Below are 288,358 nucleotides of genomic sequence, written 5' to 3'. Positions count from 1 at the left end.
CTCTTCCCACAGCATCCTAAAATGAGCTATCCTTTGAACAGGGCAGCTAATGCAAAAAGTCTTACGTAGGTTGGACACCAGCTTTAGTATTTGCTGCAATGGTACAAGTTAAAGCCAGAATGGAATTGCTTTCCCAAATGGATTATTTTCACACACTTTAACATCTGAACTGCGTTGGTGTACAGTAGATTTTACAGCTGGGCCAGTCAGAATAACGGATGCATTTTTTGGATCCCAAAGCTAAAAAATTTCTTGTTCCCCAGTCTGCGCAGTTAGCATTAACCCTTTAGCTGAGAATGGTACTTGAAATATGGCTCCAGCAACTACGGGATGACTGTTCAGGATCCTCTAACAGTGCGCCTGGGAGAAGACCCATTTGCTGCGTGGCAGCAGCCCTAGCTCGGGTTTAATGCTGCAATGAACTGCGCCTTTTCTGCCAGCTCAGTTCTGTGAGCCGCCTCTAATTTAAGAGACAGCACTCAAAAGACACCGCTGTGGGCACAAAGGAAGCAGGAATAGCTGCTCTGGGGTGAAGAGGGCAGCAAGACTACTTGCTCCTTTTGGGAATGGTTGGTTAGATGATTCATCCGATGTATGAAGCTGCAATTCAAGTCACTTGAGCACAAAGACCGATTTAAACTACCAGGGAAGCGAACTGAACGCTGGGCTGGCACCAAAGCAGTGGGGGAAACCCCCTCGTGCATTCTGTTGCAATGTTTTTAGATGGGATAATCATGAAATGGCTGTAATGAAGCAGCCTCAGGGGGAGGCTGCAACATAATGAATTGCTGCAGCTGCTTACAAACACTATTCAACCCCTCTGTATGATGTTTGTGCATGACCTACCAAAACCAGGTTCCAGACAACCACCTAGGCTTTGTAGGTGCTGTGGCGATACAAATTAATAATAGTCAGGAAACGTGAAGACAAACATGGGAATACATTTAAAAAAATAGCAGAAAGGTTGAAATTCTTTTAACTAATCAGAGATCCATCGATGTTCTCACATTGTTAGAAAAGAACAAGAAGCCTTCACTTTAAGACGCTACAGACCCATGTTTTCAGCTGCTAAGAACACATTTCAAATTTTGCAAATTATTTTGTGAGGTAGAACTGCAAGAAATAAAATGTAGAAAATTAATCTGAAATTCTTAAATTATCACCATTGTGCCAGTTATGTCAAGCTGTTTGATTTCTTCAGTTGGGTGATTTGCTTAATGTGGTATGAGATGTGATTATTTTAACCTAATTTATTTTTATTATTGAATTCTTTATACAAACCCTTATAAGACAAAATTAATCTATATAAACTGTACCACTAATATTTTAACTACATCCAAAATCAAATTCTCAGATCTTAATCCAAAGTTTTCATGCTGTCTTCCCATTTCAGCTTTTTATGTCTGAATCCCATTACCTTTATCCATTTACTTCATCTTTTCTTATCCTTTAATCTCCTACCACTTTTTATCCCCATCTCATTAATAGTGTTTCATTAGAAACTCAGTCCTTTAGTTACATAACTTCTTGAAGTTACTGCCCTTTTCTCATTTCTTCTCAGTTGTAATATTGCATGCGTCTTTAAGTTAAAACTTCCTAATTTCTGTCATACTGAGTACAGTATTCCTTTGCCCATGACTTCTGATTTATTCCTCATGTAATTTGTCCCTTAAGTGTTTAAAACTGTAATGGTGAGAAAAGAATCATCATCTAACTCTTTGCACAATATAGTTAGGAATTAGCCTAAACTATATACTCCTTATAGCTCAGTTAATGGGAATCAAAAACTTTGAGACAGAGAAGAAAGGAACTTTCCATAGCCCTTATCCACAGAGCTTTGAAAACATGCCTGTTCTTGCTGAAAGAGCAGTTTCTCTCGAGGTCATCCCAAATGGATGTGTAAACGCAGCACCCATGCAGCGACGCAACAGACAAAGCTTCTGATGAGACGCCACAATTTTTTTAAAGTTCCTGTTTTAATTATTATTATTGGCCAAGCTTCTTGAAACAAATTGTAAAATTCAAAGTGAAAACTATATTCAAAGATCTAAAGTACATAAAGTACTAGGGCTCAATAATTGCCATAGCATGTGCTGCAAATACATGCTCAGTTGGTCAAATAAAACCCACCACAATACCCAGAGTTTTGAATTGTTGATAACCTGACATTGATTTCTGTTGACTGTATAGACTTTAGATGCAAAATCTCTTAAGTGATATTGTTGAAGTGACCAAACACGGATGCAGTTAACTAAATGTAAGTAAACATAAAGAACGTTTTGGATTCAATATGCCTGTCAGTGAACTACTACATGTAAAGATTATTTTTCCAAATAAAATTGATATGTTCCTTCTATTAAAGGAAGTATGTTTTGTTTATTAAGACAGTATCTTGGTAATATATACTGTTTCTGCACATGGCATCACAGCAACCGTTTCATTTATCATATCTAGATCATCAGTTCATATTCAGTGTTAAAGGATTTAAACTTGTAAAATGGTAAAGCAACCACAGTTCTCAGTAATATCTTAAGGAGCAGAGAGACCTCAGCATCTCACATGATCGGACTGTTAATTGGTGGTAATTATCCATCCCCTTAAGCTCTCTATCCACAATTTTAACTGAAGAAAAAAAATTAAGTTATTAGAGGAGCTGTAGACTTTACAATCCTGTAATTTATGCATAACTTCAATCAGCTTGGACTAAAGTACTTTATTTCAGTAATATGCCCTGTAGCTGGAATTGCTTCTCATCCTGTTGCTTTTCTAAGAATGCTGTCGCTTAACTCTCTGGGATTTCAGGGTTCACTATTGTATTTGCATAATTTTTAACTAGTAAAATTTTATTTACTCCCAGATTGCCTCTTAGGAAGATCCGAGATACAGACATTATTCCTTTAGAAAACATTTTATTTAAACTACCCAGTCTTATTTGAAGACTCTAATGAATTAACTTTTGGAAATACAATTAAGTTTTAGAAAGCAAATTCAGTGGACTGGGCATATTACCAAGGCTTTAAAGTTTAGCTGCTAGAGAAACTCTGGTGCCTCCTCTATCAAGTATGTTACGAAAAAAAAAAAATCACTAGAAATAATGAAAATTGTAGATTTTGCAAGATACATAGAGGTTATTATAGTTTAAAATACAATGCCAAAAGTTTGAGTAAGACATACCAGTCTTGTAGAGACATGTCAATAGCAGGAGTCACTCACTGAAATTTATACACAATAGAAACGATGGAAAATTAATCTGATAGGGGGTTGGTGATGTGTTTTTTTTCCTTTCAAATGGCACTAATCTTTTTTGATCGTAATGACAGATTATAATTTGTTCTGCCAATAAGAACCACTCCCAAACAGATTTAGGGGAACTGGAATGAGCAAAATTTGTAAGATAATCCTAGCTAGAAGTTTCATAAACATCTCTAGAACTTAAAGCGACCCACCACATTTTTTGTGTTCAGTGTATTGTTATTCAATTTAACATAGCACTGATTAAAGAGAAAGAATGCATTGAATTCTTATATTTCTCTTGAAAGAATTATTTGATTGTGGAAAGATTCTTATTTTTGTCATTTTTTTCAAGTAATAGCCATCCCATGAAGCTTTCTGGCACAGCAGACTTTGATCCAGCAAGGAACAACAACGTTTTCTATTTAAAACTAAGTTTGAATCTCGAGTCTTGTGTGCTTACGTGTGATCACAGCATCTTTCCAGATGGGAACATTTTCAGTTTGTTGGGTTTAGGATTCTTTTTTAAGGTTTTTCCCAAAAATGGAGTATCGGCTTCATGAAATCTCTGCTCTTGAGGTAATACAGAGTTTGATGGCTGTCAGCAGCTCAGGTCAGTTGCAAAGCTAGTTATTGCAGGAGACAGAGCAGTTTCTGCAAAAAGAACTTCCGCATTCTCAATTATTCCTGCTTTTATATAAAGTAGACATTTACTTCCCAACTATTCCTCAACCACTGCAGTAGCATACAAAGAAAAAAAAAAAAACCAAAACAAGGAAGAAGAGGCTACCGCAGCTGCTGGAGTCTGTTTTTTTCCCTGATAGCGCCCACTACCCTCTACCTCATTTTGTGATTTGGAAGAGATCCAGGTCCCCTCCAACTCTCCAGCAATGGCAACTAAGAGAGAATTTTTCATCATTGCCAAAGCTAAAAGGAACATCTTGATATTATTCCACAAATACATTATTACAAAGGATGAACCACAAGCTAGAAAGGTTAGCAAATCTGCAGTAGACTGCAGAAATAACACCAAAGAGAGATGCTTTGGAAGTCAGGAGTACTTCAGCTTTGAAGGTCACAAATTATACATGTTCAAGAGGAAAACACCATTAAGACTTCAAGAGTGTATCACTGTTAAAATGTTAGTGCCACTCCACAACTCAATACTGTATGTCTGGTAAAAGGTACAGCTTACATGAACAGGGCACTTGTCCCAACACAGTATCAAGAATGGTGCCTGGGTAGCTGCCAAAAAAAAAAAAAAATATAGAGCAGATGGGAACCACTTAATCCTCTTTCTCATTGTCCTTGACTCTCCTAGGTGAATGGACATCTGTTGTCTTGACTCTGTTCAACTGCTGAGCATCTCTCATCTTCCCACATTCCTAACTGCGAGAAACAGCATCATACAGAACACTGATGATTCATGCAGGACACACACTTCCAATCCTGTGCTCTTTTTAAATGTAAACTAATTTAGCACCCCTCTCAAGCTTCATGTGTGGTTGTCAGCACCCAGTACTTGCCAGTTCAGAAGCATCACTGTGAGGGAAACCTGCTCTCAGATTAATATTATTTTTTAAAAGTACCTGTAAACTGCTGAAGACACAGCAGTGATGACATTCATGAGGAACAGAGAAATTCTTTGCAGCTTCAGTAGTAACAAGAACATCAGTATGTTATTTCTCAAATTCAGAGGTAATTCATGTAGTTCACAGGGGAATTGAGTAACTGGGCCACGTTCAGTGGCAGAGAAGTGTATTCTTAAGCGTGGTATAAAGACACTGGAAACTAGCCTGCATGACAAAATATGGAATAAGGATTTTAGAGTGGATAAACTGCATGAAAACCTTGGACAGAGAAATGCAAATGCTTATTCTATGAACAAGATACAGATCTAGAAAAATCTAGCTGAAATATGATAAACGGGAAAAATGCAAAACAAGAATAGGCCCCAATAGTACTGTAACACGATACTATATAAAGAGCAAGTCATAATGCAGATATGTTAGTATATTTAAAATACTGTTTCAAGATATTCTGTTATTAAAAATATCTGGTGACATAAACAACATTCTGTATTTTATGCTCATCTTTTTACTAATTAACACAGAAGTTAGAGTATTTCCCTACAGTTTAAGAAACAGAATGAAAGTTATGGTGACATGAACGTGTACAGTTCCAGACAGAAGCTACACGGGCAAGTCCTTATCCCCTTTGCCAGACAGGCTCTCAAAGGAGTACCGTGTATCAAGGCTCTATGTAGCACTGCCATCTGGTGACCAATGCTGTGACAAATTCCTCTTCAAATAACTATCTAGCACAGAAATTTATTGCATGAAATAATAAATTTTCCTTCTTTTTTAATATGCACATTAAGGCTTACTGTTCCAAAGCTCAGTATGCGAAATCCAAAACTGACATTGAAATTTCCTATTTGTAAATATAACATTTGTAATGTAGACACTAACAAGAGTATTTGGAAACTATGGCACCTACACATATTAAGCAGAAATGGCTCTAAAGTTAGGGCAGCTAGACCATAATTAGTCATAGGAGGAAAATGCAGTACAAGGAGAAGGAAACCCAGAAACACTAAAATTAGCCTTTATGGAGAAGTTCAGCAATCTCTGTTTCCTTACTTTCTCAATCACACCAAGTCATAATTAATTAACAGACACATCCCAGTAACTTAGTTTAAATGGCAGGTCATTTCTCCACCTTTCCTCAGAAAAGCCTTGGAAATAAAGAGTCAGGAAGTCTTTCAAAGCATCCAGGACTAGGTATGAAAAGTACCTAAAAGAGCATCATCCCTGTAACACACGTGCTTCCTTATGCACTCAAGTACCAAGATTGGAACTGGTTGAGTATGTATGGACAGTGCTGTCTGGTAGAAGTAAAGGAAACATTTGGCCAGAATTGCAGTGACAAACAAATCCAGTTGTTTATAAGGTGACCGAGCCTCAGGAAGGGAGCACTGTAACAGCATACCACACAAGCTCAACTCAGGCTGAGGCACTCCTCCTGTCATACATTGACCTACATAGATCCAATGCCCATGAGCTAGCAGCCCAACCAACAACTATATAACATTTTACTTTAAAAACAAAACCACACACGCACACACACAAAAAAAAAAAATCTGTCTGGGAAATAACCAACCACAGGGTACTAGATAGGATAAAGGCTGTTGATTTTTAAGTTCTTCCCCTTTAAAAACATTCTTCAGAGATTAGGCATTTCTTGCCGCAGGTATACCAAATGAGTTAGGCCCTTTAGTCTAGTACCCGCAAGGGTTAAACAAAAGAACCCTGCATGCCTCTGCAAAGGAGTGGAAATTACCCTCTCATTATACCCACAGCTAAGAGGATAATAAAACATTAGGGAACAAGGCAAGCAAGAAAGAAGAAACAACATTCTTCCTCTCCCCCAGTTTATCATCTCTCTACCTTTTTTTTATTGGTCCAAGCTAATGCATCTTCAGGTGTTTAAATAGAGTGCAAAGGCTTGAAAACAGGAAGGTAAAAAAAATAAAGGGGGGTGGTCTCACAGTGAACAACAATATTACATATCTTTGAAATGTGGTTTAAAAAAAGGCAGTACAATTTTGTGGAAGCAGGAACAGAGGCATGCTCTAGGCCAAAGAGTACAGAAGCTAAATATCCAATACTGGTGCACTGCGTACTTTCTGTGGGCCTGTCTCCATTTTTTCTGCAAAACAGCTTTCTTCAAGTGGGGCTGTGTGTTTGAAACTAATGAGAAAACCAAACAGTCATGTGAAGAAGATAACAGACAGTCATTGGCAGGAGATTATTTCATTATTCCCTCCCTTGGGTTTACTATGTAAGACATCCACCCCCCACCCACCCCTTCTTGCTCTGTTCCCCATAGATGTCGAAAAAGAAAAAACATTTACATGTCTCCTAAATACAGTTATGGAAAGGTAACCACTTGAATGAATTTTATTCAAATATATATACAAAATATATATTCTATATATATTCAATATACAAAATATATTGAATTAAATTATGCAAAATTTTATTACTCTATGTCCTCTGTCTTTTCCTCATTCAACAAAAAAAGTCTGACTACCTGTAATCGATACAAATACTCCTTGCAGCCTGCAATTATCCCTCAGCTCTTTGGTACCCCATCACAGAGAAAGACTGCATATGTCTGAACTTCATCCTAATTTAATACGGAAAGAATTTCAGTCAAAGTCTAGTCCTGAACTTCACCCATTGTAGTATTTGAGACAGACTTAAGTGCAGTAGGCTTACAACAAAGTACAGACCATCTTTAGCTTTGTTACCCATATGTTTAATGACTGTGGACTTACAAAAATATTTGTGTTATACAATTTCATATCAATCAACAAGTAGAATTAGGAACACACAAGGACTCCTGATATTCTTTGAAAAGATCTGGGTTTTGCACATATAGACAAACAACTCAACAGCTTGTTTGAGCATGTTAATATTGCTACCCTGCAAACTTAGGTTTTTAGTTTGGTTTTGGGTTGTTGGCTTGGTTATTTTTTTAATACTTAATTCTTCCATTACTCTGTATAGGAATTCCTACTGACAGCACTCAAGACAAATCTCACAAGTTTGAGTACATAACCAACTTATAATCACATCTCCTAGATGTCCACAAACGCCTCTGAAAATTCTCAGACGGTAAGCTGGTATAGTATAAATGCCTAGGCATCTTTCAGACAGACTTACTACATGCTAGAGTTCAGGGACATGACAAAAATATTCATTAATATTTCTAGAATATCTGCCTTGACAAAAATGGAAAGTTAGACTTTTCAAAGGCTTCCAACTTTCTCCTCTTGGTGATAGACCATGCAAAAACGGTAACTGAAAGTTTCCTCATTACCTTCCAGCGTCCACTAAATAACTGTTTCTAGAAGTTAAGACATGATTTAATTAAATCTTATTTTCCATCCAGTTCCATTAAAGGCACAAGTATTTCCAGCTATATGAAGAACTTGACTGCATTAGAATAAATAGGAAGTATTTGTAAGGCTACAGCTTTACTAAAAAAAGTATTCTTCTTTTTCTGGAATTCTTGCATTGATGTAAGCCAATTAACTCACTACACCAAAGCATGACAATGTTTTCCAGTTATAGCAGTCTTACACTCCAACTTCTGCAAATTAAAAAAATAAATAAATCAGCTGCTCACATCACTTTTCCATACGAAGAGGGGATTTTTTTCACTGTGTTCAGCCCCAAGCCCTTGCAGACAGACAAGGGAAAAGGCAAATGGGTAGTCTGCTCCAGAGACCACTCTGTGACATTCCATTGAAAGGGCCTCAGAAAAGAGCAGTCTGCTCCCCCCAGCCACAAATCAAACACCTTAGACTTCAGCAGCACAAAGAAAGTACCATCCAGATCAATGGCCACAGCCCAGAGCTTTTACCGTCTTTCATTAAAGCCAACAGTTTTGGTGTGGGTTGGTTTTTTCCCCCCCTCTCTCTTCTAAGCAACTCCAAGCACTGCTTTTATGCACCATGCATAATGTCCAAATAGTGGGGATGTACCCTTCTTTAGTGAAAGGATTGCAGTATGCAGCACGTGCAGTGTGCTGCAGTTTATTTTCAGGACACAAAAAGGCAGGCATAACCTGTATCAATGACTTTCAGCCAGCTTCTAAAAAAGTTAATAAGAAATCTAATTTAAGTGAGTTAAAAAGGTAGAAGTTCCCTCTTAAGGGAGCCTGAAATCACTTGAGGATCTGTCCCAGCAGAACTGGTTCTCAGTCTCTACCATTCTTAAGTTAAAACATAAACTTCAGTCTGCTTACCAGTATGAAATGCCTCTCTTCAGATTTACTTGTTCTACCATACCACAGCCCATCTTGAAATGCAACAGTATTTTTATTATCACTATACTTGCAATTTGTATTTTGTTTATGGAAAATGCAAGGGGTAAAAACACCAAACAAAAACAAAACAGCATGCAAGCACACCAGATTTATTACTCCCCCCTTGGAAATGCCCCCATTCTTCAGAATCAAAGTCAAAATTTTGCTGTTTAGGACATTCTCTGAGAGCAGTCACAACACAACAAGCATAGAAATCTTGCTGAATTTTAGTGCAGTCCTCTCTCTGATGTGCTTGGCTAACACTCCAGCCTGAATTTTCAAGTTTCCGCTTGACTTTTCTAGTTCAGAGCTTGGAGCGAGGCAACTACACCAGTATTCTAATCTAATTAGAAAGTAGACTGGCAATTCAAAACATCAAGCAGAGTGCCACAGATTAGAGTTGGATTAAATGTAAAGGCAAAAATATATTTAAATGTTTTTGAATAAAATTCACCTTTCTACCTTTACTTAAAATTAGCCTCTGGGCTTCTCAGAGAATAAACTTTGCATCTCCAGAAAAGCTTAACGCATTAACTCAATTTTTATAAGCCTAGGAAATAAGTATTTGAAATAAACAAGCTGTTAGGATAAGTACATTCTCCTGTTACTAAAAGACAACTGGAAGCCAGGTCTGCAAATGCCTGCAACTAACTACTTGACATTGCTATTCTTCAAGAATAACTGTATGTTAGGCATAACTTCATATACTCCTTAATATTATAGAATCCAAGCACATCTCAATTTTACAGACAAAAGTGTTAATGTGGGTTTTACGCTTCTGTCAGCATCTTCCCAGTCAACATTTGTGAGTGACTTCCACGCTCTACAGTTAAATGTGTGGTTTCTTACTCTTGGATATTAGAAAGTCTACAGTGATGCTTCTCCATACACATCCTGATCTTTTGTCTACCAGGATGAACAAAGCTGAACACATTATCACAAACACTGCAGAGTTTGCTTCAAGTATTCAAAAGTGAGGAATTCTTCACAGCAATTCAAGGATGATGCTGACAAATACCTGTTGAAAAGACAAGGATACATACCTTGCTGAACAATGGCACTTTATTTCCTGTGCAGAACAGAAAGTTTACTTGATCTAAGTTTGTCCAAAATTTCAGTGTAAATAAAAGTTCTTTTCAAACTGTTTCAAGAATAGCTGCCATTTCCTTGAACTGTCTGAAGAAGTTCTAAAATGCAAGAGTTAAGACAAATTTCAGTTGCTTGAAGAAAAGCTCAAACCATAGTTCAAATTAGCATGTTAGGAAAAAAAAAAAATAAATCACAGTCCATGTTTCTCATATTCCCTTTTTCTTCCAAGTGAAGTTTCCAGCTTGAACTGAAAGTTTCTGCTTTACTTTTTGTAAGTTGGTTGACATTTGGGCACATTCAGTATTAAATCTACACAGGTGTTGCCTTATTTGTATGGGTTTGGCTATTAACAGGAGAAGATGCTATGAAAGAAAAATACTAAGTAGCTCTCACACCACAACAAAAAACAAAAGCCACCAAAAAAAACTTCTCATGCAAATGTTTCTATTCCCAGCTGAAATAATCCAGGCTTCTGAAGTATAACACCCATTTCTTATAGTAGCTGAACAGCAAGTTATTAAATAGGTTTCAACTAGAGCGAATGCAACATTTCACAACACCTAAGTATTCAGAACATCCTTGTCAAATTCCTGCCAGTCCAAATCAAAGGATTTATTTGCTTGGAGTATTGTACAAGCTCACAATATACTCACCCTTTAAAAAGGAATTACAACACAAGTCCTACATTTACACAAAATTAAACAAAGTTACATAAATTCATAGATGAAAGCTTAGCAATTAAGAGCCAGTGGTGACAAAGCACACTGACCTCCACTCTTAATCATTAGCAAGTGTTAGGCTTAACCCAAGTTTTAGATTTAGTTTTAGAGACTAGGGAACCGTTCCATATATTTAGAATATTCCTTCTGGTTTTAAAAAGGCAGAGTGACATCTGACAGAAAAGTCCCAAAAGTCTTTACATCTTCAGTTGTTAGCTTATTTGTAAGAGAACACATAAATTACTGCTAAATTAACAGTTTTGGGTAAAGTGATGTAGAACTAAATGCTATGAAGTTAGTATTTAGCTTCAGCATTTTAAATATTTAATGCTTCATCTTTGAATGACTGTATGAGTAAAGAAGCAACACAAACATATGCATTAAGGTATACAGTTGCTCCCTCACAACAATGTCACTGTTTTTTGAGACTGAATCAAGTAACACTGATTACAGACCTTGAACTGTGGGATTGTCATTTCAAAAGATTTGTCTGTTATTTGTCCTGAAGGGTCTGCCACTTTTAGCGTCACTGTAACATAAGGATACTTCAGAGACCTGCAGGTGTCAGAACTCATCGCAACTCCCAGTTTCCATTTCATATCTACAAACTACAAAGAAGAAAATAATTGGAAACAGTGTTAAAGAAAGATCTACCATGGTTATTCTGTTGGATGGATGTTTTACAAACCATATAGGACATCTACAGCTCATGTCCAAATGGGAAACAAACATACATATTCAGATATTAATGTGAATACAATATCATTTGCCCTTCCTTTTGATAATGAACAAATAAGCAATTTAATATGTTAACTAATCTGTTTTCCTTATTCAAACACTCTCAGTCAAGTACAGTCTAAAGTTGTAGTAAAAGCAGCTTGAGCCACAGAGTTCACCTGACTTATAAAAAAAAAAAATCACAAAACCATAATGGTATACAAGTTTCTAGATCTAGTGGAAACATAAGAAAAACCTCAGACAGTGCACAAGAATTTTATAATAGCAGTAATGAAAACAATTAACACCTTTTATAACTGTATTTTTTATTTATCTAAGTACATAAATTTCAGACAGGTAACATTTTTAGTCTTTTACGATAGGCAGAACTGTTGAATGAAGAAGTGAAGAGAGCCTTTAGAAGCCTACTATCAAGCTGCAGACTTTTTTTCGTAATTCCATATTCTTTTAAACTATTGTTAGACAAAAAAGATCTAAAATGTAAATATAGTCTTATTTTTTCAAAAAGGAAAAAAGGAATGCTGGAAATTGACATAAAGTATCTTTAAAAACAAGAGTTTAAACTTAGGGAGACAAAATGATCAGGCAGTGATGTTATCAACTCTAAAGAACAATTCAGATTACATTTAAAACAGATTCACATTAATGGCCAATACAATTGTCTACCACACTGACTGCCATTTACCTTCCCTAACAGTACTATGATGCATTAATTTTTAAAACGCTATAAAATATGACTTTATCATCCAAACAATAATATTAGAAAACTGGTCAGCATTTAGAAAACCTTTATTGTATATGCTTATTTATCTGGGTAGACAATTGGCAACATATATATAGAAAAGCTTTCAGCAGTTAAGATACCGCCCTGTGCTTGAAAATACAACATACACAATGAAGCATTGATATTTCTGAAAAGTTAATAGTTAGCTCAACTGCATTTTGTCATTTAGTTACCTGCCCCACTGTGGACATATTTCTTGCATCTTCTGAGACACTAACGGATTTGCCCTGCTCGTTCCATACATGACGAATAACTTGAACTGCATGTTTTGGCAGTGCGCTGACTGTATTGCCCAAGGTGGTGACGAGTTCTTCTGTAGAGAGATTGTTTCTGGCTGCTGTGCTATAGGTATATCCAAAGAACACCATATCAATTTAATTCTCCACGGATTTAATAAAATTTCTCACTTCACCCCAAATAGGCAATTTTGTATTGCTGCTTGGTGTGTCTATGTACTTTACAATAATTAGGCAGCCTATGATTTTTATTTTTTCCTATAGAATATTTAACTACGCTTTTGTATCCACATGCAAAAAACACCACTACTTGGCTTTCAATGTGTCTTAATATGCAGAGACCAAGCTTTGCTGGGCTTGCACAACATGCAACATTATAACAAGAAATAATCACAGTCCCTAAGTTCTGTTGCAACTGAAAAAAACCAAGCATAATTCAGTGAAAGACATCTGCATAGAGCATTCAACAATACTATTACTTTAGAAACAAAGCCATTTTTAATTAAACATTTAGGAGAGGTAATTAAAGTATCACCTAAAGGCAAATAAGGACCTCTAGGTAATGGTATAATTGGTACTAACAGGAGTCAAATGATGCAATACACCCTCAACTGAAAATGCAGCAAGTCTAGAGGAAAATTGCTACTCTCTCCTCTACCAGAAGTTTTTAAAAAAATTCCCATCCTTGGCTTGTCCATGCTGATCCACACCCCTTAGAGACATTAATAGACAGAAAGAGTTGGTCTGCCAAGTAGCACGGTCCAATATAATTTAAGGCTTTCTATATGAGAGGAAGTAGTAGTATCTTAGATTTCTACTGGTATATTTTCTTCAATCATGTTAATATTATGTAAAATGTTTAGATACTAGATATTAGAAGAATAAGAAAGCTCTTGAAAATTTTATCTTTCTGAAAGCAGAAAAACTTAAGAGGAAAATAACTGCTGAAAATGCTACCTAAAAACTCTGTCACAGCAGAGTTCAACATCATAAAACTGTGCGCCCTTCAAACAGGCACAAATGCTGGTTTCTAATCTCTAAGAAAGTTTTTAGAACACACTTCTTCCAGGTAAAGGCCTAGCCGACAGCTTCAGAACTGAGCTTAACTTCAACTTATTTGGCCAGTAGTTCTAAAGCTTGCAGACAGGATCTTAGAACGTTTTCCTCTCTTTGGGTTTTTTTTTTTTATTACAAAGAGTGAGATGATTTATTAACCACATAATTTTTTTAAGAACATAAACTAAGTCCAGAAGTTCATTTTCATGTACTGAGTTACAAACTTCTGCCCTTTTCCCAAATCAGTTCATTTTACATCCACATTCGATGTCACTTTTTAATACCACTGTTAAGTTGGGGTGGAGGGGAAAAAAAAAAAAAAAAGACGTGAGGCAACATAATTTATTTTGTGCTTACCTGAATAGAAAGGAAACAATATTAGCTACTTTTGCTAGGTCACCAACATTAATCTCACTCCCAGATGTTTGAATTCTCTAGAAACAGAATGTTTGAGCAATTACAAATAATCATGAACAATGCATTAATAAACCCCTCTTTGTATATACACACACAAAAAGAAAACATTTACTTGGGGAATCTATCCTTTACAGCATATACAGCTAATATACTTGCTTCTAAGTGCTAGTATCTAAACTTACCTGACACAGTTCAGCTACATTTACACCTGGGATCTTCTGGTTCAGATGCTGAATTATTTGCTCACACTGTAAAGAGAGTAAGTTTGAAAACATTCTTAATGTGTATTTTAATATACAAGACAAAACTAGTTTGACTACTTGGAGACTAAAAAACAAAAAAGAAAACTAGTTATTGCAAAAATGGACAACAAGAATATGCTTTAAATGCACAGTGGAGAATAAAGTCATTGAAATGACTGATTTTAAAGTTACATCAAATTCAAGAAAAGCAAATAAACTCAGTCAAAACTTCTAGTTACCACCTCACTAGCTATTCCTACTTAACACACCATTTTAATGCTAATTGAGCAGTCATCTTGTTCAAGTGCACACTACAATAAACAAACTGAATGTCTTCTGGACAAGCTCACCTGATATCTTCAGATGAAAAGCAAAAATACATATTTAGAAATCTTATATGATAAAAACATTTAAAGCAATCCCATTTCTTTTAGCAGGATTGGTCCATTTCATGAGTCGTGTAACTACCTACCACATACAAAAGATTCCCTTTGCAACAGACAAAAAAAAAAAACCTTAAACAAAAAGGTTTCATTGAATCAGAGTAGCAGAAGCCCTTCAACATCCAATTTATTGCACTACTTACCAGTTCTGCAAAAAAGTCTTGAGGTATTAATTTAATCTTATCTGCTGCACCACCAACATCTGCAAAACACAAACACTAGCAATCAGAAGCAAATCCTCAAAGTGTTATGGTACTACACCTAGACTCTCGCTGAAGAATTCCAGGTCTTCATGCATGCATTTAACCTAAAAACAAAGCTTTCTTTAAGGGGGTTTGTCCTGAATTGCATTAACATCACCTGCTCAGCATGTCAAGCACAGTCTAATAGGAGAGACTCCATAAGGCCAGACCAAGTCCATGCAGTTGCAGTTTCACAGCCCTGAATAACCCCTCCAAGCCAGTGGAGCTGTACTTGCACCCAGTTCCTCAGCTTACCGGGGAGCCGGGCATGCCCAGGGCTGCCCTCTGGCACCGTAGCACAGCACCGCGGCTCTCCCTGCGGCTACGCTGCTACATGCAGGCCGCCTCACGGCGGCAAACCCCCCAGGGCGGCCCGCGGGCAGCCATGGAAGGGCCCCGCTCGCCCACCCCAAGCCTTCACCAGGACGCCCCGGGAAACGCTCAGGAAGGGGCAGCGCCCGCCCCCCTCCACAACCTACCCTGCGGGTCCGGGTGAGCCCAACACCCCCTCAGCTCCCCACCGCCACCCTCACATCGGGGTCCCCACCCTGCACCCTCACCCAGCGCCTCCAGCGCCCGCACCACCGCGGAGCCGGCGGCCATGGCGCCACGCACCCGCCAAGGCCCAACTTCCGCCACACAACGCTTGCCGCTCTGATTGGCTCCGGGCGACACCAGAGCGAGGCAAGGCCAGCGAGCTCGCCCTTATTGGCTTCCGGTCAGGGAGCGTGCGCCCTTCTTGCCTGGGAGGGCGGAGCCTGCGCGAGCAGGTCGGAGTCCTCCGCATTTTTCGTCCGGGTTGGCTGCGCGGGGCGGGTTGCGGCGGGTTTTTTTGTCGTTTTTGAGGCAAACCGCGTCTTAAATAGTTACGAGTAAAGCCAGGACAGCGTTTTAAGAGACTATTGAGTTGTTGGGTGGAAAAAGCCACTTACATATGGTAGGCTAGGGCCTGCCTGTGCTTCCCCTCAGGCTGGCCGCGCTCTCTCTTGCCGCAGGCCCCTCTGGCAGCGCTTGTGTTAGTGACGGCTTGGGAAATGGCGCAGGCCTGAGAATCGTCTGGGGAGGCTTGTGGAAATGCTGGTTCAAGTCACACCTGGTTTGCGCAACAAGTTGTTTACTGAGTTTGGTTTATTGATAACTGGTGTCAGGGCTTTCTCAGTGCTCCCCGCTGTAGTCTCGGGATCTTAAATCACGCTTTGTGCTTTGTGAACGCAGCAAATACAGTATATTAAACAGTACAGGTACATAGACTGACAGTACTTTGTACAGGTGGATTGTGCAATCAGCCTGTACACCTGCAAATAAACTGTGCAGTTCATGGATGATTTGTGTAGATAAACTATGTCTTCAGTTTTATGATAGTGGTTTTTTTTTTTTAACTACAGCTAGAACTGTGCAATAAGCTTTTCAATCCTTTAAATTTAATTTAACTGTATTGTTTGGGGTGTGACTACAGCCCTAAAGCATCACTAATTCTTTACCAGTTTCACCTTTTAAAAATAGAAAATATTCTTAGATTTCTCAAGTAATCAGTTTTACGTTTGCTTTTAGCTTTAAAAAAAAAATACCACAATGTTACAATTTTAGTACTTCTATTGTAGGATTGTGACAGTAGTAAAACATAACTTGTCATGCAGTAGTTCTGGCAAGTTTAAAATTACATATTTGCCATAAATGGTAATGGAAGAACATAGAATATATTTCAGGAAAAGGGTAATTATGGAATATGGTATGTGTTTATGAGCTTTATACATTCACAGCCTGTCTGATCTTGGCCTCTCCCTTTTAAAGTATCTAATTAAGCGTGCAAACGTTTTTGAGTAGTATGTGTTTTTATGACCTCATGATTATCAAAACACTAGCAGTGCACGTACTGGTAAGATCTGTCTCTGATAGCAAGGACTTGATTTAATCTCTTTGTTCTTATTGCATACTTTTTTACCAAGACAACTTTACATACTATTTTATATTACAATTTCACCAAGTCTCTTAGTCATGCCTTTAGCACTAAGACTAATATTGTTAGGTTACTTTTTATTCTTTCTCCAAAATGTGGAGGTAGATGTGGAGGTGAGTATCTTGCTGGTTGGGTAATTACAGAATCATCTGCTGAAATTTGGAGTTATTTGGGGGTTATTTTCATCAATATGTAGACCTGCGTTTAGTTCTTTGAATTGTGAATAGAAAGTGGTGAAGTATGTAATGGTTTCTGCTTGTCTGCCCATCCATGGAATGAAACTATGTATCTTTAGAAAACTCTGCCTTTTGTAAGTGTGTTCTATGAAGCTTTTTGTGGCAGAGAGGTAGACAGTGGTGGTGATCTGACAGTCCCATGTCTTAGCTAAATAAGAACTGAGAACTTAGTATGAGGAGACACTGTGTATAGAAACTAAAAGACAAATCTACCAATAGACAGGATTGCTGAAGGGAGACACTACAGTATTGTTGACAGGTCAATGCAGAAGCTTCAGGCACAGGCATGTAGCATCCTGCTAAATGATTACAGGGCATAAAATAAAATAAAAACATTAGGTAATTTACCCTAGTTCATAAACTTCACATTTACAGAATGGGATATCATTTACATCAACACTGAAGGACTACAACAAGTTCCTCAAAAAGCTCTTCAAGAAGATATGTTTCTCCAGTGCCTGGGCCCTCAGTTGTATGGTATCCCCAACACCCTACTGCCTGGCACCTTGGTACTCCTGTCTTTACAGTACCTAGAAACACCAAGTGTTCATATTGTACTCCTTCCTTTCCTCATGGGGCTCAGATCTGCCTGTGAACTGGCACAGTTCCTAGTCTTCCCGCACCCTCCCTGCTCACCCTGGATGTTTATTTGTGCTGACCCACCTTTCTGCCCCAAACCTTTCCGGGCATACACTGGGCAGGCCTGGAGGTGCAGCTGAGGGGCTTCTACCAAAACCTTGTCCAAATGTCTGCTTCTGAAAGCGTGAGGCCCTGTGCAAGTGCTGCAAGGGGCTGTGTAGGTGAGCTGCAGCCTGTACGGAGTGGTGAGCAGATGCAGGCAGGGAGGGCTGGTGCCGAGAAATGACAGGTTCCTTCAGTTTTTGCTTTTCTGATTAACTTGAAAGAAGATGCAACACAATCTGATATATATATATATGTGAAATATCTTACACCGCATATGATATGTATATGATACTGTGCTTGATCTTAGCCAAAATGCCAAGAAACGGTATGTTGATGCCACTGAGATGGGAAAGCACGAGGGGATTCGCAGCGTTAGAAGATGGATGCTATTCTCAGTTGGGTTTACCACATCAATTTGCAGCAGCTCACAGAGAGACCTCACCACCCGTGTCCCCCCGCTGCTACACACGGCTCAGCCTGCTCAGGCGGTGTGGCGGTACCCGCTGCCGCGGCTGGGCAGTTCCCTCCGAACGCTTCGTCCGCTCTGGCTCCGCGGCCTGCCCCGTTCCCGGGGGTGTGTACGCGCCTCCCCGCCAGGGAACGGCTGTAGCTCAGTTTAGCTGTGAGAGGCCGTTTCGCACGGGCCCGGCTGTACCGAGCGCCTGGCGCCTGCTTCCCGGCCGCTGCCGGCAGGGCCCCGGCGGGCTCTGGGGCCGGGGGCGGGCGGTGGGGCGCCCCCCGGCGGCTCCTGCGCACCAGGCAGGCCCTGACGGTTGGGAGCAAGCGCGGGGCGGGGCGGCCGAGGCGTCGCCCCTTGGCACGTGGGAGAGCCCATAGCCGGGGGGAGCCAAGAGAGCGGGGAGGCGGGAGTATTCCGGCCGTCGCTGCCCGGAGGCGCCCCGGGGGGAAGGCGTTGGCTACCGGTGTCCGCCTGGGCCCGCCGCCCCGGAGCGGGGGAGACGTGTGGGGTGGGCCGCCGGGGGTTGCCTTCGTCTCCGCTTCCCCCCCCCCCCCGCCGTTCCCGCGCGGCTCGGTGGTGCGGTCCCGGGTCAGGTCTGAGGCGCGGCGGCGTGAGGCGCTGTCAGTGCCGTGCTGCGAGGTTCAGCCCAGTGCCGGTACCCGCCCCGCCGCTGCCGCCATGGAGCCCCATCGCTGGCTGCCCCTGGAGGCCAACCCCGACGTGGGTGCTCGGCGCGGGGGTGGGCGCGGCGGGAGGGGGTGGGGGGGCTGCTGGGTGCGCGGGAGGGCTGGCGGGAGGGAAGGAGGATGGCGGCGGGGAGGGCGTCGGGGCTGCGGCCGCGGCGGGCTCAGCATCGCGGGCTGAGCCACGGCTGGTTGTGGCAGGGAGCGGGGGAGGTCTCAGCCTGCGGATCTAACTGGGTTCTTAACTTCTCTCTGTTTTCTGCTTTCTTTCCAGGTTACGAATCAGGTAAGCAGCTTTTATTCGAGGTAACCTTTAGTGTCGCTTCAGCTCTAGGCCCATCTTTCATTTTCGTGTAGTAAAGCCTCCTGCTTCTCCAACGAGAGTAACCCCTTCCTCCCCCACGGGTGCCTTCTAGTACTGGACTGTACTGGACACTCCTCTGAAACCTCTCAGTACGTAGTGTCATGTAAAGATACTATATAGAAAAAAAACCCCAAAAAACAACAACCAAACACCCACAAGCTAAAGGAAGAGAGAATAGAATAGATAATGTCTGGCTATTAATGTAATGTAACCTCTGATGTGTCGCGAGGTGGGTTTTAATTAATTAATTGATGATTAAAACATTACTATATAATGTGTGCCTGTTCTGGACCTGTACAGGATGGCTTTGTGCACTTGCATGGGTTTACTCACACCACTGTGTTGTCTCTTTCTTCTTTGGCTGCCCATAAGAAATAACGTCATTTTACTATTTTTGCACTTTGCTGCTTATTCATGACCACATCTGTGTGATTTGTTATTTCTGGTTTTGTAGCGTAGTAGAATCCATGCTAGAGAAAGGAAGCTTGTTCTAGTCCACAAAACAATGTTAAGTGCTAGATAAATTCTAGCTGAAAGGGTATCACACATACTCCAACCCTGCATCAGGTTCTCAGTGGCAACTTTGAGTATCTTTAACAAGCATTAGAGGCAAGACGTTGATCCTAGCAGGCCTGTTGATAACGTTAAGGGTAGTGTTTAAGCCAAAGGACTTAAGCTTCCAGCTGTAAGATTACATTCTTAAAACTGTATTGTTGAAGTATTTTGGAAATCAGGAATTTCGGTGTGTGAAAAATGTTTTGTTTGTTGTTGTAGTAATACACTGCGTCTTCAGGAGAGCAAAAAGTTATTTGATGCTGCGTCATTTTGTACTTTGCTTTATAGTTTCCTAGAACAAATAATTTTATAATTTTTACAGTATTGCTACTGTGGAGAGTTCTTAATCCTAGTCCTCAATTAAAATTAACAGCCTTTCGTGGGAGTTTTTCTTGGATGTGTGTTATAATCTCCTTAAGTTTTAGACTTCTTTTAAATTTTGTAATTCAGAGACTAGATTCCTGTTTAGAAGGAAGTAAGTATGAGTAAATGACTAGTACAATTTCAAATTCTCTGACATCGCTTTCCAGATGTTGATGTTGAGATGTTGAGATGAGCTCGTTACAGTTAATTTAAGCTGTAAAGTATAAACTGAGGAGGAAAAACAATGTTACTTTTTTAAAAAAAATCTGAATTATCTTCTGCCACTACATGTTTGTTATACAGAGTAAATCCTGAAAAAACACTAAATGAACAACTTAAGCATGTTGAAAATCTGGCTGTCTTGCCCATTGGCTTTTTGTTGATAATGGATATCTGTCAGTTGTGGGTGATCATGGATTATTGGAATTTTCATTCTGCAAGGATTTTCTTCTTAATATTCCTGTACAGAAAAGGCCACTTTAGACCACTTAGACTTGCTCCTTCACTGTATTTTGCCAGTCTTAACTTAGCAGTGGTTGTTGCTACTATCTAGACTAAGAGATTTATATTAAAAAGAAAAGAAAAAATGGTCAGTGTTGAATATGAATACACTTTGCATTGTTAGTCATTGTTCTTTTAATCTCATCAGTACAGTGGTAAGCTGTAAGAACAAGGCTATTAGTCACAAGTTGCTCATATCCTGCTTATGTTTAGAACAACAATAATAGTAATTTGAGATTCAAATGAAGTTGCAAATGCTTTTTAAAAAAATCCTGTGAAGTTAATTGCAAGGACAGACTGGTTTTTTTGTGGTACTCTGTGTTGTGTTCTCTAAAATATTCTAGAATTCTTCAGGATTTTAAAAAACCCACAAACTAACAATGGTGTGCCCTTAATAGCTGTAATGTATTAAGATACATACACATAAAGAGATACATCTAGTAGTAGTTTTTTACACAGATATCTAGACATGTGTTTCTTGGTGTTTTGGGGTTGGGTTTCTTGCTGTTTTTTTAAAAATTGTATTTTGTTTGTTTTACTTGAGTGTTACACTGTCCTTGCAATGTACTACTCTTAGTGTTAATGTTATTGCCAGGTGTGTGAGTGAACTCTTAAAACTAAAAAAAATTCCATTCACCTGTAAGGTGTGTGGATTCTTAAGTCTTAGTTTGTAGTCAGAACTGTCATTACAGTTTAACAAATGGTTAGCCTATTTTGGTTATTGTACAAATCATACCCTATTTTAATAGTAACTGGAAAGAAAATGTACTAAATACAGGTTAATTTGCTTTTAATATGTGCTTACTATGCTGTGTGCTCTCTGGTTTTGACACGTAAGTTGCAAGTTTGAGACTTTAAATCTTTGTGGTTGGAATTCAGACAATAATGGAGAAGTACTGGTATTTCTCAGGGTATGTGAAATCTTTTCAAACTATCTTGCAAGCTTTTCTCTATCTGAAAGCATTTATGCTGTAATACAAGTCTAGGAATTTCTAAATCCTTGGTGTATATATAGGACCTCTCTTCGTGCATATGTGTTAGAACTATTTAAAGGTTCAGAAACTGACTGAGGATAAACAGGGATATTCTTTTTTAGCTTGAAAGATTTACAATGGCAGTGACTCACTCGAAATACCACAGCCACCTATCTGTTGTGGTATTTTTAAGAGAGAAGTCAGCATACTTAGATGTACCATATAGTGCTAATATAATTGTCACGATGCCTTTTTTTTTTTCTCCTCCCCTTCAACACTGATAGGATGAATTGTTAGTCCACCTCTGATACAGAAGGTGTTGATGATTCAGCTTTTACAAAGCTCCACTTTGTGTACAGTGATGATTGGGAGTGGTTCCTTTTCTTTCACCTTCAACTGAATCTCTTATGAAACCTTCCCCACTAATGGGAGAGAGAAAGCAAGAAAATGGGATTTATCTGCCCACTGTTTACCATATTATATTTGGCTGTGTATGTTCTCAATTTCTTCTACACACACACAAAAGCAAAACCAAAAAAAAAAACCCAAAAATGCAACAACAAAAAACCTCACCAACCCCCAAAACCAGACTGCAACAAATTATTGCAGTGAAAAGGCCAGACACAAACTGATTGTTCATGATGTCACTTCAGTTTGGCTTGCAACCCATGACTGATTTCCTAGCATGCACAGATAAACAAAAAAGTAGTATTGGTTGTTATCTTTTTTGATCTTCTACCTTTCTTCATTCTCTCTTACCTTTCTTCATCTCACGTGCTCTAAGAAACACCCCTACTTTCTACATAAGGTACCATTTCAACTCAAGCATTGGCTTCAGGTAGTTCAGGTTAAACAACTGGGAGGTGACTGTGGCTTGGGTTTCTCTTGCCACCTGAGGGCTTACTTCCTGGTTCTTAGTTACCTTCCAGCATTTTTTCCAGGCCTTTGATCCTACCTTTTTTTTTTTTCCCCAAATCCATTAATGTACTGAGACTCAGCTACATACAGAAATTAATTTTAGTCCATGGGTGACCTTGACAGCTGTGACTTTAGAGTCACGGGGGCAATAAAGATCACAAAACATAGCACAAATGGCAGAAACTGGTTACAGCCAGTCTTCACCCAGTCACGGACCACATTTTTTAAGGGTGTTGGGGAGACACAATTTAAGTATTCTGAGGAAACAAACTTTACTCTTCCTAAAAGGTCTTTCAACTTTATGAACTCTTTAACATTATCACACAAGCTTTCCCAAAAGAAAGCCCTAGGGATGGAAGTAACTGAAAGTGCCCACGATTCCTGATGTGCAGGGTGAAAATACTTGTAGATGAGCTGTGTTGGAGTGGAAGCATGTTGCATGTGAAGAAACAGAGATGTCCTTCTGAAAATGCTTGGCTAAGCTTACTTTTTTACTTGGGAGTGGGGGAGTAGAGTTGAACTCTCTGTTGCAAGCAGAGTGGAAACAGTAGACATAGCATGCATGCCTGGAAAACAGCCTGTTACTATGAGCCTCAGAAGGCGAAAGACCAGGACTCAGTTTATGCCTTTCTGTAAAGAGAATACCCCCAGAAAGCCTTCCACAGAGCCAGCAAACGGGAATTGTTGAGGCTGTGGCATAGCATAGCAAAGAATAAGCCGAAGGACAAATACAAAGGGATTGTAGACATCCACTGTAAGATCACTTGTTGAATGGCTTCTAGTTTAAAATATCTCGAGCTATATAGACTTCTTGTTGAGTTTAAATGGGTAGATATGCTGTAAAAGGAAAATTGTAACTTGTTTTGGGGTTTAGAGCATTATATATATGAGTAGTTGAAGGATTGACTTAGATCTTCCTTTGTACATTCCTCAGTAACTGAAAGCTAAGAAAACCACGTATTGCATTTCTCTATTTGTACTTGCCACTTCTGGCCTTTTATTATGCTCTCTTTTGCTTAGTTTCTTCTTCTGTTTCAGTGACAAACTAAAAATTGTAACCATGAGACCCTTACTCTCTGGAACACTGTTTAAGGGAATGAGGTGCTACAGAGTGCAAAACCAAGCCATAGCAGTTCATGTGATAGGTTACTATATTGCACTGAAGATGCTTTTCCCCACTTTCGCGTTTTCCTTGGCTTAAAGGACAAGCAGAATCAGTAGAACCCAATTGTTGGTTTAGTATGCTGTGGAAATACTATCCATAAAAGCTTGTTTGGAGGAGTGGATTGGTATGGCTTGTGCCCAGTATGAATAATTTAGAGCATAGAAACAGGTCTCTGTTTTTCACAGTGTAATTTGGTGTCCTGTGCTGAACTGAAGTGGCTCAGTAGCTGCACCTCAGGACTCTCGAGCATTCTAAAACTCTCACTCACTGGGGTGGTTTCAAAGGAAGCCTGGGTCAGCTGGTTAGTTTGGGTTTCTCAGCACTTTGTATTGTTGCCTGTGTGATATCCTGGTTCAATATATGTGGCAGTACCTGGGCATACTTAGTATTAAGTTTCAAAACTGCTTGATGGATATGTTAAAAAATAATATACCTCTCATGGTGAAGATCAGCTGTAATTCAGCAGTGCTCTTTGAGACACTCTGAAAAAAAACTAACTCAATTGGAAAGATAAAAATTTTGTGGGTGTAAGATCTCTCACATTTTTTATGAAGTTGAAAGTGTTCCCTTTTTTCCCCCTTCATTGCAAATTTTCTAAAAAAAGTTTAAAAAATTGTGATGATAAATGGGCTGTATTCTTTGAACTTTATTATGAGGTTCTGAAAATCAGTGTTTGAGGATATTTAAAGAATTTCTAATAAATATTGAATTTCCCAAATAAGTTTATTATAATGGAGCATCTCTTGCGTAAGCAAGACCATACTGTGGCCACTCTAACTGGGGAGTAGTTGGTAAAGAAGAGTAACGCACCTCATGTAAGTTACAGCCATTTATTTGCTTCTGGTATGCCTTTTGACCAGCTGTATAGAACTAAAGTTTCTACAGCTGCTGCCGTCTTGTCACATCAGTCAATTTGATTACTAGTCTGAAAGATGCGTTCTCTAAGACGTATTGATAAATGATCCCTTTATTTTAATTCCACAAATTCCATAATGAAAGAATTAAGAAATATATCCTCATAAGGCCCAAACAATAAAATACGGTTTGGGTGATTACCTTATTTCTAGAAAAGGATTTAACTTCTGAAACAAAGTATTTTGCTTTCAAGTCTTTATACATAATTTATAGGGGCATATTACAAAAAAAATCTGCATTTATATTTGTAATATAGATTAGTAAGAATTGGATACTTAAAGGGCTGAATACAACCATGTATTTTTGGATTTTTATAAATTGTAATATAAGTGCTTTTCAGTGTGGGTTTTTTTTTTTTTTTCTTTTTCTGGGTGATAACTCCCTAACACATCTTATGCAGTGACTTACGACTTTCTAGGTAAAAAGATAGCTTCAGTTTAATGAAGTGCCAAAAATTCTTGGGCTTTAACGAAAAAGTTACAAAATATTGGTTGTCTCACTTGGTTTATTTGGATGTAGTCCTCCCTGTTTCCTACAGCCATAGGCTTGTGTTTTGGTATTTGTGTGGTTTGTTTTTTGGGGTTTTTTTTTTTCAGAAGAAGGTCTTAACTGTGTTTTTGTTGTGATACAGCAATGCTTTAATGCGCTGAGCAGAAGTAGAATAAAATGTAGACTCTGTTGGTGTCTTGGTTTGCATTTGCATTAGGAAGAGGACTACAACAGTTGGTTCTTCCCACAAAAGCTCTTTGACTTTTGCATCTGAATGTCTGGAAATGTTTGTGCTTTTTGCCAGTTTTATGGTTTCATGGTTCCAGCTTCTATACAAGTACTATAGTAAAATGTGGAAAACTCAGTCATTACTATGATGACTTAGTATTTAGAATGTGGCATTCTTGAATATTTGCAAATGCTGTCCCAACTTTAATTGCACCTAATTTTCAAAGTCCATCTTGTTTCAGTGTTTGTCCTCACTTTGTTTTTATGTGCAAGTGACAGTACAAAAGAGCACTGCTACTTCAGACTATTTAAATTGCACATTAACTACTCCAGAAGTTTTCTGTTAAAATAAATTGCACCCTTACTTCTTCTTACCTCACTTACCCTTCCCACATCTCCAACAACCCCATAAATCACTTCTTCCTACTGGCTGCGTAACTGTGTTGGCAGAAGTACTTCTATTTTACACTGCTGAAATCAAGTCTCATGAGTCAAGATGTTGCTAAGTTGCCTCTGTCCACTGGGTTTCCATTCTACTTTGAGGCTCTTTAAAAATAAATAAATAAGCATGAATTGTTTTTTTATAAATAAATAAATAAGCATGAATTGGTTTTTTATAAATAAATAATTTTCATGAACCTTAAAGGTAGCCAATGTGCTTCAGAGCAGAATCAAGTATTAAAAATAACTGCTTTGTGCTTCTTTCAGGTCTAACAGTTAGTAGGTTAAAGTATTGGTACCAACAATGAAAACAGTGTAGCTTATACCACATAGGTAACGTGCCTAAATGTGCTTATTGTAATGCTTTTTGCTATTAACTAACATTTAGACATACATATTTACAGTGCGTGGTGATTTAGAATAGCATAGGGTTGGCTGGAAGGGACTCTTAGAGTTCTGTAGTTCAGCCATGTTCTCTTCAAAACAGGTTGCTCAGGAACCTGTTGTCAAGTTCTGAATTCCTGAAAGGATGGACTTCACAGCCTCCTGGGCAGCCTTGTACTAGTGTTTGACCATGATCGTTATTTTTAAAATTTAAATGCTTTCCTTATCAAGTTCAAATTTCCAGCGTTCCAGCCTCTGTCCATTGTTTCTCATTGTTCTATTGTCCACTGCTGAGTCTGTCTTCATCTTTTCTGCTCTCTCTCTTAGCTAGTTGAAAACAGGTGAGAAGGAAACGCCTTATGAAATACTGGGGGGGGGGGGGAAAGGAGAAATTGAGAAACGCACATAAGGAGGAGTGTGTGGAAAGTAATTTCAAAAGTGTTTTGTCTGATGGTTAGTTGGACCAGTGAAAAACCAAGAAGAGTTTCTTAGGAAGGTATTTTCATACAACAAGAAAAGAGATAACTGGAAGTATGGCAACAATCAGTAAAAGTAAAGTTCTGAAAAAGTTAATAAACTAGATACAGGCATGTGTGATGTTTTTTCTTGTTGCTGTTACTGTTCTTCATGAGCCCCTGTAAGACTTCTGCAATGAAGCCAAGTATGGTTTTTTTTCTTCTTTATCTAAGGATGCTCAAAGAGGTGTAAGTTAAAGAGTCAGCAATGTGATATGCAGTGACTGAAAAAGACTATCTAATACTCTCTTGTGCAGCTCTAGAGAAATATAAAGGTGCTATTTAACCTGAGTACTTATTAATAAGCTGAGAGAAAGAAAGCAGCTGAAAGTGAGTAAGCCCTCAGATACAATGTAAAGTACCCTTAACTGCTCTGTCCAGCAGGTATCTGTAGAATAAAATTGCTTGGATAATTACTGAATAATTGGAATACAAAGCACCAGAGGTCCCTCCCTATGAATGACACTGTCTAAAAAGCATGCAGAACTGCCTTCTGTCCTAAAACAGGAATGCTTTTGTCTGAGGGGAAGGGGTTGCTTCAGCTCCTGGTGCATAACTGACTCCTTTCTGTACCAGCATCTTTGTCTGGGCTAGGAAAAAGCTAGGAGACTGAGGGGGGGGGGAAAAAGGAGGTTTAATATAGTTATTACTAAGCTATTCATGCAGCTTCCCTAAACTGAAGCAGTTGCTTGTGACATCTTTTTCTGACCTTCCTGTGTTACATCTAATATGGGGTTTTGTCCTTCTGAAGAACTCTTCCTGGTTCCTAATAACTTCTTATTCCTACAAAATTTCTTCTACCCAGCCTTGCTAAATACAGTCTTGCCTTGCTTTTATCAATTCATAACAGTGGCAAAAAATTATTTATCTGGCTGTGTAATTGATTGAACTCTCTTTTTTTTCCTTTGCATGTCTCCACATTAAAAATAAGCTCTATATATTTGTTTTAAGAGTTCTTCCCATGCTGCCATCTATTATTCATCTGTTACCCATCTGCCAGTCTGTCTTACACAGGGGCTTATGCTTCCAGTTTTTATCATATACTTACTGAATTTTCAGAAGGATATATCTCCCCTCCTCCCAGGCCTGAAGGAAACCTTCTTGATAGACAGAGGCATCTCTTTTGCCTATTTTTGTGTCTCCTTAGTATTTTTTTCTTTTTTCTGACAATTATACAATAAAGTTGTTAATGCTGCTCACATGTTTAACATCACTGCCTGTCATACTAAGCCTGTGCTCTTGCTGTTCCCTGTAATGCTGATCAGCACTTCTAGTCATCACTGTCATATACAGAAACGTACAATTCCTTAGATTGCAATGTTTCTAGGCAGTATGGTAACACAAAAGGCACCCTCTATCTGTAGAGTTTTAGTTATGCTGAATATTTCATTAAGGAGTTTGAGTAGCTGTTCTTGGGTTTAGGGAGCATTCTACTAATGTGGAGTTTGTGGCTTTGGTTTTTGATGTTGGCTGGGTTGGTTGTTTTTTTTCCACAGTGGTGTAGAACAGGACAGGAGACCCTAAATCACTTATTTGTCCAGTAGCTCAATATGATCCTTCTAGCATTGCCTCTTCTAGGCAAGGGAAGTGATTGTCCTCCTGGACTCAGCACTGGTGCGGCCACAGCTCCAACACTGTGTTCAGTTTTGGGCCCCTCACTACAGGAAGGACGCCGAGGTGCTGGAGTGTGCCTGGAAAATGGCATTGAAGCCGGTGAAGGGTCTAGAGAACAAGTCTTATGAGCAGCAGCTGAAGGAACTGGGGTTGCTTAGCTTGGAGCAAAGGAAGCTGAGGGGAGACCTTACTGTTCTTTAGAATCACCTGGGAGGAGGCTGTAGTGAGGCAGAGGTCTGTCTCTTCTCCCAAAGAACAAGCGATAAGGCAAGAGGAAACTGCCTCAAGTTGCGCCAGAGGAGGTTTAGATTGGATATGAGGAAAATTTTCTTCACCAAAAGGGTTGTCAGGCATTGGAACAGGCTGGGCAGGGAAGTGGTTGAGTCCCCATCCCTGCAGGTATTTAAAAGATGTGTAGATGTGGCACTTGGGACATGGTTTAGCAGTGGACTTGGCAGTGCTAGGTTAACGGTTGGACTCAATGATCTTGAAGGTCTTTTCCAACCCAAATGATTCAATGATTCTGGTTGTGGGGTCTTTTTCTAAACTGAGTGTTGTTTTTATGTTGTTGGGGTTTTGTGTCCTTACTTCATGTAATCTTGCATAATAATAATAATTCATAATAATATTTTTTTCTGGTTATGTTACTTTTTCCACAGTTCTGAATCATAGCAGTTAAAACGATGGAAAGATTAGTCATTTGCTTCATAAGGAAAGTGCTAGAAGTACAAACAGTATTTTAATGCACCTATATGCATACTACCTCCCCTTTTGGTTTTGTTTTTTTTGGTTAATCATAAAGTGGTAATTATTTTCACAACCTTGAGGGTTAGAATAGGAGTTCAAAATATACTGTCTTCTGTTTCATCAGCTAGTAAACACTTAAAATTTTCCCTTTTCTCCATTTTCACTAAAACATAATATTTCGGCCTTCTTCCCAATCTTGGTAAGACTCAAAGATTGTACAGAACCAAAAGAGCTTAGTGCATTGCATAAGGAAATTCACTCAGAAGATTGCTTACTGTACTTCAAAACTACCTTGTTTTTTGAACTAGTCAAAAAGGCTAGATTCTACAAAGCCTTCGTTATGACTTGTGCACGGTTCCATAAACCTCTACATAAGGAAGGAAAATTTCCTTAAGAGCCTGATAAAGACACTTTATTACTGTAGATACACGGAAAAGCTGTATTTTTTCAAGATATTCTTTAAACTTTTTTCAAACTTAAATCACCTTTACTTGCCCTTCGTTTTGATGTCATGTCTTGCAGTGTAAAATGGAAAGAGAATAATGCATTTAAAACGGTAAAATTTTGGGGGTTGGTTGGTTTTTATTTCCCCCCCTCAAAACACTGGCTACAAACTGTAGCTTCATTCACTTAATAAACTTCAGGATATTTGTATTTTCTATTTTTTGCCCCTTTTGTAGCAAATATCCTTAAGTGTTACTGGTAAGAAATCTTCATCTTCCTTACTCTTTAGAAATCCTTGTTCTCCATACATTCAGCCTTTGTAGAAACTGTTTCCTTTATATCTCTTTTAAGTATTGAGAGACAGCCCCTTTGCTATGTTTCCTGAAAGACAACCACTTTGCCTCTTGCCCATTACAAGTTGAAACTGGTATTTGAAGGGATCTCATGTTAGATGAAGACAATTGTCTTTTATTATATGTTCTCATGTTTTGTTTTACTAAAATACTCATTTTAGCTATTTCTCACAGTTATATAGGTATGAATCTACTAAAAAATGGTGTTACTGTTACTGAATTCTTGTGTGGATGTGTAAACCTGCACGCTAGGTGGATTATGGAAAGAAGAGAGTCATCTGTGCCTTTCATTTAGGCTTATCTTATGTTATTCTTAAGCATCTTTGCTGCAAATGTATCAATAAATAGATTTTCTCAAGTAGGGTTGAGCAGGAAGTATGATGAGGCTTTTAAAGTAATCTTTCCCCTCTAAGAAAGATAATGGGCAAATCACTCTGGTCTTTTACAGTATCACTTTTGGGAACAGTATCAAGAACTGCAGAGTTGAGTTTTGTTGGGAGCTTGCTAAAGAAATGCCTTAGGAGTTCATTGTTTTTCCATTAAAGAGGGTAGAGGAATATTGCTTGCTGCATGTTTTTTCAGGCATTTGAATTTACAGCTGTTTATCAGCAGACTCCTTATTTTAAACTTGAGAGCCCCAGGTGGCTGGATAAGACTTTTGTGTGGAATATGTTTTTTCAGTGAGAATATACAGTGAGTTATGAAACGCTGACTTCTTGGAAAATACATGGGGTTCCCACATCTTTAAGTTTTTCTCCAAAATGTATTACTTTTACCAGTAGAAGTAGTTTCAAATTAGGATTTGTGTATGCCACAGTGTACAGCTAGCTTTTCCTTATAATTATGAATGGTCAGTGTGTGTATAGAAACTAGTTTCTGAATTCAGTTAGGTTCTTCTAGACTGGTAATAGAAATACTTCAAATTATTTTAGATCATGCATAGTTAATAATTCTGCAGCTGTTATTGTGGTACATATCTGAGTAAAAGAAGAATATCTAATTAAAAAGTGAACACCCAATTGTAGGCTAAGGTTGTCAGAGCTTAGTAGGTGCTGCAGTCTCTTTCCTTCTTAAGTGGCTTAATGTTAGGTAAAAGATCCAAAATCACTTCTCGTATTCTGACACATAGCTATAATATAGGAAACATGATCAGAAAGCCTTTGGCTGAGATGCTGTTCAAATATTCTAAAAAAGCGACTGAGAATTACTTGAAGATTCATGATTAGTCTGGTACTTAATCCTTGTCTAATTCAAAATATGTTATTCTATCATAGTTTGAAAGGATTTTTCTTGTAAAAGAACACCTTAAAAAGTACGCCTACTGAAATATATATCTTGTATCTCTTTGCTCAAAAGGTCATTAAAGATCACAACTTTTTGAGCTGCTAAAACCCAGCAGCTCCAATATAATGAGCACTGGTGTCAGGTACTCTGTAGTACTCATGAGACAAATAATATCGTGTTTATTCATATGTGCTCTGATCCATGATTTGTAGTTGGTGACTATTCAGTACTTCTGTATTTTATGACAAAACACTTTCAAAATGGCTGAAATCCTTTAATGCTTCAGTAAATAGCGCTAGGAGTGTTTTCACTTCCGTTTCATAAAGCTATTTATTTAAATAAAACATGGGGATTTTGAGTGTCATTGTTAGCGCTATGATTTGTTTAGCCTTATTTATTAATACTTGAGTCTCGTTTATTCTCCTTTATGCTCCTTAATTTTTGGAAAGTACGGGTTGTCGCAGTGTATTTCACGCTGTAAATACTCTGTTATGTTTCTAAAAAGGTATGTATATGAGCATATTCATTTAGTAGTATTCTATTTTTTTCTTTTCCAGTTTCTCAAACAGTTAGGTATACATCCTGACTGGCAATTTGTAGATGTTTATGGTATGGAACCAGAACTGCTTAGCATGGTGCCAAGACCTGTCTGTGCAGTGCTGCTTCTCTTTCCAGTAACAGAAAAGGTAAATATCGATTTAAAAATTGGCTAATCACTTTTGTTGTAAATGAAATGGGAATGAACAACTTGAGTCTTGTACTTTGGTGTCATAAACAAGGTGTGACTCAAACCTTATTCCAGAGACCTCTTAATTAAAAAAACCAAAATGCTTCCTTCAGAATCTTCTTTTGATAATCTGACCTGTATATTTCCAATTTCTTTTCAAGTTGGAATGTGAACAGCTAATGTAGAAGCACAGACAAATACATCTCACATTTTTCTAATACAGACAATTGATGGTGGTTTTTTTTTAATATGCACTGTGAAATGGCTCAGATCTGCTACTTATACGAAAGCTACAATAGCTTAAGCAAATTAAGAGGTAGTGTGTAAGATTATATGAAATGTAACTACTTCTGGAGTTTTTGTACTGTTGCACTGACCAAACTTCAGTCCACTTCCAGTTCAGTCATCGGTACCGATATGGCTTTTGCTTCTTGGACTGATGGGGCATACTTCTAAAATGAGTTCCCCCTGCTTCTTCCTCTGTTAGACATCGAAATGCTTGATTTGATTAAATCTTCTAATCTGTGTTGTGATGTGTTTCTACGTAGCAAAGACATTCATCTTGCGTATCTCCTTTGAGTGTTATGTGAGTTGAAATGCGTAATTCATAGTGATCTTCCAGTTTATAAAAATCTTATGTGATTGTGATAAGGTTAGCCAAAAAGTTTGAGGTGAATCTACCTAAACTTCTTCCTTCTAATGTGTGTCTCAACAAGAACACATGGTTTATAAGAACAAAGCAGTTAGCTATTAAAACTTCTACAACAAAACCTGTTTAGAGGGAAGAGTGACTAAGTTAGTAGTCTTACTCATCAGGTACTGCAAACTTCTGTGTTCTCAGTTTCTCCATACAGCTATGCAGGCAGTCTTTTTCAGGCTTGATTTCAGCCACCTTGATAGTTTTGAATATAAGCAAAGTCTTAACTGTCCTCACCTGTCTTTGGGGTCTTTCCATCACCTTTAAGGCATTGTTTTCTGTGTTCTGTGGTTTCTGTCTGGCTGCTTGAGCTACACATCTGAGCTCCTTCTGTGACTGTCACTTTTCTTTTGCCTCCCTGCCTGTGCAAACTTCCTTTCTTGGATCATGCTATGGGATCATCATCCCGTGGGAAAGAACAACTTTCCTCTTGCTCCAGAAGGTGTATCCAATTTCGTCCTGAGGAAGCATATGACAAACAGAACTGGAGAAACAGCATATGTTCTGTTGCATCGATCAATCACATTTGATCATCAGCCAAATATTTGAGACTTTCTACAGCATGTTGATACTTCAGAAACATAAGGGACAGAAGTGTTTCAACTGTTTAGCCCGAGTGTGTGAAGTCTGAATCTTTCATGTGAAGTCACAATGTTCTGAAGCTTTTGTTGTTTAGTGTGAACTCCACGAGACTCTTGAGCATTATTTTGTATTTCTGGAGTACTTCTCCCCTCCTCAGTCTCCCTTTCAATATGGCCTATTATATTCTGCTTTTATTTAGTTTATTATTTATTTATGTTTCCTGGCTCTGTCTACACTTATGAAAGTATGCCTCTTAATTTTGCTGCCTTCGTAAATGCTTTTGTGTCATGCCTTTGCTCTTCTGTCTAGAGGTTCCTTTCTTTTGTGCTTCCTAGATACCAATTTGCTTAAACTTGCTTTTAGGGCAAGATATTCTTGTTGGCATACAGATAGTCTTAGGGTGCTTGTCCAGTTTAAAGGTCAGTGTCTTTTTTTTCTTAGTCTTCATTGTCTGTTCTAGACAGAGTGAATACTGTAAGGGTTGGGCGTTTGGGGCATAGTCCAACGAACATATGTGGGATAGGTTAGGAGGGACCTCTTGAGGTGATGATCTGCTCTAACCCTTGCTCAAAATTGTATTTCAGTATTCTCAATATTTATATGTTTGGTTTTGCCATGGAGTTTATTTTGGTGAGCGGGAAGCGAATGACAGCTATGTTGGTTACCCTCTGTAATCTGAACTTTTGTCCAATTATGCTCTACGAAATTTGGGCTGGTTTTGTTAACTTGTAGATAAGTGGTACCATTCAGACAAGGTGTAAGCGTGGAATCGTGATGCTGGAAAAGTTCTTGTTTCTGTTTGTCACTGATGGTACATAGAGTCTGAGAGAAATTTCTCATGGGTTTTCAGGAATAGTTCCATGATAACATTCTGCATTCAAACTCTACTTTTGTCACACTTGTATGAAAAGCCCATCTACTTCAATATTTTCTTTTTTGTCTGCAAAAGTACCTAGTAAAGAGGTAAAGGAGGAAGAAAGAACAGTGTTGTCTGGAATATTTGAAGTTTTCTTTCATTCTTTTCCTGTTTGAGATGAAAATCTTAAACACAAAAACCCACACAACAACAAAAAACCCCCAACCAAATAATAAAAAAAAACCACAAAAAATAACCCACCCCCTGCAGAAGAACCAACAAACCACAAGGAACAAAAAAAACCCCACAAAACTAACACACTGTTACACAGTATAACAGATTTTAGTCAGTTATGATCTTTATAAAACAAGTACTTTAGATTGTTCAATCAAACTAAATTACTACTTTTATTGTGGAAAATAAACATTCAGTTTACAAATATGGCTTTTAAAGGGCCATTTTTGAGGCTGTAAGCATTATATAGATCTTTTTTAAAATCCTGGAAAAAAATGAAATTTAAAAATGGAACTTGTAAGAATGTTTCATGCTGATTAAACACCTGAAGTATTATGGTTTGCTTGATAGCGCTTTGAGACCTCTGGCCTTAAAAGCTTTTTGTTGAAGAGAGATGGTGACAGGTGCTGAGATCAAGGAAATATTTTGAACATTTTTGAAATTAGATTAGATAACATAATATTTCAAAATTGTTTCAGCTGTGACTGGTTTTTGACTACTGACAAGGCATTGGTTTAAGAAATGATATAGAGCTGTTCAGTTGAGTAAGTTTACATGTACGTGTTGGACCACATCTGTTAAACATTTCAAATTGCAAGTTGAGTTTTGGTTGTTATTAGTTAGCTGTTGTTGCTTTTAAAATTACTTTTGCTTGAATACTGTAGCCAGTATCTATTTGTACTATATGTGAGACATTTGTAACTTTCCTTGTAGTATGAAACCTTCAGAACAGAAGAAGAGGAGAGAATAAAAGCTAAGGGGCAAGATGTCAAGTCATCAGTGTATTTCATGAAGCAGACCATTAACAACGCTTGTGGAACAATTGGGCTAATTCATGCTATTGCAAACAACAGAGATAAAATGAACTTTGGTAAGTCTTTTTTTTGCCAGGTGGGTTTTGTTGGCTTTTCTCTTTTTTTTTGTTAACTGTGGGGAGGCAGGGAGGGAAGGACACATTTTGTACTATTTTCTCTGAATGTAACTATTCATAAAGGACGATCTCTACAAAAGAACATTTTGACCTATAATTATAAAAACTATATTTCATACTAATACATGAACTAAAGAACTCAAAACATTGTGAACTGCCGCAGGTAGCAATTCCTTTTGCAGTCAGCCTTCAGTGTCTTAAAGATACAATGTAATTACATCTTTAAACCTTTCATTGGATGTAAGCATTCTATAAGCTTTGAATGAAGTTGGAGTTAGTGTGACTCTAATGATGTTTCTTTTGGTGTGTTTTCTTTTTTTTTTAAGAAACTAATTCTTCACTGAAAAAGTTCCTAGAAGATTCATTATCTATGACTCCTGAAGAGAGGGCCAAATATCTAGAAACTTATGAAGTTAGTATCGTGTGGTTTTACTTTTATTTAAAATGGTATAAGAATTACTTGTATGAGCTGGTGCTGTCCTTAGGACTTAATCCAGTGAAGAAGCACTTGAACAATTTGATTTTTACATGTGAGCTTGTGATCAGACAGTTGCTACAAAGAAAACCCTGCGTTGGTGGGTTTTAAAGTATTCCTGCCTGCCAGCAGAATGGACTTTGTCAATGTTCCCTCATCCATGTTAATTCCCTGGCTTACTTTTAAGATTACTTTGAAATGGGTGACAGGCGTTTGTGATCTTTTTGGTGGGTTCAGGATGCAGTTTAATGGGCAGTTTAAGTTGATCTTGGCCAGCTGCTGAAGAGATGGTCCTTCTGCTGCCACCTTTCATTTGTGCCTTCTAGTTATCTCTCTTTTGGTTCTAGCAGTTTGGGGCACACAAAGAGCTGATTTGGATGAAATATAATCTCCTTTCCCTGCTACGCCAAGCAATTAGATGAGCTAGGTAAAAGTGTGGTTAGCCAGATTGTTAGTGCTGTTTGAAAAGATGCAGCAGAAACATCTGGCCAGTGGTAGAAGCGGAGACCAGTGTTGCTGCTTCTGATGGTAATGATGATCTCTCAAAATGAAAGTTTCTATGTTCTGAGTTCAATTGAAGCTTATTATGAAGTGCTCAGTAGTAAGGGTGTTAACATGTGGCTGAGGGAAGTAGTAACAAATATAAACAGTAGCGGTTTGATGACATTTTCAGTAGAAGTGTTGGACATGATGTTTGATCAGAGCTTCTATCTAAAGTATTTTGTCTGCTCACGAAGTGATACATATATCTCCAAAACACTTGCCTGTGGTGTTTTCTATGTGTAAAAGTGCCATTACAAACTGTTAGGTATTTGATTTGAATTGACTGTGATGAAACTGAAATACTGGGCTTCCAAGATCCTTAGAAGTGGACATTTTTTTATTATAAGCACGGAACAAAAATAGTTACATTTATGGCATTTAATAAAATTAAGAGCATACAGTGATTCTTAAAACACTTAAAATCTCTCATTTAAAGTCTGATTGAAATATGTTTTAATTTTAGGCTATTCGTGTCACTCATGAATCCAGTGCCCATGAAGGTCAGACTGAGGTATTCCTTTTTTTAAAAAAACCCTATCTTTGTTAATAACTGCTTTGAGTTGACTGTAATTGAAATGAGTCATATATTAAAAGTTTACAGTAAAATGGAGACTATTGCTTGGTTTGCAGTATTGTGTCATTAGTCAAAAATCAGGCCACAAAATCAAGTGGCATTGTTGGGGCAGGGAACCAGACTTGAAGCTGGTGGTGGGTTGGGGGTATTTTAAGCTTTTGTGTAACGTGTCATCTTTTCAGAGTAATTCAGCCAGCAATAGTGTTTTTAATGAAAGTTGAGGTTTTGATGTTGCAAATTAGTAGGTAAGACTGCAAGATCTATAGTAATCACACAAGTGGAACAAACATTTTACAAGTCTGGAAAGTTCTACTTCAGGAAAAGAAATAGTACAACACTTGGTTTGCCATTGTGTATGTGTTTTTTGTATACAAATACTAATTCAGATAAATTCTCACTAATACATGTATTTACAAGCTTTTTTCCCCCAACAGATTGGGTGATATATTTAAAAAAACCAAACACCACCCCCACCCCCCCAAAATCCCACAAAACCAAAACTCAATTCCAAACCCAACAAAAAACCTTAACATAAATATAATTTTCACGTTCAACATTCTTCTGCTTCAGTTGTAGTAACTCAATTTTCCATCTTCCTGGTTCAGATTTCAGTATCTGTTCCACAGAAAGAAAATTGATTAGACTGTCACTAGCACTGCTTTGTTTGAAAAAGAGAGGAACCCTCCTTTGTTTGACTGTGACTCCAGTGGCTCATCCACTTTTCTTTTTTTTTTTTTTTTTGAAGTACAGAAGGTAAGGTTTTCTTTCTTCTTATGGCTTGTGCAGTATCTTCTGAACAATGCAGGAGAAAGCAAAGCAGTCCTTTCTGCTCCCTCTTGCCCCATTGTCTGGAAATTAAAATTAAGAGGATTGTTTTAACCATTTCGGTTAGATACTGAACTGTCTTTGTGATACTTTCATTAAAAACACCACCACTCTTTCTTCTTATCTCTTTCTCTAAATTAATCAAAGTTTTATATTGCAAGAACAAATACCAGAACAAAACTGCATTTCTCTTCTTTTTCTAAGTGAGAGACTCTAAAAAAAATCTGGTCTGTTTTCTTTACAAATGAGTCCTTTTATAGGTATTCTTGGCAAGCTCAGTATGAGAGAGGCTATGGAGATTATTCCCACAAATTGCTGAAGACTGAATCTTTTCTCTTTCACAAGAAAGGAACTTAGGAAGAATTTCTTTAGCTCTTCTGATGTACTGTACAACATTCATCCAGAGCATGGTTTGTCTCTGCATTCTTCTGGCAGAAATTATGGAATGATTGGGAAAGAAGTGCAAGGGCTTTGTAGTTTCTGAGAGTCTTTGTAGAGTCAGGAAGCATCTAAGTGATGATGGAATACCCTAACAAGCGACAGTTAACTTCTTGAGCTTCCACAAGTTAATTTGTTTCCTGATCAAGATAACCACAGTACAAAAGATTAATAATTACGTGGAAATATGAAGACTTTTTTCATAATAAAAATTTACAAGATTGTCCTAGCAACCATGTCTAAAGACACATTAAATAAGTAGTTTCCTTGCCAAATATTTATTATTACATTGTGCATAATTTAATCTGGAAGTAATTCAATATGGATATTCCTTAGACTGGTAAAATAACTTTTTCCTGTATTTCTGTTTCCAAAAGCTGAAATACTACAATGGTTAAGTACGTGTCTTAGGACCATTTTTCAGAATACTTCTGAACCATCAACCAAGAAGGGAAGAAATAAGCAAGTTACCTTACTGGAACATCTAATTGCCTGAAGATCTGTCCTACCACAGTGTAGTTAAACGGGCAGCGCAGCCTCCCCTTTCCTCTGTACAGGAGGAATTTTTTTACTTTAAAGTACAGTTCTTCTTAAGCAACACAAAATCTGAAACATGAATATGCCGAGAAGTGTAATTGAGTGTTGGAGTGAGTTAATATCCTAGTTTTTTCCTTCCAGTGGTACATTTTAAATGTTGCTATATACATCTTAATGTACTGGTGAAGGAGCTGATGAACAGCATGTCCTTAAAGATGCTAAAGTTAGCATATGCAGGTCCTACAAGGATGTAGACTTGTCCTGCAGGGTAAGTTCATAACTTGTAGCACCTTTGGAGCACGAGAGGAGAGAATCCCATAATTCCTGCATATCAGTTATTGTTACGATTACTTTCCTGAGAGTTTAAACTTCCTTTCAGAGCACTGGAAAGGAGCATGTTTGCCTTCCTATGACTCTGCTGGGGTTTTGTTTTCCCCATGACACCCAACCCTCACCCCCCCACCCCCCAGGATAGCTAGAGTGTTTTGCATAGAAATCTTCCCTTTGAATGAAGTTGCTCAGTAGTAAGTGCTGTAGCTTTGCAAGCAAAAAGTCCTTTCCAGGTCTCCTACAGAATTAAAGATTAAGAAAACATGCAGGTCTTTCTTGGGATGATTAACTTGGCTTACATTCTTCCCAAGAATAGCCTGCTCTGGAGGTAGTTCTGTCCCCTTAGATAGGTATTGTATACTACTGTCCACTCAGATTCTTTTGAAAACATTTCTTAAGCTCAACTGTATTAGAATAACTTCCAAAAGTGGGATATATGGCAGTCAGCTTTGCTGATTTGGTTAAGAAACTTTGTAACTGCTTTCAGGATTCTATTCTCTTCGTTCTGCCATGCGAAACACACCATCACACCATTGAGATTTTCTGAAATTTTGAGATGTAGAAAGGTTCTCTTCTGATAATGCTTTTTTTTGGGGGGGTGGAGTGGCTCTGATTTCTCAGATATTTGAGGATGCTGCCTTTAAGGCTTCTAAGTAAAGCCTTGATTTGTTGATTGCTGACAGTCTTTCTGAGTCTTCACAAGCTTTTTTGTATCATCTCAATGGCTATTTGATTTTTACGATATGCTCTGGATTTTCTGCTTTTGTTTCTGTTCCATGTATGTGAGTATATCAAACCTTAAAATAAAGCAAGTCTATTTAGGAATAAAAAAAGTTAGAAATAATAGAGCAAAGCAATGCTATCTTTCTAGTATCTGTGCATTCCATCTGTTTATCTTGTCTGGTGGGTAAGATTTGTTTCTGGTTTAGGATAATCTATAATCAGATATTTTATTTTGTTTAATTTCTTACGTTTTTGAAGAAGAGTTCTATTTGGGGAAAAAAATAATTATTTGGCAAGAAATTGCTTGTGTAACTTCAGTATTAGTGGCCTGCTAGATTCTACATTCCAGTTAGTGATTGCTGGAAGAGAGGAGTTATGGTGAACAGTTTGCTTTTGGGATTTATCATTACTGTGCAATCTATTGAGATGAAGCATTAAGATGAATTGCTAAGCAAAGGGTTTGAAGCTGACAGCTATAGAGTGGGGTGCTTTAGCTTTAACAGGCTTCCCAAGTTTGATAGCTGTGATTAATTTGCCTAGTTTAAAACACAACAACAAAAAGCTCACCAAACCACCAACAAAACCCACAAACAAAAAAGAAAAGTTTGTGTTCCTAGCCATTTTATATAACTTCTGGTATTGCATTTAAAACTGTTACAGGCCATCTATAGACTGGAATAGAAGTGAGTATTTTGGGGAGGGTTTTATGTATTAGAATATGTGAGAGTTTTAATGAAGTTTAGTGAATTTTTTTAAAACATATTTCTTAAATAGAGACATTTTTTGTTCTTTCAAAGAGATTAAATTTTAAAAACTGTTAAGCAGTTTTCATTTTGCTATTTCATCTCAGGCTTGCAAATTCAAAGGGTTGTAAATTTGGTCTTACTCCTTCAGGCCAGGTTTTGTACCAGGTTTGATTCAAGTTCTGTGTTAAGACTCCTGGATTCTGTGGCTCCGTGGCTCGCTTTTTCTGCTACAGTGAGGCAACTAAATAGATAAAGCAGTCTTATGGGTACTTTTATGTGTTTTTTTAAAAAAAAAAAAAAAAAAAAAGGGTAGGTCTATTTAAAATTAATTTGGTAGCAAGGTCTGGGAATAATTCCACAGGAGTGGTGTTGGTTTCAAGGGTGGTTTGATTCTGGTCCCATATTCCAGTACCATAATGATGCCAATTGATGTAACTCCTGTAACAGTCTTTCTGTTAAACTTTATGCTGCTGAAGCTTACACTTTCTCAAGTGACAAGTACTTCGTATCCAAAGCTGCCAAATAAAGGACCTAGGTCTTTACGATAAAGCTTCATGGATCCAGCTCGCTGCTCTTTCTGTGTGATAGCTCCTGAAAGACAGCTATTGCTGAGAACAAGAATAATTGCCAGCTACTCAAGATCCTCTTTATTCTTTCATGAGTCTTCTGCTGAGCATATACTTTTGTTTGTAATACCTAGGATGTCTGAAGATGTGGAAAATATAACCTGTCTCTTTGCAGAACTGCACTTTTAAGCTGGTCCTTATATTATTGCTTCATACTGAGCAGTGTTTGAGCTTTTCTGGTTTTGTTTTGCTTTTTTTTTTTCCTTTTCGTTCTTCCTTTGCCTCATTCAGCAGTTCTTGAACTCCTAAAAACTGTGGTACCACACATTGTCTTGACTACCCTCTTATAAAAAAACAAAACAAAAACCTGAAAAAACACCATCCTTCAAAAATATTGAAGACACAATAGTTTGTGGATGCTAGACCATCTGCATTAGCTGTCTAACCTACAGTGATTATTAACAAAGAAATGGTGGCAAAATCTCAGAGAGAGAAGCAGCAATTAATAGCACTGATCAGGGTCAGTTTTATATCTAACTTTTTTTGTATTACTATCCTGGGTTGCCTTATTTCAAAACAATCAAGTAACAGATGAGGAAATCTGAGGGGAGAGTTTTCTTTAAAAAAGGAAAATGTGTCATTGCATAAGAGAGACTTCCACATCTGGAGTCTTTTGCAGAGCAAATACCAGCTTTGAATTTGGAGTTAGGGAAGAAGCTTCTTCCCTATCCTGCCTACTAATTTTTAATAATAAAAAGTTACTGTATAGTTTTCTGAGAGAGTAGGAAAGGAGGAAAATGGAAAGGCACGCTTAGAAATAAACCAGTGGAAATTTTCATTCAAACAATGCTATGCTACGATAGCTTGAGGGAGGTGATACCAGGTAGAAAATATTATCTGTTTGATTCTTGAACTAAATGACCTTTTTAATATGTGAATATAATAATGTGAGTAGCAAGATATTTTTGTTGTGCTCTCATATTACTGACATGCACTTCCACTGCTTTGCAACTGTACTTCATTACAGCTCAGTTCTACAGTAAGGAAGATGGCAAGCTTTAATTGGCCTTTGGTCAAGAAATCAGATCTAGAGAATAATCTTTATTCAATTTCTGCATTTCTAAATGCTTTAACATGCTTGACTGTTGTTCAAGTAATGTTCTGGTAATGACATCTGAAGTTTTAGCCAGCTATGTGTGTCTGTTGAAGTCATTCTGGATTGTTAGATTATCTACAGTACCTGCTGCCTTCCATCAGCTTCCTAAACAGCTTCCTAAAAGAGCTCATCCTATAGTCTTGTAAGAGCTAACACTGGCACAACTGTGGCAGAAGCACACTCCTGGGAAGAGAGAAGGCTTAACAGACTAGACTTAGATCAGCTTTTGCTTCTGTGGACAGCAAATACTCAAATAGCTGTGGTGTGAAGGAATTGGCGGGCAGTTCGTGCAACATCAAGGTATCACTAACTGCTGACAGATAGCTTTCCATATCACTCTGTTATAAAGTTCAAATGATAGAGCAAACTTTTTATTATGTCTTGTGGTACTTGCGGCATATGGAACCACTTTTGTGTTTGAGGTTGACATTTTTTTGGACAGGGGAGTTTTAGCATGGTTTATGCATTACTGCTTAGCAGAATGTGATTTGTGGTCTTGGGGAAGTTTACTTCTTTAAAGGTTATTACAGCATAGCTCAAAATAATGTTTCAATCAATCACATAAATACAAGTGAAATGGCCCCATGAAATACCTGTGTTAGATATTGGTTAGAGTGTAATAAGAGTTTTTGATTTTGTTTGTGGCCTAAATTATTAGGAGAAACTTAGGAGCTCTCAAATACCTGTGTTTCCTTTCCTCTTCCTTAGAGGTTATTAAGAATGTCCAATGAAATGAAGTTTAACCTACAGTGTTTCAGTTACTAGTTAATATGGAAGAGAGAGGAAAACAGAACTGGAATATAAAATATATCAACCATTTCAGGGAGCACAGAAAATACTATCTCTGGTTCTGTAACTTTTCCTGTTTATTTCGTTGTTTTGTTTGGGGTTTTTTCAGTTCACTTCATATGTCTATTTACCAACTGACTGCTTTGGCTACTAGAACTATACATTGGGCTAAATGAGGCTCAGAACTGAGAAGACTGAGGTACTGCATCTGAGCTGCTGCTTCAAATGAAAACAACATTCTTGTACCTCATTAGACCTCTATCAAAAGATCGGTGGTGGAAAAATTAGCCTTTGAAAATAAAAACTGGTATTTGACTCTGTCAGTATAAAAGTCGTAAGGAAGAACTGGCCTTAGATGTTCACAAAAAAATGAAATACTTGTGCACATCAGTATATTTACTTAGATGTACTTTTTGTTCACAAGTATGATCATGAATATTTTTAACATGGATTGAAGTTGGCAGCTACTAAGAAAGCTACCACAGCTTGATTTCTTCCTTAACTCAAACCATAACTGCAAACTGTAGTCTGTAAACTTGTTTAGTGTGCCTTGAGAACTATAATCCTGCTTGGAATGCGCCAAGTTAGGCTTTGATCACAGTAACAGTCATTAACATTGGCAAGAACTACGTAGAGTCAATGCACTCTGTTCTCAACTGCTATAAAACTTGAACTTTCAAAGATCTCTGGTTCCCTGGGGCATTACAATTTATCGTTAGGGAAGAAACATAAAGGAGCTTCCCTTTCACTCCTGACAAGAACATATGGTGGGATTTTTTTCTTAAATAGCCCATATTCCTTAGTGTTTCTTCTGAATAATGCCTAGTCTTGTAAAGAAACATTTGCGTCTTGGGAGAATATAACATCAATTATATAACTGTTTCTAAGATGATTTTTGTTTAGCTTAGCATTACAGAACAAACAGGTAATCTCTTCTGTAAAGACAAGGAAGTTGCCTAAAACTATTAGCTATACCTTTTTTCTCTTTTACAGCCTATGCAGTGAAAGTGTAAAAATGAGCTTACTAGAATCATGTGTTTTGGGAATCATACTTGGTTAGTCTTTGACTCATTGCATTGCCATGTTACTTAACATACCAGTGTTTCAGAGACATGCAACAATCTGATTTCTGTACTTCAATGAGCAAATAACTAGTAAGATATTAATACAGTATTGCTCCGAATTGTTGTTCTGGGTTTATGCTTAACCATAAAATCTGCATGAAGGAACTCTGATTCCTAGGATGAAACATAACTATAGAGGATATTCGCACCCATAAAGCAGTCCATGAATTTAAATAAGTATATAATAAATAAATAACACGTGAAGTAACAAAATGTTTCTACAGTTTTGCTTCCAACTTCTCTACCAATCAACTGCCATAAGTGGGGGTTTTTGTTTGTTTGTTGGTTGGTTGGTTTGTTTTTGCATCTCTGCAATCCATAATGCTGGCGGTGCTGTTCTTGCACTATCTGTGTAAGAGACAGAAAGCAGCAGGCTCTAGCCATGTGTTTGCTCAGTGGCGTTTTAGCAGGCTGATCGTGACAGGTGATGGTGGAGTTCACACTCAACCTGCTTCCCTCAGGCAGAAGAGAAACTGATTTGGTGCTTTTTTTTTTTTTTTTTTTTTCCTTTTATTTTCTTTATCCAGCCACTAATTTGGGGGGAAAAAAATGTAAGAACTTAAGATCCTTAAGACTCCCAACATTTTACCAGTATGACTGAAGGTAGGCAGTAGGCTAAAACTATTCAGAGAATTGTTGCATGAACCAACTTTGCTTGAGGAAGCACTCTAAAAATATAGTAATGGGATGTGCAACAATGCTGTTCAATTTATTTAAGAAGAAAAAACCTTGCAGATGAAAAAATATTTGAAAGAACCTAGTTAATTTAGATTTTGCAGAGCTCCCTAACCTTTGGAATTTTCTTTTTTGTAATTCCACTGATTTTTGATCACAGAAGTCACCATTGTGATAATCTAGCTTGACTTTTGCCTAACATAGGCCATAGAACTTAAATTTGGGTCTTCAATAAAAGGTAAATTATCACTGATTTTGGAAAGATATTTTTTTTTGGGGGGGTGGTGCTCTGATCTGACCATTTTTCTTGTCTTTAAGCTCTGTCTTTACCCATCTGTCTAGCAAAGTAATACTCTGGGGATAATGTCTATTCCTAATCATGGATTAAACTGACATGGAGAATACTGTAAAGATTTTCTTTTTACCAGCTGCAGAAACACTAATTAAATGTACTGGTACAGAAGTTGATCAGCTAGTAGATATAGTCCAATCCAGTTTTTAAACTGTAGTCTCAGTTTCAATATATATTAATGCTGATAATTGTAACATTGACAAAGCAAGGAGGTCTGTGAGGACCTTAACTTCCTGCGAGTTTGCTTGTGGTACAGGCTTTCGTTACATGTAAGGAAGTTCAAGTTAGGAACAAGGCTTTTCTTGCAGTTGAAATATTCATAATGTCTCTCATTCGTGTGAATTCTGTGATGTACTGTTGGAGATGAGCTCACGAAGCAGCTTCTGCCTCTGTGGAATACTTATTTTGTCAGGCTCCTCTTCCTGTCTGGCTGCTTATCTTCTTATAGAAGACTGAAGGAACTTAATGTCTCTCAAGATTTTACCACCACCACCAAAACAGGCTTGAAATGTAGTTAAAAGGTTAAAAACACTTGTGTGAGAAGAAGGAAGAGGTTTTTTTCAGATAGTGTGATGCATAGGTTTAATCTGCAGTTAAAAAACCCACTAAGGATAATGACTTCTAAGGAAGAAAAAAGCTATTACACTTTAAACTGTAATACAGACCCTTTAAAACATTGTGTTTAATTCAGTAATGAGTAATTACTTAAGCAAAATAAAAAAAGCCTCAAGAGGTGGTGGGGGAAAATGCTATTAAGTACGTCCTCCCTGAGTATAATCTTAAAGCTGTAATAACTCTAGTATTGCCCGTTTGGCTGGAGAAGTTGCACTTCTTACTGTCGCTTCAACATTCTCCCACCTCTACTACAGGGCTTACAGTATGGGAACTGTGTAACAAGGCCACAAACAGTTTGTTGGGAGGAATTACTGCATGCTTTTGGACTGACTCAACTGAGCAGGTGCAGGACGTGTGGCTGGGCCTCTGATCCCAGGGCTGTGCATAAGAAACAAAGACCAGGACTAAAAGTATTGTATCCCAGGTTTCCAGTGATGTTGGTATGCACTTAAAGTTCGTTTGATCCCTGTCCCAGTGCAGCCAGCATTTCTTTCTACACAGTGACACAACCTCAAAGTAAAGGAAAGAAGAAAGCCCCAGTCCCAGCTATAATTTGTCAGCTGATAGACAGGGAAGCTTCCTTCGAGGAAGGTGGCGTGGGCATGGACTTTCCACTGAGACGATGCCCTGAACCTGAGCTTCCAGAAAGGTGACTTTTTGTAAACGCTAGCAAGTTAATCAGTAATAAGTATTTCTTATTAGAAATTTCAATGCAGTACCAGATGCTGCTTTGTCCTGTCAGGTCTTCAATGTATTGGACATGGACTTTGCTGGATTGGGTTCCTCAAACAAGATGAGCACACAGATCCCTGTTTCTAGAACCCGACAGGTTTGGGTATGAGCCAAGTCATGAGCTATTTGGCACTATCAAACTTCTGCACTTTTAGATATGTGCAAAAGCACAGCTCTTGATGCCTGACAGATTTTATAGGTGTTTCTTTTAGATCTTAGGTTTAAATGGCTCTAGGTTTTAATAACAGCTATGTATCGGAATGAGTTTTGGATTGGGGCAGATGATAATTGCCTCAGCATTTTTATTTTTGGACCTATTCCATTACGCTTTTAACTTGTTTATAATGTATTTTTTGCATTACAGACCATAAACTTAATGTGCTTACGAGTTTATACGACAATATCATTAAATTATATTTCAGGATTTTTGTTTTACCACTTCAGATATTTGACCTGCTACAATTTTCAGTACAGAAATATGCTCCTGTGATCTTTTAATCTTGTGAAGTTAGTCTCACTCTCTTCTTTGCAGTTTCTAGCTGTTAATAAGTCTTGTTTGAATAGTGTCTCAAGTCATGATTTGTCTTCTACGTTTTAAATTAAATGTGAAACATACAACTTTATTTGGAGATTTGTATTTAACATTAACTTCATATTAACGTTGCAGTGTAATTTTTTTTTTTTGATATTCAATTGCAAAAAACTTCAGTTATAGCTTTAATTTTGTGCTTATTATTAAAGCAATTTCATTTATGGCTATCGTAGCCTTGTTAATTAGACAGTGTTAACTTCGCTTTTCCAAAATTCCTATATACTGTCTATTGAAATTTCACTCTTACAAATGCCAAAGTATATTTGCAGTGGGGAGGAAGTTTCTTTTTGTCTTGGTTGATCTCACTAGGGGACCCACTAGAACAGGAAATAAAGGATAAAAATTCAATAAAAGGAATTAAAAATGATGACAAACACTGGCCTAGAAAGATTAAAATATTAGTTGCCTTAAACTGCATTCTGGATTATAAATTCAGTTTTGAGAACTTAGTCTTTTCTGGTCTCGTTCAGGCAAGGGGTGTTTTTAATATATTCTCATTATTTTAGCAATATTAACCAGGAAACAAAGAAGTGCAATCATTAAGAATGGTAAAAGTGAAGAATTTTGGTGAGACTGGCAACAAAAGTGAAAAAGGCTTTATTAAAAAAAGTCTATCAATATTCTGGTCATCCCTGTACTGTTAAATAAATCTTAAATTTGGTATTATTCAAAGTCTTATTAATAGTTTCAGAGTAATTACACTAGGATTGTTAAAAGACAGGGCATTTTCCGAGCAAAAGTATACAGTTTAACAGCTTCCAGTCAATGGAATGCATCCAAGCCAGAGTAAATTCCTACTGTCAAGCTTTTGAGTTTCATTTTTTTAACTATTTCTAAGTAAACCATTACTATGTTAGTCTTCCTGGAATCCGCAATAATGTTGTCTGTTTTGATAGCAGCAGCTTACAAAATTGTAAAACTTAATGTGCTGTGTCTTGCCTTTTATTGTGAACTGTCTAGTCAGCAAAGCTCTTAAATTTCAGTCCCACAGCAGGTTCTAAACTTACAGGTTCTTCCCTCCACAGGGAGGTCTGTGGACAGCGAGGACTTCTAACAGCAGCGTTTTATCAGTCATTTTTCAGAATTTTGTTACACAAACTGAGAATAAATTGTTTTTAAAGCCATCTGATACATTATCTAAATGTAAAATGTCTCATTTTAAATCAAGTGAAGAATTTGGGAAAAAACCCCAAACTATCAGGAGTACAGATCAATTATAATAGCCATTACACATTTGTAAGCTTCCCTGACTCGTAGAAGTATTGTCATTGCTAAATTCCTCTTTCTCATACAGTTACATTTTGGGGCTGGAGGTTTTCTGGTTTTGTACTCTTACATGCGAAGCTGCTGAGATTTAGGAATGGATCAGAATGCTTGAAAATCAGAAGCTAACTGAAAAAACCAACAAACCCAAACACGTGGAAAACCCTATTCTCTGGGCAGGTTATGAGACTTGGTAGCACTTCATGCTTATCTCTTGAGCTTTACAGTTGTACTACTGTACAGTTGTGTAAGCTGTACTTGATGCTTGCTTTTCATGAAGAATTCCTATCCTGTCTTTGTTCGTTAAGGCCAACAGTACAAAAGCAGAAAGAACCAATTCGTTGTCCCACTTCTGATAGGAAAAGGGAAAAAAAAATCAACAGGAAATAAGATTAATTGCTTCAAAATTAATACAAAGAAAGTGAATGGTTTTGCTGTCACTTACGCATTTAAAAAGAGTGAAATTTTTTTTCAGAGAAGCCAGCTAATATTTGGTTTTTGAAATCTACTAGAATCATTCAATTGAATGCGCAATGTGGGACATATTGTAAGGAACCGCATTGTCTATCCTGATTGCATAACTTCAGTGGATTCACAAGCAGCTGGCAGGTCTTAGTGTAGGTAAGTGCAGTGTCATTGATGGATAAGTGTATTTGCTAGTGGGGCTCGGCAGAGATTGGTTCTAAGACCTGTACTGTTAAACAACTTCTATCAGTGACATAGAATCATTGAGGTTGGAAAAGACCTTCAAGATCATTGAGTCCAACTGTTAACCTAGCACTGCCAAGTCCACTGCTAAACCATGTCCCAAGTGCCACATCTACACATCTTTTAAATACCTGCAGGGATGGGGACTCAACCACTTCCGGGCCCAGCCTGTTCCAATGCCTGACAACCCTTTTGGTGAAGAAAATTTTCCTCATATCCAATCTAAACCTCCTCTGGCGCAACTTGAGGCAGTTTCCTCTTGCCTTATCGCTTGCTCTTTGGGAGAAGAGACGGACTTCTGCCTCACTACAGCCTCCTTCCAGGTGATTCTAAAGAACAGTAAGGTCTCCCCTCAGCTTCCTGTTCTCCAGGCTAAACCACCTCTATTCCCTCAGGGACTCCTCATAGGACTCGTTCTCTAGACCCTTCATGAGCTTTGTTGCCCTTCTTCAGAGACACTCCAGCACCTCGGTGTCTGTTTTGTAGTGAGGGACTGGAAGACAACATAAAAATACACCACAAAACCTACAGGCAGTGTAGGAAGATCCAGAGATAGTAAAGCACAAAACATCAACATAGGACAGTCTGGATTGCCCTTTAGGCTAGCTTCAAACAAATTTTTTGGAGGCTAAATAAAAACTGTGTAAATAGTTTAAAAGATAAAAGTTTGCTTCCTGGCAGAAGGTGAGGGGTTCTCTGAAAGACTGAATATGATATTGGGCATTTTCATATGTGCTGAAAGGGGAAAGTAATGGTGGATGGTAATCTGAAGGTGAGCCACTGTTTGACATTGTGGCCAGATGAACTAATGTAATCCATTGTTTCATGTTCTTATCATCATTAAGCAGGACTAGAAACATTGCCTTTTCATTTAGCACTAATGTATTCAGTAAACTGTATGAATATGTCCTTACTATCTTTGTAGCTATAGACAGGATCAGTTGAAATTTTGATTTGTTCTGATATATTTCAGTAGTAAAAAAAAATTGTTATGCTTGAATGTTTGTTTTTGTATTGTATGTTCTCATCCAAACAAAACTTGAACTTGATTGGTCCTGTGGCCTGTGTGGGAAGAAGATCAAAACTAAATCATCACAATGGTCCTTTCTGGTCTGAATATATTTACTGTAACTTTTAGTTGCAGCTGAGAGTCATTTTTAATACTTCTGTGGTCTTTCTTCTAATAGTAACAATTTGAATGGTTTAACATAGTCCTACTGCTTCCACGGATACTAAAGGGATCCTGAGTGTTAATGGCAGTACTGCCACTGGCCTGCTATTTTAGAAGAATAGGTGAAAAACTTAGGAAGTTGCATACCTCACCACGGTAAGCTTCCCTTTTCCTTTGCTTTCCTTTTATGTTACACACGGAACAGTAAAGAAACTCTGGGTTCTGTTACAGTAGTTACTGGATTCATTTAAAATCCCAGAGTAGCACAACCTAGCTTTCCCAAATTACCAAAGAACTGTTGTTCACAGTTTTTGTAGCTGTAAACAGAACTGATTACTCTGTTTTCAACTCTTCCTTCTGTCAAATACTTAAAGCCCCCCTCCCTCCTCACTTTCCAACAATTTGTCTCTTGAATGAGTCAGTTAACTTGTCTTCATATTGTGAAGTTCACTGGGTGTGAATAACCTCTAGTGTATCTAGTAATAAAGATAAAGATAAACTTCAGATTTGGACCATGTCTTTGCTTATTTTCATTGTTCTTTTTGTCTTCTCATTCCAATTCAACACATTCTTGGTTATTATTTGCGTGATTTGATCAGTTAAAGGACAGTATAATAATAGTGGACAATCTTTGCAGTTGCCTTTTTAGGTATGTTACTTCAAGTTTAAGTGGGCTAAGTATGTTCTTTTTTAATGTTTATGTAGTCGTCATCGTCCTCGCTGTCTTCACCACCATCCTCATCGCAGCCTCAGGTTAGCCACAGCAGAACGAAGGCTTCACCATTGTGTCACTCTGCATCCCTCTCCTGGGCCAAACGTAATCATGTAGGTCCTGCAAAGGCTACCAGTCCGTCAATCCGTCTTCGTCGTTGGCGGCCCTTGATACGCCTTCCATCTGTTGGGCTTCATTCTGTTGTAAGTGTAGTCCATCTTCAGTCTTTTCTTACTCTGACACGACTGGCCTTCTGCCATGTAACTTCAGTCTTCAAGGCATCATTTTTTGTTGGGGTCTTTTCTCAACCATTCTTAGGATTTCTTTTTTCTTCCTCGCCCACTCCCCCCACCCCACCCCCTGCAATGGCAGACAGCAAAAGTACATCACTCCATGCTTTGCTGTTCAGGTATTTTTGATTCAATACACTTGCCAAATCATTTTCAAAGCATAGATGGAGTTTGCCTTTCATGAAGTGGCTTTTTTTTTTTTTTTTTTGCCATAGGCTCCGCATCCAGCCTCTTCTTTTCACCTCATCTTCATTATCTTTCATTTGGATGTGCTAAACCAAGGGGCTTCTAATTCTTTGTCACGTTATATTATTTCTTCTGTGTTTGAGACCTGGTTTATGTTCTCATATCCTAAACCTAGTCTCCTTTCATTCTAAGTCTTGCTTAATGGTCCCTGGGTATTTCAGTAAAGATGAAATGTTTCCGGTAATCCCAAGGGGCTGGTTTACTTTCTCACTTGACATCTGTTTCTCTATCCAGCTTGTAGAGATACGTTCTAGTTGAAGGTGAAGACATTTGAATAAGAAAAGCTTGTCATCAAATATCGTACTTACACTTTTTTCCTTCTTCACTCACAAGGCACAAATATATCTTGAAATACATTGTGAATATATATCTTGAAATATGAAAAAATTGCATGCATGGAACAGCCAATATTTTTAAACTGTCCTATGAGCACCATCAGAAACACTAAGCTGAAAGAGTTGTTTAGTGGTAGTTCATCCTGCTTTTAAGGAGTGATCACACTTTTATTTAGTACACACACAAATATCTTCATATGTAGAAGTGAATGGATGCGAAATTGGGACAGTGATTTTGTTTTTATCATTCTTTGGTAATGATTATATTTCACCTGTGTTGCTAGAAATTCTTATTTGAGGTATGTGAATTTTTTACTGAGGTGAAATAACTATTCTGACAGTGGTCCAAATAATTTCCTTTTTCATATGGATCTGTCTTTCCAGATGTGGAAGTCCTTCTTAATGTTTTATTGCTATTAAAAATTAGTGTCTAAATGCTTCTATTTCTTTATAGCTTTTATATTTTATCCTAGTAAGTATCTCAAGATGAGACCTTTTCCCAGAGTCCTTTCTCTTTATGCGAATAGTAATAGTTATTATTGAGTATCCAGCTCTCTTGTAGTCTTCAGAACTATGGAACATTCTTGATCTTACCATTTGGAGCTAGTTGAATACCTTAGGATTTGAGGAAGCATGGAGTTTAGCACAGAGCTTAGTTCTCCTCATGCTTCTTGTCTCCTTTTAGTATTTATGCCATTAACATTGGCAACCCTCTGACATTTTACCTGGGGACTTTTTTGTTCATTTAGCAAAACTTGGAAAATTCTACATCATATTTCTGTAATTTGAAACTGGGATCTTGTATGAATTTGATCTATACAAGCTTGTTGTTTACAAAGGACTTAGTAAGGAATACTTGAGCTTGAGTGTGCCTGCCTAGAACAAAAACTAATTGACCTCGAGTTTACTTCAACACTAAATAAACCGTGACTTATCCAAGGATGGCCATTACAGCATAATTTGTTGTGATTATACTAGAAAACCACTGTTGGCAAGTTGCGAGTTCTATTTACTTCAGAAGATTTCTAAAAACAACTCCTCATCCATTAGCAGTGAGCTTTTGCTTTGAAAACATTAAAAAAATTCATTCAAAAAATAAGTTGCCTTCAATACAACTCTATCTGGCAAAACAGAAGCTTGCCACTAAAAATAGTTTTAAAATAATAGTCATTAACTCCCCTGAGATCCTGACTGTCTCCATCTTACAGATAAAACTAAGTCCAGTATGCAAAGATTTATCACTGAATACAATAGTCTGATATTTATCAGTAACTGAAATGTTGTTCTTATCTTTACACTTTTATATAACGTACTTTTCAAAGAAGATTCAAGAACATAGCAACTATACGTATATTAGCTTAATATGCAAAAACCCCAGCATTTTGGGCATTAAAGCTGTCTCAGTTGGCTTGATAATAAATACTACCTTGTCCTTCAAGTTTTGTCCTGTCAATGCCCGTCAACAAGTATTATTAGTATAGCTCTGATTATTGTTAGATGTACAAAGAGGCTTATTGGTCTCAGTGTTGTATGATAATGTTCTAGTATTGCTTTTATTAAGGTATCTATGCCCTTTAAATTTAAGGGCAGAGGAGGGGGAACAGGATGTCTCAAAATTAAGGGTGAAGGTCTTAATGATGGGAGACTGTATTTATGCTCCGTAAGTAAAACCACTTTTCCTGTTTGAAAACTTCCCTTGTCTTTTGTGGTTGGGTTGACCTTGGCTGGATGTCAGGTGCCCACCAAGCCGCTCTTATCACTCTCCCCCCTCAGCCGGGTAGCAGGGGAGAAAATAAGGTGGAAAAAATCCTCATGGGTCAAGAAGAAGACAACTTAATAAAGCAAAGGCTGCGCGCAGAAAACAGAAGATGCTATCTTCTACTTCCCGTTATTGGGTGATATTCAGCCACTTCCCAGGAAGCAGAGCTTCAGTATGTGTAGTGGTTGCTCCAGAAGGTGAACATCGTAATAATGAATATCCTCCTGCCTTCTTTCTCTTAGCTTTAATTGCTGAGCAGTCCTCATGATATGGAATATCCTTTTGATCATGTGACCTGGCTATGTCCCCTCCCAAGATCTTGCTCACCCCCAGCCTAGTGGTGGTGGTGTGGGGATGTTGGAGAGGCAGCCTTGATGCTGTGCAAGCACTGCTCCGGCAGTACCTGAAACACTGGTGTGTGAGCAGCACCTTTCTAGGTACCCATACAAAGCACAGCACTATGAGGGCTGTTGTGGGGAAAACTTAACTCCATCTCAGCCAGACCAAATACAACTTTTTAGAGTAGGTCTCCAGATGAGTTACAAATATATAATAGAAAAAAAAAATAGTATTGAGAATCCTGTCCTGAAATGTTTTATGCAATCCTGATAAATTGCAGTAGGTGTGGCAAATTTTAAGCTACAGGTAACATCTCTTTCATTAGTAATGTTGACTTTCCCTCAATCCTTGTAATGATTTCTTATTCTTCTGGCTCATCTGTTCTTTTAGTTTAGTGTGTCTGCTTGCCTTAGGATCATTTTGCTGCCTTTTATATCTGAAGTTAATATCCTAATTCTTTTTTCTTCCCTACTTTTCTCAAGTTGGAAAACATGCTCTTCTTTTTTCTGCCATTTACTTTCTGCATTAAAGTATCTTTTAAAAAGTGCAAAAAAACCCCCCACCCAAAACCAAAAAAAACCACACCAGAAAATACCTATTTAGAGCAACATACTCTTAAATAATCCCTCTTTCTTATGGATCTAAAGGGAGATTTGTGTTTGTATAAATAATCTGTATCCAGATTCTGTGGTCCATTGATAGAGCTTTTCTCTGAATTTCACCTTCTTGCTTGACCTCTTATTCAGAATCAGATACTACTGTTCTGCAGCTTGGAATTGTACCTCACCCGACACTTATTTATTCTAGCTATAGCTGGGGACATAGAGTTAATAAGCTTGAGATAGGTTGTCTACCGCGACAGTGTGGTAGAAAAATACATAAGGCAGTGCTTAGGAAATGAACTTCTTGTCCATTCTTGGGTTAGCACTTAAGACAGTCCCTCAGCACCTTTCTCAGAAAAATTCTTTCTTAATATTCTGGACAAGGGATACCTTGATCTAAAGTAAGCTGTAAACTCACTGTAGTATATGGGGCGTGAATAGAGACATCACTGTTCTGTGAGAAAGCCAGAACTAATCTTGCTGAAACTTGTGATCATCATTCCAGTGGTCTTTGTTTTAAGTACAGTATTTTAACCAGGATTGAAATCCCTTTCACAGGCCTACACAGTGCACTTGCCCAAGCATGCTCCATGCTTCAAAATGGAAATTACAGGCACCTTATCTACCCAATGCAATAGCAATTGCATCACTTTTTCCCCTTTACAATTTTTTGAATCCAAATATTACCTAATGTGCTGTTGTGTAAACTTGCATCTTTTAGTACATTTTCCTTTGGCTTTCATGTAACTCCTTGAGTGAAATTGTATAGTTAAACCCCTAACGATTTTTAATTCTCTTAGACTTATTTTATGTTTGTCATGGTCTTTCAGTTGGATGCATCTGAAACTTTTTATTTCTTTAAGGTTCTGCAAAATTGTCTTTTTCTATATCACTCTTTACTGCTCTTCTTCAGGAACCTGATAGACTCTTGATACCAATTTCTTGACTTAGCACAAGTGGTGCTTTTTCCTTTCTCAGTCGCTACCTGTAGTGCAAGGCATTCTACCAAACGTTTGTGAGACTTCTTGTTTCACTCCTTTCTCTGAAGAGCAAGTGTAAGAAAATGATAAAAATACAAGATTTAGTTAGAAGTTGCCTGAAATCTGTCATGTAACATTGAACCTGTTTTTATAATGTGGTCTTTCAAAAATAAATTGTAAGCAGGATGCGGTAAGGACTTGTTTGTTAAGTCCATGAGAACAAGACAATTTTTTTATTCCGATTGTGTGTTTGTCCCAGTAATGCAGTTTCAGGGAAAAGAAACCAGATGCACATCAAATGTGATGAACAGTTTTGTTCTAAGTTAGCAATATTTGAAGATAAAAAGATTTCAAATGCATGGAAGTTGAATACTGACTGATTGGGATAATGGTCTAAGTGCATTAGCAAGATAGACTGTGTAGGTGATGAAATACAGTTTATTAGCCCAGCTAATAAGATTGGGCAAACAGGGATATAGGGGTGTACCGTTGAGTTTCTGAAGGTTAGTGCAACAACAAGAAAGAAGACTGTTGTAGTTCATAAGGAGAAGGAAGCAGGCAGTGGCGGAAGGTAAAATCAAGGAATTTCTTAGTACAAGAGGGAGTAGGAAAGAGTTATAATTTGTATAGTAAACACTTCGGGAAGTGCCATTTTAAAAATTACTCATTAGAAATCTGCTAGTGAAGAATAGAGGAAGAAATGTAGAGTGCTGTTTTGGTAACAAGAACTAATGGGTATTGACCTGAGACAAGTCAATTAAAATTGACAACTCACAGCAGCCAGCAATTATTTATTACTAATTTCAATGTCCAGGTTAGCAGAGAAGGCCTCTGAAAAACTGGGGTTTGGTCATTCAGGTGCTTTTAACGTGGTATCCCAAATTAAGAGGGCATGACAACCTTGGTAGTCTCTCTTGTATGTGACACTGCACATTCATAGAAGTGCTATGTTATTATCATTAAGCATTATCTCAGTACCTTGAGAACAAACTACAGCCAAGAAGATATTCTTGCAACCATCATTTTGAGCGCAAAACTTTTTGCATTTTTCCTCTTCAAATCAGTTTCAGTTCTATGGGTCATTTTTCTGTTGTGGGTTCGTGGTTGGTTTTTTTTTTTTTCTTTTGAGGAGATAAGTTGGAAAAATGATGCCCATTAACTCATACCACCAAAACTTATTTCTTACATTACGTTTGAAACCATAACATAAGCTTCTGTAAGCTACTCGAGATGCTGGTTATTTGCCCTCTTTCTGTCTTTTCTGGATGGGAAAGAAATACAAATTTTCTTCAATGTGTGTTACAGCCCTTCACAGGACACGAAAAATGAGTCTTGAATCCCATAGATTAGCTCCAAATCCTGATTAGACAATCATCTTGTATAGACTCCTGTGTCTTTCTCCTTCCTTGGGATTCACACATGTGGTCATTCAAATGTGCTCTCTCCTTTTGCGCATCGAATGGGCTTTGAAGTGAAAAAAAATAATCTAAAGGAACATGTTATCCCAACACTTGACTGATGTTCATGTTACTGTGGTCTTTGACAAGAAGAATAATCAGGAGAAAATAGTCTATAATTGTTCTGAAGGTACTGCCTAGTGATGAACATGCAGGCAGACTTCTTAAAGCTATGTTTTCTTGTTCTTTTAAGCATTCGCACAACATTCAGACAGCTTTATTAGAAGCTGAAAACTTGTCCAAAGGTGTAGTTTTTTCAAGGAGACCACGAAAGACATCTCCCTGAAGCTGACATTCCCTCTTCTTTCCATTTCTTTGAAATTTAAAGCCTTTGGGTTCAAGTGTTAGAACTTCTAGAGCTTCCCAGTGAAATAGAAACTGGCCTGACTAGGCTGCTTTTCATCTGTGTGTGTGCATCATGCGTGCACGCATAAGCAATAGATGTATTTTTTTGTTTTGTTTTTTTATTTCCCCCTCCCCCCAAGGAGGAGTGAGGGCCTTTCTAATCACATTCATCACACTAGGAAAGTTTAATCCAGTTACTTGTTTGCCTAAGTCATAAGCAACAGATTTTTATAATACAAACTTCTAGGTCATATTGACTATTCAGACCCTATTGTTTCTCTGTGCTTATGATTAAGCAAATAATTGTCTGTCAAAAATGATTGAAATCCTAATTTTTCAAGAAATACAATAGTATTAAATTTATCGCAAAGTAGTTCTATATATATCAGATGAAAAGAAGTCACGGTGGAAGGAGACTGTCTACATTAGAACATGTGGTAGAAACTTTAATAATGGCATGACACTTTTGTTCTCTGAGGTTGGGGAATTAAAAATGTAAAAATGCAGCATTTCTCATCGGTTATGGCAATAGCACAATGAAAGCACGTTATTTAGATTAAGTATGTACAAAAACTCAGCAGGATTCTATAGGAATGTGTCTCCAAGTAAACTCTATGAATTTTTTGGTGGCTTCCCTATCCATCTAGCTGTATATAGGCTCAGCATTCCAAGCATGCCAAGTGTGTTTTCTCTATAAAATAGGTGTTTATTAGAAGCTGGCAAAGAACACAGTCCTCAAAAGAGTCAAAGGGGAAACTGTATTTTGTTCTGAATATGATGAAAACCAAATCCCTGAACATCTCAAAGTTCTCTGAAATAGCGGTACTTTGAGCTCTTCTAGCTGATGTCAGTTTGAGCGCTGGTAGCGTTATGTTCAGATACAACCTTTTCAATGCTAAGCCGTTTCCTTGCTAAAGTAAGCCAAACTGGTGGTGGTCTTTCTCCTAACCCTGAAAGTTAGTAAGTTTAGTTTGTAAATGAACAGCTTTATGTCTGCTAAGGGAATTAGGTGGCAGTGTGGGGTTTGGCACGGAGTGTCAGCTTTGCCTGCCTGTGCACTTTTGTATCACCACGGTTTAGATGCCCGTAAAAAGTTGGTTGATTGATGAGCATAACGAGGTGCCATTGGTTGCTAGCTCCTGTCTTGTGTGTTTTTCAGCAAGTTATGGAAACCTGTGGTCCTTGGAAGTTTACTACTGGGGCAGTCAAACTCTTGAGGCTGCTTGTTTTTGGGATCCCTCTGTTTGGCCTTCTGTAAAACAATTCTCAAAGACAATCACTTATTCCGTAGGGGAAAAAAAGAGGCTTTGGGTCCTGATGGAAGGGTCCTCTTGTTCCTCTGATAGCAATCTCCTCTTCAGCAGCAGAGATGCTTTTTCTGCATTCTAGGCCCTCTGAAACAGAGATGAAACAGGTTATTTATGCCTTTCACACTGTTAACTGGTCATGGAGATGAATCTCAGATGACAGTGAGGGGAGGTTGTGGGGGGTTTTTTGTTTTTCTCTTGGTTTTGAGCTTGCTGCATTGAATTTCTGTAAGCTGTTGGCAGTTCCTCTGTAACGCTGTGTTCTTTGTCACTCTTGGTGTATTGAAAGACTTTATGGTGACTTCTTGTCCTTTGCTTTGTTGTTCTCGTTGTTTGCTACATTTCTTCAATTTAGATCATCTTTTGAAGGCTTTTCTCATGACTTCTCAGGAAGAAATAAACTTAACCCAGTCTTGAAAACATGATGCGACTGTAGGGTTCTACAACTCATTTTACACTCTAATCTGTTTCTGGCAAAACCTTAGGGTTTTGGGGTGCTTCAAGAAATTCACATAAGGGTAACAGTAACTTCAAGATGGAAGAAAACTGCATTAAAACTATTTTCACAGAAGTCAGGTCTTTGATAATTTATGAAAAACTGTTTCCCTCAAACGGTTTCTTCTTAATTTGTTGATCAAGGCTCAGATGCAGACTGGAAGGACTGATGAGGAAATAAGACAATCAATTGCTATTGAACACAACAGTGGTGATGCACCTTTTGGCTCTGGGGATGTATGCTAGCAGAATATCATGCTGTGCATGCCCTGTGTTCTTCTGAAAAAGCTTTTGCTTGCTGTAGTTGACAATACAGTACTGGGCTAGATAGATCTTTACCAACTGTGACTGTTTTTTATGCCACGTCACTTGATGCTGTCAGTGTATTTCAGTTCTTTCTTGGTATGGTGGCTATGATGCCACTTCAGAATTTCAGTCTAAGCACCTCTGGTTATTTTCCTTCCTCTTCACCTAAGATGTGAGAAGTGTTTCTTTTGACTGCCTGTGTAGAGAGAACAGAGGAACTGTATTCATGGATTATGAGGAAAAAAATATTGTGACCGAGTGATTATTTCAAGTTTTACAATACTATGGGTTCAGAGTTCAGCTTTGCATTGTTTTGTTTTGGGAGATGGGTTATTGAAGGAGTTGCTATTTATACCTATCTTTTTTTAATGTTGCTGTATTTGAGTTGGTACTAATTCGGTAATGAAAAACAGAGCTTTTATGTAGAGCTATAATTGGAAATACTTCCAGATACTTCACTGAAAGGATTCTTATGGATCTGTGCGTTGCATAAAGCTTCTTTATATTCCAAAATGTTCCACAGTGTGACTTCTGCCATTCTGTATAGATCCAGAATGTGCTTCTCACTTGTGATTTATCTTGGCCAGGTGTTTTGCATATTGTGTTCTCATTAATCATATTGTGATAAGGGGTTTAGTGAATACAATTTCTTTTGTTTTGTTTTGTCTTGCAGGCACCAAGTATAGATGAAAAAGTAGATCTTCACTTTATTGCATTAGTTAACGTAGGTGGTCATCTCTATGAATTGGGTAAGAACACTTTTTATCCACTCTCTCCATGTGTTTGAAACAAATACAAGCAGTAATGTTGTTAACTATGAAAGTTGGAGAGATTACTTCATGGGACGTATGGCTTAGGTTCCTTTCAACTGCATCATAGAGTCTGGGGGTTTCTGTCAAACAATTGCAGCCACCTTCCCCCTGGGGTTTTTTTGTGTTCTCCTTCCCTCAACTCCCTTCTCTTAAGATAAAATGGTACAGAATACTAGACTGCCTCCAAACTTCTTTTATGATTTATAAGGAAAGGAAACAAGAAAGAATTAATGAACACTCAAAGTTTCTGAAAGAAAGTACTGTTATATCCCGATATATAATTTTGGAATATATATAATTGTGGAATTAATAAATGAACTGTATGCCACTTTAGAGTGTTAGCTATATTATTAAATAGTGTGATACAGTTAAACTGAAATCACGTCAAGGTACTAGCAGAGACTAATATTCTGCAACCCATTTGTTACAGGCTGGTTACTTCTGCCCTTTTGTGGTCACTAGACAGTTAACTAAAACAGTAATCTGTTTTCTGACTTACAGGTGTTTGTTTTTTTTTTTCCCTCTTCAGATTGTGTAGTACCAAATTCTGCTCAGATAATTCTCTAATGGCTCCAATCTTAAACATGTTGCTGGGCAACTAGGTTTTGCTGCAGGTGCTTCAGAAAACTAGCAAGTAGATCAGGATTTAAAAGCTGCAATTCACTGGTCTTTCCTAACATATTTTTTTGCGCTATTTCATGGTGAGAACATCTTAATCTTCTGAAAATCAGCATGTAATTGAGAATTGCTCTTAACGAGTGACAACTAATCATAATCTGGGACATAAGCAGTCTGTAAGAAATGCTTATGTTAAGATTAAGGTGATCTAAGGGCTCTTATCAGTGGTAGGTCATGAACAATAGGCGCACATTGCTGCTGTATTTTTATGATGCTCTATGTCTGTCAGTGAACTAGATCAAACAGTGAAACAACTACTTTAGGATGCAATGTAAATATTCTATAAAGCTAAATTGCAAGGCATGATGTATGGCTCATTCTTCGTTTAGTTGTGTGCCACTATTTCCATGTTACCTTTTCGTTGTGGATTAATTTACTCTGTTTAAAAAGCACACCATCGACTATGACTACCATGTTTAGCTATTCTCCATTAATATGATGCAAGATAAAACCCACATGAATTTTTTGCTTAAATAATAATTCTAATAAATATTTTTCTTAAGTTAAAAAAAAGAAGCATTTAGCTCCACTGTATAGTTGAATTCAAATACTATTTCCTTTGCTCTTAAAATAACTTTTCTCTGTACCACCGGAAGAAAGCAAAAAATACTTAAAAGTAGGAAAATGGAAGAAGGTTTTTCAATTGATTCACTGGCCTCGGTCACTGTGGTCAGCATGTGGGCTTTGGCAGGCAGAAAATGCTAAAGAAGCACATGGATGTTAAATGCTTATGATATTTGTGCCATAGAAAACATGTTATTTATAGGCACATGAAATTTAAATCCTGTTCTGCCAAGATGTATGTAAAAAAAAAAAAAAAATCCAAAAAATCCCCACAAACCAGCAAAAGCCTAACAAATCAAACTTAGCTTGCAACCATACAGGCCATTCAGTTTTGTGTCCCTGGCACATTCTGAGGGTTTTGCATTGTTGTATCTTCAATCATGGTTGTTACAACAATGAACAATCTCTTGCTCATGTAAATCCAAAATTTATCTACATCAAATCTACTTTTAGTTATGGTAAATGTCGTTTAGAAGTGTTGTCAACTTCAATGGAATCTTTGGGGAGGGAAAAGTCTTTACAAGGGAGGGCAGAGCCAAAAGGAAATCAGGTCTAGCAAATATTTAGGATATCGTGACATATATTCTCACTGTTAGCTTCATAAGTAACCTGAAAAGTATTTCTAGTGAAATAATTTTTTAAATGCTGAGAATTATTATATTACAAATGGGAGAAAAAATAATAACTATAACTATAGCAGCCATTTTAAAATGATGTGAAAATACTTGATACTTAAGAAGTTATTAGGGGGTGGGTGTGTTTATTTTAAATGAGAGTAACATTTCAGTTATGCGAGACTCTTCAGATTGCTGGGTTTGGTATTCTCTTCTGTTGTGGAGTCCCTGTTAACAGCTGCCAAAGACTACAGACATACAGCTGTCTGTCTGGGTAAATCCATTCTGTGTAGTTGACATTGTTCTTCTCTACTTGAAAAACCAAAGTACTATACCAGCATTAAAACAATCACAACTTATAGCCTTGACGTTTTCAAATAAAATATATAAAAGTATCTAATTGTTTTGATTGAGTATTTTTTTGTAACATAACAGACTGCACATAATGATTTCTTTTGAAGCAGTCAACAGTGGAGGAGAGGCCAGGGAATAGCTAGCTGCATGTGTGATTCTTTTATGAAAAATGAGGTAGCATTTCTGTAAGTGAAGAGCAGAATATCTGTTCAAAGAATTTTTACTGCAAAAATGAATCTTTTCTAATTTTATGAATGTGTTGTTCAATCCTGCTTTGTGTTTCAACAGATGGGCGCAAGCCATTTCCAATAAACCATGGGGAAACTAGTGACGATTCTTTTTTAGAGGTACGAATAGAAAACCTTCTTAGTGCTACACAAAATTCTTGCTACATTTCCACAAATTTTATAGAAAATACTTATAAAAATATGTATTAAAATATTTCTACAAAATCTTGCTTTGTATATGGTTGGATGAGGAATAGAGTGAGAGAAAACTAGGTTTGCTCAGCTCTAAAAGAGGTATTTAAGAATGTTCGTGTTGTGACTCTGGTTGACAAAGTATCACAAAATAGTAACAAGAAATATCAGATCAGAAGGGTTGACCATAACAGAAGATCAGACTGACTTGTCTTCTGTGCTGAGATTTTCATATAACCCTGCTCTTCTCAAATTGTACATGAGTCATCAGATTGAAAACTTAGGATAATTTTTCATTCTCTTTCCTTTGGTTTAGTTATAGTTTGATAGGTGCTGTGCTAGACAGAAGTTGATTTCCTTTCTGACGCTTACTAATAATCATTCTTCTCCGGTTTTGTGGCTTCTTTTGGGTGCTTTTTTGTTTCACAAGCTATTTAGCCAAGAAATGAATTAGAAAGGAATATACTGAACTGGGAGGATAAACTGTCATCCCCACAGAATGGTGTGAAGTTGAAGCTGAGAGAAGGCAATGCGTAGATCTGACTTTTATGGTATCCAGACTTAGCTTTACAAACTGGACACTCCCCAGACTTGCCAGTGCCTCTCTGCTTGTGCTTGGTCCTAAATGGCTGTTCTTCCTCTGCCTTCACCAGGCTAAAAATGTTCAGAAGATGCTGCTTCTGTGAATTAGCTTTTCAAAAGGAAGAAACCAGAGAAACTACAAAACAAAGGAGTAAAACCTTTTATAATTTAGTAGTATAGACTAATGTCTGTGAAGTTTGCATACAATTTATGCTTGTTGAGGCAGGGGAAGAAGCTGGATAAAGCTTTAATTTTTTCATATGTGGCTTTTTTCTGTTTTACTGATAACATGTGTTCTCCAGATTGCTCCCTAAAGCGTAGATGAAGGATTTACTTATAATCTTTCACTTACCCCACACAGCTTAGATTCATTTTGAAACAAAGGAAAAACTTCTGAATACAGCATTACTAGTAAAGGCAAACTGCAGAGATGCATTTAGAAAGTCAGACAAGCAACACATCTGTTGCACAAAGTAATACTCAGTCACAAAAATCATTGTTGCTAAAGTTCTGCATAAAACGTTGGCCCTTTTAATGCTGCCCATATGAGTACTGTAAATAATCTTGAATAGTGGTAACTCAGATCAGAAATACAGTTTATGTAGATTTGTGACACTATTAACCCTTAATGGAAAAATCAGTTTTGAACATAGTTTGTATAGAGTACATCTTCCTATTTCAGTTTTGGGTGGTTGGGGTTTTTTTTTTTTTGTTTTTTTTTGGTTTTTTTTTTTTTAAGTAAGTATGATTTATAGTCATCTTTTGTTTTGTTGTTTTGTTTTTTACTTTTTTTCCCCCTAGGATGCAATAGAAGTTTGCAAGAAATTCATGGAACGTGACCCAGAAGAATTAAGATTTAATGCAATTGCACTGTCTGCAGCTTGAAAGCCTTTTCCAGTGGGGCTAATGTATTGTAACAATAAAACCTTTGCCATATGTTAATAGTACAAATTTTGATACTTCCTTAACATGCTGATTAATTGTAGCATACGTGGAATAAACTTTGCATTTGTCCTTGCTATATCTTGCTGCTTGTTCCTAAAACAACTTTGGGTATTTATATACACGCATGCATTTTGTGCAAGACTTCTTATGTGGTGGGTTTTTCCCCTTCCACCCCTTTAAAAGTTTTGGGAATTACTGTCTGTGTTATTTCATCATAATAATGATGAGCTGGTTCAGAGGAGGGTTATCATTTGTATCATTCACAGATAACATTTTGAGTGGAGTATGTGTTATGTTAGTGGGTAAAAACTCAAAATATGAGGCTATCTCCATCTTTTACTATGATGGTACATTAATATTATAAGAACTTTTGCAGGTGACTCAAAAGACAAAGGCATTTTTTTCAGTGCATTATTTATAAATAAATAAATGGAAGAAAAAAGGGACTGTTTCTTCTAACTGTTGGTGAGCACTAACATTTTAAAATTACCTTTACATTTTGAATAAAGCTTAATTTTGTTTCTCAAGCTTAATAATGTTAATAAATTGTCAAAAACCTTTAGTTAAACTAGTGTTTGCTCTTTGTGTATATGGAAAAACATGGATTTTTGCTCCAGAAAAGCCACGCTGATAATGCTAGTTCGAACGGCAGGACTGCAGAGGGCACACACAGGTGGATGCAGCAATGTGAAGTATCTTACCTAACTGAAATAAAGGATAGAAAAGCAATGATTGTTGTAATGAAGTTTTGTGTAACAAGAACAGAAACAGACTATAGATTTTAGGATACACATGATAGTCATACACTTTTTTTTCCCTTTAGGAATATCTATTGTAAGTTTGTCATGTGGCATTACTGAATGCTGTGTGATACCCTTCCCCTGTGCCATCCCTCCCACCACACACACTGGATCTTAAGGTACTGTTGGTCAATTTCTACAGTCAAATTAGTAACAACTTGGGGGTTTTGGGTTGTTTTGGGTTTTTGTTTGGCTTTGGGATTTTTTTTGGCTGAACAATCACATGCTTTAGGATTCTTGTGAAAGTTTATTTTGGTTAACTTGCTGGTTTTGACTTCCAGAAGAATATTCCTTATTTGTTGCTTTGAAGTGAAATAATTCAGGTTTGCTTCCAATCAAGACCACTGCCAAAGGAAACTGAACCCCCAGTCCCGGAGGGTTGCTTTCATTTTCTACCAATTGTCATTGCAGGAAAAATGAATGGGGTTATGCCAGAAGCAATCTGGCAGAGTTTTCCTTCTTTATAGAAAAGAAAGAGGCCTGGGAGGAGTCTGTCTTATCACTTAAGAACATCTTTTGCACTCTAAAGAAAGTAGGAGTGTCTGTCTAAAACATGTCACCTGAAGAGCCCACTAACAACAAGAGTCTGTTTTCTCTAAGTGAGCTGGTTGGAAAAGCGAGGGGGAAGAACGACACTAATGAGCTTCTATTTTTGAGAGCTTTTTCACTCCAATAAAAAGCAGTATCGTTAAGACTTGCTTTATGTTGTCATGCTCATTAGTAAAGCCATGAAACCTGCTTTTAAATAAACATCAAAGGACTTAGTTACCAAAACAGCTGCATTGTCTTCCGGCTAATATCAGAAAAATCAAATAAAAGTTGTCACAATGTAATTAGGATATTGCATATTTTATGCTAAAGGTGACTCAGAGGATTACATTTCAAGTAAGCCATAGTTGATATCGATAAGGTGCTTCTAGGATAGGGAGGAGGGTGAGTAAAAAGACAAAGCAGAAGTGCAGTTCAGAGCTGTTCAGCTACCTACATCACTTGTCTGCTTTGGGGAAATTTTCACAGTGTGTATGCTCTTCAGTGTTCAGCGGATTTTGGTAGTTTTAGGTAATAAATGGAGGGGCACTGTTTTTGTGCAATTATTTATTGCAAAGTCACTTCAGGACCGGAGCTTTAATTGAGTATGAGGACTAATTAAGTGAATTCATGACAAACAAACCCAAGGTCAGAATAGTAAACTTGGGGTAGGATTTTTCATGTTCACACTGGAAAAATCTGGAATCTTAAGTAAAAAATTATGAATAAGAGGTCCTATTATTTTGGCAATACGATAGCTTTGCTCAGTGGGGTTTTTTGAGGGGGGTTTGGTTGTTTGGTGTTTTTTTTTAATGTAGACTTCAAATCAGTTGTCCTGCGTGCTAAGGTTTCCTTCTATTTTGTTTTACTTTCAGTGTTCATTTCCAGTTTATTAATATATAAAATGGTACTTTTTAGTGAACATTGCTTTTGGAAAGGTTCTCAGAAGTTTGAGATGACGAAGGAAGTGCAGTGCACCAGTTTTTACGCTGAACTGTGTCTGCTCACTGCGTGGTCCCTTGCTAGACTGAAATTTTGAAAGACTGCGCTGCAGAAATACTGTTTCGCCTAACACGTACGGTGTAGCGACCTTCCAGTGCTTCTTGTAAGACTATGCTTTGGCACAGTTATTGGTGGCCCTCTTGAGGAACGCAAGAAGTAAAGGGATCTACAGGGTGCTGGAATACCTTTGGCATTGGCATAACCTGTATAACTTGGATACAAGGAGTGAGGTATGAACACTTGGCTGACCTGCATAGTCCAGCAAGGTCCTGACCAGGGGCGGGTAAACCCTGCAGAACACATGATGCTTTTGGCGCTGCGATGCCCATGCAGACGTTGCCTTAATTGTACAATCTGTGCTTATTAGCTCAAGCTCCGTGGGAAAATAATGCTGAATTTCCTAACTTGTACAGCCCTGCCAGAGCCTTGCCACCTTTGTGTGGAGCATGGTTTGGCCACAGGCACGTAGTGCTGGTGGCTGCCAGGAAATCCCTCTTCGCTTCTGCAGCCTGGGCCAGCCGTACACATCATCTTATGGAAATGGTGCATGTAGGAGTGAAGGGATGATGCATGCTCCGTGCTTATATTAATTTTAGCTGATTGGAGCAGGTGTGCTATTAAGCACTCGGGATTGTTGAAGCTCTTTTAAGTATATATTGGTGTAAGTTTTCCCATGTTAGTACAAGCATTTTATTGAGAAACTGTGAGAATCTAATAACTAGTACAATGCCCTTTCCTTTCAATCACGGCTGCATGACTCAGTTAAGGAAAGAAGGAGAAAAGTGTTTTCTGTCATTGAAATGTCAGTTTTAGAAAATAAACACACTTAACAGCCTACATTTAGAAAATAAATACAGTCTTTCCTTGAGGGAAGAAGCCTGCCTTGGTAGAAAATATTATTGTATCAAATATTTGTAGAACTCTCTATGAAAAGAATATGATGTAAACTGTTGCTTGACTTATCCCTAGGAGCACACACATTGAAAGGGTTTATTTTTGCCAAGCAGAACAACATTACGTTTCCCACTTTTGACACCAACAATTACCAGTCATATCTGGGATATGTAATTTTTTTCTGATCTAGGGGTCTAGTGACTTACCTTGTTAGCGCAAAGGAGTATTAAAATATTTTGGTTGTCAAGGCTTGCGTAGATAAATTATGTATGATGGTTGATTTTAAATTCACTTCAAGGAAGAAATTTCCATGTTGGAACTTTTTTTTACTCAGTGAATAACATCAGCTTGACAGCTGCTGTGGTCCATGCAGCTTACTAAAACGAGGACTTAGTCAAAATACTTGATTACTGAAATTATTTCATCTAAAACATTAAGCACTTGATTCATAAAGAAGATGATTTGATTTGCCGTCTAAGTGAAATAACCAGAAACAAGTGAGAACCTGGAAACTTTTTTTAAACACAACCTCTTAAAACCTGTTTCATAGAATTTTATTCTCAAATAAAATTATTTTTTATATTAATTCATAGTTTTTTTCTCTTCCTTAGGGACAAGCAGCATATTTTTATATGAAGTGAAAAGGCAGACTTCAAGTATCTGGGAAAAGCTGCATTAGTTCACCAGAAAAATGTTTAGTAATGACAGCTCACACAAACTGGTGCCAGCCAGCAGCAGCACATACACGCTTTATTTAGACGTCCCCCCCCCCGCCCCCTTTGTAGTCATGCATGATAAATAGTGAGATGAGAGGGTGGTTTTCTGACGCTCAGGCTTCCCACTCGAGAAAAATGCAGATTCTTCATTTGTATTTGGTCTTGTGGCTGATGTGGCTTGGAGCAGGAAAAAGGAGTAGGAAAAAATTTCAGAATTAAAGCTTTGCTTATCATTTCATTCACCACTGGCTTTATAGCATAGATGTCTCGGATCACACCACTGTGAGGAGCCAACTACATAATTTCTATGCATTTGTAACTTTAATAAATGTCAAACATTTCCCGTGGAACTTAACTTCAGCCAGAGTCACTGTGTTTTCCTTCCTGTGTGTAGCACCACGAACACTTCGTTTCCATGTCCTGCAGAAACTGATGGCTAGTAGCTTCTTGGGGTGTTGAATTAATCTCCTCAAATCATCTTCCCTAGACTAAGAAGATTGTTTGCAGAGCAGAAATAAGGTGTGCTGCCAAGTAGAAGATGATAATTTGTGTGAGGTATAAATTTTAAGTTATCTTTTCTCAGTAGTTGCTAAGAAATGACCCCATGCTCTGCCACGGACCATGTAAGTGGAAGATGGGTGCAGCAACTCAGTTTTGCTTACAAAGAAAATATGGAAAGAAAAATACTGTTCAAGGAGGAAAAGATCATCTTAAATGCAATGTTAAAATGAAATAAAGTACTTTAAAAAAAACAACTATAAACACAACTGAAAACAACCTAATGCTGTACATGGATATTGAAAAAAAATTCGTCTTTCCTGGTGCTTTATTACCATTTCTGCTTAGCACGTGCCCGCTCCGGCCCTGGGAGGAAGGGGGTTGCCCTGCTCGGGCAGCACACCTGCCCCGCCGCGGGGCCCGGGCCAGCGGGGGGGATGCCGTGCCGGGGTGCAGCCCCCGCAGCTCCCCCCGCGCTGGTGGCGGCCGCCGCGCTGGGGCTGCGCGGGGAGCGGACCCGCCGCACGGAGCCCGTTGCCGGGGGCGGAGGCGCGAGTGGCCCGAAGCCCTGGGGGCTGGCGGGGCGCTGCGGGCGGGCCCGGCTGCGGCACAGGGTGTGCGGGGCAGGGGGCTGGGGGCTGAGTGCGGCTCCGGCGCTGCCCCGGGCATCCCCGCTTCGCTCGCTCCGAGTGAGGAGCCCCGAAGCGTGGCGCTGTCACGTCTCCCGAAGCAGAGAAGGCTCCTCGCTCCGTCCCCACGCGGGACAGCGCTGCAGCGGGGCGCGGGGGCCGTGTCTCGCCCCCAGGCGCCCCGCTCCGCTCCCCGGCGCTGCGCGGCGAGGGGAGGCCGCCGGCCCACGGGGTGGCCCCGGCCGGGCGGGGGCGGCAGGTGGCGGGGCCGGGGCGGAGGTGGCCGGCCCTGAAAGGTGCGATTGTCCCCAGCTATTCCTGGTATGCGGTGGGGCGGGGGCCGCCGGGGGCGGGCTCTGCGGGGCGAGGGGCGCCGCGGCCCGGCGGGACGGAGCCGCCGCCGCGGGGGGGTGCAGCCCCTGCCGGGCGCCCGGCTGCCCCCGGGGGGGCGCGGCGCTGCCGTCCGGCGGCCCCGTCGGATTCCTGCGGTCGCTGAGCGCCGGCGAGCTCACGGGAGGGGGAGCTCGGCGGGGAGGAGGCGGAGGGGGAGGAGACGGCGCGGGGAGCGTTAAAAGGCGGCAGCTGAATGACAGCGGCCGGTCCCCGGGCCCCCACCCCAGCACCGGCCGCTCGCCGCCACGGCCCCCCCCGCCCCGCCTTCGCTCGCTCGCTCTGCCGGTCATGGAGGGGAGAGAGGACGCGGAGTGCGACTGCCAGGCGGCGTTCGCCGAGGCTCGGCGATGGGTAGAGGTGAGGCGTCTCTCGGCCCTTCCGTGCGTCGCCCCCTTGTCGGCCCCGGTCCCCTCCCGGGGTCCCGCTGCCGGGCGCGAGCTGCGGGGACGCGGGTCCCAAACTTTTCTTTGTGGGCGGCTGCGGGCTGCTGCCGTGCCTGGACCGCGCCGCGAAAGCTCGCGGAGATCCGTCTGCGGTGTGGCCGGCGCCCCCCTCCCCAAACCCTCCGCTCACGGCCGGCGGAGCTGCCCCTCCTGTCATTAAGGCTTGTAATTCCTTGCCGCCTTGGCAGTTACTTCTCCAGCGCTTGCTCGGAGACGGTCGGAATTAAAGACGCTGCTTCTCCCTGCCTCGGGAGCGTCCAGGACGGCGAGTAACCTGAAGTTACAGCCCTTTCCTCCTGTTTGCAAAGGCGGGTGCCCGCCCGCACGTAGCGCTGGGTGCGGGTACCTGTTTCTGTAGCCTGGCGGAGTCCCGGGGGCGCGGTGAGTGCTAACGCGGGGGAGGGGCCGCACACAGGGGTACGGGGGGTATGGGGGGGGAGCAGGCTGCTGGCGTGGAGGCTGTTTGGAGAGATGTTAGGAAGGTTGAACAGCCTCGCTTAGAGTTAGCTCGTCGCGTGGTTTTTAAGGGTGGCTTTGCCGTGCTGGTTCGTGTGTGTTTTAACATACGAAGCCTTTGCACCCGTTCGCTTGAGATGAAACTTGCTGCTGTCAGAAATGCCATGCCGGTAACGTGCGGAGGAGTAACTATTCGAAGAAGGTTGGTTGGTAACTTTTTACCCCCTCGTCTTTGTAAGCTTGTCGAGACCCGAGTCCAGGCTTCTTTGTTTCCTCTGTAAAACGATGACATCTAGTGCTTAAAATCTATTGAGAACTTTGAACCAACAGCACTGTAGGCAGGGGTATCGCAAATGACTTCCACAAGCGTCGGTTTTGTAAGTGTCACCCGTGACCGTAGGTAATTGCAGCAGCCCTGGCTTCCCCGAGCGCCGATTTTGTAAGAGCCAGCTGTGAGTTTAGGTAATCAAAGCATTCCTCTCGCGCGTATACGTTTCTTGCATTGCTTTATTTAAACTGGCAAAGCTTACCTGAAATAGTTTCATTAAGGTGATGTAACGTTGTCTTTGAAAATCCTATTAAGGGTTTGGGGATTTGTCTTAATTATTACTAATTTTCGTTTGATACTGGTTGTACTGTTCCAGCGAAAGGCTGCCCCTGCCTGCCGGTAGCACAAGGGAGCACGAGCACTAGCGAAGCCATGGCAGCGTAAAGCCTGCACTGCTTGTGTAGTGGAAAACACACTTCAGCTTTACCCCTTCCCCATCTAATTGGTGTGGCTGTACTTTGTTTCTGATACGTGAAAGCTATTTTTATTTTAAAGTAACCTTTGAACTTACTCCTTGGAGAAATGTCTTGCTGTAAATGGAGTAACGTAAAAACCTGAAGGTATCGATAAACAGGATGTTATGAATTCCGGAATGTTGAAGGAAAATATAAATACTTGTTTCACTATGAAATGTGGTTTCAGAGGGTCCCTTGTGTGTCTCTACTTTTTAAATCCAGATGGATTAAAAAGGCAAGACCCACCGTTTCCATTCTTGTAAAGGTATTTTCAGAGTAACGAGATACGTCCCGAGGTTTCCTAAGTCCTAGTGAAACGAAGTGGTGTGTGCTTGACTGAGGGTGAAACTTGGTGAGTCCTAATGATTAAGCAGTTAGTTTTAAAGATGAGGCAGATTTCCAAATATTTACAAACTTGAAGTTCTTGTGTTTTGGAAAGCTTTTGTGTGCCAGCTTCCCCCCTAACATTAGAGGAAGATTAAAGCATACAAACACTAGCTACTATGTATTTAAAAGAACAAGCAAAAATCTCTTTGTAAACCGTTACTATTTCCCTTTGCTAATGACATGTGTTAACGTATTTCTGTATTCAATACAGAGCTTTTTAGACTCCTGAGATTTAAAAAAACCTCGGAAGACCTGAGCTTGAACCTTGAAGCTGAGGGATTTTTGTGATGGGGATTGAGCAGCTGTATTTGTCAGATCTCAAGGGGGAAAAAAACCCACCCCAAAACCATCAAAAATTTTCACCTCATCTGTTCTTGAAGCTTTTGGTGAGAGAAGATTCTGTCCTGGCCAGGTTCTTCTTCCTCCTGTTCCCAGCTGGAGTCTCCATACTGTATGGCAGCCACTGCCTGGTGGGAGCTCAAACATGTGATCCTAGTTCTTAGGCTGTACCAAAACAAAAAAAACCCAACAACATGAATAAGAGTAGTAGCAACCAAAAATTGCATCTGATAGCTAGTGTTAGTTTATGAAAGTCTTTGTCCTTTAATTCACGTTTACGTTGAGGTACCGTTTGTGGTCATGCACACAAGGCAGGTCTGTGGCCTTTTCCGTGCAAAGACCTCTTCAGGCACAGTCCCCAGCCTTGTGCTCCGTGTGCCGCAGTGAGCTGGGAGGGGGGACTGTGTCGCTTGTCTCCGTATCGGTTACTCTCGTTGGAGGCAGTCACCCTGGGAGAGCTAGCTGTTGAGGACATCTACCTCTTTTGGGGAAAGAGTTGTCATTTACTGTGCAAAAGTCAAGCTCTTCAGGTGCCCCTTCTCCAGATAGTGGTGTTGGGACTTGCACCTGGGACTTTTGGAGTCTTCTGAGCTCTGCCTGTAACAACTGGTGCTGGTCAAACTCAGCCGTTACTTAGCACCTCAGCTGGGCAGATGGTGTGTGCCGAGCCCAGAATAAAACACCGAGACACCACAACTTAGAAATAGTTTCTCTAAGGTAGAGCTTTGTTTGCCAAAGCTAGAAATAGCTGGGTTAAAGCTGTTTTACTGTGTTCTGTTCCATATTATAACTTAAGCAAGCCAAAAGCTGTTCCTTCAAACCGAAGCATTCTTCCCCCAGCTATTAAATATCCCAGACTGCCGAGTCTGTTTCCCCGCCTCAGGATGTGGGAGAGCAGCCTGCCTCTTCCTCTCCGCAGTCCGCCACGAAGTTCATCCTTGTGAACAAAGGGGAGACGTGGGCCCTCGCCCCCAAAACACCCTTCACCGTTTTAGGGGTGATGCCCCTCTAGGCGTTCAGGGGGAAAGAAGAGTATGTGAGGTTTTCTTGTAAAGCGCGTCAGCTTTTGATTCCCATTCTGTATCTTAAGTGGACCCTCATCTTCAGGTGAATGTCTACGGTTTGAAATTGTTTGCTAAAGCAACTTGAAACCTGACCCACGAAGTCTGTAAATCTTTAGTTAGAGTGCCCCGAGGCAAATAACACTTGAATTTTTTTTTTTTTTTTTCCCCCAGTGTAGCTGAAGGTACAGATCCCATCTGAGGGAAGGTGGGCAGTGAGCGTGTGCCTGAATGAATTGTTGGAGTGAAGGAGCAAAGCTGTAGGAAAGCACGTGGAGCAACCTTCACAAATCCACTGAAGTGAAAAAGAGGTGTTGGGCCAAGTAACTCTTAATATCACATGCTATTACAGGGCCTCTTGGAAGCTGAATTTCTTCTCTTAATAACTGATCTAGAGTTGTTAGTCGGATGTTCTGAGAGCTACAGATTTCATCTGACACCATCTTTGAGGGTCAGTCTCAGAGCCACAAGCAGGACTCTCTAGTCCTGGGACTGTCCCTCATGTAGGGACACCGCAGGGGAACAGAAGTCCTTCCTAGTTCTAACACTACCCAGTGTTGATGGAGAGAGGTGATTCACCGTTGGGATTTCTGTGGCAAGATAAGGTTTTTTTCATTTTCAATAGACGGCGTTAGAGGAAAAGAGCCCGGTATGTCTGGATAGCAACTAGAAGTACCTCTGCTGCTCGTGTCCACCATGGCCATTAAATAGGTAGTGAAATAGCCTGATTTATTTGAATGCTGTGGTGTATGCTAACAACTTCATTCATTATTGCATTGAAGTCTGCTTTTCAGAGTCCAGAACTGCCTTCCTTCGTGGTTTAAAGCTATCTATTACATTTTGGATGTTGGAAAATTATTTGAGAGCTTGTGGTTTTGTCTTTTTCCAGGAAAAAAACAAATGTGTGTATACACACAGACACACACCCCTACCCCCTGCCTGCTCAGAAGATTAAAAAAGCAGATTTGTGGAGTAGCTTGGTAGGAAGAGTGAGCTAGAGGATAAAATTTGAGAGCCAAGACTACTTACTGAAACCTTCTGGTTTAGACCAATGGTGCAGCAGTCAAATCCGGTGAATGGTCTCTGACATGTGGTCACCAAATGTTTCTATTTGTTGAAACTGTTCGAAGTCTGCATTTCTACTGTACGCTTTTATGGCTTCTGCAAATGCAGCAAGAGGTCTAGCACTGATGTTTTCCCTGTATTTGCATAGAGATCTTACCTCTGTGATTATTTTGGTTTGTTTTTCCCCCAAGCATGAATCTAATGCATACAGTCTGGTATGGCACATGGGAGGAATAACTGTAGAGACAGAAGATTCGTCTTACTGTTTGAATCCTCTTCTCGTACGTACTTTCATTTCAATTCACATAATTGTTGTGGAAAGATTTTCCTCAGTTCTGGGTAAGGTATTCTCAGATAGTGTGTAGAGAGCCAGTCGATGCCCTGGATGGGTGTCAGAATGAAAAACGGGTGAATGAAAAGTCAGAATCTATATATTGTGTTGCCTAAACTGTGTCGAATACTGGGTAATTCTGTCAAGTCATAAAACCTGGGTGGGCTGGTTTCTGGAGAACTTCTTACAGCACAGCTGCCAAAGTCCTGGCTTGCATCTACATACGGGATGTATTTAACCCTCCTTTAGGTGGATGCATCAATATTTCATTATTGTGTGTTGATACTTGGCAGTGAGCCCTTGCGTGGAATAAGTCTAAGTGTATCCAATTAATATAGAAATATGAATTGATACATAAATACACATGCTGTGAAGTAAATCTGGAAATGTAAATCCTGGAAATAATGTTCTCCACTGGCTGCAGACTACAAAAGCGCTGTAGCAAAATATCATATAACAGGGCTAGCAATAATGTTTTAGAGGGAGAGGGTGACATTAATACTGTTTTATCTGGCTGCATACTATTCTGTTACCTTGTTGTCCCCTTCCTTTGGGACCTCAAGAAAGGTATCTGTGGTGTATGTGGTGATATGTTTGAGAGAAACATGGGACCAGTTTGCTTGAGAGTAAAATCTGTTTCCTGGTTTCTGCAAGGTGGGTTTATATATTTTTTTCAAGTTAAGTCTGTATTTGGATTTCTTAAGAGTCGAGGAAAGTCTGTCTCAAAGTCTGTCTTCACAGAGTCCTGTGCGATGGGCATGCATAGCTTTGAGCTGAGTTCACAGTGTAGTTTCCTTTGTGGATGGCTTCTCTTTGTAGTTTTGAAAGTTGTTTTAAAATTTTGCATGAAAACGGCATCTGCAGGCGCTTTAAGAGGAGGAATTAACTTGTTGACTATAGAAGTGGGGAAGTCTTCCATACTGGGGAAATGCATTGCACCTTAAGGGGATCTACAGACAGTTCTGACTGGACTTTTGTTTTCTTCTGTTCTGTGTTTTGTGGTTACAAGCTACGGTTAGTTGTGGTGTTACTTTTGTTCTTTTCCTCCTGTCTTTTTATTTGTTTGTGTTTTGAACTGTATCCTGATCCTTTATTCAGTTTTCTGAGGTCATATGTTTTTTTCCACCTATAGTCTGGGGAGGAGGTGTGATGATGATTTCCATGTTTAGCATGCTCCCCTCCTTCATTGCTTATGGGCTGCCTTTTAGCACCTTTTCTTTGTCAAACACTTTTTTTTTTTTTTTTGTCCAAATTTTTGTTTTTAAAGAGCACTTGGGTGTATTACATTAGACGGTGACCTTGCTGAGCTTTGGAAAACACTTGTGTTTTATTGTGTTGTAAGAACCAGATACATTCCAGCTGTTCCTTGTACCTACCACTCCTCCTCTCTAGAGTTCCTTTATCCACCTCTGGAGGAGTTGGTTTTTAAAACAAAACAAAACCCCCAACCTTTTCTGCTTAATGAGACTAATGTAACTCTTAACTATAATTTTTAAAAAGGTCTTTCCAGCTTCAGCAATTTAATGAAAAACAGCATGTGCTCTCAGACACAGTGTACTAGAAATGCTTCTGCTGGTCTAAGGTGTGTTTGACACACCTAACTTATTATCCAAATTACCTTAGGAGGAGTGTTTTGGTTTTGCTGTTTTTCACATATCTGAATGCTGTCAATCCAAGTAAAAATCTAACTTCAAAGGAATGTAGCGAATGAGATACTTCAAAATAGTTTTTTTGGTTCCTCATGCTGTGAGCTTCTGCAAGCAGTTGTAAATTTAGTGTTTATGAATAGTGCTAAATTTTTATTTTTCCAATGAAAAGATGTATGGATGTGACTCACAGCATGCTAGATTCCAGTTGGATATTTAGCTGTAAAACTTTCATTTGTGTTACACTGAGTAGAGAAACTGAATTTCAACAGTGTTTTGCATTTGTGGTACAAAACATCTGGGATTATCATAGAAGAGCATGAGGATTATAAGACTTGCCTTCCCCGCCCCCCCCCGTTTTTTTTTTTTTTTGCCAGTGATGGATGTGTTGGGACTTTTTTTTTTTTTTTGTACCAGCTCATGTGAAAGCCCTAAATTTTGTTTCTGGACATGATTCAGCTTTCAGTCATTACTGTTAGAAAAGAAACCTGATATACTAACTTTGGGAAATAGTTTTTACTGTGTTGGCCAAAAAAGTCAAAATCATCGTCATCTAACACAGCTTTAAAGGGATATCTAGGCTGGGATCAATTCAACTAAGCACAGACAGCGAAAACTGTTGGCTGGGCCAAGCTTGCCTCCTAGGGCATGTCCCACAGCGACACGGTTTTGTGTCAGCACTGGGACATTATAACAGCAAGGTGTTGTTGAAGCTCCTGTGCTTGGCATGTGCTTCTCATGCCTCCTTTTGTGATGGCAGTGGCATTTGTCTGATCCTCCCAGTGATCTGGTTTTCCATCCATCTGACAATGGGAAGTCAGCCCGTTTTGTGGAATTTGGTACCCGCTTGGCTCCTGGGAGGTGAGATGGCACCAGTGCTCATGCCAGGGAAGTGGTGGTGTTGGTGGAGTTGGTCTTTTGGTGGCAGCTTGCTGCTGGATTGCCGCCAAGCTAGTGGGATGAAGAGAGGCAGACACCTGAATTTAGACAAGCCATCTCTTTCCCTGGAGGCTTCTCAAGTCACCTGCTTCTGCTCGTTGCCTGGCTCTCTTCCTTACATGACTTGGGAGCTGTTCGCTGGGTGCCTGGGGTCGAGGTATAAGTTAGACACCTGAATTAGGGAGGCTGGCTTCTAGCCATTAATAACTTCTTCAGGATGAATTTCGTAAGGCTTATAAATACAGTTGGCCCTGTTTTAAATAGAAAGCATGCCAGGAGCTTCTGGGCCGAAGCATTTGAAAGTATTTTGTATGCTTATGCACTGCCTTCCGCTATGGCAGAAGCAGCCCTCGTGTCTCACTGGGGTTTCGTTTGTTGGGAGATGGTCCTTCAGAGGTTTTGGGCCATCTGGCTTTCAGGAGGGCAATCTAATCCCAGATCTAATCTTCACTGTTATTTGCAAATTCTTTCCTGGAAGTACTTTATTGGCCCTGCTATATGTGATGTATTTATTTATTATTTTTTCCTTCAGGAAGGAATTTGAAAAATTTAGCTTGTGGAGTCTGATCTGAGGCTTTCTATGTGGCCAAATGACCATGTCTGCTAGTAAATCACGATGTGATAAAGAATGGAAGCAAATGAAGCCAGATGTCAAAGTGACTGTGGAAAAGAGGAAGAAAAATTAAGATCCCGGTTTGGCGCTACGGGGGGGGGGGGGGGGGGGGGGGGGGGCTTGTAGCAACAGCTGTTGCACTGCCTTGAAATGCTTCTTTGGGTACTATTTCAGGTTAGGTGAAACTGGGGACAGAGCTAGGCATTACTGTGTTTCTTCTCTAGGAAAAACCGCTTTTCTTCTTTGTGTTGCCATTCTCCGCTTGCCTAAACGGTGCCACTGACAAAATGTACCTTTTTGATGCACCTGAAAATGTACTCCTGAGCAAAAATGGGCCAGACACTTGACTGCAGGTTCTTTTGCAAATAGAAGGAGTTGTAAAAAGTGACATCAACTATCTGAACCAACTACAAAGGTCTTACCTTCGTGTATATATATATATATTTTTTTTAAATATCACGTTGGCATCCTCATTGCGAGTTCCCGGCATTCAATAAAAAAGTTGCATGGAGATGCTTGTGTTTGAACTGAATGAAAATGGGGTGAGGATGAAGGCATGAGCTCCAGGTGTAGATGGGTATCTTTCACAGACATTTGCCTGGTGCTGTGGAGGGGGAAAAATCCCTGATATAATAAACATCGACTTGATGATTATTCAGGAGGGTATTGCTTCACAACTACGAGTCTTTCGTGTTGACGAATCTTCTTCAGAGACAAATGCCCATTAAAATGCACAGACTGGGTTGCTCACTAACGACCTGGCTTTCATGTGTCTGATAAAATCCAAAAGTCCCCTGTGACGTTGGGGTAGGTCTTGCAGACGCAGGCTGTAATCTCATTTGAGAGCATCGTTAAAGATTCCAGGAAGTTCTGCATGTCAGGTATCAGTGGATGGGGTTGGGAGCTGCAGCTGTGGAGAAATGACAGAGGCTTGGAAAGGGAAGAGCAGAAATGTACACCTAAGGTTATTTGTAAATAAGTCCTTTTTTCTTCTTACTGGAGTGAATTTCTTACCTTGTAAGTATTTAAATTATGAAATTTTGTAGAACGTACTGGCTTTTAAAATCTGTTTCTTTGGCATTTGTTTTGCATTTTTGTCATTTGAAAGATTGGGAGAATACAGTCTCAGATGGTTCTGAATTTCAGAGTGTCTTATTACATTTATTTTATCTTTTTTCATGCTGAAAAATGCATGTATGTGGGTACCTATGGTAACTTTTTTATTTTCTTCCCTTTCTTACCTCCGCAGCTAAGAATTTCTGAAATGTTTTGTTGGTGGTTTTTATTATTATTATTATTATTAAATGTGGCATTCCGTTTTCCAGTAGAATCTTTGGTCTTGTGAAAACTGTCTCCCCTTGAAAATTACAGTAAAAAGGTGAATGTTCTTTTCCTAAACTTATTTGGATATATCATAGTTAAAAAGAATGGTGCTATTAAATCACGTCTGGTTCTCAATATAATGGTTAATTTTGTCAGAATACAAAAGACTTAACACACGCATTTTGGCCACAAGATTTGCTGTCTGCATGCAGGCAGGTCTCTTGCAAGAACCGTATTTACTGGTCACGGAATCAAAGCCGAAAGTCGGAGCAGCGTTTTCCAGTGCCTAAGCAGATGCGGTTGGGAGGCTGGCAGTAATTCGGTTTCCTGTGTCTGGTGCATAGATGGGTTAGATACAACCCAGCTGTGCAGATTTCCAGCGGTGACTCATCTGATTGCTTTCTCTCCTCTGTGATCAGCTGCGGAGGTAGGATAGAGGAGGTTTTCTCTTGGGGAGTAGGAGAGATCTCTAATGTCACGCTACCTTTCAGATATGGGGGACTGAAATATGAAAAGGATATTGGTGTGTCTCGGCTGTTTTTAAAGGTATGCCAGCATTCCTCACCTTGGTCTTATGTTTTTCATGTCCTTAGAGTGTTATCCCTAACCCAGCTGTGCTGTGGCTGTAACTTGGCCATGTCTTAACTTTATTCTTGCACTACTGCACAATCTGGGAATGGATCAGCCTAGTGCAGGATCGGTTTAACAGACATTGCTCCTGGGGGGAGGATATGGAGAAGAGATTTGGATTTCCAGATCTTTCTCATCCCAACCTCAGCACATGCGTCTCCGCTCGGGTAAAGAAGTGTATGTGTCTTTGCTTCTTCTTGAGGTAGGCAATAGATGTTGCCCTTTGGGAAGGGGCACTCTTCTGCAGACTGCTAGTGGAGGCAGATGTTATATACACCAGTTTTACCAACCTCTTCATCTACCAATGCCTATAACGTTGCTTAGATTGCGCATAGTGGTTTTAATTTTTGACAGAGATGCAGATTAAGAACTTTAAGTGCTTTGACTGTGTCTGCCTACCTGATGTAGGCTGGGAATTGGAAGCAGTGTGGCTGCTGTGACGCAGAAATCCATGGGAGCCAGTGTAGGTCTGGCAGGAGTACCCACAGCGTTATGCAACGGAAATATCCTTTGAGATTAGGATGCTACGAGTTAATTGCAGCTGGACACAACTCAAAATTTTCTTAATCTAAAGAGCCTGGACATTGCTCACCTTTTTATTTTGTGGGAGAAGATGTATGCAAGAAGTACGAAACTTGCTTCTATGTAACTTCTTCTGTGTCTCAGCGAGGCTGTTTCCCACCATTTCCCACAGCACTAGTATTTTACAAGTATTGTAAAAGTGTAATAGCCATTCATCTTTCTCGAGCTTGATAGTCTTAGTTATAGAATGCAACTTCCTTACTGTGAGAAGTGTCTGTTGGAGAAGCTTCTCTCGAGAAAGCTGCTTTAAATCCTGTTGTGTTTAGAGGTAGGTATGTGGATTTTGTATGCCGCTTTCTCTCCTGTTACAGATGCGTAATGCCGTATTGTAAGAATTAAAGCCTATATGTGTTAGCATTATATATCCCCTCCCATATACTTTTGAAATAGTTATAATCCTGTGATTCGGAGGGGAAATGGGTAACGTGAAGGAGATGCAGATAATAATCTATCCTGGGTTTGGGACCAGACAGTTGGGCAGCATTGGTGTATTGAAGATCTTGGTGTACAATGAGGAAGGCTCCGGGGACTGAACGTTATTGTAACACTGGCAGTTAGGTACTGAGCATCACTGCACACTTGCACTTTACACATGTGGCGTTGTCACATTCCTCAACTTAGTAAGAGGAGTTTTGGCCATCTTCTCAACTACCTTGAGCAGCTCCTCTTTGCTGGTTCAGTTTAAATGATCTTTTTTTTTTTTTTTGGTTGGTTTTGGTTTTTTAGCATAGGTTTTATGGCCGTGATGCTCTCTGGTTTTCTGCTGAGAAAAATCTGGTTTTAATCTTCGATTCTAAGCTGTGTTTTTTTGGAGGTGCTCAGAAGTAGGCATGAGTGTTCAGTATGAACTAACAGTATGTTTCCTGGATATAAGTGCCAGGACACTTTCTACTTTACGCTGAATTTGACCAGGCTGTGTTGCAGCAGCTCCCAGTAGTCATTAAAACATCACCTCTGCTGCTGCTCTTTCAGTTCTATGTAGAATTACACTGACATGTTTTGGAACATTTACATGGTGCACTTCTCTCTGTTTAACTTTTTGGCATAATTAGGCTCCAGCACTGTCATGAAAACAGGGTTTTGGTTAAACACTGCAATGAAAGTGAAGTCTTTTAATGACCTCTGGAACAGTGTAGAAGCACTGTTAAATTATAGCTGTCAGGCTGGAGTTGTGAAAAAAATTTCTGAAGCAGCAGCTAGTTTCAGGGAGAGGGTTCTCCAGCAGTCAGAAAACTGGTGTAATGCTATTTCAGACCTTGGAGCCCCTTGCTTCTATTTATATATAGTGCCAGCGGGTGCTCGTTGATGATGCTTGTTGCAGATACCACTTGTACAGCCTCAGACAATGGGGGAACTGCTGCACGGAGCGAAGGAGCAGCTCATGTTCTTCCTCTGCATAGACTGATTAACTATGTTACTCACATGTACGCAGTCTGGAAATATTAGAGGTCTTTGATCTTTAAAACTTAATGTTTGAAAATGTAAATGATGCACTTCTTTGATCTGCTTCTTAAATTAAATGGTAATTGTGAAGATTACATTAGCCAGCTTTCCACTTAGAAGTTTGTACTTTTCATTTCACACTGCGTTGATTTTAAGCTGTTTGTCCTTGCTGGTTTTTCATCAGTGAATACTGGTAAGGGGGAAATCCTTACGTTTCTACATGGCCTAATTATCAGCGCTGTGTGTACTTCGTGATTAGACCTTAACATGCGGTTCCTCTAATGCTGACTCCAGGGACTGTCAGTTTTGCCTGTCTGCCTGTGTGTTCCTAGGGCGGTAGGAATCCTTAAGGCTGAGCAGTAGGAATGAAGATGGTTTGAGCCGTGTGTGCCCAGGGTGGGGGGCTCTGACATGTTGACTTAAAGTGTCAGGGAACACTTGGGCATGTGCTCTGCTGCAGTCTGGTGGTGTGTCCACCCAGGCATCTGCTGACGGCAAAGTAGCAGAAACTTTGAGTCCTTCTGTGCTACTGAACTATTTGTTGTTGCCTTTCCAAATTACTGTCATCTTCCAATCAGAAAAAAAACTACTGGGTAGTTTAGGGCTCCTGAAACGCTGATGAAGCTCATGCTAAGTTCAGTCTTTTCCTTGCATCACCTTTCTAGTATGTAGTGGATTTGTCTATCATATTTACCATAAATGATGATAAAGACCCTTCTGCCTTTGTCCTGCTTTCTTATGAAAGGGGCCTTTGAAGTCCGGGGGCCACATCAAACTGCCAACTAGTAACTTACTCGGTTATTCAGGATCTTATCCGTGTATAATAGGTTCTTTTAAGCTCCTGTTGGTTTAATGCCAACTAAAAATCAGCTGCTAAACTGAAATGGTTAATTACCCCCTTAGTAAAATCACTTTGTGTACTTTTCAATTATTAGTATTTGTTTAACTACACAGAGATTAAGTTTGTGGGGGAGAAGGTTCAAGGTGATTAGTACTGAATGTCTGCCACAACAACTTTAAGATGTACTCGTGACTAGAGGAGGTTTTCTGTGGGATTTTTTTTTTTTTTTTTTTTTTTTGGAGCAGGTAAAGACTCTTTGTTCCAGATCAAAAACTAGTCTGTGGAGTGGGATTTTCTGTTTTGAATATCATCATGTGGACTTCTGCTGTAACTCATACTGCAGTCCCAAAATTTGTCTTCCTTCCTATGTCCTGTTGATTTCCTTTAGTGATGCTTGTGTTAAGTTCAGCATCATGCTGAATTACCATATTGCTGCTTTTTGCTAATTTCCATCTGTATGTGTGCTGGTGGATTTCAGCATTCATCTCCAGTAATTTGCATAGGATGTTAAACAACCTGATTGCTTTAGTGGCACCCATCAGTTAGGAGATTGCCCAGCTGAGGCAAACAGGAACATCTCAATTCAGAGCTGCTACAGCCACCTGCCTGTGTATTTAAACTTCTTTTTTTCTTTAAGCACAAAGCAGAGAGGAAGTATTTCCAACCAGGGATAAAAACAGTTGCCAGGGAGAAGAAACTTGAAATATCTTTTCTGAGGTTATGGAAATTATTTAGCATGGGTTTCAGTGCTTCAGTGTCATACCTTCCTCATTAAAATTTCTTTTAGATGGATAAGGACTTCCAGGTAACTGTTCAAAATGAAAATGAGCTCTCAGATTTTTATTTCTTTTTGAAGTTGGAAATTGGATGCTTAAATTTTACTTCTCTGTGTCTTAAAGTGTGGAGGATTCTAGATCATCCTTTCCCAAAGTTTCTCTTCCCCAATATGTTCCTTTGGCTTCTGCATCCTTTGAGTAAGGAAGACTTCTAGAATCAATGTGAAAACTCATTCTTATATGTATGTGAGTTAAAATTATCTGATCAAAATGTTTGGATTGGAGGCAGAGGGGGGCTGGCCGGGAGCAGGACCATTCACCGCCACTTGGGGATCTTCAGCCTCTCTCCTTACCCAAGCCTCAGGGTTGTGTTAGTGTGGTCACGGCTTGTTTTTTCTTTTCTTAAAGTCTGGTTTGAAGGTCCTGTGTCTTAAAGTGGGGCTTGGTTAGGTGGTAAAATACCATTTTAAAGCTGTTAGTTTAAAATACCAGGTGGCGCTGAACTTTTTTGTGGGTTTTTTTGGTGGTGTTTTTTTTTTTTTTTAATTGTTCCTTCATAGTGATGAAACTCATTTAAAGTCAAGTTAGAGCAAGTCATTAATTAAGGAATTTTTGAAGTCTGGATTTTTTCCTCAAACTTGAAGAACTTGAAACCAGTGTACTCCAGAGGTGCCTAAGAGCAGGTAACTCGAATTTCCTGGTGAATGATGTTGCCAGTCTTAAACCTCTCTCACTGCTCCTTTATGGCTAGCCCAGACCTAAATAAAATGAAAGACCTTAAGCTTCAGACCAAAGCTTTGACTCTGAATGAATTGCTCAGAATGAAAAGAGAAGTGGTAGGTGTGTTCTGTTTCATCGATTTTAAAAAACAAACACCAAGTAGTGCCTGCTACCCCATTCAGAGCCGTCTGCTGTTGGCAGAGCTTTTCTCCTAGAGTCAAACTGTCATAAACTTTCTGGAGCTCCCCACTTTTCACCATATAATTTCATTTTTAGCTTTGTTTGGGACCCTTGTGAGAGTTTAAGGCTTTTCCAGAGACCAGAGCTGCCACAGGCCTGTAACCCTTTGTGCAGCACAGTGGCCAAGGACTTGTTGTTTCCTGTAAAGCTCAACAGGAATGGGAACCTGATAGCACAAGTCTTTCTTCAGGGTGTGAGGCTGCCATTAAATACAGATATCCCTTGTAACCAGAAACAATTTTTAATAATATTTTGCTTCATCGTATTCTTCTTTCCCACCCCTCCTAGAGACACTGTAGGAAAAAGGTTTGACAGAAACATCTCAAGCAAAGCTTGCTCCTCAGGGGCTCTGTTAACATCAGAAATGTAGGTAATAGCTTGAAATCTTGGGAAACTGAAAGGGTCAAGCTTTAGGCTTAGAAAAAAAAAAAACAGTAAAAAAAAAAAAAAGTTGTTCTTATTGTCCTGTAGGTATGCATCATACATCAGGCTTCCTTTTCAGTTTTATGATAAACAGTGTATATGCTGGGCTTTGGCATTAGATCTTTAAATACTAGTAGTTGGATAAAATGGGCTTAGACAGGCTTTACTTTGTTTTGGTGTCCTAGAGCTAATCATTTACAAATTGCTGAGCTAAGGGGCACAAATTAATGACATTCCAGCATCTTAAAATAGCCTTCACTATGTCATATGGAAAAAATGTGTATTTGGTGTTCAGATGCTATGAATTTCATAAATGTTTCATTTATGTGAAAAATAGGATCAAGACACAGAAAGGAACTGAGTTATTGTTTTATGTCAGTTATTTTCGGTTAATCTGAACACTGCTATACATTTTTGAGTAGCACAAAAATCTTTGCAAAATTACTTTATAGTAAAGAGCTACAAGGAGTTTTCTGCCGCAGTGCTTTTCACGTGTACTTTTTTTTTTATTTTTAGCAGAAATGTTGGTATCACAAATTTGCTCACAAAAACTTCCTTTAGGCAGAAAAAGTGTTTACTACTTAATCTGGTTTCACTTCTTGGAAAGTTTTCAGCTTTGATGAAAACATCTTCCACTGCAGTAAATTGTGACTTCCCAAGGATTCAGCAGATATTTTGCAGGGATTCTCAAATTGCCTTTACAGTGTTTATAAGGGAAGTCCTTCATTCCAGAAGAAGCTGTCTTCAAATAATATTGAATATATTTCTTAGAATTCTTTTTTACCAAAACAAACAAACAAAAAAAGTGTTTTGGGTAATTATATTGTGGACTTACTCCTGCATGTAGGCAAGAATATTAACTAGCTTTTTGTTGTTTTTGTTGGACATTATTTAATTTTAAATTGCTTCTTCAAAGCCACTAAATGAAAGATGGGCCATTCAGTTTATTGACCCCAGATCTGTCCTTTGATCCCTATTGATAGATCTAATACAAAGACTGATGGTCACTTCTCATAGGCATATTGTTTGACAGAGACACATATTGGTGTTAATTTGGCACATGTCAAAGCCTTGACTACTACAGATCTCTGTCCAAACAAAACCTTGGAGGGCTACTTCTCATCTACCAGCTTTTGACTTTCATATTTCGGATTTTTTGAGGTTCTTGTGTCAGCTGCCATCACCGCAAAATGTTTGGTCATCAGGCCTTGTGGTTGTCTCAGCTTGTTGGGTTTCCGTGAAACCTCACTGAATTGAGTGGTAATGTTGCACAGGGCTGCTGGAAGCAGTAGTGGAAATAGATTTATCCAGACTTGTGCCTTCCATGTATACCTTCTATGGTGCTGGGTATAGGCAAAGGCAGGAGACCAATGTGTAGCAGAAGTCATGTCCCCACCGCCAGCCTGATGCAGGGTTATGCGAAGGGTGTGCTGGACACTATCAGTGCATGGTGGAGGGGATGGGGTAGGCAACAAAAGTGGCTGTTCTCATCTTTCCACCCCCCTGTTGCTCAAACGCAAACACAAACAGCACATTTTCCAGGGTTCTCCATTTTTATACTGTGTTTTCTCCATTCCTTACTGTGGCAGCAAGGCTGTGTGGGGTTTTTCATCTTCTTCCATAGGGTGGCAAGAACTTGGTGGTTTTCTGTTGGTTTTGGGTTTGTGGGTTTGTTTTTTTTTTTGTGTGTGTGTGTCTGAAATGACAGCTTGAGCAGGTGGATTCATGTAGCGCCTGTGATGAAAAGCTATATAGTGAAGTCCAGACCTGCTCTTAATTTGAATGTTCCCTTCCAAAAAATATGTTTCTGTTATTTTTCTCATGTGGTTTCTGGAGATTCTTCAAATAAAACACTGCAGTAGCTATAGCTCTTCTCTCCACTGGTACCTGCCTCATTTCTACATAACTGTCACTGGAGGTGCCCAGGAGGAGCCCTTTGTCCTTCAGATCTTGTAGGTCACTTCTTTTTACTAGATGAAGACAATCCTGCGTCAAGGAAAGGGAAATCTGAATTTTTGGTGGTTGTTGTCTGACACCATCCCTGTAATCTCTGTGTAGATGTAGAAAGTACTGGTGGTACTCAAGCATCCTCAGCAGAACTACCACCTTGTGCCCTCCCATCTCTCTGCAGGCATCTCTAGTGGTTCCAGGGAAGCAAGGCAGTAGAGTAGCACAGTTGGACCACCAAGAGCTTCCTTCTTCCCCATCCCCAGCAAGTGACAAGAACTAACAGGTCATAGAGGAATTTATTTTGGGAATAGAATTCATTAGAGAGCCTAAATTGGATGCGACCAGTACTTTAGCCTTTAAATTCTAAGAAATTGTAGTTCCCTATGCAACTTTTACCATAACATTAGAGTTAGAGAATCTGGTGTTTGGGTTATGTATGATAGTGTAAGTACCACTTAAAATGTGTGTCTCCAGAGCTGGCAATTATAGTTACTTGATAGTATTTGTGTCTGTCCCCCACCATGGGTATACAGGTTTTCTTTTTTATTATCGTAAGAATGTCAGGCCATAGTAGGCATCGGTTTGAATTTCTGACTTGACACTTAGAGTATACATCCTAAAATAAACTGATTTATGTGTAGACATTTTTTTGTGTCTAGGTTACCCTGTGTTTTGAGCAGTTGCTGTGAAGTACCTAATTTCCAAAACTCCCCCTGAAACTACTTTGTTTTGTTATATGCCCTAAATCCTGCAGATGCATACATGCTTAACAAAGAATTTTCTCTTGGTTTGGTATTCAGATGATGAGACTGAATGAGTAATAAGCTCTTTCATGTGGAAATAGCATACATGGCTGGAAGGAGCTCAGAGGTCACGTAGTTCATGACTACTCCCTTGTAAGACTGGATATTCTTATACCTAGACCACTGCTGGCATAGGTATTATTTATTTTTTTTAACCTCTTTAAAACTGGCAAACTGGTCTATGGTACATAACTCTTACGGTTAATTTTTCTTCTCTAATATGTGACAATCTTCTTTGTTGCAAATTAAACCAATTAGTACAACTTTTTCTCTGATAAACTTGCTAGTTTTCCCCCTCAGTCTCATCTCTTCTTTATAATAACCAGTCCCCATACTCTTAAGCCTCTTTTCTGTCTTGCCTTGAAGCGTGATACATGCAATAGCACGTACCAAACTAAGCAGGACAGCTACTGCACCAATACAATCCGGTAAATAACCACTTAGGGCAGTAGCACTGCATAAAAGGGTGTGGGGGTGACTAACTACAAACTGAGGTCAAGTCTGTTGGAGGAAAAAAAAAGTGATTTTGAGGTGTACGGGAATATCCTAATTTTGTGTTCATTTTCCCTGTTTCAAGAATTTAAGAATATTCAGTTTCTCATCACGTTTTTGATAGAATGCAAAATTAAACTAAACACAGTACTTTATTGATTGAACACTTAGGAGATTCCTTAATAGCCTTTACAACAATAAATAAAGTTTTGAGCCCGCTTGCAAGGTACTGTTGGGTAGTCTCTATACACAGACAACAGAACTGAGGCTTCTTCCTTATATTGTACAAAGCCATTGTCTTTATTAATACAGCATTTGAGTGGAAAACTAGGCTGTCTTGACATGCTGTATTTAAAGTGGTTCCATATTTTAAAATATCAACTGTAATGTTAAAACCTACATGGTACTCATGGTAGTTTGTATAACCCATCTCTTGGCATTCTTGCTGACAGTCTCGGTATTCCTTGCTGGAGTTGCAGTAACGTTCTGGGGGACCGCTCTGCTTTAGTTTCCACTAGCTGGTGGCTGCAACCACAGGCAAAAGAAAACATGTGAGGAATGGTGCGCGCGCGTGTGTGTGTGTGTAAACTAACAGACTGTCACCTGGACATCTATGCAATGGAGTAGGGTGCCATATTGAGTTTTAATGAGTGTTTTGTAGTTACAGTTGAGGATCCTTTAAGATTCAGTGGTTTATTCACATTAGGCTGTTGCATTTCCTGCCTTTACTCCAGTAAAGATGTTATGGCAAACTTCCATATGTTTGTCCCAGCAGAAGCAAAATCTTTAGTGATTAAAACCAAGTAAATAACTTAACTATATGTATGCAGATGAAAATAAAGTTGTTACACACAGAACAATAAAAAACACATTAATTCTAGTATTGCTGGGAAATTACACAGTTGTGAGTAAAGACTTTTTTTTGAAGAAGGAAATCTTGCCAAAGAACTGAACAAGACTATTTCTTACTTGTAGTTCTAAAAGAGAGAGGTTCTTGGCGTAAGGATGAACTTGCTGAATTGAGATGAGGGTCTCTTTCCTAGTTAAACATGAGGATAAAAAGAGCATTTGGCGCTAAAAGACTTGGGCACTGTGCCGCTGTCTTTCTCTTCCTTGGGCAAAAGTGTTATCTGACTGGGAGATACAGTCTTAAATTTGTACTGTTTATAAATATTTGATCAAATATTTTATCATCTCCCGAGCCATGGGAAATCGGCAAGTCTGGCAGAAATAATGCAAGCTGTAGGTGCAGTTTTGTTTTGATGTGTGTCAGGCGTTACGATGGGAAAGGAAGAGCAAATGTTCTTTGAGCATTTGTGATTAGTACAGTAAAGGTCCATGGCTTAATCTTCAAGATCAAGGTCTGAGAGGAGACATTATCCAGGAGGAAAAGAGAAGTTTAGAAGTAGAGCATCATGATGGACACCCCCATTTCTTCTTTTCCCCTCTGAAAAAAGAAATTTCCCTAGCTTAAAAAGTGCTGTTGTGCTGCCTTCAAAATCTTGCCAACCAAGATAGTCATGATTCATTCAGACTAACAGTTTCATGGATGTTAATATACAGGATATTTATAATATGATTTCTTTACTGACCAGTACTGTCAAAACTCAGTATAGAGTCCTAGACTTGCCTGTAATTAAGACATCTTGCTAGTCTACTGTAGAACGTTTTTGCAGTGAAAACGCAACTTAAACTGTAAGAAAAAAAAATAATCATAAAAAAATAAAGTACTGCTTAAAACCAGTTGTTGGACTAGCTTCAGATTTGCGATAGTCTGTATATTGCTGTGCTTGGTGGTTTTGCTGTATGAAAAGCCTAAAACAGTGCATTCTCAGATGATGTTGGGACAGTTTGGTAGCATATGTAGAGCCCAGATGCTAAAGAACAGGGTATGTGTATTTATGTAATAGTCAAATATGCAGCTTATAATAAACAGGATGATGGGAACATGAGGGGGGAAGAAAAGCTTGGGCACGTTATTTTTGTGCTTCATGGTGTAAAAGAAAAGTGACTTTCTCACAATTTCTTTACCCTGGATAATTGCAGATACTGAAAATTCTTACTTGGCTGAATGCAGTATTCTAAGGGGAAAAAATGGAAGAAAAAAAAGACTGTAAAAATAAATTCCACTTTATAACAGCAGAGGTCAGAATGTGTCAGGAGATAATGCGAGATCAGTTTTGTAGTGACACCCAGATTCTGTGCGAGTTCACACCTGGTATCAATGCAGGCTCTCGAACTGGGGCACCAGTCTTAGAGAACATTGGCCAGCATAAGATGTATGAATTTTCAGTCACATATTCCTGGTTATGTGATTTAGTTAAAAAGGCGTTCTATAGATTTAAGGCTTTGCATTTAACACAAGTCAGGCTTGTGTCCAGCTTTTTCTGGATACACATCTTATTGTATATTACAAACAAAAATTTCTCCTTTCTGTAACAATTTTTGATTTAAGAGAACTGTCCGTGAAAAGATGTTACTCTCCCTAACTGTGTTTTTTACCATTTAATTATAAATTTAATTATAAAGAACGGTAGAACTCCTCCTCTACTGTAAATATGACAATACTGGTGTCCTCCCTAGCTACCCTGCGAATGTGCTGACACCTGGTACAGGCCACTGTCAGACCAAGGATGCAAGACAACTAGCTTAGCTTAATGGGATAATTCCTTTGTTAGTCTATAAATGTCGTACAAGTGGTGCTTGAATGCTTCAAGCCGAAGCTACATCAAACTTTTTGTTCTAACGGAAAATATTTAAGAAGACCCGTGTCCAATAAAACACATAATTTTGTGATGCCCCCAAACGAAATTAAATCTTGCATCGGAAATAAACATCGATGATACAAAGTACCATTCCATCCTCTCTGGAATTTCAAATAAAAAAAACCCACAACCCAAAGACATTATTCTGCTTTGATAAAGATGTTAAAAGCACTTCACAGTTTTGTTTTTGTTATGGTAGGAACAGTGTCTTCAACTGCTCCCCTGAGCTGTAAATAAAATGGTAAAAATTTTCATGTACAAATGGTAACTGTGTACCCGATCAAGCAGCAGAAATTGGCATAACTTCATGCAATATGTGTGGAGAAAAATATTTAAATTGGGGGCAGTCTATGCTTTGTCTCAGTTGCTAGGCAAAACTTCAGGCATTCTTGAAGTCTGCATGCCATGGAAGGCAGCTGGTCATAGAAAACATTGTGGCTCAAACCCAAAAATGCTTAAGGCATCTTGCCTATGACAGAATAAAATCTCATGTCTTCCAGGACCTAGATATTCTCTGTCTATGAAAAACTGTATGGGTTACTGATAATATATCTCCATTTAATGCACTGTTATTTTTAAAGACAAAAAGTTAAGCTAGAGACAAAAAATGCCCAAGCTACATGCATCTGGTTATAATCCCAAAAGTGCATCTTCTCTGTGACTGCAAGGTACAAGCATAATCCTACTACGTGAATGGAATAGAGTAGTCTTCCAAGACTGTTTTTATAGCTCTGGATAGCACATGTTCTGGTACAGTTTGCCTACTTGCATCTCAGTGCTTTTGTTGAGTGTGTTTTGTGTGGCTTTTTTAATTGTGTGGCATTAGGGGAGATTATGTGAATATATGTGAACCAGCCCACTACAAGTTGGAAACTCCCTGGTGTTTCCGTGTGGGCCTTAAGGTCAGTGTCTCCCTTTGCGAAAGGATGCGCAAGCCATGTGCAGATTAATTATTTAATATGCCATTATCTTTTTTTTTTTTCTCCAGAGGAAAAGAGATTTTTTTTTTTCAGCAACATGGAATTTTATAATGATTTTAAAAAAAATATTGAGGAATCGCATTTTAAATGTTTAATGGGTTGAATATGGAAACGAAGGGGTAAATTTCTGCCTCTCCTTGGCAGAGTGTGGAATTGTTTACAAAGAGTCATGAACATTTTTGCAAGGATGTCATAATAAATATAAGCAAATTATAATTGTCTTCTGTAATAAGGGGAAGATTGGCTGCTTTTGACTAGTAATTAAATCCTACCTCTGGGCAGTGTGCATAGCAACCCTGGGGAGCTGCTACGACAGTCAGTCTTATCTTGGGCTCCTCTAAACATGCCCAGGTGAGGAGGCAAGCACTCTGTCAAACCAGTTTGGCTCCTTAAATATTTAAATAAATAAAGATGCATTTGCTGAGGAGCGATAAAATGGCCAGAGGAAGTGTCATGCTGGAGGTGGTTGAGTAACACTTGGGTTGCGTTGGTGCTTAGCCTTGATCAGAAGTGGAGTGGCAAGCAGTGATGTCCAAGAGGAAAGATAGGAAGGCGGAGGTGTTGGAAGGGTTTGGAAGAGCAACAGTTGTCGCTGGTGACTTCCCTTCTGTACCACAATCTGTCCTCTGTGCTCTTTGCTTCAGTTCTTTGACGCGTTGCAGTTATCCCTGTGCAGGGCCACCTATGACTTTAACAGCTGCTAACGCTTCTTCTCTCTGTGGTTTTGCAAACCAGTGGAAGAGTTTTATGGAGGGTAAGAGCTTGCTAGTGGTGTATTTGGCTTAATAAATACTCAGATGACTAGACCAAAATGTTCAGATAGGAAAGACAGCTGGCAGGGCCTTTTCATATCATCTTTAATCTTTAAGTAGGGTGAAGTCCTGATTTTGAGGTTAGTGGTAGCCCGATCCCCGATTTCTGCTAGCAATGACTTTTATTTTTGTAAAGGCAAATACATCTCGAACAGTGAAGGAGTTACGTCTTGGGGGAAAATACATATGTAATCACAAATAATGGGTGAGTAGCGTAGGCTACTGTTCAGGGTGGACCCATGTCTGCTGTGAGATGACAGAAGGATCTTGAAGGAGGCGTAGCTGGAATAGGATCCCCTGAAAAGCTGAAAGCTCTGTGATCAAGCACAAGAGTGTGTTCGTGTCAGAGAACACACGTGGAGTGTGTTCTCCAGGTATGAAGACACTTCAGTAGCTTGTTATGTGTTCATCAAATATTCCTCTATATTTAAATCCTTTACAAGGGCAGCGTTCACATTTTAAAATTCCTCAAAAAACCTAATCGGAGACAAGAGTTGGTCAGCAAAACTTACTGAGCGTAAATTTCCTTGTTCCTTTGCCCAGACTGGTATTCTGCCTCCTCTAGTTGTGCTCCTGTTGTCTTTCCAAATACACGCCATCCTTTTGTGGGTCCCTTGGACTTCAGTTTCCTCCATAGCCATCCTTCCTCGTCTGCAATTATTTAATTTCTTTGCCAGAGGCAATTTCTCTCATCTCTTGCCAAGGAGAGGGACTACATATAAGCATAGAGCCTCTGGTCATATGTCGTACCTGGCGTCTCTCATTAGGTGGTGCTGCGAAGCAGTGGCGATGTCTGACGCTGTCATATAGGAGCTCATTAACGCGTTATATCACTGTGAGACTTGGGAAATGGAGCCTTCAGAAGCCTTGCTCCCAGCTTAGTGACTTGGTACACGTACAGTGTATTTTGAATACTCCAATATAATTATTTGCATGCGTGTTATATTTCTTTAAACTTCAGATTTTTAAAAGTAAAAAAAAACCCAAAGAAAACCCATGAAATACCTTTTTTTCTTGATGTTGCAGTTCTGTATAGCTTCTCCTACTACTTACTCGCTCTCAGATCTTGAAACTTAAATGTAGTTTTGAAAACTTCCAACCACTAAACTGTAGTAAAGAACATTACAGTCTTGCTTTTATTTTGATTTGAACAGGGCAAATCAGTAGAGTTCTTGTAAGTTAATCTTCCCTCTGAATTATTGTAATTCCAGAGAAGAGCATAATATTTCTACAGCTGAAGTCAGAATTCATTTCAGTTGACTTCTACCTAATGGATTATTTCTATGTAACTGTTGCTAGATAATACTGAAACTTCTCAATGACATCATTTAAGCATTGAAATTAATGCCAAGTGCCATAGTTTACTGGGAAGTGGTGTCGTGACTCTTTTTTCCAGACTCCGTACATGACACTTATTGCCTTTATGGTCGTTTCCACACAATTTCTTTGCTTGCTGTCCCTTTGTTGCCGTGTTAACGAGCTAAGTAAGCCTGCTGAAATGGGTTGGAAACCTGTGGGTGTAGATGGAAATATAAATATCAGGGCATGTGGGGACAAGAGGGGAGACCCGGTGAGAAGGCTGTTGGTTCCCCAAACCCTGTGCGCACACACGTGTGTGTGTGTGTGTGAGAAAGGGGGATGTTGGTGAAAGTTTTTGGCTGAAGCTGACTCAAATCGTATCTCAATGCGTATGCTGCTCAAAGTACTGCTTCCAGTAAAGGTTGAAAAATTTGTAAAGATTGACAAATCTCCAGTAATAACAAGAAATTACTTCCATGCGTGAATAATCTTGCTAAACACACAAGAGCAATTGTATCTAAAGCATTTCCTTCTTGTGTGCATATTCTTTTATCTGATGCCTTTTTCCTCCTTCTGCCAAATGCAGTTTCAAGACCTTGTGGTTAGATCCCCAGTTAGCTTGCAGCACCAGTGCTGCCCTCCAGAGAAGGGGGCATATTTAAAATATTTTGATATTTTATATTTAAAATACCAAAGTATTAGGTGCAGCCAGGAGCAAGGAAGTTGATTTGTAACAGATAACTGTAATGTAGGGCAGAAGTGTGCTCTGGTTTTGGCTGTTTTGTTAGGTATCTCTATCTCTCTTGCACTAACATAAATAATCCCAACAGGGACCTGCTTGCAAATAGCAGTGGAGTTTTAGCATATTTTTCTTAATCAGCATAAGCAAAGATATGATTTTCTTTAAGATATGACCTTCCTGTAAAAATAAATGCTAGTGAACTGACAGCCTGTGTTAAAATCAGCAGTGTATACTCTGACCTGGAATTACAATAAAAGTAAAACTAAGTTATAGACTTAAGAAATACAAACATAAGGAGGCTTTTTATAGCTTACATCTATCTTTTATTCTAAATGAGCATAAACAAAATATTCAAAGATTCAATTATAGTGTAGTGGAGGCATTACTTGGAATACTAAATATAAAATAATACATTAAAACATTAGACAAGTGTGATTTTGGTACCTTTACAGCAGAAATGTCCACGTTTATGTTTGCTTTAATCCTTCCTTTGTCTTACTTAGACAAATCCGATTTTAGTGTCACTAACATTTTATCTGTTAATATTTCAAGTAATGTCTCTTACTTTAATTGAAGCTTGTAAAACCATTTTTTTTCTCGTTCCCATGAAACAGAAGTGCTGCAGTTGTCATAAACTTTTTTTTCCTCTTTTAGCAAAAGCAATGGTATAGACAGATTTTGCATAGAGGTTTTCAGGGTGGGTTTTTTCTATTATTATTATTACTGTCTGAACTTGAAGTTCTTTGTGAGGGCGTGTGGCTGTCCACCCCATTCGGTCACATACCACCTGGCTGTCAGGGCGCTGAATCACTGGATCTTTGGGTATGTTAAGCCTCTCAAGAATCTGCACAAAGTCCAAGTGTTATTCCTCTCTCATCTCCAGGATGTTGTGGGTCCAGCCCTGTGATGCCCTTCTCTGGTGCTTGGAACCCCTGGCTTGATTGCCATGGTTGTTTTGGGTCAGGGGAGAGGCAGTGGGATGCATGAAGGGAGTTACGTGGGGATATTTTTTCCCTCCCCTTTTCTCATTTTTAGTACTATATTAAAGCACAAAGTAGTCTGGATGATTGCAGGACACTTTCTAAATGCAGACCCTTCACATGGGTGTGAGGAGGAGAGTGGGAAGGGAGGCTCTGGTGCAGCAGGAAGACCATGGTTTTCTTCTGTGACTGGACTGCTCAGGCAGCTCTACCAAACCTTCTTCTGTATGTGGTGTGTCTAAGCCTTCTCACAAGTCCTCTTTTCTAAACTGTGTTGTTGCCAGTATTCTTCTAGTCTTTTTATTTCAGCTTCCTAAGGGAGATGTTGAAGACATACTGATTTTTCTGTCCAGGGCAAGCTTTTTGTATGCTCCAGGTGGACACTAGGGAGCAGTCCAGCTGAAGACACAGCTATGCATAGATTAATTCATCTCTTGATCATTTATTCCCCAGCTTGGAAAGGCATTAACAACTGGAGGGCAGGTAATAACCAATGCAGTGCTGAAGAGAGAGATGTTTCAGAAAAAAGATTAAGGTATACAGGGTGACTAACTTTCACAATGGGCAAGTTCAAAATCAGGCTAGCATGAGAGCACGTATGTTATGAAACATGATAATTCCAGAAAAACTAGAATCTCTGCTTGCCACTTCTTCTCTTACCTCAGTCAATTGTTTTTCTAGAAATCATTGCTTCATAATTCTTTTTCCCTGGGTATGTTTTTTTTCTATGGCACATCTAGTATACCACCATCATACTGTGAATTACTTGGGAAAGACAACCTTCAGTAAACTTTTTTTTTTTTTTTTTTAATATTTATAGAATTAAGTGGTGGTTTTCTGGCAGTTTTAGGGGTGAACTGAATGTTTGGACGTTTTTCTCATTACTGCTTTATCCTCTGCTTAATTCCGAACGTTTATGGTTAAGGGGCCTAATGCTACCCTTCTTTTACCGCCAACCACTGAACTAGTATGGAGTTCAGCTGGCAAATTTTAAATTGTAATGTTACTCTTCTGTTGTCTTGGGATGGTGCATAAATATCCACTTCTATTTAACTGAAGTTAGTTGCAAGTACATGTGACAAAGTAAATGCATGGTTAAAGTTGAAATCAGCATGCATCACTTAGGATGGCAGCTTTAGAACTTGCATGCATTTAAATTGTTTGCAGAATTAAGTTTCCAGATAAATCAGGTGTACCTATATAATTACAATAAAATCACGATGATTCGGGTTTTTTCAGAGATTCCTAGTAATTCAGATTTCACTTTGCATTTCCAAGTTTTACATCCTACTGGAACACCTACCTCCATCTAGTTTATGCTGCCCGTCTCCGCATATACCGTGCGGCTTTTTTATCACACTTAGTAATAATATATGTTGGTTTTCCTACTTTGACTCCTGTCAGTACAGTCATCGGTATAAATAACAGTAAGCTTATTCATCTTGCTGTTTTGGGGGTTGATATTGTTGGGGGGGGGAGGGGAGTTTGACTGGATTGATTATTCCCAAGTGTTTATCCTTGCTCTTTCTGCAGTGTTTTTCCCCTAGGTCAGGGAGTTCCTTAAATATTGGAAGTAAAACTTCACTTCCATCCTTCTTGTTTCTATATGCAGTTTAACAGAAGAGCTGAAAAAACCACAAAGCGTAAGCAGCTGATGAGCAGAGACTTACGCTTCTTGCACCTACCACACCAGTAATAGTGCCCCTTCTAGCTTGCCCTTTCTTCATTGTTTTTCTTAATCTTTTGTAAAAATTTATGTTATTTCAGGAGTCTTGGCATGTCTGTCCAGAAGGCATACCACAATAAGACCCCATCATTATGTTGATGATAGAAAATAACAGTAAGACTTTTTCAGTAATCAACCATTTCCCTTTATAAATGTCTGTTCTGGTTTGTTATCAAAAGCAGTTTTGGCTGAAGGCTGAAAAATTTCCACATCCTCTGGAATAAGATGATGCCCAGGGATTTGGGGTATATGGTAAACGGGAGAGTATGGCTTTGCATTAAGCAATAGAGCAGGAGTTATTCCAACTGAAAAACATTAGTGTTATGGATGTTGTTATGGGTAGAAGGGGGAGCATTCACATTGTCCAGCATAAGTGATCAGTGGCAAAAATACGTATCTGCTCCAGCCTTCTTACTTTTGCTGTACAGTTAAGATTATACAGCAGATCTTTTTTTGGTAGATATTTTTCTTGTTATTTCCAGCCACCCCAGCTCTTTTCCTCAGTGAAGTTGTGCATGTCATGGATTTTAGCAATGAGGTGTGAGGACTTGAAATGAGGAGCTTCCTTCTGTAGAAATCCAGGCCTTGCTCTTGACTCCTGTGAAGCTGTTGGGCTGGGCAGTGTTGTAAGCCCATTGTCGGACAGCTGACTGGGAAAGCCTGTGTGGGTACCAGCTGCTTGAGCACTTGTTGATGTCTCAGGAGTTTGTTGGACCATGTCAGTTGTGATCAGAAGGGGAGACAGCAACATGGTTCCCTCTGACTTTGGCCGTTTTGGACCTGGCGTCGTCTCTGCTGCCAGAGGTGGAATGCCAGCAGTGTTCTCCCATGAGTGGAAGATATGAATGCCCGATCTTTCTGTTCATCTTCCTGGGGCCCAAAATTCAGGGAGACAGATCTTGCTTGCCTCAAAAATAAGACACTCTTTTTCTACTGCTTGACCTTGAGAAATCTGGTAATCACTGTGGTCGGGCTGTGTGCTGCAGTGCCAGAGGCTTTCTGCCTGACCAGCTGGTTCTTGTCGCTTGTGTGTTGAGGATTGTGTGCAGCAACCCTCTGAATGTGGTTCCTACCATCTGCCCTTTGGGAGGGATTTGGATAAATCAATTGACTACTAGAGCAAACTGTGGCAAGTTTGTGTTTTTTGTTGTTTGTTTTTTTAAAAGAAATCCAGAGAGGAAGAACCAGTGTGTGGGGGAGAGAACTGGGCAGGGAGTCTGCAAAGGCCGAGCACCCACAGCTCCTCACCTCAAAGCACAATGGCAGTGTTTTTGACAGCTACCGCTTAAGCCGTTCAAGGACAAGCTCATATCCTGCATTGGATTTAAACAGGACTACAGATAGCCATGAAAGGGGGAGGCAGGACTTTGGGTAATGCATCTGAAGTGTCCCACAGAGCAGCTGCCTTGTCATTGTCACAGTCTAGAAGAACCACCAGTTCCTACAGGAACACAGGAAAGGGAAAAATCCCTACTGCTTTTGTGCTACCTTTTTTTGTTTGTGTGTTAAGTCTTCCTTCACGACAGACCCTAAAAGATAAAATCAGTCAAGATGAGATTAAGCACGTTACTGAGGTTAAGCGTGTTACTGACAACTGTATATAAAATGCAGTGGGCTTAAAATACCATATGGAAACATGTCGTGAATCTACTTCCAGGCCCTGCCAACCCGTACAGGTGCCAGGGTGCTGGGAGCTGCTTGAATGCTTGCTTGTTGGCTGTGGGTGTAGCCTGATATCTCCCTGTGCATCGTACAGTAACAGTACGTTCTAGAAGGGTGTGTTGGGTGAGGGCGGTTAGAGCCAAACAAGTGCTGTAAACGGAGATATGTAATGCTGGGGTTATGTAAGGATGGGGCCATTTGCTATGTGGTCTGATCCAGATTTTTGGTAATGGGTAGGGGGAAGAACAGGCCACTAGCAAGGTAGTAATTCAGACAGTGATATGTGTGTGAGGTGATCTGCCGAGGCCGGCACTGTGACAGAAACCAGCAGGCATAGCTGAAATTCTGTAGTGGGGTGGTACCTCAGCATCAGATTCATAGTGTCCCGGTTCCCTACAGCACAGGACTGCTCAAGTCCTCTCTGCAGCATGATAAACTTGGCTTTTCTTGCTGCAGCAGGCTGAGCTGGGGATCTGAAGTTCATAAAGCGGTGTAGTATCCTTGAGGTTGCCATCTGATGAATGGCTTACCCCATGAGATCCTTGCATGAGCCTGCATGAACCTGTTATGCATGGTTCAGTACCTTTCTTGAATCTTCCATCCCTAACCTACGACCCTACATCAGGGAGCTGTGTGCTTCATGTGGATGCAGTTAGCATTTCTCTCAAATAGGTGCACAGCGTCCTTGCGTGGTTGGAGATGGTGCAGTCCACATGGGACAGTAGTAGAGGAGCTCTGAGTGAGGTGGAGAGAGGGGGGCTGGCCAGTGTAAACTGTAGAGCTGGCTGGGCACCGAGTACCTGGCTCCACTGCAGCAAGGCATTGTTCAGGTCCCTGGCTGGGCATGATGCAGAGCTGCCTCCTTGCTTCTGAGCAGCTAATACTCTTGTAGTGGAGAATTGGTTAGCCAGCATGCCTGTGTATGTGGTACGAGTCCTGTATTAGATGGGGAGAGTCTAGCTTTGGTGTTTCCACCACAACAAAGTTAAATGGAGCAACGTGCCAGTCCCTTGCACTTTGAGTTGCATGTAGTGGTATGTATGGGAAACCAACCCACTTGAAAACATTTGCTGTCCTGCAGTAAAGCTGCGTTATTGCTAAAGCCATTCAAACTTGTGTAAACTATGAAAGCAACTTGACATAAACTCCTTTAGTATTTTTTATTAATACTGAAGAGCCTTCAACTTTGAATAGCTTTTAAGGCAAGGAAGGCCTATTCTGATCAGCTATATTTGGCCTCTAGTAGGACAAGCCAAAGCCATGTACTCGGTGTTAATTTTGATACTGAGGCATATAATTAGCATATTCTTCTGTGCCACGTGCTGTTTGTTCATTCCATCATGATTTTGATGTCATTCCATCTTCAGAACGGTTGATCTTTGGTTATTTCTTCTTGATTTGTCTCCTGCAGGAATCACAGTAAACCCGAAATGAAACCAGCCCTCTGTGTATGTGTAAGCAATTTTAAAATGTCTAAATTTAAGTAAAGACTTGATTTGCATACTGTTTGAAGTAAATTGCTTGAACCTGGCAATTGCAAGTTACCAAAGTATTAGGGGACGCTGTCTTACAAAAATAAAATCAGACTCTTTTATAGCAGCAATTACATGTGATTTCATGATACAGCCTTTAATTATGTCACTGCTCTTTTTCTGTCAAAAAAGCAGAGAAAGAAGCAGAATACATTCAGCTGAATGAAGGAGAGAAGAGAGACATAACCTGAAGGGTTATGTTGTTCAAACATGGATAAAAATTGCTTTTGCAAGATATTTCCTTTATTATTTGGTGGCTCACAAGGCCTAAGTGGTTCAAAAATTGTCCAAAATCAATTATGCCTGTTACATAAGAGTACCACACCCAGTATAACCAGTTTTAATGAATAAACAGTGACTCACAAATCGTAGACATTGTTTGAAGATGTAATATCTCGGGGTGGGATTCACTTCATCTTACTTGGGTTCTTAAAAGTCAGGGAACTCTGAGCCAGTCCTTGGCTTTCCGTTTTTGTTAATGATACGTAGTTCCTCTGTAGGCTATAATAGTTAGAGCTGAGCTTGATGCCTTGCAGTGGGTGTAAGCTGGATGACAGTCTGTGCTGAGAAAAGTCCTCTGTCGCTGTATGAAAGGTTTAAAAATGGAGCACTTATTTTTGTGACATCAACAAATTCAAGCTGTTGTGCAACTTGGAAAACATTTCAGTTTCAAGCCACCGGTGTTAAATTGTTACTTGAGAATACCTCTTAATTACTTAATTATTAGTTGTCCTTTAAAAGCCAATATTAATGAAACCTAGCTTGGCAGTACCAACGCTTTTCTTTTAATGTCAACAAACCATGTAGTCGTCAAAATCTGTGGATCACATGATTGGTCGGAGAGCTCCATCCATTATATCAAATCAGTGTTGATTGCCACAGTGGCTCTGCAAATAACTCAGTCAAAATGCTTCCAGGTAATACCTTCTAATGTAATTTTAAGAGGTCTGCAAGTCTAATAGTAGCATTTACAACCTTGTACTGAAGTTGGATTCTTGTTGTTCAGGAATGTTCTAATTACCTGAGGTCATGTGCCTGAAGACTTTGTGGCAGTCAAAAATGTTCTGCACTCCATTTTGGAGGCCACAAGATATGCCACAAAAACATGGCCATCCACTGCAGCGTGGCACTCCCGTGTTCTGGAGGGGCTATGCTGAAGTTTAATGTGTCTTTGGTGACACATGCTCCTTGACTTCTTGAGAATAATTTTTGTGGACTGGTCTCCTTATTTAAATGCTGCAGTTCTAGGATTTTTTTGTTTTAAAGGACTTACAGCATGAAGGTTGTAGATGGATATATAAGACATTGCAGGTGTGGGATGGGCCCAACTCTAGGTGAAGGAAACATCAGTAAACTGTCTACATAAACCCAGACATTTGGACTGTGTAGTCCTGTAGATGTCAGTGACAACTCCAGAATGAGAACAACTTTTGGACTCTTGAAATGGGCACTTGAAACATAACCAGAAAGCTAGACCCCTGTCCTACAGCCTCTGTTGCAGTACAGTTCTGCTGTATGACATGCACGCTTCAAGTTTCTAGCTTGAAGAATGAAGGGCTTAATTTATAACCCGTATTCCCTATAACCTAGGGAACACAAATATTTATATTTAAACTTTCAGTGCTTTTACATTAGCTAGTTTCCTCAAAATTATTATCACTGAATATACAAATTTGGAAGCAAAAGACCGTATTTTATTTGAGGTAAAGGTAATTTTCAGATGCTGTGTTTTTAAATGACTCTTGAAAATTATATTGCTAAGATGCAAAATCTGCTCTCTTGTAAGAACAGACTGTTGTTATAGGAATACTGTATAAAATGCAGTTCTCCCAGTTTGTCATCCCGTCATCCTTTGGTTTTATTAAAAGTTGAGGATTTTCTTTCTTCTTTCCCTGAATTTCAAAATTTTCCTTCCCTTGAGTGTGCCATCATTTAACTCTCTCATATTATTGTTAAATCCTAGAAAACCTTAAACCCGAAAGGAGAGTTTAATAACATCTAGCTTTGTCCTCAATAGGGAGACTGAAGTTACAGCTTTTGAATGAAAAGGTAACCTACATTAAAACTGGTTACTTAAGTTGCAGGATTTCTGGTGTCAGTATATGTTCCTTTTGCAATTTGGAAAAAAATAATAGGGTGATAATGTAACATATCCTTAAAGAGCTACACAGTCTCCTTTGCTCTTTTACCAAGCACAGCTCATTTGTTTCACTACTAATTTCCTTAATTACTGTGGTAATCAGTAGCTTTGGTCTGGATGCACACAGGTTCCACAGCACATTTAATTGTGTCCTTGAAGTCCTGTGCAGTATCAGGGATGGTCAGGATCCCCAAAGGGAGGTTTGTAATTAATTAGTGACTTAACCTTGTGACCTTGAAGCTCAAATACCCTTCCTAGCGTTTGATTTCTATACCCAAATGGGATAAAACCTTCTTCTGGACTCTTTTAGGAATATTGACTCCTTTTCTGGCTTGCATGTGGGTTACTCATCTGGGTACTTAGAAGAAATCTGCCAAATTTGGTCCCTTCAAGGGGCATGGGCAGAGTGGAGGTCTAGTAGGAAGCACCCAAGTGAGTTTAGGCTGGAGCAGGGTGCTGTGTTGATGGTTTCATTTGAGATGGAGGGAGTCAATGCCAGGAGCAAGCTTTTATGACAAACAACTTTGCTGAGAACCGGTAGGCAATGCTTTTGGCATTGGGTACGTTAAGTCCTTTATAAGACGTTGTTCACTGCTTTTTGTTCTGAATATAAAAAGTAGTCCCACTAGTACAGTCCGACCGCTTGCCAAGTAATGGGAATTGATGTGCACGTGGTAACGCGGACTTGCTGGGGTGGTTCTTTAGTCACACTGCCTTAGGTGCAAGTGGCAGGAAAAAAACCACCCTATTAAAATACTTTGTGCCAGATATCATGAGTATACACGCTGTAACATGAAGTAGGAGATAAAAGACTTTTCCTCTTTTTTCCTCTTCTGTTTGAAATGTATTTTATGCTTTTCAATGTGGCTGGTATTGCTTTAGAAAATAATAAGTATTCCCAAAGAATTTATCTGATGATTGACTTAAACTAGAGGAAACTACTTGAAGATCTTGCCTCTGACTTCTTTTGAGGCATAAAGAACTGTTTTTAAAATACTTATTTCTTTTGAAATTAATATAAGAAAATAATAGTATGAACTAAAGTTTGACTTAAAAAGTTTTTGTTGGTTTATTGGTGGGTTTTGGTTGTTACGTTTTTTTAGTACTTCCTAAATGCTCTTGCTAGTCCTGATTTTGTGTGTCTGTCCAATTAACTCTCAATTCTTATTTTTATAGACAGTTACTGGGAAAAGCTTTGGAACCAATGACTTTCGAGCAGCTCTAGAAAATGGAGTCCTGTTGTGCGAGTGAGTATTGACTTGCCTATGTTCTTCAGGTTAACATTAGTTGGCTGCTTTCCTTAGTGACCCCTGAAATTCTTTTCTGAAGTACCAGAAGTATTTTGTAACAAGTAATTTAATTTTTGTAATACCTGTTGTTTGCTGTCAGAAGGAAGAACAATTTTCAGACATCCTCTTTATAGACCTACATGTCCCATGGCTTGTCCCACACACTTCTTCGTGTGTTACAGAGTGGATCGTGCTGATCATCTGGCCAGTTGATTGGTTTTATTGATTATATTGCTTATGGTATCGCTGGGCTTTCTCTTCAGCCTGTGCAAGGTGATGTGGCCATGGCTGGGATCAGAGCACTCGTTTATCCCTGTACTCGCTGTTGTTAATGTTTGGGGTTTTGTCCTCTATTCCCACTCCCTAGTAAGAAATTATTGTAAACTCTGTGTGCTGGTTTTCTTTAAATCCTGAAAGCTACCTAGTCCTACCAGACAAGTCTACACTAGGATAAATTTTCTTTTAAAAGGTACTAAATTTCAGAAGTGAACTTTACAAAATTGTAAATTGACAGGCAGGCATTTGATTTTATGTGTCCATTACTAATACTGCTCAAACAGTTACATCCAAGTATCTCGGTACCTTAGAACCTATTGGATGTCATTTGGCATACTTTATAAAAACATTAAAAAAATGCTTTAGGGTGATTAAAGTAAATGGACTGGGTCTCAGCATAACACAGAAATATGTTGTCAGGTAGGTGCACGTGCAGTCCAGGTTTCAGGACTTTCTGGACTGACTTAGTTATTGCTTTCAACAGCAAACTCTGACCTCAGCTCTTTTTGGAGTGCTTTCTCCAAAAGCTTCCTTATGCTTATATATTATAGGCTTGGCAATAATGGGACTTGTCTGGTTTCGTTGCTAGACTGAGTCAGAGATGTAAAATACCCACTTGTCAGGTCTCTTCCACATATCTGTAATTGGTTTTGTACTTACTGGAACAGGTTTCAGGACTGGAAGTGGTGCTAATCCCTTAGTATTTTAAGGAACAGCAGGTGTAAATGTCATTAGAATGCTAGTGCAAGAGAAATCTTTTTAGAGAGCTACCTGGGACACTTAAAAAAATCTCTTGAATCTCAGAACCACTCTTAAATCAGTTCAGCCAAGCTAACTTTCAGAAAATATTTATAAAGGTTTAGTTCTCTGAAATTTTTTTTACTATATACCAAAAATAATCAAAGCAATGCCAAAAGGCAACATCCCTGCATTTTCCCTTCTGTGAATATTACTGTCTTTTCTGTCCTTGTCCTTCTATGTTTCTGTTTTGGCACTTCGCCCATTAATTCTGTCTTGCTAGTTTCTTCTGTAGTTTTCTTTGTGATATGGGGAGTTGATTAATTTTGAATCATTTCGTAGAGATGGACATTGTATTCTTATTACTTAGGTAATCAAATGTTAACTAGACTGAATGTGGTAATAAAAATAATGTATACTTTTAATAAGAAGATCTTTCTTCAGGTATGTATTTAGTGGGATGTGTGTATTGTGTTCAGCTGTAACTTTTAAATAGTGTCTTTAAGAGCTGGCAGTAAACTGATATATTCTAATTCTTTGATATCTTCATTGTTGACGCTTATTTGGCAAAAGAATATGAGCCTCCATCTGCCAAATGCAAATCAGTTAAATTTATCTGTACTTAATAGCCATATGCAAGAAAAACATCCTGTAATTTCTTCAGCTAAGCAGCTTGCCTTAGGAGGCATGCAGCTTTCTTGAAAGCAAGATGCCTCATTATGTTGCACTAAATCATATAGCTGTCTTCCTGTGTCATAATTTTAAATTTGACATACTCAAAGTACAAGAAGTGATTTCATAGAAATTCTGTGGAAGTAGAAAAGAGCAAGATGGGAAAGGTTTTCAGATGTCTACTTTGCTGAAAAGTCAGAGTGCAAGATCTTAAATAATTGAAACAAACCAGACATGACATTGCCCATTTCCTTGGTTTACCTGGGACGTGGCTAATTTAGTGTCCACAGATACGTTATCTCTGGAGATGGTGTATTTGACTGAAACTATAGCAGATAAGATGTACACTTGCACCACATACTCCTGTAGGAGTCCAGTTGGTTTGTTTGGCTTACTTAATGACCAAGTGTACATGTTGACTGAGTTGACAAAATAAAGCCTTTTACATTTTACCAGATCTCCTGTGTATACATTAGAGGAAGAAATCACTAAGGCTTTCGTGATCACATGCTACTTCATGTTCTTAAGTACGCTAAAACAAATAAAACCTATGTGTTTGGAAGATTAAAAAAAAAAAAAAAAAAAAAGGGTGGGGGGTGGGATGTCGGGTAACTTTTTGTTTATTAATTCCACCTCAGCAGATCACTTTTTCCTTGTCATGGAAAAGTCATCAAATGTATTTTGTTTACTAAATAACAATGCAGTTGAAAAATCTCAGGACCTGCTGCCATTATTTCTTCTGCAGGCACATAGAAATCTATTCTCCATTCCAGTGTATCTAGGTAACTCTCTTTCTGTTTATCTTCCAAATACATTTGCTGCTTCAGCAAAAAATGCCTTTTCCTACACAGAGTTTTAAACTCCCAAGTCCTGACTCTGTATTGGTGTGGGTAGATCACAAATGTTTGCCGATGCTTTGTGGGGTAAAGGGTCTGGCCAGACAAGAAGCAGCAAGACGAGGGAGCAAGTCCAAAATCCTCAAAGGTATATAGGCAGATGAAGCCTGCAGGGTATCCTCAGTTCCCATTCTGTGTCGCTCCTGTGGTCTAGCATGTAATTTGGTGAACCACAGTATTTCACTACCTCTATGACTGAAACCTTGGATATAAAGGTGCAAGGAATCCTGTGTCTTTTCCTCACTGCAGGACAAGGTATGTGTTCGGGCTTGTGTATTTAACAGTGACATGTTAGTCTGTCCTGTCTTAGTTTAATTATGAATTTTGTATAAAGTAAGAGTGATATGAGGCAGAGTTTCTTCTGGCCGAAACTGAAAATTACTTGTGTGTGTTAGTCACGTTTGCCAAAAATTATTGTGGCACCCATTGTACGGGGCTTGACAACGTTATGAAAACTCAGATGATTTCTTACACTTACAGGAATATCAATGCTTTCACCTTGAACTCTGAAAGTTAATATTCTGATATATTTTTGCCATCTTCCGTATCAGAACTTTTATGTGAAGAAAGTCTTTAAAAGGGAAATTTGAGTGTCATCAACATCACCACACGTGTAATAGTAACACTGATCCGTTTCTGCCCATGGCTACCCAGGCACTTTCTTTACTTTTTTCTCACTTTGTCATTCTCAGAAATCTCTTTTTGTGCATGTGTGTGTGCAGCTTAGCCTATTTTTGCTTGTATGGTCTGTTGTTACTTGTCACTTCTTGGAAAACTGATTTTAAAAGACTTATTACCCTTTTGTGAGTAAACAAATTCAAATAATTTTTTCTTCATTCCCCCCTCCCCAAAGAAGCCTTTTTGGCTATTTATGTGTACTAAAAAAAATAGGTTCAGATTTACTTGGTTCAAGTCATGTAGGTAGCACTACATGCGAAGTATTTCTTAATAAGCATTGATGCTCATGCTTAAAGTTGATTATGTAACAAAATCATATGTCTTCTTTCTAGTTTGATTAACAAGATCAAACCTGGCATCGTTAAGAAAATCAATCGTCTGTCAACTCCAATAGCTGGCTTGGTAAGTAGTGGCATGAAATCTAGTATCTGGGGTATGACACCAAGTTCTCTTTGGTTTTAATGAGAGCTTTCTTGCTTGTTGTTCTTACATGGTCTTGCTACAAAAACCTACTAAGTTTTCAAAATTTAGCTTTGTTTCCCTTTCTGTTTAAAATTGTACCCTTTATATGTTGCCTTAAACCACAAAGGTTACCTGTTCTGTGATTTGGGTCTGTACCTTTAATTAGGTTGTCACTGTGAAGCTTAATCATCCCCAGATATATCAAACACAGATGACGGCTGCTGTGCACAAACCTATACAGTGTTACTTCCCTTTATTTAAAGGCCACCATCCTATTTTATATTCACAAGCCACTTCAGATGTCCCTTTATTAGGGAATAAGCAGACTAGGAAATGTTCTGTGTAACTGGAATATTTTTAGAATCTGCTTCTCCCCACCCACAGCAAAGTTTAGGTTGCATTAAAATAACTCTGATGCAATGATCTCTCTTCAGGCTTCAGTTAAGGGATTTGCCAATGTTTTGGCTGTAAATCACATTGTCAGAGGGAGAGGGGGGAGACAGATGTAATCATTTTCACAGGAAATGTAAAAGATTTCCTGTATGCTGTTTGGCAAAGTTGCTGTCAAGAGACCGTAGGGTAAATTTTGTAGCCATTTAGCATCAGAAACCCTTTTGTGGGTAAACAAATGCAAATATTTTTTACTTCATCCTTCTCCCTGCCCCCCCCCCCCCCCAAAAAAAAAAACCCCAACAAAAAACAAACAAACAAAAAAACCCCAAACAAACAAAAAAAACCAACAACAAAACCAACCACCACCACCCCACCCCCCACCCCCCCCAGAAAAAAGCCTTTTTGGCTATTCACGTGTACTAGGGTATCTAGGCCATTTAGTCCTGTCACAACAACTCTATTGGTCTCATCTTTAAAAACCCAAGATAAACAGTGACATATGCATGATTCCTGTTAACAAACGGAACATCCACTTTATGGTAAACATGCAGTGTCAACATTAGGGAATGTTACCTGATTTCTTAGTAGGAGTAGAATGCAAAACATCTCTAGATACTTTTATTTGTATGTTTTAGTGGGATGAGCCCACAGTACATCTGCTTTTGCTGGTCAACCATGTATCTCATTAGAGAAGTGTAGGTAAGTGTGGCTGGAGGTCATAAGATTGAATTAACTTGCCATATATTATTGCACGAACTGAGAATGCGCATTTCCACATCAAATAAATATAGAAAGTATTAGTTGCCTTTGTCCCAGAAAAGCTTAGGGTATTAGCCTTGTGAATAATGAGAGCTGCACATTCTTTTCCCGTGAGGCATTCAAAAAAATTCAAATGAAACCAAAATCATTCTGGGGAGGACAGAACAGTTATTCTATCAGCAGTTTGATTGCCTAAATGGCCTCTGAAGTAGCCATTCGATCCAAACCAGAAAACAATAGGCTGGATTTAATTTTTGTGGTGGCTTTAATGTTGTCCTGAATCCTAACTGTAAGAACTGTTGGGTTTATATGCATTTTTTTGTTTGTTTGTTTCCAGATGCAAAAATTCAGATTATTCATTAGATGTTTAGTTGGTATCTTTCTTGTAGTGTATAATTGTTCCTTCAAGTTGTTTCTAGTTCCTACAAGTCTTCAAAAATAAAGGGGAGGAAAGGTGAATGATTCTCGTAAACCAAGATCATCCAGTGGTATTATTAAAATACCACTTCAGAATAGTTACTGAGTGAGATGATGTTTTGTATTAACCCATGGAAAAGGTTTTACATAAAATACTTCAGTTTCAGAAGATTGTTATTATGAGGACCGTAATGGGAGGGTTCCAGAAGATGGTGCTTACGATGGCAGTGGAGGGAGGGGAGATGTGTTTTCCCAGACTTGAATGTGCTCAGTGACGCCAGGTTTGAAGAGCCCAGCTTTCATCCCAGCATGTAAAACTCAAACTGAAAATGGTGGGGTTTTGCATTTATGGAAAAGCATGCATTGATACCTGATAGGCTCAGGATACTGTGGCTGATGAACTATAGGGTTTAGAGGTGGAAAGAGCTTGCGAAGGAATTAGCCAGAAGGCTGGCTTGCCATGTTCTAGAAATATTTTCATGGCTTGTAAGTTGCTTATCCCACGGTGTTTTCTGTGGCTTCATATATATACTTCTGTGGCTCTCACTTCGGATTACCATGTCTTTCAGTCTTGCATTAATTACTCCCCACCAAACTTTTAAGATTTAGAAATTACAGTTGTTAGGGGGAATTTTTTTTTCTTTAAACCTGATGGAAGTTTTGACTTCAAGAGATGACCTTTTTTAATTTTTTTTTCCTAAAGGATAAACAAATGCTGCAACTTGAATTTGTGTCTTGCAAATCCTGTAATCCAAACATCTTTTGATCATGTTCTTTCTACAGCTTCTCTTCGCAGTCCTCTAGACTCATGTCCTCAAGTCCATTTCCAAAACATTTTATCCATTCATCGTTGGGCAGCTAGCATTTGTCTCCTGGCTTTTCTGATTAAAAGGAAGCAAACCTCCCATATTCTTGACAGTTTTGTGGCAGTCTGATTATCAGAAGGAAACAAATGGTTTCAAAGGCATCTTGTTTCTTTTTTTCCTTTGTGTTTTTTTTCCCTTCTAGGAATTTGCTCAGGTTTCATTCTGTTCTCTAGAGAGTTAATATATTTGACTACCACGTAAGTGTGTATGTGTTGTGTTTACTTCAAATACTTGGCAGGTTTTCTCAGCGGTACAGAAATACAGTGTTCAACAGGCATGTTCAGCTGAATCTCCAGAAGGGTTTCATTGTGTTGTTTCTTTGAGTTCATGGTTATTTTGAAAACAAATTTTAAGTAAAATAGGAAGTGAAAGCCTATGTAAATAATGAAATATTCTGGTTTATGTGGAATATTTTGTGCTATAATTTTTTTTTATTGAGTTAGGGTGAGGTGCTTGGTGCTTTGTTGTTTTTTTTTTAAATGGAGTAAATGCATTATTAATATATGTCATATTTACTTTTATGACACCTTAGTTATCATAAAATCGAACAGGGGCTTTATATTAGCAGGATCACCTAAATTCCAAGCACATTTTAGCTGGTTTTGGGTGTGGATTGCAGTGGTTCAGGTATAACCATGGTGGCACAGATAAATATGTGTGTTTTGACAATTAAATACTGAAAAAAAAACTTGGCATTCAGTTCACAAAAAATGCTGAATTGGTACTAGGCAAGCTTATAAAATATTGATTAAATTCATCCCCAGTTTGGCATGGCACAGGAAGGCTGGGCTGTGCCTTGTGTGAGAGTGTTTGTTACAACTCTTTGGGGCCATAACTTGACCTCCACTTCATGCTGCTTTGCCCCTGCTGCTCTGCTTCGCCTCTGAGGCACATGCCTCCCATGGTTTGGGTGAGATCTAGCCATTCACTTAGCCATGTTTTTCTGTTCATTTCTGTGCCAGTTTGGAAAACTGCTTCAGTGGGGTTAAGGCAGGTACCACAGCTGTTGCAGGGATAGGATGGTGAAAGACAGGTGACTGAAGAAATGTCCATACAGCTCTTAAGGTGGTTTCCTGAGCAATGAGGCATGCCATCTGCAGGGTGCAAAAGACTAACTTCAGCAGTAGTCGCAGAAAGATGCCACTTGGGGCAGGTTGATTTTTACCAGCCCATGGCAGGTTTTGGAGATGGCGACATTCCCATAGGTTTCCTGAAGGGAGTTGGCTGGGATGTGGCTGTTGGTTTGTTTGCTTTAATGTTGGCCATTTTTAAAAAAATGCCATTTAAAACCTTTGCATTAAAATAGTTTCTGGAAAACAAAAATTTAATTTCTGCTTATCTTCCAAACTGTCTAAAACATGGTTTGTGCAAAGAGCTACGCGTGTTTTCCCTAGTACAGCAGAGCAGGCAAGCAAACCGGTGCAGAGTAGCAGTTCCTGAAGCCCTCAGGCATTTCTGGCAGAAATGGTAACAGGGTAACCAAAAAGTCAGAGGATGGTGGGTGATGAGGTTTCATTATGCAGGGTAGTGCAAGTGCAGTCTGCCTTAAAAATCCACTTTTTCTGGTCCATACTTATGTGAAACAGAGATGGTATTTAAAGAAGATGACTCAAATTTACAAATCTTGCTGGGTTCAGATCCTGCAAAATCATTTTGCTCAGCACTCTCAGAGGGTGGGAGTGATAGAAATAAAATCAATGCTTAGCAAAAGCAAGCCCAGAGAAAACCTGGTTCTCGATAAATACGGATGCTTCAGCTGGAACCCCCTCATGTGAGATGGTTTGGGTATAATTACATGAGGGGGAGGACATTGTGGTCTGACAGCATATTTTCCAACGAAGCCCTGCTGAGCATTTTTGGAGGTGCATCTCTGGCTGCAGTGTCGTTGTTCCCCAGAAACCTCATGTTTCCAACACAGTTGGCTGAACACAGAGACTCATAAACTGGGATGGAAGTCATAAGACATCACAAGATAGTGGGAAGATGAATGAGTTTTATGTAGTATATGCAAGCTCAACATATCTGTCATAATAATACATTGCTTGTTGCTCAGGAGGAATAACTGTGTGTGCTGTAGCAAGGCAAAATTTCCGTTAAAGTAAGTTTCCAGCTGAGACCAGGTGGCGAAGCAAACTCAGAGTTAGTTGATAGCTTCTTTGGAGAGTGGTAGCTAATGGGAACTTTGCTTTGCAATGTAACAATTTGGTCTTCTAAGACCATCTATCTATCTTTCCTTGCAGCCTCTGTGAGATGGAAGTCCAACACTTCGCCCTGTGGTTGGGAAGCATTTCATCACATCAGAGGCGTGAGGGCAAACCACAGGGCAGAGCAGAGAACTGTTGGGTTTTCAGAATTGGAAGTGAAATAACATAAGTGCATGTTTTTTAAGGTTGGCCCCTGATTTCAAATGAGTAGAGATGTTGATAACTGTCTCAGTGTGAGTGCTGGATGAATATTAGTGCCAAATGTCATCTTCATTAAGTTCTTCAGCTTTGGCAGAAGGCTTTTTGTGAACTTCTGTTTCCCTTTCACACAAGAGAATAAATCTGCACATCTCTAGGCAGTCCCAGCTTTGAACATGGGCATCTGAAACACTGTAGAGTGGTATTTTTGTTTGGTTTTTTGTTCTAGTGGGGAATTTGGAATCCTATAGGGTGAAGAGTGTCTTGATGGGTTTCTGGGTAGGGTATTTCAAACACTCATTTTCCTGGTTCACCAAGGCCCAACGTGCCCTTCTGACAAGTGCTACTCAAACATCATTCTTCTCTTTAATGAAATATAATATACCACTACATTATATAATTTACTTAATGTATCAGAAGGTATTAATTCCACTTGCACCAAGGCAACCACCTCAAAGAGTGGGGGAGAACCGCTTTGTTATGGAGATCATCGGCATGTACCTTCTAAACCAGGAAAGTAGGGAACAATAAAGGTAAGGAGGGAGAAATGTAAAAGAAAGCTATACCAAAATGAAAGAGAAGATAAAGACAGGGCGGAGAAGGTAAAAATGCTGCCATTAAACAATATTTTTGTAAGCCTTTGTGCCTAACACTTTGCAAACTGTGGAACCACCCTGGTATTTCCTTATCTCTTGTCATCAAGTAGAGCTGGCCAACATTTTCTTTTCTGTGGGAAAGTTTTCTTGACAGGTTTTGGTTTCATTTGGGTTTTTTTGTGTTGGAGGGGAATGGCATGCAGATGATGTTTTAACTTTATTATAGGACACATTAATTTTTTTTTTTTTCAGGTAAAATCCACATTTGCAAAGTGAAGATTATTTCAGTTTTATGTTTTATTTAGGACTTGGCTACAAAGCTCCTTTTCTAGATTACTCAATCAAATTAGTTCTGTTTTCCACTTTAATTTGAAAAATCTGATGGTAATATTAATATGAGAGGATTTATTTTAATTTTAAAAATACAATTTTTTTCAAAGCAGCTCTAATTCTGCAGTTCACTACTTCATATTGAAAATCCTGATTATTTTCTCCTGCTGTTCACCTCCTTGTGTCTAGTATAGCCTTTATATTGGTCCATGCTTTCTGACTTCTTGCATTTTGTATTTCTCTTCTAATAATTTGATTTTTAAAAATTGTAAACTCCTGCTCTGTGAATTTGATTAGTATGGGCTACATTAGTAATATTAATAGTAGCTTGTCTGGTATGAGAAAATGAGTGTATGAACTTCTTTCTATTCTTTGTGAACAATGAGGAAGGGCAAATACACAAATACATGGACTAAGTTACACGAAAGCTACTGTTGTTTGCTTTGCTACCAAACACCAAAGAATAAAAGCTCAAACCTGGAAGGAATTGCTGGCTGTGCATTCATTAACGGGGCCCAAAAATGTTCATAAGAAATAGCCTCGTAAATTTTGGCTGAGAGCTAGCTAATGAGCTGGTAACCATTTGACATGTCTGTTTGCTTGTCTGATGTTTTCTTTCTGCAGCGATGAACGAGTAATACTGAGTTATGTGGAGTGTTGTTTTTTCTTCTGAAGGTTTAAGTCACCTTTTTGAAGAGTACCAGGACACACTACAGCTGATGCAGCAGATGTGGGTTCTGCCTTGAGCCCTGCCCACATCACCCTCCCTCACGGCTGGCCTGGCTCTTGGGGTTTTGATTTGTCTCTGAAGTGTTAAGTTCAGAGGTACCGGGTAAATGTATACACAGCGCTGCTGCGAAGGGTGAAGTTGCCCAAGTCATATTTGATGTCTTTCACCTGGAGGCTGATTAGTCTTGTATTGCTTTTCATAAGGCAAGGCACAAGATGATACATGTCTTTTTTCATGAAAAGCTGGTAATTTCAATATGTAAACAAAGTTAATGAGCAATGATGCCTCTTTTTCCAGTTGCATATGCTCAGCAAGATTTTGGGGAATTCAGAAAGACAAGTATTTTAAGAGACTTCTAGTTACTTAGCATAATCCTTACATCAGTGGAGATTTTTGTTTTAGAGTAGCAGTCGGTGTTTCTTCTGACTTTCAACTTCAGTATGTCTAAAACTGAGGAGGAAGGGGGAGGAAGCGAAAGTGGGTATGGTCTGACAGAACTCATGCCCTGCATCACACGTGTGATGTCCTTTCTAAGGCAGCTTATACATCTAATGCAGGCTCAGGAGCACTTCAAATGGCAGAAATAAGATCAGGTTCCTCTATACAGTAGTAGTTATCGACCTCTTTTCATTCAATATCCTTTTTATGCTGCAGGTAACAGAACTTGCCAAAAGTGTTGTTTTCCTTTTTCTTGTGGGAAGCAAGAGATTAATGGGAAATGGGAAGCATTAACCTTTTTAAAAATGGGTGCAGGAGGGAGGGCTCTGGGAACTACCGACCTGTCAGCCTCCCCTCTGTGCCTGGCAAGATCATGGAACAGATCCTACTAGAAGCTGTGCTAAGGCACATGGAGGACTGGGAGGTGATTCAAGATGGCCAGCGTGGCTTTACTATGGGCAGGTCTTGCCTGACCAATACAGTGGCCTTCTGTGATGGAGTGACTACATCAGTAGACAAGGGAAGAGCTATGGATATTGTCAGTCTGGACTTCTGGAAGTCCTTTGACATGGTCCCCCACAACATCCTTCTCTCTAAATTGGAGAGGTATGGATTTCATGGATTGATGGATGAGGAATTGGTTGGATGGTCACATCCAGAGGGCAGTGGTCAACAGCTCAATGTCCAGGTGGAGATCAGTGACAAGTGGTGTCCCTCAGGGGTCCGTACTGGGACCAGTACTGTTTAATATCTTCATCGGTAGCATAGTCAGAGGGATGGAGTGCAGCCTCAGCAAGTTTGCAGGTGACACCAAGCTGAATGGTGCAGTTGAAATGCCTGAGGGATGCAATGCCATTCAGAGGGACCTGGACAAGCTCAAGAAGTGGGCCCATGTGAACCTCATGAGGTTCAACAAGGCCAAGTGCAAGGTTCTGCACCTGGATTGGGGCAACCCCCAGTATCAATACAGGCTGGGGGATGAAGGGATTGAGAGTAGCCCTGAGGAGAAGGATTTGGGGGTACTGGTAGATGAAAAGCTGGACATAAGCCAACAATGTGCACTTGCAGTCCAGAAGGCACTCCATTTCCTGAGCTGCGTCAAAAGGAGTGTAGCCAGCAGGTTGAAAGAGGTGTTTCTCCCCCTCCACTCCACTCTGGTGAGATCCCACCTGGAGTGCTGCACCCAGTTCTGGAGTCCTCACCAAAGGAAAGACATGGACCTGTTGGAGTGGGTCCAGAGGAGGACAACAAAAATGCTCAAAGGGCTGGAACACCTCTGCTATGAAGAAAGGCTGAGAGCTGGGGTTGTTCAGCCTGGAGAAGAGAAGGCTCCAGGGAGGCCTTATTGTGGACTTTCAATAGTTAAAGGGGGCTTAGAAAATTTCTTAGAAAAATGGAGGCAAACATTTTAGCAGGGTCTTTTGTCATAGGACAAGGGTTTTTTAAACTAAAAGGGGCAGATTTAGACTGGATATAAAGAAATTTTCTATGATGAGGGTGGTGAAACACTGGAACAGGTTGTCTGAAGAGGTGGTAGATGCCCCATCCCTGGAAACGTTCAAGGTCAGGTTGGACAAGAGCTCTGAGCAATTTGATCTAGTTCAAGATGTCTGTGTTCATTGCGGGGGCGTGGGGGGGTGGGCTGGGGTGGACTAGATGATTATTAAAGTCCCTTCCAACCCAAATCATTCTATGATATTAGCTTGAGAGAATACGTTCTCACCTGGGAAGTGACACAGCGTGGTATTTCAAATGTAGTCCTCAAACAATGTGTCAGATTTCTTACCTAATGAATTTTAGTGAGATTTTGTCAGTGCCACAGAAAATGCAATCGGAAATTAGCATGTGTGTTTCCGTTGTAAAAATTGGATGTTTCAGTTGCTTGTACTGCAAACTCCTAAGCAGATGTTGTTTCAAATTTGGGAAAATATAATGGGGGCACAAACTGGGGGAATGAAAATCCTGATTGAAAAAAAAAAAAAAAATAATAGAAAGTTACAAATTGTTGTTGGTCTTTGTAAATTTATGAAGCATTTTAGAAACCTGATCATTATGCTTAAAACTGTAAGAAAAGTCTTACCTCTTATATAAAATTTTTTTTTAATATATTAGGCTTCTGAGTACTTAGCAAAGATCTCTTTACCATGGTTTTGGTTCTACACCAGAATATAGCAGACTGTGGGCAATGGTAGTTTTAGTGGCTTTCCTGAGGTCAATCAGTAATTCAGAGTGGGGGAGTAGGGTAGGGGTGAAATTTGGACTCTCAGTGCAATTCTGTCATAGACTATCCTGCAAACAAACAAACAAACAAAAAAGTAAAAAGAAAAGAAAAAGTCTGACCTGTGTTCTGAGAATCTAAAACTATAAATTAGCAAATGTTAAGAGTGATGCAAGACCCGCTAGGAATGTATGCGGAACTATAAATCACTTCTGGTACTCTTTCTGCTGTCTTATGGGAAAGAGGAATGTGGCTTGTATGGAAATACCTCTCTTAGACAATTAAGAAAAGAGGGTTGTGTGCTAGAAAGGAAGTATGGTTATTAATAGTTAGAGATGACATTGTTCTGTAGTCTTTCAATGCCTGATAGTGGGAGTATGTAATCTCGGCAGTGGTTTACTGATGTTTTGTGTCCTTCTGCTTGAAAACATATGGTATGTTTCAGCCTTAGCTCTGAATTTCCTTTAATTGTTTTCTCTTGCTGCCTAAACACTTTGAAATGTAGGGTGTGGGGAAAGAGGAGGTTGATGCAAACTCTTTGTGACATTTTTAGTAGCTGCTCAAGACTTCGATCAACCCAGACACCAGATTGAACTTGACAGGTTTTGAGTGGGTGATGATGAAGTGAAATGTATCTAGGAGGCATTAGTGGGGAGAAATTATATGGGTGCCAACCCCAAGAAACAGTGGTTCAGCTACTCGCCCTGGTTGCTTGTCAGGAGACGGTAAGTGCTGTGCCTGTTGGCTAATGCGTGTGAATCAAAAGTAGTATTTTGGGGAAGCTTTAAATGAGATCATGTCTTCCAAACCGACGCTTCCAGTGTGTTGCTGGGATGAGATGTCAAAATGGTAATTAATTCATTCAAAAATTCTGGTAAACTAGCGCTAAAGTAATATGATTGGCAGCAGGAACTTTCTAATGTGGAACCTTTTCGTCCCTCCTCCTGCTTTGAACCAAAGCTCTGAAAAAGTGTGACATTTTTCACCTCAACTTGCCAGCACTTAACAAAATACATAAATCCAGTTGCCAAACAAACTGCAAACAAATTCCATTTATGAACTCAGTCAGCTGTAGTCTGTGATATACTCTGCCCTTTTTTTGCTGTTTTTATTTCTTTAAATAACTGATGACTGTTTCTGTGTTTGTAAAGAAACATTCCTTCCTAACTGGAAAAAGAACGTCAACCACGTAGAAAAGGTACACACCTTAAATCATACTGGTGTTGTTTATAATCTGATTTCTCCTGCATTTGCCAAGGAAGCGTGGTTTTGAGATTTCTTGCAACAGTCAGTCTTTATCTGTATTAAATCTTCATTAGCTGGACACTACAGTGGTGTTTGGTTTTTTTTTTTTTCTCTGGCTTGTCAGATATTTATTGATGTGCTTTGTTTAAAATTTGTTGGCAATTTCCAAAGACAGTAGAAGTTAATTGCAGCGGTGACAGCTTTTGCTGTGGTATCAGTGCTGGAGCTGTACAGCTGTGCTGCGCACTCTTCTGTTTGGTACAAAATCCTCATACCACATGTTTTAATGCCTGTCTGAACACCTCTGTGCCTGTGTGCCTGTGCTGAATCACCCTCCGCCAGTGATGTATGTAAAGGAGCTATTGAATACAATACCCGCATCAAATGCTGCCAAATGCAGAGGACTGAGCTGTTTGGTGACCAGGCGTGCTTTCTGTGGGGCACGAGGGCGGGGAGGGACATGAGGAGGCCCGGCACTAATGCAGGAGTTCAGATGGGCTGCAAGGCAAGTTGTCTCCCAACCTGCTCGTTGATCCGGGTGTGCTGGGAGAGCTTCTCAACAGCACAGGACAAGCCCATGTAGGGCAGCAAGGGTTACATACAGTAGTAGGATGCTGCTCCTGTTGAGAAACAAAAGATATCTGGCTCCTAAAGGATGCAAAGTTGAACTTCCAAATTCTGTTTTAGGAAGAATGGAGTAATGAATTATAGTTGGAAAAATCAGGGACTACGTGAAATAAGAATCTGAGACAACTTGCTCTGTTTCAAGCCCTGTGTGTAGAGGGGCTCAATTTTATCTATATAAAACTGTTAACCTGTGCAAGCAAAACAGAAAAGCTTGTGTATACCAATAAAAAAAAAAAGGGTGGGGGGAGGCAAGCCCGGCCAAAACTTTGTGTTTCAAGAACAAGCGGTCTTCTTTTATTACTCATTAGGCTTCAGGGGAGTTTCACCTTTAAGTGGATTACTGTCGTTCCAGTTCTGTGTAGTGGAGTGACTTGGCGCTGGAGTATTTAACACACTTTGCTTATAAAGTCTGTTTTGTATAAACCGTTTGGGGTGAAAAGCACATCACTTGATTATTTTTTTTCTTTTTTTTCCTTTTTTTCTTGACTTTGACTGACTGGAATGCAACTAACTGGTGGGAAAGTTAAGGCTTGTCTAAACACAGAAATAGCCCAGGATGTTTATTCCGTATTAGCTTTCTGAGACTATACTTTCTTTACAGTAAAAGTGCCTGTGACTGGGTGAGCTAAATTCCCCTTGTCTTGTCCAAAACGGGATGAAACTGTGAAGTACAGAGAGCTTTCTTGATAACAAGACATGTCTGCATGGGGTGCCCACGTGCTGTACTTCTGCCCTTCTCCTTTCCAGCTGGCCTTACTGGTAGCAGTGACATCCCAGAAACACACCTGCAGTTTACAACCTGATATTCACTCTCTCTTATCAGTAAAAGGCTCGTTTGGTACACATTGGTGCTGTATTATTGAGCTGTACTGTCATAGTAAAGGTTATGCTGTAGAGACATGTAAGAGACATGGGCCTGGGAGGGCTTTTGAGTCACTGGGGACAGTTGGTCCCTTTCTGTGTCAAGCACCTCAACAGCTGTCAACCCAGAAGTCCTGCTTCAAAATGAACCCATTAATTTCTGTTGTGCGTTTTCCTTAATCCCATTACTCCTGTTGGAAAGAAACTGTGGTGCTCAGTGCTGTGAGAGGTTGCAGGCAATGAGGTGAGCTGGGCAGAGAGGTCTTGTGCTGGCCATTACACACAGCGGTGGGCAGCACTGGGAGCTGAGGAACAAACTGTGGGGAAGATCCTTCAACACACACCTTGGTCTTACAGAGGTCTGTGACCAGCTGCTGTCATTACATGGAGCTGGGGTCTGGGGGATGAATGAGGCTTTTTGTCCAAAACCAGAATGGTTCTTACCTGGTAAGTCTGCTTCAGAATGTGGTTTCCATGGTGGTTGAACCCTGAGACTTGTGAATGGCAGTGGTGAAGGGGAAAGTTCCTCTTCCCAGCTGATTTACAGTTACTGGTACTGGGAGTACTAAGGTAATGGGAGAGTTTGTATTGGCAATGGGAGCACCTGCTTTTTGAGAGGAAAACTGGAAATGAGTTGTTGAAGAGTTGGTGTCTGTAATCGTGCATAGAGCTGGGGCAGGGAATCCCTGTGTCAAGGATCACAATAATTTATTATTTTACCCAATGTGGAAAAACAACGAAGGGCGTGCAGAGGGGAGTGGCAAAGCAATTAGCATGGTTTCTGATCTTTGGCCAATACAGTGCTCAGCGCACACTGTTACAGGTGGTATAATTTACTGAACAAAAGCCCTGAGGTCACTCTAAGTCAAATTACACCTGTAGGATGATTGTTTTAATTATTATTTTTAGTTTTGGGCCCAAAATGGGAGGAAAAAACCCTAGTTCAGCTATTCCATTCCTCCTACTCCTCCTTTCTGTTCAAGGTCGAACCCGTTAGCAGCCTTCAGAGAAACAGAGCTGTAGGAGCTGGGATCACAATCTACAGATGGGACGAGTGGGTGATGGGGATCAAGCATCCTGATATGCAAGGCCAAGGTGGTAATTGGGAGTTCCTGGCTCCCAGGCCTGTGGTCAGACCACAAACTTGGTTCAGTCCCATTCCTCACTCTCCCCCTCACCCCTTCTAACCCCAGCTGCAGCCAGCACTAATAACCGAAACGTACCTCCGAGGAAGAGCAAGTTACCCGACTTGTTCAACGAGCTCCTGCTGTAGGTTTTTTCCCTCACTCCACCTCTGAATATAAACAGCGGGTAGCTGTACAGTGATGCTGCTGCCAAATGCAGCTTTAAATTCTGTATGAAACTGATATGAACTGGCTTTGATGGTCAGTAGAATGCTACATCTACAAAAAACATTTTCTACTTATAGAAATTACCTCTTGTTGTAATGGAAATACACCCTTATTTAAGAGAATGAGGATGCCAATAAAGAGGGTTTGTCGTGAATGCTGAGCTGAAGGAGGCACACTGTAAGCTTTCAAGGTGACTCCAAATGTCTTCATATAGTACTAAGAAAAATGCCTGTTACATATGATCAAGTCAGATGATTTTCAGAATTCTGTAGCCAGAAAAAAACCATCAATCTCTCTTCCTAAAATGTTGTAAGTTTTTTGTTGCTAGGCACTGTAGGTACTGGGTGGATTTTTTTTTTTTTTTTATTATTTTTTTTTTTTTGGAGCCCAGAAATTGAAAACAACTTCAGGCACCAAGTCATGGCCTGGATGATGCTGTAATACTTATACTGCATGGTCCTGTGAGCATAGGGTGCTGTTATGAAATACTGTTCCCATTCTTCCCCTTCATACTCTGCAAAAAACCCACCCTAAAATCCCCAGCAAAAAAGAAACAAAACAGAGCTTGAGTATCAGTAGAAATAAGGGCTTTAACTGAAATGGTAGGTATTTGCGGGAGAGTAGGAGACAACCTGGAGAACTGTCTTCATCTGTTGGCTGACGCAGCCGGGAAAAACAGAAAAACACCACGTTAATTAAATTGTTTTTCTCCCAGATGCCAAGTGAACTGAAAGATGTGCCATAACTTGTATGCCTACGAGATTTCACTGTGTTTCAGTGCATGCGCAGGGCTTCAGAGGAACAGTTAACTAAGGAGAAGGCAGGCTTACCACACGGTATGACTGCACCCTAAAGAAAGCAAATGTATTTACACATGTATTTAATATTCCTGCTGCCCTACCCAGATAATAATGATAATGAGGGATTTATTTTTTTAATTAAATTGCAGCTCAAACATACAAGCTGAATTTAGTGTGATTTTTGCATTGCATATAAGTAATCAAAATAAGATGGTATACGCACATGATGCGGAGACTTCTTAATTACCTTTCACTTCATGCTCTTTCCTTTAAGAGATTTTTAAAATTCTTTTTGGTATTTATGCATTGTATGTCCATTCTCAGGTTGGTAGTTTTGGGTTGGGTTTTTTTTCCTACTTAAGGTCAACTCTGTCTTGATCTTTTTTGCATTTTATCTTTTCCCTCATTTTCCTGTTGCTCATGGTTGTTTTGTTTTGGTGTTTTTTTCCTGTTTTAGAAAGTGCCCCCCCCCCCTTTTTTTTTTCAGGATTTGGGTGGGGGTTTTTTGAGGTGTTGAGGAACATATGTACTTTCCCCCACCTCCACCTTATCAGCGCTGTCTTGTCTTCCTTGTCATAGTGCTGCTTCACCTGTATCTCAAGTTCTTGCCACAGTGACATACGTTAGGAGCTGATCACAGTGCAAGCACGGCACCACTGCTGCTTCTGATCACTCTCTTATTATTATTTGTACATTTTTTAATCATTCTTTTTTAAAGGAAGGTGTCTGTATTCTTATATTTTCCCATATAATGAGTAGCTTCTTGTGTTTTCTTTGTGGCCTGAAAGATAGTGATGGGAATGAGGAGAACTGCAGCAGCAGCCCTGCCGTTCCCACCCCATTCACATGATGGAGGTACAGAGCTCGGCTGCAGCCCCCTTGCCCCTTGCCTAGGAGCAGAAGCAGCACTGAGGTCCGGCAAGGAAGGACAGGGAAGGCTCAGCTTTTTCCGGTCCTCATGTCCATGAGGATGCAGGAGTGAGAAAAGCAACCCTACTCTCCTAGGACATTGGAGGGAGGGCATGGACCACACTCACTTTCAGTATGGGCAAGGCATCTTGGCTCCTTCTCAATGTTGGTTAGAGGGGGATGCTTTAGCAACAGGCAGAGGGAAGGTTTTGTGGCTAGTGACACCCTATGGGGACCAGAAAGGCAGGTGCATGCCTGAAAGTGTGTGGTATCATTTGTAAGTCCCCCAGACAGTGATATTTAAATGCCTGCTCGTGGATGACCTGCTTCCCACTGCTGGCTCCCTCTCTCCTGTGTTACGACTTAGCAGAGTTTTTGGGTGCGGTTTACTTTGAAGTTTGAGACAAAAATGAAATGCTGAATGGTAATAGCTCTACCTAGTCAGCATTCTGTGCCATGCATTTAATGTAAGTCTGTACGGTGTGTGGGAAACTCAAGTCGTGCTGGGAGCATCTGAAATGCTCTGCTGTCTGGGGGGAAAAGCAGTCCCACTCCAGTCTCCTTCCAGCTTCCCCACTCCCTCCCACCAAAACACTTAGAAGTAGTAAAAACATACTAGAAATGAATTACACTTGAATTTTGTGGTTAAGACTTCAGGCTTTATTTTTTGTTGTCATTTAAAACTGTAGTTCTGTGATGCTAATTCCAGCTGCACATGCTCGCAGAAATACACTGATTGAGCTTTGTGTATTAAAATCATGTAGTTGATTTTTGTCTGTTATCTCTGTTAGTTCAGGAGCTTTGTCTTTTAATGGTCAGAAACCTTATATGTTTTCTGCATAAATGTATTTGATCTGCCTGACCAAGCTTTTGGGCTGGACAGCTCTTCTCTCCCCTTCTGGTTTTGGTTCCCTTGTGCTGGTAGATGGCAGCAGTTATTACCTCTTGTGCTCGCTCCATTTTATTAGTGTAACGGAACCACGTTCTCTAGTTCTCATTATATAGGTCCCTTGTCTTCCCTCATCATCATACTCCTCTTTCTCTGCATCTCTGCTAATTCCAATCTGTAAAGGGCCTGCCCTCATTTACAGAGACTGGGGACACCTCAGTGGCAGGGTTGTCGTTAGGCACAGTGTGAACCCTTTTTTTTTCTCAAGCGCGCCGCTTCGGTGACTTGTGGTCACGAGGAAATAGGTCTGGTGTATTGTGCTTCTCCAGGCTTTTGAGTTCAGAATACTTAATGATTTTTGTGGAGTACGATGAGATTCAGATTGCAGTATACCCTTTGAAGCTGCAGTGGTAATGACCATTAGTCCTGTTGAAGTACATTTATTTTGGTAAAAGGAATAGTGCGATGACTTCTATATTTGAGCGCATTAATCACCGAACAATGTTCCTGTTCACATTTCTAATGATAAATCTAATTGTGAGGTTGATAGCTTGTCATTTTTCTTCTGCTTATTTCTGTGCCGCTATTTAAAATTAATATTCAGGTTCATTATTCTGGTGGAGTTTAAAACATCTGCTAGCTATTTTCAGACCTGTAGCTTTGGTGATTACCACAGTGATTAGGGATGGTCAAGAATAACTTGGCAAGGACAGTATTTAGAAGTGCTGATTTGTTGAAATTACACCTTTTTGTGTCAATATCCAAACTGGAGCAATAGCCTTTTGGGTGTCACCTCTGGATGCTCTGGGGGTCAGCTCCAGGCCGTGGCTGAAGGAGAGCTGGTGTTGGGGCAGTTACCTGCGAGATGGCAGGCACGCTCGAGCTGCTGGCTTAGGAGCTGGGGGCAGGCAGGTTTTGAACCATGTTTCATCTTGCACGTGAGTGCTGTGACTAGCTGTGCTCTGCCTCCCATGTTATCTCCCCCTGCCTCTGACCCATTTCTGAAGGTCTTGACTCATGTCAGCGATGATGTTCTCAGGGCCGTGTTATTTATCAGGAGGCTGACGTTTGATAGGTTTAATTGCTGCGACACCTTCTAAATCAATTCTCTTGTGTGCCGACAGTTCAGTGGTTGTGCAGCCAAGCAGTCATTGATGAGCAACTCCTCTGCTTTGTTTTTGTTGTACTCAGGGTGTAGGCAGCATCCATTTCTCTAAATCTCTGAATCTTCTTCCTTGTTTACCTGCACAACATGCTTGTTTTCCGCAGTTAAGTTGACGTAACCCATCGTTTTGGGAGTTTACTCAAGTTTTGGCAATGGGTGAGACCAATCAGGGCATGTTGCCTTGGTTGGCGTTGGTGCCACTTAGTTCATTACCTTGCAACTGCTTGTTCCTTGCACCCTGCTGCTTCCTTCTTTTGCCTTTCCTGCCAGTTTCTTGGACTCCCCAGACCCCTGGACGCTGACAGTTGTGTGTGATAGTTGTGTGTCTGTTGTTATTTAACAAGTAGTTAATCTTCCTGCAATGCGACTGTAGCCTGTTGGCCTCTTCTATGCTGAAGAAACAACACCTTTTCAAGTCCTTGGGGTTCTGGTACTAATGTGACACTCAAATATTAATTGAATAAAACTGACTAGTTTAGCCAGCTTTCCCTGTGATGCATGAAAAGGAAAAAGGAGCATTGCATGGGAAGGGGAAAAGTAAGTGCCCCTCCTGAGATTGCACCCCCCAGCATGAAGCTGTACCTTGGCCACTTGTGCCAGCAGCCCCATGGATGCTGCAGGAGCTTGTGCGGAGGCGAGGTTGCCTGTCCTCTATCCTTCCCAGCCCCCTCCTCTCTGCCACCACATTGTGTCCCCCATCACTGTTGTCATGTTGCAGCCCCCCATAGCAGAACAGCCCCCACCATGGCACATAGTGCATCAGGCTTTGGGGCATAACCGTCACCGTGTGAGACACCTAGGATCTCTCGGATGTGGTAACACGAAGCCCACAGCCTGCACAGGGAATACCTTGTTCAAATATTTTCTTTGAATTAAGCTATGTTTACAGACTGATAAGAAATACTAGAATCCTCGGGACCTTCAAAACAGAAGGTTGTGAGATTCTTAGGTTTGTTTTACTACTACTGTCTGTATTAAAAACAGCTGTTGTTTTCTTTGTGGATTTTTTAAAAATAAATTTTAAATGATGGAATAACTGTTACCAGTGATGTATCAAAAAAAAACCCAAAAAACCAACACGAAACCCAAACCAATTTAAAGTGTATGACATTGCCGAAGCAGAGCTTTTCGGTACTGTTAAACACGGGTACCAGTACCTTGAATTACAAACCCTTCGAATGACAGGGCTGTGCGTAGCTTACGAATTAAGTAACTTTGTGTACCTTTTCCTGTGGCTCCCAGCTGAAGGGTGCAAGTGCGCAAGAGGGCACATTCTTTTGTTGTTGATAGCATTCCGCCTTAACGAGAAGGAATTTCTTGCCTGTTGCCTATTGTTTATGAAGTGGAAAGCGATCACAAGTTGTATAATCTCTCCATATCGTTGGATTTTTAATTTTTTTTTTTTTAAACCTTGCTCTCACGAGTCTGTTGCTCTGCAGCAGGTGCAGCGAGCGGGTGCTGTAATACGCTGCACCTATATTTTGTTATATGTTGTTGTGAGCTGGAGGGGTGGGGGGGAGCAGGGAGGACGAACACAAAGAAGCAAAAAAAAAAAACCCAAGTAAGGAAGCAGGAAAGCTGAATACAGTTTGGTTTCTGTGTCTCTGGAGCTCAGCTCGGCAACCAAACCCAGACTCCAGGTGCAATATTCCCTCATCGGTCTGTGAGCATAGAAACGGCGTGTCCCTCCTCTTCTTCCTCCCCTGCCAAGAGTTTCTGGGTGGTGAACGCCAGTAGCTGGAGTTATTTTTAAAGGCAAGAGGTGAGGCTTGTCGTGCAAAGCTGGGAAGAGGGCGTTTGTTTGCTGAGCGAGCTGACATCAAAGTGGTGATTGCTGCCTACTGGCTCACCAGTGCCTTATGCCAGGTAATCTTTAACGTACCCCTCAGTCACTGAGATGGCAGCCCAGCCTGCCTGTGTGCATGAGAAATGACCTGTGTTTGTGATCCAGAAGATTGCTTTTTCAGTATTAGTTACATGAGCTGGACTTTGACATTTAGAGTCACACTAATCATCTTGCAAAACCTGCTTAGTGCTTTTAACTAAGCAACTGCCTTCTACTTCTCTTTGCAGGATAATATAAATGTTTTTCTGAAAGCGTGCGAAAATATTGGACTGAAAGAAGCTCAGCTTTTTCACCCAGGAGATCTTCAGGATTTGTCCAATCGAGTTACAGTCAAGTGAGTTTTGTGGTTTTGCTTTCTCCCTCCTCCCTCCCCTTCTCCCTCTAAGCTGTTTCACGGTGGGTTGTTTTTTAGTTTGTTTTTTTTTTTGGGGGGGGGGGGGGGGGTGTTCAATTTTTTTTTAATGTTTGCTTATGGAACATTATTCCTCTAATGCGGTATGAGCAGTTCTGAATACTGTGGTGAGTGTTTAAGCCTTGTTAAGACTGGTAGATAAGACTTGCACAAATTTAATTTAAAAAATGAATTATCATTATGCCTCGTATGCAAACTAATTGTTAATGAATATTTACAGCATTTAATATGAGATGGAAACTGTTCAAGTTATTTTAAACTTGGAGCAATATTAACTGTTAAATGGTATTGAAAGCATTGCTTCCCTTTATGCTTTGAGATTTACTGATGTAAAATCTGGAAGGCTGAGGTGGTACTTCTGATGCTTATCTGAATGGCTCTGAGGCTTGGGTACAGTGTGACTACAGGACTGCTGGTCTCGCCACTCCGAATATTAATCAGGTGTTTGTCACCAAATGTCACATCTCCTGTCAAGGAGGGGGGGGGGGGGGGATGTGTGTCTGTGTAGAAACCAAGTACTGGATTGCACAAAGGGTTCATGTTTTAATGAGAAAAGAGTTTTCCTGTGAAATAGAAGTGGTTCGGTTCTGAAATACTGTTAGCAGATCTCAGATTTCAGAACTGCTGTGTCTCCTAATAGGAGTTTTATGACTAGTTCTGAGAGATTTAAGGTGGAGTTTTCCTATATAGACACTTCACAGGTGTTTTAAGAAAAATGTGTCATGTAAAAATACTGTCTTGGGGCATCTTGCTTTGTTAAAGTATTAGTTGGTTTCATTGTGTTGGCACAAAGGGTGAATTTATGAAATCTAAAAAAACCCCACAAAACAAAAAACAGCTTTGGTGAGTTTTGTTGGAAACCTGTGAGGTTAAATGTTAAGAATTGATTCCCATCTTAAATTACCAGTTTCATGAAAAAGGAATAGGCAGTAATCCTTCTGTAAACACAAGGGAAAAAATATTGTGAAATGGCACATAACTGCTTTAATTAGAAAGAAGTCTTTTGTAGGTGGATCAGGCAGTAGTGTGTTACCTGTACCCTCTTCCGGGTTTCAGAATGAAAGTTCACACCGTTTTGAAGGCCTGATACTTGAGATGGCAACGTGTTTGTCAATCTTTGACTGATACCCGAAACATAATTTCTCACTAATGTGGTGTTCAGGGAATGGGCACCTTTCCAGGACACCGTTACTCTCTCTGCTGGTTCCTACATCATGCTGAAATCTGGAGGGGTTGGTAACTTCTGCCTTGCTTTAATTATCTGCAAAACTCTTGCTGAAGTTATTTTGATGGAGGTTTGCTCCAAGAGTACAGCTGTGAAGTGTTGGAGGTGGTCAGGAGCTGGTCTTCAGCAGCATCAGTAGGACAAGCTGAAACCCCAGGGAGGTCGAGTTAGCGAACTGTTGTGCAAGATGTTGTCCAACTTATCCCTACGTTAACCACTGTGCCCAAGGGAGGTCAGTTTTTTGGGGTTTGTTTTTTTGTCTTTTTTTGTTTGTTTGGTTGGTTGGTTTGGTTTGAGGGTGGGTTGTTTTTTTTTTTTTTGATCCTTTCAGCTCTACTGGTTCTCCTCCCAGCTCTGGGAGCAGAGGCTAAGGCTGGATTTGGAAGTCCTCATAAGACAATGGGGGTTTTACATCATACCTACTTGGCATTGAATTAATTAGTGTTTTTCAAAAAGTGGCGTTAACCATTGAGCGGTTCTTATGGACAGCAATGCAAGGAGTCTGGCTTAGAGTCAAAAGAGTTGCCAGCCATGTAGCCATGCTCTTTTAATTTGTGTCAATATAAGCTTGATTTTCCACATGTTATTTATCATAGGACAGTCCCACAGTGTGTGTAAAATGCTTAGAGTAATTCAAAACTTACATATCTGAGCATGCTGTGAAGTGGTAATGACCTAACTGTGCTAGCACATTTTGATGTGTTTAGGAATTTGCGGAAGGACAGGAAGGAAGTTTTTATTCCAATAAATGAAAGAAAGAAGTTATACAAAGATAACTCCATTGAAAAGTTAATTATGCGTCATTTGATTACCCTAAGGGCAAGCTAATTTTCAAAGGGTTTCCAGGGAAAGTCATATGTGTGTCAGGAGAGAAATGCTGTTTGATCAGGAGCTTTATCTGATGTATTTTTTACTTATTTCTATTAAATAATAATTTATCTCATACGTTCAAGCTGAATTACAAATTTCTTCAAAACTTGTAGGTTGCCAGGCCTCAGAAAGGGGGTACTATTTCCTGTCTTGCTTTCATGTTATCCAGTGTTAACCATAGTTTCAAAATTAGAAGTAAAGAATTTCTTGTCACAGAGGGGAAACTTTTCTATATGCTGATTTCATAAAAGATTGCATTTAATTATTGGCTTTGTAACATTCCTAAGCAAATTCATTTTACTGCCATTGCCTGAGACCTATTGCCCATATCTTAAACCAGCTGTGCTAGGCTGTACAGGATAGCATTGTGTGCCTGAAGCAGTGTCTATTTTGACACCTCAGCAGCGTTGCTGTGTTCTGCTGTTGCACCACCGTTAGCACATGTGTTTTATCTACCCAAAATAGACTAAATAAACTGTTGTTTAAACAGTCAGCTTTTCAAGCTGGGGTGGCTGGAGATAGTGTGCTGGTAGGATGCATGAATGTACTGCCAGACGTAGGGAGATGCTGGAGTTGCCTTGTATGTGGGAAATAGACAAGAGGAAGGTACCATTAAATGGGTGGGTCTGCTGCTGTTGCTGAGAATTGCCATCTTATGTCAGAGCAAAATTGGTCTCTGACACTGGCTGGGGGGTTGCACCTCAGTCCCTGCTGCATTTGGCCTTTTGTAGACTTGTCTAATAGCTCTGCCTCTGGTGCTGGGAAGGTCCTACAGGAGGAACACGTGGCCTCTGAGGATGATGTGCTCTGTGAAGAGGTGTTCCCTCTGTTTCTCCCATCTCTGCTGCTGGGCAGTTGTGTGTGGTACCTCTTCCTTTTTCTTACCTTGTGAGAAATCCTTGGGCTGTCAGCATCTTGGACCACTGCTGTATCCCACCTGGGCAGGCTCCCTTCCCAGCAGGAAAGTTATTTTCTCCTCATACCTAATTTCTGGGTGTGCATGTTGCCTTTCACTATACCTCTGCTGATAGGACTTTGTCTTTTTGTCTCATCAACAACACCAAGCCATTCAGAGATACCAGATGCTTTATTTGTATGTGGTGTCACCTGAGTTAAGGTAAAGACCCTCTGTTCCTCATGGCTTGCCAGAGGCTGTACTAAGAAAATAATCTTCCCATCTGGTAAGGAGGTTACAACTTTCACTTGTATTTTTTCTGTTGCAACTGAGATGATGCACAGGCATGACATGAAACCCTCCTCTATAATTACTACTAGTATCTGGGACAGGAGAGGCAAGTATCCTCTTAAATATCCAGACTCTCAGTTCCAAGTGATTATGTGATTATCCTTTTTGCAAAGAAAAAGCTTCTTAAGATTTTATTGTTTAGAAGTTTGTGTGAAGAGAGCTGGTCAAAATTACTGGTTGCTGTTCAAAGCTTTGCAGACTTCATGCTTTGCTAGATCAGAGATGAGTTTGGTAGTTGGGTGATGTGGAAAAAATACACTAGTGTGGACAGTTTCTTTTCTGCCAATGAAAATGGGAGCAGGGATTAATGTCTGAGATTTATAGCTCAGTCTTCCTGTAAATCTGCAGAAGGTATTGCTCAATGGTATAGTACGGCAATGTGTCATGTGTTCCAATAAAGATTATCCAGATGGACTTACTCTTCACACACTATGTCCGGCAGTCATGTGCACATCATCTTTTTTCGTGGCTAGTGATTTGTATAAATGTGTATGTGTTCCCCTTCAATTCTTTCAGTGTGTTTGATTTTGTTTTGGTGTTTTGGTTTGGTTTTTTGTTAGCCTAAGATTTTATGTTTAAATGGAGGAGATGTTATTTTAAAATCCAGCAGCTTGGTATTTTTTTTCTTATTATTAAGGTTGTCTTAATACTTCATTTGATTCTTTTTTAGTTCTATCAAAGTAAGAATGTAATATGAGCTTAGTGACTCTCAGTTGTCAGCACGGTTACTATTTAAAAATGTTAAGCACTTCCTTACCCAGCTCTCTAGAGGTGACACACCCAGTTGTTCCCAGCTGTGGAAGGGTTCTTAGTAAAATCATGTCATGGAGGTACTGAGATGGAATTTGTTATCCCAAGCATCAGTTTTAAAGGAGGCAGCCTGAACAATCAGACTGAGAGCATAGCTAAAATTTGTCTTATTTCTCAAGCAAATAAATTATTGTTCCGATATAAGAATTAAATTCTATAAAATGAGGTATCCGCTTAAAGAAGCTCATTAAATACTACTAATAAATCCAAACAATGGTGGGTTAAAAGATGAAAATATTAAACTAAGAAAAAAAATACAGAATAGAATCATTTAGGTTGGAAAAGACCCTTAAGGTAGAGTCCAACCATAAACCTAGCACTGCCAAGTCCATCACTAAACAGTGTCCAAATACCTTTTCTCTCAGAATATGTTCGTTAATGGTGAAAGTGAGGCAAGGTCTTCAATTCATCTGTTAATATATCTAGCTTGCTTTCTTTATCACAAAGTCTCTCTGCAATTCTCTATTTTCATGAGCACAACTGATAGCTGCGGGTACCTGCTGTTCTCACCGAAGTGTCTCACCAAATAGGCTAGAGACCAGTCTGAGTAGAGGGCTGGCAGTCTGTGCCCCCTGAAGATTTGGGTGCTGGTTGCTCCCCTAGGCTCCTGAACTTACAGTCTTAGAAGGTCAGGATGCCACCTAACCTTGGGGCTGCCTAAATGTCTGCATAGAAGTTTGCCTAGCACTGCTCTGGTCCAGGTGATGCTGTCCCAAAATCTGTGCTCAGTCTGACATGTTGAACTGAAACTCATGAATCCATTATTCACTAACAGTCTTGCTTTCTAGCCAGGATTCATCTGGCATCCTCAGAGCGTGCCTACTATTTTCTTTGCAAATGCTGTTTTCTAGTAGCCAGCAATTTGGTTTAACTTCCACTTAGAATCATAGAATCAATTATGAAACAATTCACTCTAAAATCCTAAATAGCAACCTTGTTCTAAAGCTACCACAAGCCCCTGAGTTCTGATGTTGAAGTTTGACCATATTAATTACATTCTTCAATAAAATGTCAAATTAAAATATTTGGCTTCTATGAATATTATTATGACAGGTTTATATGTAGAATAGGTCGTGAGTGAAACTCAAAAATTGTCTCCAGACATAGCTGGAAGTATCTCATCACCTTGCAGAACTTGGTATTTGGATAAGGCGTTCACTTTTTTTTTGCTGCTTTGTACTTTTTCATGTATTCCTTATCAATCCTGTATGCTAAATTAAGTGTAAATTATATAAAGCAATAAACAGAAGACCTTGCTGAAGTCCTGCTGAAGCGGGATTAAGTGCACACATAGATGAGATAGTGGATCTCTGACTCTTGCCCTGGTATTTCTAACTTTTGGATAGTTTTAACTTAGCAAGTTAGTGTTTCTTTAGCACCATTATTTTTCATGATTTCCTAAAGCAAAAAAGAAACCCTAGAAAAACTTGAATGCCGTGCTTTCTGTAGCATGAAGTTCTATATAACTAAAGCTAACTGGAGAGAAGTAACGACTGTTATCTGTCATGTTAGGCATTTTGAGTTTTTGAGACAGGTTCTCTATTTCAGTTCAGAAAGAATACTTTATGAATATGAAATACCACAAAAAAGTTGTTCAGGAATTAGGTGTTTTTAAAATAAAGCCTAAGAAAATTAAGTAGTTGCTGTGTGATGCAGCTATAAGCACATATTTTACATCTTTTCAGCCATCTGGAGGAGGGTACATTTCATGGGCTTTTCTTCTGATTAAGTAAGAACGAACAATTATACCCAGTAACTATTTTAAGCATGCATATAGAATCACTATCTGCCATATCACTATTGTCCCATTCTAAGCAACTCTCTCCTTTTAGAGGCTGTCAAAAGGGAAGCCTTCTAGTATTGAGTTAAGCCAAACACAGAGCATCCTCTAGCACCTACCTTCTTTATGCTATAATTCAATTCAATGAATAGAATTCAAGATTACAATAGCACCAGTGCCTCCTTTCAGTGATTAAGTTGCCTCACTTGTCTTTTTGGGTACCACCACTAAATGTGCAGGTATAATAGTGTTCCTGAAAAGCAGTACCAGAGGGTGGTGAAATGCAGGTGTAGCTTCTTCCAGTGCTGTGTTCAGTCCATTAGCAAATTCCTCTTTCTTGGTAGGAAAGTAAGTGCACGGTATTTAGTGGATGTTAGTTTCTAAGCAGAAAATATTATGATTTATGTTTTTAAAAAATGTCAGTTGATGTTTCTCATTTCTTTCATGTTCTTCCTGTGTAGTTCTGGGCAATATGCTGAGTTTCCTGATTCCACTTGTGTTTCCTGCTCAGGGTGCTTTTTTCTGAAGGGTCAACAAAGGCAAAGTGAAATTTCTGTTCTATGGGATGAATGTTGCCACTGTCAGACAGATCACTGAAGAAAGCAATCTGCATAGAAATGCCTGAAAAGATGGTCTTTTTAAGTGGAGGATTGTTGTCAGCGTTCTTAAGAATTTAAGAATCTGGGTTTTGGAGAGCTTTGATTGGGAAAGCAGTACCACATCTCAGCTTTTGGAGGACCTTATTTTTTTATTTTTTTGGGGGGGGCAGAGTTTCTTTACCAGTAACACTCAGCTCTTTAAACTTACCTGGAAGCTTGGGGTGTGGTGGTGATGATGATGATAAATTCTTTTGGGACTTGTATCCCATTTTTTCCTTCTGGTAGAGCTGCCTTATTTTGCTAAAACGAGACAGAGTCAAGTACCTTGAAAATCGATAATTTTTTTTTTTTCTTAAAAAAAAAGGAGGGAGAATGCAAGTCAATTTGGACAGGTAGCTCAGAGCTGATGTTTGCAGTTCATAATACTGAATTCATCCTTGGATCTTCCTCCATATCTAATACATTTGCGGAGTTTCTATATTTTCTTGAAATCTTTTTGACTCAAGAATTTCATGCTTGTAATAAGTGCATGATGGAGCTGAACCTGAATTTACTGTGCTGATTTTTTTCCAAGAAACAGATATTTTAATGAGTTGAAAAACTTAGTTCTAATTTGGCTTAAAAAAACCCCAAACAAACACACAACACAGAACCACCCTTTCCTGCCTTTTTAGTTTGTCTAGAATAGAAAGTTGTGTACTGGATGGAAGCCAAGTGCTTCAGTGCAAGGAGTACAACAGTTGTTAGTCCAAAACTTATACCTGTGTAAGGTCTCCAGTTTATACCTGTGTGACTGAAGAACAGTCAACTGAAAGGCTTGGGCATAAAGGTTTAAAAAACTATCTTCGCTTTCATCCCAACTTGAATTCAATAAAAGGCATTTTTTGTTGGTCTTGATAGCTGAAATGCCAACCGTTTAACCAAAATTTAATTAGAACAATGAATGCAATGATTGTTGCTTTTTTTTCCCCCCTTATATCTAGGGAAATAGCATTTCTTAGCATGTGGTTGTAATAGGCTTTTATTGTGGTAACTGAGTTTCCTAGTGATACTGTCCTTGAAATGGAAAAGTGCAGCACCCTTGCTTCAGAATGACTCTAGAAATGTTCCTACAATTTTGTAAGTATGGAAATTCTCTTTTCGCTATGGCCTTTTTCATAGAAATGGGTAATATTTACTTCCCAGGCATAGCCATATTCTAAACATTGAAATGGTTCTATTTAATTTGTTTATGATATAACTAACTTCAAGATAATTCATTTCACACATTAAACTCTTATTAATATTGATGATAGTTATGCAGAGAGAAAGAAAACGAAAACAGAGTATTTTATCAGTCTGTGCGACTGTTGTGCTTTGTGTAAAGCATTCACACTCATGTCATTAATGTGCATAAGCTTTAAATCATTGCAGTAAAAGCACTGTAGGTAATAAAATATGTTCCAGACTTTGGACTGTACCTGCTAGAAATTTACCTCCAGCTCTTCAGTGTAAAGTCTATAAAGTCTTGGGTGTGGTGCTATTTAATCTTTCTACTCAATCTGTGAAGTTTCTGATTGCTAAGAGAAATGTTTGAGATTGGTTGGGGTTTCTTTCTTCTTTTGTTGAATAACTTACCATTTAATAATTTACGCTTCCTTTAGGCGATTATACTCTTGTTAATGCTTGATTTATCTATTTTGTGAAGATGGTTCTGCTGTAAGAATGAAAAACATCTGGGATTGTACACCTGTAACTACAAGTGTACATGAGGAGTCTGAACAAATTTTGGGGAAAAAAATTACATTTCGTGTGTGTTAGTTGTATTGAGAGCAATTTGGCTCTCTCTCATGACACGGATACTAGCCTTGTATTGGAATTTAAGTAGTTACGCTGCAAAAGTGAATGATTTCCTGAAGGAGGTCACAGTAGCTTTCTGCTGAAAGGTGTTGATTTGTTTGAAATCTTCATTTTTGGTCCTATAACTACTAGAAGTATATTTGGAATAACTTTGAGGGGGGTACAAAAGCATTATTACTAAAAGCCTTTGCAATACTTTCACAACACTTCTGCTTTGTGTTAAGAGAAGTTTCAAACCTTTCAGGATCCCTGTGGGAATCCATCTAAACCTTAGGCACCTATATTCATTTTAAGCATGCACATCAATCCCTTAACACACCAATACTAAATACAGTTTATAAAACAATGCAGTAGAGAGAGGAAAGTAATTTGGATGAGTAGCAGTGAGTTATGAAAGATGGTAAAGAGAAAACCTGCATTTTTTAGTGGTGATGTGGCTTTCCCCCCCACCCCCCACCCCCCCCAACAAAAGTGCTCATCACTGAGGTTGGAAGTAGAAGGACTTTTAAAAAGAATAAGCTTGTGTTTGTGTTAATATAAATCAGACAAACATGTGTGCAAGTTCCGTATCGTATTATTTTTAATTGTATTTTACAGCTAAATTGCTGCAGTTCAGTTAGCTTTTCTGTAGACAGGCAACTCAATAGGAAGAGTTCCTATATTTAAATGCAGGAAGGTGACTTTTTAAAGTATTCCATGGATAGAGGAGTTTATCAGTTAACCATACTCTGTAAATAGAGAAAGTAAAGCTGAACAGTGTATTGACAGTTCTGGATCCTCCATACAAAACCCTATTTTTGGCCGTTTTTATTCCTGAGCTGTGATTAATACAATTGTTACAGTGCTTTCAGAGAGTTCAATTCTAATTGTTATTACTGCTTAAATGGAGCACGCATAGTATCCTTCAAAGTGGAATTAATAGATTTACTACTGTGTTACAGAATATAATTGGTAATGCAATTACAAACTCTTAATATTTTTTATGAAGTGCACATCAAGCACGTTGGACGGTTGTTTTCGTCTTGTCACTGAAACCAGCTAAAGGAAATAATGTTTTACCAAATGGTTGGAGGCAAGAAGGGGCAGGGGCAGAAATGAAGAGTGCTAGACAGCAGCCAAGCTTAGCTTCACAAAGGCATGATGTTGTCATGTTTCTTTTAAAAGACAGAGTTCTGTTGTCTTCAGGAAATAAAAGGAAAAAAAACAACAACAACAAAAGAAAACCCAACTGGAGAACTCTTCTCCAGGCTGGATGATCAAGCTCAAGATCTCCAGCCCTGACCATCCCTGTCATCTCCACTCAAGTTGCTACAGTTTACCAATGTCTTTCCTGTACTGGGGGACACCAAACTGGAAACACCAGCATTATAGATGTGGCATAACAGACTGTCAGGAAAGGGGGGATGATCAGATCCATCAGCCTTCTGGCCACACTCCATTTCATAAAGCCCCAGGTGCTGTTGGCTAAAACTGCAGGGGTCTGCTGCTGGCTGACGTTCAGCCCAGCAGGACCCCCAGGCCCAGCTCCCGACACTGCTCTGCCATTGCAGAGGTTACGTCCATCCCAGGGGCCGGACTTGGACTTTGTTCTTGTGGAATGTCACGAGATTCCTGCAGAGCCAGTCCTCCCAGCAGCCCTGCCCTCTGGTGTATCGACTGCACCCTCCCTGCACTCCCACCTGCTCAGGGAGGGAGCGTGGTATCAGAAACTGACTCAGAAAGAAAAATTTGTGAAAGGTGCTGCAGCCAGTTGCTGCGACAAGAGTAAGAAGGTTGACTAATGCAGATGATATTTCCTTTTTCCTTTCCCTTCTAGAGAAAACATCCTGCAAATGTAAACATGTACACACCTTTGAACCCAATATGTACAGATATGCATCAACTGACGTGGATTCCAATGCATTACACAATGAAATATTTAACTGGGGCAGAGAAAGGGAGGCTAAGTTCAAAATACTTCTGCTTTTGCAAACGCTATTAAATTACAGACAGCCCCTTGTGCACTGTGAATAAATGCTTAAATATGCTTGTCAGCTTTATGGCATAATAATGTATTCTTTTTAACTCTGTGACCTGATGTTTGTAAGATGCTCTCAGCTGTGATCATTTTCTGGAGTAAAGGGATGTACTTGGTAAAGCACTAAAAATGCCTTGGTTGACAGAAGGCACAGTATATTTATGTATGGCTTGACTTGGAAGATGGGATGTATTTTCATCACAGATCCATGCAGTTATGGAATTACTGTAGAATTCCACAAACTAATCCTAACCTGTCCAAATTTACCAGCATCAACTACTCTAGTAAAGAACTTTTAGTAGTAGTTTGCAGGTTAATTTTTCAGAAACTGTGTTCTTTTTTATGTATAAAATAGAACTTAGGTTACTTAAAGTGAGAACAGAAAAATCAGAACAATTCCAGTTTTGTCTATAAAGTGATGAATTCTGGAACAGCTGATACCACTTGGGCCTTAGATATAAGGGGTTAGGAGTTTTGTGAGAGTGTTGTGAAGGCATCTATCTATTCAGTGTTCAGTGCCAGTTCAAGAAAAAGAAACAAAACAACAATAACCCCACCAAAAAACCTAACAAAAAACCCCAAACAACCATCCACCTCAAAGAACCACCCAGAAACAAAACTCAAGCATTGTTAAGGAGTATTAGGAATGGAAAAAACAATGGCAGATCACTGTGCTGCTGTGGGTAGTCTGGAGTTTGCTGGTGTTATGAACACCATCTGAAGATTTGGACTTTGATCGTTTTCCCTTTCCTCACTCTCTCACAGCACCTCCCCAGATTCCCCTCACATGAAATCTGTGGAACTGGAATATCTTCAGCCTCATGGCATTTCTTTGACCAAAAGTAGGAATAGTTTCTGCTGTAGGTTTAGTTAAACACACTAGGAGTCCTAGGCCTGAAGGAGAGCCGATGGATGGAGAGGTTGACAAAGTAGCAAGCTTAAAACAAACAAAAATACCTAGCAGATGGCATGGTCCAAGCACTTCAGCTAGTCCTGTATCTGATGTTACACAAATAATCAGTGAACCAAACAAAGGGGCAGTAGGCTTCTCTGTCAACAGATGCTGTGGATGATAAAAATTTACTTGATTTCAAGGGGTAGTGGAGAAGTTCACAGAAGGGAAATCTCTTAAAAGTTACTTAATACGGGGAAACGACATCTAGCTTGGGAAATCCACAAGGGAGAAGCATCTTGCCTGCTGTTTTTACTCTTCCTTAGACGACCACTTGGGATTGTGTAAGAGGATGGGATCCTCGGCTAGACAGTTTTTATTTGGCCCCATGTGGGTGTTCCTGTGTGTGGTTTTGAAAAGGTCACATACAGTGAAAGCTGCTTTTAACTTCTGTAGATGTATGATAACTTTTTCCAAGAAACAAAACTAAGGAAAAAAATACGACACAGATTTTATGGAAGCAATTAATTTGATTTGCTAAATCAATTGAGGATTCTACCACTGTTAAGCTTTAACAGGTATGGAATATTGTGTTCAGAGGTATTTGAAAATGTGAATAAAGTCATGGTAGGACTCTTAATCTAGACCAGTATCTGACTACTTCTATGTCTGATCAGGTTGTGCAGTCACGGGGAAAAATGTTATTATGACTTCTTAAGAATTTAACATTTGATGGTTTTTCATCAAGGCATTTGAAATTTTAGTAAAAGCTTCATGAGAATAATAAATGAGAATGGCTGAAATTCTCTTGTAAATACATGTGCCAGCTTGATTTCATATACTATATTCAGCTTCATTACTTAAAACCTACTTTTGCTCTAAAAAGATCACTTAATTTGAGAGGGTTTTGTTACTGTTTTTGGCATGGGTAATGTAACTGCAAGATCACACATCAGATGGTTATGCAGAAGGCACGCCCACCCAGACTGAGTAAGCGCAGAATGAGATGCATCGGTAATGATACTCCTCTGCTATGCTCATCCTGCAAACCACTCTTTTTTCTGTGCAGAACATTTTATTCTTTGAAATCTGAGCTCCTTTCTTATATTGAATATTGACTGTTATTGAGAAATCATACAAAAGTCACGTAGCACTGGTAATTTATTAGTGTTTGCCATTTCATTGCCATGTTCTTCTTCCTTCAAGAGGAAAAAAATTATCTTGCAAAAGGATACTTCTGTTCTTATTAACAACATTTTGTCTTTCTGAAGCGTTTTCCTCTTTGAGCTGTGACCAGATTTTTTAGTTTAAATCAGTCTTCTCTATAACTGTTTGCATAATTTATGACTGTGTTATCAAAAAACCTGTACAGAACTCTCCAGTTGTCCAGGTGGTGTAGTCAGTCTAGGGTGGTGATCATCACCAAAATGATGTGAGTGCATTTGTAAATAATTTCTCTTATTTTTGGTTCAGTATTCTTTTTCATTGATCAGGTAAGAATTTAAATCTACAAATCCATGGACTGATGGCACCAAACAACACAAGTCTGCGTATCTGAGCTTTGCTTGCTTGGGTGCCACATGAGCGATGAGTGCACAGTACCTGCTCTCGGCTGCGCGCCAGGCTGGCAGCACAGCAGGACCTGCCGGCCCATTCCAGTGGTGCTGGCAAGCCAGGCAGAGGGGTGTGCTTGTTCAGACTCTCAGAATAAAACAAAGCAGGTACTCCGTGCTTATGCTGTGTTAGGTGTTTGCCAAAGCTGCTTGATAAACTGCCTTTCTTTAATGGGCAGCATGGGTTTTATCAGGAGAAAAGCTGAGATGAAAAAGTTCCTGGTTTTCTCAGCTAGTGTATTTACACGCTGGGGCACTGCAGGGAAAGGGCAGAGAAGTGGGGGGAAAGCTGGGCAAAGGTGCACCCTCAGTAAGTTTGCAGATGACACTATGTTGGGGGGAGTGTTGATCTGCCTTAGGGCAGGAAGGCTCTGCAGAGGGATTGGAGCGATGGGCCCAGGCCAGTTGTATGAGGGTCAACAAGAAGTGCCAGGTCCTGCATTTGGGTCACAACCCCAAGCAATGCTACAGGTTTGGGGGAGAGTGGCTGGGAAGCTGCCTGGTGGGAAAGGACCTGGGGATGTTCGTTGACAGCCAGCTGAACATGAGCCAGCAGTGTGCCCAGGGGCCAAGAAGGCCAGCAGCATCCTGGCTTGTGTCAGAAACAGTGTGGCCAGCAGGGATGGGGCAGTGCTTGTCTCCCTGGACTCAGCACTGGTGAGGCCCCACCTCAAACACAGTTCTGGACTCCTCACTACAAGACAGACATTGAGGTGCTGGAGTGTGTCCAGAGAAGGTGAATGAAACTGGTGAAGGGTCTGGAGCACAAGTCTTAATGAGGAGCAGCTGAGGGAACTGGGTTAGTTTAGCCTGGAGAAAAAGAAGCTGAGGGGAGACCTTATCACTCTCTACAACTACCTGAAAGGAGGTGGTAACAAGTTGGGTGTTGGTCTCTTTTCCCAATTAACAAGCGACAGGACAAGAGGAAATGGCTTCAGGTTACACCAGAGGAGGTTTAGGTTGGATATTAGGAAAAAATTCTTCACTGAAAGGGTGGTCAGGCATTGGAACAGGCTGCCCGGGGAGTAGTTGCTGTCCCTGCAGGTATTTAAAAACTTGTATATGTGGTGTTTAGGGACATGGTTTAGTGGTGGGCTTGGTGCTAAGTTAGTGGTTGGACTCAATGATCTTAAAGGTGTTTTCCAACCTAAATGATTCTGTGTTTCTGTGAAAGCTGCTGTGTTAGCTTAATTCTGGTTCAGGAGAGGTGGGGAAGCAGTGAACACTGGTAACTTCTTGTCTCCTGTTGCCGAGGAATGTGTTTGTGTGGTTTCTATCATATACAAATGACGTATAGCTGTCTGATTCGTCAGAGGAAAGAGAGAAGGTCACTTTTATCTTCCAGTGAAGGAAAGTTCTTGATGAACATATACCAAAGGCATGCGTACCTAACTCATGGAAGGAGCTTTTGTTTGCAGAATTTTTGTCAGGAAAGCAAGTATGTTCAAGCTCCTAGAAACTGTTTGGTCAAGCTTAATTGCGTGTAGGTTTTGGCGTACAAAGTTTAATGGAATATGTTCCTGTTTTTTGTGTATCTGTAGTTGCAGGAGAGACTGGGCTCCTTATAAGTTGAAATAAAGAGCAGTGAAAACAGTAGAAGAAAACTACTAAACAGTGGTTTTTTTCTACCTTCACCCATGAGACAGTACTCCAGCTAATTACTTCAGATTACTTCAGCTCTTAGTAGTGTGGCTTCTTTGTCAATGCTACATGTTTATTTATGAAGGCTCCTTTCAGTTTCAAAATAAGTGTGTTAAGATTAATCTTCACCTGTAATATGTTCTAGAATCTGCTTTTACTGTAAATGAAAAGGGTGTAGCATCTTCTGAGTTTCTTTCTAGTTCCTTGGCTGTAGGTGGTCTGCATGCGACCGCTGCCATTGTTTGGAAGAGCCTTCTGAGAACTCTCCAACTAATTTGGGATACCCGGTGAAGATGCTTTCTCACTGTTCTCATTCTCCGCTGCTCAGATGTCTCTGCCAGGCAACTCACGAAACAAACAGCAACACTGCATCCACCTCAAAGAGTGCATGCTTTGAAGTAGAGGGCAGGTGACGGTTATAAAAGCTTAACCTTTAATGGTATTACAAAAGGTAGCTGCAGAGGTTTCCATGCATTTGCTTATTAAAATGAGTAATGCCCTGATCCTTAAATACAAAAAAATAATTACTGGGTAATTATTAGAAAAAATTACCTTGTCCTTTCCTTGGTCATGGAGGATATAGCAGAAATTAGTTTACAGCTTGTATTTGAAAACCTCTGGTTCTTCAAGTGATGGACAACGTAGCAAGGCGCAGGGATGGAGACAAGAGTATAAGACAAACTGGGTATGGAAGGTCAACTTAAAAGACTTGTAGAAGAGAGTGGGCAGAAAAAGCTTGGTCATTAAACAAAGCAAATTGCAGTCTATTCTTTGTACCTGCAATAAAATTAATGATTATTTAAGAGAGTAAATACTGTGATATTGTGTTCATTGGATAATTATACGTTTGATTTTTTTATAGAGAATTGTTTTTTGATTTGACTAAAGCACTTGTACCTCTGGTGGTGCTCCCTTGGCCAGTCTTCAACATGTGAAAGCACTTGGGCAAGGCTTGGTTGTACCCATGAAATACAGGATCCTCTATGCAATCCAAAATTAGCAAAAATAAAAGCCTTTCTGAAGAAAGCAGAATTTCAAACTGGTTTTTATTTCTGTAAGTTGCTTTGGAATCATGTGCGTGTTAGTGAACATATTTTTGAGGGGAACTGGTATGACACTCAAAACGAGCGTACTTGAAATTTTGCACATTGTAAATCAGCACCGAATGAATTTAAATGTGCATTTATGTATTTTAAAAGGCCTGTTTACTTCACATCCAGTCTGCTGATTTCTGTGCTATCAGCATTCATCAATGCTAAAATTTCAATGTCGCCACTTAAAAAGAGAAGTGATTTGGGAGTGCTTCTGACGGGAGTTTGTTTCTTCTCTTGCAAAGAATGATACCTCTGTGCTTTTAATTTATTGTTCTTTTCCTCATGGCTTTCCTTTTTGAAGCATTGCCTGTTTTTTGTTGGTAACTTCATTATACAAAAATACTTCAAATATTGTCACCTATATACCTGTCTTGTGTCTATTGGGGTTTTTCCTTTGGGAGCTTAAGTAATAACTATGTTACTTTTAATAATAGTTCAAATAATTGCATACTTGACATTCTGTCCAGAGTTCATACAACAGTTCTGGACTTCATTCCCTAGGAAAAGCTTCCACAGATTCTTCTCTACCTGAAAAAAATTTTGCAGTGCATACTTTTACGTGGACTCAATGTGCTGTTTTCTAAGGGAAGAGCTTTAAATGCAGTGTGGCAGAAGACTTCAGATTCATCTTCTTTCTATTTGAGCAATAAACACCCAACTATTGCAGTGATTCTGAATTAGTGTCTTCCAATAAATTAGCATCAAACAGATGGCTGATTTGTTATATCATGAGCTGGTTTTGATAGTACTGATTTATTTTATTAAAGATGAGGCTTGCATAACTTACAATGCAGTATAAGCTATTTTTGAGTATCTTAGAAAATTTGTGCACTGTACTAATCTGCCACGAACGTATTTCCTCGATGATGAAGACTGTCACATGTCTTCGTACCTTCACTTGCTTAAAAAAAAATATACAACAGTGATTTTTATTAAATTTATGTTTAAAATGTATACTCTAGCAGGTTAATTGGGCCACTAACAGCATCTATACTGAAATGTAGAGAGGATAATATGTTAAGAGCACTCCAACTTTTTCGTGGCCTTCTCCACCTATCTAATGCTACACAGCAAGAAAGTGAAAGTATATTGCAAAAAACTTCCAGTGTTCTGTGGATAATGCAGTCAACGGTTTTCCGTCTGGCAACCAAACATGATGATAACGCTCAAGGTTATCTCCCATACATGCTATCTGTGGGTCAAAGGGTGAAGGTATTTCCATCCTGTTCTTTTCTCCTGTACTTTATGGTGCTTGCTATAGGTGCAGTCGAGTTTTGTGCGTTTTGACAGTCTGTTCCTGAATGATGTATCTTCCTCTCATTGGAGGATGCAACTGGTTATTCCTCCATTGCAGTGTGTTAAGTTCTTCTTGTAGCTTTGTTAGCCTGGAGGTGAAAAGGAGGAGGGGAGACCTTGGCAGTTATTCTTAGTCACAGTGTTGCAGCGTGCACCTTGGTGATGAGACCTCTGAGATGGTTTCCTGTGTGATTCTTCCCTGACTGTCATTTGTTTCAGGTAGGCTACACTAGAATTAAGTGTAATCAAGAGGAGAAACATCAGATTAGTTTTATTGAACTGCCTTTGCATTTCTCATCCTGTTTGGATTATCAGTCGTAATTGGGGGATGATAAGGTCTTGGTTTTCATTGAATTGTAAAACAGTGAATATAGTGACAGCACTGGTTTTGTTGGAATTTCTCAGTTAAATAGGGATAAAAGCTTGAGATCTAAAGGTCTGCTTCTGTAGGCATTTTAAAGGTAGGAGGTCAGCATTTAGCAGTTGTTAATGCAGCATGCATACTGCCCCTTATGGTGAAGCTGAGCCTTGTAGCAAACTGGTGCCATCAACATACTTGGCAGTTTAACTTGATTTAATCTTTGCAATGATTAAAAACAATAATGATTGCCATTCACAGGGTTTTTCAAGAGACTCTTAGTCTTCAGAAGCTGTGGGTTCTTAGATAAGGGTCTTAAGGTTCCTGTTAACCTGACCTGGGTCAAAAAGACTGCCTCATCTTTGTGTAGAAATGATGAGGATTGTTGGGGAAAGGTTTTGTGGAATAGCCTCTTCCAGAGCCCAAGGGTTACTTTTCTGTTATGCTGGCTCTGAAGCTTGATTGACTTCTGGGAAGTATAGCTTACAGTCACCGTGTGCGTTTTAAGGAGGCTGCTTCTGCAGTGTTTCATCTGGCTAGACAGTTGGTGAAATTCTGCAGATGACTAACTGTAGTTTCCAAGAGTTGGTGTATGTAGTATCTCCTTTCTCATGAGAAGGAAGAGTCCTAATTTAGCATTTACTCATGCACTCATTAAAGATGTTGGGAATATTGCCATGGCCTCACTTGGAGCAGAATCGGAGTGTTTTGTTCCACTCCACTCCCTCCCTACCACCAGACTTAGTTGTAATAGCTTGCTGGAGCATTTTGGTGGTGTCTTAATTGGTGTATTAAGCTTTTTTTTTTCCCCTTCAGTCATCAGTTTTGTGGTACAAATTACATACTTCATGAGTACCACTGAAAGAGAGGTGTGAGATCATCTATAGTCTCCTGGCTGGGATTGTTTTCCCATATCATTAATTTTGTTCAAGTTTTTATTCTCAGACTCCTCTAACTTTACAACAGAAACTCTCAAGTGACTAATAGCGCATTTCGTTTCAGTAGGTTGGGATGCTAAGAACTGATGTACATTCTCCAACTTCAGAGTTACATGGTCAAACTAGCTTAACTGCCCATCCCCCCTCCTTTTTGCCTCCCACACAGGCTTTCTAACATTCTGGCATAGCAAGTATTTGGACTTTTACCCATTCTCTCACTTTGCAGTAAAGAAGCATTCATTTTTCCAGCATTAAAAACTTGGCCAGAAAACCTGGCCCAAAAAGTTTAATGTTTTGAGCAAATGTTTAAAAATACCCTCTGACTTGGCCGCTGTAGGTAGCCTTGAAGCACGGTTGTCTACTGGGTTGTACAAATTACTTTTCCCCCAAAAAAGCTAATAAAAAAGCTACTACTTATTAATATTGATAGCAACAAATTGAATTTTGCAATCTCAAATGTTACAGAAATAAATCTGAAGCCATAAGGAACCTGAGTAAGAATAGTTACATCTTTAAGGAGCTCCCTTACGTATGAATGTTGCAGGAGCTGAGGATGGAAGGTGAGAATTGTAGTAAATATGGAAAATAATATCTGCTTATCTTCGATCTTGTCTGTCCCCCAAAACAAAAGGGCACATTCTGACTAAGACTAGTACACTTTGTGTATTTTACTTGATTTTTGTGTCTTGTTCTGAAATTGTGTTGCTATTTCACACCATGTTTTCTGGGAGAGCTGGTTCAAGGGAATACATCCTCTCTCAGTATTCCCTTCTGATAAGGGTGAATAGGTTAACATTTGATTCTGCATTAAATGAAGTGCACTTCCCTGGCTCTATATACATCTTCAGAAATGAAGGCAGATCAAGAAAACAAAGGAAATAATTGCATTGTGTACCTCATTTTTGGGCATATATGCCTCTAACTAAGTTAACGGAGAACTGACTTCAATCGAAGGAAGGCAGGTTCAGTCTATTCTATACTTTTGTGCTCGGTGTGATGAGTGATGATGTTGTGCTCTTTGTTGCCAGGGTAACACAAAGAAACACAGAGAAAATATGGCAAAATTTCAAAAAGGAAGCATTATAATTTCTTCAGTGCTTCTTATTTACTTGTGAAATATTTTGCCAAAATATTACTGAGAAAACCCAGTAGTCCTTTAAAGTTTTTATTCTGAATGTAGGGACTAAACTAAATTATGCAGTCATGCAGCAGTGATTTATTTCTACTTAAAGACAAATTCCAGTATCACTACAACTTTTTTCCAAAATCTTTATCGTGGAATAAACTGCGCTTACCTTGTACCTCCATTTTGTCCATTTCTATAAATAAACCTAAATTCTTTCCAGAATCCTAGCTCTGTGACACTTTCCCAAAAGCTGTGCTTTTAGTAATCCCTATTTTAAATGCTAAAGTATTTGTTCTTTAATAATATGACAAACGTTGAAAATGAAAAGGGGCTGGTGTAGGCACTGCACCAGTTGTCTGTTCTCCTGTACTGTGGTTTAGCCAGCACTGTGCTGGAGTTGCTCTAGGGGCAAAAATGAGCCATCGGGAATCTGCGAGGTGACTCCCAGGCGCTGCATATCCCACGTACCCCAAAAATGGAGGGGGTCTGTCTCCTCTCTGGAGAATATATCCATCCTCATGCGTATACCCGACGTTTTTGGGTCTTGGCTCCCCTGAAGAGATGGTGACGGGAGTGGACTGAAGTCTGGATTACTTCCCACTCACTGGCCATGGATAGGGCATCTGTAGTTTCAGCTGTGAGTCACCTCTGCATTGACTTGTTTTCTGTGTATGCGTTACAACAGCAACCGAGCTGATACCTTCTTGGACTGGTGAAACTTGATCTGAGCACAGGCGTGAACACAGGAATACCCGGTACAATTTACTGTCAATCATCTTTTTTTCTTTACCAGTGGATATCTTCATTGCCAAATATCTGGTATAAATTATACAGTATAGACTTGAGTTTTGGTTTTTATCTTTTTTTGCACACCCCAAGAAATTAAATAAACCTTCCTATTGAGTGTTACGAGCTGTGGTAAACTGATTGGCTTACATACGTAAGGCACTTGTACATCACCACCTGTTTGCTTGACACAAAAATAACAAAGGATTAAATTTACCACATTTTTCCCTGGGCATGGAGCAAGGGAGGAGATTGAATGCAGGAGGTTGTTTGGAGTTTGGGGGTTTTTTTTCCCTCCTCTCTGGTTATAGAGGTTATAAAAATCTGTCTCTCTGAGCAAGCGAAGTTGTATAACTTGCCAAATCCTAGCTCTTCCCGAGGGACCACCTCTTAGTGCTTTATCCAAATTGAACAATTGTATTAATCCTGGGGGTCAAGGGTAAGAGAGTGCACTCAGGCAGTTGCTATGGAGTAGTTGGTAGATGGAAATTTTTTTGCCCTACGTTACCTTGCAGTAACTTGTTTATCTGTACCCAGAATTGGTGCAGAGGTGTCTAAGCGATGCTTAGAGGGAATAAATGAGTCTGTATTGAGGGCTGTTCTACAAATTTACCTCTGGTATTGGCCTTTGGGAAGAGGAGATATTGAAATACTTCAGTTAAGTGGAAGAGGAGTGGGAGTAAAAAAGGACACCAATTCTGGAAATACTTGATTTAATAATGGCAAAGAGGCATCAGGCAATAGAGAAGGTGAATTTTGGTATTGAAAAAATGGGAACTGTGAGTTGCCATGGTTGCTGCAGCTTAGCTAAAGCAAATAACATACTTCATACAGAATATTTTCTTTTGTAAAATGCTGTTGAACTATTTCTGTGCTAGTGAACAGCAGCAACTTCATGTGGTTTTGTATGTATTTCTAAAAACTTACAGGGTTGCACTTAATTGCTGATTTTGATAACTTATTTTTCAGAGTGACTGCACAGATATACCAGCTATTCCTTTTGGAAAGAATGCTAGCACAATCGCGTGTTCCCCATGTGGATTTCTCTTCAAATTAATCAATGAAATTTACATGATATGGTCTAGGTGTTTTGTTTTTTTTGGGGGGGGGGGGGGGGGATGGGAATGAAGGTAAAGGATGTTAGGAAAAATTTCTTCATCCAAAGGGTTGTCAAGCATTGCTACAGGCTGCCCAAGGAGGTAGTTGAGGCACTGCTCCTGGATGTATTTAAAATATGTGTAGATGTGGCACTTAGGGACATGGTTTAGTGGTGGACTTGGTAATCGTGTTTGCACGTTGGACTCAATGATCGTAAAGGTCTTTTCCAACCTACGCAGTTCCATGATTCTGTGATCCTCAAAACTAAATGCAAGAGAAGTTAATGTAAGTAATGATCTCGATGATCAACAGAATGAGCTCAAGTCTGTTTGTTCTTTGGAGAGGAAGTTTAAAATCTGAAAATTTTGAAAAGGTACAAGGAGAGGAAAAAGGTAGAAGTTGTAACATTTATTATAATCCTGGGGGGTCAACTGAATTGTACAGGTTTAAAAAAAAAAAAAAAAAAAAGCAACAGGGCAATAGAAGGAGGAGAGAGTCAGCACATTAATATGTCCAAGTTCTAAAGACTGATACTTCGGAAGTTACAAAAATCTATAGGGTGTGTAAGTAATGATATGATGGCTTTCAAGCTATTTAAATTGCTTTGTATTTTGAAGTGTTTTGATATTTTTTTTCTTGAAAAGCAATTAATTTCACCTCTGAAATTCGAACATCCTCTTGAATCTGAGCAAGCTGTTTGATTTCCTTTGAGAACTCATAACACTCCATGTGAGCTTGGAGTCAACTCCACAACTTCTAATTCTTTCTGCGGAGTCCATCATTTCTCATAAAAGTCAATGGATGGTCTCATGCTGCTTGGTCAAAGTATATGACACACGATTGGCAGCTTTCAGAAATAAAATACCCACTATTTACTTAGGTACCAGTCTAGGCCTGGAATTTAAAGTAACAAATACAGACCAGAGAGGAATTCTAGATTAGGCCTGGAAAAACCAACCAACCACCCAAAACAACAGAAGAAATACCTAGTTTAATTACCTGTAATCAGTGAAGCTGCTGACTTCTAGGTGTTTTTAGGAATAGAGTGAGGAAAAAAAACACCAAAAGGGACCAGTCAACAAAGCTACGCTAATTATAAATATTTTAATTGTCTTTAATATGGTTTAATATTTGAGCAGGAAGCTGCAGGTTCCTATCAGTCTCCTCTTTCTCTGCAAGTTGTTGCTGCAGCAATGGTCCATCTCTCTTCCCTTGCCCACCCCTGAGATGAGAGCCAAAGAGTGCTCAGGTTATCTGACAGGCTATTCTGCACAGGCGTATTCTTCTGGGATGGTTTTGTGGGTTTTATTTTTATTTTTTATTTGGCAGGTATGCCTTCTGCCCTACACAATCATGAATATTAGTTTTCCCTTTGGGAGAACCTGTAGATTAGACCGAAGTATGAGGAAGCTGGCAGAGATGGCCTACCCAGGGAGAGGTCGGAAAAGAGCTTGAGGAAATGGATAATGTTAGTGTCCGGTGACTCGTTGGGGCTGATGCACATGTCTAGAAGTGCCTGTTTTTGTTTTGATAAGGAATTTAAGAATAGCATGGAAGCATAATGGGTTGAGATCAGCAAGGAAGCACCATGCTCAAGAGGCAGTGTGAGAGTTCAGGCTGAGATGGACAGGGGCACATTCCCATGGAGGGTGTTGGCCGGTTGTGTTCCCTCTCCACCTTTCCCCTCTTGGGCTTCCCTTCTCCACTCCTCAGCCCTTCATTAGCAGGGGAGGGTGTGGGGTGGGGACAGGCTGCTTGGTCATCAGGGCCCACAGAGCCCCTTGTCAGCCAGTGTTTTTGTAGGGGCATGGAGAAATGATTTTACCATCATTTTATACCGGACTCTGTGAGCTATTACAATGTAAGTGGCACTGGGTCCAGTGGATGTGTTGCTATGGTAAATACCTGGGCTTTTTATAGTCAAATAGAAAGGTGTGTATCCAAAAACTGTTCTCAAATGCCGCAGCCGAAACCCGACTGTTTTACTTCCAGCAATCACGGCAGTGAGCTGTGGCTCTCGGGGTTGAGTATCATTTAGCTCAGAATCCAAGTGCTGGAGGAATGTCCTCATGTTTCAGTACCCATGCAGCAGCCCCATCTTTCACCGGAGCCTTTCTATTCTCAGCAACACGTGGGAATTCAGTGAAATCCGATAACTGCAATATTAATAGCAGTTGAGTAGGTGGCCAAAGAGGTTGAAATTTAGCACAAGCCCGCTGCTAGTTGGACAGCCAGCATTCGTCTCCTGTGCTGCATACCTCAGCAGGGGTGGAGAATCCTTCAAACCCTCCGACGTCCTCTGCAAAAGTGTAAGTAAAGCTGCTTGGTGTCGGGCTAGAGCGCCTGGAGCTCGGCAGGGTGCTCGGGAGCAGGCTTGTTCTGCAACCTGCTGATCTGCTCCGGCTCCCAGGCCAGGGCATGGCTTTTCCAAGTCCTTCAAAGGACATCTAGGTGGTGGAGCTACTGCCTTGGTGGAAGGAACCTCAAAGGAAGAGCACCGTTACTTTTTTTTAAAGTAGAAATCTGTTCAAGTCCTGTGTTCATGGCATCTGTGGTACAGAGGAAAGGATGGAAAACAGATAGCTTTGGCAGCTGTTGGGGTTTCTGGAGTATTCATCACCAAGGGAAGGGTTTGGCTCTGGGCAGGGTGCATTTGTCACTGGCACATTCCTTTCTATCAGTGGGAGTGTCTCTGTCCCTTCTTTCTCCCTGTAAATGGGTTTGGATTTGTCTTATCTCTTTGGGCATGACTGCGTGGCCTCTTCGCAGTAGATAACCCTCATTTAGGGGAGGGGAAAACTCTGATCTAGCAGTTTTGTTTTGTTTGTTTTTTTTTTTAATATATTGTAGATTGATATCTATATTTTAAATCTGTTTCCGTATGAGAAATAGACCCCCAGAAAGCCACATCTGAACATGATGCTGTAAAATATTCTTCCAGAATTTTGCTCAGACTTCTATTATCTTGGATATGGTGTTGAGCTCCACGTTGATGTTCTCTCTGGAAAATAACGAAGTGAAGTGCCAAAACAGATTTGACGTTATGAGTTGCTAGTTGCTGGAATTTAATACGTGCTAGGATGGGGGGGAACTGAACCATATAATGTGTTAAGAAAACAAAATCCAAAGTATTGAGTTTATTTGTTTAAATGTTTTGAAAGAAGTCAAACCTAAACATAGCAACTTAAAATGCACTGCTCTTGTAAGAAGGCACAAGGAGGGGTGTCTGTGTAAGCATCAGCATTGCTAGTGGATATGTTTTAGAATTGGTTGAAGTTTAGTTCATGATTTCTTAAGGTACTGTGGTCTGCTAGCTACTGTAAGATTTGCAAATGTCTTGTACAATATTTTTTTTTAATTTTTAAAATATCTTAAGTGCATTAAAATAATACTAGCAAGCTGTTCTCAATTTGTGAAGCTAAGCATCGGCAGATGAACGGGAAGCACAGAGTGCCTTTGGCTGGGATTTTGTCACATGGGGACTCTCTTGGTAGTAACATGTGGAGCAGGGTCCTCCTTCACTGAGCCCCCTGCCCCGTTCCTCTGTGGCAACATGTTACCTCTGCCCTGGTGCTGATGCAGTTGCTTGTACGAGTGTGCTCTAGAACCGATGAGCAAGTTAATTTGGAGTTTGAAAATGTGTATTAGGAAAAACCCACACAAAGAAATGGGCACAGCCCTCTAGTCCTGATGGGCAGTGTAGAACCGCAGTGTGATTCAGTCGTGTTGGCATAACCACGGGGGCAGCAAACAGGAGCAGCTGGAAGGGAAAGAGAAACCAGGAAATCCTTGAGCTAGAGCTGCTGCCAAAGCCTTTGTATTGCAGGCTAGGGCCTTGGTGACTAATTCTGCTATTTAACCTTGAGCAAACAGCAGAGCTGAGAGTAAATTCCTTGAGCTGCAGCTCAGCCTACTGATCTGCCCTGTCACTTTGCTTTATTCTTGTAGAGTGGTCCTTGTTACAGAAACATCACTTGGTCCCTGCTGGCTGGGCATAAGTGATGTTTGTGAATATGCATTGTGGATCAGATATAACAGAAGTATTTGGTCTTGAAGCCTATCACCTACTAACAAGTGAGCCCTGCTTCTGTCCCATTTCTCTTTTTTTCTGTTTGCAAAAAGATTGACATAGATAATACGATTTACATAGAAAGTATTATTTCTCCACAGGTTGTTATTTCACACCTTTTTGCATCAGTGTTCAATGGGGATTTGTGCAGTGGTGCTTCACAATTATAATATCCCCAACATGTTGTTATCTCATGGCCTTTAGACTTTCGTGCTGTGTTTGATAGATTTTTTTTTTTTCCCAGCATGGCTAATCTTGAAGCTGTACATAAACTTGTATTGAAACCACTGCCAACAATTAAGGTTCACACTTTGTGAATTAAAGTTGTACAATTTGGAGACCTCTTTGTTAGCTGGGGTTTAGCGTTGGGGTTAGGTTAGGTAATGCAAAGGATCAGCGTTGCTTTTCTTCTAAGCTTCAGAATGAATGCTAAAATGCTGAGACTAGCAGGAGCAGATGAAGTATTTGTAAGAAAATTCTTTCTGTGAGATCTTAACTACTCTCCTTAGCAGCTTCCTTTCTTTAGTTCAGACATCTTTGGCAAAGTTACATTGATAGTGAAAGGAGATAAAAACCTCTGGGAAGAGAAGATAATGTTTGAAATGACACAAAGTGATTTAATAAGTGGTGCATCATCATTTGGAGAGGAACCCGCTTCTTCCAGCAGATTGTTTTTGGGATGCAGCCTTGGCTGTGCCCTCCTGAGCAAAGCAGCAGCCTGCTTATAACTTTCAGCATAAGGCATTCATTTATTCAAGTCAGAAATTAGGTTACACAGTAATATTTTCATAAAGAATACAGTCTGCACCAACTGGGTTCTATGACACTTTTGGATGAAAACATCAAAAAGCAGGCATCCTTCACAGCTGCCCAGCGTAGGATTGGCATTTGTTTGCATTGGTGAAGATACTTCAGCAACTTCATTTCCTGTAACAGTTTTTGTAGGACAGGTGTTTCTACAAGTGTGTGCACTTCAATGTTATAGACTTACATTCAAAACAAGGTGGTTCTCCAGGAGTGTTTAAAAAGCTTAAACGCTACATTGCTGTAGTTATTGCACTCCACCCTCTGATTTCTTCCAGTACAGTGTGAGAAACTAAGTGTTTTCAGCCCTGTGTTTTTAGAGCCACAGCTGTGAAGGGTAGCAGAGGTGGGAGCAGGAGCTCGCTGTTGGGTGGCAGCACGTTGTCAGAGGAGGCAGGGTCATGTCACAGCAGCAAAGAGCTGGCTGTGCTTGAGGCTGGTGCCTATGTCTTGTCCCCTGCTATGAACTGCAGTTGTTCAGAGTTATACACAAGACCTCAGTTGAATTCTTTTAATAGTACTGCATAGTATTTACATTCTGATAAAAACTTCATGGAGAACTTCTATTTAATGTAATTATTTCATTTTGTATTTTCATTTACTGCAGTTGAGTTAAAATCTTTTTTTGTTTTCATGCTCACAGAAAAGTCATTCCTCTTAGAAGCTCTTCAGCTTGTATCACATTTCTATCCAATAGATATTTGCCCAGCTATTTTAAATGTGATGTACTGGAGGGCAACTGGGCAATGGCTTGTTCACATAAGCTCAGATGTGCATCATGAGCTTGGCCAGGTTGTACATGTAAAAGGCTCTTTATTACTTCACTCAGAATGTTGTTAGCAAGTGGACCCAAACTGCATCTTCTGCAAGTTGCATGCCTCAGAGGAGAAGTAGCTGTGAAGTTCGTAGGTGACAAATGACTTCTAAGGTCTTCCAGTAAGATAACAGCATTGCTTCTTTATTTAGGATTTTGTGTGTGTGTGTGTGTGTGCGCGCGCATGCGTGTGCGTGTGTCTGATACATGAGGAACTGATTGTTATAGATTATCAGGGGTTTTCTTGTTTTGGTTTTTCTTCTGCTCAGACTATGTCTATCATGGCAAGCTGCTGAAAAGGTTTAGTGACCAATAGGTGTAGTTTAAAGAAGTAGAGTAGTAAATACCAAGTGAAGAAACTTTGCTCATGAGCTGTACAGCAACTTACCTGTCTGCTTCTGTTAGCTGAGCAAACATGTGAATGGAGCACAGTTGATCATTCGAGTGCGTGAAATACCTCCCTGCCTGCATTTTGAGTCTCAACTGTGCTCGTTTGTTTACCTGAACGACCTAAGTTTTGTGTTGTTTGTAACACAAGTACACAGGCCTAGTGTGTTTACAGCTATTCCAGTATAGAAAGTTGATATATAGAGGTAGCTGAATGTTGCTCCTGTTGCAAGTGGTTGACCTAAATGACCCCAGAGAACTTCTGGAAAGCAGATGTGGATATCATCATGTCCTGTCATGTAGCTTTGCTCTACATGAAGACTGGAACGTCCTGGATACAGGCTCCAGCTGACTAAGGGCAGAGTTTTTCACTCCTTAGTAGACTGCTGAAGTTTGGAAGCAGACTTTATGGTATCCTTAGCAAGGGCATGCATAGCCTCAGCTTTTGTAATTGCAAATAACAGCAGAAATCCTGCTAATGAAGGGCTTTTAGACCTTGAAGTTGAAGAATGTAAACCTTTAGAGTGCTCTCCATTGGGTATAAGAAATTTAATGGTGATACAGAATAATTTTCCATCCTCTGCTTGGGAAACCAGCCTGTCTTTAGTCAGCACATTAGGTGACAGCCATGGTCCTGCAACATTGGCATCATAAAAGGAATCCACGTACTGAAGAAAAGGAAGAGAAAGTTTTTTTCAGAAATAGTCTCCAGTGGGAAAAGAACAACAATGTGTGTTTAATATTTTATTTTTTTTAAAAAAAAAGTGTAAATAACTCATGTTAAAGGAGAAGGGTACCTCTTTATCTATGAGAAGGAGGTCACTGACTACAAAGCCAGTAGCATCTCTGGCATGGGATATTAAGGAAGCTGCAGGCAAGGACTCCGCAGGTCAGAGCCATCTCAGGACGTTGTGTTCTTGGCAGCCTGATTTCTCTATGGTGTGGGGACAGCCAAGGCATTACAGTCACACCACGTGGGAGTGGGCACTCTTAAACTACGAAGAGAGAGAGATGGTCTGTGTCCCTGACAGTTGTCATGTTGCATCAAACATTTTATTTCCATGAATAGTGCCAGTTATGCTGTCCAGGCCCTGTCATCATTTTGCTAACTTGTAACTGTCCCCTGAAGTTTATGCTGTGTTTTCTCTGCAACCTTTGACTAGATTTTTCCTAGACGGCCAGAAACAGCTTTTTTGTTTAAACCCCTTCACCATGCTTAATGTGTGCATTGGTGCACTTCTGAGGTGTGCCATAAATAGGCTATATGTGTGTGTGGGGGGAAAAAATCTTACTAGTGTTAGTGATTGCATATTTATTTAATATTTTTGAGAAACACTCATCTTACATAAAAGTATACCAAACTGCTCCTTCCAGCCCTACAACATCTCTCTCCAGGTGTTCCGGTTTCAGTTGCTCTTTTTTTTTTGTTTGTTTGAAAAAATCTCACTAGTCTGAATTGTTCTCTGTGTCTGAGGCAAATATTTTAGAAAACATAGTATGATCAGCGAAAATAATAATTGAATCTGCTTTCATATGGAACTGAAGATCTTCCTGGCTAATAGGTGCTGTATTTCACTAAGTCATTAGTTTGTTGTCCACTCTTTATTTTGTTGGTAACTAAAAACCTTAGCTAACTAAAAAACCCTAGGGCCTTTCTGAGTACCTGTCAAATCAGAAACTATAGTAGATAAACTAGTTTCTTGCTTTAATAAATGAAATAGTACAGAGTTATGACTATGAATTCAAAGTAAAATGATTTTGATTTCTTTTGGGACATAGTTGCATATTTTATACTGGTCTCTAATTGGGCTTGAAACCTTATAAATATTGAATAATAATTAAGTTTTAAATCAAGGTATTTTAAAACGTTTTGTTTTGTTTCATTTTTCTCACCCCCTGCCCTGCTTCAGACCAGAGGAGACCAACAGAAGAGTGAAAAATGTAAGACACGCCTACTACAATGTTTTCTGAAAGAATTTCACACTAATTCTGACTAAATATTTTTAAAACACTTTTGTTTATGGCACTATCACGTTTACCTTGTTCTTCAGCTGTTCATTTATCTGATAGAAATTAGTGCTGTCTTACAGTGATCTCTATGCAGCTTACATTCCCAAATAATTGTAATAATTACAAACAGTACTTAAATCTGCTCACTTGAGATACATGCAATGCGTTGTAACACTCTTAACTGGTTTTAATGGAGATCATAGCTAATACTGTAAACAATTCGTGGAAAACATCTCTAACAGCATGCTGAGATTCTTTTATACTGGTACGTGGTACGAGAGGGAAGTGATGAAGTTTGTATTTCAGGGTGGGTTTTTTGTTGTTTTTAGGTTTTGATCACATTATACTGGCTTGGCAGAAAAGCTCAAAGTAACCCTCATTATAATGGTCCGAACCTCAATCTTAAAGCATTTGAGAAGTTATTAGGGCAAGCATTGACTAAGGTAAGGAATCCAATAATCACAAAATTCAGAATCCACCTGCTCTGATTGATGTAGTAGATTGTGAAGAGCCCTGTCTTGGATTCCCTTTGGCTGGGATAAGAGAAATTTAAGACCTTCTGTTGAACCTCCTATCCAAGTTGTTGTATGTGTTATTTTTAGGGGTTTGCAATAGTCTTTGTTGAAGTTTGTGCACTCAAAATGCATTTTAAAAATTTTTGAGTGAAAACTCAAGAACAGCATTTGTATCTTAAATTATTGTAAAAGACCTTTCAAAACTTACTGTCACAGGCACTTGAAGAGTCCATCCACCTGAACAGAAGTGGCAGGGATAGTGGGTACGGTGACATTTGGTACGTTGACCGGGGAGAGCCCTTTTCATCTTCAGCTAACCATAAAAGAGACGATTCCTTTGATAGCTTGGACTCTCTTGGTTCAAGATCATCGACAAGCTTTTCATCAGATATAACCTTGAAAGGTGGCAGTGAAGGTATGGTTTCCTCTTTTAAATCTTTTGTTGACATATGTCTTATGAGTGTGGAAGAAGACAATGTATGGACCTAGTACTTGGGGTGCCCAGTATTTACATCGACTTGAAAGGCAACTCTAGTTTTGCAACTGCTGCAGTTGCGTTTTGGTTAAGCAAATATTGACCTTTAACGGCTGGCAGGAACAAAGCAATGCTCACATGAATTTTCCTAGGAAGGGTTGCTGGGACTCTTGCTCTCATTGCTGCATTAGGGTGTGTGTATGTGCAGGGTATTTTACCATAGTTCAGCAAGAGTAATTGCTGGAATTCAGATCACCTGATGGGATCACCTAAAATTCAGCAGTTGCAAAAGTCCCTTGCCGTGTTCCTCATGTGGATATGTCAAACCTTTATGCCTTCACTCCTTTTGTGAATATGCACTGTTCAGTAGGGGGTTTCCTGCCTAGGTTAAGAACTGAACAGTAGTTACTACTTCTGATAGTTTGTCATGGAAAGAAAAGTAACGGGAAGAAAGTTTGTGAGATTGGATCCCTACAGCTGTACTCTTAACCTTTTTTCCTCCCCGTTTTAAAATTCAATACCAACTTGTAGTCTAAAAAAATAGCGAGCTTTTAGATTTTGTTCCATGTGAATAACATAAAATCATTGGGCTGAGGTCACATGGAGCATTTCTGAGCCGCATGAAGCAACGTGTAGCCATGCTGCATATGTGACATACCCGGGGCTTCTACTGGGCATTAGCCTGGTGACATGAGCTTGTTGCTATATCTACTTGCTGGTAACTTGTCTTCGACAGTAAATTTGAGTGGCAAGTGTATTTTTAATTTAAAACTCCTGTGCTGTTTTATGTCTTCAGCCTAGAGGTTAGTGCTTTGTTTCCTGCAGGAGGCTGTGATAGTGAAAGAATGGAACAAATGTAGCAGGGGCATGCAAACCAAATTCAGCCTAATGGACCTTATCACAGCATTGCCACAAACGTCTAAAAATACCTCTCCTGCTGTCCTGCTGTCAGTAGCTTGGGAGATTTGCAGCCAAAACACCCCAAATAAGGAGTTGAATTGATTTTAGAATGTACTTTTGCAAGTTCTAGCTAGAAGCTTCTGTCTAGAAAATGATGCCTGTGCCTTCCCTTTTCTCCCCTTTCTTCTAAGGTTGCGACAGTGACACAGACTCGGAACTGCCTTTCAAAATGCATGACTCCCATAAAGATGACAGGTCTTACCGTAGGATTCCTGTGATTGAACCGAAGCCTACCGCTGACTTCAATCGCTTCTTACCCAGCAAAAACAAGCAGACAGCGTATGTGCCGGCACCCCTACGGAAGAAGAGGACAGAGAGAAACGAGGACAATAGGAGGAGCTGGGCAAGTCCTGCCTACACAGAGTCAGATGCCACATTTTCAAGGTACTGGTGTACAGCCTTTTAGGACTTCTTAAATAAATTATTTCTTTATTAGTTAAAGAATAGCTGGTGTTGCTGCAGTACAAAGTAAAGCATTTGAGTTCCCTTATTTTAATGGAGGGTGGATGTTTTGGTGTGGTTGTGTGGTTCGTTTTTGTTGTTCTGGTTGTTGTTTTTTTACTTTGTTCCACATAACTAGTTTTCTGGTGTTTGAGTAATCTTTTGAGGCTGGCCAGACTCCACATAGAGGGGATTTAAATGATCTCAAATGGAAATTCATAAAAGAGACACCTATGGTTTTAGTTTCTCATTAAAGCCTTCCAAAATATGCTGGTGAATTCTGATTGTCCGGCTTCTTGGTGCATACAGATGAGATTAGTGGGCAGTTCTTGGGTTTCATCATTGCCTTCATGACTTCACTGTCTTCATTCTGTTCCTGTTTTGGTCAACCTCAGTGGACGTGAAAGGAATCCTGTAGCTTCCTGCCAAAATAGCAGAGCAGAGTGTGGTCTCACAAATCCAGCTTCCCTCCAGATGATCTATGAGTGTGACAGTGGCTCTGATTCAGAAGATGAAAGAAGGCTGCCCGACGTGGTTATGGATGACTTAGCAAAACGTAGATTTCTAGTCAGAAAGAGCCCTGTAAGCTCTGCTGCACCTGGACATCATTTCATGTTGCGCAATGACTCTCCTAAATCTTGCTCACAAGAAAATTATCCAGATGGTCCACTAGCTGCAATGCTTGAACCACTGAGGTCAGAGATACTAATCCAAGATCCAGTAACTATTGTATTACCTAAATTGCAGTCCATAAATAACTCTGTAGTGTAGCCTTGTAATTGGCATTTTAACACAGCTGATAATTGTTATGCCTTTTCTGTCAAACTTTGTATTTTTGTCGGAGGTGATAGGATGCTGATATAACCATTTAACTTTTTTTTTTTTTTTAATGTATTTTGTTATTTCTGGTGCTGCAGTGATGGAATTGAGAACTAATTTGCTTCATTCATGAGGCTGAACTCCTGAGCCAAACAGCATGTCTTTTTGCATTCTTTATGTCAAGTTGCTGCTAAAATATCTTAACTGATTGGGTATTTTGAACAGTAACCAGAGGAGGCAGAGGCAGTTGGATACTAAAGAGGAAATCAAACCAAGAGTTAACATTCCTTCAGAATTATCTGGGTATTTTGATGAGGATGAGGAAGAAGAAATAGGCATCCCAAACATTGAAAAAGATGATCTCTATTTTCGCAAGCTAAGTTCTTCAGCGGCAAATACAGTTGTTGCTTTTGACAAATTTCTTCCTAAGTTTTGGACTCCAGAAGAAGAATTGCTATGGAAAAAAATCAGGAAATCCTCTTTCAAACCCTGGTATAAAGAGATTCAAGGGTTCAGGTGCGTTTTCATGCATGCCCCTGTTTCTCTCCTGTGTGCAAAACCTATAAATGAAGTTTAGTGGTATGAATTTTATTTTATTTTATTGGATATTTTCATTCTCTTGCCAGTGTAGCAGCAGGATATGTTTTCTTTCTCTCCTTTTTGGTTTGTTTTGGTTTGTTGGTTTTTTTAAGAAAAAAAATAATTGAAATATTATTTTCATTACACTGTTGCACTGTTACCACTGTGCATTTTACTCAATGAGTACACTTCATGGGTTTTTTTCTTTCCCTCTGTTCATTCTTTGTGCTGCGGCACAGTAGAAAGAAATCGGATTCCAAGGATGAGGAATTTGCTTACCAACAAAGCTCTGTCATTGTTGCTAATCAACCAAGACCAAGTTTTGACTGGAACAGCAGTTGCAGAAGGGATCAGAACTATAAGCCAACTGCTGAATATGTGGGAAGCTCATTGTCACAGATTACAGAAGGAAAAATCTTGGAGGCTTCTGATCAGCCCAGGTTGATACTGCTGCATGAGCTGTACTCTTGCTGCATCAAAAAGAAATGGCTGGATATGCAACAGCTAAATGGAATTAAACCACGTCCTGTGATGTTGCGCTTCTTTGATTATTACTATTTTGGATTTTGGTTTTGCGTGGGTTTTTTTGTTGTTTTGTTGTGTTTTCTTTTTTTAATGTAGCCGTAAGCTGGTGGTCTTCTGAAACGTGTAAATGCAAAAGCGTAACATGCTGCATAGGGTTACTGGCTTTGCGTGTGAGCATGTAAGCGTGCTGTCTCTAAGCAGGTTAGTATGCTGTGATACCTTTACGTTGGTTGACGTGTGCTGTGCTACAGTTAGTGGTGGTGAATGCCAAGTGGTGTAATTGTACTGCTTGGGATACTGCAAGCCTAAACCAAATGTATATCGCAATACATTGTGACCTGCTTGTCTCTTGCTAGTTAATGATATTTTTACTTCCCTCCTTTTGTTTTATATGCTTCAGTCAGTTTTCGTTACTTCAGGCCCTGCAAAAATATTCTGACTACTTGTCTTCTGAAACGAAGACCAAAATTGATCCTACTTCTGGCCCTAGGCTCATAAAATGTAGAAAGAATATTTCCTTTGTACCAGGATGCAAGCAAGGAGATGCGGAAAATGGGTATCTGTACCCAGATTTAGAAAATGATGACTTGTTTGTTCGGAAAACTGGGGCTTTCCATGTGAATCAAGTTGTTCTCCAAGACCCTCGGTATTTAAAAAAATTCTCCGAGCAGGAGCCTCCCCTAGAGGGTGAGATAATCCTGCAACCCAGAGATGGCCAAACTGTAATTCCAGATTTGGAAAAGGATGACATGATTTTCCGTAAAATCCTTTCCCAGAAAAAAGAGGTGCCTTTATCAGGTGCTCCAGACAAGTATCACCCGGCACTTTTTCCTGATCCATGGAGTCTTCCAGAGGAGATCCGGTCCAAATTTCTATGTTTACTTGAAAAAAACACGACACCGGAGGAAAGGAAGAGCAACGGCAGAGTGCTGTCACCATCCTCCCGCCATAAGAAGGATGATATGCTGAACCGCAAGATTGAATCTTGGAAGGTGGGAAGCAACATCCAGCCAGTAAATTTCATCCCAGGTCCGTGCAGTGAAGAAGACTGGAAGAAGTGGGAAGCAATCAGGGAGGCCAGCAGAGTTAGGCACAAGAAGCGGCAGATGGTGGAGAGGTCAGGTTGTGTCCTGCACGGATTGCGCTTGAGTGCAGTTGATCCCCTTCCATTCAGAAAAGCATCGTCTTGTGCTGAACCATTCGTACAGTGCCAATCTGCTATTTGTTCGTGGCGTCCTGGACAAGCTTTTTATTTGCTTTGAATACCAGCTCATGACTGCAATACCATATTTTCAACAAAAAAATTATGTTTTCTAGGTTTAGGCTGCTATTTTAGAGGAAAGATGTATTCCTTCAGGCTCAAACTTCTGCATAAGTTTCTTTCCATGCTTGAACAGGAATAGTGATTATTCAAAAGACTGTGGAGGCTAGAAATATTTTCTTTTTTTCCCCATTATAATTGGTAAAAACATTTCTGGAACACATGAATGCTTTAATGACAAATTCTCGGAATGGGCATTCTGATACTCGTGCTTGCACCTACATTTGAAAATGCTTGTAAACTGTCCTGCCGCAGTTTTGAGGTGGGGGGAAAAATAAAATAAAATCAGTGTTGTTTTGCCCACCTAAAGTCACAGTGCATGCAAGTTGTGTGTCCATGTAATATTAAATTCCACTGTGACGTATTTCATTCTGCCAGTATTTTCCCCCTGCTTTTTTATACAGTCCTGATTAATACTCTCCCTTAATCCTTTCCTGGTATACTCAGAATTTCTCTTCTCTCACTAAATACTGTTTTTAACTACTTTCTAGCTGTCCTTTGGATTTCGTACTTACTGGGAGAGAGTGGGGTTTTGAATGTTTCCTTAGGTCTGAAAATACGGCATTGCAAGTTGCAGTTCTCCCAGCTGTGCATCATTACTTTGTGACTAAGACACTTCCATGTTCCAGTTGATACTTCAGTGTTGTTGCATTTAACTTTTAAGCTTAATGCTGTTAACAAAGTGTGAGCTTCACTGAGGAATGTTTCTGAAGTGCTTGAAAATATTTCACGTTTTAAGAATTCATTCACTGGAATAAAATACTCATTCAAGAATACTAAAAATCCTCTTGAATCACACTGGATTAATTTGGTTCTCCACTTAATGTGCTAAACTTCTATACAGGGCCATTTATTCTTATCCGTTCCAAGTATTGCTTTCATTAAGTATCATAAATGGTTTAAATAACAAGAAAACAGCCTCTGTGAGCCAGGCTTCTTGCTGGGACTTGAGGTGACATAAATTTTCATTTCTTGAAATGAGTATCTTTTGAGCATCGCGCTGTTCAGCAGCACTGGAATAAGCGGTGCAGAATTAATACAAGGCTCTACTTGTGCAGTATCAATAAATCAGAAGTGTTGGAAACTTGCAGACAGCCTTGTTCTGTCAGTTTTCTGCCCGACTTACACATCATGCAAGTCCTCGTGTGTTTTTTGACTAGTGTCAGACCTCTGATGTGCTATTCCACGCTGGCTGGTCCTGAAGTGTTCAGTTTCCCCTTCACTTACTGGAGTGCTGGTGTACTGGTGGTGTTAACGTTGTTATGAATATTAAGACACTGAATCTTTTCTTTTTTGGTTTCTGATTTCTCAGACTGTTTCAAAAGCTTTCTGATGAGCAAGGGTAAGTTTTGAAAGATCATAACGTTATTTTTGCCTCCAAATTTTTGTGCATGCACAGTAGCTAAAGACTCGGTGCTGAAAACAACTTGTGCATGCTGCTTTGTTTTTCTGTGCTTGGGCAATTTATGTAACAAATGTAAGAGACTAAAAGCTATGCGTCTGGCAAAAGTTCTCTCTGGCGTCTAGGGTATCAGAGTTATGGTTATCAGGCACTTGAAAAATCATCTCTAATATTTTATTCCTGCTGAAGGGAAGTATTTTGTGTTCTGTGTTTTAAATCAGGCTTTAAAACATTCAGAAATTTAAAGGAAGATTAGTAACTTTTTTCTTTCGAAGGCTGTACAGTTAGAATCTGAAAACAATTAATGACGTGATACTTATCGTGGGATTGATGAATGTTTTGTGGTTGTTTTATATATTACGGGTTATTGAATCCTCAGTGGTAAACTGATTGCTTCGCACAATGTGAAATTAGGTGTTGTTTACAGTGTACTGTGACTCAAAGAGAAATATTTTTCCACTTACGGTGTGATGGCATGTGAAGTATTTGGTTATGCATGTTCTCATTTTTTATCTTTTTTTAGCTGTACATTTATTTAATTGCTCATTTATTTTTACCCTGAGACAAAACTTGCTAAATGGCTAAACGTTCCCGGAAGAAGCAAGAAATGTTTCAGAAGTTAGATGTTAGGGGAGGAAGACTCAGAAGGCTCAAGTCACTAGTTAGATTTCAAAGTTAAGACTAGAATTGAAAGTGATGTCCTGTTCCTTGGTATGAATACACGAATATACCCGTTCTTAGGGTGTAGATTTTCCTATTTTGTTGCAGGCAGTTATAGAAACTCAAGAGAAAGAAAAGGAAACCCTGGTCATGTAAGTGTTCTTAAGCTCATCTGGAACAATTTGATACTTACGTACAGTTCCATTACCTAAAACCATTTTTACATGCAATGTAAGTTAACCATTAAAAAAAAAAGAAAAATAAGAGGAAAAGAACTGTACTAGAAAAGCGTTTCTGCAGTAGTGACCAGGAGGCCTTTTTGCTACATTTGGCATTCTTCCCATTCAGAAAATAGACAAGCAAAGAGGTGTAATAAGTTAATGCCCTAGCCTTTGTTTCTAGAGGCCAAAATCTTATGTTACCAACAAAAGTAGTTGGGGCTCTCGGGAGGAAGCGAGAGAGTCTGGTTTGTTAGTTCAGCGGTCTCTGGGTGGATAACAGATGAGAGCAAGGCCCTGTGCTGGATCAGTTTTGGTTTTAACCTGATCTTCCGTTGTATCGGAGAAGTGCCACATTTTCAAGCCCTGTTAGAACTCTGTCATTCAGATTTTGTTTGGATAAATGCAAACAGAAGTATTTTATTTTTTTAAAAAAAAAAGTAAAACACAGCAGGCTATTTTTCCTTTTAAGTTACAGCATTGAACCTTATGATGAAACACCTGCATTATGCTTGGTGTCTCAGAGGCTGGTGATCAGCTCCAAGCAGGAGTCTTGCCCTACACCTGAATTAAAAGTCCAGTTATGTTTATCGCTGCAGTGTGAAAGAATAAAGGAGAAAATGGTATTGAAGGGAGGGGGAGGGGGGGCAGGGGGAAGCAGGAAAGGTGATCTTTGAGGAATTTAGATTAAAGGGAACTAATGAGTAGGAGTTCATGGGGCAAACTTGCAGCCATGTTGAAGGAATTAGTGAGATGGCTGTGTTAGCCATCCCAACTTGGATGGAAAGCATCAGGGAAGCTTGGGGAAGTGTAACATAGGTTAGTGGGGCCCGTGACATGCATGGACTGAGCGTTTGGCAGTGAATGACTTTCTATCTTTTAGAAACGTGCGTTGATAGATGACTTGGTTTTATGATTAGCTTCAGGAAGGAAAGAATGGGAGGTGATTCTGGGGCTGTTACTGGAGAAAAGAAGTGAAAGGATGGAATATGGACTCAAGGAGGGGAGGACATCTTTTAGGTCAAAAAAAGGAGCAAGGTCAATAAAGAGAGTAACAAGTTTAAACAGAAACAGCAGTTGGGTATGAGAGCTCAATGTGAATGATTGGCATGGAGCTGCTACAGAGCTGCTTGTTCCCTTAACCTGATTTTATTTGCTCAAATATGCAACTACTGACTTGAGTGCTGCCACTAGAGCACGTCCTCAGCTGCCCCTGTTTCCTGCTCAGTTCAAAATAACACTCGAGCGCTCAGTTGTACTAATATAAATCTCTCTCAAAGGTTTCACTTGCATAAATGTAGGCCGAGATGTCATAAAGTCGAGTATTCTTTTTCTTTCTAGGAGTAAATCTTTGAACGATGTCAGCGCAGAGGAGCTGCAGTCATTGCGCAAAATCCGTTATGAAGAGCTACAAAGGATAAAAGAACAGTTGCAAGAACAAGATCTAAAGTGGCAAGAAGTAAGTGTTCTTTTTCACCCCTCCTTACGTGTCCTGCTGAAGGGCTGGATGCCATCTACCTTCAGTGTCCCTAGAAAACAGGCTTTGGCACATGTGCAGCAATTTATGGGTCTGTCTTCTAAAATGATCCACCTCAATGCAACTGCTAGTGGTTTGGGGGATGTCTGTTTAATGCGGAACTGAAATGACTTTAAGTATCGTCATAAGTATCTGATTAATGCTTCAGGATAAGACTTTAATGTATTGTTATAAAGCCTTCGGACTTGATTTCTGTGAACATAAAGAAAAATCAGGACATAAAGAAACACAGTTTCACGTGTTATCTGAAATTTGTGAATACTTTTGTGAAACTATTGGAATGTCTTGAGTATTTGATACTTTGGGAAAAGGGAGGGAAATACTATTTCCTTGTGCAAATTCTTGAGGCTCCTATGCCCTAATAATTCTGTCTTAAATCCAGCTTGTAAACTGCTTTGGTAGCTTTGCACAGCATCATTTGAAGACCTTTTCTTTTTTATTAAAGTCTGTGCTTGACAATGATTACCAACAAGAAGCTGAAATTAAGAACTGAGCACCAAGTAAGAAGTTCATAGTTGTTTGTTTAATGCATCTCAGCTGTCTCGGTTCTAATATTCAGTACTTCTTTTAGCTCAGCTCTGGTATTTCGTAGAGAATATTGCCAGTTCACATTGTGGTTTTATAGAAATGAAGAAAATACAGAAGTATATGTTTTCAATTTAGAATTTAAGGCCTATTTATTCTCAAGCTAATATATCAGTCTAACATAGTAGTGATTTGGAAAAAAAATAATCCCGAACTCCAAAGTTTACAACAAAGAAATACAGATGGCATTTGCATTAGTTTTCAACTATGTGTCATTGGGTGAAGTATTCCAGAATGAAAAAATTGAAAATATTAAGAGGGAGGGCGCAGAAAGAGCAAACCACGTACTTTTCTACTTGTAATCTAGTAATTATTACAATTGCTAACTTTACCAGGAAGTGAGCCTGTAACCCTACCTGAAATACGAGAAACCCTTTATCGTTTAGGGGGAAGGCACACGAAAACGTGGCCACAATGCAGACACGCAGATAAGATCAGGGCAGTAGGTAGCAAGTGATGGGATGCCTCTGTAGATTTACGAGGACATGAGAAAATCTGATTGTATATGTTCATGTTAATTTTATAGGATCTAGCAAAATGGAAGAATCGTAGAAAGAGCTTCACTTCTGAATTGCAAAAGAAAAAGGAAGAGAGGGAAGAAATAGAAAGGAGAGCCTCTGAGGTGTCTGAAAGGAGTACCAAATCACTGAAAGAAGTGCAGCAGGAGAGGTAATGACCCTAATGGGAGTATTAAGTTGAAGAATTTAAGTCTAAGCATTTTTATTCCCTTGAATTCTTGAGCAGCTTTCACTGGCAAGTTGCAGTTGATTCTGCAGAGATCTCAAACGTAGTAATCCAGGGAGTTGAAGGAAGGAATACGGTCCAGCAGTGCATTGTTTTCGCAGAATGTTGAACAGTTTTGCTCTATAAATGATGTTTTGCTCTGCTGTCCAGAAATAAATGTATTGAGAAGTCCAGTATTTGCATCCACCTTAAAGAGGTTAAAGCAATAGTGTTGGACTGGGTAATTGCCTTCTTTCTTCTTGGGTCATTTTAACTATTTTTTGCCTCTACCACCTGCCTCTACCATTTGCTAGTCTCTTAGCCACTGTGGATAAATACAGCCAGAATTTTAATGTATATCACAGAGCTGTAAACTCTTACTTGACTTCCCCTCTATCCCTAATTGTTCCTCCGGCTATTTGCAGAACAGAATTCTTTCCAAAGACTTAAAAAGTGTAAATTGAGTAGCACAGTACCATTTCTACTGATGACAGTCTCTTTGTTTGTCTATTTGGGTTTTTGAAATGCATATATGACTGAGGTGAAGCGGATATGTACATGGCATGTATTCATAAAAGAAATCTAAATGAGTCTTAAAACAGAATGTGTTTGGTTTCCGATTTTTTTTTTTTTACTTATTTGTGAGGACAAAAATTAGTCTCTTGAATAAAAATACAGGTGCCAATTGTATTGAATATCCAGTATCGTCAGAATCTTAAAAATTATGTGGTAAACATTATCTCTGTGGTGGTTGCTCCTTTATGACAAAGAAACGAATAGCAGAAAAACAAATAACCTGAACTGCAGGATGCCATCTTGCTTTGTTATCTAAAGCTCAGTACAGCATTTTCATAGAGCAGAGACATCAGCAGAGCTCTACAGTTCAGGCAGTGTTATGGGACTACCTTCTTCCCATTCTTTCCTCAATAAAATGCAGATTTCTAGGATATGTAACTTGAACGACTATATGCTTTTCTTGGCAGAGAGATTTCTGTCGTGGTGGCAACCTGATGATGTGACAGTAGCGTGTGCCTGAGTGTCGTGGGAGTTATGAAATGGGGGGGAGGGGGGGGCAGGTAGATTTAAAAATATATTTAAATAATAATATTTTTAAATTATGCCATTCATTTTTGTTTACTGGAAATGTGTTTTTCTCATTTTATGCCCTGCTTTGAATATTCAGTAGTTGAAAGACTTAAGGGCTCACCTGTTTGTCAGGTCACTTTGTCTGGTACTTCAGCGTACTCTGTCCCCACAGGGAGGACAGAGACCAAGACTCCTATGGGCAGCGAAAATATGAACACAGATGGACGTATTCACTGAACGATGACGTGTTTAGTGAAGAAAAAGCACCTTCCACACGGTCAGCAGCAAAAGCTGACCTTATAGAAGAAGATACCTCCTACAGCACTAAGGACAGCAAAAGTGCGTATGCCACACGGCTCTGCAAGGAGAACCTGCCAGAGAGCTCGGCTGCTCCTGAAGCTCCTGCTCTGCCAAAGAGCCTGGCAGAGGAGCAAAGCTCGGCTCTTTTGTCTAGCCGCTACTCAGTGAATGCTCAAACTGGGTCAGCTCAGGTTTCAGCTTCTTTCCCGAGAAGTTACCAGAAAAGTGATACCTCTAGGTTAACATCTGTGGTTACACCAAGACCTTTTGGTGTTCACTCAAGAGGAATCTCGTCACTTCCACGGTCGTTCACGGTAAAATTCCACTTAAATCCTGAAGTTTGTAAACGCTGGGGTCTTGGATGGCTGGGGGAGCAGTAGAGTTTTAACTTTGGTTGTTCTCTTTTTAAAAAATCATCTGTTGTTTGATGAAGGCTGTGCTAATAGAGCAGGCAATTCTGTTGTGGCTTTAGATGCTTACTTGTGTTCCTGTACTTAAAGGCACTCCTAGAAATAAGGCTGACAAATATATTTGGTAGAAGAATCTTTTTATTACTTGTAGTAAGTCTCCTTAGTGTTCATTATCAAAAAGCTGCCTTCGAATGTAATTGCCTGAAGCTAAGTTAACATAAGGTAGTGTTAAAGACACGTTTCAGATGATGTAGGTTTCCTCTGCTCTGCTGACTTTGGAATTGACATTTTATGCTAGCCTAAAATTTGCCTACTCAGTAAAGCACGGAAACACAGAAACTGATTTATTCCCCCACCTCCCAACTACTATATCTATTTTCATAGCTTTCTCCTAAATCCCTATTTGTTTTGAATTAAAAAATGGTAAGAATGCAAATCATTCTAAGCAGATGATTTTAAAAAGTTTATCTCTAAAGAGTGGGACTACTTATTCTGCAAGCACTTGAGAAGAAAATAATACGTTTTTCTTATTTAAAGTGACTAATAAGTAATGGGGTAATGGGTACAGTAACCAGAATTTTTGTGAAAGGGAGAGGGTTTTTTTATTAAACATCTAGATTGCTGAAAGATTAGGGAATTTTTTTTAAAACACGTATTTACCAAACTGTCATTTTTGTCCTAGATGGATGATACCCAGAAATACAACGGAGAAGTAGAAAAAGCTAAAAGGACTCAGACTTTGTTCACCAGCAGTTCGTTTTCTCAACCAGACTCTGCGCACCCTCTCTCCACTAGTGCGTTCAAAAGCAGAGGTGAGGAGGAGGAAAAAGAAGGTGTTCAGTCAACACCTTCTCCTAGTTTGGCATTACCTGCAAAATCCCAAGACACAGATGCTGGAAGCAGTATTCTTAAACAAGAGCATCGCATTCCCCCTGATTCTCTTTCACTTGTATCTTCTGTAGAAAATGTGACTCTGCCGGAGCCTGAAGTTTCAAAATCGCTGGTAAGTGTGGAAATAATGTGATTACTTAGTGTAACTGAATGCTACAGCAGAGTAAAAAAATAAGTAAATTGCATCAAATGCAAATATCTTTTGGTAGTAAGAGAACAGCTCAGACAACTATTTCCTTTGATTTAATTCAGGAGAAAGAAAATAACTGGTTCTTTTATTGCATTTTTTCCCTACCCTTTATATGTCCTGTGCTTAGTTTTATTTCTCATTCTAATTCAAAATAGTTGTTTTAAATTTTGCTTGATGCTTGCAAAGTTGTTGTTCTCTGAATTAGCACAATCAGGTATGTCAGTTAGATGAATGATCTGAGCTGCTGTAGCATTCATTTGCACTTTCAAACTGATGGTGGAAAATAAAGACTAGCTTTTCAGAGGCCAGTCTTAAACGTTAGTATCATACTATCCTTTTTTCCATCTGTTGTGGCTGGAGCCCCTCCTTTTTTTTTAAATAATTTACTTGAAATTAATCTAATTAATGTTCACATTAATGAATTTTATAGCAAATAACCATTGCTTTGTGTTTGTGCTTATCTAATTATTGGGTCTTTCAGTGGGTTTTTTTAATATGTATCTTCAAGTACTGTTTCATCCTGATCAAATGTTTCACATGTAAAAAATGATCAGCAATAGCTTTAATTGTTGATAGCTTTCTGTATACGTAATGCTGGGGTTCATGCCCCTTGACAGATTAGCGATACTTCTTTGCATTTCTAATGCTGCTGTAAAAGTTAATTGTGCCAGTTGCTTGGGTGAGGATCATAAGAACTAGGATGCTGATTTATGAAGTCACTTCTCACACCAGCTTTATATAAATCCAGTCACTTTGAACCATTCTTCTTCCTAATCACTTGGTGGAAAATGAGCACATTTCAGTTTAATACTCCTGAAGCCCCTTAACCATTGCAATGAATTTATCATAACTTTTTGGAAACATGATTGTTGTATAAGGAAAGAGATCATGATGATTTTTTTTTTTCTGTGTTGTAGCAAAAACAGGCAGAGGAATTGCTGTTCTGATCAGTGAAAATATAGATTAGATATGGGTTCTTTGATTGTCTTTAAACGAGTCAAAGGAGAACAACATGTACTAGGTCCATATTTTTTCCCTGTAATTAGTCACAAGACTATAAATTGTCCTCCCTGGAAATGAATAATGTGGTGGTGTTTTTAAATTTAAAAAAAAAAAAAAAAAAAGAAAAAGAATAAAAGCTTGTGTTGTGCCTCAAATGAGTTATAACTTAAGGAATGCAAGTTACATTTGGCATGTTTGTAAATCATCGCCAGAGTTAGGAAACTGATACAGGTCGCTAGTCATCAGGGCAGTAACACTAGGTTTGTGGAGTGCTAAGTGTTTTGGAGACTATCTGTACAAATGGTGAAGTTCAGTATACAAAGTCACATTATTCCTCAGGCAAGAGGTAGGTTTCAAAAGTAGCTGGGTTGGGATGGTGGAAATAAAAATAACAGCAGCAGTAATTTCCTGGAACACACTCATATTCAAAAGCTTTATATGTGCTCTAGCCCAGTGTGCTAACCTGTCTATTAGTAGATTCACTTTTAATGTACCGTTACTCACCTAAGGACTTGGGTTGTATAGGAGCATTTGCAAGCTAGTAGCTGTGCTTTGAAGAAAGGGTTTAATTTCTACCCTGGGCAGTAACAGGGAGTGTTTTCTAATGAGTAAAAACCTCAGGATGTTGCCTTGGTGGTGTCTTCTGTACCCAGCACTCAGGTACTGCTGGAGCCGCCTCTGGCTGCATCCTGTCCGGAGACTCTGACCAACTACATCTGCTTGTGCAGTGCTGCCTGTTGCATCCTAGCAGCATAGGAGCTGTGGGGGATTGGCTTAGATACCTAGGCTTTTAAATATTTTAAGTTAAGGAAAATTAATCCCACCCTTCAGGAAGTCTTGTTCACTAGGCAACTAAAATATCACTGTACATTTAGTGCATACATATAAGCATGTGCGGGGTCTTCTTCATGCACATGTTGGAATATGTCTGTTTTAAGTGTTGAACAGAAAAAGTCTTTTTTTTCATCTTTTTTTTTTTTTTTCTTTTATAGCAATGTCAGTTCCAGGATAATGAAAATAGCATGCATTTGTGTATTTTAATTGTTTTCTTAATGAGTTCATATTAAAATGTTAATGCATGCAACACATGTTCATAATATAGTGTGGGATTGAAAGCAAGTTTACAAAATGTTTTCCCAATCAAATATTTCTGTAGTTTAAAATAGTAATGTTAAGTTTCAATTCTGACTTCGAAAGCATCTTGAAAGTTTGCTAGAATGGGAGATCTGGATTCTAGCTAATTTTGGGATTAATTTTATTATTGAAGGCCTCCATTACAAAATCCATAGCAAGCTAGTAGTATTTCATATGAAATTAAAATGATAATTGTTCATTCAAGTAAACCTAGTTGCAGCATTGAACCTAAAGGAAACTGATGATTCCCACTGAAGGATGTACAAGAAAAAAACAAGCTTCTTTCCAGTTATCTAGCTTTTTCACATCTCTGCTTGACTGGTGCTCTCTCAGGAGGCAGCATGTTTCACAAATTCACAAGACTGTCCATGAAGACTCATTTAGGGGTTTAGAGTCATCAAATTTCTTATATTTTATAGCATTGTGTTACAAAACATTAAAAATAAGAGAGATGCACAGCTAAATATGTATGTAGAGAAGATGTAAATGTAAACCAAAAACATACCTGTTTGAATAAAAAACAAATTAGTTAACTGACTTCAATACTGCTTCCTTTTTCTATGATGCTAATAATAGATGATGAAGGTGCACATTGTGAACAGCCTCACTTATTTAGAGGATAAACTTTCCCTCATTTAAATTCCTGTGATACCAGATACTGTAGTGTCATGTTCTATTTTTCAGGAACAGTACAGTGAAATGAGAATCAGTATAAACCAGAGACCTGGCCACAGTCGCAGCTTTGGATTTACAACAAATTGGAGTTCTTCAGGGGCCTTTGTACAGACAGTTGAAGAAGGTAAATGTGTATTAATTGCACAAATTTTTCTTCTTATGTTTAGTTTGCAGAGGCTTCTAAATTAAGGTGTTTGCTGTGAAGAAGGCTGTAAATGTTAAAAAAATAGGTAGAGAATTGAAAAATCCGTATTTAGTTTGATAATGTATTTCTGTGAAGCCTCTTCACTTGAAATGGGCTGAATTCAGAAATACCAAAACTGCGTTTTGCTAGCCAAGGACATTTCTATAACCACTGAAAAAGGCATAAGTGTGATTACTCACATAGTCACCAAACCCTTTACAGAACAGTCATAAGTGGCACATACAGACTTCTAATATCCATATTGTTCCTTTCAGCTAAGCTTGGAACATTTCACTTCATATGGTTTGTAATTACTTGCAGAGGAAACTTAGTTAGGAGTTAGTATTTTCATTTCAATTTTCCCTTTCTTAGCCATGTTGAATTTTGCAGATAGTTAATATTTTTAAGCAATTGCAACTTCTAAATTTATTTCCAGTGCAGTTTTTTCAGATGTGTTCATGCTGAGGAAAAGCAAACATTTTTGTCTAGATCAAAACATCAATAAAGTTTATTTCTAGGCTTTAGTAGTCTTCTGCAGAGACAAGCTTGATTTCCTTAATTAAACGGCAACAAAACCCAAGCAAATCACATGTAATGCTTGTTTTCTGAGCAATGATCTTTCCCATTGCCAGTAATACTTGAGGAGTATTGAATTGTGCCCTTTCTTCCAGCTAACACAAGATCATCCTGAGAAAGGAGAAATAACTGGAAACTTCTCGTGTAGTTAGCCCTTCATTATACTTTCCAGAGAGGAAAAAATACTATTTAACAGCACTTACTGAGCACCCTTGATTTCAGCCCCGCCCCACCCCCTCTCCCCCCAGTTCAATGTTTAGACCTCTCTGCACTATAGGTGGGCACTTCTCATAATTAGATTGTAACCATTAATACTCGCTTTGCATGGAGAGTAACTTTCCAATGGCTTTCCCTGCTGCTAGGCTTCTGGTTTAATGTTGTTATGTGGAAGGAGACGACTGTCTTTTTGCACTGCCAGGTATAAGTAAGAAACCTGAGGGGAGTGAACGTTCCTGCTGGTCATTCACATAGGTCCATGTGGACTCTATCCCCAGCTCTCTAGGCAAGAAGATGACCTAGTGGCTGTTACCTCCATTATGCTTTATTACCATTTTTGCAAGGAAGGGTGCAAAGTATAAAGATTGAATGGAGAATGGACTGTATCTTGGTATTCTTGTTTATCGCCTGTGTTTAACATAATTTTTTCAACTAGCTTGTGTTGTATCCTTACTCAGTAGCTGTAGATTCCTTTAAAGGAATGAAGGATGAAAGAGGTGAATGGCCCATTGAAAGAGTAAGATATGCTTTCAGCTCAGCACCTCTGAATCTTGTGTTTCCTATTTTTTAAGGATAAGTCATAGGACAATTCAGGTTGGAAAAGACCTTGAAGGTCATAGAGCAAACCCCTGCTCAAGAAAGTGTCAAGACTGAATTCAAACCAGGTTGCTTAGGGCCTTAGGCAGGTGGGTTTGAGACCCTCCAAGAATGGAAACTGCACAGCTGCTCTGGGCATTGCGTAATTATCCTCTCAGACAAAAATCTTCCCCGCATATCCAGTCAGACATACCTTTGCCTCAGTTTATAACACTGTGCTGTGTTCTTCTGCCATAAATTTCAATAAAGAGCAGCATTTGTAATCTACTGCTGCCAGGGTCTCTCCAGCCTATCAGCCCCCAGCCTGTACCAACATCAGAGTTAGTCCATCCCAGGAGCAGGACTCTGCATTTCCCCTTGTTGGGTGTCAGGTTCCTACTCTGAATGGCAGCCCTGCCCTGCAGTATATCTGCCACCCTGTCCCTTTCGGTGTGGTCTGCAAATCTGATAGGGGTGTGTTTCACCTTCGCTTCCTCGTGCTTATTGGTGAACGCGTTAGAGAGGACAGGACCCAGGATTCATCCCCTGGGAGAGCTCTACTTGTAATCAGCCTCCAGGCTGAGTGTGAACTATTGACTACTACCCACAGAGCCTGACAGCCCAGCCAGTATTTCACCCATCTGGTCATTCTGCCCTGTAGACAGTATTGTCCCAGCTTCTATAGTGATACTGTGGAAGATCATGCCAAAAGCCTTATTAAAGACAGGGTAGATGGTATCCACCACTCTCCCTTCATCCACAGGTCTAGTCATGTCATCATTGAAGACAACCAGGCTGATCGAGTGTGTTTCAGGCTTGGGAACTCCATACCAACTGTTCCCAGTCATCTTTTTCTCTTCCATGAGCCCAGAAATAGCTTCCAGGGAGACTTTCTCTGTTTGTCTTGACATACGTGTCATTCTGACTAGCTATATGGTTTTCTTCAGGTGATAACCCGCATTTATCTTTTTACTGATTATAAATCACAGAATGGTCAGGGTTGGAAGGGGCCTCTGGAGATCATCTAGTCCAGCCCCCCTGCTAAAAGCAGGGTCACCTATAGCAGGTTGCACAGAATCGTGTCCAGGTGGGGTTTGAATGTCTCCAGAGGAGACTCCACAGCCTCTCTGGGCAGCCTGTTCCAGTGCTCTGTCACCCTCAAAGAAAACAAGTTTTTCCTCACATTCAGCTGTTGATTCCTGTGTTAGTTTGTGCCTGTGGCCCCTTGTCCTGTCACTGGGTGCTACTGAAAAGTCTGAAAATGTCTCTGTGTTATTCATAGGTTCTTCTCTTTCAAAAAAATTAAGAAAACTACTTGGCAAGCAAAATTAACTTCTTATAAGTGTTCTCAAATTAAGCTTACTAAGAGTTAAGCTTGTAACACGTTTCAGTGAGACCCATTTACTACATATAAAAGAAGATAGTGCTTATTTTTTACAGTAATTTTCAATGTTTACACTAAAACAGAGGTAAACAGAAGGCCTTGAATTCATTAATCTAGAGGTTGTTCTGCCAACCTCCCCAGTACCATATAATCTTTATTGTTTCAGTCCTTCCCCTTTCACCCACCCTATTCGCAATCCTTTTTTGAGATTGTGTTGATGCAGGAGTGCACATCTGCAATCAAACCCTTGCAGACATGTAGGACAAAGTAAATTTGACCCGCTTCCTTCAAGTTTTAATTAAGCTAGTATTTATCTGTTGTTATTGCAACAGATGGGGACAGGTTAGAGATAACTAAACACGTGTGGAAAACGAGTGAGTATTTGGCTGGTTTTGTTTTCACTGGGGCATAGTAAGAAAGAAAAATATTTACCTCCAGGGAAACTAATGAAAAATAGCAGTACCTATTTTATGTAACATAAACTAAATCCTCTACAGCAGTATAAAGAAATTACCAGTAACTCCTATAGTCCTGAAAGGAGCTGGACAGAGAGAGACAACTGGCACCGTACAACTTCTGGCACCGGAATTGCCAGCTAGTCTCTGGAGGCTTCTCTGGAGGTGAATTGGAGCAGAAGCCCAGTATAGTCACCCTGGTTTGCACTCTTAAGCTCTTTTATTCACAACTGTAGAGGCAGTAGAGGAAGGGCAGCTGGCAAAGTAACGTGCCAAAAATTGAGAGGTGTAAGTTGTTCTGGCTGTGTTAGAAGTTAGAAGTTAGTTACACGACTGCTGCTGTTCATTCCAATCTGTATGTATGGTTTGGGGTATGGTCTGGATATGTCTTTCTGGTGGTACTGGAGGAGCCACGCAATCTTAAATTCCCTTCCTTTCCTAACACTGAACTGAGGTATACTGTTCTCACCTCTAAGGTGGATCTCATCCCTGTCAAACTGAGTAAAATGAACATTCTGTCACAGCATAAAAGGGAAATTATCAGTTCTGATGATCTCCTTGAGCCTGAAGCATTCCCTGTACCATGAGCATGAAGTTCAGTCTATATGTGGTCAAACTATATGGTATTAAAGATTTCATGTCTTGAAATCAGACACAATTCCAAATGTTATATGGTATTGTTGAAAACAGGAACTTCAATGGTATCCTTAATAGTGCCTTCCATTAATATATTTGAAAATCTGTTAATTCTTTAACATTTTCCTGGCTCTAAGGAGACGCACATTTTTTTGTTTAACTATCACCCAGGTTTTCTTCCTTCAAATGAAAACCCTACCTTTTCTTCTATAGCATTGCTGAAAAGTAATTGTTGTGTTTTGAAATCTTTACTGATAACTGCTAATGGAGTTTTTAGTCTGTAGTTTAAGAAGAATGCAGAAAAATAGAATATGAAGCTATTCTCTCCTAAAGTAGTACTCAGTGTTGTTTTTTTAGTGAAGTGTGATGGATCACTGTTTCATGCAGTATTAGGAATCATAGCATTTCTTTATTTCTTAACTTTCTGGGGCGGCAGGTATACTTAAAGCTATCTGAATCCTTAGTGGATGATCCACACAGCAGTGTTTTATTAGTGAGTTAGAACATTGTCAGGATGAAGCATATGGTGTCTAAATTCTTCTGTCATGCTTGTCCACATTAATTTCTGATAACGGAGTATAGCATTGTTCTTGGTATATTTTGAATAAGGTGTGTGGAATTCACTACTTACACAATGGAAACATTTTCCAAAGTAATTCAGATTTGTTTTATTCTATTAACATGAGCATTTATTGTGCAATCTTTAACTATGTTTTCACTTAGCTTTTCCATTTTCTATTCTGCTAAGGGAATAATTGTTAATGGAAATGGTATGGTAATTCATAAAACATTATTTAGGGAAGTCTGAGTTCCTTAGCTCATCCATTTTCTGAATTAAAACAGCAAAAAGTTTATTAACTGATCCTGTATGTTCTCTGTTCTTAGGCTAGTGAGTTCACCTGCCAATGCGTAGCAAATGAAAAAAGAGTATAAATTGCAGCCTATCCTGCAGAATGTCAGTAGAATTCAAAGTCCAAGCTGCAATAAAATTTGCTCTTAATAGGCAAAATAATTAGAATCCAGAGAAGTCTGATGGGACAGCGCCCAGCAATATCTTGAGCCCAATTACCAGTCAATTCAGAGTTAACAAACTGTTTTAGAAAAGAAGTAATGCAGCATGCTTTTGCAGTAGAGCCCAGAAAATGTAAATAAGAATACGAGAAAGCCAGCTTCTCCTAGGACTAACAAAGTGGACGCCGTTTTCTTGGGCAAATAAGAGGATTACCCAAACACTGGCTGAATTTCAGCTAATCGTTGGCTACAGACACGGTGGTGCTGCCTGTCTCTTATTGTCCCAGATTATAAAGGTTAGTTAGTGAAGGCAGGAGTGGGCCCAGAAGTTGTTAATTAAATGGGCTAGCCATAATGTGAACACTTACAAGTCCAAAAGACTGATGTTTGTAATTTTCATAACTTTCAAATTGAAATGCTACCTGGATACTGAGTTTACTGACCTTACATTACAGTGTCATAGATTGTTCTCAAAGATTTTTCTGAGTATCCATCACTTAAGTGTTTCTTTGAAGGATTCCCCCCTGACCTAGCCACAACTGTGGTAAAAAAATAATTGTGAACTGAGACACAATTGTATTTTTCTTCTGTTTTCTGCAGGTAGCCCTGCAGCACTTTGTCAGCTGCATGTAGATGATGAGATCATTGCTGTCAATGGCACAAAGGTTTCAGGTATGGACTATAGTCAGTGGGAAGAAGCCATCAGCAGAGCACTAGAAACTGGAAACCTACTCATGGATGTCAGACGATATGGAAAGAATGGTGAGTTGTTTCGTCGGGCAGATACAGTATGCTCTGTAAGGCAAATAAGCTTTGTCTCTGCTGTACCTGACAGCTGAGAGTCCTTATTACCCTTACAGTAGTAATATGTATCTAAGCTAAGTAGTTTGCTAGCATGTCTGTTGCATTTTAACACAACCTGGCTTTTTTTAACTACTTGTGCATTAGAAATGTGTTGACAAGCAAATCTACAAAGTGTTGAACTACTGACCTCTCTCTTACGCTCTAGCCTGTTTCTGAGAGGATGGACAGGTAAAAAAGTATGCAACCACCACGCAAGGGAATATAACATTTTCTTTCCTGCCATACCACAAAAATGAAGAGGGGATGGTCTCTAGACGATAGTAACTTCTAGAGCCTCTCTCCTGCGATCAGCAGCTCCCTTTCTTCAGGGAAGGAGGATCTTGTGTTCCTTTCTTCAGGGAGTGCTTCAGGTGGCGTACGAGCTTGTGAGTGATGTAGTACCTTGTGCTATGCTTTGGGTATTGACCCAAATCTTGAGATGCTGCGCAGCCTCTCCAGAATGGTACTACCTGTTCTGGCTAGTGAGGCTTTTCATCCTGGCTGAAGGTCTTTTAGCATCTCTAGACTTGTCATGGGTTTAATGAGGATACCCTTTCAAAGTCCCAAAAGGATTTTTCCAGAGTTGGAAGTGTGACCAATGACTTCTTTCACAGTACAAATGCAAAACATTCTTCTAGTGGGAAGCTAGGTAGAATACACTGCCAGCAAGTGGGGAAAAAAGTAGTGGGGTGAGGAACAGACAGGAAACAAATCACTTCTACAGGGCCTAGCACGAACAAGGAGTGAGATTAGTGGAGAAGTCATCACTGAATAAATTTTAGGTAGTGGGAGGGGAGAAATGATGGGAGTGCAAGAGAAGTTTCTCATTTGTCTTCGCCTCATCATTTTTGCTAGTTTAGGTTAGACTGCCTTGCCCCCTGCCTTCTGTGCTTCTTGATGAGCATGGACATAAAAATGACACTTCCCTGGATAGCATATGAGTCAAACTGTACCTTGTGTGAGTAAAGTTGGAAGAATTTTCTCGATCCTTACTAATGCTAATGAAATAGTTTCCAATGAATACTAATTGCTCTGTAATGTTGAGCTACTGTAGCCCATGCTAGCAAAATATCTGGTAAACTTTTACCTGGCTTATGACTAACACTTGCATTTCTGGGGAAGGCGGTCTGCTCGTAAAAGCCCTTTTTCCTCTCTTCACAAATTCCACCCGATTTGTGTGTCTCCCTCTTCTGTTATGTGGTGGGTTGTGTGTGTGTTTGTGTGTGTTATTTTAATGTGTTTTCTCTAACTCTTGTTCTGTTCTTTGACATTACTGTCCACATTAATTTCTTGATCTTCCACATACCAAAAAGACTGGGGCAAAGACCAGCCTTCCCTGCCACATGTAAGACATAAAATCCTCAATCTCACCAGTATGGCTACCAACATTATAGGTACATCTGAAAATAAATGGATTGATGCAACTTCTGGAGAACACATTTCAAATGTTTCCACCATAACAACAAAAAGAGACTTCTCCAGCAGCCTTCAAAGTTCTGTGAGTATGTTTTTGAAGGGTTGTGGGATTTAGGGGGAGGAAGAAAGTAAAAAGTCTAAGACCTTGATGGGGGGAAGATGGAGAAAAGACCTTGGAAGTCTTGTTTTTATTTGTATTGCTTAAGGAGCATATAGGGTACTGCAAATACAGAGATGTAGTTACGTATGTGTTAAGCTAAATAAGGCATTTTAAGGACTTGCTACTGTCCATCCATGAGCAGACACTGCTAAGGGAGGAGTATTAAAATATGTGCAGAGTGCATTTGAACTAGAACATATAGAGCGTTTATCCTTTAGAAAAGACTTTTACCTCCATTATTCATGTAAATGAAAGTTGCAGCCCCAAAGAGCAAGCATATCTGTGCTTTCAAATTACTTGCAAATAACACCCTGCCTGCCGAGGAGCTGAAATAGCAAGATTGCAACTTCTGGCATTTTCTTACAAACTGATGGTTGTGGGTTTTTTTTCCAGCCAGCAATTCACGGATGATTATTGATCCTCTCAAATGCCTGTTATCTTTTTGTCTTATAATATACTCAGGCAGTTTCAGATAGTTTTGTATCTTTCTGTGGAAAGTGTTCTGAAGTGTTCAGTGATACACAGTTCCTGTCAGGGAGACATGTAATTGGTTAAACTTCCACAAATCCAATGAACCCCAGCCCTTTTATTTTTCACTTTTTCAGGATAGAGAAACAAAAATGATAAATGGAATGCAAGGAGACCTTGGCTCTAATGAACAAAGAGGTAAACCACTACTGCTTTTCATCTGCTAATTGTGTGGGTTTGCAACAAGCGCTGACATTATACGTGTAATCATCACAAGCTTTATACAGTGGGCAAAGCAAGACCTTAATGAACTGAAAGCTAGACAGGTATCAGAGATCTAGCTGCATCCAAACTGGGTGTAGTTTGCTTCCACAACATGCTAGGCAGTTGGAGAACTGACAACAGCGCAGTGACAAATCCCCACATCTCTGCATTAGCAGTTGTAAATTTATTGTGCGGTAGGGGTGAAAGAGAAGGGGAAGGGACACAATCTATTGTAATTGCTACTGCGTTGTGTAGAGACTGACTCAGTATGAGCATTGATTTATTTCACTGCTCAGGAAGAGTTTAAAAAGTATTGAACTCACCCCCCCACCCCCCCCACCCCACCCCCCCGCCCTTTTCAGTTGTGAGGTTTTGGGGGTAGTTGTCATTTTTCTAATATTATTTTACTTTTATTCCTGGAGAATGCTATTAATAATACTGGTATGAACAATAATTACTTATGATGCTATGAACAGTTATAGCCTTACTTGATGACAGTGAGAGAAACCAGGTACGTATACTTTCTAATGGAACAATGATCCTTAAGTGGGAACTTGGTATTTCATTTTGTCTTGAATGCACATGGTGAATTGTATGAGTCCCGTCATGTCGTACTCCGTACCCCTCCTCCCCCCTGGGCCAAGAGATCAGTTGCCCTCTGGACATGCTTTTCTGATGACTTTAAATGATGATTAGGCACCTCAGTCCAATTTGGCATGTCAATTGAGGAGGCCTAAATTAGACGGAGAGAATCTGAGTCTGACACTTGTACTGTTGTTACAGTTGGACATTGTTAGTGATAAAATGAAATACTAATCAGTATATGATGTAACCTACTAAAAACTGTATTTGTTGTTACAAAAGATTAGATTTCCTTTGTGTTTCAGGGGCTTTTTGTTTTTTCTGAAATGGCATTGCTATAGATTGGGGGTCTAACAGAAGTTTCTTATCCAGTGGGGATAGTCATTAAAAAAAACCAACACAAAACCCACCAAAACCAGCACCTCATTGACTTGTTTGTATTCTTTGTATTTTTCAAATAGCGTCTGAACCTATTTCTTTGAAAAACTTAAAAAGACGGTCACAATTTTTTGAGCAAGGTAAACCAAAGAGCTAACATTTCATGTACTTCCATGAAATAGTTCCTGCTGCACACTCTTCCTAACAAGTCTGGTGCTGGGTACTATACCTCTTCAGCATTGTTTGTTGAAGTTACAGCGAAGCAACATAATTGATTTCCCTTCTTTCCCCAGGGTCATCAGGTTATTCTTACAATTCATGGGTCTACCTTTGTGGTAATGGGTCTTTGTGTGTTCTCTTATATCTATAGCTGTTAAAATCTCTTCTGTGTTGTTCGTACTTTTTTTTTCACTGGGTAGGAGTAAGAAGGATCGAGCACTCTGTTCAGGTTTGCTACTACCTACAAAACAAGAATAACATTGGATGTTCCAGCAGAGGCTTAGTGCAGACCTCGGAGCTGTTGATAAAATATTTAACTCTGGATTTGAATTTATCTTGAGTTGCAGCACTGTGCTTTCATCTAAATTGGTTGGAAAAAAAGGTAGCTACTGGCTTTCCACTATGTGGTGACTGTCACAAGATCCCAAGAAGACCTATATAAATTTTGAATTGAATATGTTAGCTTTTAAAGGCAAAACATTTTTGCCTCAACTTCGGTTTTGTAGGTTGCCTTTTGGTGTTTGCATGTCACAACTCACATACTTCCACTAATGTTGTATGTCTAACGCTGTCTTCAGACTATGTATGCCTTGCTGTTTTGCTGTAGCCTGAAAGAGTGAAGTCCTGGCCCACTGGAAGTTCAGTGTGAATTTTGGCAATTATTTCAGTGGAGCCAGAACTTTACCTTCAGTGGTGATGGCTTCTGTTTTTTTTCTAGAAGAGATATGTGAAGTGCCACAGCATATATCTGTGTTTGTGGTTCTGTTTGCTTTTGAATACTTCTGCTGCATTGTATCTGCAATATGGTGGTATTTTTGTTGGATTATTTTTTTTTAAGACTGGTTATGAAGTTTGGGTTTTATTTTAATAAATTTTACAGTAATATTTGAAGTATTTCAGTTGTGCTTGAGGGGGAGGAGAAGGGTGTATTTCTAGAGTGTATGCTCAGTACAGTTTTGTTCATTTTAAACTTTTGACACTTTAGCTTTACAATTATATAAAGATTCTTCTTTCTAAAGATGTACAGGCCAGCATAAGCTTGCAAGGCAGAGAGAAGTGGAGAGCAAAGATAGGCGCTGTCTATGCCTCACTTCAGCATCTGCTGGTGCAGTTGCAGGAGATCAAGTCTGTCATATTGTCCCTGTGGCTGCTGCGATCTGATAATTACGACAAAATTGTGCATATATAGTTCGGATGCTAGCCTGTGACTCATTAGATGTCTTTTGTAACCTATTGTATTTGAATTTTCTCCACTTCATGTGGTCGTACTCTACAGAAAACTGTTGCAACTTGTTGCTTTTATGCACTTTTTATTTTTTAACTGAAATTTGGACAGCTAAGTGACAAGTACGCTGGCAACAAAGAAAAATAGTGATGATGCTTAGGAAAGGCATCTGTGCTTCTCCATGTTTTCTCAACTTTTAATGTATTGGCATAATATACATCGCTTATAGTCATCTTGGCACAGTCTAAGACCGAGCATGATGGCCTCAAATAGCATAAGGTTCGTAGTGAATGGTAACAAGCTCATCAAACTCAAGCGTGCTTTTGGGAGTAGGAAAAGAGGACAGTCAGAAAGGGGAAATATGTGGTTTTGCAGTAGAGAAGTTGCCTGTGGATGTCTGTTGCTCTTAATTCACATCAAGGGCAGTGGGTGAATAGCTGCTCTACCCTGGAGCAGCGTTCTGGTGATTGGTCATGCTAAACAGTAGGGTTTCACAATAATAATAGGAGAGAGGTGTAGCAAAGAACCTCTATATTGCCACAGTGGGAGATGTACTGCTAATGCAAGCAATTGCTGATGGCACTTTTGAGCATGTAAAGCTTTTAAACAATTGCACACATTAGTTGAAAGCACCTAATGAATTCTGCCCTCAAGTAAGTTCAGTAGGGAAAATGCAAGCATGGCTTACAAAGGAAGCAAAAATTTGTCTGAAGCTCAGACTTTCCACATTTACACACGTCTTGCAATAGTGAATATGTATGGCTCTAATGATTTCTGTTTTTTGCCTTCAAAATCTCGCAGGAGGCCCAGAGCCTGCAATGCCTGATGTAAGTACTATTTACGAACTACTGATTAGTTGTATAACCCTGGTCTTTTCAAGAAGACCAAAGCTTTCTATTGCTTTTTATGCTTCTTTAAAATTGTGATCAAATCTGAGAGGACTAAGATTTTCTAATGCGCAATAGAATGGTTGCTTTCTGACCCTTTGAAGAAAAGACTAATTTAGGTCCTTGTCACTATAAAGCTGTAGTGTTTGTAATGGCTTTTATTTCCCACTTCAAAAAAATGTTTTTAAAGTGTTGATTACATGAAAGAAGATAATAATATTTCATTTCTGTGCTCTGTTAGCTCCCAGTCCCATCCATTAGTGCTCCTACTCGTCGGGTTTGGGATCAAGAGGAAGAAAGAAAACGACAGGAAAAATGGCAAAAGGAGCAGGACCGTTTATTGCAGGTATAATTAATCTTCATAATCATAGGCTGGCAATCCCTTGGGTGCAGCAAATGTTACTGAAAGAAATTAACGTGTAACTTCTGCAATTCTTCTTACTGATGGCCTAAGAGGACTTTCACATACATTTGCTGGGCTGCACAATTACACACACTAGCAATTATTCAGCAAAAAGAGGACAATCAAACCCAGACTGTGTATTCACTACGTCCAAAATGCTCCGTCATTGCAAGGCTGGTATGCTTTTACTGGCAACAGATTTTAAGGAATAAGCAAAGACTTAAGGGCTGTAGTGTTCACTTTGGAATATGAGTTTTATTTTTCCCCCTTAAGAAAATTTCCTCTAGAATGAGTTTTTATCTTCAATCAGCGATACAGCCTTATAATCAGAAAGGGAGAAGGCAGCCAGTGCCTGCTTAGGTGTCTGCTAGCATCCTGTTGTTTAGCAATCGGCTAAACAGTTGGAATCAACCTGGTTCCCAGGTTGATATCACTTTATATTTACTGTATTAACGTGCCCAATTCCACTCCATCTTTCAAGAAGTACCTTAGATAGCTGATTTTTGTTCAAATGGAAACTAAACTGTAAAACGGGGAATATAAAAGACATGAAGTCAGTTGTTACAAGACTTAACATCTAATAATCTTGGATTCTCCAAAATTAGTTGCACAACTTTGGATTGTAGTTGAGCCAGGATTTCAGTCACTTATGGCAAACCTAATGTCCTGGTGGAGCTCAAGCATGTTTTTCCTATGCTGGTCTGTTAAAAAACACATTAAATACCAGAAGTACATTCTAATGCAAATAAAAACATACCATGTTTCTTATTTGTGTGTTTAACTTCAATCTAATGTGACAGGAGAAATACCAACGTGAACAAGAAAAACTGAGGGAAGAATGGCTGCGAGCTAAGCAAGAAGCAGAAAAAGAGAGCTCCAAGTATTTTGATGAGGTAGGCTATGAATATGGCGTCACCTTTGACTGTTTACTTTTTATGATGCCTTTTTTCTCTTATAGCAGATGCATCCAAGCAGGCAAATGATTTATTTTGCTATGTCATTTATCTTCTCATTTTGGAAAATAAATTGTATTGGTAGAAAGAGGTTGCAAAGATGGGAAGAACAGAGTAAATGAGATGTTTTGACTTTATTCCGTAAGGATTGGTTAGGTAACTAACACCAGAAACATGTCAGCAGAAAGTTTCAGCACGTATTAATTATTGTGACCAGAATGGAGTGTCACCTTGTATATACACCTTTGCGGTATATTTACCTCCTGATGCTACTTGTTGGAATTCTGCTTCAATACTTCATCATGAGGCATGTTCGTAAGTGCCTGGCTTGTTACTGGCAGCTGGTTCATCCCATGTCTAGTAAATCTGCATATCAAATAAACGTAGATTTGCTATCATATGTTTCAAAACATTGAATGTGTGTAGCTTCTGTAGATGCTGACTTTGAGGCTGTTGCTTATGGGAAGATGAACAGGTTTTTTCCTGCGTATGGGAGGTGTCTGAGATATCTCTATTGCTATGCAAGTGCTGCTTCAGGCATCCTAGCTAGATCAGTTGTGTTTACACAGTCACAAGCAAGTAGATTGTAATTTAAGGCTTAGGACTTCAATAAGAAACCTCTTTGAGCTGTTAGAGGGCTTTGTCCGAGAATGTAAACCATTTCATATTTTTCCATCGTTAGAGGTTTGGATGGACCCATAAAAACGGTATTTGTTCTCTGCAACTAAAACATCTTTTGACCGCTGAAAGACCTTTTCTCATGTTTGAGAGAAGGGTCATAGAGTGGTAGGTCTGAAACTTGACTTTCAAACGGTAAGAGAATGGAGGAGGTTGGGGGGTTCACCCACATGAGGATTCATGTGAAATTCATTGGTCTGATGTGCATTTGCAGTGTATCTCTTTGTGTATACGTTCTTAGGTAGGTCTTGGGTTTCTAAGTCAAAACAGTAGGGAGAAATGCTGGGGGTATCATGGATGAGTTTGTTTTCTGTGGGCATTTAAGTGGGGATGGGATGCTTGAAATGTAAGTGATACTTTAGAAAGCAGAATGTTTCACATAGTTGTGGCCGCGCTGCCCATGGCGCTTGCTAAGGCTGCTGTGTGGAATGAAGTTCTTTCATTAGGAGAATGTGCTAGCAGTCACTCAAACCATGAAAACAAAGTATACCCTGGGTCTTGCATTGAAAGTGTTTGGGATGCTTTTTACACAGTCTTCCCTCAGAGTAAATGAACTTTTCTGAGTGAGAAACCTGTTCAAAAAATAGCTCCCTTCCCTAAAAGCATGATTTTTTTTTTTTTTCTTTGCTACAGGAGCAGAGTGTTCTAACCTTAAACACAACATCTGTCCCTGCATGGGCTCCATCTGCATCCAGCTGGAGAGCAAGCCCTGAAGGAAATACTTCTGAGGAGCCAGAAGGAGTTGGAGCAAGTGAGCTGACAGCATGCTTACAGGGTGAGGAAGAAGGAAGGAGGAAGCTGCAGGAGGAGTGGAGGATCCAGGACGAAGCAGCCCTGCATTTTGAGCAAGAAAGGGAACTCCAGGAGCTGGAGCTTGAGAGACAACGTAAAGAGAGGGAGCAGCAGTATGCTGAGGAGCAGAGGCGGCGGGCAGAGATGGAGGAGCAGAGGCGGCGGGCAGAGATGGAGGAGGAGCAGAGGTGTCAGACTGAAAGGCAGAGGGAGGTGTTGGTGGAGATGCCTCAGTACCAAAGGTGTGCAGTTGTGATGGGATGTACTCTCTCTTGCTTTTGCATTAAAAATTCAAACAAATTTCTTCTGGGAGTGTGTATGTCCTGAATATGTAAGGGTATTCATTTAAGATTTGTACTGTAATCAGTCAGTGCAAGATACCACAGGATGGCCTTTCTTTCTAAAGGTAGAAGGATCAGGCATAAGACAAAGTCTTTCCCCATGAATCAAGTGCCCCTTAACCCACTTCAGCTAATTTTTTAAGTAGGAAGTGTAAATAAATAATTGCAGCCAAATTAAAGGTGACCTGAAACGCTTTTTGTGAAGATTTTGTAAGAATCCTGATTAAGGCTGTAAATTGAGAGCCAGTGGCTCAATATGCAAGGCCTTTCAGAGGAAATAATAAGTTAACTCTTTTCCAATAAATGCATGACTGATTTTCCAGACTCCTCTCTTTAGTTCGACAGTGCAGTAGTAAAGTTTAATTGCACTACTGGGTTAACTTGCTGATGAGGGGTATCATGGTGTATGAGCAAACAGATGCTGGCTTAAAAATATCATAGCCTGTTAGAAATACTCACTGTGGATATATTTATTCTAAAGCATGAAGTGGTTTCTTTCATTACCTTCTTTGGCAGCTTGGTTTAAAAAACCCAAACCAAAACCAAACAAAAATCCCAACTTTTACTTTACAAGTTCATGTTCTGGCCCAGAAGTTTTCAGACTATTACAGGCATCATGGGAGATTAATCTGTCTGAAACAAATTAAACCAGTAAGTTTTTCTTATTTCTTGTGCATTTAGCTTAGTGCCTTGTGTATTACTAGCCTTGCTGTTTCTCTTGAGGATTTTCCCCTGTTCGTAAGTAAGTAATAAGAGATGACTGAAGATAACGCATGGTATCAAGTTAAGTCTTAAAAGAGGAAAGTATGATTATAAAATTGCATATATTTGCAGGAGAGATTGCGAGACCTGGGGTTACTTTAGCTCATTGTAACTGACTGCTGCTTGAGATGCCTGCTGAGAAAAGCAGAGGCACAGTTGTTACAATGGCTAAACAGGTTCTTCTTGGCAGCTGAGCCAGAATATCTCTAGAGTTTTAATTTGCCCCTGTTGCAAGATAATAGGAGTTTGTGCGGTAACTTATAAAGCTGCTCTAATGTCTGCATATCTAAATCCTTGATATGTGCTTTAATCCTAGGGGATTCCATTGCTTCTGAGGTTGCTGCCAAAAGATGTGTTTTGGTAAAGAAGGAAGGCTTTGCTTAATAGTAAAAGGAGAAAGTTTAGTGAAACTGGGGTTTAAAATATCTGGTGTTAAATGTTTGGTTTACGATGGTATCAGAAGGTGTGACTTGAAATCTGAAATGTTATACAAACATCTGTGAAGGCAGGATACTTGCTGCTAAGAGCACTGAGTTTGGGGACAGGCAACTGGAAGAGCTTTGTCTGTGGAAGTTAGAGTTTTTCTCTGTGGGTTATAAACTACACCTATACAATATTCTAGAATATACATGTAACTTTTAGAGAACTGCTATGTTTGGACAAAGCTTACCTCCTGGCTTTAAAATGGATAAGATAATCACTGTCATATAGTGCTAATGGTAAATTTTGCAGCATCTTAAAAAGTCTTCGGAGATTTTTTCGTGTATTTTCATATATCTAACATATCCAAAATTTCTCAGTTTCCTCTATGTATACTTACTGTTTGCTCAATTTCTAGAAAATGTTATTTTGTTTAATACGTATTTTCTTTTATCTGTATCTTGTTTCCAGACATTATGAGCGCTATGAAGTATCTAAAACAATAGAGGATCAAGCTGGCCATCCTCTCATTGACAGGTAAGAAATTGAATCAATAGGTAGGTTTTCAGCCTACTTCATAAGTATCAACCAATTTGACATGCTTACGTTTGGATTCCTTGTCACTTAACAAAACAATTTCAGGCAGTTTTTCTGACAGCCTTTCTTTTTCTGCCCTTTGTGTTTCTGGCTGTTAAAATGAAGTCTCCTTAGAATTTAACTGTTTGGGGTCCGTCCCCCCCCCCCCCCCCCCCCCCCCGCCTTAAGGATCTGTTTTGAATATTTTTAGTAGGAACTACTATGGTTTCATTTTGTGGTTTTTTTTGTTTTGTTTTGTTTTTTTCTCAAGGCATTATGAGCGTTATGAAGTTTCTAAAACCATTGAGGAGCAACCTGGCCAGTCATTTGCTGACAGGTACGTGTGATACTGAATCTCGCTGTAGACTGTAACGTCACTGTTTCTGTGTCAGAAAGCTTTGAAACTTCCAATAAGCTTTAGCCATGGCAGTTAAGTGAATACTTCGTATATGCTGCTGTGTTTTGCAGTGTTTATGGCATGTTTTCATGTTGAGAAAAAAAGCAGCTAAACTTTTGGCAAATTATATGCTATGCTGTAAACAACAGTTAGTCAGGCAGTAGGGTTTTACTGGGAGAAGCAGAACTGTAAGGAAGTAAATATGTGGGTGGTACTGGTTTTATTTGGCTGGAAAACAATTTCAAATAATATTGTGGTTGTGTCATAACGTGCCACACAAACTAAGGTGCAGTCATCCCAGTCAGGATTGTGCAACTTGAGAGTAAACAGGGAGCGAGGAGAGAGACAGCAGCAGCGTATATATCAGGAAGGTATTAGATGTGCCGCTTGTTTAAGTTATGCTCTCTTACCTTGGCTACTTTCTGTCTTGTGTTGCTTGGTGGTTTGTTTGTTGTACTGTTTTGGTTTTGTTTTGTTTTTATTTCAGTAGAGTATATTAACCACTGCAGGTTTGGGCTTCTTGAATAGATAGCTTTTTCTTCTCCCTTTTAATAACTGGGCTATGGTTAAAAAAATGCTGAAGTTACTTAAATCCAGAACTGTTTTATCAAGTCTTTGTCTTAGATGGCATCCCACAGTAGTTCTAAAAGATCACCTCTGCTGTATATACTTAATCAGTTCTTATAGCTGGAGTGAGCATACCCTTTTTTATATGAAGAGGAACCCCAAAATTCACAGGGTACTACTAATGGAAGATCTAAATCTAACTTCAGAAGATGCCTGCACTAAATAGATACATCTTGGATATATGTGTGAGGAAGACACTTGGGTGCTAAAAGCATCCCAGGCGAGGCTGACCTGCTCTTTGGAGTTCGTTTTTACCACAAGCGGTTGTGAAATTGTTGCATCTTCTCAAACAGAATACAATAAATAGGTCTGCACCACAGGATGGACAATCAGAACTTGGGGGAGCAAGAAAAGTGACACAGTTTTATGCATCGTTTATTTATAGACAAAGGACAAGTCCCACAAAACACTGTTACGCAGCCAGTACTCTAAGTGTAAACACATTAACGTAGCAGCTTTGAGTTGTGACCCAGTAAAGGATTTCTGTTCACTTCTGAGGTATTTTAAACTAAGAAACTGCCTTTATTACTTGAGACTAATAACATAGCACAGAGGTGTTACTGAAGCTCCAGTTTGGTACTGTCAGAAAACCAGCTTTTTGCTGCTTGTCTGCCTGTATACTGAATGACGTATCTTGTCTAAAACTCATTAAAAATTATGGGGTTTTTTTAATCAGTGATTGATAAAATTCCAGGGAACTATCTGCATGCAGTGTTTGAGCAGGTGTTTTGCTTACAATCTAGTAATGGTGCTGAAGTATGATTTAGTTTTCTCAGGATGTTAACTCATTTATAAACCTGCTTTGAAAGTTATCACTTCTTTAACTGTCTGACTGTAGTCTTCACAAAGCTTCCAGAGAGGAGGACTTTGCTTTTTACACGTTTTTGTTGAAGCAAATACAACGATTGGTCCCTTATACCTGAAGCACTGGGAACTTTCAGTACATAATTTTAACTTTTAATCAGCGATCACCTATTGACATTTAAACATTGGCATCTTTTTCTCCCCTTAATATCCTGTTGGTCTTGGTTTGGGTGTTTTTGCCTCTTGCTTTAAGTTCAGCATTAGTTGTTGATGGGAGGGATGGTGAAAAAAGGGGTTGTGTATCTTGTCTGCAATGATAAGATCTTTGTCTGTGATGAGGTCTCCTAGTTGAGATAGAGAAATGTTTTCTATATCCTTAGGAATAAGTCCAAGTCAAGTTCAGAACTGAATGAATTCAACACAATCAGAAATGGTAAGTACTGTTTAGTTTTCATTATTTTGAAAATGTATTTTCTTGAAAAAAGGTGTGTTGGATGTGGTTATCCTAAGAAAATTAATTGTCAAAGTGCTTTTTGATAGCTGCAGTGTAGTTCAAAGTCATACCATGCTACAGCTTAATGAAGTTTCAACAGCAAGAGGAAATTCGTACAGTCAGCGTCTTGCTGGATTAACTGCTCCCTTGAAGACTGTAGCAGTGATTACAAATGGATCTTGGGTGCCTAAATTTTAGATGTCTGATACTTACATGAGAATAAACCAGTTGTGTAGATATATCATTGAAGATGTGGGTTCTTTTGATATGACTCTGTCAATAAAAAAAGCTGTTCATACCAAGATGATAATGTATTTGATACAACTGTTTGCTCTTTGTAACTACTGTTAAGAGTAACACAGCTAGAAGTCAGTGCTTGATACTGTCGCAGCGGCTTGTTTTCTGGACTCTAGTTCGTTGCTGCCTTTGAGTTGTCCTTCAGTTACCTTCCTGTGTCTTGAAAGGAATGTGTATAAAGCAAACAAACCAACCAGATGGTCATAATTATGTTACAGTAAAAAATGACTGAAAGCTATTCTTGTGTCTAAAACATGGTTGAAAAAAAAGTAATTGCAAGTAATCATAGAGAGGTAAATGGTGTATTAGAGGATATGTTGCAGATTGACAACATTGCTTTCACACATTAAAACTTGATCATTGGAACTCATAAAATATTGTGGAAGTTGACTCACTTATAATGGCAATCTACAGCAATAAAACCAAGAGCAAATCTATAGTCAGAGCAGTATTTAAAAGGGTTGAATTTTAAATTGAATGACTTCTTGCAGAGTAATTTTCTTTATTAGTCTTACTGTAAAGAAGTTACCAGATCTAGGAAATAAAGAAAAAATTGTTGCCTTCTAGCATGTCAACACATTGAAGAAAGATGGCTTGTTTCTTTCCCCTTCCAAAATCTCAAAGGCCATCTATACCATAAATGTAATTTCAACTGAGTAGTTAACACAACATACAAATTACAAAGAAACTGTGTAAGATTTCCCTGTCTGTCTCCCCCCATATACATAGATACTTGTCTAAAACAAGATAAAGCAATGTGCTTAGTGCCTTGAATAAAGAAAAAAAAATCTTGAGAACAGGGACAACATACAGGAAAACAGGATATGAACTCTTAAAGGGAGAGAAGGTATCCCACCGTTCAATGATATATTCTATACATACTTCAGTTTGTATTGGAGGAAGTCTCCATACTGTGGCACTAAAAGAGATCATGCTCTTTTAAAAATACATGTATGTGTGTGCATACATACGCACACACAAATGGATAGGCATATACACTTAGAAAGTGAAGGAAAATGCCTACTTGTATTGAACTTAACATAAAGGACCACATAATGGAAATACGATTTTAAAAAGTGTAATCATAATGATATATTGGCAGGTTTGATACTGGTCACCTGTCCATAAAAAGGAACGGGAGAAACTTGTGAATGTGGTGATGAATGACTGCTTTGGAGTTACAGCCAGAGCACTGAATCTGTGATAACTGCCTTTGTGCCTTAAGGTATCTGGCTGAAATCTGTGCATTTTGTCCAAACAGGTACCCAGAGCAAGTACTCAGAGAGGTCCTGGAACACGGGTGAGTCACAGAAGAAGCCTCAGAAGGAGCAAAACCTGTCTGCAGCAGAGTTGGAAAGACAGCAAATCCTTCAGGAAATGAGAAAGAAAACATCTCTACACACGGACAGCAGCTGGATTAGGCAGCGCAGTTCCAGTATACATAAGGAGCCTATAAGTCTGTACAGCAGTAGTATGAGGAGGTAGGAATTGCGTTAAAAATAAACTTTGTCTCTCATCAGGTAATATTGTTTAGTGATTCTAAACCTCACCTTGTATTACAGAGCACAGAAATGAAATGAGTCTGTGAAATGCTGTAAGCTAAACTGCATAGCAGCACAAATAGAAGAAAGTAGCTGTATTACAGCTGGAATTAAACTTTTTTTTGCGAGTAAAGAATATGGATGTGACCTGTAAATAACTCAGCTGCTTATTTCTTGGTTGGTGTACCAGCAATGGAAATCAATAATGTGCTCTGTCATTGACAGATGTGCTTAAGAATTTCAGCATGACAATTTATTGTGGAAACTAATTATTATGGCTAAGGAGTATACCTCTTTTTACGTAGAAACGTCAGAAAGTCTGGAGTTTGTTTCTTGCTTTAAGTAATGTATGTATGTTAGATTTGTCACTTAGGAAACAGTCATCAGTCAGAAGAGTGGCTGTTGGGCCAACACCTTGTACCTAGATGATACTGTCCAGCTTGGATGGATTGTTATTTTCAATCTGTTATCCCTTGGAGAAAACAAAAACAAATGTGGTGTCTGAGGTCCGTTTCCCTACAGTGGATTTTGATATGGTTCACCCTGATAAGGCTGCAGTGAAGAGTGTTTTGCCTTTATTCTGTAGTGATTAAGTCCCACCTCTCTTTTTGCTTCACCTGCTTTTTCCCGTGAGACTGAGATTGGACACAAAGGATAATTTTCTGCTCAAACATTTTAAATCGGTGTGTGAAGAATATTTCTCAGTGTCATCAGACAAGCATGTTTATGCTAGAAAATCTTAAAAATGCTAGGATAATGATTTTTCTTTTTAAAAAAATCAGAATATAGCTCTTCTTCTCTAGCTGTACTGCTATTTACATTTTTATGTGTACCTTTGTTACAGAGGGGAGTCTTTGGACAATCTTGATTCTTCAAGAACAAGCTCATGGAGGCACCACACATGGCTGAACCAGTCTGCCTCCTCTTCATCTTTGTCCTCTAGTCAAGATTTCAGTCGCCCGGTGTCCACTTCAAACCGAGCCTACATGTGCACTCCTTCCTCCAGCAAAGCACCTCCTGCAGGCACCTCTGCAAGAGCCCCCTCTGTGTCCCAGGCAGCCCCCCGAGCTCAGTCTCCCCTCTCTGCTTCCCAGCCAGGGTCCCAGACACGCAGCAGGTGAGTGAGCGGTGCCCTTCTGCTGGGAAGGTATAAATGCTGGGCTGCCCTGAAGAGAGCAGACTGTGTGTATGGTGGTCCACAGCAGCATTCTTGCCCATAACATTGATAAACAAGTCTGAAAACTACCTGGACTTAGTTTTCTGGCTGGATGGGGCGGTGGAAGTAAGGGCTGTTATTACCCCCCTGCTCCAGTCCTTCAGAAAATTCCCCAGGTTTGTCATCACTGCTTGACATCGGGTTAAAAAAAAAAAAACACACCGGAGGAACTGGAATAATAAATCTCCAGTCTCCAAGCTGTATGTTGGTTACCAAAATGATTAGTAAAAGCATACTCCAGATGGCATTTCTGACATTTATTTTCTTAGGTTTGTTTTAACAAAAGATTCCTGAAACCCACGCTTTATGGCCCTCATCTTGGTCTTTCCTCCCCCCTTCCTGGCATGTGGTCAATATCATCTCGAGGAGCGCTCAGGAATGCTCATAACCCATGACCCTGGGGAACTGCAGAGTAGGATGTTGGTTTAAATCTAGGAGGAGAAAGCAAAAATTGCAACATATTTTGAAACAAAAATGGAATTCACTTGTGGTAGGGTAGATAACTGCTACTTTATGTACTTGAAACGTTTTAAAAATACCTTGGGGTAAGGCTATAGAGAATCATCCCCACACAATTCCACGTGTTATATATAACAACAGTGTGAACATTGCTTCACTAGCTCTTATGCTTTCAGACGCTTTGTGATAAATTGAACCTGTTTTTTTCTTTTTAGTTTTCTTTTTATCCCTCCCAAAGCTAGGTTCCTACATTCTTTATAGTGTACAAAAATTACCTTTTTAACCATGTTTACTTATCTTGTTCCCGCTTCCATTTGCTAACATCTTGGCAGATCTATAGAAACTGACCTCTGTATGGATTATGTTCAGAGTTAGCATAATATTATAGGCCCAGGAGTAGCCTTCTGTTACCTAACGAGGTGCAGATGGTGGGACTTGGCAGGGCTGCTTGCTAAAACGTAGCCTTCAGGATAATTCCCCACAAATAAGAAATAAGGCAGCAGCACAAAACCTGTGGTCTTACTCTCCAAACTTAATAACATAATTTTTATGTTTATTTGTAGAAGGTATTTTATACAAAGAAATATCTCCCAAGAAAGTGACAGAATTTCTCCATTTGTTCCTGTGTAACTTTGATCTAAATTATAACACTTCAGCTTTACTTAGCTTTCAGATTTACTGCAAATGATATTTAATTTTCAGTTTATTTTCCCCAGGCTGCCTAATAGTACACTTTTACACCAGTGTGGTTTTGTTTCTAATCTCAAAAAGTCTTTGATAACTTTTCTTTGTCTTTTAAACCTTTTCAAACTGGTTTTAAGGATTTTCATTCTATATTTAGGTCAGTCAGTGGGAAGAAAATCTGTTCATACTGTAATAACGTTCTGGGCAAAGGAGCAGCCATGATCATTGAGTCTCTTGGTCTTTGTTATCATTTACATTGCTTTAAGGTGAGAGATGGGAGTAACATCTTGAAGGAACAGGAACTAATCAGAAGCACGCATGGCTACTCGGTGTTATGCTCACAGGGGCTCTACTAATCACCTGCTTTGCCTTCTACTCTTTTGACAGCGTGGCGCATGCATATTTCCATGAGGCAGTCGTCTCTGCAGGCATTTAGCCCTTAACTCTAGAAGTATTTGTTAAATGCTAGAGCTAACCAGTAGGGCTTTGACAAATAAGATGGTGATGTTGACTGTGAGATCAAAGTTCTTCCTTCTTCGAATAGGCAGCAAAAAAAAATCAGAAGGGGCTGAGCCACTTCTCCCAGAAACCTTAAAACCAAAAAAACCCCACCCTAAATAAAAACAACCTAACCCCCCCCCCCAAAAAAAAAAAAAAAAAAAAAAAAAACAACCAAACAAAAAAAACCCTCAGCCTGGACCCTGGCAATTGAACGTTTAAGGTGGCCCATCATTTCTAAGCTAATCCTAGCATAGTGTTCACATGGTGTTTTCCAGGCAAAGGCGTGCTGGCAGCGTTCAGCCTGGCAGGATAGAACCCAGCACCAAAAGGAAGCTGTTTAGTGCCACTCGACCCTGGACAGAAGCTGGTATATCAGCTCATGCTTAGCGCTGAGGCATAGTTACATGATTTGTAGTCAGCTCGGGGCATACGCAAAACTGAAAGAAGAAATGCCTGCCTGCAAAAGATGTAAAAGCACTTCTAGTTCCCCTACTCTAGGACCAGATGATAAATTAGACTCTGATTTGGAGGTGCTGTGGCACCCCTCTGCTCTTACTCTACCTTGTGTTGGATGGAGGCGTGGCTTTAAGAAAGAGACTTGGGTGTCTGGTTCAGAACACTTGTCTTCTGTGCCCATCTCAAAGGCATCACCCAGAAAACTACAAGGGATTGACTCAAAATTTCCCCTGATCCTGCCTGCCTGAGCAGAAAGGACAGGTGTAATCCATGGGGGTGCGTTGTCACTCCCTTTATGCAGAGTGTATTCTGTACAAGGGAGTCCACCCATAGCTCCTAACCTACATAAGAAAATACCAAATCTCTGTGTTTCAAATCTCTGGAGATTAATGAGCTGTTGAACAGAGTGCCAATCTGCCAAATCTAAAAGATTCATTACTCATGTAAGCAAGCAGGCAAACTGTCTGTCCTTCTGTAGTCAGCTGAGTACTTCGCTTCATAAATTCATAAGGAGTGTGCTATGGTTTGGGTTACATTCCTTCCAGAGGTAGTTCATATTCATAGCAAAGACTTGTTCAGCCACCATAGTGAAATAGTTTATTGTTAGTATGAGAGCTGTCAAGCCCCTTATTTGTGTGTTTATCAAAAAAAAAAAAATTAAATTGGCCCCTTCTCTCCAAATAAGAACTCATTTCTGTGATGCAAGCCCAGGAAGTCAGGGGTGTTTGAGCATTTGCTGCTCTGAGTGCCAAAGGGCTGAGGATACCAGCAGTGTATAGTGCCACATGGAAATCTGCAAGCAGCCCACCCAGGTGTTCTGTGCCAAAATTGCTGTTGCCATCTAGACAACAAATTTTTTTTGTGTCGAGCCAGTCTTAGTTTTCAGAGAAAATTAGATTTAATGAACTAATCTCTAAAAAGTCTGCTTTATGTTTGCTTAGTTGGTGTATCTGCTATTCGTTGTCCAGTCGTCGCCTTAAAATACTTTCTCAGGGTTAGTTGCGTTTTGATCTACTAATTGTTACACATTTGCTGCTAGTGGCTGTGGGTTTATCGTTCAAGCTTTGTTGAGCTTAATCCAAGCTGCTTTTGAACAGCTTTCTCATTTCTTAATATTTTGTAAGGAGTTCTAATTACTCATCTATCATGCAGTGTGTTTCCTGTGGATGTGACCTCGGGGGATCCCGCTCTGGAGCTGAAGTTCGGATCCGAAACAACAAACTCTTCTGCAACGACTGCTATATCAGATTTAAAAGTAAGGCAATCCACCTGCGGTGTGCGTGACGGTAGTTCTTGCCTGTGCTGTACAGCCTCAAGTGTTTGCACGGCTGAGCCACTCGATAGCTTTCATATTTAGCTTTAAGTTGGTATGTTAGTGAATAGGTTCGGCAAGGTTTGATTGCCAGTTTCTGCCCCTCGTAGGGTAGTCAGTCATTCCTGACTTGTAACTTGCTGGTAGCTGATTTTACCACCTTGTTATTAAGCAGCTTCAAGCAGACAATGTGGTATAGTCATCCTGCTTTCTTCATAGATCTGAGAGAGTGTTGTCAAGGAGTTGTCAGTTGCTGAACAGGCTTGTCTTGATAACAGAGAAGTCTTTTTGAAAAATTGTTTACATTTTTGAAAAACGTGATCTGAATATATATATTTAATTCAATCCTAATGCATACCTGGGAAGCTGTTAGTTTATCCTGTGCAGGTGGCACAAATGCTGGTTTCTATTTGCGATGCTATTATTATTTGAATTATAGGTCTGTGATTGGTTATTCATTTAGGTACAAGTTCAGGAGGAATTGATTTACTTACAGATCTTAATTAAAAGGTGCAGTATAATTTTTTTCCTTTATTATGGTTTGCAGAATTCTGATTTACTGGAGCATGATATTAAGGCTTTGAATAATGGTGTTGAGGGTTTTTTCCTGCTGTCATAGATGATGGTAGACAACCTCCTAATTTTGACAAGTCTTGAGAGTTTTGTATGGCTCTATTTTTATGTAGCAAATACGGAATTCTCTAGAATGATAAAATTCAGCTAAGGGAAAGCATCTCTGAATTAATTCCTGGGAAACATGTCCACATTTCATCATGAGCCCGGCACATTTTTCTCATGGTGGACCAGAAGGCAGTGAAGGGAACAGGATACCTATGCTGCAATACTTGAGCAGGACTTGAGCATCTGCTGGCTGACAAGCCTAGCTCAGAAAGAGAAGCTCTGCATCTGATGCTGTTGCTGTTTTCAGGATATTTTTTTTGCTTCCAGGAAGAGGAGAAGCTGCCTGCACCACAGAAATGATTGTGTGGTGCCCCAGCTAAAACCAGAAAAAAACCCACCTCTCCTTGACACTAACAGTGCATTCAGAGAGGCTAATGTTAGGTGCAAGGATGCCACTATGATCAGTGGAAGGAGGAAGAGAATCGCCACCTTCCATCGAGGGGTGATCCAGAGCACTGGGTCATATGTCTCTGAGCTAGTGTTCGGAGAATTTATCTCCTTGTTGATGACAAGACTACATCAAAGTGACAGTGTTCCTATTTCAAGCACCCAGATGTGTGGGAGATTCAGTCTGGAGCCTGTTCATGTTATTTTATCTTTTCTTCTGGGGGCAAAATTGCTGGGTGAGTTGGATAAGTTGGGTACTGGGAAAAAAACCCAAAACAACCAATAAAACCTGTTTTTATTACTCCCTGCCAAGACAGTACTCAGGAATTTGGTGATGGAAGTAACAAAAAATTTTATCACGGATGAATTGCTATTTAGTCTTGACATTACAACCCATAAAGTCACAGCAGTGCCTTTCAGAAGCAGAGCTGATCTGTGAGGAAACGGTTCGATTCCCTTCCCTTCAGACTGCATCTACTTGGGCCAATGGGCACCTCAAAACATAATTGTATGAGATATGAGTAAATCAGGAACTGTAAGAATTTGTGGGTACAAAACAAAATATTTGAATTAGTGATTGGTAATTGAAATTAGCTATTTGAATAATACAAAAAACAGCTATGTTATTACCACAGTGAAAATATACTGACAACACAGCACTGGTGTGTGATGCAGATTACTTTGCAGTTGGCATTTGACATCAGCCTGGCTAATTATTTGTTAGTTTCAAACAGGAACATATTGGCTAAAAGGTTTCATAAACTGTAGGATTATTAATATTTACATTGTAATTTTATGATATTTTTGCACATTTTTATGTTAATTGTGTGGTTTAAACCTGGGACATTGTAGCAAAACACCAGTGTATGGGCAGATGCCCACAAATATATGCAGAGAGGGGATAAAAAAGTTCTTTTTTTAAAATACTGTTAGAGTTATTTAACAGATTTTGATTTGATTATTGAAGGGTAAATTTAGAAAAATTGTCACCCTGTCTCTATGCTGATACTAAAAATAATTCTTAAAAACTTGGTAAGGTGCATGTTCTGTGGAGTATTACTTGGCCTGAAATACTTGCAGTGCTATAATTGGATTAAACGTAAATTTGTATTGTTCACAAAATCTAGATTGCTAAATTCAGAATGTATGCCTTAGTTTGTGTTACCATTTTCAATAGGTATTGGAAATACTGTTGTCTGACTATTTATAACTTCGAAATTTTAATTTCTCTCACTAAGATTCTTCAGTAGCTAGGCTTTAATTACAATTTCTTCTGTCTCTCTCTAATAGCTGGACAACCAACCTCCATGTGAAGCAAATGAAGATATGAAACCACTGTTGCAGATAAAAGAAGAGGTGATTGCTGCTGATGTAGATCTATAAATATATATATTGTGTGTATGTGTGTTTTTCCTAAGAGTAACTCTCGCTTATCTAGTCTTCATAGCAATGCATCGTATTCTTCATATAACTATTTTTATTTATAAGAAAGTAATTGCAGTAAGGAAATATCTGGGGAAAATGCTTTAACTTTTTCAGCTTCAAGTACTGAGAGCACAAGGGAGAATAAGTATATTTTCAGTAATAACTTCAAAATATTTTTGAGGCTTATAATCAACTAGTTGACTTTCCAATGGTATATGAAGAGGGTATTTTGTTTCTAAGCTCTTGAAATGAGTGTTAGAGAAATAGCTAATATAAATATATATTTGCAATTACTGTCTTTATTTTTGACATATACTGGAAGTGAATTCTCTAGGTTAATATGAAGCTGCATTTAAATACACACAAATGTGTTTGCTTTCCGTATGCTGGTTTCTAAAATTATGTGCTTTTTTGAAACTTAAATACAAAGAATAATCCCTTTGCTCAGTGGTGTTGGCATAATATTCTGTGGAATACATTTAAGGGGAAGAGTTCTCTTTTCCCATTTGGAAAATGTAACTATCACTTTTTCTTCCACAAAATATGTGGAGAATGGTTATTGAACTACAGTACATTTGTAAATAAAATTTCTGATGTTGCATTTAGTAGAAGTTTGTTTTCTTTCTCTCCAGCTAAAAGTGTCTAAGATGATTTGCTGAAATACAGAATTTTGAATTTCATCTTGGGAAAACAGTTTTTGTGACAGGATTAAGATGTCCACCTAAATATGTACAAGAGCAAAGTTCTTGCTTTTCTCTTCCCTTACAGTAGACGTCAAATTCTGTATATAGTTCTTCTGTCAAGCTCCTCATGCTCTTTCCCTTCAGCATTTAATCCAAGTGGCAAGACTCTTTCTTTGTCCTGTACCTCATCCCTGAGGCATGACAACTGGAAGAGGTGAAAGTTCCCCAGAACTTCTCTGCACTGTCTAGAAATGAGGTGCTGAAAATTTTGGGTTAGGTTCTGCTCCTGAAAACACGACTGGAATGTGTGCTGTGTTTTCCAGCGGTGGTTCCCAAATTGCTGTGGTCAGTGGCTTTCCCAGATCTTTTCATGCCCAGTTACATACCCTTCTGTGTCCATGTCCTTAGAAGCAGCGAAGAAAACATGGGATGTAGATCAGAGGAATTTGGGGGAGCATCTTGTGGATGAAATGGAGGAAGAGGACAGCTGGGAGGTTTAGGAGGATGTTAGCTCTGAGTTTGAGCTTGTACGTGGCACCATGAGGAGCCTGTCCTGGTTTCGGCTGGGATAGAGTTAATTTTCTTCTAATAGTTAGTACAGTGCTGTGTTTTAGCTATGATGTGAGAATAATGTTGATAACACACTGATGTTTTTAGTTGCTGCTGGGTGATGTTTATACTAAATCAAGGACTTTACAGTTTATTGGCCCGTGCCAGCCAGAGGGCTGGAGGGGCACGGGAAATTGGGAGGGAACGCAGCCAGGACAGGTGACCCCAAACTAGCCAAAGGGATATTCCGTATCATGGGACACCATGCTGAGTGTATAAGCTGGGAGAAGAAGGAAGGTGGAGACATTTGGCATTATGGCGTTTGTCTTACTGAGTAACAGTTATGTGTGCTGGAGCCCTGCTCTCCTGGGGATGGCTGAACACCTGCCTGCCCATGGGCAGTGGTGAATTAATTCCTTGTTTTGCTTTGCTTGTGTGTGTGGCTTTTGCTTTACCTATTGAATTGTTCTTATCTCAACCCTTGAGTTTTACATTCCTTCCCAATCCTCCTCCCCATCCCTCTGGGTGAGGAAGAGTGAGCAAGCGGCTGCGTGGTGCTTGGTTGCCGGCCGGGGTTAAAGCACAGCAGAGCCGCAGTGCGGGTGCCAAAGCAGCTTAGGGTGCTCCTTCCTCACAGGGGGTCTCAGGGATGGATAGGAGAACTCGAAGATTGGGGAGAGAGATCATGGCTTTGATAGCTGGGGGCAACAAGGGAAGATCATGCTGTTTTGGTGTACTGGGAGTACTTCACCTGTGTGGGCCTTGGTGTAACTCCTACTTGTAGCTCTGTCAGTCTCCTGTTTTGCTTTGGTTTATTGATCTTTCCCTGAACAGATGGGCTCTGTCTGCTAATAAATGCTGAATTCCAAAATGCCAAACATAATTTTCAAACTTTGCTTTTAAAACAAAACAAAAAAATATCTAAACCACCTCATCAACCCAAAGTTGCCAAGCTCCATGTTCAGCCACCCTTACAACTTGGCCTTTGCTTTTGGCTTTCAGTTGAAAATGCCTCTTATGAAGCGAACTGGTGGATATTTCATTTGGTTTGCACTACTGTGTTAAGTAATGACACTGTGGACTGCAGGTGAGAACTCGGGGATTTGAAGACCCTAGTCCTTAAATACACACTATAGAAGGATATTCATGCTGCCTGCTCACATGGCTGTCTGGGAGCCTGGGGTCCTCTCTGCTGCTTGTGGAAGAAGAGTGCTTCCCTGAGAACGCTTCGGAATAGGAGCCCAAATCAGGTGCTGTGCAGATCTGGGTCTTGATTAAGGCACGTACCTAATGGAGAGGGTGCAGATGCTCCTCTACCCTGTCTAGTTTTCAGCCTTTTTTTTATGGCAGGCAGCACCAGACTATGAATAACTGCTTCCCCCCCAAAAAAACCTGGATACTCACAATCTCCATCAGCAGCCCTGAAACGCAATGAAACACCCAACATTTTTTGTCACAGGTCAAAGTTTCTCAACCTCCAAAGCATCAATGAATTTATCCTAACCTATCCATGATTCCCCCTCTCCCAGCACTGTGTTATGCAGCAAAGCTGTGGGAAAAGTCAGGGATGGCTATGCTACCTTTTGCATCTTGAGCCCAGTTGTGTTGACCCATCCCTGGGAATCATTTGGGCATGGAAATTGCCTGGGGGGGGTGAAGAGCAGAGGGAGACAAGAAAAGTCACCGCCCTGTGATGCTGCTGGAGCTGCCTGACTGGTGTCCTGCAGCCTGGAGTTAGCTCTGAGCCAGGCTGGCTTTTCCAAAATGGTGTCAAGTATTTCCATACAGGCTCCAATTTCATCTTCCCACAAAATGTCTGTGGAAAACTCTGTTATTTCATTAGCTTGTACCAAATTGCTTGCCTGTGAGCAAACAGAGAATGGAATTTTGGATTTAGTGGGGCTCAAAGAGTAGAAATCGAAACTTTTGCAGAGTTGAAGCCGAGTTTCTCACTCTTGTTTAACAAGGAGCCTGGTTTAACAAGGCTCCTTCAAACCTGCGTTTGCTAACTCGAGTTGGCAAATGCAAGCAATGAAAATTCCTTCCTCCTTGCCTTCCCCTGGAGGGGAACAGGCAGAGAAACCCACCTTAAAAGTGTTGTTGTGTCTGTGTATTTTGGTCCTCGCTAAAGTATTTGGACCGTGTTGGGCTCTCAAATTCAGCAAAACTGATTATCTGCTAGCAACACAAGATGGCAGTGTGTCAGTGCAGCTTGCACGATAAAAAGCCTTTCTGTGGTTGTAATCCTGTAAAAAAAGGGTCACGTTTGCTAAATGGCACTACAGATGCAATGTAATTAAAGTTGTAGAGAGAATTTCTCTTCATCCTGGGCCTTTCTCCCCACCTGGTGTAATGGAGGTGCAACATGCAGCCGAATCTGAGCAGTCTCACATGATTGTGTTTGCCATTAATTAACTACTTAAACCAGTACTAAGCAGAGATAGAGGTAAAGAGAACATTTTCTGTGAAGAAAAATAAGTTAGGTGATTTCTAGTGGAGGGCTTTGCTGTATTTTGTTAGATTCTTTTTTAAGATGATCTTCAAGCAAGGAGCACCCGTTGCTTTCCCTCGGTTCATCAGATTCAGATGCTCTCTTTAAGATTAAAACCCTTAAATGCAGTTGTCTATAGGTGAGGTGGGCCTCTGTGCTGCTATTAAAATCTGAGTGGACTTAGGGCTCTGCTCCATTCCTTACTCTTGGGTATCAGGTGCTGCTTGGGATGTTGTCGAGTGTCTGGGATAGCTACCCAGGGCTGGCGGGGGAGATATGGTGCAAGTCTGGGAGATACTTGTGCAGCTGCCAGTGCAGGTCTTACAAGATGCTTTACAGCATCTGAAAGGGCAGCAGACATTTATGAGCAAGCAACTGAATCAAGCTCAGTTCCCTACAGGCAGTGGAGCAAAGGTGTGATTTCATGGGCCGGGGGGTAGGTGTCCACCATTGGGCGAGGTGCTTGGCTGTTTAAGGTTCACTGACTTTAACAGGCATGTGGATGCAGGCTCACATGTAGAAGCCCCCATTTTTACGTTGCCTAAGTTTACCTATCTTAATGCTGACTGAATTCTTCCAAAAATATCTGAGAATTTCTGATTCAGCTAAATCCTTCATCTAGCCTATCTTTAGGCTTGCAGGCTGTCAGCTAATGAATTGCAATGTGCCTCTGAATATGGCTTCAGAACTGAGTGGTCTGTGGATAGGCACTCTGGCACAGGCCAGTTAAATGGAACAGCACTTCAAAAATAGAAAATGTTTTCTGTAACTTTCAGCGTGAGCTTACTGTGTGTTATCTCTAATGCCGAAGAACAAACCTATCAGGTATCTTTGAGTGAAATTCAAGATATTGGGTATGCTCTTCATTTTGTTGAGATTTCTTTAAGAATTTTTTTAATAGAAGATTCATCAGAAATCTCAAGCTCGATTACCTATGCATTCGTCTCTTCAGGCAAGCTGCAGCACTGCAGGCCGTGCTGGTTAGCAGCAAGATTTATGCAGCAAGCCCTTTGTTAGAGCCTGGTCTCTGAAATCAGAGCTCATGCTGATACCAGAAATGGCAGAGCCACTCTCATTATTTTCAGGAAAGTACCTCACGGGTGAACCCCAAGGAAGGTCCAAGTGATAAATAAGTTCAACACTTCCCTTGGGTAATAGCTGTTGTAACTTGGCCCACCTTGTCACTTATGGAGTGTAAAAAGGTTTGAAACCTGCCAGTTTGAGCTCAACGTGAACACCGGTGTACTTGCAGCAGTGTTTTAAATTCCAACCAATCATTTGTAATGGATTAGTAAAACCTTGTGCCATGGCTATAATGGAAGGCTATTAGCAGCAGGCGTAATTACATGACAGGGCAGCTTCGTGCTGGAAGCTCCTCAGCATTTTCATTTTAGCTCCATGCTTCTTGGGAGATAGGGGCACCAACATAAAACAATATAGGAGGATGATGTGGAGCAGTTGCTCACAAAATGAATATTCTAGGGTGAGCAGTAGGGTATCGGTTTATTAAAGCTGAAGAATCTTTTTAATTGGCTCAACCTACAGGAAACAAACTTCCCAATTAAGTTGCCGCTGTAGGCAACAAACACTCAAAAGACATGTGTCGTGCAATGGGAATTATTAGCTTCTGTGGGTTTGCATTAACAGTCAACATTGTACAAAGAGCCAAAGCACTTTAAAAAAAAAAATAAATATGTACAAGGGTGTGCATACACACAGATTCTCTTTATTAATTGTAATAGAAGAAAGAATGGAAAAGCTAAGGCTGTTGAATGGACAGTTCGTAAACACAGCCTAGTGAGAGTAAACACAGCCTAGTGAGGCTTGTGGTCCACACAGTGTGCCATCTTAAATGGCCTTTTGCAAGTAGCTGTGTCAGAGCAGGTGTTTCTGATTCCCTGAACTGGAATTTTCGTTTGCCCCGAGGCAGTCAACCAGATGTGCCATTTATTGGTGCATCAATTGAATCTGGCCCTTCCGGGATGGAAATTCAGATTTCAGGGTCAGATCGGGCAACTGCAGTAAGCTGACCTGCCTATATCCCTGCAAAGATCAGAACCTCCCGCCCAATAATTCCCATATTGAACACACAGCTTCTGTGTGAACAACAGTGTTCTTTGTTGGAAAGAAGCTCTGTGTAGATCTGAAGTATGCAAATGATGGAAAATCTACCAAGTCAACATAAATTGTTTCAGTGGTTAATTAGCACTTTTAACGATGTTAATTTTATTTTTAGCTATTTTATTTTAATAAGCTTTCTAGCTTATTATGATTTTATTTTCATTCATGTAACTTGATTTAGGCTCTTAGCACTGGATTAACTCTTCTTTTTCTCTCTTAGACTGTGCATGTGACTTTACAGTCCTGTCCCTCCATCCTTCTCCCCCCCTTTTTTAAAGTTTTTTTTCTTATACCTGTTCATAAAGCCTTATTGCTGGCATCAGTCAGAAAATGCAAGATTACCTCCATGGGAGGATGGTGTCGACAGACTGGCCCTCTTTCAGTGAATTGCAACACAAAACTCTCCTAGGAGAATATCTAGAACAGAGGGGAAATAATCTTTAAAAGCATTAAAAAATCTGAAGCTCTGTAAGAATTTCTTTGTGTAATGCACAGATTCAAATAAGAGCTTTTGTCCTCAAGGGTGTTTTGCTGCATAGATTTTCTGGCATAATTAGTAAGGCATTGAATTGCCTTTGTGGGAATGACTATGCCTGAATTCCAGTGTAGTTGTACTAATTTTTCCTGTCTTGGGGAAGCACCCGTAAAAGATTCCCATGCTGACATGTCTGGGGGATAAGATCACATTCTGTTTTTATGTCTCGGCATGAAGTGTCAGCTGCAAATTCCTGCTCATTCCTGCTCTGTTTGGCAGGTATTGATAGAAGGGTCCAACTTGCAGCCTTTCATCAAACTCTAGCTTCGTAAAGATAGCAATTGCTGTTTTTTGATGCCCATGTAAATAAGACTCCTGCAGAGAAACATTAGTTTTATTTGTACGTGATACTTCATTTTAAATGAAGTTCATTCCTGCTCAGGTAACTATTGCATTTATGAGATATATATGTGCTGTACCTCATTATTAATGCCAATGGTTCTACCAGTGTACTCCTGTCTGTACAAATCAGAAGAGAATCCTAAAGGATTCTTTTAGGAAAAGCCCCATTGATTGCAGTGGGGGTGAGTAAACAGGCAGCCTTCAGCTCGGCACAGCTACTGCCTGTTAACAAACCATCCCAGGTAGCACAGCACACTGAAGAACGGCAGTCACAAGCTACGCTAGTTAGCATATTTTATGCACATGCCTGCATGCATTTCTATCAACAATTTGAATGCTTACAAGTACTTTTGAACCTCAGCAAGTAAAAAAAGTGACATATCACTTCTTTGCCCTTTGCTGTTGGGATAATTGGAGCTTTTAGTTTTTTGACGGGTGGACTCAGCATTCTCTGGAGCTTTCTGTTGCCTGTAATAGTTCCTAGCATGTCTAACACCCACAGACCTCAGGGTTTTCTGTTCCCTCTCCCTCAGTACTGTATCAACTCAGCAATAAAAGAAAGGCAATTCTGCACAGAAGGTCATCCCTGTCAACATACAAAGGTATTTAGGTTGTTCAGAACATTCTACATTACGTGAGCCACCTTGGTTTCACCAACACCTAATCTTTTTAATTTCATATGCTTCTTCTAGTGATGTAGTGCTTAACAGAAAATAAAAAGTGAGCAGATAAACACCAGTTTGTAATGGAAAGATGGGTAGATTCTAAACAAGAGGTATATAGGCTACACAATCCATTTACCCTCATTATGCTAATGCTCTCTGATTATTCCCTACAGCACTTTGAAGATAGATAGTGTTATCACACAGCATATCCTTGGTGTCATGTGCACTGATGTTCTCTTAAATCCTCTATCTCTATAACATCTTGGACTCGAAGCCAAGAAACCTGCCTATTCAGAAATACTGTTTACATAATCTTTTAATCCTAATCTCCTTGCCAGGTCATGAATTGTTCATAAAACTGAATTGTGCATAAAATACTAACTAAAGTTGCTACCTTCATTGAGCTTGTAAAACGAAAGCATCCCTCCGCCTAGCACTAGAGAGCATTTGAATTATTCCCTTCAGTGTCTCAAGGTTATGACCTTGGAAGTATGTCCATAAAAGTCTCAATGGACAAGGGCAAAAATGTTCCTGGTTCAGTTCCCCCAAGAAGCAGATATTTACACTCACTGATTTTCATGGTCAAAGTATTATTTTTTTCTCTCATCAGTCCTGCTTCACTGTTTTTTTTTTTTCCATGATAACAACAATGGTTATACTGTTCAGCAAATATGTTTATCTTCTGATCAGGCTTCATGCTGAGGCAGCAAAACAGATGCATTTATAATGCTCTTCTCATGTGCATAGATCAGCTGCAACTCTCTGATTCCCACAGAGCCTGACTGGTTTTAAGCAGAGCACTCCTCAAAGCGAGCCTGGGAGTCAGCTGCCTGCCTCTTGCCTCCCCTGATGGAACAGGCTCTTTGCAACAGCACTGCCGTTCTCTAGCCTGGGAAAAAGATTTCCCCATACAACCCACAGGTACCTTCTGCTATTCACTGAACTCTGGTGGCTTGCGTGAAGGAGAGCCGGCGCCACTGGTTTACTTCATTGCTGGCCAGCTGGAACAGGAATATGACTCAGATCAGCAAGGCCCATTAGGGAGGCTGTGAAGTGATAACCTTGACTGAGCTAAATACTAAAGGCTATATGGTTGGGCAGTGTTAGAAAAATTCTCTCTGTTGTGAGCAGAGCCTCAGCTGGGAACGTATGTGTGATGCAGATGAAATTACAACTACCTTGTAATTTTCATCTCTACTTTTTAAGTTTTTGTGTAGGTCCTGTAGAAGTCTTGTACAGCCATGCAGGTACTGTCAGGGTTGGTTTTTGGGTTTTTTTTTTAAGCTTGAGAGAGTAGCTGGAGATTTAAGAGAGTAATGAAAACAATATGCTGTGATTCTGCGAAGATGTTGAGTGCTCACCTATCTTGTTGGCTTATAAACCTTTTTTTGGGTGTTCTTGAAACTTCTTGTTTCAAACTTGCTAATTAAATGGTAATTTTTATAAACCAGCTGACCTTTTTTCTCCTCAAATCAAGAAAACAAGGAGAGCAAAACAGATATTTCAATAAAAAATTAACTTCTGTTGGAATTTCTTCAGCTAATAGAGTGTGAAGAGCCCTTGATAGATGATTGCTTCACCAAAAGAAATGCCGAGGTTGAATTCGTTCTTAAATGAGAAAATTAACCTCAAACAATCTGCTAGTCCTGGACTCCTGAGTGACAGGTTTGTGATCCTCCACTACTTTTAAAAGGAGTCTGCGGACAGTGTTTTCTAATTTGTCTGATTAGATGTTTGTAACATGGATCTGTAGTACTGATTATTATTTTCCACGTGAAGACTTAAGTTTTAAATTTTTTGGACATATTCGTAGCACCCATCAGCTGTTAGCAAGCTTCAATATTCAACTAACCAACCTGTGAGCAGAATGCTTAGAAGGATGACAAATGTTTCTGTTTAAACTTAGATCTAAGTTCAGCTGAGATCTAAACTTTTTCTTCTTTGCCCCTGTTTCTCTGTGTGGAGGACACTCGGTGTGGGACTGGGGAGATTGTATTGCAGTACGTCATCTCCAGCAGTGCTAGAAGGTTTTGGGACTCAAATCTCTTGGCAGACAAGTCCCTCTACTGTGTGGGGTCAGATTAGAAGGAGTAGTGTTTGTTTCTTTTCTCTGCCCAGATACTAAACCCCAAACATCTGAGACCTGATTCAGCACTTAGAACATGTAACGGGTAGAAATGGCTTTCATCTACCAGCTTTTCAATACAAGACTGAGCAGATAACATCCAGGACAGATAAATGCTGGGCAAGTTCTGCTGTCCTACTTCCTCTGACATCAGAATATGGACGTTCTCCTTTCTGCCAGTACAGGATTTGCCCTGTGGGTTGCCTTGGGCAGAATTTCACATATTTACTTAGTCACTTTTCTGAGCAGGACAGCAATTCCTGGTGCATTGGCTTCACTGGTCATTCGGGCCAAAAGAGTTGAATGCATTCCTATACCATGGCTGCTAGTTTTACCTTCTTCATGCTCACGTTCTGGCACTAAAGTCAGATTTTTGCATTCCTGACAGCTGAAACAGGAAGAAACGTGATGTTCGGCCCCTATCAGCCTCTCCCTGTAATGTCAGTAATGAACTGTAGTGTTTGGCTTGCTAAGCAGCAAGCCTTGAGGTTCTTGCAGCCACGCTGGAGAGTGAAACGTAGCCATCTCCTCACTTTCCTACTGCACCGTCAGGTTGGCTCAGCCATTATCTACTGACAGTTGCGCTGCTGGCAGAAGGAGTAATGTCTCTTTGGCAGCTAACCCGCACGTGACTCCATACTTAAGTTATTATTTCTTTCCTTCAGCTCTGCTTCAGCAGCACTGCCCAGATTCAGCCGGGGGTCAGGTTCCTTTTCTGCATTTACTGTGCTGAGGGGAACTTTTCCTCATTGAACCTGTAATTAAGTCAAGTCATAGGTTTCATAAATCATCTGCTTTAAATGCAAAGTACTTTTGGAGTTTCCTGATTTCCATCAGCCTTATGCCTGTCTGCCACCACGCAATGGAAGTTGCTTATTTTCGGCAGAAGCCACCTCTGCTGTCAGAGTCTCCCGGGGAGCAGTGCGTTTTGACCCTTTGACTGTCTAAATCAGGTACTGGAGGAACAGTATAAATTCAGAGTAAAAGTAGTACAGCCATGAACTGTTTAGCTGGGGAGATATTAATCCTTTGTATCCCATTCCCAAGAAGAGCAGAAATATGGGGAACCATAGGAAGGGGTTGCCTCCTGTTTTTGGGTGATGCTGTGGTGAAGTGTGTTGTTTTAGGTGAGACTGATGAGTATGACAGTATATGCTGACTGCAGGGATTTGAATGAAGGCAGATCACAGCAGGGAAGGGCTGGACCCGGAAGGCAGCTCTCAACTTCACTGGCTGCAGTCATTAAAAACTATTTCCCTTATCATACCTTGAGCTGCACCTTTGATCATCAAAGAAAAAAAATTAGAACTTAATGACACGATGCAGAGCAATTTTGGGGGCATTTTCTGACAGATGCCTTTAATGCCTCTCTCTAAGAGGTTATAACCAGTTTGGTGAAAACCTCACTCGACTGGAGGACTATGTGGTGGAAATATGGCTTGCTTAACATGGTGAACAACTGGTTGCAAAGTTATTTACACCAACAGAGGGTGTCACGGGTTTGATTTCATCCATTTTAGGCTGTAATAAACTCCTTGTTTTGCGTTTCAATCAAAGACACCATTTCTACTAGCTTTTCTCTGAAGAATTCAGTTGGGACTGACTCGGTGACAAGAGTAGCTGATCCACTGGCACTAGAGCAGTGAAAGAGCTGAATTTTGGAGATTTTTATCTGAAAAATACTGAGCAGTTTTTCTATGTTTTATGAAAACAATGTTGGCTTTAGACTATCTGTAACTGACACTTTCTTGCCTAGACGGTGGATTTTCTCTGAAGTTTCATCTCTGAGCTCTTTGTAGGTTTGACCTTGCTTCCCTTGCAGCATTTGAGGCAATGCCTCTGGCTTTGCAGACCCATACAATGATTAAAGACTTAGATATGCCTTTTAATTAATTTTTCATTAAAATGGAGGAAGTAGAGAAGAAAAAAAAAAGACTACTAAAAAGCTTAAATCTTTGTTCTGCTCTGAGCTGGCTTCTGCTGTTGTTATGTTTGAGAACTACAATTGATTCAGTCTTTCCAGTTTGTTAACAACTGGCCAGGGTACATGGACATTTTCTTGCAAAATGCATCCAAACTTTTTCTCAGTTGTCTCCGTGTGCTGTGGTCTGATCCTAAACTCAGAAGCCGTGGATCAGAAATCAAAGAGGCTCACAGAGTGTACTGGCCATTTATTGAAATAGTAAATATTAAAATATTTTTACAGGAGTGCATCCATTAACACAAACTGTTATACATTTTTTGACACAACGTAATTGCCTTCTTTTCACCCCTTCTTCACCCTCAAAAATCTTGTCACCCAGCATGAATCTCATCTGCTCAGGTTAAATGCATTAAGAACATTTAATAAATGGTCATGTTCTTTTCCATAAGTGCTATTTAAATATATTTAGAGGATGAGTTTAAAGATTTTTCTTTAAAATGACACTATAGTTAATTGCCTTTTTATGCTGAGAAACTTTATCGGAATTAATGAACTGCTTTCATAGCTCAGTATAATATTCAATTAGGTGAACGTACCAGTTTCTATTTTATTTGCTACCAGTCTAATTTGTAAAGATCAAGTTTTGTTTTGCTTTTAGATTGAATTCAGATAATCATAAATTGTATTTCCTTCGCATACACTTAGAATCCTAATAAATGGAAGGGGAGCAGACTAAGTCTTCTAAATCATATTCAAAATGCAAGTTGTTATAGATCTCATGTGGCGGTTGTAATAATACATGTAGATGCCATGTGAGGCTGTCTGACTTGCGTTAGTTTTTTTTAATCATTCAAAGTGCTCTGTGCATGACTGTCCTATTGCTTCTAGATTTGATTGGCCTAGTAAAGGGTTGAAAGAGAATATGGTGTTTCATGTACAAATGCATTCAGGAGAGGGAGGGAGGTAAAAAAGACGAGATCTTTTTCAGTTAAGAGGAAGCACTGGCATGAGCTCAAAGTGTTGTACACTGATCATAAATTTAGACTGGAAATTCAAAAGTTTTCTGACCATTTGAAGAAAGACCTGAACTAGTCTTCCAAACGCAGCAATAGAGACAAGGTGAACTTTCAGAGAGATAGGGAGGAGTGTGTATGACAGACAGAAAACAGAACCATTCCTGGGCATAGAAAAAATAGTCTTGTGGCCCAAATTACTTTGTGTCACATGTTGGCATCTTGATTAATTTCTACCCTCTCTCAATGATTTCTGAGGCATGGTAGTTTGGCTACAACTGCTGGCATGAGTAGGGTGTGCTGGTCCTTCTAATGGCATTTGTATATTTTCTAGGTCCTAGTTCTATATGCTTTGATCACTCACAGGACTGGCTGACTTGCCACTCTTGGGACTGGGACAGAGTCCTTTCTGGGCAGTTTGGCCAGTGTGTGGGACGTACTAGGAGAAAAAGGGAGCTTCACAAGGCAAATTCCCTGTTGCTGGCAGGATTAAGGACAGCTGCAATGCTCTTGATCTTTCCTGATCTATTTCTGTGGCATGTTATAAAAATTCACCTTCTGGCTGAAGTTGGATGTGACGTACCTGTGCATTAAGTCTTTTTCACTCTGTACAAGTCCAGGTGGGTGCTTAGCGTTTTCCTGTGTAGTTGAGACCTACATCATGTACTCGGTTTTCTCACAGCTCCACCTCCCTGCTGCAGTTTGCTGACTTCTTTGCAATGCAGTTGTGTCCTGCACTGATCTGAGTTTTCCAAGAACTGTCATTATTCCCATTCATTACCTGAGGTTGCAAGCATACCCCTCCAAAATATGTATGATTGTGCTCTGATTGAATATATTCTGTTTTCCAGGTCATTAAAGATCTTGCCCCAAAGTAGTCTGAAAAGGAAATTCTGAGGCATCTTCCACTCTTTCAGTTCATAGCACAGAAAGACAATACGACTTAATTTTTCAATTGTGATGATCAGGTGCAGTATTTAGAGTTTTATTAAAGCATGATACTTTATGAAGCCTATATTCCCTCTACCTGCCTTCTAAAGGTCACTTCCATATCTGTGTACGTCAGACAATGTTTTCTTTCCAAAATGTAGTCACAGGGCAAGTTACATCAGAGCTGTAAGTCAGTAAACTCTGGGTATGTGCATAAATATAATCTTTTGTCTTCTTCCCGTGCCATATTAGTATTCCTGGGCCAAAACCTCAGCTTACTTTCTGACATCTTTGAAAGTGAAGGGCAGTGACTGCTTCTCGACTTTAGGGAATTAACCCAATACAAATTTATTTATGTATTTGCTCTATTAGGGATAATTTACAATGAACGTACATTGAAAACAAAATATTCATTCTTTGATTTTTTTCACTTGCTTTTCAAATTGGGCAGTGAAAATAATGAGGACATTATTTAGTCAGTCTGTGAGATTCATTCTTCAAGTACGATGTAATGGAAACAATTTCAGGAAATGCTTGAATGCCATTTCCTAAAAAATATCACCCTTGTAGAAATGTTTCATGCACATTGTAAAGAGAGAAGTTGGGAGCTCCGTGTTGAAAAAGAAGAACAAAAGGAAGTTGGTTCCTTATTGCCCCACGTTAAAGGGCAGTAGTTGATTCTAAAAATGAGCTTACTTTTATTTCATTTGTATGCAACAAGAACAGCTATTGTACAAACTGATGGATGTGTATTTGTCAGAAAGGATATGATCATTCATTAATTTCAACACAGGGCAACTTTGAAAGGACACATTTGATGATCTTCCAAGAGCTGTGAACTTTAGCAGCTTGAGGTGGAACAGGAGATCAATCCAAATCAGTCCATTTCTTTAAAAGTTAGAAAAAAAGCCTGGAAAAAGTGAGAATTTCCCTCTACAATAGCTTATATTCTTTATTTCTTTATTTTTTTACTTTTGCTCTTATCACTTATTTCCAAACATGAAGTGAGCTATGAGTTGAAACAAAAATCAGCAGTTTTCCTGTGCATTTTAATTTTTCAGCTGTTAATTGCAGAGTGCATTGGCTACCTAAAATGGTTTTCCTTTTTATTTTTAATAAGTTGGTAAGTACTAAGTTTAACAATAGACAGTGATTTTTATTAGTTACCATGGCAACATATTCTGTAACATCTCCTTCAAGAAATACCTTTTCATTTATTATGTCCTAAATCACATGTTAAGCAGTTCACTGTGTCTTAATGCAGTAAATGCTGCTGTGTTTTATTTTATCTTAAGAGTAGCATGTTAGGTCACCCATGAGCTTTGTGCCTGATTTTGCAAATTGACTTAGTAGACAGAGGCTCTTAATTCATTAAGAACGTATATAAATACTGTTATTATTATTTTAGTTCTTCTAGTCTGCTTATGCAGGTTATTTTAAGTATGAATCCCTGTTTCATTTTTCATCTTCCCTTTTATTTGATGATGCTCGTCATGTTCACTGAGAGCCCTTGCATCTCTTTTGAAGCAGTTGACCCACTCACACTTCCTTTCCATTCTCTCCACACTGTGTAGTACCTCTGCTGAGATATCTGCAGTAAAATTCTTACAGCTCAGCGTAGGTTTAGTCATTGACTTGTATATATGTATTTTCAAGGTGATATGAATTAACTACATGTGGCATGATTTACGTACTGTTTTCTAAGGAGTGCACAGTCTGCAAAAAAAGGCCGAATACATCCAAAATGGCATATTGATTATAGCATATTGAAAATTAGTTTCTGGTACTAGGCAGTGGGGGTATTTTCCCCTGACACATGTTCATGAATTATTTTAGCATCTAGAGATTCAAGTTTGTGGGTCAGGGCTGGACCATCTCATTGTAGAAAATCAGGAGAATCCCACAACTGGATTGTGATGGCTGCACGCGCTGTACTGCAACTCAAGATGCAGATTTGAAATCGTAAAATCAGAATAGTGGAATAATATGCTAGATTGTACTGGCTCTGTTTATCATATTGAATATGATAGTATTCACCAATATATAAGATGTTTCAGAAATCAGTCAGAGTGCAGTTGTACTTGTGATATTTTAACAAGCGCACTTAGTTGTTTCCATTGAAACCTTTCAGTTTTGTACCCTGTGAATCAGACTCAGTGATAATGCTGAGCCAGAGTCTTTCTGTTTCTCTTGTAGAGTCCCTAAGGTAGTACTGTTTTTCATTATCTCTAAAACCATCAGGATGTTAGTCTCTCTGTATTTTTGTATTCTATGAATATCTCAGTGGACTGTGGTACTCCAGTGGAGAGAATTTTTGCTCATTTCTTATCACAACAGGGCAGTGATTTTCACTGTGGCCCAGGGACTCCTGTTCTTTGGACTTCCTTTGAGTTCCCTTACCATTGCAGAGTTGTGGCTTTCCTTTAAACTTTGCTTTTCTGTTGACTGAGATAGGTTCTTTCATTTTAGGTTTTGCTTTGTGTGTGTGTGGTTTTGGGTTTTTTTTCTTCAAATAAAATGATAACTATTCTTGACTATTTAAAGGCATTGTGTTGTAAAGGCTCTCCACTGCTAGTCTTTTTCTTAGCACTGCCTAGCACGTGGTGCTGGGAATCTCCCTCCAGGTAGAGAAGACAGCTGTAACAAGAATAACTCTATCAGGCAACTAGATGGTTTTGTTTATTTGGTTTGTTGACTTTCAGGGAAAGTAAACATCTATGTTGCCCAAATTTATCAAATAGCATCTCAATAAATCTTGCAGAGGGGTTGCACATGTGGAAGGAACAGCTGACATCTTCACAATGTGTAACTGCTGTGCAGATAACTTATGGATTATGGATTAGTACCCTCAGGTATTACCAGGATTTCTTTTCTCCTGCAGCTGTACGTAGGAAAAGATGATGCTCATGCTTAGGTATGGACTCCCCCTGCTAATGGGAATAGCTCGCCGATGTCCATGAGCTATGTAAAGTACCTTTCTCAGATGGCTCAGTGCTGTTCTCCATAGAGTAGCAGACGTTAAACCCATTTGACAGTCTTTCTGGAGGAGAAATGCCTGACTCCAGTAAAATATTTAGTGAGTGGTAAAAGAATACTATAAAGAGTCTCTAGCCTAAATCTCCAGCTCGGGCTCTCTGGTGGCAGAAATCTTCTGCCAGCTATTTGGAAAGGCGGTGGCTGAAGACACTCCAGCAGTAAGACATCAGCGGGTTGCAGCTGTTGTGCACAGATTCATGCACGAAATGTTAGTAGAGACTTAGAAATCAGGAGTTGCACTGTCTTTGTGGGTACAGGGGGGAACCTCTCAGGGGGACCAGAATGGAGAAATGTATAATTTCTTCATTACTGAAAAATAAAAAAATACTGTTAGTTCGTTCATTGCCATCTGTCTTTTCTTGACTAATCTATTCACTGAACACAACTGCGTTTTTCCAGTGTTTATCTGCCTGTGGTACAGGCCCAGATGCCTCTTTGCTGTGCAAATCCAGACATTCCTGGATACAATCAGTACTGCCAACGTCCCCTTGAAATACATGGTTAACTGTGAAGAAGAAAAGCTCTGCAAGCACACAGCCATCTAATTTGGCTGCCATAGCCTCTTAATGCTGCCTGCTTCTGTTCGTGTAAAGATGAGTTACAACAATAACTTGAAGGAAGCATATCCTCTGGTGGCTGGCATGCTCCCAGACAGTTGGCTGCTTACTCTTGGAAGTAAGTTCACTGCTCGCAAAGCTGTTGCCTCATTAGTAAGTAAAGCTCACCACATCTTGGCTGATGACTTCCTTGAAACAGTTGTAGGTGGTTGTGCAGTGTAACTCCAGAGTTTGATAATTTGTTTGTGTTTTTTTCTCTATTTAAAGGTTTTATTTAAGGCTCATTTTCAGAAAGACCTTTGTAGATCTCACAAGTAACAAAATAGTGACAATCCCAACAAATAAGTTTTTTAGATGTGGAAATACATCACAGGATAACCTCAACAGATAATGTATTGTCTGAGGGAAAGAGAAGGGAACATTTTTGTAATTGCGAATATTCTTTGTTTCTTATTTTGTTTTGGAAAAGTCTTGTTTTAGCTTTACTTTAAACCTGACACAAGCAAATCACTGCGTGACGTTCATATAAAGAGTGCAGATAAAGAGATGGTGAAACTTTCATTTAAAGTATTCAAAAATTATGAGAAGACTTTCCCTCCTTTCCTTCCCCAGGCAAAAAGAAAGGGAAAGGAAAAAACAAACCAGAAGTGGGTTTATATGGGTCAAAATTGCTGCTTGAGTCGAAAATGTGTGAAATTCTGTGTAAAATCTTAGAGTGCTCATGGCATTTGCTTAGGGATCTGTAACTCACATGGTAAAAAGCATCTGCCTCACCCTGCTCCTTCTTCAATTTCCACCTCTTTGTCCAGCCTTTCCCTGATGCCACCTCTTCTGTCTGGGTGTTAGGGCATGTGACATGCAACATTCCTCTTTGGCGTTATTGAGCAAAGGTGTGCGTGTGTCTGAAAACAGGAGAGACAGCACAAAGTCAGACCCGGACCCAGTGGCACAGTCCCCAGGAGAGCCTAGAGTTCCTCTGAGTGAAGAAAGAGGGCTGCAGCTGTAAGTAGTGAAACACCACATTTTAAAACTCTGAAACAGAGGAAAAAAAATTAGATAGAAAGTACAACTTATTTAAAGCAAATTTCCAATGGGATTTCAGTGAAACTTTAGACAGGAGCATTTTACGTCTACATAAATGTGCAGAAATGCAAAGAGAAATTCCAGAAGAGCTTGTAGACTCAGAGATGTGGTATGAGGGGACCCACAGAGTGCTCCAACCCCTGGGTTTTCTTCATCCAACACAAGTGCTATGACCACAGAGCTACTGAATATTCATGGTGGTTGCTGGGTCTTGCAAATTTTTTAGAGGTCATGACACTATTCTCCCTTAGAAAGGAACAACTGCTGAGAAAACAAACTTTCCCATGATCAGGAATTGCTTTCTGATGAGCCAGGCTGTTGCTTATTGCTGTCTGACTCCTGTTGTGTTCAGGGAAACTGCTGCTTCTCTGCTTCATTGCTAATAAATAGCAAGGCAGTAAAAGAAATACTGGATGTTAATGCTGATGACTTCTCCAAACTGACTCTGACTCCACTTTAGACTTTACCTGCCTGCCTTCAACAGGAAAGTATCGGTTTCTCACTGGTTCTTCTCCATGTCTTTTACTATTTGCTTTCTAGTTTTGTGACTCTCTCTTTTTGAATCCATGGGCAGGTATGGCAGGTCTATGCTCCTTACCTTTTTCATGGAAAAATCCAGAAACACCTGGATGAAATATGAAGGTTTACCTTTTCTCTGCAGTATCTAGCAGACAAAATCCAGCAAACTCAGCATTTATGCTCTGGCCATTTTTTTTAACATGGCTCTTCCTCTGGGGCATCAGTGCACCATCAAACATTATTTTTGCTTTAGATTTTGTACAAACTAAATCTTTTCACCGGAAGAAGTGTGCTACTTTCAATTCATACATCCTCCAGGGTGAGTGAAATAGGAGGTGTTCCCCACTGACTCAGGAAATACCTTTGAAACCTATTTTTTTCTGCTTTCCTATGTGTAAAAGACTTCTGTCATTGCATTGTCTCTGTCTGTCAGGCTTTTGTTGGCTAACATCCACTTAACCTGGCAGAGATGTAGAAATCTCAAAATAACTACATTCCTGGGGGTTCTGTCAAAATGCTGAGCAGGCGGAAAAGGCCCAAATCAACGCCCGCGCTGAGAGCTTTTGATAAACAGAGATGGATCCCGGCTCAGCTGCTACTTGCCTTGGCTGGCGTGTGCCAGCTGGGTGGCTCTCAGCCATCCCAGGCTCTTCATGGAGGTATCGCAGGGGCTGTGGGGAGGTGGAGGTGTGGTAGCAGGGAGGTTTTGGGGACAGAGGCCACAAACCCATAGGCAGCCAGCGGCAGGAGCCTTCTGCTGCTCATGGAACCAGTTGGTTTTGAACAGGCATGGAAATGGCTTTGCAGTGTATTGACAAGTCTTGACACATTGTTTATGCTTTGCTGCCCACTTAAGGGGGTTTTTTCCAAGTTTTTTTTCACTGCCTTTCACCCAAGTTCATGGTTAAATCCGGGAACATTGCTTCCACATCCTTCACCTTAAACAGTCTTGAAGCCAGACGAAATAATGTGAAAAGCAGATGAAATCCTTTTCAAATAGTCTGCGAGGGTGTGTGTGGAAAGTGTCAGCAACTAGCTGGCTAATGTCACAGCACAGCTGATGTCAGGCACAGAGGGTAGAAATGATGTTTAATCATGGATGTGAACGCTTATTTTAATGGGTGTTCAAGACAGTGTTCCAAATTTTGTGGTGACTTCAACTTTCATTGAAAGCAGCTGTGTATGTATTGCATATATATATAAAGTGTGTTAACAAAGCAGGCACATGACCCAATGTAACTCAACAGGGTCCAAAAGGAGAAAAACATGGTAAATACATATGATTTATTTTTTTTTTAACGCCCTGCCTGTTAATACTTTTTTTTTTTTTCCTCACTAAGTTAACAAGTAGATGACTGTCATAAATGCTGGCAATCAAGGGAAACACATTTGGGAAAGGATCTTGGACACGCAGGGATTTAGTTCACTTTGGACTGAAAGGAGTCAGTTCAGAATTTGGGATGCTCTCGTCTTCAGGCAGAGATATTTGATGCATGCAAGCACTGTACTGAGCTCCAGATTCACATATTTATGTATACGTCTACATGCTTACCTGTTTGTGATGTGTGTATGCTCCCACTACAGTCCAAGGGGAGCTAATCAATACAGTCAGTGAGACTGATTGAAAGGGATGGTTCTGTGTTTTATCCTATACCAGATAGCTAGGGCTCAACTCAGTTGTTAATATATAGGCATCTAGCGCTGTTTGAAACAATCCTGGATATCTGAAGCATCTGCCTGGATATGAAGCATCTCATACCTCAGATCTGAGGGATGACTGACTGAGGCAACTGAATCGCATCCTTACATTTACTCACTGAACTGCTTTTCTGGTGCCCTTGGCTCTGTTGATTAGATCTCCACTAACACCAAAAGTGGACACTTCTTCAGGTATCTACATTGAGATTCCTGAATCTGCAGCAGCCTCCTGGATTCAAGTCCCAGCGTCCCAGCGTGGGGCTTGATGAAGTTTCTCCATAGTCACGGTAGCTGTTGGATGACTACAAAAGATGTTCTCCAATGAGCAGGTCTCAAACTGGCTGGGGCCATATATTGCAAACCCAACACTTTAAACAATACCGTTGCAGCAGTCATATGTTCGTGAAAATGAAATAATATGAGCTGCACTGAGCAGTTAATGAGCTTCCCATGTGGGCACTCAGAGGCTGTGACAATGCAGGCAGGAACCAATTAAGAGATTTTAGATGAATCAGTTCTGCACATAAACCAGTTTGCACTTAGGTACTATTTTTGTGGTCTCAGTTGATTCACCTCTAGTTTATTGCCATTTCTCTGGGTCTTCTGTCTCCACTGTCGCTGGATCTACCCTTTTTCTGGCATTAGCTCATTGGATTCGCTCTCCTGGTTTCTTACAGCCATAGAATTTGCTTCCCTCTTTGTTAACCTGGACATGCTCCATCTAACATAGCCACCTTAAGCCATTTCATCAAAGATTTAAAAGTTAAGCTACAGCAAACTATGTCAGAATGAGGATGAGGGGAATGAGCTTCGAATGACAATCATTAAAAAAGCCGCAAGAATATACAAGGTTTTCGTGCAGGTACATGAGATAGCAGTGAAGTTTCAAAGCTGGTTTTAGGATTTAAAAACCTCATACTATCTTTCTTACTCATGAGGAATGAAATTGAAACCTCAGCAGGACTCAAACCTGGACTTTGTGTTCATGCTATGAAATCCTGTCACCAGCAAAGTCAACGGGCATCTCCATTTATTTTTAAAGAAAACATGACAGCACCCTGCTGCCATGGCCTTTAGGTATCATGTACTTCCTAGGAAGCTTTGTGCTTTCTAATTCTTCATAGGGCAATTCTGGCATGAACTGCTTTTAACAGGACCCCCAGCAAAGCAGAGAGCTGCCTCACAATGGAATCGAAGTACAGGGAGTCTCCCAGCAACTGGGACCATGATTTAACATGGTTAAATCCGGGAACATTGCTTCCACATCCTTCACCTTAAACAGTCTTGAAGCCAGACGAAATAATGTGAAAAGCAGATGAAATCAGCAGATACAATCAGCAAATGTCAGCGGGCAATCTTCAGAAGGTTTAGCAGGTGAGACATTTAAGTGACATGTCCAGCGATTGAATTCCACCCTTTTCATTTTAGCTCTGACACTTTTCTCTCTTACATGGGGCAGAGGGAAAGAATAACTGGCATGTGTCTGGCTAACACGGGGAAGTTGATGTTCATTATTAAAATTGTTAGTCTTTTAGAAAAGGACTAAAGTCTGGATGCTGCCACACTTTTTTTTGGTACTCGGTGGCTGAGATGCCATAAATAATAGGCTTTACAGTCTGTGGATGGGAATACACTACTTTCAGAGCAAAACACTTTTAAGTAAGCTAGGGAAATTGCAAGGATCCTAATTAGTATCACTAGTGACTTCTGAGAACACAGACCTCTTCCCTTTAGAAAAACTGGTTAGGAACACCTTGTAGGAGTGAAGACCAGTGATCCTGACACGTGAGGGACTGGGACTTCTATCCCTATTACACCAGGTGTGATCAAATAACAGCAAAGACAAGAAGGGACCTGCTGCTGTTTTATTTCCTTGCGCAGCTGTTGCAAGAAGCCTCTCCTCTCCCAGCCTCTGTAGGAGAGACAGAGATGCTGGGGAGCACAGGCTAATCCCAGGACAACCGCTCCCTCTGCAGGAAAAAGGCTGGAGGGATCCACTCCTTAGGGCTGGGTGAGAGAGCAAAGCAGTATGTACCACCACATGAATGAAGCAGAAAATACAGGAGGTACATGACACGACGACATGACCAACAGATGTTTTAAATGCAGGTGGTCCATGTAACTTCAGAATTTGCTGGAGGTGAGGTCTGAAACCTCTGTGGGACGCAAGTCTGTCTACAGGGGAATGACTGCTGTATCCAAACAGCACACTGATAGAGGAACCTGGTTTGTTAAGTGCTGCTCTGCTCTCCTTTTGCTCAGCCCAACCACACAGGTAGATCTCTGAAGTCTGGTGGATGGTACCTTACCTGCGCTAGGAAAGATTTTTTTAGACCATTTCTAGACTTGACAACTTTGGCTGTTAAGACGGGGCGATCTGTGTATTTACTGAACTCAGGCATTGTGCCTGGCTGTGAATCTCTGAATGTGGTCTCGTACTTTTCTCCCCTGATGTGCTAAAAATAATTCAAAGCTGGCCCAGCCTCACAATTGTAAGTCAGCCATGGGACATAGGCATGTTTCTGGTTTTGACAGAGTTTTTCTGGGCAGAATGATGTGCTTTTTATATTATGTATGTAAAAATAATTAATGGGGTTTTATGACCCATCTGATATTAAAATGGAATTTAATATGGAATTCAGACTTTACAGCATGGAGCAAGAACTCTGCTTCTCCTTAGTTTGGTTAATAAACATTTTATGAACTTCATGAATGTATGTCTAGAGTAGATGCTAAAAGTTCAAATGTATCAATGAACCAGGTTTTAAGAAAATCCCTAAATATGCATTTGCCTAATTTGGTATTTAAATACTATGCATACAGACTTCCATAACAGACCAAGACAGAAATGGGCTCAGACTCTAATAGATCTGCTTCCAGTCCTCTAGTCTGGTCAGAAATTATAAATTTTTCTGTATGAGTCACTGAACGATAGCTGTTTCTCCTGTCTTCTTCTATGTGAAAGTAGACTAAATAACTGCAATGATGCTCTCTGTCCTTGGCAATATGAATCCATTTTAAAAAAATACCCCAAAGCAGTACAGATCCATTGACCTCAAAGTGTTTTAAGTCTACCAGGTTACCTTTAGAGTAAGGATTATATGTCTTCTCAGTCTTTGAATATGACACATAGGGATTATACACATTAACACACAGTTGGCTATTCACGAGGATAAATGATTTTTTTTCTGAAAAGAAATACATGAAGTCATTTAACTGGCTTGTCTGATTTTCTCCATAAGCAGGAAAGAAAGCTGGGAACTGAAGTTTGGGATCTTGTGATGGTATCCCCAACATTTTAGGTACAGTTTAGGTGAGGAGCTGAAGTTCCCTATAGAGCCATGGGGAGAGTTAACTCCAGAGAGTAATTTGGACCAGTGAGATTACATATACTTTTGCCTCCCTATTTAGATGACTTCCAGATGCTTTTCTTCCTTCACTGATTGCATGAGGAATCAAGTATCTGCAGCCAGGTCTTTAAAGTTAGATGACAAAGTCAGGAACCATTTCTGATTGGTTTTAGTACTGCTGTACATTGCTCCCTTTTCCCTCTGAAGTAAACAAAAGTAAAAAAAAAAAGTACAAATACAATAGATTATGTTTAAAAAGCTTTTAAAATTGCATTTACATATATATATATACATGTATGTATACAATTATGCATGCATGGAAATAATAGACTGAAATGAAAATGAGTCCTAGCATTTTCAGGTAATCCACAACACAGAATTCTTTTCATAAAATATTCTGACTCTCTCTCACAATGAATATGGAGAAATGCCTTTGCTTCTTGGAGATTCTTTCAATACATGCTTGAAAGAGATGAGAACTTAAGAAGCAACGTTTCTGTTGCTGTTTCCATTGAAAAAGGCCTCAAACAATCACAGTCGTAGCAAAGCTCAGCAGCAAAGTGAAGGGGCAACCCTGCAAGTTACTGCTTTCATGTCTGGAAACCTGATAATGGATGAAGGGCATTTACAGCAGTAGGTTGGAGCACTTGTAAAGTGTAAAATTTGTAAAAAGTAAAAATAACTTTTAACTCATCACAATGTTAAGCACCATAATCTTAATTGCTGCTTTGGCTGTAAGCTCCTGGACATCTTGTTTATCTCTTTCCCTATCTCTTTCCTTATTTTTCCTGTAATTGTCTTAGATGCTAAGGTTTGAAATACAGTAAATGTACTGGAATAGCAGACCAGAGGTTACTGTGTATATTACTTTGCCCATGTTTTGAACTAGGCATTAGCTAATCTCTTTGGGATGGGACTGGAGAAATTTCCAAATTTCCAAATCCAGTTAACCAAAATCCAGATGATTCATTAGTAACCTTGCAATGTTATTCAGGAATAGCCTAGCTTCTTAAATCATCACGTTTGGAAGAAGCAATTCAATATGGTATTAAGTATGGTTTATATTTAAATTCTGTGTTGGATTATCAACAAGAAAAACCAGAAAAAACTTCTCTGGCAAACCCAGCAGTTACTATGAAGCTTTTAGAAGGATATTGGATGTTAACATTTGGGTTTGGGGTTTTTTTTGTTTGGTTGGTTGGTTGATTGGGTTTTTTTACATGGATATATCCTAGAGAACTGGATAATTAATGAATAAGTTGCTAATAATTGCTAAACACACATTATTATATGCTATAATAATGGAAGGCTTAATGCACAACTCCTTAAAAGTCACTGCAAGTCTTTTTTCACTGATTTCAGTAAGACTGAGATCAACATTTTAACCTCAGTGAGACTGAACAGCTCTTCACTATCCAGGCCGTGGACAGTTTGTTTTCTTCCTTTCCTTCATTTTGCTCATTTTAGACACCGAGGTTAGCTGCATTTTTGTTTAGTGTCAGTCTTGTTTTCAGGACCTGTGTCTGAGGAAGCTTACACTGTCAGCAGTGCTGGGAAATACGCTTTTTGTTTAAAACCAGTCTATTCCCATAGATATCTTAAAGCAAAGCCAACAGTACAGATCTGTAAAAGCCTGTTTTTACAAAATCTATATTCTGAGGGAGCAAATCTGAGTTGAAGAGGTTCCTTTAAATCTCTTCCTTAACGCAGCTGTGTCCCTTTTTCAACAAACCTGATTTTTAATGACTTCTTGTTTAGGAAATGGCTGTCCATGTGTGAGCTTTCCGACTGCTGCGGGGGAATAATGGCACGTCTCTGCTTCCTTCTGCAGAGCTGTTTTCAAGAAGGCTCAGAGTAAAGCAGAATCTTTTTCTCTGTCCTGCTTTTCCAGGCTGATTTTGAATCAGTTTATCTCTGCCTGGTTTTGTCCAGCCTTAGTAATGTTGTGTTTATTTTCCCCAGTCTTTTTGCTTGATTTACAACAGTGGGGTTTAGTTTGTGCCTTAGAGCGAGGGCAGACCTTCATGCATGATTTCCAGAAGGTCTGCAAAAGGAAACTAAGAAAAGCAGTGGGCTTAAATCTGGACTATGAGTGTCTGTCCTTCCTTTGGAAACTTTTCACAGTCAGTATGCTGAAGAGTATTTCAAACTGCTGCTCACTGCAATACTCATCTTACATCCATGCCTTTTGGTATGACATAAAAAGCCTAACAAGTAACCCCTTATGCTCTGAATTTTTCTACATAAATCTAGACTTTGATCCTACAGTCCTATACAGACCTGCAGGAATTTATATCTGCTGAGGGTTGGTTCCGAGTAAATGCCATGGGTTCATTTCTGCTGGCTGCAGATTGTGGAGGAAATGGGTGGCATGCAAACACAGAAAACAGCTATCCTGATACACAAGATCCTGTGGAGTATATGCTGGCGGCTTATATTAGTGGGTTTTAGGACATAAGCTGTATACTGGCAATTTTTCTGAGTACCAGCTGCAAGACAAACGTAATCCATATTTAGACTTCTGTATCTCCTTTTGATTGTTGTGGATTCAACAAAATAAATTGACCGCTATTGCACTAATCCTGAGGATGATTCAAGAATGTCTTCAGTTTGGTATGTAATAAAGCTCCTGCTTATGTTAGGTTTTGTAATGCTTTTATCTTGTAAATGATTTGGATGCTTTGGGTTTCTGATGTGACCTTGGCTGTGACTGAAACTTGTATACAGGATGCTTTAAACTGCTGGTGTAATGGATACACTGTAATTTCTGGGTTGCAAATCATGCCACTGACCAGCCTGTAACAAGTAAAACTACAAAAATAGCCTGTAGGAGGGGAGCTCAGAACTACTGTCTGCAAGGAGCTGAAGGTGTGTCAGAAAGTGTCTTCACAGACTGTCTGACAAGAGCCTAGTGTTAAAAATGTGGTATTCTGCTGTGTTGGCTTGTCTATTGCTTTGTTTCATTTCTTGATATAACATATTGGAGGTGTTTTCCTTTTGCTCTGCAGGATGCAATTTCTGTATGTAGTCCAAAAGCAGGAGAGGCTGGGAAAGTAAAATTATCGGTGTGCACCTTTTCCTTCTACAGAACTCAGAAGTGCTTAGAAAAGCTGCTGTCAGAGTAGAGAAAACTCATTTGCTAAATGTCTGTATGTCTCGATTGCCATCGTAACCACTGCAAACATCAGTGCCATGGCCTTGAGGTGACAAGCGAGAAGAGACTGAATGGTATTTTATGAAATGATTTATTTTCACTAAGCTGAGTTAATCTCATGATTTTTTTAATGGTGAACCACAGCACTTAGACTCGTGCTTCTCTGAATGCAAATAAGGCTGCCAGAAGAATATTTTTCTGCTTTTGTACTGCAAAACCTAGCTTGATAGACTATTTACTGCTTTTGACATATTTTGTTCAAGCATATAGCCATTCCATTTATTAACTTACTTATGGTTATTAGTATGGCATTTAAATCAATTCACAGCAGACTTAATGAACTAGGTGCCGAGGCTTGTGGGTTCATTGATATGTAAGACTTTAACAGCACTTGCCATGATGCATGATGTACTAGTCTACATTAAACTGTGGGAAAGAAAGTGTTGAGCAGACATCTGGGGTGCTTCAAAATTTTTCTGTGGTAATTTTTATTTTATATTTATATTAATCCATTTAAAAATAATTTTCTTCCAAACCTGGTTTTGGAATAGGGAAAGATTATGAAGTTTTGTGCGATTTTAAAACTGTTGCTGAGGAAAGCTTTTTTTCCTTTTCTTTCAGTGTTTGCATTGCAAAACATCACCATCTGCTGAGATTTTTAAAAAAAAGAGCATGGGTACACAGTTATGTGTTCTCCACTCAGCCTTTTGATCTCATCTGCCTTTACCATTTTCAAAGTGCTCCAGCAGGCACACATGAGATTGGGATATCAATTCCTCTTGCATTTAAAACAAGTTTTCTCCATTTAAGTAATTTAGTATGTATAGACATAGCAGAACAGAGCTTAGTCCTTTGTGTATTTCTTTCTTTTCCTTTTCTTTTTTTTTAGTTAAATAGAGAACTTACATACTGTCTGAGTTGCCTCACTAAAAAAGAAAGAAGTGAATTGAAGTCAGGGGATTGGAGTGAATGACAGGTGACTGAGATAAGCCTGAAATAGCAGCTTAAAAGAGTGACAGGGGAAGATTAAAAGATATAAATGAAGGCAACTGCCAACAACCCATAGAATCTAGGACACAAGATGATGTAGAATAAAGGAAGTTTGGAGGGGAAAGCAATTCAGACAAGATGAGAGTGAAAGGGGAGCTGCCACATTTCAGTGGTTTCTCTGAGAGGAAAAAAAAAAACAAAAAAAATTTGTAATAATACTTGATAGGGAAGGAACAAGCAGGCTCCTGCCTGACAGAGAAATAAGGAAAGTGAGGAGGAAGGGGAGTTAGGTCTTTGCAATAAAAAAGATAGTTCAAAGGCCTAAATATTTTTTTCAGAATAAACCAGGATTGTAGTCCAAATTGTTCGAGGAGGCAGGACTCGGTGTAGTTCAAAGGCTGAGGCACTGGAGGCAAGCCTGAGCTAATTTCTGATACTCTTTAATAGTGTAGTGAACACTATTCATAAAGCCTCTTCTTTTTCCTGTTTTCATTGAGCAGTCTAAGCATTTCATATATCAAAAAGTAGGATTAGATACATACTTTTGGTAATAATGCTGGTGAAGAAAAAATGTTTACTGACACAAGCATAACAATTGCTAAAATGGGATGCAAAGCAACAGCAGGTGACAGATTTAAGGGAAAATCTTATTCTTCAGGAGAGCTCCTTCCTTCCTTTCTGCCTAGGCCTGAGAGCATGCTGTAGTTAGAATTAACACTTTGTGATAATTACTGACAAAAGCTGGAGATGTGGACCACCTACTGACACACTGCTTTAGGTAAGTTTCTCAAAGGGCATCTGGGCACAGCCTTGGAGCCAGGTGTCTCTCTGCTATCACAGCACAGTAACTGGACATCACTTATAAGAATTACAGCACTGTAACCCCCAGACCATCCTTGTGTGATGCCTGAAGCAGGATTCACCCAATGGTTTCCAGTGCAGATATTAACGACAGCAGGAGCAGTTCTGTACCTCCTTCTTAGCCACTGGAGAGGAAGGGGGACATTTCCTCTCATCCTAGTGTAGATATCTAACAGGTAAATGGATCATTTTCTAAAAATACCAGTCTTTCTCCATTGGCTATGCAGAGAGCTTACGGCAATTTAAGCATCCCAAGTTAGGTGAGATGAGTCCTTCACCAAGAACTAAGTCTATCTCTGTCCTCCCAGTCCCCTTGTCTCTGTATGGGTGAGGTGCTGAGACCTTCACATGACTGCAGGGGCTCTGGTGTGCAGCTTGGCCCTGGGAGGTGAGTTCAGCCCAGCAGTAACCTAGTTGTTCAGCCTCCCACATGGAGTAAGATAAGCACTTCAGGGATGGTTCAGCTTACTGTGAAGTGACTAGGCTTGTACTAGGGATAATCTTTGGGGCTCACCTCCTTCTTTTTCTCGACTCTTAGAGGAGCCTGTATCAGCATAGATTGGATGGCTTTTGGAAAAAGATTCATCTTCCTGAACTTCAGCTAGGCGTACCGCATGTGGTGTCCAACTGAGTTTGTGTTTGAACTCCTGTTTGAAATCAAATGAAGTGGGGGTGTATTTTCCTGAATGAATCAGAGCCACAGCAGAAAGGTCTTGCTTTTTATTTTTTTAAATTTTTTTTAACTAATGCCTAAATTTATTAGTAACACAATTCCTTCCTCCTAAAGGCCATTTCTGTGTATATTTCGGAGAGAGGGACTTCTATCTTCAGAAAGTGTATGTTAAAACAATATTTCAATATTAAAACAAACCAACACATGCAGCTTTGTAATTTTCCTTATTTTTATCCTTGAAGTAATTGTATCATGGAGATGGCTAATAATATCCTTTATTCCACCAGGGAAATGCCATGACAGTCACTTTATCTTTGCCTCTTGAAATTCCCACCTAAGTTATCCCTACAGCACTCTTCTGATAACACTAATTGGTCTCTCGATTTCTGTGCTTTGAACCTGCCCATTTTATTGTCTTCCAATTATTATCTCTCAAGGCAAAGTAACTTAATGATATTAACTACTAGCTTAGTTATGGAAACGCAGATTTTTCATTCTTTTTACCTTCTCTAATTTTCATATAAAAGCAGCAACTTAATGGTGGATAACTGGGCGTAGGTGTAATTTTGTATCGTGCTCCCACATACCACTCAAAGCAGGGCTAGACCCTTCCAGCCTAATAAAGCATGATAAACTAGGAAAACATGCCTAGAAACTCACAGATCTTAATTCAGCTATTGAAAACTCTACTGGAATACCACTAATAAGGTCCAAACTTATAATGATTATGTACAGCAGATGTACACATTTTTTTATTTATTGATTCCTTTATTTAAAAAAAAATCACTTCAGAGATTTTGAACTGAAAGACCTTTCAGTGAGTTACTTTTAGTAACTTTAAAGGCCCTGTGTGACATTGAACATTAAAGAGAGTACATTCCTTCATTTTGGCATACTGGATACTTTGTTTTTAATTGCAGTGTTAGAGATAGCTTTAATCCATGATGATTTAATTCCTTCTGAACCTCTCCACAAAATAATTGCAAATGATATATTTTATTTTTTTTTTTTAATTAGTTACACAGAAGGACTGGAGTGGATGAGAAATCATCTTCCTATCATACTCTTGACCATTACGGTTACCTATCAACTAAAATGTTGGTTGTTTTTTTTTTATTTTGGCATTACCAACACCTCATTTTGTAAATGACCATGGGAGGAAGGAGAAAATAATTTACACTAGTTAACCACTGACATCTGATTTTGAAATCATGCAACATTAACCCCAGGCATTGAGTTTAATTCCCTTTTGTGCAATTTTCAGTCTTACAAGAACATCGTTCTTCTCTACTACTCAGAATTAGTCTGTTCATGCAATAAAGCATCACTTTGCTGCCAAAGGTATTTTGCTGTATGTAGAAGCTGGTCAGCATATATATTGTATGTAACAAGTGAGCCATTTCGACCTGTACTCAGTTAAACCTGTTTCCACACAGAGTCCTGTTGGCACTGTTTTAAAACCACAGAATCACAGAATGGACCTCTGGGGTTGTTTGGTCCTCCTACTCAGGCAGGGACACCTAGAGATAGTTATCCAGAACTATGTCCAAATGGCTTTTAACTATCTCCAAGGATGGCGCCTCCACAGCCTCTCTGGGCAACCTGTGCCAGGGCTCAGTCATACCTGCAAGCCCAGGACAAAAGTGGACCACCCCCTCACCGCCTGCAGCATCTAAAATTAAGAAAATCTAATAAAGTTTTTAAAAAATTTAGTAATGATTTGCATGTCTTCATTGTGCTTTTTAAAGCATGAATGAACATGCTTCCTCTTTGAGATTGTGCTTGTGTTAGTGATTTGAGTTTAGTTTCTGGATTAGCAACAAACCTCCCCCCCCCCCCGCCCCCTCCCCCCCCCCCCCCCAAGTTTGGCTTAAGAGATGCAGTAGAACACAAGCAAAAATTATTAAAATAATTGAAGTTATTAAATTAATTAAACTTATTAAAATGTGAATGTGAGAGAAGAAGGAAGGGGAGGAGGTACTCCAAGAGCCAGGGCAGAAATTCTCCTGCAGCTGATGGAAAGCCCACACTGGAGGAGGCTTGTCTTGAAGGATTGCATCCCATGGAGAGGACCCATGCTTGTGTGGTTTTTGAAGGGCTGTATCCCACGGGAGGGACCCCATGCTGGAGCAGAGGAAAAGCGTGAGGAGGAAGGAGCAGCTGTTATGGACTGACTGCAAACCTCATTCTCCATCCCTCTGCACTGCTCTGGGAGGAAAAGGAGGTGGAGGAGTTGAAATGAACAAATGAAGGTTAGCCTGGGAAAAGGGGGGGGGGGGGAACCAGGGGGAAGGTGCTGTTTTAATTTTTTCTTTGTTTCTCAGCAACCAACTCTATTTTAACTGGCAACGTATAGAATTAATCTCCCAATTCAAGTCTGTTTTGCCTGTGATGTTAATTGGTAAGTGATCTCCCCTGTCTTCATCTCAATCCATGAGCGTTTTCATCTTATTTTCTCACCCTGTCCTGTTGAGGAGGGGGAGTGAGCGAGCAGCTTGGTGGGCATCTGGCAGCCAGCCAAGGTCAGCCCACTGCAATTATATTGCCTGCAAAGTAATGCTGTGAGCCAAGAAAAGACACAAGGTCAGATCCCTACCTGATGAGACGTGGCAAAGGCTGATGGATTTCAACAAAGTGATTCTGCTGACAGAGATCCCAACCTGTGATTTTTACCATCACACATGGTGCAAACAGCAATATTTGGTTGCTTTTGGAACAAATTACATGTAAAAGTACTGAGATTCAGGAGGTGCAAGTCTGGGATTTTAGTTCTTTTTTTGTTAGCTTGTAGCAGTAGTTATGTAGTGGAAGGCTAGACCTATTTTTGTCTGCACAGCAAACAATCTGAGCTCTGGCCTGTGGCCTGTTGGATATGAAATTATCTGAGCCATTCTTCTGAACAAAATCTAATACCATTCTGGAATTTGCTTTTTTTCTAATTGAGCTCAGAATCAACATAGTAAGATACTACTCTTCAAAATGAAGTGCAAACAAATGAGGAGTAATAATGATTTTTTTATCGTGCAGGAAGAACATCCCTCCCTCCTACCTGCCTTCCTTCAGCTCCTCCATGTGTTCTTTTCCCCTGGAGATTTAAGGCACCATAAATAGTAACCTTTTGTTCCCTGGCATTATGATTTTATCATTGCTAGATTTCTTTAGTTGCTGGGTTTCTGTATGTGGTGGACAACTAACAGCCTTTTTTTTTTCCAACAGGGACCTCTCTAAAGAAATGAAGTTAGTGGTAGCTTGAAAGAAGACATGTAATAGGAAGGGGAGTGGAAAACAGGCCAGTTAAACAGTCAAATGCAGAACGCATGGCAGCTGTCACTAAGTCATTTCAGAAGACTAATGCAAAGAGAGCAGCAGCAGTAACTAAAACCCACCCCCTCTTGCTCTGCGCAGTCACTGACCTTACGTGTTGCTTTTAATAGTTGTGCAGGCTCAGGGATGAATCTACAGGAGTATAAGAACAATATTTGTACTTTGAATGGGGAAAGCTGCATTTCTTAGCTGCCCTCTGGAAGCTGTACCACCAAACAAGCCTACCCTGCACACACACAAGAAGGTGGTGTGAAGTCCAGGCTCACCTGAAGCTAAGCTTCAGTCACCAGTTACCTTCTGAAACTTCTGACTGTTACCTTTGGGACCTTCCTGGGTGTGCTCAGCCAGGTGTCATGAGGACACTGGCTTTGGTAAGTGAGGACCTGATACTTTTTTTGACACTGAGGGGATAAAAAGAAGTCATGGCTAGATTATGATTGGAGCCAGCACATTTCATAGCTGAGGTAAGAGATATCCAGATATTGACTGTGTCCTCAGTTTAATAAGAACCATGGAAGGCCCTGCAGGAGACTTCATGGTCCAAGTAATAGAAATTGATCTATGGTCTATGGAACAGAGCACAAAGTGTGCGCTTTTAGCTTTTGAGGGCCTTATATTTCCCCAACAGCATTTTAATGTTTCCGTATGTTAAGGCTGTCTCTAGCTTGTATGGATGTTACCCCCAAACTATTTGTTTCACTGTCAAGGAACAACCCTACTAAACAGCAGGCAGAGGCAGGGTCTGGCTTAGCTACTCTTCGTATGTCAAGGGACTAAACTAGAGGAGATGTTTTTAACTCATTGGACTGAGATTATCTTAATTGTGCGATGCAACCTGGTGGCGACATGGGTTGTAAATGTTAAAACTATTGTTTATTTCTGGAATTGTTCAGTGGGATCACTGAACAAACACCTAGTTTTTACTTTGTGGAAATAGCTTTGGAAAAGTATAATTAATGCAAATCTATGTAAATTAGAGTGAAAGTTTAGCCTAAGGTGTAAGAATTCCTTTACATCCTTTTGGTTAATTGATTGGATTATCCTCTCAGTTACACTGCAGTAACTCAAGTTTCCCTTCAGTCACTTAAACCAGGTGTTTGATGTGGATGGAGCTCCTGTGTGAATAAGAGACTTAGGCCCTGAGTACCTGGATATACTAATCAATTCCAGCCACAACTCTAATTTACTACAATGAAGCAAAACCAAATGCGCCAGAGATTAAGTCCAGGTAATGTTTGGGTTTTTTGTAGTTGTGGCTAAAGAGGCAGAAGAGTTTAATGAATTTCTTTAATAAACAATAGGAAATGATGTTTCAATAAATGAAAGTCCTGAGTAACTGAACTCAATCAAGGCCTCGTTATAATAGCTTTTTCCTATAAATGTACAACCCATGTACCGTGCACTTACTTAAAAATTATTAGTTCAGGGAGAGCCTTAAAATTGCATTTCAGCATCCTAAGACAGAATTCAGAAACTCAATTCAGAAATTACCTCAAATTACTATAAATAGTCATTAAAACCTCTAAGCAAACAGAGTTGGGGTATTTTTTTAGTATTCACTGAGTAAGTGTGATTATCTGAGTGTTAATAAAAGTGTATTTGAATGTATTTGTATATTCAGGGTTTACAAATTCACCCCATCGCTATGTTTTGGTCAAAAGGAGATTTAGTTAATGGACCTTATTGGTATTCCAGCCAGAAAAACAAAGAGGGAGGGAATTCATGCAGAAGTAGCTCTTTCCAGAAGAATTTATGCAGGTTTTTCAAGCCTGGCAACCAAGGCGTTGCCACCAGGACCACGTTAATACCAGTGCTGTGGTAGTCAAACTCAAACAGTAGTCAAACAGTAGTCTGACTCTTGTTTCAAGCAAATGAAAGAATTCTGTGGTTACAGCTCCAAAATGGCTATTCTTACATATACTAGACGTATTTTTTTCAGTTTAATGGGATCTGAAATCGTATTACTATTTCTTCATAATTCCATGTGTGTCAAAAGCAAGATTACATCACTCACTGCAAAACAAAAAAGTTTTCAGCTGGCTTCAATAAAAAAAAATATCTCAAAAAATTAGGTATAGTGCATGGAAAAGAATTGTGTAGAATAGGATGGGAAGACAATATGGATACAGTCCTCTGAGAAGATCTCACTGTCTCTCGGATATAACTAGATATTTTTCCATTCCAGGTGAATATTACCATTAGAGTTATCACTGTTATTTGTCTTGGAAGAGCACACAGATTTGAGCCTGACTGTGCCAGGTGCTATCCAAATAGGTGTGAAAACATAGTTCGTATTCATACACATTTAGAGCCAAGCTGCTAAAAAACCTGCAGTGGGGAGGTGTCATAGCTTTGGTTCTGTGACACTGAGAACTACATGACCTATCAGCCAGGGGCACAGGTAAGGCACGGCTGCAGGGACAAACAAATGTACTGCCTGTTCAGTTCAGTCAGGAGTGAGGGAGAAAGTGGTCTGGGAACAGATCTCTGGGCTGGTTGAACCGCCTTCACTGACCTCCATGCCTGCTCTTGAATTGCATGGTGGGCAGGAGTAGCAGCTGGTGAAGACCAAAATGTTCCCTTTTCACGCAGGGCCACCTCACAATGGGAGACAGCAGATCCAGGCACAGATCCCTGAGCTAGATTAACTTTGATCAAGTTAAAATCAGGATCCTGCCTCAAACCACTGAGCAGTAACTGGCCCTCAGCAATTTAAGGTTGGCTAAGAAGTACATGCATGTGTATATCTATGCCTATAAAATAAGTTTCCTCTGCTCTTTTATTATTCTGCACCATCAGTTTTTAAAAAATAAATATCCCCAAGTTTAGAAGCTCTATGTCATGAGCAAGACAAGTGCATTCTTCCCCTGAGCTTTGATCCAATATTATTAGCATCCTGTGCAAGTATGCAGTAAAAAACAGGTTTTGCTAGGCAGCCAGAAACCATATGGTTAAGACTCCAATCCAGATCCAAAAATTGCACCTGGGCTTGCTCCTGCTTGTATTCATTTGCAAGATTGTAATCAGATTTGTTATTCAGTGCACATATGGGTTAAATCCTGCTTGCCTGATTGAGAGAGTTGTGTGAATTAGACGTGGGTGAAGATAAAGAGGATTCTGGCATACATTTCATGTACTAATTGCATATAATTCAAATATGTGTTTGTTTCCTTTTTCTTCCTCCTTTTTACTGATATGACATCTCTGGACTGTATTGCCCATATTTAACATGTTTTCAGGAAAGAACTGTGTCTTCTCAGTACATTCCCACTTAATGCACTTTTTTGGTTGCAGATCCACAGAACTTCATGGAACTTGAAGGACTCCTTTTGTTCTGTAGGACCTAATTAGGTCACGCTGGTATTGGCCCTTCTGATGAACACCTGCTTTTGTGGCTGGGATTCGTCACCCTGGGTGCAGAGATCTCAGAATTGAACACCCAGCTGTGAGTTATACATCCTACCAGTTCCTTTTACTTTCTGTGGAGGGAAACAGATTTTTTTTAAGAAGGTGATTTGTAAGACCTGTGTTAAATATTCCCAGAAGACATTCTATGTCATCCTAAGAAAGATATCAGAGGGCTTTTGGAAAAGGCCTTGCTTTTCTCCATAAACTACAGAAGGTGATGATTTAAAAACTATTATTTGCCCTTCCTTCAGGTATTTGAAAGTGAAAAATTATGTGTGTCAGCATGTATGAACACTTCCAAATTTTGTTTACCCAACAACATAAAGATACAATGCAAAATAAATATGCAGGAGCAGAATGGTAGTTATTTCAGCTAGGAATAATTATCCATGAATCTCACAAAAACAAACCTGGGCCCAAACTTTTCAGTTTAAGCAAAGCATTCATATATGAATTAATTTTAGAAATATTTTCTTTCTTTCATTTTTTTTTCTTCTTTTCTTCTGTGTGCTGTCATTTGAGACTGCACTGGAACACTGGTGACATTTTTAACAGTAAGGAAAGAAGAACAACTAGATGATAGTCATTCTCCTGCCCCATTCCCCGCCCCGCCCCCCCCCCCCGATATTACTACAGAGTAAGTTCAGAGAGCTGCAAATGCTGTAGTATATATTTCCACTGTTGTGTTGGAACTGGCTCATACAACCTCCTGGGAATCCTTTCTTAAAACTCTTTCGATAGATTGAAGCAATTAATTTCCATGCATCTGGTAAAACTCTGCATTTGTTCCAGGCCCAATATGATCTGTGATTCATAAAAATACTTTTGAAGAGCAACTTTTTTCTTTGGGATTGAAGCAGTTTGCCTCAAACAATAAGAGTTCAAAAACAACAAGAATTCCAATAGTTAATTGTATGCATTAACTATTGTGACATAACTCTATCCTTAAGTAATAATTGAAGTTGTGCTGTACAATCAAATATTGTTAATGTATTCTCATTGACTGTGTAGCTGTGGTGCATTTTGTTTCATTGGTGAGTGACTTTGAGAATGTGCTGCATTAGCTGGAAAAGAATGTTGAGAGTGGTAGGATCTATGAAAGAATACAAATATGCATCGATCAAATTAGATTTGGAGGCTTGAATATTATGCAAAACAAAGCCCATGCTGAGGAATTAAAATGAGACTGAAAGAAATTCTCAAGCCAGGTGAGTTTACCAAATGAGATTTTGCCCACTCTAGTTTTCTTTGCAGAGTGTGCAGAAAAAAAGAAAGGGGAAATTTCAAAAAATGAGGGTTTTTTCCCCCCAAAATGATATTTAGAAGTTTCTTTCAGTGAAATGCAGTGGTATGGAAACTATTAATACGTGAATAATTAAATAAAGAGAAAAAGCAAGAACACCACAATTTGCTTTTTTACAACATATGAACAAAACAAAGGCATTTCCCACCTTTTACTGGTTTGAACTCTACTTCTTTCCGTGAGAGCACCTATTTATGAAACCAAAAATGAGCAGGTGTGGGAGAAACCAGAAAGCTTTTCCACTGCAGCTCCAAATGCCTGACCCAGATACAAACACACTGTAGCATGGATTTCTTGAAGATGATCCCCAAATTAGGGCTGGAGAACCTAGAAGCTTTAAATAGGGATTTTGTTGCATCTAACTTCATGGATGTGTTACTGTATATGTCTATGTATATGTGTAATACATGGAGAAAACTATGTTATGATTAACTGACACAGTACTCGCTGACATATCTGTTTCAAGGTCATTTACTGCCAATGCCACAGAAGCCGACTGTGTTCTTTGGGAAGAGTGAAACATATAGAAGGTAAGGGTACAACATATGATACTATGAATGGAAGAAATGGCTGTTTAATATTTGCTGTAAGATTTTATCTGTTGACATGCAGGCTAGTGGGAGGAGGTGTTCAGGGAAAGAAGGTGAAGATTTTCTGAGAAGGATCAAGCTAACATTAGTGAAAAATCTTGTGAATCTTCAAAGTATCAGAACAAGAAAAGACACAACTGAAGCTGTGTCAAAAAACAGCTTCACCATGGTCTTGCACAACTCTGTGTGTAAAAAAAACAATAAAAGAAAAGGTAAAATCAACAGACATGACCTTGGAAATGGTAGGAAGAGTAGAACAATTGTACATGCATAGATATTCTACAGGCTGCCCTCTAGTCCTTCTGCTGGTGGAGGCAAGACACCATCCAGTTCAATTTGTCATTGTTGTTTTTTGTCTCACTGTTGCCTACATTTGCCTTCAGGTGGTACTTGCTGAGGCCCGTCAGTTCTGAGCAGACACCAATCCTATGTGCAGTCAGAGTGAGTAAATGCATAAGAAGGATAAACGTATCAGTTCTTATTTGAAAACATATGCACCGTTTTGTGTGGACCCTGATAATGGCTCTTCTGCTGCCCTGGCATGCTGCAGAAGGCATGATGGTGCGTGTCCTCATGCAGAACTGTCTCACTCCAAGCTGAGCACTCACTCAATGGCTCAGTTTCTCTCAGAAATGCAATTCAGGAGGTATTTAAGCTGTTCTGGGATAGTTAAGCTATTACTCAGTATGGGCAGCATAGGACATAGGGTCTTCTCCTACCCTAGCTAAGCCCTAAGTGTTTGGCTCCCACCAATGCTATGACAGAGCCAGATAGTCAGGCTATTTTGAACAGTCTTCTCATCTAGGAGCCAACTGAGAGAGACAGACTCTACTTCTAATTGTATCATGATAATCTCTGAACAATCAGCTTCTTTAGCTATCACATAGAATGGTGCTCAGTATGGGACACCCATAATCTGCCATCTGCTTCTGTAATGGGGTATCTGCAAGAACACACAGCCTCCATCCTCAATATTCTGGAAGAGGTCAGGATGTATGTACAAGAACTTTTGGAAATGCATACACTCTTGTCAAAGGCAAAACTGGCAGAGGATGGGGAGTCCTCAACCATTTCTGTGTTTCCCCAGCTGTCATGAGAAGTGAAGCACTGGTTCTGTTTTGGCATTCTCAGCACACTAGGCTGTGCAGCAGAGGAATGAGAGAAGAACAAAGAAGGAAGCACAATAAAAATACTTCAAAAATAGTGATCAGCTGCCTAGTTACCTGAGCCAGCCAGTTTTGTGGGTTTTTTTTTTTGTTTTTTTTTTTTTTTTAAATTCCTCTTGCTGGATCCTGATCTCCTTTATCTTCTTTTTCTTGAAAAACCAGTTCTCAATTGGCTATGTTCCCACTCTATTGTATTTGGCCTTTGGTCTTTTCTAGGTCCCAGGGCATGCCATGTAGCTCTGCATCATGTGTTCTGTTTTATGTGCTTTTCCTCAGCTCTAAGACATACTTACCTTTTCACATGGTTTGTTTTTTGGGGGTTTTTTTAACCATCTCAAAGCATCTGAAACTTCAGTTGGTTGCGGTATATCTCACCAAACTGGTGTTTTTCTAGCACAAAAATAAGTAAATAGGATGTGACATGAGAACACGAGAGAGAGTTGAAATGGGTAGACTCCTGAGCTAGTGTTGAAGGAATGTATTTTATTAAAGGAGCCAGATTTGATGCAATTTCATTAATTATCTTTAGGAAGGGTCTCAGTCCTCCAGGGTCTTGCCTGAAGTTAAGTGAGTTCAGAAGTTTTCAGAATTGCAGAACTGATTGTTCCCTCAATGCAGCACAGTCACAGATCTCAGAAAAGGTCTGCACAGATCTAACACAGGGGCTTCATCAATGTCAATTACTCCAGATTGTCTGATGTACCAACAGTTCTGAAAGCAAGACTTTCATTTTGCTCGTAGTTGCTAGATCAACAGGGAGGAGCAGGTCTCTTAGCGATCAGATGTGTTCTGTTTTGTTTTTCTGTTTTGCCTTTTACCTGGATTGTTCTGTTCCAGCCAGTTGTCTGAGTGTCCAGAGAAACGGTTTTCAAGTAGTGCACGCTCTCTCTCTCTTTTTCTATGTCTCTATAACTAGATGCCTATATATCTGTGTCTGTGTCTCAATTTATATCTATCTATAAATATTTTTTGGTTTTGTCCTTTATCACTTTGGATCACATGCTGTTTCTTCAAAGTATGCAGAGACTGATTTTATCAGTGGCCAGTCTGCTTTTCCTGGCCGTGTTGGTCTGGCTCCTCTGAGGTGCAGAATCCCGTGAAATGCAGCTACAGAGTTCCCTCTGTCTAGGAGTTCATGTGGCTTTTAACTGGTCCACAGTTTCTGGTACCAAAATGAATGAGCACTGTGGTTTTCACATAGTCTGTAAAGTTCAGGCACTATCTTGAAAAATGACCATTTGTACATGTGTGTATCATGAGCAGCATTTTTACCTCAGCATTTTCAGTTTTCAGTGCACTTTTATACTTAGGATTCACTTGGCATTTTATAATATTGCCATGCTAAGTAGTAGAGGATGGTATTCTCATTCATACAGAAAAAAATACAATTACAAAAAAAAATTACAATTTTTGAGGTAAGATATTTTCAGCTTAACTTTAATAACATTCTGTTATTTCCCTCCCCTCTAAACTCTGAAGCATAAATATCAAAGTTAAGCCTTATAGTTATTATTGTCCTCCTTGCTTAATATTAAGCTTCCGCTCTGCAGCATTCGTACATCCCACCTCCAAATAATATATTAATGGTTTTAGTAGGAATATTATCACGAGCCTTGAAGAACCTTTTTTACTGTATAATATTTATTTAGAGTGTATATATTTATAAATTTTACTGTATAATGTATAAAAAAAGAAATTAAAACATTCTGTAAAAAATTGTCTATTTTTGAGAAGTTGTGGGTAGAGCTCAAACCAGTCAGCAGAATTTAATTCCTGAAATAAAAATTATCCTAAAATATTTACCAGTAAACATGTACTATTGATGCTGAGATCTTTGCCACTTTTTATACAAATTTACAATGCAGTACGTATTATTTCTACAGACAATCTAAACAAAAATGGTAATGTGAAAAGGCTAAAAAAAATGCTTTGCAGTGCATATGCTTTCGTTAGATAGGCAAATTTATTTTGTTTAAAAAGGGAGTTCTTGTATTTCTAAGGTCTGGTTTATCTAAGATAAACAAGAGATTAGCTCATTGTGAGACATTGTAAAAGGGGAAGGAGATATTTTTCAAACAATTCATTCAGACACTCGTGGTCATTCCCATCACTCACTCTCAGACCCACCAAGCAGCACAAATAAACATGTCCAAGTGGTCTGCCCCATGTCAATTGTGTGTGACAGGAAAAAGAGACACCAGAAGATGAGTCCTAATCATGTCACCATGTGCTTTTCTGGCAAAGATAACCTTTGGGTTTACTCTTTTTTATAAGGTATGGTGTGATTCTTTTGCCTCAGAAACTTTCTTTCTTCAGCCTGTCTAAAACACAGCAAAGTTTTGTCAGTGTTTCCTGGTTTTGGATCTCCTTACAGCTATACCTCATCTTCCATCTGCGATAAGAGCAAGAGGGATAGAACACACACTGTGGTGTCACCTTATTGCTACCTTCCTCTTGGTAGCACGCAGGCCTTCTGCTGAAAAGTCTCCTGTGCAGTGGCATTATCAGACCACAGACCTGCCAGTCTTTATATGACCAACTACCAGTTCCTGAGTTTTATCCAGCCTACTGCTGTCATCATGCCCTTGTCATTAATATATGCTATTATTTTCACCTTTGTTCTATATTGAGACCTCTTGTGCTTTTGCATACAGATATTTCCATTAGTTCTTCATTCAGACCAGTCAGTGTTTCTGTTAAAATTTCTCTGAGTCAGTTTGGGTCATTCTCTGTAATTCTGACCGTCATTATCTGTTTTGTGGCATTCATTTTGCCTGTCCCCATTTTCTCTGAAACTCCTTGACCTTTACTATATACCTAGCTTTTAGGGCAGCTCACCTAAGTGCATGGTTTCAGGCAGCCTCTTTAGTCCAGTAATTGATAAATTACCCTGAAAAAGACATAGACACAGCTGGTGTAACTCAATGTGGTTTCAATGAAAGTTTCTAATTTTCTTCCCTTATTTTAAGTTATTTAAATAAATTTTTTACCCCTTCCGTCTAACTGTTTCCCTTGATGTCTTGGAAATTTTCACCCGAGTAAACTGCAAAAAGCTGAAGTCAGCGTGGCCTACCTGGAAAGCCCTTTCTCAGCTACATCAGGCTAAGAAAGCTCCTGAAAGACTATGCCATACCCCATGATTTTTCCTCTTCAGCATCTTCAAGATCTCCCATTCTTTTCCTCATGTCATGTATCTCAGTTAGCCCTCTGTCTCCTTGTCCCAGTTACTATTCCTCAGCATCCCAAACACACACTTTATTCTATTTGAAATGCAGCTCTGATACATTCACACTGCACTCTTAAATACCTTCACCCTGCACAGTGATCATAAGATCATTAAGATAAAGGGAGGCCATTGCCAATTTGACATGAACATAGAACAGCAAAGAAATTATTTTTGTTCCCCCTTTTCCTCTCACCCACTGGTTTGCCAGGAGACCTTAAGAAATGCAGGACAAGAACTCCCTGATTTTTTAATTGCCTTAACATAAATCATATAGTTAATACCAATGAACACACAATGCTTATATCTTTTTGGATGGACTTCTTTTTTATTGAGATTATAATATCTTTGCAACAAGACACTTCTGGGAGTGGGATGATGGTCCCATGGTTCCCCCAGCCCTACTGCAATGCAAATACAACCTTTATTTTTTGTAAGGATTTCTCCATTTTTAAGAAATTGTTGCAAAGCTCAAACTATTAATCAAAATTTTAACTCAGTTCAAGGAAAATGATAATACAATATTCACAGATTATCCCAGAATCTATTCTGCAAGATATTTGTGGTAGGTCTAGCAATGGAGCACTGGATATTTTACATATCTCTGTTAGGATTGCAAATTAGCTGTCATGTTTTGGCTCAGAATACATTTGTGTCCCTCGTCCTATACACCTTTATATGAAGTTATTTCCTGTTAATCTTCATAAATGCATCTCTGAAATCCAAATATCTAGTCTTAATAAATGGGTGCTAGAGAACAGTATAAAAGAGTAGCATCACCATAATATAATAAACCCACCTATAATGTCTTGGAAAGCTCCAGCTGCTGTTGAGAATACCATTGGTACTTATTTTTGACCCCTTTTTTTTGTTTTTTAAGGTTCTCAGTCCAAGTAAAAGTAGTAAGCATCTTACAATGCAGGTGCTTAAACAAACAGTTCAGGTAATCTCTTGTATTTAATGGATAAAATACCATCTACCTCTGCCTGTAGCAACTCAAAGCAGTTACCATCTTGTTTTTTATAGGTATAGAACAAAATGCTGAAGCAGAAAATAATGGTGAGGGCTGCTAAAGCAGTTATATTTTCTGCAAACTAATACAACTGCTGACAAAGTACATTAACAACTAGATCATTAATTACTTTAAATTATCTTAAGATGTTTAATAAAATAACATTTTTACACAATATCACATTTTGGCAGATGTTTGTGTGTTCAGAGCAAGCTGTTGGTTTAGCGCTCATGTAATACTGCATACCAGGGTTCCCTTGGTCTGGATTGTCAGACAGAAACAAGAACAGTTGATTTTGTTTTACAGGATTGTATCACCACATGGTGTGACAATCATGGGTCTTACCCAGTAGCTACTCTGATATGGACCATAAAGTAAACAATGCCCCATGCATTGTACAGTGTTCTGGGTTTATATTTGCAATTAGGGTTCTGCAAAGAAATTCCAGTTCAAAATTTTCAAGAGGCTCCTGCTATGAAATCACTGATTTATTCATGTATCCCAGCGAACAGTCTGCCAGTGTAAACTGGCATACCTCCATGTCCATGTCAGTTGTGCATCTTGTCATTTCAATGCAGGTGTCCCAAAGATAGTGGATAAAATAAGAGCAGAGAAGACAAAGAAGGGAAAGCTAAAATAATTAAAAGTCTTAAAGGGCTTTGATCATCTCTAGCATTGCTACTTTACGCAGCCCACCAGTAGTTCTATATGCAGTTCCACTCAACTGCACAAAAAAAAATTAAATAACTTAAAATAAGGGAAGAAAATCAGAAACTTTCATTGAAACCACATTGAGTTACACCAGCTGTGTCTATGTCTTTTTCAGCTTAATTTATATGCTAAACATTGGAAAGGCATAAAGTCACCAAACTACAAAGCAAATGAAGACTCTGTTATATTACCAAGGAAAGCTGGATGCAATATTTTTGATGAATACAACTCTTTGTTGAAAAGCTGTTGCTTCAGCAAATCAGAAATAGTTATTGGAGATGTATGAATTCTGCAAAGATTTTAACAATAAAATATTTGATAGAGGGTGAAAAGCAAACCAAGTAGTTAGACGGAGTGTGGTACTTCTATTTTTTGACAGGAGAAGTTGAATATTTATGTAACTGGATGACTAGACAAAAAAAAAAAGGCAAATTAAATTCAATGTAGATAAGTGTAAAGCAATGAACCTGGGAAGAAAACAATCCTATCATTGCCTGGAATGATAGCCTCTGAAGTGGTCATTACTGCTGCAGAGAAAAACCCTGGGGTTATGATAGATAGTAGCAAATATCATCTCAGTAGCAGTCAAGAATCAGATCAAGTGCTAGGATCATTAAGAAGGAAATAAAAAACAAGGAAAAAAACTCATGCTGATGTACAAACCCATGGTTTTTCCCATGGCTGGTACACTGAGTGAAGGTTTGGTCCCTCCATGTTCTAAAGGGTATGTTGCAATTGGAAAAGGTTGAGAGAAGGGGAGAGAGAATAATTTAAGGGTGAAGAGTGCCAGTATTGCTTGGCAGAGCTCTGCAGAGCTGTGAGTTTCACAGGAAGGGTAAAAGACTGCTGTCTCTTCTAGAGTGAGGACAAAATACTGTGAAATGCAAATAGTGGAAGCCAGATTTAAAGCAACTGTAAGGAGCCAGTTCTTCGTGAAAAGGGTAGCAGACCTGCAGAACTGCCAGAGGATGCAGCCCTTTGTGGCTGTGCATCAGGTGATCTTTGCACAGATAAATGTACATCTAGGCACCTTTATGAACATTTACAGTGACTATCCTGATTACTGCAAATCCTGCCATTTGGCTTTACTTGGATCAGATCCTTTATTTCACAGACCTCTAAATCCCATTTATTATAGGTTATCTATTCTGATTCTTTTTAGTATTACGGTGGAGCAATTTGACTTTGCTCATATTTGATACCTTCTGTTTTCACAGTAAGAAGGTAGCACCCATGCCACTTGTATTTTCAAGTCTGAGTTGTTCATAACTGTGGTGACAGCTTTAGAGCAGCATTAGGAGGTCGGGATGGCTGGATTCTGTTTGCAGTTTAATCACTGAGCTAAGGCAGCTAAGTTACTCTATCTGCACTTGTTTGTCTGTTTTTAGGACAGGTGTAAGAATAATCCTCAATGAGAAAGCAGGGGTATACCGTGCCTTCAGGTTTCCTCCTGTTCTTCTAAGATATGCTCACTGCTCCTAGGGAAAGAGGATTTTACTGGAAGGGCATACAGAAGCTATGTGGAAGACACTGCTTCTGCCATATGCGGGAGGCATGAGCCCAGCTGGAGCCAGGAGATGCTGTGACCTGCTGCCTCAGGAAGGCGATATGTCCCGAGTCAGGCATTCAGCATCCCTGGGCAGTGAGAGGGGGGTCACACAGCTCTGCTAGGCTCCCTGCCTGCAGGTCCCAGGACCCCACATCTGCTGGGTACCCCTGATTGTCAGTACCCTCCCGTGGTGAAAGGCTGTGGGTCCTGGGTGGTTGCTTGAGCTTCGTGGAGTTGGGTGTCTCTCCGCCTCTCACCTCTCTCGTAGTCTGGCATCCTGCTCCCATGAAAGAGAGCCATTTCCAGGGCCTGCTGAGCTTTAACCCATTTTCCTCCCCCTGAAACAGCACTAAAATAGTTGCCTCTCACACATTATAGGAGCTGTAATGAGCTTCCCACATAAAAGCTTAGAACTCTACTGTAATAATGCAACATATGAAAGGTGGATTTGATCCAATGATCCAAAATAGAACCAGATAAATGGGAAGCCCTTTTACGATTATCAGAGCCTCAGGGATACGGCTGACACCTTTCTATTTTCCTTTCTTTCTCCTTCTGTCTTTGTCAGTAAGCTATAAACCTCTTGCCGAGCTATAAAAAAAAAATCAGCAAAGGCTGAAATGAAACAGGTACTGCAACTGTAAAGCAATTTAAAAAGTGCCCTTGGTTCCAACAGCCAATCCATTACAAATTTCCTGGATTTTTTTCCCACTTTTTTCTTGGGAAACCACACAAAAAATCTGCTGCAAACTTACAAATTAAATGTTCATTGATTGTTAAATTTCTTTAAGCTAATGGATCTTCCTGGCTCACTGGGTTTGAAGCTTGTTGACCTTGGGTCTGAAAGGATAAATAAACCTGAGTCAGTAAGACAGTCAGTATTTAAATGAGAAGAGTCTGAGAGAAGTTCTGCTCTGAACTACACAGTAGTAGAATGCACCGTATGCAAGTCTTCCAGTTGTCCTGAATTTGTTGTTTGCAAGTCTTGAAGTTGTCTTGAAATAAGAGTCCAATATGTAGCTATTTTCTGCATCTGGAAGCACTTAAATAATCATAATGAACTGTTTGAAGGACCACACTCATCATTCCTCCTAGTCTTATAAGGAAGTGTAGAGGAATGAAGGCAGTGTGTTGATTAGCACATCATTTGCTTTGCACCATCCTAGCAAAGTTCTTATTGCCTTCTTGTTGTACTTTATATTTCTTTTTTCAAATATATCTATAAGCATTGTTAAAGTGGAATTTTCTTCTTCTGTACCCATATCAATTAGTCCCCATCTACATTGGGTACCAAAAGTTGCAACTTGAGTCAAGATGGACAACAAATATTGCAAAATACCCATATCAAGTAGTTGCAACAGCTCACCTCTCAGTGTCTGTTACAGGTTGCAGGTTCTTCCTCTTGTCTCAGCTATGTTGGGCACCAGTTGTTGCAGTCAGAGTCCAACTCAGCCAGCCTCACCCAGGGCACCAATTGTTGCAGCACAATCAAACTAGTAGACTGCAACAAGGCTTTACCATTGGTGAGATTCTACTGTTTGCATTGTAGCTCCTTCCCCCAGCAATAAGACCACACTGCCCTTTCTGCCCCCTCTCCCACAATCCTCAGGGCTATTTAACCACTTAGCAGGAACGGGCTACAGCTGCACATCATCCATGTCAATCAACCCACTGCCTTCGAGGCAAGGCCACAGCTGCATGTTATCTAATCAACCCACTGACCTCATTCCTCTACAAGGAAGTATGAATTTTGTTGTAAGAGAGCATCCAACATGCCATAAACTTTGCTTTCTTATCTGGGTTTTTAGTAAGTATGAACTTTTTCCTGGCTTTTATTGTTTTTTCTCCTATGCTGAAAATTCCTGTACAATCTTTCCAAAGATCCATGTCACTCATTGGGTATTTGCAATATGGAGAGACACTGACTGCACGCTTATTAACACAGCCAATATGTCTCAAGCTTGGAAACAGATTGGTGATTCCTTAAATCTTCTGGAATTTCTTTAGAAAGATGGATCGTTACATGAATCTTGAAACAGCATCTAAGTCTGAATTATGCTGTTCACAACTCCAACTCCAACCCAACATTGCCCAAATATGTGTGCTTATTCAATTACTGAAACAAAACACCTCAGAAGTCTCATGATATACCAATGATATACCAGTATCTCAGCTGTGAGCAAAAGGTTCAGTATTACTTACCAGTGATGACAAAGGAGTCTAAAGGTCTTCTGTGGGTTTGGATATGTTTGGTGAGCATGGAGGTATTACATCTATTGTGGTCTTTAAGCATTTTGATTTTGTATTTGGTGGTTGCAGTTCTTCACGTGACCTGCAGTTTCGTGATGTTCAATGCTAACGATTTGCTGAAGGGGCTCTGAAGAGGCTTCTCATAATTCCTCTATCTGATCAAAGATGAAGATAGAGTGAAGGCCTTGCTTGTGATCCGGAGAAAGTCCTGACGTTCATCTCTAGGCTACTACTTAATTGCATTATCAAGGCACATACACATTGTACTGAGGAGTGACTATTTTGCCTGTGAAATGATGAAGCAGGCTGAACTGCAGTAACCCAGAGTCTTCAGACAAATTCTCAACAGAAAAGACTATGAGTGCTCCTGTACAAGGTGTCTTCCTATGGACTGATCATAGAGGGGAAGTAAGAAATTTGATTAAGCAGTGAATTATATTCTGATTGCAAAAGGACTTTATGTTCAGGACTGCTTTCAGATCCCACTGTAGCACATGGGGAGAGTCTGGTACATCAGAATGGGAATCAAAGTGTAGACCATCATGTAGGTGACTCTAAAAGTGACAAATGAGGAAAACAAAGCAAGAGATGAGTCTGAAGATGATGCATTATCACCTGAGGTGTCTTCACACATACAGACCTTGTCCTTTTGTAAGAAACATTGAAAGTCACTCATTAAACAGCCCAGGGGTCAAGGGACACAGCATAGGCCTCATGGTCTTTGTGCTCCATCTCTGATGCAACAAATCTTGAAATAATTTGTGCACAAAGCTCAAAGTAGCATTGACTAATTAAAGAATGGGAACAAATACAAATATGTTCTTGCAAGGTCTTTCCCTCTGTGTACTCACTGTCAGCTAGAGGACCCTACTGATTAAGGTAATCTCAAGAAGACATAGGAAGTGGACCTTAGCCTCCCTTTCCTTGGATATGTGACTTAACTAGTGAGGTCTCTGTAGGAATTTGGAGTAGAGGCAAGGAGAGAAGGTAGCAATATTTTAAAAGGAAATTATTGCCACCGTGTAACACATCCATAGATTTATGATAGTTGTTTTCAGCGTACACTTACTGAAGGAATTGATTACTAGATACTGTTAGGGGAACAATTGATTTCTAGACCCTGAGTGATTCTGGACGTAATCTGCCAAACCTCATGGAGTATGAGGCATGGGCAGGGAAAAGCTCAACTGCTGAGCAACTCTCACTTTGAAAGCGATGATGCTTCCAAGACTAGGCAGCAGCTAAACAGAGACTTGAGGACTGGAATTTTGAAGTTAGGGAGCCTAAATTCTGCATAAATTCTGAGTTCTTTTATTTTCCAATGAAGTTTATGTGAAATGATAGCTATTCACATTCTCCGAAAGCTCCTACTGTGAGATTGCTACTTTCCTGGACAGTACAGGCGAACCAAAAATCTTTAACATTAGGAGAGCAACTGCTTAAAATTCTGGGTCTGAGCTTCAGCTAAACCTGCATTCTCTGTGCTTCTGGCATCAGAAACTGGTGACATGTACTTACCCCTAGTTTACCCTATCTATATCATGGATTACCATGCCTGCTATTGTCCACTGGTGAATGTTTTTGACTTTCTACCAATTTGTTTTTCAGAACACAATACAAAAATGGCTTTTCCCCTTTTTGTGATTCCAGCCTTCCTGCAAAACTGAGTGAGATTTTTTTGCGCTAAGAAAGATTTTTACAACTTGATTGCTGTTCATAAAGTTCATAAAGCTTAGCAAGAGCAAAAGAAGGACTTCTTTTATAGGAGTTCTTTATTAAAATATTGGAAGCACATCACCAGATAGCATGCATCTTTCCTTGATCTTTTCAGTGTATTTATAAAAACAATGCTTATTATTGTAACACAGGTTTGCAAGCAAAATTTATTTTCTATGTTTAACTATAAAGTGTTCCCTACAGGGGAGAACAGATTAACAAGTTAAAATATATTATTTCTAAGCACTTTGTTACTGAGGAGAAAAGGTCTTATAGGCCTTGGCCAACTGTTAATATTGTTTCTATATATAATTGTCTTAAATATTCATCCTGATTGTTTGAAAAACTCACAGGCAATGTGTTCTGCTACCAAAGGATGTATTTATTAATTGAACTTTTATTAGGAGAATTCAGTCCTAAAGGATGAATCATTGTGGCTCAGAAGAGGGCATTGTGATAGACAGATAAAAGGGAAACAGTATATATGGTTTCATCAGAGTAAAGAAAGAAAGTCTGATTGCTTTGCTTGTTGGAACAGTAACAATTTATTTAAGAGTATTATTATTACTGTAATAGCTGTCTGGTTTATTTCAGGCTGACTGGAGTTGTTTCAAAGGCTCAGTATTTCTTTTCTTCATCTTAGAGAGTTCTACTTCACACTTGGTGGCCGCACTTGTTTCGTGCTTATTCCAGATGCTGCCTCACTTTCTTGTTTTGCTGGGATAACTTTCATTAGCCTTTCTCATTGAAGTATCATCTTATTTTATCCAGCAAATGGAACATCCCAGTATGTTTTCTGATAGCTATAAAAGACAAAAATCTCCACTAATGCATTTGCGGACACAATCCGTGAGACAGTTTTTCTACCTTGATGGAATAGCTAAGGTCATGATTACAGCCAGGCTGAAAGGTCAACCTGGTATTTCCATGCTGGTACAATTATATTGCTTACAGGAAAGAGCCAGTTTTAATGAACTAGTATATATGGAGAAAAAAATAAGCATATTTTGTAAACAATGAAGAAGTTAAATACTGCTGCCCACCTTGCAGTTCTGTACATTCTTTACGTCATTGTTTGCTTGACTAATGATACTGTTACAGAGTAAGTTAGAAAAGAAAATCCTTTTTTTCCAATTACAGCTCTGTAAAGGAGTCAAGGAAATGGTTTTCAGGTATATGCTTAATAGCAAAACCAGCAAAAAATATGCACATGGCCAAAACTGCCACTAACTTGGGCAAGTATTTTCAAGGTGCCAGGAGCTCATGGATCCTGTTTTTTTGGGGTTTTGTTTTTTTTTCTTCTTGTTATTTAAGCAACAGTCAGCTTTCCACTAGCACCTACATTCTTTCATAATACTTTTTTCTCTTCCAAAACATCTATCTTATACAGCAGCTACCCTATAAATATTGATCTCAGAGCCTCTCCTGATGCCCTTTAATATGTTTCTGTAGAGCAGTCTGACCTTCTTCTCTCTTGGTGAGAATTATGTCCAACCCTTTTACCACTTTAAGTGTTGTGGGGAAATCCACACCTTCAGTTCCCCTTGTACACTCTGGCATGTTTCTGGGGCAAACTGTATATTGTCTCCATTGCAATTTGCTTGCAATGCCACTGTCAAAGTGATAGCTGCCATACAAACAAAGAAATTTGCTACCTTATAGCAAAAAATGCTTTCTATCTAGACAAAAGAATTAGAAAGAAGAATGCAATTTAGAAGCCATAAATTTTCCAACTTCTTCGCTTTTCTTCCATACTAGGTTTAGTTGGTGTTGTCCTCAAGAGGATATATCAATGTGTAGAGGATTCTAGTTGCAAAGGTTAATCTGGATGAGGCATCAGCACTGATTGGTCACCCCTGATGGAGAAGGCATAGAGAAACAGAAGAAAGAAGTTAGCATAATGCATGAGAGTCAGAAGAAAGGCAAGTGACTTGAACTGTAAGTGGCAGATCACAGCAACAGAATTCAGAGATGAGTAAGAAAAGATCAGACCAAAGGGCAAGGATGTCGACTGTATATCTGTGTGTATGTATATATAGATAGTCAGGTAGATATGTTTGGCATGAACTGTGAGAAGTGTGAGTGTTGAACGAGTCGCAGAGTAGTAGGGAGCAGTCAGCAAAGTGGCCGAAGTGCTTGACTGAGCATTTACTATAGGGACAGGAGGAAAAGGTCAGCTGTGAAAACCAATTTTCCTAAAAGCACTTCTTGGTGGTTGTTTTTTTTTTTCTCCTGATTTTTTGATTTTTTTTTCTTCCTTCTTTTTTCTCCCTGCCTTTAAATGAGCTGTCTGCCTTTCCTTTTTGAAATCGTGTATCTGTTTGCCTTACATTAATATCCATGTCTTGTTCTTCTGTGTTATGTTAGCTTTGAAGTGTCTAAGCATTTGTGCTTCTCCTAGAAAGACTTAGTACTGAGAAATCTTGGTATTAGGTACCCTTGAGAAACTGCCAGTTCCCTTATTTGCCACTTTGCCTCTGACAAAATGTCATTGTAGTAATGCTGAAACTCCAGTTCTCTTATTTTGCCTCTTCCCTATTTTTTTGTTTGCTTTTTTCCTTAGTTAAATATCAAGCTATTTGTTTCTGTCCTAGAAGCAGATCACTCCTGGTTTTTACCAGATGCATCCCATGTCCATGGTCTTTATGCACTGTATTAATCCTGTCATACACCCCCTGAACTGTCCTTTATTATCATTCTTCTTTTCAAAGTAAATGTCTCCCCTTGCTCTTAATGTAGTGAACATACCTAAAATGTTGTCTTGGCTCCTCTTGATAAAGAGAAGCAGACATGCCTCTGCCCTGGCAACAGGCTTCCTACGGCGGTGCTAACAGCTTGCTTTCTCCCAGTGAAGGGAACTGCAGGGTGTGGAGGAACTCTATAGCACTAAACTCAGGATGAGAAAAAGATCTACACCTGTGACAAAGGGCATCAGAGAAACATGGAAGCAGATAAGCATACAGCCATTCAAAACATTCACATCAAATGTGCTCCCATCCCTTAAGCAGGCAAGTTATCACATGCTGTGGGTATGAGAACAGCATCTTAACAGAGTGATACTCAACAGGGCTCCGAAGCCAAAAGCTGGGGAGCTGCAACTCAGTGTGTTCGGAGAGGGTTACTTTTATAAACACCCAGACCAGCAGCTGTGCATGGCAAAGGATCAAAGGAATGTGTTGCTTTCTTTTTACTCTTGCCATCATGATTTATGCAGAAGACCCTCTCCCTCAGGAGGTCAAAGTAGTGTTTGCTACTAGACACCTTGCTCACATAGAAAGACGCAGTGGGAGGGCTTGGAAAAAAAACTTATGTGCTGCATAGATGCTTTCATCTCAGGCTTTTTTTTTGGAGGGGGGGATTTATTGTTGTTGTTGTTCCAGTACTAAGAACTGGTGACTAAAAGCTGAGACATCAGTAGTCTGTTGAACACTGGAGACATTTTTACAGGACTGAAAGCTATCACAATTTGAAAGGCTTACAAAAAATGAAAAATAATAGTTTGGTTGTCACCTGTTTCCTTGTTATATATATGTAGAAACCAAATATTTGTCAGGCATAATTACTTGAGAAGATAGCCAGCAATTAAGGCAGAACTCAGAAGTTCTGAAAGAAGATCTGCACAACATCTGCCTGAAATATGTATCTGTCTTTACTATACTATTTCGTTAATGAGAAATATTCCAAATGTAAATCCCAAGTTCTGTATTTTTTCCCAGAGGAGTTAATATTTCTTTTATGGATAAAGAGTAGCAGGAAGCAGTCTTAATATCCTTTCAACCCTGTCTATGTAACAAGAAACTGCAGTAGTTCATGCTTCATAAACTTTACTGCTTTCCTCCTATTTCAGACCAGATGAAGTCAGATCTACATTTCAGATACTCCAAATATGATTAGCAATCACTTTTGCTCATACATTATTCATGGAGCTGTCATTACATGTGCCAGTTACAGGCATTGATACACGATTGCATATGTTCTTCCCGATTGGCAACCGATTTTAAATTATAACCCTTCATTTGCATTCCAGGAGATGAAATAAAAAAAAAATAAAAAATCTCTGTCACTGTCTATAATCTGTGAGTTTTTCCAACAGAGGTCATCCTGAAATCTACTTTAACCTACCTGAGAACAGCACTAATGGATTTTCCATAGCAAATACAAATTATGTCATGTATCCCAGGACTTAATAGATAAATCCATCGATTGTCAGTTGAGATACTCAGTTTAACAGTCTGAAGATGCCTAGGTCATTCAAAACAGCACTAGGATTTGATTTTTCATGAAGACAAATGCAAGGTATTATATTTAGCATTTTCATTAGCTGTGATAAAAACTTTTCATTAATAAAAATACATACAAGCTACGTATTTAAATATAGAAAATACTTTATAATAACATTTAGTCTTATATTAGCACATTTTTTCATACAATACTGCTGTGTAACTGAGGATCACTTTTTGTTTATGCTGATGGCAATGTAAGTACCAGAGTTGACAGGAGAATGGATACTGAAAACTGTCATTTGCAACTGTGTGTTTTAAAGATAAAAGTCCTCATGATGCCTCTCAAATTCCCATCTCCCACAGGCTGAAAGGAAATAGCTCAGTAGGCTGCCAAAAGTTCCTTTCCCCACACCTTCAAGGGCTAGCAAAAGGAGAAGGGGCTTTGGGCCAGAGTAATTGCAGCGCAGACCAGACTCAGTGAGAGCCACTGTTTTTTTATAAAGCATGCCCCCAGAGTTGTTAATAGGTGTGTTTTGCTGATAAATAACCTGTCTATTTATCTATTTAAAGCGAGTTTTGTGTCTGATTAACAACAGATCATCCATATTTCAGTGATGTGGGAGTTTCTTAATTGCCTTCCACTAACTGGAAAATGCTAGCTGTTCATGTCATCTGCTAACGTGACAGCTCATATCGTTGGTGTGCTGTTAGACTGGCAAAGCTATTCACAGGTGATATCCAAGAACAGCTTTTAAATAACAGAAAGGTAGCTGTTTCACCAATGCACAAAAGAGAAGCAAACATTTTTAAAGATGCATTGGTAGGAATTGTCTCATTGCATGCACGGAGAACTGATGGATTTGACAGCTCCAAGCGAATATTCTGTTCCAGTGTCAAGTGTTGTTTCTTGCTTAGCTGCTGAAGTGCCTGAGAGCCAGTAGAGAATTTCTGTATCATGTCGTTACTGCTGTGTGAACAAGAAGAGTCTTCAGAAACTAAAGGAGAGAATCAGGCAGGATAGCAGACACCTTCTGGAGGTGTCTCATCCAACTCCCCTGCTAGAAACAGAGTCGGTGTCTGCTCAGAACCACGTTGAGTTGGCTTTTGAATATTGGTAGGAACAGAGATCCCACAGCCTCTGAGACAACTTGTTCCAGTGTTTGAACACCCTCACAGTAAAAACCTTTTTCTTTGTAGCTATTCAGAATTTTCCTGTGTTCCAATTTGTGCTTGTTGCCTCTCGTTCTATAACTGTGCACCTTTAAGAAAAATCTTTCTCCAGTTTATCTGTACCTTCTCATCTGGTATTGTTCATAGCAGTAAGATCACCCCACCAACTTTCTCTTCTGCAGGCTGAGTAGGTCCAGAGCTCACATGATCTCCTTGGATACCATGTTACCTAGCCCCAAACCTGCCTGGTGGCCTCTGCTGCACTTGTTCCAGTATGTCAGTGTCTGTCTGCTACTGTGGAGCCCAAAACTGGACACAGCATTTCAGAAGTGGTCTCACAAGTGCTGAATATAATCTCTTCCCTTAACCTGCTGGTTTAACTTCTGCTAATAAAGTCCAGGACACTTTGGTCTGCTGGGAAGGTGCACAGGTGGCTTATGTTCAAACGCTCCACTAGAATCTCTGGGTCCTTTCCTGCAAAGCTGCTCTCTGGCCAGCTGGGCTCCAGCCTGCCCTGCTGCATGGGATTATCCCACCCCACGTGCAAGAGTCTGCAGTTACCTTTTTGCTGAACTTTAGGAGGCTTCTGTCAGCTTAATTGAGAGCGTCATGTTCAATTTTAACAGATTCAGTGTTTTTAAGAAGAGACAATAGAATTAAGAAGGTAGCTCCAACAAATTTTGCTTAAGTTGTTGAAGAGTCTTATTGGGTGTAAAAAGGAAACCTCAGGAAATTTCACAACACTCTTAGCTTCCAAAACCTTTGTTTGAAACCCCTATTCTCTTCCTCTCAGAAACTGTAAAACACGTGTGTGCAAATGCAACCATGTACTTACAAATGCATATACATACATACATAATACCACAAATTTATCTACCTTCCACTGAGGTCCATTAACACACACAAGCCAACAAAGACAGATCCTTTCACATTATAAAGAATTATAGCTATTCTGCAAGGAGCTGTAGAGAAAGTAAGTTAGTATTAGGTCTGCTGATCTTGACAATATCCTCTTGATTACAGCGTCTTGAATGTGATGCTCAAATATTGCAAGATTCAGCTGTGTTGTTGGTCCATTAGGTACTCAGATACTCTGCTGTGTATTTTTGGGAATAAAAAAAAAAATAACATTCCGTGTAACAGGGGCTCGTGAAACTTCTTAAAACTGGTGAATGATTCAGAAGAAGAATTGAAGTATTAATAGTACTGTTTCTGAAACAATAATTACCACAAGATGGAGGTACACCCTACATACTGAAATGATTAATACAGCCTTTTTCTGAGAATATGATCAATATGGAGAGAGTTTCCTGTGCCCTATTTCCCTTGCAAAACTAACGGCACTAGCTGTAGTCTGAGAGTCTGTACATGTGGAACTCATTGCAGGCTTGGGAATTTGTGCATCAAAACCAAGATATATTAGTTGAAATCCTGAACTCATTGAAGTCAATGGAAAAAATACTACCGATAGATACACACAAGCCCACAATCCTGGCTTTTATTTCTAGAATTTTCTGTGAGCACTTCTCTTGTCCATGTTAAGGTAAATGCCAGCTAAATCAGAGCACCAATATCTCCTCGTCAGAACAGGTTCATTTAATTTACATGCTGCACTTGAACCCAATAAAAATGTTTGTGTTCTGAGCTGTGATAAGTCATTAAATGATGTTAAGAGCCCAGGAAAACAGATGGAGAACCTTCAGGGCATGCTGTCTGATGAATATAAAACTATAATCCTACTGCAAGAAAACAATGTGCAAGTTGTACATATTACATGAAGTTCCACAACAATTAGACTTTTTCTATTAGTGTGGCTTCCATGGGGATTGCTCGTGTGCTTGTGTGTGTATTTGTGTGGCTGAAAGATTCATAACCTGACAGTAACCACCAAAGCATATTAATTTTAAATTTATATTAATAGAGGAACAACATCTGTGCAAAGTGTTGTCTTTTTGAAGAGTTCTGGGGAGCAGTAAGTCAGGTCCAGAAAACCCACTGGCTTCCAGAATCTTCATCACCTACCGCTGGTAGGAATGGGATGCCCCCAGCCTGCCATGGGACAGGATTTGTCAGGCTGCTTACAGTGGCACTGTACTGGGATAACAACCACTTGCAAGCGACCTTTCATTACACAAAACGGCAGATGGCAGCCTATAGCCAGCATTTTTTACTGTGCTGTTGTTTGCTATTGTAATTAATAAACAGAATCTCTCTATGAGACATTTTTTGTAGGGAAGCTATGATATATTTAGGTGCAGAGAAACAGAAGAATGAGTGTTTGTGTTCTTCCCTCCTGCCTTGCCTCTGTGGCACAACTGTGCTCATTTGTATTTTTGGTGCAGAAGGAATTCTCCGTTTTTTCCCTGTCCAGCTGGTGAAATTTATGACTGCAATGTAGTCAGCTCCTCAAAGAAACTGGGCTGAAGCTGCTGATCTGGGGACAGCAGGTGAGGATGTTTTAAGCTGCTCAGTGCTCCCAACTACAGCCTTTGGTGAAGTCAAGAAGGTCTTTAAAATATTTTTTACTTTCCATTGAGCTTTTATTAGTCTGCTTTAAAAGAAATAACTGTGAAGTTACAGAAGCAGCATCTCCCCTTCCCTCCCCTGGCTGCTGCTGTGCTAGTACAAGGTGCTCTGAACGACTCACAAATTGGTCCGTACTCTCTTACGATTTCAAGATCTTCATCCTGCCCTTTTAGCATAAATGCAGCTACATTAGGGCACTTATATTCTAAATGACAGAGGCTCCAAATAATTTTTTTACTGGCCACAGAGTAGTTTGCAGGCTGGTATCTCTTGGAGTAGGTGTCAGTGTGAGCAGAAGGCTGCATGTATATGCATGGCATGTGTATATCCACACACATGAAGAAGTGGCCTACAATACAAAAATGGTTACCAAATCTAGAAAATATGATCCCGCGTCTTGGATTTACCTTTTTGAGGTTTCAGATTGCTTCTGTTTCAAATGGCTGGTCCCTTCTCCTCCCCTGTTCTGGTACCCTTTGCCTTCCCCAGGCTCCAAGCAGCAGTGGGGGGGAGGCCACAGAGAAATGCTGGTGCGGGGCTGGCTCTTCCCACCGAGGCTGACACCGCTCCTGCCCTGCACCACTTTGCAGTGCCTCCTGGCCTTGCGGTCTTCAGTGCTTGGAAATAGTGATGGGGTTCTGCAGATTGCAAATGTCTTTTGTGCAAAGACTTTTACACAAGCAGTTGACATGGTTGTTGTTCTTCTAATACTAAAATGATGGGAATTACTGACGTGTTATCACCTAAGGATGTCACAGTAGGGTGACAGTCAATTTGTAAAGGATTTTCTTTGGATCAATAGAGAGAAAACGTGATCTTTCAGCACAATTTGATTTTATAGACATGTAGGGAAGTTTTATGTATATTTGTTAGGTGAACCATGAGCCTACTTCTTTCTTTAATTTGCTGAAGAAAAATCTGACCACAGAGGTTTTTTTACATTATTAAAAAGGCCGTTAAGTATATTGCCAGAAGGCTCTTGCATCAATAATTAAGAATATCCTTTACAAAATATAGAAATATTTCCAAGACTTCTAAAATGGAAAATCATGAAGTTTCTAAATTCTGTTTCATAGGAGAAGACTAGTCTCATGTGAGCTGCTATCCAGCTGTAGAAAAATGTGGTGGAAGTCACCTTTGATGCTACCCACGGAACAGGGACTGCTCTGAGCTGTTACCTGCCCTTTCCAGCCTTGGGATTTGCCTCCTTTCATCAGGAAACACAAAAATGTCATCTTGGAGCCTCAGTTTTGTCTCCATGTTCTTGCAGTGGGCTGGCTGATCCTGGCCCCCACCTGGTCACTCGCTCCCTCCCTCCCCAGTGAGATGGGGGAGAAAATCACAAGGGGAAAAGCAAGGAGGCTGTCTGCTCAAGGTAAAGACAATTTAACAGTTGAAGCAAAGCTGTGTGCACAAGCAAAGCAAAATAGGACATTGATTCACTACTTCCCATTGGCAGGCTGATGTTTAGATACTTCATGGAAAGCTGTGCTTCAGCAGGCATCATGGTTACTTGGGAAGACAACTGCCGTAACCACAAATATCCCTACATCCTTCTTTTCCTGAGCTTTTATCTCTGAGCATCACATTATAAAGCATGGGACATCCCTTTGGTCAGTTGGGGTCAGCTGTCCTGGCTGTGTCCCCTCCCAGCTTCTTGCACACCTTCAGCCTGCTTGCTGTTGAGGCAGAGTGGGAAAAGGAAAACCCTGATGCTGTATAAGCACTGCTTAGCAATAGCTGAAACATGGGTGTCGATGCCGTTTTAGTCACAAATCCAAAATGGTCTACTTTGAAGAAAATTAACACCAACCCAAATAGACTCAGTACCACTTGCCTTCTCCCTCTCTTTCTCCAGTGGACCAGCATAAGATAGACAAGAGAAGATCAAGAAATTCAACCTTTCTGGTCGCTCTAAACATGTAGTCTTTTCAGACTCGTTCAGTGTAAACAAAAGGAGGGATGGTAAGATGTAAGACTTTCCCGTTAAAGTATACTGTCGAGAGGGCTTAATGGGTACTCCTTTGTAAGCGAACTAAAGCAGTACTCCTTTGTGTTGGGTCAGCATTTAAAGCGGTTGAATTTAGACATGAGTTGTTCAGACATTAAATGCCTTATGAGGTTGCAATTAGCCAGGCTGAACAACACTGCAAAATTAAGAGCTTTTTGCTTCCTGATATACCTGAAGGTAAAATACCTGCCATGATGGGCATTGCTAAAGTGTAGGACCCAGCTCCTGCAGGGGTGGCAAGTGTGGAGGGAACTGCTCCAGCTGCTTCCAGGGGAGAGGTACTGTCATTCCCCAGGCAGCAGGAGCTTACACATGCAGCATATCCCCGTTATAGGCTGAAACACAGTTACCAAAGCAGAGACCTGCCAGCTGGTCTCAGGAACCTGTCCTCTGGTGAGGATGTTCTGCGGAAGGTTTATGGAAGAATTTATACAACCCTGCTGAAAACACCCAACAGTTTTCTCTGCTTATCTTTGTGGGAGAAAGCGTAAGTATGACAATCACAACGTGCAAACTAGAAATTCACCTTTTCTTATTACATCACTGTTTCTCCTGCAGAAAGTGTGAAAGTGCCACTTGCAACATTTCTTAGTTCAGTTACTTTCTGGCATCTCCTGGTCTGTAGAACTCTCATCAGGGACAAAGGCTGTGCTTTACAGACTTTTTTGTTTGCTTTTTTGCCTGCAAGGTGGAGACATGATACCAGTTGTCATATTTCAAGGCTAGGATGGAAGGTGAGATTATAATTATCAGCTCTACTGGAAAGTAATTCTCCCTTAATTTCTCTTATAACACTGTAATAATAGAATCAGAAACAAGGAATATTAACATATTGCTGTTGATTTCTGTTAATGGAAGGTGGCTGAAGTATGACTACAATACAGAAACAGGTATTTTCTGAATTATCCCATACTGATTCTCTAGTCCTGCAAATGCAACAACTCAAATCCAGATCCTTTTCTCAAGTGTCCAGATAAAGCCATCAATCACCTTCACAGAGCATTCATGTACGTAATAAATGTTCTGTGTCTCATAACCCTATCTTTAGATCTCACCTGTCTTCTAACATGTATAACACTGATCTTTGTATAACTGTTATGCATTAGGTGTCAGATTGCCAAGGCTTAGGTAAATATAAAAGTTATTAGATTGCATCCTTCCTTATTCTTCATTCGCTTTCTTGAGTTATGATATTTATACTTCACGTTGCTGGAACAAACTTTAGCTGGTAGGACACTGTGTTCCTTAATTGACAACATATGCAGTAATGAAAAACTTAATTCCAAGCAAATATGTTTGGAATTACTGGACTGGAGATATTTATGAGGAAGTTTTAAATTCACACTGGCCTATCTCTTCTTTATCAAAATACTCAAGTTTGTGTGTGAGGGATACTGGGAGGAAAAGGAAGAGAAGGAAGAATGAGGGATGAGATGGGTAAGCTGTGAATGGCAGATGGTATTAGAGAGAATCAAAAGGGCCAGCTTTGTGCATTTGTAAGTTTGTTCAAGATTCAGACATTTAACTTCACTCCTGTGGGTGTTGATGCTAAATTTGCATGTGTGTCAGAAAGAGAAAACATAAGAACACACACCCCTGCCTCGCTGCACAGACCTTCATACAGGTCACCTATGGTTTTCACCTTTTGCATGGTGGCAGCAGAGGCTGAGCTTTTTCAATGTGGGCAAGCAGAGAAGAGACATGTTTCCATAGCTGTTGACAAAGCTGCTTGATAGAGAAGGCATAGGACTCCTCCTCATTTACCTTGGGGAAAAAACAATAACAAGAGGATGGTATTTAACCTTAGAAAATAGAAATAGCTATTTCTAGCAGACACAGATTCTGTCTAAGTGTTGTAATAGCTGCTGTGGTTCTTCCCTCTTTGTTAAATGTTACCCTTTAGGCAGTACTATTTGCTTGTTTAAGAGTATTTTTTTAACATGGGTGAGCAGCAAATACATAGCTGCAAGTTGTTAAAACATCACACTTTCTTTTTCTTTCCAAACATTGAACAAAGACTAATTTTTTTATTGGAATGACATCTAGGCACAGTCTGTCTTTTAGATTTTTACAATCAGTAAGGTTAGAGTTTATATTCTAGAGATAGCGGTGTGTCAATGAGATTGGTCCTTTAATGTCTGTATTCATTTATTTCAAGTTTCATGACCTAGTAACAGTGCCTTATTCATTACTTGTGTTTCTATGGTAACCAAATATCCCATAATGACTCTGTTACGACGCCAAAAAATGTTTCAATTTAAGCTAATCTATTCAATTTTAGGTCATTATGTTGCAGTCCTAGCAGGGGTGACGTTACAGCTTTTGGGTTTTTTAAGGCTTATTTTGCTGCTGAGAAAGGGAAAAAATCTACACAATAGGAAGCCCTGGGATGTCCACACATTCAAAAAAGCTTTTATAGCTCTCTGGCTTCTAAATCCAATATATTTTGTGATCTTGTCCTCACAGCTGTATCCTGCAATTGATTTTTACTTCGAAAAAAACAGCAAAGTCCTGCTTTGATTCTTGTGTCCTTGTTTTTCCACATTTGGATGTCTTAAGTTTTCTCTATAAGAAACAACCATTCAAGCTTTTCATAGTATATGGGCCCTTATGCTTCAGAAAGTCTGCTTTTTGTACTTATTGATTAAATACTGTAAGATTGATTCAAGCACTCTGATGATAGTAATCTCACGGGTAGACTGACCCCCACTTCTAGTGGCATATTTTAAGAAGGTAACATTGTACACCTGTAGCCTTAACACTGCAGCTACTGAACACATAGGTAAGCTTGAGTCACCAGGGGGCTTGCAAACACCTGTAGTTAAGCAGTTGCATAAAAGTTTGAAGAATCAGGCATCAAATGTAATTTTTTGTTCTGTTTTTATCAAATCAGTGAGCAGAGCAATGGACCCGTAAATGTATTTCTTAGCACAGTTCCCTCTGGTGCAAAAAGCAGTAACTAGTATTTCAGCAAGGTGCGTTGGAATCAGCAAGTGATATGGCTCTTTTTTCTCTATCTGCTCAGTATTCCTCCTGATTTCCCCTGGGATTGTCTCACACTGAAAAACCTCTGCCCTGATACGAACAAATTGATGTATGAGTTATTTCAGTGTTGTGTCGTTACAAATTCCTGTTATGAAGGTGCTACCAAGCCTTCTGGTTTGATGAAATTAAGCAAAGCGAGAAACCCATTTAAAATTCTTGCAACTTCAGCTAGTAAATGTGTTCTGTTACTTGGGCTTGACAAGATAAATACCAGCAGTGGAAGTGTAGCTGAAGGACTGAGAGAAATGGAGTGATTTTGCCTATATTGAACTAAACAGAAATATATGTATATATCCATGGTAGGAACAGAAGATGAAATACATTGGGTGAATATATAGAATGTACTCAATGCTGTAACTGTACAACAGCAGCACACATATGCACAGGCAAATGGAGGCAGGTGGTGGCTGAGTTTTTCTAAAGGGGAAGGTGATGGAAGAGGGGAATCCTTCAGCACGTTCTCCTTGCAGCAGAAAGGAGGTAAGTAATTACTCTGCTTTTCTGTTTTAGATCATGCACCTAAAAAGCCACAGCCTATTGCTCACAACTTTCCCACTATTCCATCCTAACTGCCCTTTCTGTCACCTCCCCCTTGCTCTCCTGCACCCAGGGATGACTGAGTTGGCTAAAAAGACACTACATCCAGCACCGTTGCCCAGTCATCACTCCAGGAGGCTGCAGAGCTGCTCCTCTCCAGCAACGGCAACATCATTAGAGGGGGTGAGATCTCAGCAGTAGAGGCATCAGCTCACAGACACAAGGCAAAGCATTTACTATTCCTGTCCCTAAATTACTTACACATCAGAAAGAGCTGAACTGATAAAGCTATTTGCCTCAAATGACCCCCATTCATTAGATTATCCTACAAGTGTATTAATTTATAGAAAACTGATCAAGACCCAGAAAAAATAATCAACAACATTGAGCTTTATATCCCATTATTGGTTTTATATGGGCCAGAGACTGGTAGCAAGCTTGTTTGTATGTTATAATCAGTAATGAAATAACAGCCTTAAGACATAGGGAAGTTATATGTCACGTGCTGTAGGTCGCTCTTCAAAGTTCAACAGTGAAAGAAACCAAGGAGTTAGAAACAGTTGTGTTATGTTGACCTTGCAGCATGGATTTTATCACTGTAGTATCTGTAAATCTTCTCTGGAGCCAGGAATGCTCAACCGCTTATTATTGGATGCCTTAAAATGGAGCTTAATTTTTGTGATCAATAATTAAAGAATATCATGGCAGAACAGACCCTGAGTTGCTGTAAACCTTGTTCTGTCCAGCTCTGCGCAGTGCAACAGTCACAATTTTCATCAGCTGAGAATACAAGCAAGAGCCTTCACATAGCTCATCAATATTGTGCTGTTTCCAACCTGTCACGAGAGTATTTTCCAAAACCAAAGCATTGTCACTCTTGCTTTCAGCATTTCTTGTGACTGGGTGGGATGCTTTGTTTTTACTGGAAACATCACTGGTAATGCAACATTACAAAAGAAAATTGCAGAAGATTCATCCATTCACAGTCCCTTGAACGCTGTCCAAATCCAAGTGCAACAAATAGCTAGGATGTGCAGAATGAGATGATAAAAGATTGATTTTGTATTCCTCATGATCCTGAAAATATTCCTGCCTATTTATTGAGAGAAGAATGCTGTTAGTAGAGCAGAAGGTTATCCTTCAACGGCTGTGCTTCCTTTTGGATAGCATCCCCTGGTTCATCAATGGGAAACAGGCAGACGCTCCCTGTCTCTCCCTTTAGGCTGAACATTCATCTTCTGTTTGTGCTCCCAGCCTGCATTAAGCCACAAAATTTAATAATGTCAAAGTTCACTGCTTTGTTTACAAGACAGTATGATGCAACATGTAAAAATACTTTCCATTTTAAAATCTGAAGATTTGTACACAGCCAAAGAATGTACAGGCAACTTAGGCTGTGTCTACATAATGACTTGAACACATTAAGTGTCTATAAAGAAATATTCACCTCCCCTGTAGTTATTAGCATGTAGTCTGTTGGGTTTTTTTTTAAGCACGGCTTTGCAACAACTACGCCACTTCCCTCATCACTTTACACTTCCTCGTGTGCTATTTGGATGTATTGTGGAAATTTGAAGTGCAATAAATGGGTAATTTCAATTGTTAGACTACTATGCTCATCACAAGTATACAAGTGTAGAGACTACCCTTAGGATCACAACACAGGATACAATTTCCTTCTTTAACTAGCAGCCTTTTGCTGCTTTAATACAGAAACTGATAGGAGGAGCTGAACCTACTAAAAATGCACAAAAGCAATTGCTGAAGATGCTTCTCACCACTCACTGAAGTGTTTGTGCTGTCACTCTTTTTGCAATCCAGGATAGGCAAAGAAGGTGATAGCTGATATGATTTCTATTCTGCCAGTGAAGTTCTGTGATAAAAGTGGATATCCAGATAGGTATCAAAAGGCTGTATATTTTGCCATATGGTAGAGGTAAAAAATAGGCATAAGCATGCTATTGCCGGATCCACATACTTTCTGTCTGTCTTGTGAGCTACTGCCACAGCTGCAGCTCAGGCTCAAAGCACCCAAAAAGCTTAGAAAGAGGGAAACTTAAGATGATGGTGGGTTTAGCTGTAGCTTGATCCATCCCACCATGCCTAACCAGTTTACAGTGTATGAGCAGGAAATCTGGCTTTTCCCAAAGGAGACCTTAATGCAGCAAGTCTGATGGCACTGGCAACAAACGTTCAGGAGGGAAAGTGATCTGAATCACGAATGGGCTCAGACGTGTAGCTGACATACTGCAAACGCATACAGGATTACACAGAAAGTTCTGGTTTGGGGAAAGAGGCCACCAGAAAGAGCACAAACTTTAATTTTGCTGCTCCCAGCTGGAGTCTAATACAGGGTTTGCAATGAGTCATGAAAGTTGACTCACAAAGTGAAGTACCTGCAGCAGTAGCTGTACATTTTGCTTCTGCAATTTAATAAAGTTTCTCCTATGTATACAGCGTTGTCTTATTACTGCAGAGGATAATGAGGAAATTGAATTATGTATTAAAAAAAATACTTTGAAAAATCATTGATTAGATCATTGCATTACTGGGAAGTGCCTGACCAGGTCAATCTCAGTCTCAATCTGACTGAGATCAGCTCCATTTAAATATGCACAAAACCATTCCTTTGCTCTCTTTTATATAAACAGTCTTCCTTAAGTCTTATCTTTGTGCCTCCCAGGGAAAATTGACAATAATTAGCTATTCTGACTCTTTGAGAGTCACCTCTTATTTTAGATGTCTGTAAGGCATGTCTCAAATCCCCGGATTTCTTTTGCAGTGTCTAGTGAGAAAAGAGCACTTCAGGGGGCATCACCTACTGCACTCTAAAGTAGATGTACATTTTTAGAGTGGCTAATGTGCTGCCCATCATTCCCTCTCACATAATCTGTGCATCACCTTGTACCTCTGTAATCTTTTGTTGAGATTGTATACATGTTGATATCTATAGGCAGAGACCATCTTTTGTGTTGGTGTGAGCAGCAGCTGAATGGGATCAAAACTGAAGCTCTGCATGTTCCAGTCATGGGCATAAAAACAGTAAAAGCACAGAGTACTGAATATACTTCCATATAATTATATATCTCTCATCAATGTCATCTAGTAATTTAAGGTTGTTTGAGTTTCCAAATGTAAGATGTACATGTGGGTTGAAAAGATGCAGGATTCAAACAGCCCGTGCTCCGAGTCCTTCACTCCTGTGACACAGCCGCCAGAATCACAAGTCTGGGAGCAGGGAGAGTAACCTCATTTATCACCTGCTCTGCTATGGCTGATGAAAATAGCTGTAAGGTAGAACAACCTGAAACTCAGAAGGGAAATAGTGGCATAAAAAGATTTTTTAATTTTTCTGGGTAGAGTCTAATGACTAATCATATGTTTCTCTGGCTAGATAATGGAAAAAGTTTCTTCTCCTCCAGGAAATTTGAATTTTTAGCCTGTCCAACAAAAGTTTTATGAGCATGCTTTAAATACATTAAAAGACATTTCAGCAATCCCTACCCAATATTACATTCAGTCACTCATTTTATTTTTATAGTATTCTCCATACAAGTGCCACAGAGAGCTCGACTGCAAAGCACACTTAATTAAAAACACAGCTAAGTAAATAGGATTGGGTTTTATAAACCACCAGACACCTATCATTTTAATCACACATGGAAATGTAGTCGACACACAAGAGGCATAGGGTGCTAGGCTAGAGAAACTGCAAAACCAAACCTGCTTTTATTTTCACTGAGTGTCAACAGAGATACTAACAAATATATGTACAATATAGAGTGCTGAGCATCTGGTGCTTAATGTTCAAATAGCTAAATACTGAAAAATAATTTCATATGTGTTATAAAACAGGCTGTAAAAGTGGAAAGTTAAAGCCAAATGTCTATTCCCCTTTCAGACAAAAGATTAAAAAAAAGGCTGTCAAAAAAATATGCGCTCTTCAGCTTGGAATCTTCATCAGCAGAATGATATTGCCTTTAACTGTTTTTTTTCTAGTCTTATGAATTATGTTTGTGGTTTTATCATTCTGCTACATCTCTGGATATTACATTTATGTATTCAGTGTGATGTACAAGAAATGAGCCAGATAATTACGAGTAAGCTGAACCAGCCGCAAATACAGATAATGTACATTCATTACGCTATAATAAGAAGCCTGTGTGTGTATGTGAAGGTTTCTATACTGCAATTGTGTCTGGGTTTTTTTAGCTATCACGCCTGCACTGTGAGATGCTTGTCAAGGTTTTCATGCCTGTGCAGACTGTCACCGCCAAGTCTGTGACTCCAGAGAGCTCCATGCTAGTGGGATTTCTGGCAGGGCTTTGTGTCTTCTTCAGCTGTAAATCTGCTTGGAGTAGTGGGTATTTCACAGCAAGTTCACGAGTCCTCAGTCACTGTAGCCCTGATCCTAAGAGTCAGTGTGCTAGGAATAAACAGAACTTACATAATTATCATACTTACTAAATGAATATTTCATGATTAGAATGACATTTTTTAGTATAAATGACAAATCCTGTAAACAAAACATAGACCCCTTGTCTATGAAAGGAAAAATATTAAAATTACTTATTAAATTCCTTTCTGAAAGGTGAATAGAAAGCTCAGTACATTTGCACTTGACAGCTATTGTTGTTGTCGTGAAATCATTTTGACATTTAAATGTCAAAAATATTTATATGGATATGCTATTCTTACAAGATTTTCATTGTCTTTGATCATTCTGGTATTTCTGGTTTTGTCTTTCAATGTTTTAATTTCACTGTGGATTTATGCCTGAGTGGTGCACTAAGTCCATCATTAACCCCAAATACTTTGCAGCACGTTGGGACAATGGCAATCCTTGCAACTTCTTTCCTTACACACACTTTACAGTAGTTTCCTTCTTCCTTTCCTGTCTGCATTTCCAACACATCTCCTGCCTTCTCTATTTCCATGAGCTTTGTCTTCTAACTAAAAAATGAGAACTGTGGACCATCTCAGAAGGCGGGTGTCATCACACACCTTTCTGCTCTCATGTTGTATCATTTCATCCAGCCTTTTTCTGCCTTGTCTGTTTAGACTGGAGTTTTTAGGCAAGGACCGCAGGTTATTCTGTCTTGCTCCGTTTGGTCCCTAGATGTTATTCCAATAACCATGATTATGAATGCTAATTAGTCTTCATAGATAAATATAACATTGTCTTGAGAGAGACCTGCTTAAGCTTTCCTGTGCATGGGGAAAGATCTGACTTAAATTCATGCGTTATTTTATAAGCTCCTTAGGTGAAGTTGGGCAAAATGTTCCTCCCACAAAACTTAGGCATCTAGAGATCCAGCAAAGGTGTGCTTACCTCCATGACTGCAGAAAATGCTGAAGGTACGTTTACCATGGGTGCCTGAAAAAAAAAGGTGAGAGGGATATGATCCAATGTCCTCATACAAAAAATTGATTTTGGCCGGATGTTTTCAGAAAGAACTCGAGAGCAGCCAGCTCTATTACAAATTAACTATCTTTCTTTGCGTGTACTGTTTGCTACACATTCAAAGAAAGTAATTTTTTTTCTGAGCTAGACCTGTGGTTTCTCAGATGCTCAGGAAGTTGCTCAGTTTCTGTGTGCTGTTTCTTCTCGTGCCTTTAAAAACAAGACCCTTAGTTCAAAGGCCTAAAGGGAAAATACATCTCCTCCAATGCATTCTTGCATTAGTACTATGTATGTAGCTTTTACCAGCATTTCATTCCACTTCATTTAAATAAAGTGTGGCCTTTGTAACCAAGAAGATAATTAGTAGCTGGTGGAAGCTCATTTGTAATTATGTTGAGTTGAAACTAGTGATTATTACATTACTTTATATGTACAATGTTCTTCCTCCCAAATCCCCTCTGATTCCCTCATAGATGCCCATGAATTTTCCAGCAATTTTGCAGTCACTGTTGTGGAAGATGGAAGAGATCCCAGCAGCTCCTTGTTACCTTTCTTGCACCACACAAAAAGGAAATAATTCCTCAGCTTGTGAGAGAATCCGCCTTCTCTAGGTGATACTGTTTAATCAGAGGCAACTCATTGCTGGGTTTTGTTCAAGTATATCTTTCATCTACAATGCCAGAGCTGTCTTAAATGTTACAAGTTTGTTTTCAATACTTTTAGTCCTGGAATGTTTCCTGAGGTTCCCTCTAGAAAATCTTCCATCTTATTAACAATTTCTTGTGACAAACACTGGGATGTGCTACTAGTTGTACTTCTTGTATGGCTTTGGGGGGGACTGGGTATTCTGTGAAAGATGAAAGGAAAAGTGCTGCTACCAAGATGCACCTCAGCGTATCTCTCTGCTAATTGGCACCCTCTGCCCTCTTCTAAAAGGCAGCCTCTTCTCTCCCCTCTCTCTTAGTGCATTCCCCACGGTCTATGAGGTCTCATGCAGAGCCTGCGGAAATTTCTGGGTGTCACACTCTGATGTGTTAGCACCACGAAGTAGTGTTATAAGTATCACAGCTACAGGGAGCCTGTTTGCTTTTCTGCTCCAACCTCCTGCAGCGCGCTGCTTGTTCAGCACCAGAACGAATCAACCTAGGGCATCACTGTGAAAAAGTTAGACAAACCTGAGTTCAAAAATCGCCATCTCTGTGTGATAGTTTCTCTTCACATAGGGACAAATGTCTTCAGATTTATCAGTCCTTAGTTTTCAAACATGGCATCTCTCTGAATATTTTCCTGCTAGTTTTCAGAATTTTACTGACAGAAATTCCTTTCTGTGTAAACCGGTGTGAATATTGACAATAATGCATGATAATATATGCCACGCCTTTTATTAAGTGTGTTTTCTAGACCATGACCAGGTCTTGTAGCTCTCTGTGAAATCCTTAGCCAGCCTTCACCATCTTCTTTCAAATGTTTGCAACAGAGCTACAAAAGCTATTGCAGATGGCATGCAGGGAGGCAACACCACCTTCCTCCTCCTGTTTGATACCATTTGCCCTGCAAGCTATCACATTGCGGTTGTCCATTACCATGATGTTTAATGTTTTTTTCAATGCCTCTGCATTGAAGAAAAAAACTGACATTGTGTAGCTGTGGCATCTTTTTTTCCTTGAATGGTCGTGGCAGATGGGATTCATTTCAAGATCAAGACAGATCAGTTTATGCTGGTAAATTTAGTGCCCGGTGGTGTCTGCAAAGGAGACTTCATGGTCGGTGGAGATGTGGGGAGTAATTCAGCTGACCATCACCAGGGATATGATTTGTTCACACCACAGAGACATTAATGTCACTTCCCATGTCCTCAGTAATCTCATGTGGCTTCCAGCTGCTGCTCTAGAAGGGCGAGAGTCTCCCAGAGGTCCATTTGACATCATCCATACCTTGAGACATATCAAATGCCACTGCAAACCAGCGTGTAGGCAGCTGACTCATCCCCTGGATGTCTGTTTTATCATGGGCTGAAATGCTTCCCAGGCTCTATTGCCTGTAATCGGATTTTAGACATCTATAGACACCTACGTGGAGGCATTTTAAGTTTTTTAGTCTGGAATTGATTTGGGCCGAAAGGCTTGCTTTAGTTGCCTGAAAACAGGTATTTACCATTTCTTCAATCTCAGGTCAGCTTGCCTTACTTTTTCTCAGATTGCTGTCAGGACTGCATGAGGGCAGGCTGTGCAGGGAGAGAGACTAATGGGTTTGATACCCCTAAGTAAAAGATCTGCTGTTTTCCTGGTTTGAGAGTATTTAGCTTTAGTAGTTACAACGTTTAAATGTTTCAGACTTGCCAAGGAGGTAGAAGCTATTTTGTGAAGACTGGAAAAATTTCAGTACGTTTTTCAGATTCCTTTCAAGTTACAGATCACATATAGCTGTGGGAAGCATCTACCTTCAGATCTTCATTGACGATTGTGTCAGTGGTGTCCAGTGTCAGGGCCAATGCCAGGATTTCACTTGCACACAGTATGCTGTATAAATAATGTGTCTTGGGTATATAAATAATGGGTCTTGGGTATTTTAACATTCCAGGCATGTGACCCTGAGCTTCAGTAATACTAGCATTATCATTTTTTTTCTTTAGAAATGAGCAATGCCAGTTTCTCGTGCCTATATCTGAGGCCACTAGCATTGGTGTATATACAATAGAAATAAAACCCTTGTCTCTCTGCCAAATATTGTCATTAATCTTCGGCCTTTGTGGTCTTATTAAATAGTGCAAAATGACATTCTACTTCTCTGTTACAGTTCCTTTCAAAATAATAGCAGTGAGATTGTTATAATTAATACTAGAAAATATGTCAACCTTTTCATTTTCGCTTGAACTATGAAATAGTTCTTTTTTAGATTTAAATTTAGATTTAGAATTAGGTCTAGATTTAGATTTAGATGCAGCAGAATCTACCTGCATCTGAGAGCTTGGGGTTTGGATTACGACTCTGTTTCCTGAGTTTGGATATAATGTTCTGTAATGTTTTACAGACAATTTAATATATTACTCACTTTCCTTTTTTCTTTTCTTTAGTGTAGCCTTTGAGATTTATTTATGAATGTGTAAAGTCATGATGCTTGAGTTCAGGGGAGATAAAAGGTGTTGTCATCAGCATTGCCACACAATCTTTTCCACATTGCATCATATACCCTTTATGCCTTAATAGCATGCTAAAATGTACTGCAAAGATGTTGTATCTGATGCTTATAACACTTCACATAAAAGCTTATGGGCTGTACAGCTCAGCTGGTGGCACCAGGTGTACGTGTACTTCATTTCAGGAGATATCACTAAGAAATATTTATGATGGGTAGTGAAATGATTGCAGGAGAAAAACATTGCTGTAATGGGAACTGCAGTACCATTTAACTTCTTTCAAATTCTTTTTTCCAAGTTGCTGTCTTAATAGTGCCTGTCATAGATGCCTTGCATTAGCATACTCATGGTGGCATCCATCTGCCAAAATGTAAGAGTCTAAAAATTAGGCATACAATTCTAAGTTCATCATCCTAGGCTACACTGTCATTTGAGAGATATAGACACCGCCAGAGGAATATTCACATTAAACTCTTATTTTGTGATGAGCTGAATCACCGTTGAAATGTGGCTATCCATCATTGACTACAAAGTGACTACTAGAGTTACAAGCTTAGGTTCAGAAATGTAATTTTAAGTTACCTAGATTATTAAATTTGGACAAATGAAGTTTTGGCTGTGTATAATCACTGCTTATTTGGTTTCATTAAAATCTTCCCCCAAATAATCTATTTTTATTTATATAGTGTAATTATAATTAGATTTTTATCATTTACCCAAGAACAAGTGACAAAGTATGATAACACAGATCCAAAATATGGGAGTTTTACAGTAGGGCTGCACACTGGCAAATTACCTGATCCCAAGGTTTTTTGTCTTGAGCAATGTCAGAAGGAAACAGAAAAGAGCAAGGCATCCCCTTTTCAAAGGCATGGAAATGGCTGTGCCCCTCCCTGAGGTGTAAGCCCAGCCCAGAGCTGCTCATACGGCTTCATACTTCTGCTGGGGTGCATGGTGAATTTGTAGGACTGAACGCCTTTTGCTGTCCCTGTAGCTGTTCTCACATTTCTATCACATTTCTGATGAGACATGCAGACCATTTTCAAGAACATGAAGCCCAGGAGCACATGCTGGTGTGCCCAGTGTTATGCCATAACAAACAAATAGAGTAATTTCCTTAGCTGAAGGTGGGAGAAGCAAAATTTTGGCAGAATAATTGCTCTTTTTCACTGATGAAAAACAGATTGCCTTAATATTTCTCTGTGGTTTTACATACTTATTGAGACAACAGATCTTGGTTTAGTCCTTTGCCTTGTCAGCTAGAGTCAGCAACACAGGCTGAGGCTGATATTATATTATTTTGTTTTCATTAAAATAGACAAAAACATGTTCCTTCTTAATGAGCATAAGTGATTATACTTTAGATGAACCATGAATGCTGTAAAATTTATTTCCATGTGTTTTTTAGGAACAGATCATAAATAGGCTAAGGATTGCTTAGGATTGTTTGGCATTGCTTTTGAGACCAGCAGGTAGGAGCAGAGAGTAAATACAGACACTCATGGGCTGTCTTGAGGCAGGGAGAGTTGTTCCAAATTTTATGAGCCAGCCTGGGCCCTGCTGAGTTGCAATGTCTACTATGAAAAGCATGAATCCTGCCCTTTTTTGCTTTGAAGTAGCTTATAGGAATATCAGTTTATTTTCAGATGTTTGAAGTATGTTGTCATAGTTATGCAGTGACTCATGCTACCAAAAAATACATCCCCTGTAACAAAGGTAGTTTCAATTTTATATAATGTTATATAAGGCAGTGGTACCAACACATCTTTGTAGTCTTTACCTCATCCACTTGTTACAGCTAAGCTGTTTGAGAAACGACCTTTCCTTTTAGTTTTTAGATTTTTACTTTTTTAAAAACAAAATTATTAGGATGGGGTGCTGTTTTACTGCTGCCTGAAGAGGCCTATGCTCTGCTTTGCCTTTGGCAACACTGCGTCTTTTTGGTGGCAAAACTAAAATCAAACACTCACTTGGTTCAGTGAACAGGGAGCAGCTCCAAATGCCTGTTAGGTTGTGTAGCATCACATTTATGTGAAGTGTTTATGATGGTATCCAAGGTAATGCAATCTCTATTTCTGTCTTCATCATGCTCCCCTGGAAGACAGAATGGCTTTAATTACCACTTCAGTAGTAAAGATTCTTGATACCATACATTTGAAAGGTTTGCTCCATGTGACCCAGGAAGTGTAAGTGGAACATATAAATTAAGCAGCATCTCCCATAGCCCAAGGTAGTATCTTCAAACTGAGCTAGCCTGTGGATTTACTAGGATTTGGTGCAAAGCTCTAATTACCTTAAAGACATTGATTTTTTGGTCCCCTGTCTTAAAAGCCTTCGAGACAACTGTAATCAAATACTGTAGTTATAACTTTAAATAAATCTTATCTGTAAGTAAGAATGAGGCAGAATTTATGTTAGTGTGAGAGATCTATTTGCCTTGAGAGAGAAAAAAAAATTCACCTGAATGAAAATGCACTAAAAGCCAGGAGCTATCAGTTCTGGCAGCTTACATTAGGGAGACATCTCAGAACCAGTGACAAAAAAAGTAGCTGTTTAAATGGATATCCCTCACTTCGGTGGTTTGTCAGAGCTGTTTGTTGGGAGAACTGTTATTTGCCACTTTAATGACATGTCTTTGCTTCTACTTGTTATTGAAATATGGGGATGGCCCTATCTATGCCGGGGTTTGCTTTTTCAAAGGCAGCTGATTCACTCATCTGATTTCCCTTCTGAATAATACTTGTAAGTCCCTAGTGCTTTGATATCCCTGAAATTACGTCCCGTGGGCTTCAGGATGGCTCTACAAGGAAAACAGTGATGTTTCATAGATGTTATAATACTTCTGATTTATTCTTTCTTTCTTTCTTTCTTTCTTTCTTTTTTTTTTTTCTGAAGTAGGGAATAATTTGCTCTATGATAGAAAAGACTCAGGGAAGTCAAAGTTTGGATTAAAAAATCTTTAGCTGCAGGAAAGAGTTAAAGGCATTTGTGTAAGAGGCCACTATTTCTCCTTGTAGATTAACTTTCATAGATTTCAGTAAGCATTGGAAAACTGAATGCTAAAAAAACGTCAAATAAAATCAAGAATTTTTATGAAGTGGGAAGTGAACGTGCTTATAAAGTCATTTTTAGGACCAGGTACTCCAAACAAATTTGGCCTCCTTTTATTCAGGTTCAAAAAGCAGTTGTTAATTTTTTAGAGCTCTACCCCATTTGTAAAATACTGAAAACAATGTTGCTGGACACTGTGCTCTCTCAAGAGCCCTGTGCCTTAAAGTGAGACCAGGCATATTTGTCTAGAAAGCTCAGATCTGGTGTTTATAGCAATACTACTACTCTAACAGATTCTGCTTTTCCATTAGTCCCTGCTATTTTATATTCCTTTAAACAAAATCTTTTGTAGTTTTCTTTTTTCCAGTAGATTCTGACAAAGACCCTGTTTTCATTTAGGATGGGCCTGCTCACACTTTGCCGTTGGCTGTTCTTTAGTTTGATTTTTCACTGCCATGTGACTTTCACTTCCCAGCACAAACCTCCTGCTCCGTGGAAAGATGGTATCTGCCATCAGGGTCTTCCTTTTTGGTGTTACAACTGCAATCAGGTTGCCAGCAAGGACCCCCACCGTCTCATATATGATGATGGAGAGAACTGCCAGACATGCATAAACCAGAGGTATGTACTTGTCATTCACAACAGATGAAAGAAAAAACGTGCCTGGCTGTATGTGGCAATTGTAGACAAGCAGGATTTGGTGCAGAGCTTTAGCTCTGCAATGATAAATGAGAAACCTGCTCTAAGTTTGGGAGTCCGACCTGAGCAATAGCTGCAAGCCCAGGTTGAAATCTTGCAAGACTTGGCATGTGTTATTCCGTGCCTGAATGTAATGATCACAGAACCTAAGCTCTTAACAAGTAGAAACCTGTCATTTGTACCACAGGTTTCATTAGATGCTGAAGCAGGCAGAGGCCATCTGAATATGGGATAGGTTTCTTCAGAGGGAAAAGTGTGATTTTATCATCTCACCCAGCATGGCTCCTTATAGCAGACTGTGTGCTGGATACAGCTGTGCAGCGATCTAATGCTTCTCCCAACCACTCGCAGGGATTCATTTGTTCAGTGAGCGTGTGTAGGCGAACTTCTTGTAGGTCCTACAAACACCTCCTTACTGCCTGCTGTGAGACACATCAAGGAGATCAGAGCAACTTTCTAGAACTTTTTACAGCATAATAACTTTTTTTTGCATATTTTTTTAGAGCACATTGCCTTATTTAGCCAGAAGAGAGCTAGCTTTGCTTCCCTTAGAGAAAAAGCCCAACTCATCCTTGTAATTGCTACTCTAAGTACCATTTTCCTAGACAGTTAGGATGGATGGTAGTTTTTTTCTAACCTGGATAGGACCACTGTGCCTTTTTAAACTGCAATGGCTTTAACTGGATGAAAACAAGAAGAAAATAAAATACATAAAAAAGGGAAAAAGTGAGGCATCTTAATGACATCTTTTTGGAATTGCCAACTGCTCTGCTTTTGGTTTCAAACAGAGATACTGTTGTTGGCTGCTAGCGGATCTCACTAAACTCTTTCCAGATTTATAGCTCCTGATAATGTAAAGCAAGCAAACCCAGCAACTTGCACTTACTTGTAGCCTGGGAAGAATACTAGCAATTACTTTTCTTTTTGGCAAACAAAATTACATAAAAATGTAAAAAAATGCCAAAGGAATTAAATTATCTTATGTTTTTTCTCAAAAAAACCCAGTCTGAAAACACATTGCTAGTGGTATTGAGGAGACGATAAATATGTGTTGAAGCTACTTATTATGGTTACTTTGATAAACATCTTTGTTTAGAGACATAGGAAATCAAGAATATGTGCCCTGAGCTTTGGTTGTCTATGTTTACTTGATGTATGTTGGTATTTTTTACTACGGTGGCTTTTGTATTAGGTATATTCAGTGAGGTACATGTATATGATATGGAGAAATAATGTGAAATGGGGATAATGGACATGGATTGTGATTGTATGTGTCTGCTTAAGGAATGTGGGTATGGTGACTAGTCATGGGTGCGGTGACAACCACAGTTTTGAGGAGACGCCTGCCCCTCTTCCTCTAACAAAGGGGAGACGGGGAGACGCCTGCCCCTCTTCCTCTAACAAAGGGGAGACGCCTGCCCTTCTTCCTCTAACAAAGGGGCTATTTAAAAGAGAATAAGAAAACATGAGAGACATTCAAATGCTATCTAGAGGGAGGGAGTGCTAAGTCTCCTTGCTGGAAAAGATTGGGTGGTCACAATCACCTGAAGAAGATCGGGTGGTCACAAGGACATGAATCACCTGAAGAAGATCGGATGGTCACAAGAACATGAATCACCTACAAACCTGCAAGACCACCACATTCCAGGAAACGGACTGATAAGCTAATTAACATACGAAGCGGGGTTTAGGTAACGAATATGTATAGGCGTTAATTGAATATTCATTTGTTCATTGTATAAATGTGAGATGGTTCGTCACTTCGGGTATGCACGCTTGTGGAGGAGCGATCCCCCGTGCATCTGCGCGCAATAAACATACCTACTTTATAACTTTCGAGTTATAGAGTCTAATTCCGCACGTCATATAGATATGTATAGATACATGTTTCTCAGGTTTTGCAGTGCCATGCAGAATTAAGACACCCCAAGAATTGTCAAGGGATGATGCACTCGGCACATCTTTCCTTTTCTTACAATGGCAAAGGCAGTTAGACTGTTAAAGTGATTTAAACTTCTATTATTTATGTAAAAGAAAAAGCAACAAATGTCTTTTGGCGAACACCATGTGACTCATACTTCATGTTAGGAATTGCTGATACGAATAAGGTACAGAATTTGCAACACTGTTTGAATGGGCCTGAATGAGAGGACATGAAGGAACATTCAGACAGCCCCGAGTAACCCTCTCCATCTTACACTTCCTGCTCAGACTCCAAATGCACTTCACCTTTTCTGGATGAAAGAAAAAAGATGAGGTAATTTTTTTTTATGGATACAGGCTGGCTAACAGTTGGCTCCCGAACCTGCAGAAGGTGTTTTGTTAGTTTGCAAAAGAACCTTGCTCTCAGAGAGAGAGACACACGTCATGTGTCTGGACACCCAATTACTGAGATCAGTTCATATACATGAGAATTGCTGTGGCCTCTGGAATCAAGTAGTTTTTTTTGTTTGAGTTGTACAACTCCGCCACAGGCATTTGAAAGCTTGTTGTGCTTTCGTTTTAGAATTTCCCAGGAATGTAAGGGAAGATCTTAATCTGCATGGATTATTTTGCCCTTGCTGAATGTTTGGGATTGCAGTTGGTAAAGGTTGAATATTTTGTTGTTCCAGAATTAAGTATCAATTTAAATGAATTATCAATTTAAAAGTATATCTCTGCTTGTTAGTTGTGGGTCATATGGTGACATGTTGTTGGCTTGAAAAGGTTGTTTGCTTTTTTGTGTATTTCAGTAAATCCTTTTGACATGGCTATGGCCTCCTGCCTCCTTGCAAATGACTAAGGAGGTACAAATGATTAAACAAACTATGAACAATCCCAGATATCCATAGAACTGAGACTTCAAAGCAGATGGTCAGACCTGCTGGCGTCAAGGAAAGCCACTAACAACCAAACTTAAACTTGGGATCAAAGTACAAAAATTTAAACTACAGTGCTAGGGAGGCTTGTTTCTCAGTGATATCTGCTACTTGTCATGCCCCGTTTGTTTTGCTTTTCCTTTTTGCCTGTACCCAAATCATTTGAGTTGCAGCTGCAAACATTTACCTCAGATTCTGTACAGATGATCACAGCAATGCAATGCCATGCAGCCACAGGGGTAAAAGGGCTTATCCGTGCTTGGCAGTTGGTTTGACAGGGGAAAAAGAGGAGCAGGAGCAAAAGCTAAACTTCCTCCAATCCCCTCAAACCTTTCTTCATAGGGCTTCCCATCTGTCAGTGGGAAGCTATTAGATCAGGTCAGCTATCTCATGCAATTATCTCATCTCACACAGAAATACTGAGATTTTAAAAGTTTGATGGAAAACAGAAGTGAATATGTACAGAGTCAACCTGCAAAATTTGAGATACCAAAAAATATGACTGAGTAACTTAAATTCTGGTTCTCTGACAAAATAGCAACCATCAGCTCCCAGTAGCGTGGAAAGATCAGGACAATCCTTTATAAGTTCCTGGTGTGATTCTACTTTAATTGATAACCAGAGATTTCCTTCCCTGCCCTTTTCAAAGTCACAGTTTTGTATGTTTGGGGTGTTGTTTTTTTGTTTTGTTTGTTTTTGTGAGTCATGTAGCTATCTGATTTAGCAAGAATTGAAATGTGAGGTAAAGAAATGTTTACTTTCTGACTTACCTTCTTTTGAACATTTTTTCTGTTTGATAGCCTCCTAATACTATTTCTTCCCAAGACTCCCCCCTTCCCCCTCCCCCACAGTGTGAGGGGCAGTGAAGAGATCAGAATACCTTTTGTTCCTCTGTGAATCTCTTATATGGTTGCCAGCATACAAAGAAGTTAAAAATTCTCTGTCACTTTTCATTCTCTGGACCATCTACCAGGAAATGCCTCTACTTCAAGCTGTAATAATGTCTCTCGAACCTGTAATAAAGAAACTAGGCAGCATTTGCTATTGCTCCACCAGGTTGTGTTTCCATTTGCAAAACTGAAGAGATCCTCAGACAATTTTCTTGAGCTGCCTAGTGGAACAATTTGCTGAGCAGCGTACTTGAAGTCACTGTCAATTTTAATGACATAACCACAGCTGTGAGCTGAGACCTCTTCTCCCCCTGTCCCTCCTGGTGGCATAGGTTCTGTCGGGATATACAAGATGTGGTTCCCATCACACTTCAGTAAGCTACTAATAGCAAGAAAGTGGAACTAGATTGTTGTTAATGTGTACCCTTCACTCTTGGTATCACTGTCTGGGGTACTTGCCATGGCCCTGGCATTGCAACGTGATCCACTGCCTGTCTGACTGAGCAAGCTGCCTCACAAGTCACTTAGACTATTGCTTTCTCTCCAGAGAGATTACTTTCACACTATAAATAATTAAATTGCATAATTCATTGTCACAGGATATTGTGGAGGCCAAAATGGGTTCACATCCTTCAGCACCTGTTAAAGACGATTACCCGGAAGCGACCTCCGGTATAGGAAGTGCACTTTTAAAGCTGAATGGGTGTGTGTGTGGGGGGGGTGTATGTCAAGGTCCATTCAGATCCCTCAAATTTGAGGACAAAGTACTCTGCAATATAAACTTTATGGTCCCTTTGGAGCTCTCAAATTTACAGGACAATGTACTCTGTAATTTAAATTTCATTTCATGAGCTTATTAAGAAATACAATAAACAAACAAGACAAATGGAGCTCAGCCCCCTCTTTCTCAGATGGGTCTATCGCATTAATTCACTAATTCATAGTTCAAGTCTTAAGATTTCATAGTGTATAACCTGTAACTCTTAATATCATGCACCTATGAGCAAAAGAAAATAGTTATGTACCCAATGGTGAAAGCGCCCCCCTTCCTCCTCCTTCCCAGTGTGGGCATCCCCTGTATCACACTGGGAAGCATGAAAGCCTCAGAAGTCCAGCTGCTGTTGGACCTGCTTCAAAAGCTTCTTGGTTAAGTTGATGTTTTATACCCTCTAGCTTGGAGGTTTGGTCTATACCATTCTGTAAGTTAGTTGATTTTGAGGAAACTGCCAGACAGAAGATAAGAGCTGCCAGAGACAGCAATTTGCAGGTATCATGGCTGCATAAACAATGGTCCTTTAGTTCTTCCTGGCCACCTGCCCAGCCTACAAAACAGGTGCTCCTGTTTTGACCTAATGGTGCTGCTCCTAGCATATATCAGGCCTTAGCATGAGCTGGCTTAGCCAAAATCTAATCAGGAGTTGACTGAACAGTCACACAGGCACCAGAGGAACTTTACCTGATGCATGGCCATTTTCCTAAGCATCAGTAACAAGCCACTTTCCAGGACAGAGTGTTGGTTGGATGGATCTCTGGTATACTACTTGGTTTGGCTGATATTAAGCTCTTATCCCTAAAGAATCAAGCTTAACTGCATTTGATGGTGTTTAACCACCTAAATAGTCTTAATGATGTCAGACAGAGTTTACATTTCCTAGCAATTGCATTTTATGAGTTGCAAGGCCTAAGTACAGTGGAATAGCTTAAGGCTTGGATGAGCTTCAGCAGAATTTCTTGGCATAAATCAATATATTTCAAATACCGCATTTGAACACTTCCCCCCCCCCCCCCCCCCCCCCCCGAGTGTCTAGTTTCTTCTTTTCTTTGACATCACCAAGAAAGAAAATATTTTGGGGGAGATCTCTCAGCCCCCATCAGAGGAATGAGGCTCCATCATGATGCAAAGCAGCAGCTGGTCAGTCAAAGATCTGAGCTGAAATCCTGACTGTTTGCTGCGTTGCTGAAGTCAAAGGGAAAATGATGTTTAATTTTTGTTAACTCATAATTTCATCATTACTTTGCAGTCTCAGCTGTCCCACTGCTCTGCTATCTTTGATCTTGGCAATAAAGATAAGCTGTTCAATGATTAGGAATGGTTTAACTTTATTGTGTTTCGGCTTTCCATTTTTACTAAGGAGGAGAGATGCAAAGACTGTCTTGGTAACAATTTTTGGATCCTCAAATTAACGGTGATACAGGAAACAAAATATAATCTGATAGAGGGGTGCTTGGTCAGGTATTGTATATGCTTATGTTAGGCCCTGTGAGAATTTTGTCTACACGAGGCAGCCCAGGGGAACTTCCCAGTTCAAAGTCTGGGTTTCTGCCCTGGTCACAGTCCTCACCCTTTTTAACTCCCTCTTCTTCTCTTACCTGCATTCCCTTTTCCAGAGAAAGGCTGGTCATATGAGCCATGTGGGAATTTCAGCTGATGAGACTGTTATATTATGCTTACCCCAGCCACTAGCCCTAGGCTGCCTACAGTCATCATCTATCAGACCCTGCTAACCTGTTGTGAGCAGAAAGGGTCATGGTACATAATTCTGCCACACATAGTAGGAGATTGTCAACATGAACTGGTAAATCAGAGGATGAAATACAATGTGTTAATCACCCGAATTTAACAGCAATGCATGACATCACTTCTCATAGTACTCAGGTCTAAACTCAAACACATTTTACTGTGAATCAAGTCCTGAAGCACACAACTGTGAAAGTATAGATTAAAACGTAAAGATTACCTTAAAATAGGCATTTATCTAATTCTGCAGGCAAGAAAAGAAGGGAAAATGTTAGTCAGTGTTCATTAATCTAAATAACAAAGTTGCTGTTATTTCACCTTGGCAAAATGTATCTTAGAGGAAGCTGGAACAAACCCAGCTGTGTAAGGAAGAAAGAGGAAAAGTCAAAGAGAGAATAATTATGGAGAAAGTCTGGTTTTCTACTTGGTTTTATGTGTGTATTTTTCTATATCTTAAGATTTTACTATACTTAACAGAATATTTAAAATTCCCATTGCCTATTCTTTGAGTTTAAGACATATACATATAATGTACTCATGCATAAGCATGAAACACTCAGCGGGAGTCTCCTCCTATCTGGTGCACAGGACAACAGTACAATCTTAACACAGGGATACAAGGAACTCTTCTATTAGTCAATGAATCCAACACATTTGAATAAGGTGAAGGGCTTTTTCCTTAATTATTTTCACAGTGGGAACATAACTAAGTTAACTCTAGCACCTTTTCTTCTGTTGTCCCTGCTCATGCTGTTCACAGCCAGCCTCTAATCCTCCTTTGATCTTCCTATTATTTATTGCAAATCATCCACAAAGCTCTGTGATTTAGAGCCAAAGTTTCTAGAGGTTATTTTCATTGAAGGGCCCTCTCCAAGACTATGGGTAGAAGACCTTTTTTGCAGAGGATACAAGATGTGATCCTGATGCAGACAAATTTCTGAAAAATGAGAGAGCAGAAAATATTTTTTCTCACATTTATTGAAGTGCAGAAGTTCTTTTTTTTTTCTAGCCTAAAATTTTTTTCTTAAACAAAGGTGGCAGATGAAGGATCTGAAGTGTCTGTATTGATGACATATATTATATGTATTTTCTGAGGAAACAGGGAGTCAAAAGAGACCTTTTAGGCAGCTTCCACCAAAAAGCCATCTGATTAATGAAAACATGCAGATGAACAAGCTTTTAAACTAACTTTGTTGCCCCTGATGATGCCCTTTTGTCCCCTTCTCTGATGGACACATTGTGCAAGGTTTTATTTTTGAATCATTACATTCTAGGAGACCTTTGCTGCATTTGCAGACCCTGCTCCCAAAATCTTTAATCAGAGCAGGTGACATGTGACAGATTGACAGGTCCTGTTGTGGTGGAAATTCATGCCGTTTCAACTCGGTATCAGCAGTACTGGCTGTGTGACAGTACTTTCAGGCTGACAGCATCAGCCTTACCTGACAGTTTCTCTTTTAGCTTCACTGCCAAATAACATTTCAAGTAATAACTTGAAGATAATATATTCTCAGAGCAAAATGGTGACCACTGAAGTGGCTTAAGGAACTGGTTACTTGGCCAGGAATAATATTCAGACCCTGGGCATTTTCATTGTCAGAGTAGGAGAGTGGAGAATCTGACAATTGTACTTATTTAGAGGCGTGCTGCAATTTTATTGTTACAGTTCAGGTAGATACTCTGTAGAGGTATCTGAAAAGGCACAATTTGCATGTTGAAAAGAACCAATTTGCATGTTTATGAGAAGGTTTTTTATTGTAATGACATGGATAATGGCTTAACTCTTTATATTATAAAAAAATAACAAGGGAATGTGTCACGAGAGTGTCTTGAAAAAGAAGAAAATAGCATAGTGAATCACTCAGCACCATGTACACAATCCACTGATCAGATTCTAATGTTCTAGTTTACCTGAATTTAAAAAAATATATTTGAGAGGAATTATATGCCTGCTCCAACTAAAATGAAGGAGTTAGAGGGCTACTAACATGCACAGCAACATTTTTTGAGCCCATAATTAACATATGATATGGGCAGAATATGTAACCTAGTGCCCTGCTAAGTTCCACACTTTCCATCTTAGTAGCTTCTCTGGGCTAACTAATTAACACAAAGGTCATTGTTCTCATTTTTCCAGTATCAACAGAACATTAAAGCAGCACATCTCTGATTATGTTGGTAGATGAGAGATGCTGCAGTTGAGATGAAATTTCAGTTTCACAAAGACACTGTGCATTAAGCTTCTTTTCTGAAAGGAGAAAAAAAGAACTATCATGAAAGCACACAACCAAGAAGAAATGGAAATGGGAATGGCCTTTGTACTTTGGTAAAAGACACATCTGCAAAGTTCTGTGTGAGAAATAAGTGAACAGCGTGAGTCAAATACCAAATGTTGAAACAATAAATGTCTGTAGATGGAAACTGGCAGTACAGGTAAGTTGGTGTGTTGTAGTGGGGTCTATATGACCACATGTTGTAGTCACATAGCTTAACTGGGAATGTGTCATGTTGGACAATATTAGTAGGAAAACTACATTCCTCTGCATTTTGCTCCCTTTAAATCTATAACTCAGTTCAGAGAAGCACTCACCAATGCAGAGGCTTGTGTGAGAACACTCGCGAGTCTTTTTCTCAGGTTTCTGGCTGCCTTCATTTACACCGGAAATATGCAAGGCAAACCCAATTTTTTCATAAATAATTGATAGATTTTCTTTAAGTTATGTCAAGAAAAACAGCAGTGCTGTTTTCAAAGAAAAGAAAGAATGTATTTCTGATTTCATTTGAGTTTGGGCTTGAATACTGCTAGAAGGCCAAAGTAATTGACTTCTAAGGCTGCAAGGTATCATTCTACTCATCTCATTTGATTTCTCATTAACACCATGTAATGTGTACTTTCACTTCCAGGAATTCCCACATCAAATGTAATTTTTGATTGAGCTGAACCATACCTCCCCAACTGATACTACATGTAAACACGCAAGGTAAAGAATTCAATGGGGAAACCTGATACTCTATGTTAGATTCTGTTGCATAAAAATTGTTAAAGACAACTTGTGATGTGTTTGAATTTGAAAAAAAACAGAGGTGAATGAAGTTCTGCAACCCAATTCCTTCTGAGTTTTCTGTTGCTGGGAGGAGGGATGAGTGCTAGAAGCAAGTCAAGAGAGCTCTGCAGATAATTTTGTGACAGGCGTGCTGGATGGACTGACAGAGGGGCGCTCCCCTGGATCTGCTTGAGGGGATGCAATGGTCAGTGGCAGTCGTTGCTGCAGTGATTGTGAGATGATAGAGCTGCAGAATGTGAGGGAAGGAAGGAAAGCAGCTGTCAGAGTAATGATCAGGAACTTCAAGATAGTCAAATTCAAGAAAGCTTGTTCAGGTAACTGATAGTCATGGGACTCTGCCTTAAGGCTTAAAGGGGCCAAAGATTGCTGGATGATCATCAGGAACAACCTCCTCAAAGTGCAAGAGCAGTCCATCTTGATGTGCAGACAGCTGAGCAGAAAACCAGCTTGGCTGAAAGAGCTGACCAGGCAGGCCAGGATGGCATGAGAAAAGTTGGATCTCAGCTGCAGCTAAAACTAATGAGGAATGTGAAGCACAAACAGAAATATCCCATAGGTACTTTGACAGCAGAAGAAAACCATGGGAATTGGCGTCTGCTGCTGAATAGGATGTGCAGCTTGATGATGAATGACATGGAAAAGGCGGAGGTACTCAATATCTTCTTTGCCTTGCTCTTTTCTGGCAAGTAAGTCTTGGTCTTTATTGTCTGTGCCTGGAAGCGCAGTGAGACAGAGAGAAGTGCTGCCAGCAGCGCAGGAGTGAGCCACAGCAAACTGAAAATCAGCAACCCAGTGGAACTGAACAGGATGAATTTTAGGTGTTGTCAATATTACTGTGAGGCCCATCTGTAATTTTTTTTCAAAGGCTTTGGCAAGCAGGGGGACTTTCTGAAGGCTGTCCAACTTCTGGAAAAGAACAAGAAGGAGGATCCCGGTAACTACAGGAGGGTCAGCCTCAACTCGGTTCCTGTGACAGTTAAGGGGACTGGCTTCATGGAACCTATTTCCAAACATCTGAAGAAGAAGGTGGTGTTTTGGAGCAACCAACATGGATTTTCCTAGTACAAATAATGTCTGATCAACATGGTTGATTTCTCTTATGAAATGACTGTCTATGTGGACAAGGGGAGAGCAGGGCACATTGTTTGCCTTGGCTTTCCAAGACCCTTGAAAAGGTCTCCCATAGCATACCGGCAGGCAAATAACAGGCTGTGTGTTGAATGGGCTAGACTTCAGGCTGTTGAAAAGCTAACTAGACCATTTGGCTCGAAGTGTTACTGGTTAATGGTTCAGTCTGACCAGTAGCCAATGAAATACAGTATTCGCAGGGGTTGATATGGGGCCTAATACTCTTTAATGTATTTATTACCAAGAACTGTAGGAAGGAATGTGCCCTCAGCAAATTAATGGATGACAGTAAGTCAGGGTGAATGGTTGATGAGAACACCTGCCATTTGTAGAAACCTTGACAAGCTGGAGGAATGGGCTGACAAGAACCTAAAGAAGTTCATTAAAGATGGATGCAAAGTCCCGGATCTGGAGCAGAACAACTTCATTGAGCAGTGCGGGCTGGGAACTGACTGGTTAGGTCACAGCTCTACTGAGAAGGACCTGAGGTCCTTGTGGACAGCAAAGCAAACGTGTGTCAGCACCATGCCTTTATGGCAATGAAGGCTAGTTATGCTGGGCTGTGTTAGCAAGAGCATGATTAGTAGGTCTAGGTCTAAGAAAGTGATTTTTCTCCTCTGCTTGGCATGTGTCAGACCATGTCTGGAGCTGTGTCCACTTTTGGACTGGATGGTCTTCAGGGGTTTCTTCTGATATAAATGCTTCTGTGATTGTATGAACAAGGAAATTACAAAGTAACAGTTATACGGATTATTGGGAACAACACCATGAGATTTTTGTGTGTGTGTGAGTGAAAAATATCTCTATTTCATAAAGGGATTGATTTCTGCTTCATTATGTTTAACAAGATTTTTAGTTGAGGACATGAGATGATTTCTTGGGGTGGATAAGCAATCTGATAGCCTTAAGGCAGTAACTTTAATATGAAGCCTTATGAAATTTTCTGAGATAATGAACAGAAAGAAGAATCTGAAGAATTTATTTTTCTATTTTAGAGTGTTCTGAGAAGAGGAGCTACATGGCTTAAACCAGGGCACAAATGGGATCATATTATTAACTATTTTGGAGTGCAAATAACCCTAGTGTTAATGCTCAGAAACATGCAATCTTTAGGAACTGGTGTTGGTGTGATCATGTTGTCAGATACTGTAGCAAATAAAACTTTGGTGTTCAGCCACATAGGCTTCTTCTGTCTCATTTTTGATTGATTCAGCATGTTGACTTTCTATCTGCATCTTTGCATCAAGAAAACTTTCTTGATGTCTTTGGTTTTGCTACTAGTATGGAATAAATTGTGGAAATCAGTGGAAGTGTCATTTTTATCCAGCTTCTGCTGAGATGTGCAGTTGATTTTCAAGGGGTCTGATTATGACAGTGTTGTGGGTGCACTGAGATACTTGCATAGAAAGCATTACAGGGATGCAGAAGCATAGCTTCTTTAACAGCCTTCTATAGAACGTAAAGAAAATGTGCTCCACCACTTAATCTTTTAATCACACAAATTAATCTTTTTTTCAAATGAAACCGTAACGACAAAAAAAAAGGAAAAGAAAAAAAAAATCCATATGCAGTTCTTCTCCAGCACTGCTCACATCACAGTTTTTTGGTTGCCATGATTTATTGTAGACCTGACTTGAACAGTCATCCAGAATACATACTTGTCTCATTCTGCAGGGAGTAAGTAAGATATTAATGCATCTCCTACTACCTGGAAATCATTCCTTCTGTTGAACTTCTATTGCTAAGAATCTGCAAGAGTTTCCGAGTGGGTATCTAACTTAACCTTTTAAGACAAATGTTTCGACTGTATTGTGAGGCAGCAGTTTGAATAAAGTGATTTTTTAAAATTGATTTTGAACATAGAGTGTAAGATCAACAAGGCTTGACATACACTGAGGTTCTCAGATGTAGATCTGGTAACTCCGTTTTACACAGAGCACATTTAACTCTGTTAAATACAGAGATCAAAAGCTGTTTAAAATTCGTTTTTGTAACTCCCTG

The 288,358-nt window shown here is 39.7% G+C and overlaps 3 protein-coding genes across 13 annotated transcripts; 2 read left to right on the top strand and 1 right to left on the bottom strand.

The window, feature by feature from the left end:
• Positions 1-7,532: 7,532 nt before the first annotated feature.
• COMMD6 (COMM domain containing 6) lies at positions 7,533-15,876 on the bottom strand. 3 transcript variants are annotated; one of them, XM_027781019.2, is made up of 7 exons: positions 15,690-15,876; positions 14,976-15,034; positions 14,330-14,395; positions 14,088-14,164; positions 12,612-12,780; positions 11,372-11,524; positions 7,533-10,126 (listed from the first exon to the last, which is right to left on the bottom strand). In XM_027781019.2, exons 1-7 carry the CDS (start codon positions 15,859-15,861, stop codon positions 10,094-10,096), a joined length of 729 nt encoding a protein of 242 aa, XP_027636820.1. In that variant the 5' UTR covers positions 15,862-15,876; the 3' UTR covers positions 7,533-10,093. The 3 variants fall into 3 exon arrangements, with proteins under 3 accessions (XP_027636820.1, XP_027636819.1, XP_013151437.2); XM_027781018.2 differs by having other exon boundaries at positions 9,203-10,295; XM_013295983.3 differs by having other exon boundaries at positions 9,203-10,295; positions 15,635-15,782.
• Positions 15,877-18,843: 2,967 nt separating this feature from the next.
• Positions 18,844-64,526, top strand: UCHL3 (ubiquitin C-terminal hydrolase L3). Its single transcript, XM_055802435.1, has 9 exons — positions 18,844-19,131; positions 19,369-19,380; positions 31,906-32,034; positions 35,159-35,315; positions 35,702-35,787; positions 36,857-36,904; positions 60,156-60,231; positions 62,793-62,851; positions 64,307-64,526. Exons 1-9 carry the CDS (start codon positions 19,090-19,092, stop codon positions 64,388-64,390), a joined length of 693 nt encoding a protein of 230 aa, XP_055658410.1. The 5' UTR covers positions 18,844-19,089; the 3' UTR covers positions 64,391-64,526.
• A 5,567-nt stretch (positions 64,527-70,093) lies between these two features.
• Positions 70,094-201,150, top strand: LMO7 (LIM domain 7). 9 transcript variants are annotated; one of them, XM_027781008.2, is made up of 34 exons: positions 70,094-70,267; positions 104,011-104,081; positions 107,716-107,785; positions 126,916-127,022; positions 156,313-156,343; positions 156,742-156,855; positions 157,144-157,342; positions 158,494-158,746; positions 159,199-159,498; positions 159,848-160,138; positions 160,441-160,641; positions 161,127-161,843; positions 163,360-163,389; positions 165,669-165,786; positions 166,976-167,118; positions 168,431-168,872; positions 169,651-169,971; positions 172,870-172,984; positions 178,499-178,660; positions 180,055-180,239; positions 180,923-180,983; positions 182,093-182,149; positions 184,255-184,280; positions 184,582-184,686; positions 185,544-185,636; positions 187,008-187,408; positions 189,161-189,226; positions 189,537-189,602; positions 191,474-191,526; positions 193,145-193,364; positions 194,269-194,541; positions 195,941-196,049; positions 197,893-197,995; positions 200,411-201,150. In XM_027781008.2, exons 1-34 carry the CDS (start codon positions 70,199-70,201, stop codon positions 200,431-200,433), a joined length of 5,595 nt encoding a protein of 1,864 aa, XP_027636809.2. In that variant the 5' UTR covers positions 70,094-70,198; the 3' UTR covers positions 200,434-201,150. The 9 variants fall into 9 exon arrangements, with proteins under 9 accessions (XP_027636809.2, XP_055658166.1, XP_055658159.1 ...); XM_055802190.1 differs by lacking the exons at positions 159,199-159,498; positions 159,848-160,138; positions 160,441-160,641; positions 161,127-161,843 and having other exon boundaries at positions 70,136-70,267; positions 169,651-169,780; positions 169,931-169,971; XM_055802191.1 differs by lacking the exons at positions 159,199-159,498; positions 159,848-160,138; positions 160,441-160,641; positions 161,127-161,843 and having other exon boundaries at positions 70,118-70,267.
• The last annotated feature ends 87,208 nt before the right edge of the window (positions 201,151-288,358 follow it).

Source organism: Falco peregrinus, chromosome 4 (genome assembly GCF_023634155.1).
Source record: "Falco peregrinus isolate bFalPer1 chromosome 4, bFalPer1.pri, whole genome shotgun sequence".
Lineage (NCBI taxonomy): Eukaryota > Metazoa > Chordata > Aves > Falconiformes > Falconidae > Falco > Falco peregrinus.
This window is presented reverse-complemented; position numbering and strand designations above follow the sequence as displayed.

Excerpts from the sequence above, each read along its gene's own strand:
- COMMD6 (XM_027781018.2), bottom strand. The coding sequence starts at position 15,861 with ATGCGGAGGACTCCGACCTGCTCGCGCAGGCTCCGCCCTCCCAGGCAA. Across the intron at positions 14,165-14,329 it reads ATGTAGCTGAACTGTGTCAG|AGAATTCAAACATCTGGGAG; the intron begins GTAAGTTTAGAT and ends TTCTGTTTCTAG. Across the intron at positions 10,296-11,371 it reads TGACAATCCCACAGTTCAAG|AACTTCTTCAGACAGTTCAA; the intron begins GTCTGTAATCAG and ends CTTGCATTTTAG.
- UCHL3 (XM_055802435.1), top strand. The coding sequence starts at position 19,090 with ATGGAGCCCCATCGCTGGCTGCCCCTGGAGGCCAACCCCGAC. Across the intron at positions 35,316-35,701 it reads CAGAGATAAAATGAACTTTG|AAACTAATTCTTCACTGAAA; the intron begins GTAAGTCTTTTT and ends TTTTTTTTTAAG. Across the intron at positions 35,788-36,856 it reads AATATCTAGAAACTTATGAA|GCTATTCGTGTCACTCATGA; the intron begins GTTAGTATCGTG and ends TTTTAATTTTAG.
- LMO7 (XM_027781008.2), top strand. The coding sequence starts at position 70,199 with ATGGAGGGGAGAGAGGACGCGGAGTGCGACTGCCAGGCGGCGTTCGCC. Across the intron at positions 158,747-159,198 it reads TCAGATGCCACATTTTCAAG|TGGACGTGAAAGGAATCCTG; the intron begins GTACTGGTGTAC and ends GGTCAACCTCAG. Across the intron at positions 182,150-184,254 it reads GTCACAATTTTTTGAGCAAG|GAGGCCCAGAGCCTGCAATG; the intron begins GTAAACCAAAGA and ends AAAATCTCGCAG.